We start from the raw sequence: 288,358 nt of genomic DNA on the forward strand, positions 1-288,358 counted from the left end.
AACAACAATTGCTACAATTTGTTGTTGCTACTATTTTTGTTTTTCTTTCCATTTGTGTCTGTCTCCCAGTCGTGTTTACTACTAATTGTTGTTGCTATTTGTTTTTCCGCTTCTAGTTGTTCTTTTTTACTATATATATGTTATTTTACTATGCAATTGGTTTCGTCACTTGGTTATTTCTTACCATTTGGTGTTCACCACTGTTTGCTACTTGCTTTATTTGCTACTATTTGGCGCTACGTTTGATTTTTGTATGTTAGTATTTGATGTTTGCAACTATTTGCTATTTGTTGTTTTACTATTTGTCGTTTTGTATTTCTTCCGTGGCCAGTATTTGTTCTTGCTACTAAAATTGTCGTCTGCTTCTATTTGCTGTTTTGTATATTATTTGTTGTTTGTTAAGTCATCATTTGTTGTTTTACCATTATTTGTTGTCGGCTTTTCCTGCTTCTGTTTATAGCGTTGTATTTGCTGTTTCTACATAAATTGTCGTCTGCTTCTATTTGCTGCTTGCTTTATTATTTGTTGTTTGTTTTATTATCATTTGTTGTTTTACCATTATTTGTTGTCGGCTTTTCCTGCTTCTGTTTATCGCGTTGTATTTGCTGTTTCTACATAAATTGTCGTCTGCTTCTATTTGCTGCTTGCTTTATTATTTGTTGTTTGTTTTATTATCATTTGTTGTTTTACCATTATTTGTTGTCGGCTTTTCCTGCTTCTGTTTATAGCGTTGTATTTGCTGTTTCTACATAAATTGTCGTCTGCTTCTATTTGCTGCTTGCTTTATTATTTGTTGTTTGTTTTATTATCATTTGTTGTTTTACTATTATTTGTTGTCGGCTTTTCCTGCTTCTGTTTATCGCGTTGTATTTGCTGTTTCTACATAAATTGTCGTCTGCTTCTATTTGCTGCTTGCTTTATTATTTGTTGTTTGTTTTATTATCATTTGTTGTTTTACCATTATTTGTTGTCGGCTTTTCCTGCTTCTGTTTATCGCGTTGTATTTGCTGTTTCTACATAAATTGTCGTCTGCTTCTATTTGCTGTTTTCTATATTATTTGTTGTTTGTTAAGTCATCATTTGTTGTTTTACCATTATTTGTTGTCGGCTTTTCCTGCTTCTGTTTATCGCGTTGTATTTGCTGTTTCTACATAAATTGTCATCTGCTTCTATGTGCTGCTTGCTATAGTATTTGTTGCTTGTTATATTATCATTTGTTGTTTTACCATTATTTGCTGTCGGCTTTTCCTCCCTTGTTTATCTGTTATTATTTGCTGTTGTTACTAAAATTGTCGTCTGCTTCTATTTGTTGCTTGCTATGTTATCATTGCTGTTTTACCATTATTTGCCGTCGGCTTTTCCTGCTTCTGTTTATAGCGTTGTATTTGCTGTTTCTACTAAAATTGTCGTCTGCTTCTACTTCTTGTTTTGCTACAACTGTATTTATTATTTTACTACTATTCGTTTTTACTAACATTTCTGGTGTTTGCAGCACAATTTAAGTTTTTTTTACGTTTTGTTGTCTTGTTTCATTTCCTAGCAGCATACACCTGTTGGATTTTGCCACATGCATGCACAAAAATGTCAAAATTTCATTCTTCAACCTTGTTTCTATGCTCTATCTTCTCTTCTAATCTACAATAGCGAAAATGTAATAAATTAACTGAAGACGAAACCAAACCAAACGATGTTACTTTGAGGACGTGACTATACAGTCATTCCGCATATAGCCAATTTAGTCCTAATTAGGATACACAACGGACCGTTCCAGCAATAACAAAAATTAAAAAAGCTTTGTAACTTAATGAAGTTATCCACCGAGATTCAACTAGTAGTCAAAAGAGTTGGTGAGTATACAATACATGTCAACTTTATTTGTTTATCGAATTTAGGTATAAAAGCAAGCCAGACGCATTATTGTACTTTGCATGCATGCATGGGTATATCGTTCATCCATCCATCCATCCATCCATCCATCCGTCCGTCCGTCCGTCCGTCGGTCCGTCCGTCCGTTCGTCCGTCCGTCCGTCCGTCCGTCCGTCCGTCCGTCCGTCTGTCCGTCCGTCCGTCCGTCCGTCCGTCGACAAACGATTTTCAGATTCCGACTAGCGAATTAGTATTCAGATCTGGTTACGGAGGAGCCTACCATATTTAACATCTGTTGTACAGTATCATTTAACGCAGCTATTTTTAGATACGTATTGTTAATGAGCAGTAAGGTACGGTGGTTTTGTAGGAACAGACGAGTTGAATACTTTCCGTGCAGTAAAACACGACAACATAACATATTTGTATAATTTTTTGGTCCAATTGCCAAGTTAAGCTAACGTCATGTCTTGACGAAAACTTGATCAAATTGGCGTGCTGCTGCCTTGCACGTAACTTGGCAACTCAACAGATCTTTGTATACTTGTGATTTGTCGTTATGTATGCTAGAACAGTATAATTCTACAACTTGTGTGTCCCTTCAGGACCACCGTATGATTTCCTTTGATTGTGTGCGTGATGGGGGGGGGGGGGGGTCGTTTCTATGTTCTTGTTTTAGTTTTTTGAGAAAAAATCAAGAGGTTGACGGGAAGATTCAAAAAGATTCAAAAATCGTACGAGATACTCCTGCATGATAATCACTATGATATCGGTTGCTATGGACCTGTCATTTGATTGAGGCCTACTGTCAGTTTTATTTCCGCCAAATTCTCTGAACTAGCTGCAATTTTCGTGGATCATCACATTCAATTTAAATGAATACATTCGAAGATGTTCCAAAAATAAATAAATATTGATCCAAGAAAAGCTGACACGCGTTGTAACAAGTAAAAATGTATATGCCTATATGCTAAAGTGACATTTATCAAATTAAAATGAATTTAGGCTTTTCACAAAATGGGAAATGGCCTTTAGTTGTTTGCATGAAATGCCTATCAAAGTCTCTGGTGGATATACTGATGTATATTTAGAGTGCAATATCGGCAATTTTGTGTGACAAAGAATACGTAACTTATAGATGTATCGAAAATTCCTGCAGTATTCTACAAAAGTCGAAATTTGCCATTGTCATTAAGGTTAAAGGGATACTCCAGTCGTTGAAGTTGATTGCTTCACACAAATGCTGGAAGTTGTCTGCAATTTTAGGTCGAAACCGTATTTTAGTGGGTTTATTTTTGGCATAGATAATTTTTTTCTCCTTCAATTTGTTGATATTTTGCATCTGGTAACAGCAGCAGCAGAGTGAATGACGTCATCAGGGCATTCAATGAAAAAACATTTTTTTTTATGTTTTTATTTTTTTCTTAAGTTTATCATATTTAACTCACGTAATCAAAGTGGGGACTTATAATAATGTTACAAAGTGTTTCAATATTTTGATGAAATTGTAAAATACAGAGACTATTGACAGCTAAGCAAACATTCCAAATGTAATACATTTCAGGGGATGATAAACATAGGCGTACGGGACCATTTCAGTTTGGGGGGGGGGGCAGAACTTTTTGTGCCCGAAAGTTCCCGTGACACTATCTAAGCGGAGCGCCACCATCGGTTGGCGCGTAGCGTACAAGAAAATTTTGGGCACACAATGCCTCTCAGATTGCCGGAAACGGCACTTCTGGGGCCTTGCAAGTTGCATGTAAACATTCTTTATTTTATAATCTCACGTTTTAGAAATTTACACTTCCCCAAAAATTTGGTATATTAGAAAAAGAAAAAATGGTAACATCACTTTGAAGGGGAAAAAATGGGACAGTGTATTTTTTAAGCTCCTATTTAGTTACCTTATTTATTATTTTAACACAGTACTCAGCTACCTCCAGAAAAACATACATTGTTCAACGACACGTAAGCGGGATAATGTCGCTGTGTCGGGTGAGACTGCAATTTGTCTCACAAAAAAGTATAAAATATAACAAAGAATATGATAAACCCGTACTTCTATGCTTGTAGGCACCCCCCCCCCCCCACCATCCATGAAAAAGAAAATGTTTCTTCTATATACACTCATGTTGGGGATATCCAGGTCAAGGGCGGCGGAAGCACTTTTAATCTGGGGGGCACCTACATCAAAGGGTACTTTGCAGAAATTCGATTGGACTGATGCATCCCTATATTTAGTACCCTTTATAACTCTTATTGTATTATCTTATTTGTGTATACAAATCACTCCATCAACGCCCCCCCCCCCCCCCAAAGGAAAATATGCATACTAGCACTGCAATATCCAATACGCAAATTGGGAAACAAGGAACAAGTTTTCTCTTGAGACAAAATGAGGTGAAATCATGCAAGTTGCTAATGTAGGAATCTTCCGAATTAGACTGGTTTTTTTCTTGTTAATATCTTAACAAATTTTCCATTCGAAATGGTTTTAATTTTGACCCACAGAAATTCATTAAAAGTCACGGGCTTAGCCAGGATTTGCAAAGTTGTATGCACGACTATCTGAGCGGAGCGCCACCATCAGTTGGCGCGGAGCGTACTATAAAAATTTTTGGTTTTACAAACCCCTCAGATGGCCGGAAACAGCCCTTCCCGAGTGTTCATTATGGTTCCCTGGCCTCTTGCTAACTTGAGGCACCTCAAGTTTTATATAGAAAAAAGGCACATTTTTAACCTGAGGAAAAGTGGGGGTGGGGCACGTGCCCCTGTACCCCCCGGTTCCGCCGCCCTTGGTCCAGGTAAACAATTGACTAGTTAGAAGAAAAAAAATTGATCTTGGCAAAAAGCGTGGTAGCCCAGATGAACTGCGCTTACGGCGGAAATATTCGGGCATAATGATGCTGAATAAAGAAAATCATGGAATTGTCGGGCAAAAATTTGAAAAAGATTCGGGCAAGCTACTGCATATTTACATTCCAGATGACAAAAAAATTCGGGCAAAAGTCCTGAAAAATTCGGGCAGCCTAAAAAAATATATATAGGCCTATATATATATATATATATATTTTTTTTTTCTCCTCTTAGGCTGCCCGAATTTTTCAGGACTTTTGCCCGAATTTCTTGTCCTCTGGAAATTTGGGGGGGGGGGCAGTCTGCCCCCCATGCCCCCCGCCTCGTACGCCTATGAATGATAAATCAACAAGTACAACGAGTACGAGTACAACGTTGTCTTGATAACATATTTCAGAATTGAATAATATCGTTTTCCAAAATGAACCCCCCCTCCCCCCCCCCAAAAAAAAGAGAAAGGATTTGATATCAAAACTGAAATATCAAAGCTGTGCTGGTAAATGTCGTTTTAGCAGTTCCTTCACAGAATCCCCCCCCCCCCGCACAAAATTAAAAATATCGTTATAATTGTTATAATAACAACGTCTGGTTTTTTGTTTTATGCTTGTAGCCTGGCCAATAGTAAAAAGGTTGACAAGGTTATTGAAATTTCCTTGTGTGCATACGTGGACGGAATAAATGGTTTAAAGTATCGAGTTCCACAGCCGTCTAATATTATTTCAGGTGCAGCGTGAGTAAATGGAGGCACACGTCTTGTCTAAATATTGGGGACAAATTTAGACAAAATAAAATCGGATGATATCAAATGAAAATCCAATATCAACTACATGTTACCTTTTCTTTCGCAAGTTTATATGAGTATGTTTTTTCTTTACTTTCTTATAGGTAGATGCCATGGGAGGGGGTCAGCTGGAGGGGTTGATGCTGGGGGTGAGGGGGGGGGGGGTGGTTGTGATGCTTAGGCCTAATAGAAACACAGGCTTCGTCAGACAGTTGAAGTTGTGGGGGCACAGCAAAATGAGAAGAACAATTAAGGGGAGGGGGGTAGTGAAAGTGCGAGGGAAACTGGCGAGGGTGGGGGGGGGGGAGGGGAGGGGTAATTTTCCTGAAGGGTTTCGGTTCAATCAATTCCAGTACTTATAATCAGCTTCAAATGAGCAGAATATTGAAAGGTAGACGAAGGTAGACAATTATGGTCAGTAGACCAATATCAAACATTTGTGTGTTTTCTGTTTTTTTTTCTGACTTCATCAACAAGTTATCCTTAAAGGAGCTTCCCATTATTTCGCTGAATATCTTGATATTCAGAATAGCTGTTCATAAAGTTACTATGACATATCAAGACTAAAACTGACTATGACATAATTATCAAGACTAAAAATAACTATGAGATAATTATCAAGACTAAAAATAACTATGACATAATTATCAAGACTAAAAATAACTATGACATAATTATCAAGACTAAAAATAACTATGACATAATTATCAAGACTAAAAATGACTATGACGTAATTATCAAGATTTAAATTTCTTATCGCAACTTTGTTTTTTGTCACCTTTTCAACAAGAGCATAAAACAAGATGCAAGACAATTTTTTTTTTTTATTAAAGGTGCAGCGTTTTATTGTTGCCATATTACAAGTATATAATTGTGCAAAATATACATATTGATTGATCATACTCCTTTAAAAGGAGCCGATATAAATGTAACAAACTGTAGCAATTCTCACGTAAATTTCGCAATTTAGAATATTCTTAAAGCTTTGCGAAAAAAAAATCTTTACAAAAAGATCACAAACCGATGAGGTTCCCTATGATATGATTTTCTATCAACATAACCCTGAAAACCACCTTGGGCAACCCACTAGAACTAATATACGCCAAGTTATAATTGTTTTGCCCACAATGAAACAGATTATTATGCCATATCAGATTAACAACAAATATACAGGTTTTGGGGTAAATGGTCTGTTTCTTGTGTGCTGTATATTAATCTATTGGCCAGAGACAAACATACTTATTTCATTTTTTATATATATTAAGTAAATATATACATATATATATATATATTAAATATATTATATATATATATATATATAAACTTCCAGCCTCCACCGGGATTCGAACCCGGGCCTCCCTCTTTATATGCGGACACCGTACCCACTAGGCCATGGACGCTGATTGTATGTCCAGAGGTTCGAAACCGGTAAGGAAGGTCGTAATTCCACTGTAGGCGTTTGTCACCTGTATCAAACAATACTAGTTCTGTTTGGTGACATATTTGCCTTACTCTAGTGATCAAACATGATGCTAACCAACTCGAAATTTGTGAAAAGGCCGGTTCTGGACAGATATACTTTGAACAGAACTCTGTTACATGAAATGGATTAAATGACCGAGGCAATTAAAAATATTTCATATATGTGTGAAATTGTAATGAATTGGAAAATCCATATATTGAACAAGAAAACGTATGTTAGCATTAGAGAATACTTTATCTGGGATTTCGGGTATCATTGCGACCATAAACACAGCCTGTTGAGATCTTATCTGCTATCTACTAACCCACTATCAGAAACGCAACCGTATACATCATCGATAATTTAAGAGATAGAGCGGATGATTTTGACAAACAAAACGATACCATTAAAACAGTTAGAAATATGTTATCCCTCTTGGGAGTTGTGTACAAGTTCAAACAAGCCGATACAAGACTTTGTTTAGGACTTAAGCGATTTGATGATGATAAAGAAGAAAAAAATAAAAGAAAAAAAGATCGCGTTTCCACTTCTTTGGGAACTTCAATAAACAGGTCGCGTTCCACTAGTTTGCAAACTTACAAAAAAAAGGTTGCGTTCCACAACTTTGGAACTTACAAAAAATGTCGCGTTCCACACACTTTGCGAACTTACAAAAAACAGGTCGCGTTCCACTACTTTGCGAGCTAACAAGAAGGTCGCTTTCACTACTTTGCGAACAAAAAAAGGTTACGTTCCACTACTTTGCCAACTTACATTACCTAAATACTAAATACTAACATTGATTTCAGCTCAACAATGGTTATTCGAACCACGGAAATACCAACAGGAAAATTCAAATATCACTTCTACAGAACAAAGTCCTGTACCTATGGGAACTACAAGATTTGAACACATAGGTTAAAACATTACAAGTGGGTTTAGGTTGCCATTATATAGCTCAATGAAGAACTTTCTCGATTCGAAGTAATGAGAGAAGAGGAAGGTAGATTTCACAAATTTACATGACCGAGAAACTGCATCCAGACATTTGAAATCATCAATGTTTCATCAAAAAAAGGAACTTAAAAGAGTCTGCATGTAGTCCATTCATAATCACCCACTATCTGATATTTATCTTTATGGCATAAATTGTCATTTTCAGTATATAGGTAAGTCTACAATCACATCACCACGAGGTACAGTACCTTCCCCCACAAATTTATTGGGGCACAAGGGAAAAAATTGAGTCAAACTTAAAGTGTGTTTTAAGCTTTACAACAGAGTACAGAATCAGACTTTATATGCATCAAACTACTTCCGGAACCCCTGCTTTCTCCCCCCCCCCCAAAAAAAAAAAAAAAAAATCCAAGGTTGGCTTTTATGATACCTAGGATTGTCTTAAATGCCGAAAATGTACAAACCATAAAACTGTTCATTGGACATAGGCAGAAGTATTATGAATAGCTTGACAGTGAAGAAGCGACATTTAACAATGTTGATAAGACAGTTGTATTTTGAGCATGATAAGATAATTACTGAGATGCCAGGGGCATTCAGACATAAGCTGTAATTAAATAAGCCTGGCGATGCCTACAGCTCGCTCAACAAATCCCACTACTCAACAGGTTTTAAAATATTGAATATATCTCAGGAATAAGTCCATCTCGGTAACAGTCTTCAGCAAAGTTGTATCCAAGATTTTTATAATTTGTAAACCAATTTTGTTACAAAAATGTACCAATCCTTAAACTTGGTATCCATAAGTGAAAGACTCTATCATAAATAAGCGATCTTTACCACGTCCCTTTGGACTCCATAAAGGTAAAATATATAAAGATATTTTTAGCGAATACGACAGAATACATAAATGGTTGTGACGGCAGCTAGATTTTGAAGGCGTAAGTAAAAAAAAAAATAAAAAAAATGTTGATAACCAAACTAGAAATTTTTGTGATATCAAACTGAGATAACTTATTTATCTATCAGAATACAAATCGCGACAAAATACAATTTTTTTTTTCTTTTTCTGTGGGGTGTTTGAAACCCATCTCATATAATGGACTCTACAGATTTATCTATTTACAAAAATATACCAAAACCTCACTGAACCCATCTATATACAAAATACATAGAAAAAAATGAACGCTACGTCAACAAATCATGTCTAATTATTTATGACCACGCTGAATAAAGACGACATGTTATTTGCAATTGAATGGATATTGATATTGATAAACAAATGAGTTGTGAGCTTGTTTTAAGTCAATGAATTGATGTCTTATATTACATGAAAGATTTATACATAGTTTGTCCTATATATGATACACCATATACAGTATATTTAGAGGAGCTGTCTGTTATATATTCCTATAGACGTTCATCACCTTCACAACATGAAACCTTCCATTATTTTAAAAAGGTTAAAAAAAAGTTGTGCTCGTATTTTTAGGCAAAAAAGTGATGCGTACCTCGGAGGTCTCCTCATGGATTTGTACTCGTTCTGATACTCTAGACATTTTGGAAAATTAGTACAGAAACTGGTGCAAGATTTGAGTACTCATTCTTAGAGCCTTGTACTCAATCCAATGGGTACTTCTGTGTGTACTCACACTCATTCTTAGACCCTTGTACTCAATCCAATGGGTACTTCTGTGTGTACTCATACTCATTCTTAGAGCCTTGAACTCAATCCAATGGGTAATTCTGTGTGTACTCACACTCATTCTTAGAGCCTTGTACTCAATCCAATGGGTAATTCTGTGTGTACTCATACTCATTCTTAGAGCCTTGTACTCAATCCAATGGGTACTTCTGTGTGTACTCATACTCATTCTTAGAGCCTTGTACTCAATCCAATGGGTACTTCTGTGTGTACTCATACTCATTCTTAGAGCCTTGCACTCAATCCAATGGGTAATTCTGTGTGTACTCATACTCATGCTGTTGTACTTGTACTACTACTACTACTAATACTCACAGGTGCTACCCAATGGCTATTCCCTGTTATGTGCATTACATTTTTACTCCCCAAATCTGGCCTCTACTAACTAATCATAAATTTAAACACAGCGAAAACTGAAAAGAGACACTTCTATAAGTTTTAAAACAAAATTATTAGTAATAACACACTTGAATCTTACATTAATGCCCTACAGCTCTTTATTTTTCATGGTCTACACGGTACCGAGATCGTTGCCATCCAAATACTAATATCAATAAATCTCAAGTACTTACAACCCAACTCTTTTCCCATGATCTATTCCTTTTCATGGGTGTATGAGAAGGGGTGTCAAAGGAGGCAATTATCCAATTTCCCTTACCCAATGCGTTTTTTTCCCCCCCTTTAGCAATACGTGTATACAACATTTAAAAACAATTATGTCCAATTTCGAGGATACCAAATTTAACTTAATTAATAACACAAATTGCATCAGTTTAGGTTAAATGATACACAGTTTTTTACATACTTCGATTTTGAATTTTGTTTTGGTGTTTTTAAACAAGGAAAACCATTCCCAATTCTTTTTGTAGCAAAATAAAATCCAGTTTCAAATGTTGATTCTGCATATATTGTGAAATTATTGCATTTCATAAACCATGAGGCACTTTTCGAAAATTACCAGACACTCAATTATGACCTCCCGCACCGCAGCAAATCACATGTGCGAACCCTTTCACATCTGTAAATTTAACCACTTATTAATGGCATCCCAGCAATGTAACTTCTAAAAACACATGAAAACTGTGAATACAGCATCAACTATTTGTTTTATTAAAGAAAGATGTAATTTGGGTCTCTGTAGGTTTATTCTCTTGCTGTTTCAGCTGTGGCGATGTTTTGATTAATTTTTGTGAAGATTGCGCAAAAAAATCTGTGATGGAATGGAAACACCACAAAGCAACTTTTTTTTCAATTGGATCATACCCCCAACACCCTGCCCCATCCACCCACCCCCTCTCAAAAAAAAAGAATAAAAATATGTGAATTAACTCTTCGAAACTGATTCAACTACAGAACAGCATTACTGTGTTAGAAATATTTACAAAACAAGAAGTTATTAGTTATTTTTATGAAAAGACATTTGGTCACGACTGACATAAGCAGAAGAGTGTCTTTACTTTCATCGTGCCACGAATAGACGGTGAATTCACGAAATCGCAAAACAATAACATTATCACACACCTTCCGAAAAATGTTGGTTTGTGTATCTAATCACCAAATCCATCTTTGTGACCTGACAGGTAGGCCGTTAATTAATCAATCAATTAATTAATTAATTACATAATGAAGCTACCTCAGCCAGCTGTTGGGAACCCACTGAGGCTCCCTTTCCATTGTGGTGACAGCTGTCACCAACTCCTTGAAGGCTTTTTGGGCGTTGTCGTTCACGATGGTGACATCAAAATGGTGTCGGTAGAGGTACTCCATTTTCTGCCCGACATCCACCATTTCGATTAGATCTTCTTCCTGCCGGTAATCGAAAAAGAAAAACAGATAAATAGTGGCTGGGGGTGAGGGGGGGGGTGATGCTTAGGCCTAATAGAAACACAGGCTTCGTCAGACAGTTTAAGGTGTGGGGACACAGCAAAATGAGAAGAACAAGGGGGGGTAGTGAAAATGTGAGGCATCTGGCGAGGGTGAAGGTGGGGAGGGGGGGAGGAGGGGGTAATCTTCCTAAAGGGTTTCGGTTTCCATCAATTCTAGTACTTATATTCAGCTTCAAATGAGCAGAATATCGAAAGGTAGACGAAAGACAATTATGGTCAGTAGACCAATATCAAACATGTGTGTTATTTCTGTTTTTTTTAAATTTTTTTTTACTTCATCAACAAGTTATCCTTAAAGGAGCTTCCCATTAATTAGGCAATTGATGATGTCACAGTTGCACACTGATAGGAATGTGTTTTGTTTTGCTTATTATGACCTTTGTCTTTGATTTTCGCTTAACTTTTCACTTAACTTTTACCTAAAGTGATGTGAAGTTTAACAATACACGGATGAAACGAAAGTAAGTTTCATATTTTGATGCGTCCCGGCATTAAAGTAGAAAATCGGATGACGTAAACACCGAGCCAAAACATTAAAAGAAATTTATTGGTGTGCTTCACACCCTCACACCTACCACTTGAGGTACAAAGCGAGTCAACTTTAAAATAGAGTTATCTCGGAAAAAACGTTACGTGGGATTTGAATTCAAATTTCATCAGGTTGTTGCTCTAGAGCATGTCCCCTCTTTGATCAGTCGAGAACGACATTTTCAGACGAGCTATTATCTGGATAGCGGCTCCAGAAAAAATCTCAAAGAACTTACGACAAACGCCCTCTCGTTGAGTCTCTCTAAAGATGCCTTGGCATTGACCGCAGCTCGAGTCTCTCGTAAGACTGGCAGAGACGGTGGCTTGATGAAAACGACGAAGGGCTTCAACTCTCCCGATCGAAGTGCTTTCAACGACTGCGAGACAAACGGTAAACAAGTAAAATCAATTCATTTTTTTGTGAAAAATAATGCTGTTAAAAGAAAGCTGTAACTGTGAACATTTTAAATGCCTTGTGGTGGGGTGGGGTACTCTGAGAATTTAATACAAGGCAGGTGTATCATTCCTGCCGAAACCCATTTCAATAACCACGCTACCGTCGTTATTACACCGGGCATGCAAAACAATACAAACTAATATTATGATCGTGATATGTCGGTCGAATGTCAGAAAATGTTTGTCCGTGATTTGCGAGTTTTGTTCTTAAACAGGATTATGAACGGACCTGAGGATGGACGGTGATGACGCAAACTCGACCCTCCTCTACGACCCTTCTCACTGCTCTAAAGCTGACCCCATAGAGATGACCTTTGTACTCGCCGTACTCTATCAGTCTGTTGCCTCTGATCGCCGTCTCCATGATTGTTCTCGATACAAAATAATAGTCCACGCCGTCATGTTCCAGCAGCTTCTTCGGCCTGGACGTGTCTGTTTCGGTTAAGGAATACATCGAAACATAATCATCGATAACATGCTCATTAGAAGAAAAACTCCTGTAAACAAAAGTTAAAATGAGACGTACACCCCCACACCCATCATCGTATTAAAGTCACGCGACAGGGATCGTGCTCATGTTAAACGAGTCCCGGTGGAACGTTTGCCCGATTATCATTTTAGAAAACTGAGAAGCCATTGAGCTTATTATGAGAAGCCGTCATTAAAAGTGATAACTATCAAACCGTTATCTTTAGCTCAAATGATAAAGTATTTTGGGAAGAACAACTCCCCCAAACTAGACATTAAAAAGAAAACATTTTGCTACGTTTGAGGGCTGTACTATATAACAAGAAAAAAAAATGTCTGGGTCCGCCAATTTTTTTTTATATCTGTGATATGATATTGTAATAAATAAGAAAAAAAAAGGAATTTTTTTTAACATGCGGCTTGATGATGTCACATGTTTAGACTTGACCAAGTCTTCAGCCGTGCATGTGAAGGATGGTTAAATCAGTCATATCTCCAAAAATTGAAAAAAAAGTTTACTTTTCAAAAACTTGATTTTATTCTACATAAGACACTCTCCCAGATTTCTTCTCACAAACACAACAAGGTTACTCAGCATGAAAATAATTATACAACTAATTAATAATAATTATTATAATAGTTTGTACTTATTGTTGTAATAATTAATACCCTTCCATTCCAAATATTCGACTTTTTCTACTAACCTTCAGTGAACCTCATAGGAAGTAGGAATGTGGTTCATGTAGGTTTTGATGATGAAAATGCATTCTGCTGCTGTTTTGAAATCAGTTGAAATTTTTTTGATAAAAAAGAGCAAATTAACACTCACGAGGGAGGGCAAGTCTGTAGTGGTCAGAATCGCTAGATATGAGTCTGTCTTTCAACATATTCTTCCCGACACCAGGTGGACCTGCCGGTGTTAAACGAAAAAGTTTGCATCAATAAGAGGGTTCCATTCTTAACGAGAGTTTCATTAGAAGAAAATGCAACGTTATATATTTAGAAAGGGACAAAACAAAAATTAACACTATAAAGTAAATGCAATGATGAAAATAACATTCATAAATTAACCTGATATATTTCATGTTCAAATTCATCACCGAAAAGTTTGAACTTACCTTATATAGCAGCAAAAACAGAGTGGACAAAAAACCAAACAAAAAAAAATATTAAAAAAAAACCAAACACAGAGTACACCATCACCACCTTAATCTTACTTCAGATAATGAATCCAAATGTCAAAACTGATTATGTCCCTGAACAAAAGGAAACGATGCCAATGTGTTGATAAACGTGATAATGGAAAACCAAAAGTCACTCTGTCACGTTTTGGGGTTTCTGTTTTGTCATTTTAATTGGAGATTTGACCTTCTATTAGAGAAACTGGTAACCACGCACATGGAGACGAGATATTAATCATCATTAATAATGTACCTACTTTTAATTTCCGCTGTTTGCAAAGTTAAAAATAAGAAAAAAGAAGTATAAGAAAAAAAAAAGAAGGTATTGTAAGAAGTCTGTCACGACCACAGGCAAAGTGATTATCTATCACACGTTGTATACTTTTCTTCTAAAAATAACCTTAATTGGGACAAGAATTTGTGTTATATATATATTTCCAACGCGTTACTTCTTCAAATATAAATAAAAATCATTCAGGAAGCAGACGCTGATCGCACAAGAGAAAAAGAACTCATGAAGATCTTCCAATCTTTCCGGCTGGACATTACTGTCCGAACAAAAATCTATGGTCGGCTAACTTCCTTGACTTTACACCGAACCAAGACACTGGCACAAACAACACCAAACCATACAGAAAACCCAATCATGAACCAGTGTACGTAAATGTGCAGTCCAACCATCTGCCAACCATCATCAAACATATCCCTCCTGTGATATAGAAAATAATCTCTGTGCTTTCTTGCGAACCAAGAAGTCTTCAGCATGGTGGACACCTGATATGATATGATTAAAGCGTTGAAGAGCATGCCGTTACGACCGATCAGTCGAAGAATAGCAAAACAAACCGCGGTAGAAAAAATTACATGGTTCAAATCCACCATACGGTAGGAATGTGAAAGCTATTGTCGGGGTTGAATTCCTCAAAAATATTCAACAGAAAAACAATCAATTAAAGCTACAGCTGCATGAAAAATAAGAACTCGATCTTAAAGTCTCACCACGCCGAAATAATGAAAGAAACAAAAAAACAAACATGTGAACCCACAAAAACCTGTAACGACAGAGACAAAACTTTGGGTCCCCCTCCCCTACATGGGAAGGGCCTAGTCAGTGCTGTCATATATAAGGCCACAGTTAATTCTGCTACCTACGATAGGAAGAAATTACATTGGCACCTGTCAATAGGGATTTTACATTCATACCAAATCATTCAGAAATAAATATTATGGAAAAGAAAACAGAGCTATCAAGAATATATGGGAAATGAAAAGACAAGAAAAAAATTAACTATTCAAGCCTTAAATCCTTATTCAAAACTGAAATCCTTAGACAATCTAACATGCCAGCATGAGTCTGGCGTATGTTATCTGTGTAAAGAAGAAAAGCTTGAAATCCTCTGCATGAAAGCAGACAAAGATCAATGGGAGATCAGAGCTTACATCGCTCTGCCGTCATGGCAACGGCAAACCGCTAAACCGTGCGAAAAAAAGAAATAGAAGTAGTCTGTTCAGTTCATGGCGTATTTTAGATTATTATTGCCTGAGGATCGCTGTGTAAACATGTGTGCAACTCCGAGGGGGGGGGGGGGGGAATAAATGACAGTGTAACTTGTATAATGAACGTGTGGGTATTATTGCTCTATTCCAGTATTGAGCACTCTCTGCTGTTATTGATTTGCTTCCTTGTGTGAGATATACATATTTATAGATATATATATATATACATATACATATATATATATATATATATATATATATAAATATAAATAATGTACACTCGTACAAAGTTTGCGCTATTACTCGAGTTTCATGCTTCTTCAGATAGCTAATGACGATTGCGAAGAAGCATGAAACTAGAGTAATAGCGCAAACTTTGTACGAGTGTACATTATTTATATCTATCCAGCTCTATACCCAAGTATATTGAGCACTCTTCACCTGGAATTAATGCCATCTATCATATATATATATATATATATATACATATAGCTATATATATATATATATATATATATATATATATATATATATATATATATATATATATATATATATATATATATATATATATATGAGAATCCCAGTGGAGACAACAAGGTTTTTTCATTGTTCTAGTACAGTAAGCAAGGATCTCTGTTGCTATGTTGACCTAATACAATGACAGCTGCATTTCAATTTCTTGGAAAACTACTAAAATTATCCACATTACAATATCTTTAAAAAAAACATCTACTTGGACTCTTCACTACCTTAACTTAAAAAAAAGAAGGTGTTTCTGTATTCACCTTAGCAACTACAGTTGTCATGCTAGATTTTAAGAATTCAAATTTAAATATTTATGAATATTTTTTTTTTCTTTCTACAGTAGGTCATTTGTATTAGTGCCTTTGATAACACATAATAAGTTGTACACAAAGTGATGCTATTTTCAATGTTCTCAATGAAGGAAAAGGATCTATTTTGACTGTTTATGATCGAGCTACATTTATCAGAACTGAAATGAATATTTACTAGGATACACCCAACATGTGTTTAAGAAAAGCAAAGAGGTCAAATTCTTAGTTTTGAAACTCGTGATGTTTATCATTTTGACCTTTGACCATTTAAGTATATACCAAGCATTTTTAGGTTTAACCAATGAGAGCAAAATATGACTTGATCAAGTCTTCTAATATTTAAAGGGGCTGTCTGTGGTTTGGTCAGCTAATCTCTGGCATATTAACCATCCCAAAGTGCGAAACAGCAGAAACGATGACGATTTTTTTTTTTTAATTCTTAGACAAACTAACACCATGGTACTGTAGCTATCCAATGGTACATTGAAAATAGAGGGCAGCAGACAGTAATACAATAGAGTCGACAAAGAATATCAATCGCTGAAATTTCAGAAAGCGTTGGAGTAACTGTAACTGTTTCAGATTCTGCTAACTTTGAACAAGTTACAGAAATGACCAAAGACCCTGCCAACGACCAATTGACCGTGTCTGCAGAAATGTGGTGAAAAGTTTGGAGAAGTAGCTCATATTAGAGCTCCCAGATTGGCTAGCTTCAGTCAGATTTAAAACACTAGACCAAGCCCTGTAATATTAATACATCAATTGGATACACTACGTTATTTCAACCACTAGGTTTTTCCATGTGAAATAGTGATAATAAACTGTCTAACCGATTTAGAAAATTTTGTGCCCCGGCCCACAAACTTGATTATATTTCAAGTATCGTTTCATTTTTCAAACCTTTTGAAGTCATCTTACACCAATACTAACTCTTCTGGGTATCTATAAACTATGATACTTACCTGTCTCTTTATAAATATGAACTCCCATTAACCGAGCTTTAGAAAGACTGATAACATTTGGCAATATGCATTGGCAATATGCTCCCGTTGGCCCTTTACAAGTCTGTTGCCCTAATCCTTCTAGATCAGGGTTGTCCAACCTACGGCCCGCGGGCCACAGTCCGGCCCGCCGCAGGGTTGCGTCCGGCCCGCCAGAGATGCTCTACGGTGCGAAATTTTAGTGAGCAGATTTATTGATAACAATTTGAAGCTATATAATCAATCATTCGAACCTTCTGGGTCCAAAAAAATTGCATACAGGTCGGTTTATGTGACACTCTCTCAGCTGAACTTTTTATCTGTTTTATCAGGAAGGACAATAAATCAGTGCGCTCCGCGCACAGTGCTCACATTTTGTTGCCTTGGGCTTCGGGCAAAAAAACGGAAATCAAGCGTAGGGTTCATGCGGCCCCTCCTTCATCATAATCATTCCATGTGGCCCTCCTCTGTAAAAGGTTGGACAACCCTGTTCCAGATCTAGGTAGATCTGAGTGCGGATGTATCAGGAGACAGGTGAGTGAGTTAACAAGAAAACAGACTATTTTCACTTCTTCTAGGGCCAATGTGGGCGACTATAAGTATGTAATACGTGACAATGTTTTTCGGGTACTTATTGATCCTTGGATGGTCGAGCGTGCTTCGACAATTTTTTTCCACGTCCAAGATAGAAATTCAGTTTTGAACTCACCAACGAGAACAACTGGCCGGGGGTTGAACGAATTGGACTGGTAGAGAGTAACCTCTTCGTAAACAGGAATGTCTTCGGGATCTATTTCTATTACAAGGAAAAAACGAAAAAAACAACTGTTTTCTTGCTTTTCATTTCAAAGAAACGCTATATTGTATATATCTTCAAAACGAAGAACTTCGACAATAACGTAAATCTCTATTCCATCTTTTTCTGCAATTCAAAACTTTCTCGACCTCAAAGTTCTATTTTACAGATATATTACACAAGCTTGATGCCCTATAGCCAGCCAAAATCAACAAGGATTAATTTATCATGTTTTTATCTCTCATTGTTTCAAGTCCTACAACTGACTGACCTCTGTGCACTGAAACGGGTGATGACTGCACACAATGACTGCTTCAGTATTAATAACAAACCAGTGCTTGTTTTATACAGTAGGTCACATGCCAAATGATATCCTTGTGATTGGCTAGATTTAGTAAGACTTTTTAGTATTATGTGAACCACCGCACTTTGTTGGCTGCCAATCAGGCAGCCTTTAACACGTCCAGTTTTCCCAGCTAAAGCCGTCACAACTTAACACCGGTAACTTTTCGATCAGTTGTAGTGCTAAATATAAAATATTGCATATGCACACAATTTCCGAATATCCACAATTCTTCTGTTCTGTCTGGCAGCGAGCCGCGATCTTAAAACTCCCAAAATCCAGTACAAAGGGCTTTACCCACGATTAGCACAAGAGAGACGATGATAGTTTATAACCAACTCCACGGACCACACTACCAATTTACTTTTCCCCTGGGAGTGGGAATGCTTACAAAATGTTTGCTTCTATGTCTCAGTTTTGAAAAAGAAATAAGAACCCACTAGAAGAACATTAGAACAGAAACAGGAAAGCAATCGAAGGAGGAATATCTTACTGACCACTTTTAATACTTCTACCAGAGGATACCTCAGTGTTAACACCTTCCCCTTTTCACCCCTTCCTGCCAAGATATATAAGTATGGCAAAATACAAAGCAATCTTCCCTACATAGTACTTCCTAGTTTAAAATCCTGGGTACCCTACTTTGTTGTGCTGGAGTTGGATTGTACAGAACCTTCTTCATCTTGGTTCTGTTTCTTCGGAAGCTGCTTCGACTCGAAACACGAATTCCTGGAGGTGTGAAAAAATGGTCAAATTAAAAAAAGAAAAGAGAAACAAAAAAAAAGAGGCATATTTACAGATAACATCAGAATTATTACTGAAGTATTCAAGGGGTATGCAAGGACCACCAAGTGAATAATGGGGAGGGACACAGTGGGGGGAGGAGGGGGAGAAGTTGAAGCCCTCTCTCCCTCCCCTTCCACTTCAAAATAAAAGGAACACACTTTTTGTCTATTAAAAACAGAACAATCTCTACTCCGTCAAGAAACACTTGAAATTGGATATTGCTTCTATACTGACCACCGACGGGAAAGTTGTGGTCTATAAAGGAGATTTGACGTAAGCAGTGTGTGGGGGTGCACTGTAAAATCAGGGATGAGCCTGGGGTTGAAAAGAAACAATCACGGAACTATGCAAAAATTGCGGTATAGGCTCCAGTTTGCGTATGCTATAGTGTGTTAGGATAATAGTTTTTGTCCCCGAGGTAGAAAAGAAATCACGGATATTCCGCGAATTCGCGGAAAAGCTCATGCTTGTAGAATACACTGGGAGGACACCTTCCCCCTGTCAATTCCCTCCCCTCCCCTCCCTACCTACCACACCCCCCCCCCTCCCTTCACACAATAGACACAGACACACACAACTTGTTTCTTGCCGCTTACCTCCTCTCTGAAAGGCATCCTGACCGGCTATCGTATTCTCTACCATGATAGGATTGTTCAATCGTTTCTGCATTTCTCGTCTTAGGGTGACAAAGAGAGGGAGAGGGAGAGAAAGAGAAAAGAAAGAGATGTTTTCTTAATAAACTTAATTATTAAGAAAAAAATATTTAGAGAGCGTGGTGGCCAATTGGCTACGGCGTCGGACTTGTGATCCAAGGATTGCCGGTTCGATTCATGCCTAGTTCATTACATTGTGTCCTTGGGCAAGATGGTTTGTCTCACTTGCCTCTCTCCACCCAGGGGTTAAATGGGTACCTGTGAGGTAACTTGTCATTGGGCGCAGTATATATAACTGCTGCCGACTGGAGGGATTGTCTCTGGGACAGGTTATCATTGACCAGGGGTAATATTACGTCTGTAAAGCGCTTTGAGACCTATCCCTGGTGTAAAGCGCTATATAAAAACAAATCAAATCAAATCAAATATTAACCTGATAAAATGTCATAAATATCATTATTGCTTCACAAGCCCACCTGATTTGGAAGGGTTTGCTTGGTACGAGACCAGCCCTTAGGCCTCTCTCCCCTTCCTTCCTGGCCTGCCACCAATCAGAATCCGTCTGTTCGACGATTCTCAAGATATCGCCCGACCGGAACGGTAGGCCCGCCTCGGGGCAGGGAATGGCACCGTCCTGGTATGGATCAAAGTCAAAATATGTCAGCATGTTGACCTGTGGGGGTTGAATGATGTATAAATAAATTAAATCATTTTATTTTATTTTTCATGTCATTTCAACATAAAAGCATTTAACATTTTTTCATGTAACTTGAAAAATCAGCTGAAAAACTTTCACAGCTACAGTCAAGCTGTCTCTGTCGAAAAGAACCAAAAAACATACACAGTTTTGCTAAATTTAAGACAGAAACGATGCTAAAGAGTATTAAAATGTAATCTTATGGATAACCATAACTTCTCCTTTCTATAAATTACTCTACTTTGGCCTCTTAAAATTATCTTCCCTTCCCCATCTTTCCAACTTTTCCACCACCACCCCCTCCCCCTAAAACCATGCAATAACTGGCTATTACAACTGCTTCCCACTAGGGTTAGTCACATTGACAGATATCTATCGACCCAACTCCAACCGTTGCATTCTGTTCTTTTCACATTTTTGCCCTATTTATCAAATAATTTGATATTTTGTCATCCAATATAAAGAGTGAGTCCCATGTCAACTGAACCATTGCTTTTATTTCTCTTCAAGAACAAAATAATTTTTAATATTTCATCTGCCATATTATCAACATGACTTCAAGACTGTTTTGTCTATAGGAGAAAAGAAAGATTTTGTTTGCACAAATAATTTCAGCAATTCAGGACGTGTTAATATTGTAGGTACACTGTCTCAAAGCAACTAACACTGCGACCACAGGCATTAAAAATGTCACCAGAGTCGATCTTTTATAAACGGCGACTATAGGCACTAAATTAATACGATGTAGATTGTCTATCAAAATCCACTATTTATCTGTCCACGTTGTATTTCCAGAACACTTTATAGTTTGTCATGAACTTTCAAACAATGGAGGTTAATCAATTAAAACGACTGGACTGTATAGCCTACTACACAGACCCTAAAATTGGGTCAATTCCTCAGATGCTATGCAAAATGCAATGGGAAAACATAGTATTTTCTTTTTTTGGCCTCAAGTGAAAAGTTTACAAACGGGTTACAATTTTTTTCAAGGACAAATGCTGCCCAATGTCATCCAATGGTCCTCTGATGTTAATGATTAGTTTGAATGAAAAAGAACATGGTTTGATTCAGTTATGAGAGTTTGTAAAACAATTGAATTTACATTGATATAAAGGCCTGCGTATTCAGTTTGGCTATAAAAAAGGAGCATTTCGGAAAAATTATGTAAATTAATAGAAAACATTACTAGCACACATCTTTTTTCCTTCCTTTTGTTTAACCTTTTTTTCTTGGACTGTAACGGATGAAGACTACTCTTGTACCTGAAGGCATCCTTGAATTGTAATGACACCCTAACACTTCCAGCCGTCACCTACTTACTAACACTAAACAAACAAAACCAAATCAAACCTACACTTTTCTCATGAATAATTTAATATCAGAGCAAACATTTTTACAATCTTAAAAAAAGGATATTATTCATTTCTAAAAGAAATAGTAACATTTGGCCTATACCTATCATCACGGTTTCCTTTTCGTCTTCATATATTTTCCCTTATATTGCGAAAGAAAAGATACTCTGTAGGGTCTTCCCCAATTAGTACATTATTAATAAAGAATGGTTTCATTTAATCTCGCTGGTTGGGTTTAAGGATTTCATCATATAAATAATCATCTACCATATAATGTGCTGCCACCCCCCCCCCCCCCCCATGCCACAAAGGAAAGAAAAGAAAAAAGAATAGGCAACACTACGTAAATGAGAAAACAACAGTTTCTTCTGACGCACAGTTTTACCATGGGAATTAAGCTGGTAGAAACCTTGCTGTTAAGCACTGTCATCTCCACTCTCTTTGAATACATTAATTTAAGTACATGGTTTCGGGCATTATTACTGTAGTTTCAAATTTATATCCTTCAAACTACATATATATATGTATATATGTATATATATATATATATATATATATAAATATAAATATATATATATATATATATATATATATATACACTATTACACTGTACATATATATCTATATATATATATATATGTATATATATATATATTTATATATATATATATATATATATATATATATATATAAATATAAATATATATTTATATATATATATATATATATATATATATATACACTGTACATATATATCTATATATATATATATATATATATATATATGTATATATATATATATATATTTATATATATGTCGTCTTCATCGCTTTGGTAAATTTGGCAAATCCTTTCTTTTTATATATTTTTTTAAAGAAGCTGAATATTGTGGTTTGCAACTCATAAATAAAATATATATTTATCTGAGATACATATCACACATGTGCAGTTTCTATTTGTTTTTTTCAAGCAAGGCACATTGCGACGTGACACTGTCATCAGCCCATAATAACGATCATGACGTAAGGAGAACGAGGTCGAAAGCGGGTCAAGTGGTTTTCTTTGTCAGTGCCACCGTTCTTTCTTCGTCATCGTTTTTTCTTATAATAACTGATTCAAAGATGACATCAATTCGTTTTGTAAATTCTTTCTCAATGCTGTACAGCTGGTTTTGGAGACTGACCTTGCTTTTAAAATGACAAGACCCTTCCTTGGCGGAATGTACATCTGTGCTACTCTTCTTACCATTCGGTAATGAAATGCTAATCTCATCTCACACGTCTATTAGTGTCCAATTTACAGAATCTTCATCACTTTTTGCAACTTTCAAAGATGACCTCAATATTCGGTTTGTCAGTTCGGAAAGTGTTTTCCTGACACGGTCATTATATATGTAAATTTTTATAGATCAGACCAAAGACAATAAGAACACGAGGGCAATCCAAGGAGTTGTAAATCTCATCTCCTTCATGACTTTAATACTCTTTGCATCCTAAGTTTGCCAAAAAGTATGCCATTTTGTTGACATACTTAGTTTGAACTTGATCTGACTTATGGTGTAGGAGTCGGTGACATACACTTTTTCGCACAATTTAAGCCAAATTGAGCTTTGACCTCAATTGACCTTTGTCCTCAACCCTAAACACCTAAATTTTGTCCTATTTTAATAATTTTCTTATGATTCTCTACTTATTGTGTGATTCAATGCCTTTCCTTCATGTTGACAAGCAGAAAATGGCTCAGAACCAATTGTTAGTTTTTGAGCTCTGACCTATGAGGTCATCAATCACGAAGGTACAAGATTACATGATCAGGCACATACCCACCAAGTTGAACTTGATCCCACAGTTTAGGAGTTCTCGGCACACTTTTCCATGCCAATTTGACCGTTGACCTGCATTAACATTTGACTTAAACCCTTAACATGCAGGCACGAGTCTCCATGGTCAGGCTACTACCCACTAATTTTGAACTTGATCTGACTTAGAGTCTAGGAGGAATTCGCAACACCCTTTAGGCCCATTTGACCTTTGACCCAAACACTCAACCTGCCCTAGTTTAAAAAATTTGTTTGACCATTCTCCACAAATCGTTTGGTTTAATGGCTTTCTCCTACATGCTGACAGGCAGAAAATGGCTAAAAGCCAATTATTAGGCTTCTTGACCACTGACCTTTGACGTCATCATTCATGCAGGTAAGTGTTAACATGGTCAGGCACATACCCACCGGGTTTGAATTTGATCAGAGTTACGGTCTAGGAGTTCCCGACACACTTTTTTGCTCACTCACACACATACTCTCACTCATACTCTCTCACACACACAAACATTAAAAAAAAAAAATGTTGGGAAATGAAGTGCAAACCTCACTCTCTGGAAACCTTTCCACAGATTCCGGTTGAAATACATTCGTTGGTGACTGATGACATAAAACAAAAGGAAGGAAAAACAAGAAAAAAACAAATACACATGCAGGAATTGATGCAGAAAATTAAAGTGTGCAAGAATATATAAATATATGTATAACAGATGTTAACATTCACTAATACAGTAGTAAAGGTGACCATATTTTTTCGCCCACAAATTCAGGGACAGAAAAATAGGTAATTTTGGCCAAGAAAAAAAATCCAATGGAGGTAACTAGAAGGCTTATTATTGACCACTGATTGAAACATGACACTTTTCATTTGAATTACAGTCTATTTGAAATTTATTCAATGATCTGGCTTGCCAAAAATCTGTGAACCTTAAAAGGAACATTACATTTGGTAGAAAGAAAAAAATTCAAGCATTTTAGTAAATTGTGGAGATATCTATATATTGTATCTCCACAGTTTTCTCCACAATTACAAAATGCTAAATAGGAGAGAAATATTTCAAATTCAGAAATAAAGCAAAGCCAGTCACCACATCAAACTTATATCTGACTCATTTACAAATTGAAAAAGTTGGGAATTCCTTCCCTTCAAAATAAAAAAAAATGAATGAACTGTTTCATTTGCTTAGATGATTTATTTCCGGGGTTCTACTGACAACTCAAGAAAATGGTCAAAAAGTTTGAAGATGTCTTCCTATCTTCCTTGTCCTTCATTACCATGGTAACAAAATACTTGTTAATGACTTAATTAAAAAGATCATCATCAAGGCATTTCAGGCATCATAACAAAAAACAATATTTGGAGGAAACAAGAAGTTCAAATACATTTCAAGGCAGTCATTCTTAATTACTGTAGGTCAACAAAGATAAAAACATTGCAAAAATCCCCCGCCCCAATAAAAATCCTGGCGTAACTGCCCACTTCACCATTGTTCATTCATTTCCTTCGCACAACGAAACATTGTGATAGATAAAAGAACCTTGATTCATACTGTCTTATTTTGTTGTACAAAAAAAAGTAATATTCTTCTGAGAATCTTCAACTTAATGTGAAGATGAATTTTCTGAATACAACTAGCAAAATGCAAAGTAAAAAGATAGGGCTTTTCTCAAATGAGAGACTTGTGTCTGTTTTCGATAATTACCAGTCATGACGTGAATCTGTCAGGAATTTGATATCGGAAATGATATTTCAACCAGCATCCCTGTCAGAGTAAAAATTAGTAAACCATATTTCCGGGATGTCTTTAAAGCAGCCCTCTCTGAAAACAATTTTGATCCATTTTTTTTGTATGTCTTTCTAGTATCATAGTTTCATAAACTAAATTATGTTTATTACTTGCTTGAATGTTTTTAAGGTTTATATTTATATATATATTTTTTTTATGATTATTCATTTTTTTTTTGGCTGTTGACATTTCAATTACCCTGCGTTAATATTGTTAACCATTTCAGCATCAGGAATCATAGAAAAACTTCTGTAAAGGTCACGAATAAATATAAAATTTCTTAAATACCAAAAAAAAGAAAGAAAAAAGGACCCCTAAACCTAGATATGGCTCTGTGGTGTTTTTTCTTGAGACTACTTCAAGCCTTCATTCATCTGGCAGTGAATTTTTGTTAATCCCCCTCTCCCCTCTCCCCTTTTTGCCCTCTCCCCCTCCCCCCTTTTTTGCCTAAAGGATCACTTGAACAAGAGAATTTTTATATGGCTCAATCATATCCAATATGGAAGTTGCTTCTTGCATACAATCCTTCGTGACTTTAAGAAGTGGGTAAATCCTAGAAAACAACATATTTATTTACCTGGTTATGGTGGGAAGGGGGAGAGGTGGGGGGGGGATGATGCCCGGGGCAGAGAAAATTGATAACCAAACTGTGAAGATTTTACATGACTCATGGCCTGCTGTGAATTACTACAGATATGTGTCTCATGAATAGGGCACCATGCATGTACTGAACACAATATGGGTACAGGTGTATGAATAGGCCGACAACCACAATGTTGATATGAAACAGACAACTTTTACAGAAAACGTTTCCAGTGCTTGCTTTTGTAATCTGAACCCACTCTTTTGAAGGGAGTCTTCATTTTGTCTTCAGTACTGTTTAATTTTACAATAATTTGGGAGGATAAAAATGTTTTTTTCAACCGCTTTCATGTTCGAAATAAGATTTTCAATTAATCTTGAACTAAGATACTCTGCTAGCTTTGTTCTCTTATAACAGGATAATTAGATTATTAAATTTCTTTTATTCCACTTTCGATAGTTTGTTAAGCTTAATGGCTCCAAACATATTAACCAAAAATGTAAAAACTGAACTATAATGAACTCATAGTAAAAAGAAAAAAAAAATCCTAGATTCAGTTACAAAATGCAAAATTTAAGGCCATTTTTAACTTGTTTTATGTTGGCATGTGATGATGATGATGCAGCATTCTGATATACCCCAGAAAGTTCAAATAACTAGGTTTCTGTACTTAAATAGATTCATCGGATTTTAAGATTTCAGGGACAAGGGCCCTACCGTAGCTGATAAAGAAAATATGACCAAAAATGCAGATTTATTGTCTTTTATAGAAGTCTTTCTATACTCAGGTACTCAACATTTAGATCAGTTTTTCATTTTTCCAGCTACTGTAACGAATTTGCTTGGATGAGTCATTTTTTGTTTAATTGTATTTACCGTATTGTCGGCCTGCCTTGACTGTAGACAAAGTGGGACACTTATATAGGAAACTTAAAGCTAGAGCAAACAATTAAATCATTCTGTCTCCCCTCCCCCCTCCCCCTCCCACCCCCTGGCTTCATTCGTAGAAGAGGCAAAAACATGCAAGTGCTCATAAAAATTTAAAAAAGGAAATGTTGTGCATCAACAGTATCATAAAATAAGATCTCATACTATGTTCAGACATCACACTGAAAATTAAAACGGGACAACATCACGATACAAGGCGATGCAAACGATCAAAACGGCTGAACCGACAAGCCTACCTCTGGTACGGGTGCTGCATTATGATCCTCAGCGGCTGCCACGAGCTTGAAAGTTATGGCGCCATCGATGGACGCCTGAAAATACAGAAAATCAGTCCATGTCGATGAACAGAGAATTTGTAGGGTTTTGGAAAGCAGTATTACTCGAGACAAAATTCAGGGGTAGAATTTATTTGTATCGCACGTCTAACAAAATGCTTCCAGAAAAATCTGAAAACTGCTTTACTATAGAGAGAGTTCAAAGTTCACAGAAAAACCAAGGCATATTATAAATTGCCAAACTGAATAAACTTAGGAAGACTTTGTAATTAACGTTTCAATCAAGTACAGAAAATTTTGTTTGTAATAGAAATTTAACATAAAGAACAACTTTTTTCCCCATTTTTTTAGTCTATGTGCAAAAATCTTTGAAGTTCTGAGTTAATATTTATCATTTTTCTTATCTTTTTCTTCCGGTGTTACTTGTGGTGATGTGTTCAGGACACCAGGTGTGTTAAATCTGTTTCTTTAAATGGTTCTTCATGGTATAACATCAGATTTTGGCAAATTCATAACAAAATGGAAGCTTTAACAATGCAAAAATGATCATCCCTTGGTATTTTAGATGGCTATCTGAGTTGGCCACGATATCTCAAAAACAACTGACTACCATTTTTCAAAACTGTACAAAATTCTTTCGCCCCTCATAATTCTCTCAGAAACTACTTTACAGATCTCGGGAGTCATCGAGAAGTCTATGTGTACATCCCTGCTGTTTGATGCATCAACATTTATCCAAACTGACTGGAGCAAATTATTACTAAGGATATCGACTTCCTGAATAGCTGCAGATTAAATTAGCCGCGATTGACAACGTGACAGAATATAACATGTCCCATTATTGGTCTGAAATTGGTCTGATCTGATGAATGGGGGAATATCTCAGCCTCATTAACCGACAATCACTGTCATGTGAATTTTCTCACATTTTGCTCTGCACTTTGTCATATGATGAGTGAGAATTGGACTATATTTCAACTTTGAAAGAGTTCATTTTTTGGGGGGGCTAGAACAGGTGACCTCAGGGTTAATTGGTCCTGTGATCTATTAATTTGCAAAGAAATTGATATCTATATGCGGCACCCAACACCAACTAAAGACAATGACAGCTTAGCTGGTAGGGATGTCATTCCCCTGAAGTCACCCCGGTTTGAACCCTGTTCTAGCTAAAAACAAATATCCTTGTTAATTTTCATGCTTTTTTAGTCTAGAATTTCTCTGTCTTTCATTCTCCATCGTTCAGTTTTTTAACTTGATGATATACTTACGACGTAGTTGATGACTTGGTCGGGATCTTTGCCCAACACCACCATTCCGTTGACCTCTATCACCCTGTCTCCGACGTTCATCAAACCTGAAGCCAACAAAGAAGCAGAGCATTATGTTTTTTTTTTCTACACCAAAACGCTCCAATTGTGTCTACATCACCTAGATGTCTCAGAGGTGTAACAATTAATTTGGGATGGGGGTGGGGAAATGAGACCAAGGATTAGATAATAATAATAATCAGCAGTTATTTTGACAACGCTTAATCAACCTCAAATGTGGGAGAAACCCGCAAGGGCTTATTGATGACAACTTACACGTCGGGTGGCTTTCAATTCAACATTTTAACTCAAAATTTGGAATCATTTCAATATCGAAAGTCTTTTCAGATGGGGAAAACCGTAGATTGCTCTTGGATGAAAAAACCCACTTTACTATGACCCGGCCCGGTATCGAACCCAGAACCTCCCGATTGCTAAGCCTCATCGCTTCAAATGCCACTGCCTTTGTCCACTCGGCCACAGCACCAGTATAAGATGAAGAGGGGCCCTAAAAAGAGCAAACCGAGCAGTTTGCAAGACTGTCCTGGCATTCTTTTTGATGATGATTTTGAATGAAGTGTGCTGTGTGCTGGCATTACACCACTGATATATCCAGAGTACAGTAAAGTAGGTCAGTTTGACAGTTTTACGGGTAAATAGGAAGGCATCTCAAAACCAGCTGTATGGCATGTTCTTTCATCAGTGACTAGTGTTCATACCAGGGATGTGCCCACGCTGGGCGTCCCAGCCCAACACTAAAAATTACCGCCCAGCACTATCTTAAAAATCATGAATCCTGCCCAGCACTATTTTCATCTAAAACCCTGACATTCCTAACAATATATGCAACATAAATTGGGCCTAGCCTATGCCAAAATCATACAGACTAATAATGCATCAGTTACGCATGCAAGAAACATTACTTACGGCTCTCAATCAGTCCCTTGTAAAATCTCTTTGAAACAAACTAATAACTTTTACCAGGTACGTAATATATTTCACTAAAAAAAAATTACAAACTGTAAATTGTTAGCAAAACAAGTACTTGTGTATGTGCTTAAATGCTACACAAGTGCCAGCATTTGGCATCTGAGAACCTTCAAAAATCGAAAAATTTCTCAAAGGACTGGGGACACCCCCTCCGCCTTAGACGCCTTCCCCAGGACGGTGATCAGTTTACCCGGCACTCAGGAAATCCTGGGCACATTCCTGCATACCAAATCCAAATTACATAAAATGAACTTTAATACCGTAACAAGATCCTCGTACCGATATTGGTTTAAGAACGTCATTTTCCCAGGGCTGAACCGAACTGAAGATTACTTTTTATATGTATTAAAATAAATTCAAAGTAACATGACCTTCCAAAATGTTGTTTACCAGTTAGACAATGTGAACAGCTTGAAATATTGTCCCATCCCTGTCTAAGAAAAAAAAAAAAAAACACCCAATCAATCAACTTCAATTTTACAGTACATTATTTCATTCAGTAGTATGTACTGCATTTTTGATTAAAAAAGTCATCTGGGAAAGTCTCTTGCTTTCCTTTGTTTTTTTCCTAAAAACAAAGCAGGAAGGCTAATTCTATAACAGAAAGACCAAACAAGAAGAAGTACATTAGGCTTGTAGTTTTGCACTTATTATACAGTACGATTTAGTTTCAATCTACTACGTAAAAAAACATCTACGTAGCTGACGCCCGACGGCAATTCCAACGCAAGCAAGGCTGCTCTGTAAGCAAAGATGGAGTTCCCCTATGGTACTACCATGAGCGGGACTGAATTTTATAACGCCACATTCTTTTTCCACGAAACACCTCAGGACGTTTCACTATACCGCAGCACATTTATATCAACTCAAAACTAACTGGGAAGGACATTTAGACACTTTTTCGTGCACGAGAGAGTTTTCAAAGGTCTAACTTTGTGACTGTATTCCTTACGAGATGATGGTCTGCGATTGGATAACGTTGTTTGCAAACTGACTCTCGATGCAGTCTGATTAGATATACGCTAGAACACATCTTGGAATAATTTGTTTTGAGCGGGAAGATGTCAAAATCAAATTTTGTTTTTTGATATGCAAATCACGAGAACCTGTGATGTCTTCTAGATGTCAACAAACCTATCCAACTACTGTGTCTGCTTTGGAGATGCTTTCCGAACCCAATTCTTAAATTCAAGGCCTAATCTAACGAGAGATCCTTTCGTGAACTCTCTTCCCGACTCTGTTTGCCCACCGATGGATACCCCTATCTATATCTACTAATGAATATTCATTGGCCTCCCAGTCTCGGCATGGGTACCAGCAAGGTAAGTATGTCAACGGGGGAGAATGTTGACAATAAAACAAATATTGAAATTAAGATTACATTGGGTCTCGGGACGGGAGATGACGTAGATAAACATTTTTTTCTCTTTTAAATGAACAAGACATGTCAAATCTTAAGACTTGTGGCTGTCTTTTCGTCATGTTATTAAACTAAAAACCTGGATAAACTGAGTTCACCCTCGGTTGAAGGCTGCCACCAACGTTTCACCCTTTTGATGTTTCATTCGACACTACTGCTAAACCTGTATTTGGCAACAGGTCCCTCATGCTTGACAGGATGGGGTAAACTTTATTGCTTTCATACAGGGAACGCAAAGAAGGTAAAAAGAAAAAAACTAAAAACTAAAGAAAACCAGTTTAAGCACTTAAACTCTATCGGACGCTACCCGACGGATAACGGCCTCACTCGACTCCACCCTTGTTACGTCAAAAATTCTTGGGATAGTCGGGCAGTGTCCAGGGAATAATTCCCGGTTCGCATTTTGTGTAGCATTTTTTTCCAAGACAGCGCTCTGATTTTATTCTCTCTCATGGACTACTATGTTTCCTGTGTACATAGAATACCTGCTAAACATCTTTACACTTGTATAGCAACTTTGACCACTTTGTATAGCATTTTGCAATGCGATACCAGATACATGACTCCCTCAGTTTTAAGTCGCGTTGGTTTAGGTCAGGCAACCCCTCCCCCACCCCCAGCTTTACCAGCAGTGGATTAACATCTACAGTATATTCAATTTTTGGCTGAAATGCCTATAGCTTCACACCCCCTGGAGTCCCTGTCTAACAACCCAGGTTAAGAAAGTCTGGCCTATAGCAGAGGAAGATATGAAGAATGTTTACATTACAGAGTCTGTACAGAAGGCCTTTTTGTGAAAACTGAATATTGATATCTATTTCAACATAACAGAAATACAGGATGTAGAAGATATTGAGCCCTTATATTTCCCACAAAATGTCACAAAAACAGAACTAGTATTGTTCACTACTACGTCACAGGAGAGGTGTCGTCCTCCATACTGTAGTTTCCTTCCGCTGGCTAGATGGGTGAATCTGAGGTGGATAAAGTGCTTTAGCTAAACCTTTTACCGCGATGACACAATCTTAATATATATATATATATATATATCGAGTTGGTTGGAATCATGTTTGATCTCTAGAGTAAGGCAAATATGTCACAAAACCAGAACTAGTATTATTCGAATATATATATATATATATATATATATATATATATAGATAGATATCTATATATATAGTTCTATAGGTTTGACTATTTATAGTGGTCAAAATACAGAACTGGCAAGAACTCACCACTTCGATCAGCAGCCCCTCCGTGCATGATTCTGGCTATGATCACCGTTCCAGCTTTTTCGTCATACTTTATGGTGGCGCCCTAACCAAGAAACAAATAAGACAGTTGGGAGGGTAAGTTGACAGGGAAAGGCAAATGAAATAAAGGCTGCGTTTTTTTTTGAGAAAAAACTTTCAAATGAAAAATCACAATTTATATAATACATTTGAATAATCAAAGGAAACTGCAGTATAATACTGTGTTATAAACATGGTCATGCGACTTCCAAATGACCCCACTCTTTCTGCCACTTCCACCCACTCACCCATCCACCCACCCACTCCTCCTCCCAGCAGTCAACTAGCAAAGAAGGATCATAATAAACAACTTTGGGTTGGATAACAGAAGTTAACAGATTAACATCTCCAGTGCATTTGTTTTGAATCCTGATTAAGCCGATAATGTTTTCGCTACTTCAAGATCTTTTGTGAAAACATTTGATGACCAAAAATTTGCAAAATGATGCATAATTTTAACAAAATAGGTTTATTTATTTATGTAAAGTACTGTATTCTCATTTCAAGGCAAACATAAAATGCAACACACAAAAACAATCTTATGCAAGCGTTATTAAATGGGGAAAAGAGAAATTGAACAATATTGACTAAAATGACTCTATATACATTGCAACAAATTTCTAAGACAGTGAGCCAAAGAGTTGAACTTCTAAGCATACTTTGTATGTCTTCAAATTGCATTCAGTATTTAAAGCAGTGCTGTATTGAATACATTCCAAGCTAAAAGTGGGTACCACTCATAACTCATGGAATACCAGAAAATATATGGAGAGAAAAGGGGAGGGAGGGGGAGGTGGGTAGGGAGGGAGGGGAAAAGGGAGGGAGGGGAAAAGGGAGGGAGAGAAGGTGGGTAGGGTAGTAGGAAGGGTGGGGAGTAGGGAGGGTGGGAGTAGGGAGGGAAGGGAGGGGAGTACAGAGAGTAGGGAGATTGAGAGTAGGGAGGGAGGGGAGTAAGGTAGGAGGGGAGTAGGGAGGGAGGGGAAAAGGGAGGGAGGGAGTACCGGGGGAGGGGAGGAGGGAAGTAGGGAGGGGAAGTATGGAGGAAGGGGAGTAGGGAGGGGGAGTAGGGAGGGAGGGGAGTAGGAGGGAGGAGGGAAGGGGAGTAGGGAGGGAGGGAAGTAGGGAGGGAGGGGAGTAGGGAGGGAGGGGCAAGGGAGAACAGAGGGAGGGGAGAATACCAGAAATAGATGGAGAGAAAGGGAGAGGGAGGGGAGGTGGGAAGGGAGGGAGGGGAGAAGGGAGGAAGTGGAGTAGGGAGGGTGGGGAGTAGGGAGGGGATTAGGGAGGGGAGTAGGGTGGGGATTAGGGAGGAGAGTAGGGTGGGAAGGGAGGGGAGTAGGGTGGGAAGGGAGGGGAGTAGGGAGGGGAGTAGGGTGGGAAGGGAGGGGAGTAGGGAGGGAGCATCAAATGAAGCTACAATCAGGATGGGAGATGGACACACCAAGATGCCATTTTCATGACAATTCACACTGTGTGCAGTTTGTAGTTGGTTTGTATATGGTTGTAGTTTGTTGAAAATACACAGTGTTAGATAAATGAAGAATGGGACAAGGGAGAAATGGGGGGGAAGGTGGATTTTTGGTACTACCACTGGCGATTCTCCACCCTCTTGTTTAATAGGGAAAACGTGTATCCAACAACCCATTGTTTGCTTCTTGTCTTTAAGAATCTGCAACTCCAACATGAGAATACTTCATAGCACCCCAAAGCTGCTTTTTGCAGAATGCTAAAAAACTAGTTCTTTATGTCCCTAAGAGAACATGCTACAAGTTGCTTCTTACAAGATTGTCCAAACTACAAATTTCGTTCATAAACCAGATTAACATATATATATTAAATGAAAGATCACATCAAGCGTTTTGTTGTACATATAAAATATAAGAAAAATTTTGCATGTGCCTCAGACGACCTCAACGATCATAGGTTTAGTTGTTCGCCATCAGTCTTGACGAGGGAACTCGAGCGATTCAGTGTATTATTCTGTGAGATGTCTACTTATTACAATTTATATCCTTTAAATTATTATCCTTTCTGATAGAAACTCATATTAGGAGGCAGACTTCTAATGCGTTATACAGTAGATATTGATGGCGCTGAACTGATTTTGAGATTTTTTTTCTGTCGAACTGAAAACTCTACAAGAGTTCAAGAGTGTATGGTTGGTTTGATTGATGCATCATTCAATACGAGGAACTGACTAATTATTTCCTCAAAATCCCCGAGCAGGACCTCTTTAGCATGACCAGAGGATAATCACGCAATTGGTGGGAGCATCGTATAGAGTATTGTCTGTAAAGTTAGTGATTTCAAATCTCGAACAAACCGAACATGATTGCAGCTGAAGAAAATGGAAGATAACCCTCTGGCAGGCTTAATCCTTTCATTTAACAAAGTTTAATCAGACTATTAACATGAGGGAAGAAATAGCATTGTTTGATGGTTAACAAGAAGCTTTGCTTGATGGTTAAAAAAAAGAAGCATTGCTTGATGGTAAAACAAGCATTGCTTGATGGTCAAAAAAAGCATTGCTTGATGGTCAAAAATTGCATTGCTTGAAGGTTTAATAAAAAAGCAATGCTTGATGGTACTAAAAACAAAGTATTGCTTGATGGTATTAAATTTAAAATAAAAAGTGCAGAGAAGACTACCTTGACTAATTTTTTTCACCAGGAAACACAAAGATTGCCAAAAATGCAGGAAATTTTTCTCTTCAAATGTGCTAACTAAAATTCTTTATCTTATCAAAGTATTGCTTGAACAGTTTTAGTATATTTCTGAATGATTTCAACACATCTGATATGTTTTGTGTCCCTTCACGAGTAAATTACTCAATAACTCCTTAAAAACACCAATTTACTACTGACATTTTATTCACAGTACCCATTTCCATGGTTACCGGTACTTACACCATTTGTATTCAAAGTATGAGATTGCGTATTATTCAAATGGACCTGAACTCAATGGTCATACCAGTAGTTTCTTAATACCAAGATATAATATATATATATATAATATATATATATATATATATATAGATATATATAAATAGATAGATAAATAGATAAATCTATGAATACAAATCATTATATATATATATATATACATATATTATTATATATATATATATTAATACATATATCACTTTTAAAATTAAGTTTCATATTTACTTTATCCACAAACAACTATATTGTGCCCCCCCCCCCAAAAAAAAAAAACCACAAAAAACAACACATATAATTATCTTATAAAACAAGAGAGTCTCCTGCCTTTTACTATAAAAAATAAAATAAAATAAATAAATAAAAAACTAAAAAAAACTGACCTTGATGTGTGTACTGTTGGTTGACAAATATGGTTGACAGAAACGTGTTAACACATGGCATGGGTACAGTAGCAGTACACATATTATTGTTAATTTACCTATAGGATGCACATGTTTATGAAGTTTGACAAGACAAGGCAGTACCATTTCCTTTCCCAATAGTTTGTGGTTTTGTGACTCATGAGATGTGGACGAAGACCATAAGTGCTAGCCAGATCTCCAATTAGATGCCTTCCAAGGCCAAGTTGGCAGTCCACAATGTTTTATACAGGACAAAGGAAAAGGAGCCTAATGATATAATTAGCAAATTAATGTTTGAGAGAAACCAACTTAATAAAACTTGACAGATGACTTTATATCAGAGAGAGTTGGATGCAGGGAAGGTCAAGAAAAAAAAAGGTTCAAAATTTGGCAGAGTTTGGAAGAGGGTGGGGGGGGTGGAATTTGGCAGGGGGGAGCCAATAATGAACTTTATGGAGTGTTTTTCATAGTTTTCTTTGAATGAAAGCTCAATTTAGAAGAAATACAACCATTCCCTTCCTTTTTTGCCTAGCTTCAGATTTATAAAAACAACAAGGGAAAGAAAGAAGAGTGAAATAGTTGATGTTCTGCTGACTTTGTTACCATATAGATATATGTAAGGCAATGATTCATTTATTGCAACTGCTTAAAACTTCTAGTATCAGAAATGGGAAAGAAAGAAAAAAAATTGGATGAGGGGAACCAGAGAAGATGAGAGTAAGGGACTTCTACAATCTGTAACATTGGTACTGTACTGTGTATAGGATATAAATCTTTGTAGTGAATTTTCGTTACCATACTTTAGATGATATGGGTACCTATCCAGTACCTCCCTCTTCCCAGACACCACCCCCACCCCCCCTCCTCCTCCCCAACCTTGCACCATAAATTTTCAGCTCCAGCCCCTCAAACAGTGACAAACAGTAATGGATAACAAATCAATTATTCTTCATCTCATTTTTACGGTGCAATTTTTGGTAAAATCCGTTTCGCATAAAAATTCTCAAATCGAGACCGCAAGGGGAGGGTCTAGTCAGGAAGAAAGCAATCGTTCACACACAAAAACAAGTCGGACCTCGCTGGTTGCAAGGATCTCTATTTCTGCGGAACTTCAAAATTTGTATGTCCCAATTCGGGCTTGCCATTCTGTGTCATTCCGATCAAAGACGTGTAACATTCACATATAGATGGATGATCCAAAATTCTTATTTCATTTACCTACTTGTTGACAAGAATTTGAAAACATCTCATAAGCATGGTTTTTTAGACCGATTAACAGAAAATTTTGTGTCCCATTAATATATAATTTCATGTCGCATTATTTCGTTTGGGGGTGGGTGGGACGGGGGGCTACAGGGATAACAACCCATCATAGTAGTTTAATCGGCAACCCATTACTGGATGGAGTCCCCTCTTTTTTGGAAGCATGGTAATCTACAGTAAATCTTAGTTGTATCCAACTTCACATATCGATAAATATACTCCGAGCAGGTCAAGTAAAGAAGCTCACAATGTGAGTTAAAACTGAATCTTTTGAGGGATTACTACAGTTTGTAAAAGTCTGACAACCAGTGAAGTCAAATCTGAGTGGGATTTGCTCATATTCTATCTAAAAGGAAAATACTTTGCAATAAATAAACACTACATCAACATGCAAATAGTCCACAACCATCTAAATGCAACAAGTCAGGCCACAACAAAAAAATCATAATAATAAACCAGTTTTTTACTCTACCAAAACATCCTCTTTCCAATGATGTTCTGCACTGACCATTTTGCTGGGAATCTACAAAATTAGTAAAAAAAATTACCCATAACTTTGTCTACATTTAAGAGCACAAATTTCTTTTATATTTCAAAATCTCACCCAAAGGGTAGATGAAGTTATATTCATGACAATGACCACTCTTAATAAAATGACTGTTAGTTACAAGTTTTTGTTTGTTTTGGAAACTGTCAAACGACAAACAGGATAAGCACATTTCCACGTTTGTAAAACAAACAGAATAAGAATGCACTGTCTTAGTCGTAAACAAACTTTGAATGTTTCGTGTCAGGACAGGCTTGAAAAGTTAACCTCCTGAAGGCAATCAAGAATTTACAACCGGGCAGACTAACGATTGACATACCTATTGAGCTCGGCAATCTCATAAACTAAAGAATATTCTTCAGAAATTTTTTTTGGGGGGAGTGTGGGAGGGGTTGGGGGAGGGCAAGGGCGTTATTCATACAAGTGACGATCCTATGTATAAGGATGTTGGAATGGTTTCCTACAATATCATTAGTATATATCACCTTCATGGTAAACCTAGTGGATAAAAACGGTGGCATTTGAAGCAATGAGTCTTAACAATTGGGAGGTTCCAGGTTCGATAACCCGGCCGGGTCATAGTTAGGTGGGTTTTGCATCCAAGAGAAATCTACAGTTTTCCCATCTGAAATGACTTTCTAAAATTGAAAAGATTCCAAATTTGTGTTAAAATGTTGAATTGGAAGCCACCCGACGTGTAAGTTGTAATCCATAAGGCCTTGCGGGTTTCTCCCACATTTGTGGTCTCTTAAGCGACATGAAAAAACTGCTGACTATTATTAATATTATCATTGATAAAGGGCAATCTACAATGAACAGGAAAGAAGAATAGCCTGCTGACTTTTTAATTTTTTTTTTATAGTTTTTTCATGAAAGGAAAGTCCAGAGGAAAACTGATTTTTGACAAAGAAAAACAGGAAATGTACCAAGCATCCTGCTAAGATTTACATAATATTCCTCCATTGTATATTTGAGATATTGATAACTAAAATTGTCACAGTTTTTGTACCACATCATACCTGTTTGCTCCAAAATCACTTCTGATTCATAACATGGCAACTTAAAATCTTATTACTGTATCTCAGAAATGATACTCAAAAGGAATTGGGACGCAAATTTCCCTACCGAGCTTAGTATACGTTCCTCATTCACCAGCAAAATATAAAGTTTCAGCTGGACGACCTTGAACACCTTTGGATCCCCCCCCCCAATTTTTCATTTTTTTACTTTCTTATCTATTTTGGTATAACTTGTGTGGTGAATTTCCCACAAACCTGGTTCAGATGGTTTGCAAGGTTATCTAACCATGGCTAATCATGGCGAACCACGGCTTACCATGGCAAACCATTAAACTTACCAATGGTTCCACACTTTTGACCAATCTAACAACTTTGACACTGGCTTCCTCCTCGTCGCTGGCGCTGACGTTCACGTCGGTCGGAAATTCAGGGATCTCTGGTTCGTACTCCTGATTGGCTACCTGGTCGTGAATATTCAGGACTGCCCTCATGTTCGGTCTGGTTAAGATGTAGCAGAGTTCTACTACATCGGGAACGTTTACGTAACCTTGTAACTCTTCGCAGACCTGGCGAGACAAAAAATGGTACGACCGTCGATAACTTTGCCAAAAAAAAAAAAATTAATTACCGAGGGAAGAAGAAGGAAAAAGAAGGACCTCTCAAGTTCAAGGGCCAGAAATTTGGGATATGGTGAAGCAGGATGAGTTGATGGATCATGTCGATGCTACAACAACATAATGGAATCTGTATTAATTACTGTAATCGACAGAATAATCTGAGAAAGAGCAAAGACAGGATAGGCTTTGAGTGGGACTCAAAAACATTGACCTCAGGATTTACTACTTTTTAAGAAAAAGTCGCCCAGGAAAGAACCTGGACACGAGAACCTAACTACCGCTCTCAACCCCAGTCCTTTTGCATCGGGACTGTGACTGTGTGATCATCGTCGTCGGGTGAGCATCACGATTCCCCTCGAAGGGGAACAGATACTACACATGATCTACTTGTTGCATCGAATCACCTGCTCTGTACAGAGAAAAAAATTAGGTCTGCAAAAAAGGGAATGTGATGTTTTATTCACAGACCTTTTAAAGTTGATACACAATCTCTTCGTTTTTGCTGCAACTTTTTGTGAACAAATGTAAACAGCAATGGGCAAGCACCAGATTTTGACAATATTTATCAACAAATATGAAGCTCTCATACCGACCAATCCACACTCTTAACCAGATCCAGTTAAAGTATATACTTGTGGAAGTATAACCCTCACAGTTGAATGTCATGGTTTAAATACGCATAAATGTAAATTACTTATTTACAGGTTCCGGGAAATACTCAGTACGTTTCACTACAAAACCTACCTGAAATTATTCCATGACTAGTCAAATTCCTCTTATGCATTGCTATAAAAATTTAGTTTAGTTTCTCCCTAGGAAAAAAAAAAATTACTAACATGAATCCCAAAAAATCCTTAAAAAAGAAAGTACAACCTAGTACCTCATATAAAATCTGGAAAGCATTGTTATCAGCTGGGGCAGGGTGTGAGCTTGACCAATTGTCCAATTTTTTGTGAACTTTGACCTGTCCAGACAATCCTTTATTCCATAGGACCTCTCTGACAAATAGATAATTCTCCTGAAGGTCTCCAACCCTCCCGCATATTTGCTCCAAGTATTTCAGTAGATACTGGATATCTGAAAATAGGACAAATAATTTTGTTTTCTTACATAAAATATATATATATGTCATGTGACTCTTGAAGACAATATTCCACTTTAAACTTTATAAATGAGAACGACACTCTTCAAGCTGAGCTCAAAACATCGTGGAAGGGTTGTGTGAAATAAGTCTTAAAAATAACAATCAGTTACATTCGAGCTGTATTTTTCACTGGGCTGCAAAGTTTGGTCACTCTGCTGAGAAGCTATGAAATATTAGGTAGACATAAGCCCCCCCCCCCCACCCTTTAGTCTAGATCAAATACTGTATGTAGTTACAACCATAATGATGCTTCAAAATGGAGAGTTGTTACAAGCTTCATCCAAGACAGAAATAAATCATAACGTCTCATTGTCACCACACAACATCATCAATGTAATGTTTTTGTTCTATAAATTTGCAAATATTTTTGTGGCCTAAATTTTCTTGTTCTTGTCTTGGTAGACCGTTTCAGTTGACTAAAGTAACAGACTAATTTAAAAGAGCGAGCAGCAGGAATTACACACCTGCTTCTCATCCTCTTTCAACTTTATTCTGGAAAAGGGAAGCGTCTGTGTTAACCTGGTTAGCTTTTCATCCGTAACTACTACTAACATGCAGACTGAGAAACAAGCCTACCTGTGGCTGTTGAATGACCCAACTTAACTTCTCCATCTCATAAAATAGTTTAATCATAGCTCTTAACTCGTTTTCCTTACCTGGATGTAGTGCCTTGGAATCCCCTCCATTGGTGACAGGCATTTTTCTTATCTTATGGAGTTCCTTTCAAGTTCTTTTTTCTCTTCAAACCTCTTCTTTACTGTGTCCTCGGTTACTTTAACTGCTCATCTTTAAACCCTTAAAAGGATTATGCCCTTAAATCTGTTGTAACCCCACAAATTAAAAAAAGAGAAGTTATGTTGACAAATACTTTCAATTGTTGGTTGTCGTTCTCTTCAATACATCAAAATAAAATAAAAGTTTTAGCAAACTGCTTATCCACTAAAGAGCCTGTGTAAGAGAATGTGTAAAAGTAAGCGGGCCTGATGTTTCGATCCTAGCAGGATCTTCTTCAGAGCCTCTGAAGAAGATCCTGCTAGGATCGAAACGTCGGGCACTCTTGCTCTTCGATACATACCAGAAAATACTTTTTGCTTTACACGCAGAGGAACATTATTGAATATCGATAAGAGGCATCGAAAGTTCCTAAAAGGTCCAATGTACAACATTCCTCTGTAAGAAATTTTTTCACATTTACGGCACAAGTTCCATCATTACAGCTAAAAAGTAACAGATTACATTTTCAACCATCATTAATGAAGCAAGCTATCAAACTTAAATGTGAAATTCCAACATGAAAACACAACAAGTTGTTTCAATTCTGATTACATATTACAGCTTCATTAATACTCACCAGCAGAGACTTATCAACTCAGTAACACAGTACTGAAAGACCGTAGATGAAGAAAAATAAAAAAATAAAAAAACAACTCAGGACTGAAAGCTGTCGTTAAGTAGTTGTAGTCTACAATGTTAACATATAGATTAATTTTCACTTAAAGCAAAAATTCTGCCCAAGAAAAATGTTCCCGACAAGTTAATACCGATGAGATTACCTGTCAACTAGACTGATGAAGAGGGTTAATGTCAACGATGACACTATACACTTTAGCTCAAATTCAATCAGGAAGAACTTAATTGCACACATCCTTAGTAGGTGTCAACAGAATGACGATAAAAACTTTTCAAATGAAATAGCAGACCACAAGCATATCAGTAATGATAACATTAACCCCTTGGGAATCTATCTACCCTTTCAACAAGATTTATAACAGCTAGGAGTATTACAAAAGTGCAGCTTAACTATGTCAAGCTGGTACTGATACACATATGCCTAGTAATAGGGGACTTCACTAAGAAAATTATGTTGATTGTTAAGTAGCATCATGCCTACAGTTCTAGCTCCATCATTACAGGTTCCTTGTTATTCAAAGTCTGTGGCTGCCACCTTTTTTTTCAGTAAAAATTCTCAGAAAATTGGGCAGAAGTTTATGTATTCTTCCAAAGGTACAACAAAGGTAAAGCTGATCATATTTCTATGACAATCTAGTGAGAGGAGGGGAAAAAAACCCAGCTTTTGATTACAGATAGGATTTTAAGAGGATCCATCCAACTTGCAAAGGTAACTGACTGATGATAAGAAGCTGAAAGCAAGTCACATAAATTTTATCAATCTTCCATGTAAACCAATCAACTGCCTTATAATGTGTAATAACCATTTTCCTGATTGAAGTTTTGACCAACTATACTATTACACATTTTTTTTAAATAGGATGAACACATTGGTACAGTAGATCTTCATGCCGTTACATACAGGTAGGGTTAACTTATAAAACACCCCACACCTACTGAGTGGAAAATAGATTGAACTCCAGTCCACCACAAAAACACTTCCGACTGTCATTAAAGTCCCAGTCATTTTTTTTTTTGTGATGCTTACTTTTTGTTTTTAAAACTGTAGCCTATTGCTAAGTTAGGTCTAGCATAGCCCTACACTCTCTTCTCAGTTCTAGCCTAGCTACAGTAATAACAAAGAACATCACGTTAAATTATTTTTATACCAGATGGTGTCTTAGTAAAAGAGAAAAGAAAAAAAAGGATCTTCCAATTGAATTCATTCAATGGTTACATTTATCAGTATCACTCAGCAATACCAATTATAATTACTACCAGTAAGGCCTGGTGAACAGTTCAATTTACCTTAGAAGTACAACATCACGGTTTTCTGCACTGTTGTATGAGCTTGTACCGGTTTCACTACGATCTATAACTTTGGTTTAATTAAAGTCAAGGTTATGCTAGGCTTAAATCATTCCAATCACCTCTCCATTCGAAGAATTACAGCTTGGAATTTAACGCAAATGTATTATTATATCAAGTTGCTATAACGTTTGTAAAACGTACTGCGTTGTTTAATCTTGGCATACTTCGTGAAAAGGTATGTCCGTATGTGCCGTATGCAAGCCGACACTAACAGTAACAAGCGGTCATGGGCAGTAACGGTAACATTGTAATTTGTATAACAGGGAGTTGTTATGGAACAACTCCCTGGTATAAGTACGTATTTTACTTAACGAGTAACAGTAAATTTAACAAATATGGAAACAGACAAGTAATCGAGTCATACAGTAGCAAGAGCATTGTACATTGCGATACGCGCGAATTACCTGCGCACGTGACGCTCGAGGAATAATTGAATACGCTAATATTGCAGAACTGCATCACACGTAAGATTTCCACAAAATTCCAGCAATGGTTGAGAAGGCTAACAGGCCACACTATGCAGAATCAGGTTTTCTTGTGCGGAATACAACTTTTTTCCCCACTTACATGTACACTATGTTTTCTTCAGTTTTAGGATATCAAATCTAGTGTGATGAGAATATTACGGGAAAGTGTCAAAGAAAGTCGAGAAGGATGGTTAGACTAAGTTCATGTCAGCTTTTTATAATTTACTAGAGGCATCCGGGTTTGGGGAGAAGTAGGCCTTCAAGACGGTGGCGGTCTGCTTAAAAAGGCCCGCATAATCATGGAATAAGTGAAGTAGGCCATTAAAATGCGGCCCGCAAAGTAATGGTTAAGAAACGTAAAAGGCGATTTGAATGTCGTTTGGACACAGGTTCTTTTGGTTTTAAATTGAAATACGCAATGACAGAAATCTTAGTGTCTTTTATATAAAAGAAATATTTCAGCTACCACCTATACTTGTTTTATTGGTGAAGACACTTTTGGTCTATTAAATTTGGGACTGTTAAAAGAAAACCTCTCTCTTTTTGTGTCTGAATATATATATACAATCATGCGGTTGAATTTCTCCTGAATACCCATCTTGACCAAACTATTCCATACGGCAGCTCGACTTCACCCCCTTTTCAGGCCATATTGATAACTACAGCCAAAATAGTGGCGCTGTTTAACTAAAATTAATTATCACCGCCATTTGTATTAAATCAGCTTTCCTCGCCCGAACCCAGTTCTTTGCCCGAACCTAATCTATCCTGAGAATCTAAAGTTTCGGAGCCAAATTCTATCCTGCTCCCGACATATTCTCCCCCTCTCCATCCTCCTAAATCATTTCAATGGGCCTAATCAGTTCGGTAAGCCATTCTGCTCCTCCATAAAACCCGGTATTTTCCGCTGACTAAAACGTAGTTTTCCGCTGAAAAATTTGGTGTGCAGAAAGCACCGTGTTTTCTTTAATACCAGTGAAATATTCTTTTAGCATGTCAACGTTTCTTCTAGATTCAGTTTGCACTGAGAGACTTTCTAAGCAAACCATTTAAACCATCTTTAAAAAAAAAGAGGATAAATATTTCGATACGACCTAAGTTCAAGTCGTTATATCTAAGTTCCCGCCTTTTGCGTAACAACTATTGTACTGATTTACTTTAATCATATTATCTTACAATTGCCAGCGGGTACCAGTGGCGGACTGGCCACACGGGCATTTGGGCAATGCTTGGTGGGCCGGTGGGCTGGAGAGCCTGGTAAAAATTACAGCCCATTTTCACAGTATAGTTAATAGTATACAGACGGGCTGTGTAGAAATATATGTTTAACTGTGGGAATCAGCTCATGACATCCCCATGTTAGTTAGTCTGTTAGTTCGTAACAAAAGAACGTGCTATTGGCAACCCGTCCGTGCTAATATTTTTACGACAAGATATACAAGTACGGTGACCAATGCATTCTGCCATATACCCTAGCATTGACAGAGAATACATATTTTATTAATCTGCACCTCCTCCTCCAGAAAACGAAGTAAAAAAGGTAAACTCTTATTAGATTATTTTGATATCACTCAGTAGCTAAGTCCTGAGAGATTATGTATGAATAAAAATGACCCACATGCAGTACAGTGTTTGGGTATTAAATTAGACGATTGTTAGTTATTATTTTTGGGTCTTGTTTGAAGTATTATTATAACCTACAGAATTGAGAAATATAGCACCATTTTGCATCTAGGCATTCCTTAACTTAGACCACTCCCCTAGGACGGCGATCACAATGTAAGTAACATATCAATGAAAAATGCCCGGGCCGGTTTTAAGACCCAGTCCGCCCTGCCTGGTACACCATGTCCGACTATAAGTTATTTTTTAATCAAAATATTTAGTTATACTTCTATAAAACAAATACATACCCACAGAATAATATACCCACAGAAATGATATAATACCGGAATATCATGAGATATGAAGAACGTCGATTAAGTTAGAGTACCACTGGCGATCCCATTGACCCAGCACAATAAATGTAAGAACCTTTTCATTTGATCTTAATGACAAGTGAAGTGGATAGTAACAGATAACGTAACAAAGAGAAAATAAATACTCGTCTTGTCGTGATAAGCCTTGAAACTGGGCATCAAACGCATGATTCAATGTAAGGTTAGTTGTTGACAGGCTTGTGGAACAACGAATACAGCAAATAAGTAAGCAGTTTTCTTTCGGTACGTAGAATCTTATTTTGTCGTTTAAAGAAGATATTAAACCAATTTATCATCTTATTCTTAGCCTGTGATAGAGTTCTTTGTGATAAAAGAAAGAAAGAGAGACATTGCCCACAAACAGGTAAGAAAAGTCGTTTTTTTTCTTCGTTTGAGAGTTATATCCTATTGTTTTAAAATCGTGTCTGGTGGCTGTCATTTTCCCAATATTTTGATGTCATAGTGCCACTTTGGCATCTGAAAACTTTTAGGGTTTTTCAAGTGTATGTGTCTTTCAATATTTTCAAATTAGAATGTACCACAAATTTCTGAATGTGTATTTTTCTCCAGGAAACGGCACTTTTTAATTGCAAGTTGTTTTCTATTTAAGTTAAAGGTTCCTTTGTAAATATAGTTTTCTTAATCTCTTACCAAGACAGAAAGGAAGGAAATATGGTGCTTTCATTGAAGAAAGGGGTTGTTCTAATATGAGGGATCACTTTTTCAGGTTTTACCATGGAAATTGAAGTTAAATTCAATGGTTTTTCACAATTCTGGCAGCACCTGATCACCTCCACCCCTCCCCCGCCCCTCGCTCCATCTGCCCGGCTTTTTTGGAATGCAGTATTTATTTGTTATTTGATGTGACAATTTTCGTACTTAATAGCGTAACTTTTAAACATTGTTGAAACGCTGATTCAAGTCTCAATCAAAATTTCCCTTCATGTGATACCTTTTCACCTCCTTTTTATGCTATTTTTCTTTCTTTGTCTCTTGAATCCCAAAGAAAATTTAGGACTCAGCCATGATCTTCTCCACCAAGTTGTTGAGCTATTTGCTAGTTATCGTGGTCACTGCAGAGGTAATTCATTGTGAAACTGTTAACAATGATCCTGATAAGAAAGAAAATGATGTTGAAGATATCAAGAATCATATTACGTATCAGGAAGGCGATGGTAGTACCTGCAAGAACGAATTGTACAACGTATTGTACAATGCAACAAACGCGCAAGTGGCAGGTAAGTCTTTGACTAAGCACAACACTTCAGAGAGTCATGTGCTTAAAGGAGTAAGAGTCTCGTGATTGCTCGCCAAGTAATACGGTGTTTTAATTTGTTTAAAGAAAGGGCATGGATTGATATTTCATACAAAAACAAAACGTTGTTTGTAAAATATCAGCTACCATAATTGCATTGATGTGAACCCGCCCAAATAACATAACAAATGGTTATGATCAATGAATCAAAAGTTTAAACTGACCGAATTAATTGATTATTTGGGCATATTTTTCAGATATCGTTGTTGCAGCTGTAGTTTTGGTTACTGCTTGTATGTTAAGAGCATAAGTCGGTGTCTGTCTGTATGTGTTTTATGTTTGTATTTGTGTCTGTCTGACTGCTTCTAAGCCTAACTGCTCGTCTGTCATCGCCTTTCTCTTTCTCCGACTCTTTCATGTCCATCCGAGTTTGTCTTTATATTATTTATCTAATCTACATTCCATTTGCAAATATAAGTTTCTAAAAGGTTATACCGTTCTTCTATATATTTTATTTTATTTTATTTATCTACTTATTTATTCATTTATTTTGGCATCCAGCTCTTAATGCTTTCGGGATACCTAATACCGGATTACTAGCAGGAAACACAGGCTGGTACGGACATTTCAGTGGTTGCACAGAACTACCAGATTTCCAGTACTGTATGCTAACTATGAATGTCAACACAGCAACTCTCTCAATGGTAATGTTGCAAACCTGCAGTCTTTATTTAACGTTATCCAATCATGTTTACATGTTTTTTTTTTATATATTCACATTCACAGTAGTTGCATGTTCATACCACTTGCTACACATTCAATTATATATATATATCCATATATATATCCATATATATATATCCATATATATATATATATCCATATATTATGATATCCAACTCACTACAATTTCAATTATATCATAATATATATATTTATATATTAACAACTTTCAACTGTTTTATGATTTTGGTTTATTTCTCCGAATCCTTAATCAGACGGAGTTACATCAACTTCTCATCAGATGGGGAATTTGTGCACCGAAGATCTGTTCAGATAATGGCATAAACGATAACGTGGAAATGCTCACTAGTAAGTCGTGCATAATGGATGTGTTCCATCAAATAACAGCAATGATTTTCAATACCACTGAAATATTGGTCTGACTCCTATCCTCCCCCCCCCCCCTCTACATACATGGATATCGTGTATTGATTGTACTAAGTAGCCATTGAGGCAATTTTTTAATTCCCAATCCACCCCAACGCCACCTCACCCCACTCCACCCCTCTTCCCATAACTGTTCAATGTAGATGCAGTCTCTGAAGAACTTGCATTCAAACATTTTTCTACCTCATAAATCTTTGGGGTTAGATCTCTCCTCGGCATATATTAATATACATTTTTCTTTCGTTCCTCTCAATGTAGCATATCTTCGTTCCAGTACCGGTGTGAATTTAACCGGTGTATCATCTACAGCCTACTGTGTACAGAATAATAAAGTACCGTATTCAACCGGTTTTTATATTACAGTGTATGGTTTTATAGTTCATTTCATTTCAACACAACAGAAAACTGAATTATTTTATTGTTGATTTCGTGAGACGAAATAGGCTCATATAAAGACTCCCAGCTCATGTTATGAAGCACAAGCATGCCGGGTTAGTTGCGTACTATACGTACATATATGTATGTATATATATATATATATATATATATATATATGTATTTATATATATATATTTATCCATATATATATATATATATATATATCCATATATAAATATATATATATCCAAATATATGTCCACTCAATCGCTCTTTAGGTACATAAAACTTTCAATTGACAATAACTAATAACTACTACGTAAATTGTCATGTAAAACGTTTTAAATTTTCCGTCCTTTTGCAGGGGAGTCTTTGGATTAATATGTATTTTTATGATCATTGGTTCTATTATTGATATCATTGATGATGATGATGATGATAATGAAGTTAAAGACCCACATGGTACAGAAACAGAAGAATCATTGCCACTTATGACGTCAGCAATCGATAAAGATGAAGAAAAGGAAGCAATACAAGAGATTAATAAACAATCGGTGAAAGGAAGAGTAGCTGGTAGGCATTTTGTCTTGTTCTTAATTTTTTTTCTATATTTTTTTCTATTTAATCTTACCAGTTTCTGTTGGAAGATAGTCAAGTTAGCTCACAAAATTGGATACGAGATACTACAAATGTTAAGCAATGTTGTTTATTGACTGTTTTAGCGCAAAATTCGTGAATAAAGGAGGGTTACAGTTTTTTTTCAAAATCATTCAAAACGTCGCTCGACAAGCGTGCATTTACGTGACGTCCCCCGTTTATAATTGATCAAGTTTAATCATAATGAATCTATGCAAAATGTTAGGCTGGTTTCTATCTCAGTTATATCTTAACCAAATACATATAACATTGTCGAATTGATTGAACTTAGATAATTGTATATAGCTACAGTTAAATGTCGAAATGTCACTTGTCACGTACTTTGAATTTTCTACAATCTCCTAAAAATATATACTCTTCAATCATTAACTTAGAAGATTTTAATTTGATTAATATTTTGTTTTTGCGAAAAATGATAAGATTGCTTTTTTACATGCTAAATAAATTAAACATTTTGTTGTAAATTGATGGCCTAATTCAACATTCTGTTTCAATTATCTGAAAATGGCAGGTTCGGTCATATAATGTTAAATAAAAAAAAAAATTATCAGTTTTCTACAAAATGTTGAAATTTTGGTTAATTTGATAGGTTATGTAATAATTTCGCACTTACAAGACAGGTTGACCACATAACATATGCTTAAGAAATGATATAATTTCGTTGAGAATTAATATCCATTCAATATTTCGCAGAAAAATTCTTACCTTCCTCCAATGAACACGTTTTCATTTCGACGACACCAACAGCATGCCCACATGGATAAGATGTGAATCAAGTACTGAATCAATTCAACTTAATGACTCCTTTCTTTCTTTCTTTCTTTCTTTCTTTCTTTCTTTCTTTCTTTCTACGTTCCTCCAGCCACCATAAAACAAATACTTTTGTCGTTTGCGTTTAACCGCAACTTGTCCAAGTTAACTGTTGTCGGTTCTGACGGTAATCGAGACATTGGATGTTTACACGGTATTCGAGTAATCTCCATGATGTGGATAGCCATGTTTCACGTGTGCCTTACAACAGATTCAAAATTATCATATCTCGATATTTGTAAGTTATAGTACAATACTAGCTTTTCATTATCATACTTGACAACTTGTTAAATATACTTGAATATCTGCTTGGTACGTTGTCATCGGTTGACCGTTGATTAACCGATGGATAAAACACGATACAAAATTGATATAAATAAACATGATGTTTCGCAATCATTTTAAAGTCGTCTACCGTATCGCTGATTTTAAACCTACTTAGGTGTTCAAACCTAATGATCTTGCGGTTATTAATTTTGACCTCAAGTTCCATAGGATATGGTACGTAGCGAATAAAGTGTAACACAAGTTAATATTCTACCGTGACGATATCGAGTGCGCATGCTCAAAACCTAACTTACGTGTGTGTACTTTCCATCTATATAAACAGTTAACCCACACGACGGATTGAGGATGCTTAGATCAGCCTTTTACCAGATAATTGTATTCAACGGTTCTTTACCTGTAGATACTTTTCTCTTTTTAAGGTAAGTTTATACATAGTAAACACTACATATTCTATGCGTACAGGCTACAGCAGACAATATGTTTTGCCGTAATTTCGAAGCGACCACACCATTTGTCCTACAATAAAATATTCAATATGGACAGTATGGTGGTTTATTCATTAAAGTGTATATTAACATTCCTTCTTCCATATCTCTTCCTCATCATGTGTTCTCATACTTCTCCTCTTCTTCCTGCCTCCTCTTCTCCAGTGTTCCTCTTCCTGTTCATCCAGTCCCTCATTTTCCTGCATCTCCTCATTTTTCTCTGCTTTTTAAATTTCTCGCTCCTTCTCTTCTTTCCCTCCTCTTCCCATCCCTTCTTCCTATATTTCCTCCTCCTCTTTCTCCTTATCTTGTTATTCCCCTTCCTTCTCCGCCTTCGCCTCCATCTCCGCCTCATCTTTCCTTTCCTCCTCTTCATTCACGTATCACATGGGATACGTCACCTACAAAGGTCATATTACTTGCCTAACGTTATAGACCTACAACGATTTATATTACAGAGGTTGAGTAAGGCTATGTCAACTTTGCAGATAAGATGGCGGGCGGAGAGATCGCAATGAATTACCGACTAACTGCATCTTTCATCCTACATCATATTCCGCACCGAAAAATGAACTAATGTACATGAAACACGGAAAGATTATTAAATATTTTAATAATGGATAACCCAGCTTTTTTTTTAAAACTAGCATTGTATTCTTCATTTCTAGCGGCCTTTTAATTTGTTACGCCACTCTATTTAAACTGGAAAAGAACAATGGAAGTCTTTCCTGGCCTTGGCTTTTCCTGCACAGATACATAAGGTATGAAACTATGAAACAGAAGTGAGATTAGGATAATATGAAAATGAATTCGATATACAGCCTCAGATCCCCTGGGTCCCTCTCATCTCCCCCTTACACCCATCCAATACCCCTCCCTACCATTCCCCTACCCTTCTTCGTGTTTCGGTGAGGAAATACAATAAACCGATACATGTTCAAATATTTAAGACATAATCTCTACCTAAGTTATCAAATTTCAATCTAAATGCTTGGAAATGAAAGAAAGTATAACGGTCATCTGTGCCCCCGCCCTTTCTATAGATTGACACCAATGCTGGTCGTTGCCATGGCAATATGGGTATTTGTTGCACCCCATACGTACTGGGGACCAATGATGGGTACTTTGATGGACAGGTCACGTTGTGAGAGTTACTGGTGGACAAATTTATTATACATACAGAATTTTTTCCAGTTTTCCAGTCATGTGAGTATTTATTACAAGGAGTGAAGTTTTTTTTTTATTGTGGTTGTAGACGTGCGCAAAATTTAACTTATACTTGGTTAATACGCACATAGAAGATGATCAATATTTTCAACATGAGAGCTGTTGACATTATGTTATGATATTATGTTATGTTCTATTTGTACCAGTCATCAACACTACTCTTACAAAAGAATTGATCAAGAAAGTTTAAATAAGCTACCAACTGTGCACACGAGCAAGTAAAACTATTCCTGGTTTTTTTTGGGGGGGGGGGGGGTCAGAGATCTAAAGAAGTAGGTGGCTGGAAATTATGAACGTCCCAACGCCCCTTACATCCTTGTATAGCCTTGTTGCGTATCGTTCGTGTATAATTCTTTACCGAAACGCCCATCAGATCACTAGTCTTCTGCACCTTGTACATATCTTATTCTTTCCCTATACAGACGCCCTCAAACTGTCAGACTTGACCAAGAATGTGTCTGTTTTCATGTATCATTCTTTACCGAAACGCCCATCATATCGCTAAGCTTACTGTATTATTCTGTACCTATTGGCCCTCCGAAGTTACAATTACTGTGTCCCATTCGTCTATCGTTATTTACTCATACAAACGCCCTCAGACAAACCAGACCTGATTATAAATGTGTCTTTTTCATATATCATTCTTCGCTGAAACGCCCTCCCAACCTTCAACTTATACTACCATAGTCTCATCTACAAACTCCTCCAGACCTTACACTGTTCCCTGGGGGGGGGGGGGGGTAGAGAGAGGGGCTTCGTGCATCATTCTTTACTCAAATTCCCCTCAGACCACTGAGCCTATACTGTATCTTGCGTACGTGTATATAATAATATTTTACTGTTTTTTGGGGGGGGAGGTGCTGGAGTGGGGGGGGGGCGGGAGTGGTTGTGTAGCATTCATTACCGCAACGCCACTCGGGCCACTGAGTCTGTACTGTATCTTGCGTACCCTGTTTATTATACTCTAGTTATATTGGACCTATATGTTAATTATTGCCTTGTTTGTGCATTATTCTCCACAGTGTTTTGGCGTAGCTTGGTATCTTAGCGTAGACATGCAGCTCTTCCTTGTGAGCCCGTTCATAATTTACTCACTCTACAGGTAAATCTATTGAGGTATTTTACATTACGTCCATTAATATATATAAACATATATAAGCGGGAGGCCCGGGTTCGATTCCCGGTGGAGGCTGGAAGTTTTATCACTGTTCTGGATTTCCCAACACACTACAATTTCAATAATATATATTACATTTATGTAAAAGTTCGGTCATTGGCGTCGACTTTATATATTCGCCTGTATTTTACAGTTTCTGTTCCCTCATTAGTATCAAGGCAAGGCCCTCTCGCACGGTTTTCCCCCAACAAATTAACCCCTGGTAATTCACTCACCGACCACCACAATGAGCCACATCGACGTATCTGCCGAACTTCCCGTAGGGTGCAAATAAACAAACCGGCGAACATCAATAAATTTAAAAGTTACCGCGCAGGTAGCTCACGTAATGATCTCGCCAGGATTCGAAACGTTAATTCTTAGATCGAAAGTTCATTACCTTTCCATTGGACCTCCACTCTCTGACAAAAAACAACAACAAAAAACACGTTTTCGTATTTTCTCCTTCATTTCATCACAATATATTTCCTCCACAGATCACAAAGGCTGGGATTGCTTTTGACTGCTGTCCTGGTAAGCGCTAGTGTGATCGTCAATGGGATAATAGTAGCTGAGTATCATTTCCGTGCGTCAACAATAGTTAATCTAATGTGAGTAAAATATACGTCAATGTATCATTTGCTCTTGTACTTATCACTAATGTACTTATCACTAATGATGTAAACGTCCTTTCAACACGAAGTATAAACATTGTTCAAAGATAAAACCTTCATATAAAATCGGAACAAAGATAAACTTTTGACCAATGTGCGCGATAAAATGAAGAGCAATATCAATACATTGACAAGAGAGGGGTGGGGGTGCGGGGTGGTTTCGTCTATCTCATTTCTAACTGGCTTCTAAATTAATTTAACCTTAAAATGTAGTAACGCGTAGTTTACTCTATGTAGAGGTATGTTTATTGTTACGAAGTCCAGATACTATGAATTGGAGGAAACGAACACAAGATAGTCGATTAGAGAGGAAGTGTTTAAAAATTAATCTAATCAGTGTCTCTTGAGTAAATCTTCAAGGGTAAGCAGACCTCATAGTGATTTTAACGTGGCGTGACAGACAGGCTGGTGCCACTAGGAGAAGAGAACGAGCCTCTCCTTGGAAACTAATTTATACCATTCTATAAGCTTACTCGACCGTAACTTGATTGTGCTCTATGCTTTCATATTAGTATAATAATAGTAAATACCAGCAATGAGCGTGACAAACTCTTAAAGTAAAATGTATATCACAGCAATTAGCAAGGGAAACTCTTAAAGTAACATGCTGCACCATAACAATATTCATTAGGTTTTAAAGTCTACAGTAGTGTAGGCTGTCCATTTATTTGAAAAGTAGTTTTTTTTGCTTGGGCAGTCTGGTCAAGCAATGATACAATATTCACACATAGCCACATGCATGGATTAACGTCAGTCTATCTAAGAGATTTGAGTGCAGGTTAAAACAGTTTGGCTTCGGCTTTGGTTCCTAGGGCGTGAGTTATTCATCGATAATCAAAAAGTTTTGTGTCCCATAAATATAGTGTTTTCAATGTAATAATTGACGTGAAATCTAAGTCCGCTTGTCGAAAATTGTATGTATTCACTTTCGTTATAGTTTATATAATCGGTATGGATGAACAGTAAAAAAGATATTCAAAGCAAATACAAAATATTAACAAGTACCCTTTGTTTTCTTCCGTTTTAGATTATTTGGAGGAGATTATCTTGATATAATATATAGCAAACCATACATCAGAATGCAGGCCTACCTCGTTGGTATGGTGGTTGGGTTTATTTTATACAAAGCAAAGGACAAAGAAATCATATTACCTAAGGTAAGAAGTGTAGACTCTTAGTGAACTACACAGGTCGCAGTTTGAAACGCGCCAACCACAAGAAAAGACTTTTGGAAATAATCTTCTGGTTTTTTACCTTAATTTCCCAATCAGTGTGAGGCTTTTGTTAAAAAAAAAAAAAACAAGAATAAAACTTGGCGATAACAAAAGCTTATTATAACAAGGCTAATAAAAGCTTTGCTAGCACTGCCGCTTGAAGTGTAGCTACACTATCAATATCGATTTGAAGTAGCGCCCTCTTCCATGGAGTTGATTGTACGTGATATATGGAACCCAAAATGGCTGAGTACCACACGACAACGAGGAGTCGCGCCGCGGGTAACAGATACAGCAACCTCCAACTAAAGCAATCTTTATAATCGCAGTACCAGGCTAAAGTGCAGAATGATATATACAATAGCCAGGGATACAATAGCCATGAATTGGCTTTCCACCTATAGATATATATATTTCCACCAGACAAACGATTTACTTAAGAGAATTACAAGAGAAAACATAAGACATAAGCAAAGAACGATAGATTGGCCCATGGGTAAACATACTATGTAACATACAGAACAATCAAAATGCATGCTGGCCCAAACCCAATAATCGAGTTTCTGAATCCATGCTTTAGGATAAATGAGTAATTATACCAAATGAGTAATTATACTAATCCTTTAGAGGAAAAAATTTAGAAACCTTGAATAACTCACCAACTGTTCGGCAACCCTGAAAACAAGGTAAATGGATGTAAAACTTCTCGAGTTACTTTAATATTCTTTTACGTGACTTAGTGTATTGACTTTTTCTAACAAATACTTTTTTTGTGGCGCTATACACAGTTCCTTTGCCGGTAAAAAAAAGTAGCGGCTTTGGTCTCATAAACCGAAAGGCATATTTGCCATCTTGATCATTGTCATGATCTTTGTCATGAATATTTATTGTCGTCGTGTCTTATCTTTTTTCGATTCGGATTACCACGATGGATGTATTGAGTAGATCCGACTATATAGGCAAGGCTCAGTCAACGAATTCCCAAGCTCCTAGTCACCCCTGTTGTCATGGCAGCATATATATTACTTCCCCCTATTTATTGTAGAATAACATCAATATTTCTTTCATTCTCTCCCATCAGCCCGTTGCTGTGATTGGTTGGTTGGTTGCTACGTCACTGGGTACACTAGTTCTCTGTACGATAGCGCAATCACTTGGTACAGTAGTTGCCGTCACGTTCCAAGCTCTGCATCGAATTGCATGGGGAGTTTTCCTGGCATGGGTCGTCCTATACTGCCAACTTGTCAAATCAGGTAAACCATCTTTTAATTTTAACATCAATCGTTATTCTTCCAATAAATTTTTGACGAGAAGGTAACGTGTATTATTATTATGATTATGATCTTCATTATTTATTATTATTATTATCATCGTCATCATGATTTGTATGTTCTTATTATGATGATGATGATGATGATGATGATGATGATGATGATGATGATGATGATGATGATGATGATGATGGTGATGGTGGTGATGATGATGATGATGATGATGATGATGATGATGATGATGGTGATGATGATGATGGTGATGATGGTGATGATGATGATGATAATGATGATGATGATGATGATGGTGATGATGATGATGGTGATGATGATGATGATGATGATGATGATGATGATGATGATGATGATGATGATGATGATGGTGATGGTGATGATGATGATGATGATGATGATGATGATGATGATGATGATGATGATGATGATGATGATGATGATGATGATGGTGATGATGGTGATGATGATGATGATGATGATGAGGATGATGAGGATGATGATGATGATGATGATGATGATGATGATGATGATGATGATGATGATGATGATGATGATGATGATGATGATGATGATGATGATGATGATGATGATGATGATGATGATGATTTTTTCCCCATCTCATTTATTCATATATATTTCATGAAACACGGTACGTATGTTACATAATTCATACACGGACAATATAATGTATACAGTATAATATACACGAAAAATTAATTTTCCAATTCATCAATGCAATTAGCAAGATTTTGTTGCAATGCTTTATAGTTATTTCTGCAAGACTTTGAAGTTCTATTCTTGAAAGCAATGTGTTTCTCAACTTTTTAATGAACTTCATTTTTTGGGAAAAATGTTGCAATCTGGCATGTTTTTGTTCAGTTAACAATCAAAGACATAATATTTACAATACAGTACAAAGAAATTATTGGACATCGACCAAAGAAAATATCTCTTTTCGAAAATATAAACTGCCGCCTTAAAAAACCTTTGCTCACAGTCTAAAAGAAAACTAGAAGTGACATGAGAGGACCAGAACAAGTGTTTTATGGTCTCAGCATGAATATGACAGAAAGTACAAAGAGGGCTATCAACTTTCCCCATTAAATAAAGCAGTTTATTCGTTCCTAAAATACGATGAATAAACTTACATTGAAAGTACTTAACATTAGCCTCTGAAGCGGTGCAAAATGGCATTTGGAAAATAATAGCCCAATCATTCTGATTTAAATTAAAATTAAGATCCCACTTAGCACAGGCTTTAAGTGGGCTGGTGATGCCAGCAATTAACAGAGGGTAGACTATACGGGAAAGCTTAACTGCTTAAGAGCTTATAGAATTAATTAAATGGCTCGTGTCATTCGACCCCGTAGAATGGATAGAGTTAATCCAGTCTTAATGGACTGCTGACAATAATCCGTAAAATCTAGTGAATGGATAATTAAGAACATTACATTTTTAATGAACATGTCATAGGACAATTTCTTTCCGTCAGGATCAAAGAGATCTTTGATAAAGGTGACACCCACATTATGAAGCCTTATACCATAAACAATTGAATTATCTATTTTAATGTGGGAATTATTCCAAAGTATCTGATTTCCATAGTTATCCTGTGGAACATTGAAAGTGGCTTTACTCCAAGCTATTCAAATGTCCTTAATAAAATTATTATCAATACAGTTAACATCCTTGGCATAAAATTACAATGAAAAATGATATCTTTTCCAAACTGGGAAAGAAAATGATGAAAAAAAAGTTTCCAATAACCAATATTGTTAGTATCTTGTACCTCTACACCAAGAGGCTTTTAATGCGTAGGCAAAGCTTTGAATATGAATTACCTTGAATCCCCCCAGTTGTCGATAGTATTCAACATTGTATTTCTCTTAACTTTATCTGGGTTGCCATTCCAAATGAAATAAAAAATGGTACTCTGCACGTTCTTGAAGAAGTCAGTCGGAGGGTTTGGAAGAACTGGAAAAAAAAGAAATACAAGCTGACTATGGCCATAAGTTTTAACGATGGTGTTTCTACAAATGGGGTAAGGTTCCTACCACTCCAAATTCTAAGCTGTTTTTTTCAGCCTAGAGAGTTTCTGCAAATAATTAAGAAGAAATAACTCGTTTCCGTCATGGGTGAAATTTATTCCTAAAACTTTGATAGGACCATTAGTAATCGTAATGTTCATATCACCAATAAAAACTGGATGATTATTCACTAATGGACCAAGTGGGAAAAGATGAGATTTGCTGTAGTTAACACTAAGACCAGACGCAGAGGTAAAGCTATCAAGAACATTATTTAATCTAATTAACGACGTACGACTACCATCTAGAAAGAAGGTTGTGTCGTCTGCATATTGCAAAATTTTAATTCCATGTCCTAAAATATTAAGTCCTTTGATAATAGAGTCACAAAAAATTCCTAGCAAGAATATCAGCAACAAGTATAAAAAGATAAAGACTGAGAGGGCACCCTTGCCTTTCTCCTCTTTCAATAGGAAAGAAGCCCTTCGAATGACCGTTATTTAATACACATGCGGTACTACCAGTGTACAGAGTACTAATCCAAGTACAGAAGCTATCACCAAATTTAAAATAGAGCAAAGTACGGTCAATAAAGTTCCATATGACACGGTCGAAAGCCTTCTCAAAATCAACAAAGAAAAGAAAACCAGGGTTATTAAACTTATTTGTGTAATTAATAAAATCTAATACCAAACGGATATTTTCTCCAATAAAACGATTTCTAATAAAAACCTGTTTGGTTGTCCCCAACAATATCGAAACTAACCTGCTTCAGTCGGTTAGCCAAAGACTTGGCACAAATTGAATAATCAGTATTCAAAAGGCTAATCTGTCTATAGTTACTCAGCTGTTCATGATCTTTATCCGGTTTACGAATTAGAGTAATTATACCCCTGTTTGACTCCGGAGATAAACAGTGACGGTTGTAAGCAAAATTGAAAGATTCAACGACATACTTCCCTAAAACAGGCCAGAAGTGATTATAGAAATCATTTTGAAAACCCGTCGGTGGGTGCCAGGAGACTTCCCATTCGGCATAGAAAATAAAGCCTGATAACATTCCTCAAGTGTGAGTATGCCGTTATAGGGGTCAATATTGATATCATTTAAAGTGAAATCAGGGAGGTCAGAGATAAAGTCATGGTAAAAAAAGGAAATTGAAATCCCCTCCCAAGATAACAGTATTACACTCAAAGGTCCCAATAAAACGAGAGACATTACTATAGAAAGAAGGATTATCAAGATTAGGACCATAAGTACACACGAGGGTAAACTACGACAATCAATATAAACATCTGCGATTAAACATCTACCAAAACGATCAGAATGAACTTTGGCAGAAACGGGAGGCTTAAAGAAAATGGCGACACCTTTACTTGAAGTAGTACCGTGGGAAAAATAATACTACCACCCGACTAATTTTTCCAATAACTCTCATCCTTAATAGAACTATGGGTTTCCTGGGCATAGATAATATCGAAATTGTGTCTATAAAAATAGGTGAATTGTGATCTACGTTGTTTAACTTGCCTATAAGCCCACGTACATGATAAGAGCAAATTTTAATATGACTCGTGAGTTATGGCCTAATACTTATAAACAAAACAATTGAGATGTTCCACCAATCCACAAAATACAAAATACCATCTATAGAACACTAATACACAAAACAAAAACTCAACAAAGAATGAATTCCTTCGAGCATCCGTCAAAAGGACTGTCAAGCTCAAGGGTTTCTTCCTAATGTGTTCCCATCGTGGGATAGTGACAATTCCCGGTGATGCTAATCACCGCGAAATATGGGCTAACATCAAATGTTGTAGTATCCAATCACTGCGCCGTACACCTGTAGGGAGAAGTCGCTTTTACTCAACCTTAAAATGCCTGCTATTACTTTCTTGCCAAAGGCCACCAGAAAATCGAAGGCGGTCCCCCTTTGGTAGAGATCTTGCACTTGGGGTTTCCATCTCCCTTTCTCTTTAATATCTACTTGGGTTAGGTCGTCCACAAGGTAGTATTGCTTATTCACGAGGCTTTTGGGCATGCTTTGTTATAGTAACTTTGTCTTGATAGAATGAACATTTCACCAGGATGTCTGGATTCCTCCCCGGAGTTGGTTTATCGTCCCGATGTGCCCTTTCGATTTTGCAATCTCTTACGCCAGCCTCCGCGAAAAATTGTAGTTGTAATTTGGCAGCAAGCTACTCCATCCTGAGAGTTAACCCCAATAATCCTGATGTTGTTCCGTCTTGAGAACCTCTCCTGTTTGTTGATAAGGGTGTCGTGATTTCTGGATACCTCCTCAAGTCTGATCACTTTTCCTTCAAGAGAAGAGCATTTCTCCTTCAAGGCAGCGTTCTCGTTACGTAATTCAGATATTGAATGCCATAAATCTAAGATGGCTTTGTTGAATTCGACTTGAATGGAGTTAGGCCCACGCACAAATGTCCTACGTAGTCTGTATCTACATTCTCATTAACATCTTGTGCAAAATCCTCCTCTGTGTCTGAGTCCACGTCAACACGTAATGGGTTGGGTTGGCTTAGCGACGTTAGGCTGGAAGTTAGCCTAAGCTGTCATGCAGAGTCGTCGACAATTTTACGATTTACGCTACCTTTTTGTCGTCCTCGTGGTATTTTTTGCTCAGTTCACACGGATAGTGCAATAAGAACAGAATATACTACACAATCGAGTATAGCGGAATATTTTCGCAGGATTTCTAAAGCAAAATACACGGAGACCGGTAAGCCGAGGTACTTGTCACGTTGACATCACTGGCTCGTAAGCAGATCAATCCATTAATATTATTCAGGGGCGTATCCAGGGGGGGGGGGCGCAACAGGCGCGCGCCCCCCCTATTGGCCGTCACCAAAAAAAAAAAAAAGTTTAGCAAAAAAAAAAAACAAAAAAAAAATGATGACGATCTTTATGTGAGATGTCGGTGATCGCTCAACCCCCCCCCCCCCTCCCGTATGCTTTATTTTTTGTTTGCCAAGAAAAGGTTCTGGCGAAGTTCGGCGGCATAATAGTTTTAGAAACATAGATGGTAATTGTGTTTGTATTATCACTATCAACACTAAATGACATGCCAGCCATACTAAATTGTGCATTTTGTGTCCATATTTACTGGAAATGTTGCTTATTATTAAGGTCGAAAAATGGATCACATATGGCCATGGGCGGCGATCCTGGGTGGAGGGGGGATATATCCCCCATGAAAATGGGTGGAGGGGATGTAATGCACCATATCCCCCCCCCCCACCAAATGCCAGGGATATATGCACCCTCATAGTATTCATATAGGCCCTATAGTAGGCCTACACACGTACATGTTCCCTCGAACAGCTGAGAATCTCATGTAACCAGGGTAATGCTTAATACACGTTTCACCTGGATGCCCTAGCAATCGGTACCTAGGAATGTAACTATGTGCAATTGTGTATTGCATGTGTATAGGCCTATAATAGCCTGCATGAGGCCATTTTCTTCATCGAATAATATAACAGAGCTCTCGAACATTCTAACGTTGCGCCTGAAACAAGATTGACAGGGGCAATTTTCCCCAAAAAACACCCGAAATTAAAAAAAAAAAAGTATTTTGGATCCTGATTATGAGATATTTCGGACATGACATCCCTATTTTAAAGTTGGGTATATGCGGCATGGAAACCTCGGGAAGTGCCGTTTCCGGCCATCTAGAGGGTTTGTTAATCCCAAAATGTTCTTGTACGCTTCGCGCCAACCCATGGTGGCGCTACGCTTAGATAGTCAACAAGGTCATACCCCCCCCCCCACTCGGAAGTACGGATCGCCGCCCATGCATATGACACCATTTTGCATTTCAGCCCTTCTTTGAAAGCAAAATTGTACACCCCTCTCCTTAGACCCATCCCCCAGGACGGCGATCATTCATGCCTGGCGCCCCCCTATTGGAAAATCCTGGATACGCCCCTGTTATTACTATTATTATTTTTTTATTATTATTATTATTAAATCAAAGACTGTTAAGTTACTTACGTTGTGGTGATTTCTGAAATGCCATGTGGAAACACAAGCTGAATATGAAATGATATGAAAAACTGTAGGACAAATGTTATTTAGCAGAGTTAAGTCAGACAAACAAATGAATCAGGTGGGACAAGGTGTCCCCATCAAGGAACTTATGGAAAACAAATATTAAGATCTCGGCCCTTGAACATAAAACCATTGAGATGTGATATACAGGGTCGAGAGGATGGGCATGGGAGGGGGAGGGAGAGGTCGGGAAGGGGATGAGGGGGAATTAGTGGTTATTGTAAAGTTCTCTTTACTCTACAACGTGGATAAATCTAGTATTAAACACAATTTCTTTTTGCTTTTAACCTCAAGGGTGGATTAATAACTTTCTTAGTTGGCATGCCTGGGTACCATTGAGCCGTTTGTCTTACACGGTCTATCTCATTCATCTTATTGTATTTCGGACATTCATCGGCAATCTAGGACAGCCATTTTATACTACTACTCTTGTTTTGGTAAGTATCAGTGGTATTGTCCAACTTCACCAACCATACTCTTTTCTCTTTCTTTGTAACCTCCTAAAAATGCAATAGCAACACTTTTAGAGAGACAGATCGTTTAAATAAGGACTTTAGCACAACGAATCCCCATTTCTTCCAGTTTGGCAAGGAACTCTCTTGCTGATGTTCGTGAGAGCGTGGTGGTCAAGCGGTTAAGGCAGTTGATTTATGATCTATGGTTTACAGGTTCGAATCCTGGCCAGATCATTACGTTGTGTCCTTGGGCAAGGCACTTTTTATCTCCTCTCTTCACCCAGGTGTATAAATGGGGACTTGCGAGGTAACTTGTAAATATAGTTCTCTGCGCCGGTTTGTGGCTGCACCCTATGGGAAATCTCCCGGAGGACGCGTAGAGACACACTTTGGTGTGTGGGTGTGACAAGTAACCAATGACCAGGGGTTACGTGTTGCTAAGTCGTGGGAGGGGAATTGGCCTCAAACTTGACTGTAAACCTTAAACTTTGTTTGTTTTTGTCTGCCAAACGCTAGTCTGTTTCTTTACTGTTTCAATTTTGTTGACATCGTCCTCCGCCATCTCTTTTCACAGATTTGTTAAAATTCAAGGTCAAAACAAATTACTTTGCCTCCAAATTGCAGCACATGATAATAAAAAGTCAATTTCTGGGGAGTCATGACCAACCATTAAAAATCCATGACAGTGAAATTGGTTACTTTTTGAAAGACTATAACTGTCTCATTTTAAGGACAATACTTTGAGAGTTGGCGATGAAATGAATGCCGTAAGTGACCATTATTTAACTTTCCTAGTAATATTTGTTCTCAAAGAACAAGAAGAAAAGAAACGAAACAGAAAGAATAAACGCAAGAGAGATGAAGGAATATGTTTATAATAATAATAATTATGTAAAGGATATGTAAGTTAATGTTATCTATATGTAATATTAATTATACGGTCTTGGTTAATTATGTGTACTATTAATTAAGTAAATATAAAAAGAAGAGCAGTGTAACGAAACAAGTAATTAGAAATTAATCAGATATAGGATTGCACCCAATTTTTGAATCACAGTTAATGTCTCAATGTGTTTTGCCAAATTTTAACTTAAAGCTTAAAGCTCAGTGAAAATAACACCGTTCTATGAAATTTTCATATTAATAACATTAATTTTTTATTGAGTTATCTGTCGTTACACATTTTGAGCTGAATAAAATTCGCCAGATTTTTTAACCAGTCCGTAGATTCTACAAACTACATTCAATATTTGCAAGCCCTTCCAAACAGATCATGCGCCAATCAAATCTCTCTGTTTTGTTAACGAGCGTTGGGCTTGTGTGCTAGCCTGTGTTAGGTCCATTCTCTTGAATAGTATATATCTTTCTTTCGGTCTTTACCGATGTAGCTTGCGAAATTGTGTCATTTCCTTCCATTGGAATGAATAAACAGGTGTTTTCAGACGTTTCCTCCGTGAAATTGGGTAAAAAAAGTGGACTATATCAGTATATATAGGTTACATTTGTGTAAAGACCATGCTGATATGGGCGGTCGCAGTGATTTTACGGTAAATCGTTCGCGCCAGAAGGGCATCAGAAAATAAATATCTTTATTTCGATTGCGACAACTTTTCTCCATTAAACCCACCTGGTCAGATTGCATTTAGAATAAGAAATATTGAATCTGCTTTCAAAGTTTGTTTTCCAAAAATCATCAACAAACACACATTGAGACTTTAACCTATTGAATGTAAACCACAGTCCGTTTGATTTAATTAATTCACCCATTAATTAATTAATGGTAAATTTCTTCTATTTTGCTTCTTCGTGTTACAGATTTTCAACTATGTAGCAGTGACGTGTGTATCGTTCATGTTTGCAGCTTTTCTTTATCTCTCCGTGGAACTTCCAGTGGCCAATTTAGAGCAAAAGTTTTTGCCAAGGCCATGAGCTATTGTAAGCTATTTCATATTTCTCAGAACAAATAACCGATACTACCATCAGAACATCGTGACGATATTACAACTGAGCTGTCGAACTTTAAAGTAAAGTTGAGCGTACGTGGCTATACACCAAATGAAATGTTTCAAATGAGACGCATAGATGTCAAGTACTGTAACGTGATAACCTGATAGTATTAAGCACTCCGTGGGGTTTTATTATTTTTTAAGGATCAACATAATTCTATATACAAATCATGAACAGAAAACTGCCTAAGATATTAAACAACTAAAATCTTAATTTTACGATTAATCTGAAACAATACATGGGTGAATATAACGCAGTTGAAAGACATATTTAAAGCACTTAAACAAACAAAGCACAATACGAGTAAACAAGAACTAAATGATGGGAATAAAAAGTACAAAACAATAGATTTAACATTGCTGGGGAAAAGATTTATTTTAGAAACGGTTCAAATTTCCATTTCCATTTCCTGCTATTAATTGTTTTCATATATCTATAAAAGGCACTGGTGACAAGTTTGAAATAATATATTGCACTGATATTACATAAATGAGTTCTTAACAGTAGTAAGAATAAACACCATCTTCCTGATTGCACATGAAAACTTAACTAAACCTCTGCCCTCTCAACCCCCCTCCCCACCCCCAGCCCAAACCTATTGCATTTTACAATTTACCATCATCCTGTAGTTTGCCATTTGTATATTGTTTATTATGTTGTTGTTTGTCTAGTCCACAAGTGGACACGAATCTTAGGTTTATTGATTTATCATAAATTTATTAAGATGATTTTAACAGAAATATCTTTTCTCTGTAAATGCAGACATCTTACCATTCATAACTTTTGTTGTAATGACAAGAAAAAGAGACCAACAGATATTTTGTCGTCGTTTCTTCTTTGTTCTTTTCATTGTCTTCTGGTATACTTTTTTATCATGACTAATCATCAAGTTCCATTCGCAAAATATCCGACAACTTATTTCAAAATGATTGTAATTAAAGTTACACTATAGTTGATTTTCACATATGGTGAAGCTACCGATCTGTATTTCAGATTCTGTTACCAAGATCTTGGCGCCTTCAGCCTCGCTCCTGATCCTGGGTACGTTCTATGAAAGAAGGAGTTAAAAACCAACAATCTTGTATCCAAATCATAGATATGACCCATCATGTTTATAATAGCTCCCCCTCTCTTTCAAACAGTGCTCAAGTAATTGAAGCTATATGGATGACAAATTCTAGTTTCTGATCTTATCACCATCTACCTCACCCAAGGTCACTTGTCCGTTATTGAACAGAGAAATTCAAAACACTGTTGAAGTCAAGCTAACTGACCCAGCATTTCTAGTGAGCCCTATGATCTCAAAAAGTGCATCGTAAGATATCCAAAGTGGGCGAGTGTCGGTGAAGTTCAAGATGGCGGTACGTAATTGGTTCAAGGTGTAACCGAACCGCATCTGTAATCTGACGCAAGTCCCTTGGTCAAAGAAGGAGGTAAGGTAAACCAAACTTTGACTCAGGATGTCCTGTTCGACGGTGTTGACGTTATTACAGAAATCGTTCAAGTTATCACGATGACATTTTTGATCAGACCGTCGATGTTGATACCTTAAAAAATAAAACAAGATAGTAGATAATGTTTTTTAAAGGCCAGAAGTGTTGGCAGGATAATTAATACGAAGGAATAACATTGAAAATATCTTAAAAATTGGATTGCAATGAATGAAAAGAGGTACTTTTTTAGTTTTCTTTTCTGTTTCAGCTGGACTATCATTTTGACACCCCCCCCCCCCATTTATCAGTGTTTAATTTCAAATCTATTTTGGTATAACTTGTTTGGTGAATTTGCCGTAAACCTGGTACAGATGGTTTGCAAGGTATTCTAACCATGACGAACCACGGCTAATCATGGCTTTATTTAACTTTCTCCTGATTGGCTACCTCGTCGTGAATATTCAGGACTGCCCTCGTGTTCGGTCTGGTTAAGATGTAGCGGAGTTCTAATACATCAGGAACATCTACGTAACCTTGTAACTCTTCGCAGACCTGGCGAGAAAAAAGTGGTACGACCGTTGATAAGTTAGCAAAAAAGATGAAATATTAATTACCGAGGGATGAAGGAGGGAAAAATGACACTTTCAAGTTCAAGTGCCAAAAAATAAGAAATTTGAGATATGGTGAGGCAGGATGAGCTGACGTGACCATCTGGATTACAGAAGGCAGAGCACATACCAATCAAAATGGCTTAAACAAATTCCAACCATCATTTCTACATAACACTTTATGGCAGATACAAAGGGGTTGTTATAACTGTGGAGAAAAGAACCATAACTCTGAAAGATGAAGCTTTGACCGCCCAATTTAGTGCAGATCATGTGGACGTCATGAATATAAGGAAAGGTTATGCTTCAACAACAATCCCATGTATTAGATTCTTGGCCAAATTGAGGATGCCGCTACATACGACCCCTGTCCTGGGATTACCCCTGACGACACCCATAATGAATCACAAAAAGTACTCCATGATAAACATCCGAATAGCACACACATTGATGTAAGTAAGAGTTTTAACTATGTTTTTAATCACTTCAGCAATGTTATGACCACCACGAAATCAATAATGTCATCAAAATTGGTTTGATGAATATTCATCACCTTTTAGCTAAGGTGGATCAATTGCATGCTATTATATATGACATAGTTATCATCGAGGACTTTAACATAACTCTATTAGGTGGTAGTAACAAAAGTGGACTGTTACAAAGTCAGATACAGGTTGTAGTTATATTTAAGTGTTGTTGTCGGAGTGGGAAAGGAATCGGCAGACGAGAAAGTAGACGAAAGGGCAGTTACATGTACAATGAGACACAGTAGAACTGTCCTTGTAATTACATGAAATTATACAACAACAAAAAACAACGTACCGGTACTAACAAACTTAGAACTTAAGTTAACGCGCGCGCACAGGTACCTCCTTTTGGTAGAGTCCGGTGGTGTAGGGGTTGGTCCGGCCTATTGGTACGAGACTGGTTAATGCGTTTTCCACAGGTAAGTATTTATAAAAGTCCAGGTAAGCAGGTTATTAATTCTGATTGATTACGATATAGACGTCGTTGCTGGGCAGAGTTACAGGAAACGGAAAGGGTTGCTATAAGATAAAAATCCAGTTAGGTTCACATGTTATGGCAAGAAAGAATAATTCAAACAGCAGCAGGCGAGGATCTGAGAGGCTGCATCACGGGAAAGAGGACTAGAGCCACCGTCGAACTGTTCGTTATATAGCGAGTTCAGCCGACCGTAACTGCACCTTGGTATTCAGCATGGCGTGGCTTGACTACAATAAAGGAATTCGGCCACATACTTAGAATGGTAAACATGGTATACAGACACAAACAAATTGACTTTGCATAACATGACGCAGGACATGGAGAAGTATGACTTGAAGCAAGTAATAAAGGTACCAACTAGAGAAACTAATTCATCGTGCACATCAATTGATCATATTTATACGACTAAAGAAAGTCGAATTGCCAATACTGAAGTTCCAAAAATTTAAGTTTGAGTGACCATTACCCGATATATTTCACTTGGAAACACGCTGCCTCACACCAAGCAACATCTAAAAAGAAATTGCACGAAACTATGAACTATCATGCGACAAATAAAGTAGACGGTAAATGTGTTCAAGCATGACAAAATAATTGCTCTTGACAATTGTGTTTCAGGTATCAGATGCAAATCGGTCGTTAGAAAATTGGGGAAATATTTTTATAAATATTGTAAATAAAAAATAAAATCCAGCCCAAAATCAACCCAAATGGTTAAATGATCCAGAGACATATCGATTCTGGAGAAACAAAGTTATTAGTTTAATTCGATCGGCTAAAAAAAGTTATTTTAGAGATTCTATTGCTAAGTATAAAGGCGATTCCAAAGCTATTTGGCATCTTCTTAGAAACCTCGTTTTGTCTGAAGAATTGGAATTGGACCAATTTCACTGCTGAATGTGTCTTATAAAATTGCATCTTCCTGCATTGCAAATCGTATGAAGGCAGTTCTTCCTAATATTATTTCTTTGAACCAAAGTGGCTTCCTCGATGGTCGGTGGGTGATAGCATTCGTACAGTGTATGAAAGAGTACATTCCATGGTTTTCCGTTTTGTGTGGAAAAATAAACCAGACCGCATAAGTCGAAGACAATTAATACAAGGATACCCCGATGGAAGATTGAAAATGGTAGATTTTTGTAAACATTGTATTACTCTTAAGATCTCTACTTTTGGTCGTTTGTTGTAGAGCAAGAGCTCTAGTTTTGTCTGCTGTATTTAACGTACTAGGTACAATATAAGTATTGACTCTTTCTTTGATCATGGGGATTTTTATGTGAAGTTAGTGACTTCAAAAATCTGTAATCCTTTTTGGAAGATCCTTTTTGAAACTACACATAATTTTCTTCATGATGTTTTCTCTACTATTTACAATGATACTACTATATTAACATTGCCAATTTGGAATGGCAGTTTATTTAAAGTTGGAAATAGCCCAGTATATTACACGCGTTGGTATTACAAGGGTATACGTTTCATTGGAGATTTGATTAGTAATGGTACTTTTAATACTTTTGATAATTTTACTCAAGAGTTTAATATATCAACCAATTTGTTGGAGTATTATTGTATTATCAGCTCTATTAAGGAAAAATTGAAGGGTTTATCCAATGATACAATTTTAAGGGTTATTTTTCCTAATAATAGTTATATAAATACTCTGCATGCAAGTGGTTCTTTTTGTTCTAAAGCAGTTTACAATAGATTGCTGGAGTTTTCAGGTTATGAGCACAATTCCTATATTAAGTGGTGCCAGACTATTGATATCAGTAAAAATATAATAGTTATAATAGTTAAAGATATCTCCATTGTATTATTTGGTGCAAAGTTCGCTCGTGAATTCAATTTCATTATTTTATTAATCAAAAGTGACATCTTCAATTGCAACAAAAGATAATCCAAAGACAAAATAAATTACTATTGTATTTGAAAGAAAATTTCGGGGTACAAAAGAATATTTTAATAAGAAATATGAAAGGTGCAGAGTGGGAAAAAAGTCTCAGAGAGACTGACTTCGACAAATTGATCCAAGATTTTGCAAGGGTCAAGTCTCGTAATGTGTCTGGTCTGTAAATATATGTACTCTAATATATCAATGTTATGATTGATCATGATTGCTCATTTCTACTGAGAGATGTGGTAGCAACCTGTTAATTTGCATACGGTAGGGGTGGTAGCAATCTGTTCATTTGTACTGAGAGAGGTGGTAGCAACCTGTTTACTTGTACTGAAAATTGGTCAGGCAAACAGGCTTAAAGGCCGTAATGCAAATTCTTGAACACAAATTTACTTAAAAAATCACAAAATACTGCACCATTTTTCATCTTAGCACCCTTAATTATTCCAAAAATCCACCCCTTCCCTTAGACCCCTCCCCCAGGACGGTGATCACTGGGGTGTTGTGGGCCTCCACTACTGAAGGTTGCCCACGGGCCTCCATAATACGGCCCTGCATGTCAGGGTAGTTAAGCTTCTTATAATTTACTGGAGGCATGCAGGTTTAGTACGGAGTAGGCCTACAAGGCGGTGGCCGTCTGCTTAAAATGGCTAAAGGAAACCCGCATAATCATGGAATAAGTGAAGTATTAAAATGCAATCCGCGTAGTCATGGTTTAAGAAAGGTAAAAGGCGGTTTGAATGTCGTTTGGAGGCAGGTTCTTTTGGTATGAAATTGAAATACACAATGACAGAAATCTTAGTGTCTTTTATTTCAGCTACCACGACCTATACTTCTTTTATTGGTGAAGACACTTTTGGTCTATTATATTTGGGACTGTTAAAAGAAACCTCTCTCTTGTTGTGTCGGAATATAAATACTATCGTGCGGTTGAATTTCTCCTGAAAAGCCATCTTGACCAAAGTATTCCATTCGGCAGCTCGATTTCACCATCTTTCAGGACATTTTGATAAGCCAAAACTGGTGGCGTTGTTTAACTAAAATTAATGATCACCGCCATTTGTATTAAATCAGCATTCCTCGCTCGAACCTAATCTATCCTGAGAATCTAAAGTCTCGGAGCCAGTTTCTATCCTGCTCCCGACAAATTCTCCGCTTCTCCATCCTCCTTAATCATTCCAATGTGCGTAATTAGTTCGGTAAGCCATTCTGCTCCTCCCAAAAAACTGGTATTTTCCGCTGACAAAAACGTAGTTTTCCGCTAAAAACTTTGGTGTGCGGAAAGCACCGTGTTTTGTTTAATACCAGTGAAACATTCTTTTAGCATGTCAACGTTTCTTCTAGATTCAGTTTGCATCGAGAGACTTTCTAAGCAAACCATCTAAACCATCTTTAAAAAAAAGATACATATTTCGACACGACCTAAGTTCAAGTCGTTATATCTAAGTTCCAATATATGTGAATAGCCTTTTGCGTACTGAACAACTATTGTACTGATTTATCATAATATCTTACTTAATGCCTGGTTCACCATGTCCGACTATAAGTTATTTTTTAATTAAAATACTTAGTCATACTTCTATAAAAAAAATATACATACCCACAGAATAATATACCCACAGAAATGATATAACACCGGACACTCAGGAGATATGAAGTACGTCGATTAGTTAGAGTACCACTTACGATGCCATTGATAGGCCTACCCAGAAATACTCGTCATGTCGTGATAATATATATATATATATATATATATATATATTTATATATATATATAAAAAATATATATATATATTTATATATATATATATATATATATATATATATATATATATATATATATAGCAGTTTCCCAGTAAAAACAGTTTTCCGGTGGCTGAACAGTTTAATCTTCCACAACACAACATCGTCTGTCTTAATTTTGCCATAATCCTGGGTAATTTGTCTGACCATAATAAAAGAAACTTAAAGTACATTCACACTGTCATGGTCTCAATAGGGATATGGCTTTTCTTTCCGGGTTCAAGCACTTTGAGCAGTCTTGGGCTTACGGTAGAGTTCATGAGAGCAGGGAGTTGTTGCAAAACAACTCCCTGATGAGAGTACCATTTACGACGTGTATTGTTTTTAATCGTGTCTGGTGGCTGTCATTTTCTCAATATTTTGATGTCATAGTGCCACTTTGGCATCTGAAAACTTTTAGGGTTTTTCGTGTGTGTGGGTCTTTCAATATTTTCAAATTAGAATGTACCACACATTTCTGAATGTTTATTTTTCTCCAGGAAACGGCACTTTTAATTGCAAGTTGTTTTCTATTTCTGAGTAAAAGGTTTCTTTGTAAATATATTTTTCTTCATCTCTTCCCAAGACAGAAAGGAAGGAAATATGGTGCTTTCATTTAAGAAAGGGGTTGTTCTAATATGAGGGATCACTTTTTCAGGTTTTACCATAGAAATTGAAGTTGAATTTCAATGGGGTTTTCACAATTCTGGCAGCACCTGATCACCTCCACCCCTCCCCCCGCCCCTTGCTCCATCTGCCCTTTTTTGGAATGCAGTATTTATTTGTTATTTGATGTGACAATTTTCGTACACTCCTCTTAATAGCGTAACTTTTAAACATTGTTGAAACGCTGATTCAAGTCTCAATCAAAATTTCCCTTCATGTGATACTTTTTCACCTCCTTTTTATGCTATTTTTCTTTCTTTGTCTCTTGAATCCCAAAGAAAACTTAGGACTCAGCCATGATCTTCTCCACCCATTTGTTGACATTTTTATTAGTTATCGTGATCACTGCAGAGGTAAATCATTGTGAAACTGTTAACAATGATCCTGGTAAGAAAGAAAATGATGTTGAAGATATCAAGAATCATGTTACGTATAAGGAAGGCGATGGTAGTACCTGCAAGAACGAATTGTACAACGTATTGTACAATGAAACAAACGCGCAAGTGGCAGGTAAGTCTTTGACTAAGCACAAACACTTCAGAGAGTCATGTGCTTAAAGGAGTAAGAGTCTCGTGATTGCTCGCCAAGTAACACGGGTTTTAATATTTTTTTAAAGAAAGGGCATGGATTGATATTTCACACGAAAACAAAACGTTTTTTGTAAAATATCAGATACCATAATTAGAGTGATGTGAACCCGCCCAAATAACATAACTAATGGTTATGATCAATGAATCAAAAGTTTAAACTGACCGAATTAATTGATTATTTGGGCATATTTTCAGATATCGTTGTTGCAGCTGTAGTTTTGGTTACTGCTTGTATGTTAAGAGCATAAGTCGGTGTCTGTCTGTATGTTTTTTATGTTTGTATTTGTGTCTGTCTGACTGCTTCTAAGCCTAACTGGTCGTCTGTCATCGCCTTTCTCTTTCTCCGACTCTTTTATGTCTATCCGAGTTTGTCTTTATATTATTTATCTAATCTACATTCCATTTGCAAATATAAGTTTATTTACCTACCTATTTATTTATTTATTTTGGCATTCAGCTCTTAATGCTTTCGGGATACCTAATACCGGATTACTAGCAGGAAACACAGGCTGGTACGGACATTTCAGTGGTTGCACAGAACTACCAGATTTCCAGTACTGTATGCTAACTATGAATGTCAACACAGCAACTCTCTCAATGGTAATGTTGCAAACCTGCAGTTTATTTAACGTTATCCAATCATGTTTACATGTTTTTTTTTTTTATATATTCACAGTTGCATGTTCATACAACTTGCTACACATTCAATTATATATATATATATATATATATATATATATATATATATAGACATATATAGACATTTACATAGACAAATATATAGTAAATCAATAAAGAATAACACACCAGAAAAATTCCACTTCCCGACCGGTTTCGTCCTTTTGGGACTCATCACTGAGTATGAATCGAACCCTGGATCTTTGTGTCACGAACCGAAGTCCGTGCCACTCGACCAAAGTGATTCTACTGGTGTGTTAAAGCGTATAAATTGGCTTTGAAGTTTATATATAAGTTTATATATAAGTTTATATATATATATATATATATATATATATATATATATATATATATATATACATATTATATATATATATGTATATATATATATATATATCTATATTAATATATTAACAACTTTCAACTGTTTTATGATTTTTGTTTATTTCTCCGAATCCTTAATCAGACGGAGTTACATCAACTTCTCATCAGATGGGGAATTTGTGCACCGAAGATCTGTTCAGATAATGGCATCAACGATAACGTGGAAATGCTCACTAGTAAGTCGTGCATAATGGATGTGTTCCACCAAATAACAGCAATGATTTTCAATACCACTGAAATATTGGTCTGACTCCTATCCTCCCCCCCCCCCCCCTCTACATACATGGATATCGTGTATTGATTGTACTAAGTAGCCATTGAGGCAAATTTTTAATTCCCAATCCACCCCAACGCCACCTCACCCCACTCCACCCCTCTTCCCATAACTGTTCAATGTAGATGCAGTCTCTGAAGAACTTGCATTCAAACATTTTTCTACCTCATAAATCTTTGGGGTTAGATCTCTCCTCGGCATATATTAATATACATTTTTCTTTCGTTCCTCTCAATGTAGCATATCTTCGTTCCAGTACCGGTGTGAATTTAACCGGTGTATCATCTACAGCCTACTGTGTACAGAATAATAAAGTACCGTATTCAACCGGTTTTTATATTACAGTGTAAGGTTTTATAGTTCATTTCATTTCAACACAACAGAAAACTGAATTATTTTATTGTTGATTTCGTGAGACGAAATAGGCTCATATAAAGACTCCCAGCTCATGTTATGAAGCACAAGCATGCCGGGTTAGTTGCGTACTATACGTACATATATGTATGTATATATATAAATATGTATTTATATATATATATTTATCCATATATATATATATCCATATATATATATATATATATATATATATCCAAATATATGTCCACTCATCGCTCTTTAGGTACATAAAACTTTCAATTGACAATAACTAATAACTACTACGTAAATTGTCATGTAAAACGTTTTAAATTTTCCGTCCTTTTGCAGGGGAGTCTTTGGATTAATATGTATTTTGATGATCATTGGTTCTATTATTGATATCATTGATGATGATGATGATGATAATGAAGTTAAAGACCCACATGGTACAGAAACAGAAGAATCATTGCCACTTATGACGTCAGCATTCGATAAAGATGAAGAAACGGAAGCAATACAAGAGATTAATAAACAATCGGTGAAAGGAAGAGTAGCTGGTAGGCATTTTGTCTTGTTCTTAATTTTTTTTCTATATTTTTTTCTATTTAATCTTACCAGTTTCTGTTGGAAGATAGTCAAGTTAGCTCACAAAATTGGATACGAGATACTACAAATGTTAAGCAATGTTGTTTATTGACTGTTTTAACGCAAAATTCGTGAATAAAGGAGGGTTACAGTTTTTTTCAAAATCATTCAAAAAGTCGCTCGACAAGCGTGCATTTACGTGACGTCCCCCGTTTATAATTGATCAAGTTTAATCATAATGAATCTATGCAAAATGTTAGGCTGGTTTCTATCTCAGTTATATCTTAACCAAAAACATAACATTGTCGAATTGATTGAACTTAGATAATTGTATATAGCTACAATTAAATGTCGAAATGTCACTTGTCACGTACTTTGCATTTTCTACAATCTCCTAGAAATATATACTCTTCAATCATTAACTTAGAAGATTTTAATTTGATTAATATTTTGTTTTTGCGAAAAATGATAAGATTGCTTTTTTACATGCTAAATAAATTAAACATTTTGTTGTAAATTGATGGCCTAATTCAACATTCTGTTTCAATTATCTGAAAATGGCAGGATCGGTCATATAATGTTAAATGAAAAAAAAAATTATCAGTTTTCTACAAAATGTTGAAATTTTGGTTAATTTGATAGGTTATGTAATAATTTCGCACTTACAAGACAGGTTGACCACATAACATATGCTTAAGAAATGATATAATTTCGTTGAAAATTAATATCCATTCAACATTTCGCAGAAAAATTCTTACCTTCCTCCAATGAACACGTTTTCATTTCGACGACACCAACAGCATGCCCACATGGATAAGATGTGAATCAAGTATACTAGATCAATTCAACTTAATGACTCCTTTCTTTCTTTCTTTCTTTCTTTCTTTCTTTCTTTCTTTCTTTCTTTCTACGTTCCTCCAGCCACCATAAAACAAATACTTTTGTCGTTTGCGTTTAACCGCAACTTGTCCAAGTTAACTGTTGTCGGTTCTGACGGTAATCGAGACATTGGATGTTTACACGGTATTCGAGTAATCTCCATGATGTGGATAGCCATGTTTCACGTGTGCCTTACAACAGATTCAAAATTATCATATCTCGATATTTGTAAGTTATAGTACAATACAAGCTTTTCATTATCATACTTGACAACTTGTTAAATATACTCGAATATCTGCTTGGTACGTTGTCATCGGTTGACCGTTGATTAACCGATGGATAAAACAAGATATAAAATTGATATAAATAAACATTATGTTTCGCAATCATTTTTAAAGTCGTCTACCGTATCGCTGATTTTAAACCTACTTAGGTGTTCAAACCTAATGATCTTGCGGTTATTAATTTTGACCTCAAGTTCCATAGGATATGGTACGTAGCGAATAAAGTGTAACACAAGTTAATATTCTACCGTGACGATATCGAGTGCGCGTGCTCAAAACCTAACTTACGTGTGTGTACTTTCCATCTATATAAACAGTTAACCCACACGACGGATTGAGGATGCTTAGATCAGCCTTTTACCAGATAATTGTATTCAACGGTTCTTTACCTGTAGATACTTTTCTCTTTTTAAGGTAAGTTTATACATAGTAAACACTACATATTCTATGCGTACAGGCTACAGCAGACAATATGTTTTGCCGTAATTTCGAAGCGACCACACCATTTGTCCTACAATAAAATATTCAATATGGACAGTATGGTGGTTTATTCATTAAAGTGTATATTAACATTCCTTCTTCTATATCTCTTCCTCATCATGTGTTCTCATACTTCTCCTCTTCTTCCTGCCTCCTCTTCTCCAGTGTTCCTCTTCCTGTTCATCCAGTCCCTCATTTTCCTGCATCTCCTCATTTTTCTCTGCTTTTTAAATTTCTCGCTCCTTCTCTTCTTTCCCTCCTCTTCCCATCCCTTCTTCCTATATTTCCTCCTCCTCTTTCTCCTTATCTTGTTATTCCCCTTCCTTCTCCCCCTTCGCCTCCATCTCCGCCTCATCTTTCCTTTCCTCCTCTTCATTCACGTATCACATGGGATACGTCACCTACAAAGGTCATATTACTTGCCTAACGTTATAGACCTACAACGATTTATATTACAGAGGTTGAGTAAGGCTATGTCAACTTTGCAGATAAGATGGCGGGCGGAGAGATCGCAATGAATTACCGACTAACTGCATCTTTCATCCTACATCATATTCCGCACCGAAAAATGAACTAATGTACATGAAACACGGAAAGATTATTAAATATTTTAATAATGGATAACCCAGCTTTTTTTTTAAAACTAGCATTGTATTCTTCATTTCTAGCGGCCTTTTAATTTGTTACGCCACTCTATTTAAACTGGAAAAAAACAATGGAAGTCTTTCCTGGCCTTGGCTTTTCCTGCACAGATACATAAGGTATGAAACTATGAAACAGAAGTGAGATTAGGATAATATGAAAATGAATTCGATATACAGCTTCAGATCCCCTGGGTCCCTCTCATCTCCCCCTTACACCCATCCAATACCCCTCCCTACCATTCCCCTACCCCTCTTCGTGTTTCGGTGAGGAAATACAATAAACCGATACATGTTCAAATATTTAAGACATAATCTCTACCTAAGTTATCAAATTTCAATCTAAATGCTTGGAAATGAAAGAAAGTATAACGGTCATCTGTGCCCCCGCCCTTTCTATAGATTGACACCAATGCTGGTCGTTGCCATGGCAATATGGGTATTTGTTGCACCCCATACGTACTGGGGACCAATGATGGGTACTTTGATGGACAGGTCACGTTGTGAGAGTTACTGGTGGACAAATTTATTATACATACAGAATTTTTTCCAGTTTTCCAGTCATGTGAGTATTTATTACAAAGAGTGAAGTGTTTTTTTTTTATTGCGGTTGTAGACATGCGCAAAATTTAACTTATACTCGGTTAATATGCACATTGAAGATGATCAATATTTTCAACATGAGAGCTGTTGACATTATGTTATGATATTATGTTATGTTCTATTTGTACCAGTCATCAACACTACTCTTACAAAAGAATTGATCAAGAAAGTTTAAATAAGCTACCAACTGTGCACACGAGCAAGTAAAACTATTCCTGGTTTTTTTTTTGGGGGGGGGGGTCAGAGATCTAAAGAAGTAGGTGGCCGGAAATTATGAACGCCCCAACGCCCCTTACATCCTATAGCCTTGTTGCGTATCGTTCGTGTATAATTCTTTACCGAAACGCCCATCAGATCACTTAGTCTTCTGCACCTTGTACATATAGTATTCTTTCCCTATACAGACGAACTCAAACTGTCAGACTTGACCAAGAATGTGTCTGTTTTCATGTAACATTCTTTACCGAAACGCCCATCATATCGCTAAGCTTACTGTATTATTCTGTACCTATAGGCCCTCCGAAGTTACAATTACTGTGTCCCATTCGTCTATCGTTATTTACTCATACAAACGCCCTCAGACAAACCAGACCTGATTATAAATGTGTCTTTTTCATATATCATTCTTCGCTGAAACGCCCTCCCAACCTTCAACTTATACTACCATAGTCTCATCTGCAAACTCCTCCAGACCTTACACTGTTCCCTGGGGGGGGGGGGGTGGAGGGATGAGAGAGGGGCTTCGTGCATCATTCTTTACTCAAATTCCCCTCAGACCACTGAGCCTATACTGTATCTTGCGTACGTGTATATAATAATATTTTACTGTTTTTTTGGGGGGGGAGGTGCTGGAGTGGGGGGGGGGGCGGGAGTGGTTGTGTAGCATTCATTACCGCAACGCCACTCGGGCCACTGAGCCTGTACTGTATCTTGCGTACCCTGTTTATTATACTCTAGTTATATTGGACCTATATGTTAATTATTGCCTTGTTTGTGCATTATTCTCCACAGTGTTTTGGCGTAGCTTGGTATCTTAGCGTAGACATGCAGCTCTTCCTTGTGAGCCCGTTCATAATTTACTCACTCTACAGGTAAATCTATTGAGGTATTTTACATTACGTCCATTAATATATATAAACATATATAAGCGGGAGGCCCGGGTTCGATTCCCGGTGGAGGCTGGAAGTTTTATCACTGTTCTGGATTTCCCAACACACTACAATTTCAATAATATATATTACATTTATGTAAAAGTTCGGTCATTGGCGTCGACTTTATATATTCGCCTGTATTTTACAGTTTCTGTTCCCTCATTAGTATCAAGGCAAGGCCCTCTCGCACGGTTTTCCCCCAACAAATTAACCCCTGGTAATTCACTCACCGACCACCACAATGAGCCACATCGACGTATCTGCCGAACTTCCCGTAGGGTGCAAATAAACAAACCGGCGAACATCAATATATTTAAAAGTTACCGCGCAGGTAGCTCACGTAATGATCTCGCCAGGATTCGAAACGTTAATTCTTAGATCGAAAGTTCATTACCTTTCCATTGGACCTCCACTCTCTGACAAAAAACAACAACAAAAAACACGTTTTCGTATTTTCTCCTTCATTTCATCACAATATATTTCCTCCACAGATCACAAAGGCTGGGATTGCTTTTGACTGCTGTCCTGGTAAGCGCTAGTGTGATCGTCAATGGGATAATAGTAGCTGAGTATCATTTCCGTGCGTCAACAATAGTTAATCTAATGTGAGTAAAAATATACGTCAATGTAACATTTGCTCTTGTACTTATCACTAATGATGTAAACGTCCTTTCAACACGAAGTATAAACATTGTTCAAAGATAAACCCTTCATATAAAATCGGAACAAAGATAAACTTTTGACCAATGTGCGCGATAAAATGAAGAGCAATATCAATACATTGACAAGAGGGGGGTGGGGGTGCGGGGTGGTTTCGTCTATCTCATTTCTAACTGGCTTCTAAATTAATTTAACCTTAAAATGTAGTAACGCGTAGTTTACTCTATGTAGAGGTATGTTTATTGTTACGAAGTCCAGATACTATGAATTGGAGGAAACGAACACAAGATAGTCGATTAGAGAGGAAGTGTTTAAAAATTAATCTAATCAGTGTCTCTTGAGTAAATCTTCAAGGGTAAGCAGACCTCATAGTGATTTTAACGTGGCGTGACAGAGACAGGCTGGTGCCACTAGGAGAAGAGAACGAGCCTCTCCTTGGAAACTAATTTATACCATTCTATAAGCTTACTCGACCGTAACTTAATTGTGCTCTATGCTTTCATATTAGTATAATAATAGTAAATACCAGCAATGAGCGTGACAAACTCTTAAAGTAAAATGTATATCACAGCAATTAGCAAGGGAAACTCTTAAAGTAACATGCTGCACCATAACAATATTCATTAGGTTTTAAAGTCTACAGTAGTGTAGGCTGTCCATTTATTTGAAAAGTAGTTTTTTTTGCTTGGGCAGTCTGGTCAAGCAATGATACAATATTCACACATAGCCACATGCATGGATTAACGTCAGTCTATCTAAGAGATTTGAGTGCAGGTTAAAACAGTTTGGCTTCGGCTTTGGTTCCTAGGGCGTGAGTTATTCATCGATAATCAAAAAGTTTTGTGTCCCATAAATATAGTGTTTTCAATGTAATAATTGACGTGAAATCTAAGTCCGCTTGTCGAAAATTGTATGTATTCACTTTCGTTATAGTTTATATAATCGGTATGGATGAACAGTAAAAAAGATATTCAAAGCAAATACAAAATATTAACAAGTACCCTTTGTTTTCTTCCGTTTTAGATTATTTGGAGGAGATTATCTTGATATAATATATAGCAAACCATACATCAGAATGCAGGCCTACCTCGTTGGTATGGTGGTTGGGTTTATTTTATACAAAGCAAAGGACAAAGAAATCATATTACCTAAGGTAAGAAGTGTAGACTCTTAGTGAACTACACAGGTCGCGGTTTGAAACGCGCCAACCACAAGAAAAGACTTTTGGAAATAATGTTCTGGTTTTTTACCTTAATTTCCCAATCAGTGTGAGGCTTTTGTTAAAAAAAAAAAAAAACAAGAATAAAACTTGGCGATAACAAAAGCTTATTATAACAAGGCTAATAAAAGCTTTGCTAGCACTGCCGCTTGAAGTGTAGCTACACTATCAATATCGATTTGAAGTAGCGCCCTCTTCCATGGAGTTGATTGTACGTGATATATGGAACCCAAAATGGCTGAGTACCACACGACAACGAGGAGTCGCGCCGCGGGTAACAGATACAGCAACCTCCAACTAAAGCAATCTTTATAATCGCAGTACCAGGCTAAAGTGCAGAATGATATATACAATAGCCAGGGATACAATAGCCATGAATTAGCATTCCACCTATACGGTTATACATATGACCCGCTCAGACAAACGATTTACTTAAGAGAATTACAAGAGAAAACATAAGACATAAGCAAAGAACGATAGATTGGCCCACGGGTAAACATACTATGTAACATACAGAACAATAAAAATGCATGCTGGCCCAAACCCAATAATCGAGTTTCTGAATCCATGCTTTAGGATAAATGAGTAATTATACCAAATGAGTAATTATACTAATCCTTTAGAGGAAAAAATTTAGAAACCTTGAATAACTCACCAACTGTTCGGCAACCCTGAAAACAAGGTAAATGGATGTAAAACTTCTCGAGTTACTTTTATATTCTTTTACGTGACTTAGTGTATTGACTTTTTCTAACAAATACTTTTTTTGTGGCGCTATACACAATTCCTTTGCCGGTAAAAAAAAGTAGCGGCTTTGGTCTCATAAACCGAAAGGCATATTTGCCATCTTGATCATTGTCATGATCTTTGTCATGAATATTTATTGTAGTCGTATCTTATTTTTTTTCGATTCGGATTACCGCGATGGATGTATTGAGTAGATCCGACTATATAGGCAAGGCTCAGTCAACGAATTCCCAAGCTCCTAGTCACCCCTGTTGTCATGGCACCATATATATTACTTCCCCCTATTTATTTTAGAATAACATCAATATTTCTTTCATTCTCTCCCATCAGCCCGTTGCTGTGATTGGTTGGTTGGTTGCTACGTCACTGGGTACACTAGTTCTCTGTACGATAGCGCCATCACTTGGTACAGTAGTTGCCGTCACGTTCCAAGCTCTGCATCGAATTGCATGGGGAGTTTTCCTGGCATGGGTCGTCCTATACTGCCAACTTGTCAAATCAGGTAAACCATCTTTTAATTTTAACATCAGTCGTTATTCTTCCAATAAATTTTTGACGAGAAGGTAACGTGTATTATTATTATGATTATTATCTTGATTATTTATTATTATTATTATCATCGTCATCATGATTTGTATGTTCTTATTATTATGATGATGATGATGATGATGGTGATGATGGTGATGATGATGATGATGATGATGATGATGATGATGATGATGATGATGATGATGATGATGATGATGATGATGATGATTATAATGATGATGATGATTTTTTCCCCATCTCATTTATTCATATATAATTCATGAAATACAGTACGTATGTTACATAATTCATACACGGACAATATAATGTATACAGTATAATATACACGAAAAATTAATTTTCCAATTCATCAATGCAATGAGCAAGACTTTGTTGCAATGCTTTATAGTTATTTCTGCAAGACTTTGAAGTTCTATTCTTGAAAGCAATGTGTTTCTCAACTTTTTAATGAACTTCATTTTTTGGGAAAAATGTTGCAATCTGGCATGTTTTTGTTCAGTTAACAATCAAAGACATAATATTTACAATACAGTACAAATTATTGGACATCGACCAAAGAAAATATCTCTTTTCGAAAATATAAACTGCCGCCTTAAAAAACCTTTGCTCACAGTCTAAAAGAAAACTAGAAGTGACATGAGAGGACCAGAACAAGTGTTTTATGGTCTCAGCATGAATATGACAGAAAGTACAAAGAGGGCTATCAACTTTCCCCATTAAATAAAGCAGTTTATTCGTTCCTAAAATACGATGAATAAACTTACATTGAAAGTACTTAACATTAGCCTCTGAAGCGGTGCAAAATGGCATTTGGAAAATAATAGCCCAATCATTCTGATTTAAATTAAAATTAAGATCCCACTTAGCACAGGCTTTAAGTGGGCTGGTGATGCCAGCAATTAACAGAGGGTAGACTATACGGGAAAGCTTAACTGCTTAAGAGCTTATAGAATTAATTAAATGGCTCGTGTCATTCGACCCCGTAGAATGGATAGAGTTAATCCAGTCTTAATGGACTGCTGACAATAATCCGTAAAATCTAGTGAATGGATAATTAAGAACATTACATTTTTAATGAACATGTCATAGGACAATTTCTTTCCGTCAGGATCAAAGAGATCTTTGATAAAGGTGACACCCACATTATGAAGCCTTATACCATAAACAATTGAATTATCTATTTTAATGTGGGAATTATTCCAAAGTATCTGATTTCCATAGTTATCCTGTGGAACATTGAAAGTGGCTTTACTCCAAGCTATTCAAATGTCCTTAATAAAATTATTATCAATACAGTTAACATCCTTGGCATAAAATTACAATGAAAAATGATATCTTTTCCAAACTGGGAAAGAAAATGATGAAAAAAAAGTTTCCAATAACCAATATTGTTAGTATCTTGTACCTCTACACCAAGAGGCTTTTAATGCGTAGGCAAAGCTTTGAATATGAATTACCTTGAATCCCCCCAGTTGTCGATAGTATTCAACATTGTATTTCTCTTAACTTTATCTGGGTTGCCATTCCAAATGAAATAAAAAATGGTACTCTGCACGTTCTTGAAGAAGTCAGTCGGAGGGTTTGGAAGAACTGGAAAAAAAAGAAATACAAGCTGACTATGGCCATAAGTTTTAACGATGGTGTTTCTACAAATGGGGTAAGGTTCCTACCACTCCAAATTCTAAGCTGTTTTTTTCAGCCTAGAGAGTTTCTGCAAATAATTAAGAAGAAATAACTCGTTTCCGTCATGGGTGAAATTTATTCCTAAAACTTTGATAGGACCATTAGTAATCGTAATGTTCATATCACCAATAAAAACTGGATGATTATTCACTAATGGACCAAGTGGGAAAAGATGAGATTTGCTGTAGTTAACACTAAGACCAGACGCAGAGGTAAAGCTATCAAGAACATTATTTAATCTAATTAACGACGTACGACTACCATCTAGAAAGAAGGTTGTGTCGTCTGCATATTGCAAAATTTTAATTCCATGTCCTAAAATATTAAGTCCTTTGATAATAGAGTCACACAAAAAATCCCTAGCAAGAATATCAGCAACAAGTATAAAAAGATAAGGACTGAGAGGGCACCCTTGCCTTTCTCCTCTTTCAATAGGAAAGAAGCCCTTCGAATGACCGTTATTTAATACACATGCGGTACTACCAGTGTACAGAGTACTAATCCAAGTACAGAAGCTATCACCAAATTTAAAATAGAGCAAAGTACGGTCAATAAAGTTCCATATGACACGGTCGAAAGCCTTCTCAAAATCAACAAAGAAAGGAAAACCAGGGTTATTAAACTTATTTGTGTAATTAATAAAATCCAATACCAAACGGATATTTTCTCCAATAAAACGATTTCTAATAAAAACCTGTTTGGTTGTCCCCAACAATATCGAAACTAACCTGCTTCAGTCGGTTAGCCAAAGACTTGGCACAAATTGAATAATCAGTATTCAAAAGGCTAATCTGTCTATAGTTACTCAGCTGTTCATGATCTTTATCCGGTTTACGAATTAGAGTAATTATACCCCTGTTTGGCTCCGGAGATAAACAGTGACGGTTGTAAGCAAAATTGAAAGATTCAACGACATACTTCCCTAAAACAGGCCAGAAGTGATTATAGAAATCATTTTGAAAACCCGTCGGTGGGTGCCAGGAGACTTCCCATTCGGCATAGAAAATAAAGCCTGATAACATTCCTCAAGTGTGAGTATGCCGTTATAGGGGTCAATATTGATATCAAGTGAAATCAGGGAGGTCAGAGATGAAGTCATGGTAAAAAAAGGAAATTGAAATCCCCTCCCAAGATAACAGTATTACACTCAAAGGTCCCAATAAAACGAGAGACATTACTATAGAAAGAAGGATTATCAAGATTAGGACCATAAGTACACACGAGGGTAAACTACGACAATCAATATAAACATCTGCGATTAAACATCTACCAAAACGATCAGAATGAACTTTGGCAGAAACGGGAGGCTTAAAGAAAATGGCGACACCTTTACTTGAAGTAGTACCGTGGGAAAAATAATACTACCACCCGACTAATTTTTCCAATAACTCTCATCCTTAATAGAACTATGGGTTTCCTGGGCATAGATAATATCGAAATTGTGTCTATAAAAATAGGTGAATTGTGATCTACGTTGTTTAACTTGCCTATAAGCCCACGTACATGATAAGAGCAAATTTTAATATGACTCGTGAGTTATGGCCTAATACTTATAAACAAAACAATTGAGATGTTCCACCAATCCACAAAATACAAAATACCATCTATAGAACACTAATACACAAAACAAAAACTCAACAAAGAATGAATTCCTTCGAGCATCCGTCAAAAGGACTGTCAAGCTCAAGGGTTTCTTCCTAATGTGTTCCCATCGTGGGATAGTGACAATTCCCGGTGATGCTAATCACCGCGAAATATGGGCTAACATCAAATGTTGTAGTATCCAATCACTGCGCCGTACACCTGTAGGGAGAAGTCGCTTTTACTCAACCTTAAAATGCCTGCTATTACTTTCTTGCCAAAGGCCACCAGAAAATCGAAGGCGGTCCCCCTTTGGTAGAGATCTTGCACTTGGGGTTTCCATCTCCCTTTCTCTTTAATATCTACTTGGGTTAGGTCGTCCACAAGGTAGTATTGCTTATTCACGAGGCTTTTGGGCATGCTTTGTTATAGTAACTTTGTCTTGATAGAATGAACATTTCACCAGGATGTCTGGATTCCTCCCCGGAGTTGGTTTATCGTCCCGATGTGCCCTTTCGATTTTGCAATCTCTTACGCCAGCCTCCGCGAAAAATTGTAGTTGTAATTTGGCAGCAAGCTACTCCATCCTGAGAGTTAACCCCAATAATCCTGATGTTGTTCCGTCTTGAGAACCTCTCCTGTTTGTTGATAAGGGTGTCGTGATTTCTGGATACCTCCTCAAGTGTGATCACTTTTCCTTCAAGAGAAGAGCATTTCTCCTTCAAGGCAGCGTTCTCGTTACGTAATTCAGATATTGAATGCCATAAATCTAAGATGGCTTTGTTGAATTCGACTTGAATGGAGTTAGGCCCACGCACAAATGTCCTACGTAGTCTGTATCTACATTCTCATTAACATCTTGTGCAAAATCCTCCTCTGTGTCTGAGTCCACGTCAACACGTAATGGGTTGGGTTGGCTTAGCGACGTTAGGCTGGAAGTTAGCCTAAGCTGTCATGCAGAGTCGTCGACAATTTTACGATTTACGCTACCTTTTTGTCGTCCTCGTGGTATTTTTTGCTCAGTTCACACGGATAGTGCAATAAGAACAGAATATACTACACAATCGAGTATAGCGGAATATTTTCGCAGGATTTCTAAAGCAAAATACACGGAGACCGGTAAGCCGAGGTACTTGTCACGTTGACATCACTGGCTCGTAAGCAGATCAATCCATTAATATTATTCAGGGGCGTATCCAGGGGGGGGGGCGCAACAGGCGCGCGCCCCCCCTATTGGCCGTCACCAAAAAAAAAAAAAAGTTTAGCAAAAAAAAAAAACAAAAAAAAAATGATGACGATCTTTATGTGAGATGTCGGTGATCGCTCAACCCCCCCCCCCCCCCTCCCGTATGCTTTATTTTTTGTTTGCCAAGAAAAGGTTCTGGCGAAGTTCGGCGGCATAATAGTTTTAGAAACATAGATGGTAATTGTGTTTGTATTATCACTATCAACACTAAATGACATGCCAGCCATACTAAATTGTGCATTTTGTGTCCATATTTACTGGAAATGTTGCTTATTATTAAGGTCGAAAAATGGATCACATATGGCCATGGGCGGCGATCCTGGGTGGAGGGGGGATATATCCCCCATGAAAATGGGTGGAGGGGATGTAATGCACCATATCCCCCCCCCACCAAATGCCAGGGATATATGCACCCTCATAGTATTCATATAGGCCCTATAGTAGGCCTACACACGTACATGTTCCCTCGAACAGCTGAGAATCTCATGTAACCAGGGTAATGCTTAATACACGTTTCACCTGGATGCCCTAGCAATCGGTACCTAGGAATGTAACTATGTGCAATTGTGTATTGCATGTGTATAGGCCTATAATAGCCTGCATGAGGCCATTTTCTTCATCGAATAATATAACAGAGCTCTCGAACATTCTAACGTTGCGCCTGAAACAAGATTGACAGGGGCAATTTTCCCCAAAAAACACCCGAAATTAAAAAAAAAAAAGTATTTTGGATCCTGATTATGAGATATTTCGGACATGACATCCCTATTTTAAAGTTGGGTATATGCGGCATGGAAACCTCGGGAAGTGCCGTTTCCGGCCATCTAGAGGGTTTGTTAATCCCAAAATGTTCTTGTACGCTTCGCGCCAACCCATGGTGGCGCTACGCTTAGATAGTCAACAAGGTCATACCCCCCCCCCCCCCCCACTCGGAAGTACGGATCGCCGCCCATGCATATGACACCATTTTGCATTTCAGCCCTTCTTTGAAAGCAAAATTGTACACCCCTCTCCTTAGACCCATCCCCCAGGACGGCGATCATTCATGCCTGGCGCCCCCCCTATTGGAAAATCCTGGATACGCCCCTGTTATTACTATTATTATTTTTTTATTATTATTATTATTAAATCAAAGACTGTTAAGTTACTTACGTTGTGGTGATTTCTGAAATGCCATGTGGAAACACAAGCTGAATATGAAATGATATGAAAAACTGTAGGACAAATGTTATTTAGCAGAGTTAAGTCAGACAAACAAATGAATCAGGTGGGACAAGGTGTCCCCATCAAGGAACTTATGGAAAACAAATATTAAGATCTCGGCCCTTGAACATAAAACCATTGAGATGTGATATACAGGGTCGAGAGGATGGGCATGGGAGGGGGAGGGAGAGGTCGGGAAGGGGATGAGGGGGAATTAGTGGTTATTGTAAAGTTCTCTTTACTCTACAACGTGGATAAATCTAGTATTAAACACAATTTCTTTTTGCTTTTAACCTCAAGGGTGGATTAATAACTTTCTTAGTTGGCATGCCTGGGTACCATTGAGCCGTTTGTCTTACACGGTCTATCTCATTCATCTTATTGTATTTCGGACATTCATCGGCAATCTAGGACAGCCATTTTATACTACTACTCTTGTTTTGGTAAGTATCAGTGGTATTGTCCAACTTCACCAACCATACTCTTTTCTCTTTCTTTGTAACCTCCTAAAAATGCAATAGCAACACTTTTAGAGAGACAGATCGTTTAAATAAGGACTTTAGCACAACGAATCCCCATTTCTTCCAGTTTGGCAAGGAACTCTCTTGCTGATGTTCGTGAGAGCGTGGTGGTCAAGCGGTTAAGGCAGTTGATTTATGATCTATGGTTTACAGGTTCGAATCCTGGCCAGATCATTACGTTGTGTCCTTGGGCAAGGCACTTTTTATCTCCTCTCTTCACCCAGGTGTATAAATGGGGACTTGCGAGGTAACTTGTAAATATAGTTCTCTGCGCCGGTTTGTGGCTGCACCCTATGGGAAATCTCCCGGAGGACGCGTAGAGACACACTTTGGTGTGTGGGTGTGACAAGTAACCAATGACCAGGGGTTACGTGTTGCTAAGTCGTGGGAGGGGAATTGGCCTCAAATTTGACTGTAAACCTTAAACTTTGTTTGTTTTTGTCTGCCAAACGCTAGTCTGTTTCTTTACTGTTTCAATTTTGTTGACATCGTCCTCCGCCATCTCTTTTCACAGATTTGTTAAAATTCAAGGTCAAAACAAATTACTTTGCCTCCAAATTGCAGCACATGATAATAAAAAGTCAATTTCTGGGGAGTCATGACCAACCATTAAAAATCCATGACAGTGAAATTGGTTACTTTTTGAAAGACTATAACTGTCTCATTTTAAGGACAATACTTTGAGAGTTGGCGATGAAATGAATGCCGTAAGTGACCATTATTTAACTTTCCTAGTAATATTTGTTCTCAAAGAACAAGAAGAAAAGAAACGAAACAGAAAGAATAAACGCAAGAGAGATGAAGGAATATGTTTATAATAATAATAATTATGTAAAGGATATGTAAGTTAATGTTATCTATATGTAATATTAATTATACGGTCTTGGTTAATTATGTGTACTATTAATTAAGTAAATATAAAGAGAAGAGCAGTGTAACGAAACAAGTAATTAGAAATTAATCAGATATAGGATTGCACCCAATTTTTGAATCACAGTTAATGTCTCAATGTGTTTTGCCAAATTTTAACTTAAAGCTTAAAGCTCAGTGAAAATAACACCGTTCTATGAAATTTTCATATTAATAACATTAATTTTTTATTGAGTTATCTGTCGTTACACATTTTGAGCTGAATAAAATTCGCCAGATTTTTTAACCAGTCCGTAGATTCTACAAACTACATTCAATATTTGCAAGCCCTTCCAAACAGATCATGCGCCAATCAAATCTCTCTGTTTTGTTAACGAGCGTTGGGCTTGTGTGCTAGCCTGTGTTAGGTCCATTCTCTTGAATAGTATATATCTTTCTTTCGGTCTTTACCGATGTAGCTTGCGAAATTGTGTCATTTCCTTCCATTGGAATGAATAAACAGGTGTTTTCAGACGTTTCCTCCGTGAAATTGGGTAAAAAAAGTGGACTATATCAGTATATATAGGTTACATTTGTGTAAAGACCATGCTGATATGGGCGGTCGCAGTGATTTTACGGTAAATCGTTCGCGCCAGAAGGGCATCAGAAAATAAATATCTTTATTTCGATTGCGACAACTTTTCTCCATTAAACCCACCTGGTCAGATTGCATTTAGAATAAGAAATATTGAATCTGCTTTCAAAGTTTGTTTTCCAAAAATCATCAACAAACACACATTGAGACTTTAACCTATTGAATGTAAACCACAGTCCGTTTGATTTAATTAATTCACCCATTAATTAATTAATGGTAAATTTCTTCTATTTTGCTTCTTCGTGTTACAGATTTTCAACTATGTAGCAGTGACGTGTGTATCGTTCATGTTTGCAGCTTTTCTTTATCTCTCCGTGGAACTTCCAGTGGCCAATTTAGAGCAAAAGTTTTTGCCAAGGCCATGAGCTATTGTAAGCTATTTCATATTTCTCAGAACAAATAACCGATACTACCATCAGAACATCGTGACGATATTACAACTGAGCTGTCGAACTTTAAAGTAAAGTTGAGCGTACGTGGCTATACACCAAATGAAATGTTTCAAATGAGACGCATAGATGTCAAGTACTGTAACGTGATAACCTGATAGTATTAAGCACTCCGTGGGGTTTTATTATTTTTTAAGGATCAACATAATTCTATATACAAATCATGAACAGAAAACTGCCTAAGATATTAAACAACTAAAATCTTAATTTTACGATTAATCTGAAACAATACATGGGTGAATATAACGCAGTTGAAAGACATATTTAAAGCACTTAAACAAACAAAGCACAATACGAGTAAACAAGAACTAAATGATGGGAATAAAAAGTACAAAACAATAGATTTAACATTGCTGGGGAAAAGATTTATTTTAGAAACGGTTCAAATTTCCATTTCCATTTCCTGCTATTAATTGTTTTCATATATCTATAAAAGGCACTGGTGGCAAGTTTGAAATAATATATTGCACTGATATTACATAAATGAGTTCTTAACAGTAGTAAGAATAAACACCATCTTCCTGATTGCACATGAAAACTTAACTAAACCTCTGCCCTCTCAACCCCCCTCCCCACCCCCACCCCAAACCTATTGCATTTTACAATTTACCATCATCCTGTAGTTTGCCATTTGTATATTGTTTATTATGTTGTTGTTTGTCTAGTCCACAAGTGGACACGAATCTTAGGTTTATTGATTTATCATAAATTTATTAAGATGATTTTAACAGAAATATCTTTTCTCTGTAAATGCAGACATCTTACCATTCATAACTTTTGTTGTAATGACAAGAAAAAGAGAACAACAGATATTTTGTCGTCGTTTCTTCTTTGTTCTTTTCATTGTCTTCTGGTATACTTTTTTATCATGACTAATCATCAAGTTCCATTCGCAAAATATCCGACAACTTATTTCAAAATGATTGTAATTAAAGTTACACTATAGTTGATTTTCACATATGGTGAAGCTACCGATCTGTATTTCAGATTCTGTTACCAAGATCTTGGCGCCTTCAGCCTCGCTCCTGATCCTGGGTACGTTCTATGAAAGAAGGAGTTAAAAACCAACAATCTTGTATCCAAATCATAGATATGACCCATCATGTTTATAATAGCTACCCCTCTCTTTCAAACAGTGCTCAAGTAATTGAAGCTATATGGATGACAGATTCTAGTTTCTGATCTTATCACCATCTACCTCACCCAAGGTCACTTGTCCGCAGGCTTGAACAGAGAAATTCAAAACACTGTTAAAGTCAAGCTAACTGACCCAGCATTTCTAGTGAGCCCTATGATCTCAAAAGGTGCATCGTAAGATATCCAAAGTGGGCGAGTGTCGGTGAAGTTCAAGATGGTGGTACGTACTTGGTTCAAGGTGTAACCGAACCGCATCTGTAATCTGACGTAAGTCTCGTGGTCAAAGAAGGAGGTAAAGTAAACCAAACTTTGACTCAGGATGTCCTGTTCGACAGTCTTGACGTTATTACAGAAAGCGTTCAAGTTATCACGATGACATTTTTGTTCAGACCGTCGATGTTGATACCTTAAAAAATAAAACAAGATAGTAGATAATGTTTTTTAAAGGCCAGAAGTGTTGGCAGGATAATTAATACGAAGGAATAACATTGAAAATATCTTAAAAATTGGATTGCAATGAATGAAAAGAGGTACTTTTTTAGTTTTCTTTTCTGTTTCAGCTGGACTATCATTTTGACACCCCCCCCCCATTTATCAGTGTTTACTTTCAAATCTATTTTGGTATAACTTGTTTGGTGAATTTGCCGTAAACCTGGTACAGATGGTTTGCAAGGTATTCTAACCATGACGAACCACGGCTAATCATGGCTTTATTTAACTTTCTCCTGATTGGCTACCTCGTCGTGAATATTCAGGACTGCCCTCGTGTTCGGTCTGGTTAAGATGTAGCGGAGTTCTAATACATCAGGAACATCTACGTGCAAAAAAGATGAAATATTAATTACCGAGGGATGAAGGCGGGACAAATGACACTTTCAAGCCAAAAATAAGAAATTTGAGATATGGTGAGGCAGGATGAGCTGACGTGACCATCTGGATTACAGAAGGCAGAGCACATACCAATCAAAATGGCTTAAACAAATTCCAACCATCATTTCTACATAACACTTTATGGCAGATACAAAGGGGTTGTTATAACTGTGGAGAAAAGAACCATAACTCTGAAAGATGAAGCTTTGACCGCCCAATTTAGTGCAGATCATGTGGACGTCATGAATATAAGGAAAGGTTATGCTTCAACAACAATCCCATGTATTAGATTCTTGGCCAAATTGAGGATGCCGCTACATACGACCCCTGTCCTGGGATTACCCCTGACGACACCCATAATGAATCACAAAAAGTACTCCATGATAAACATCCGAATAGCACACACATTGATGTAAGTAAGAGTTTTAACTATGTTTTTAACCCCTTAGCAATGTTATATGACCACCACGAAATCAATAATGTCATCGAAATAGGTTTTATGAATATTCATCACCTTTTAGCTAAGGTGGATCAATTGCATGCTATTATATATGACATAGTTATCATCGAGGACTTTAACATAACTCTATTAGGTGGTAGTAACAAAAGTGGACTGTTACAAAGTCAGATACAGGTTGTAGTTATATTTAAGTGTTGTTGTCGGAGTGGGAAAGGAATCGGCAGACGAGAAAGTAGACGAAAGGGCAGTTACATGTACAATGAGACACAGTAGAACTGTCCTTGTAATTACATGAAATTATACAACAACAAAAAACAACGTACCGGTACTAACAAACTTAGAACTTAAGTTAACGCGCGCGCACAGGTACCTCCTTTTGGTAGAGTCCGGTGGTGTAGGGGTTGGTCCGGCCTATTGGTACGAGACTGGTTAATGCGTTTTCCACAGGTAAGTATTTATAAAAGTCCAGGTAAGCAGGTTATTAATTCTGATTGATTACGATATAGACGTCGTTGCTGGGCAGAGTTACAGGAAACGGAAAGGGTTGTTATAAGAAAAAATCCAGTTAGGTTCACATGTTATGGCAAAAAGGAATAATTCAAACAGCAGCAGGCGAGGATCTGAGAGGCTGCATCACGGGAAAGAGGACTAGAGCCACCGTCGAACTGTTCGTTATATAGCGAGTTCAGCCGACCGTAACTGCACCTTGGTATTCAGCATGGCGTGGCTTGACAATAAAGGAATTTGGCCAAATACTAAGAATGGTAAACATGGTATACATACAGACACAAACAAATTGACTTTGCATAACAGGACGCAGGATATGGAGAATTATGACTTGAAGCAAGTAATAAAGGTACCAACTAGAGAAACTAATTCATCGTGCACATTAATTGATCATATTTATACGACTAAAGAAAGTCGAATTGCCAATACTGAAGTTCCAAAAATTAAGTTTGAGTGACCATTACCCGATATATTTCACTTGGAAACACGCTCCCTCACACCAAACAACATCTAATAAGAAATTGCACGAAATATGAACTATCATGCGACAAATAAAATAGACGGTAAATGCGTTCAAGCATGACATAAGAAATTGTTCTTGACAATTTGTGTTTCAGGTAGCAGATGAAAATCGGTCGTTAGAAAATTGGGGAAATATTTTTATTAATATTGTAAACAAGCATTCTCTTCAAGAAGAAAAAAGAGTCAAAATAAAATCCAGCCCAAAATCAACCCAATTGGTTAAATGATCCAGAGACATATCGATTCTGGAGAAACAAAGTTGTAATTTTAATTCGATCGGCTAAACAAAGTTATTTTAGAGATTCTATTGCTAAGTATAAAGGCGATTCCAAAGCTTTTTGGCAACTTCTTAGAAACCTCGAGGATGATAAACCTCGTTTTTGTTTGAAGAATTGGAATTGGAGCAATTTCACTGCTTAATGTGTCTTATAAAATTGCATCTTCCTGCATTGCAAATCGTATGAAGGCAGTTCTTCCTAATATTATTTCTTTGAACCAAAGTGGCTTCCTCAAGGGTCAGTGTATTGGTGAAAGCATTCGTACAGTGTATGAAAAAGTACATTCCATGGTTTTCCGTTTTGTGTGGAAAAGTAAACCAGACCGTATAATTCGAAGACAATTAACACAAGGATACCCCGATGGGGGATTGATAATGGTAGATTTTTGTAAACATTGTACAGCTCTTAAGATCTCTACTTTTGGTCGTTTGTTGAAGAACAAGAGCTCTAGTTTTGTCTGCTGTAATTTACGTAGGTACAATATAAGTATTGACTTTAATGATGGGGATTTTTATGTGAAGTTAGTGAGTTCAAAAATCTGTAATCCTTTTTGGAAGAACCTTTTTGAAACTACACAAAATTTTCTTCATGGTGTTTCTTTACTATTTACAATGATACTACTATATTAACATTGCCAATTTGGAATAGCAGTTTATTTAATGTTGGAAATAGCCCAGTATATTACAAGCGTTGGTATGACAAGAGTATACGTTTTATTGGCGATTTGATTATACTTTTGATAATTTTACTCAAGAGTTTAACATATCAACCATTTTTTGGAGTATTATGGTATTATCAGCTCTATTAAGGAAAAATGGTTATCCAATGATACAATTTTAAGGGTTATTTTTCCTAATAATAGTTATATAAATACTCTGCATGTAAGTGGTTCTTTTTGTTCTGAAGCAGTTTACAATAGATTGTTGGAGTTTTCAGGTTATGAGCACAAATCCTACATTAAGTGGTGCCAGACTATTGATATCAGTAAAAAGGATTGGTCTTTTTATTGTTTTGTCCCTCTTCGGTGTTCGAGTGACGTTAAACTGAGATGGTTTCAATATAGACTGTTGCATAGGATTATTCCAACTATAAGTATTTGCATTTAATAAAAGTTATCACTTCTGATAATTGTAACTTTTTTCAAGAATATACTGAAACCATTGAACATTTATTTTATGATTCTCACTCGGCTAAGATTTGGAATAATCTAATTTTACTCCAATTTTAATCCAATTTTACTTAATAATGCAGGTTTGAATATAATAGTTAAAGATATCTCCATAGTGTTATTTGATGCAAAGTTCGCTCGTGAATTAAATTTCATTATTATATTAATCAAAAGTGACATTTTCAATTGCAACAAAAGATAATCTCAAGGCAAAATAAATTACTATTGTATTTGAAAGAAAATTTCGGGGTACAAAAGAATATTTTAATTAGAAATATGAAAGGTGCAGAGTGAGAAAAAAGTCTCAGAGAGACTGACTTCGACAAATTGATCCAAGATTTTGCAAGGGTCAAGTCTCGTAAAGTGTCTGGTCTGTAAATATATGTACTGTGCTATATCCATGTTATGATTGATCATGATTGCTCATTTGTACTGAGAGATGTGGTAGCAACCTGTTAATTTACATACGGTAGGGGTGGTAGCAATATGTTCATTTGTACTGAGAGATGTGGTAGCAACCTGTTTACTTGAACTGAAAATTGGTCAGGCAAACAGGCTTAAAGGCCGTAATGCAAATTCTTGAACATAAATTTACTTTAAAAATCACAAAATACTGCACCATTTTTCATCTTAGCACCCTTAATTATTCCAAAGATCCACCCCTTCCCTTAGACCCCTCCTCCAGGACGGTGATCACTGGGGTTTTGTGGGCCTCCACTACTGAAGGTTGCCCACGGGCCTCCATAATACGGCCCTGCATGTCAGGGTAGTTAAGCTTCTTATAATTTACTGGAGGCATGCAGGTTTAGTACGGAGTAGTCCTACAAGGCGGTGGCGGTCTGCTTAAAATGGCTAAAGGAAACCCGCATAAGCATGGAATAAGTGAAGTATGAAAATGCAATCCGCGTAGTCATGGTTTAAGAAAGGTAAAAGGCGGTTTGAATGTCGTTTGGAGACTTTTGGTTTTAAATTGAAATACACAATGACAGAAATCTTAGTGTCTTTTATTTCAGCTACCACCTATACTTCTTTTATTGTTGAAGACACTTTTGGTCTATTATATTTGGGACTGTTAAAAGAAAAACTCTCTCTTGTTGTGTCGGAATATAAATACAATCGTGCGGTTGAATTTCTCCTGAATAGCCATCTTGACCAAACTATTCCATTCGGCAGCTCGACTTCACCATTTTTCAGGACATTTTGATAAGCCAAACTGGTGGCGCTGTTTAACTAAAACTAATGATCACCGCCATTTGTATTAAATCAGCATTCCTCGCCCGAACCTAATCTATCCTGAGAATCTAAAGTCTCGGAGCCAGTTTCTATCCTGCTCCCGACAAATTCTCCCCTTCTCCATCCTCCTTAATCATTCCAATGTGCGTAATTAGTTCAATAAGCCATTCTGCTCCTCCAAAAAAAATGGTATTTTCCGCTGACAAAATCGTAGTTTTCCGCTGAAAACTTTGGTGTGCGGAAAGCACCGTGTTTTGTTTAATACCAGTGAAACATTCTTTTAGCATGTCAACGTTTCTTCTAGATTCAGTTTGCATCGTGAGACTTTCTAAGCAAACCATCTAAACCATCTTTAAAAAAAAAGATAAATATTTCGACACGACCTAAGTTCAAGTCGTTATATCTAAGTTCCAAAATATGTGAATAGCCTTTTGCGTACTGAACAACTATTGTACTGATGTATCATAATATCTTACTTAATGCCTGGTACACCATGTCCGACTATAAGTATTTTTTTAATTAAAATACTTAGTTATACTTCTATAAAAAAAATATATACCCACAGAATAATATACCCACAGAAATAATAACACCGGAAACTCAGGAGATATGAAGTACGTCGATTAGTTAGAGTACCACTTACGATGCCATTGATACCCAGAAATACTCGTCATGTCGTGAGTATATATATATATAAATATATATATATATATATCTATATATATATATATATATATATATATATATATATATATATATATATCAGTTTCCCAGTAAAAACAGTTTTCCGGTGGCTGAACATTTTAATCTTCCACAACACAATATCGTTTGTCTTAAGTTTGCCATATTAAAAGAAACTTAAAGTACGTTCACACTGTCATGGTCTCAATAAGGATATGGCTTTTCTTTCCGGGTTCAAGCACTTTGAGCAGTCTTGGGCTTACGGTAAAGTTCATGAGAGCAGGGAGTTGTTCCATAACAACTCCTTGATGAGAGTACCATTTACGACGACACGATCTCTAGCGCAAGTCTGGCGCCGGTGTATCATACTGTTGACATTCGACTTGGAATACATGTGAAGTGGATAGCAACAACTAACGTAAAAGGAAATACTCGTCATCTTGTGATTAGACTTGAAACTGAGAATCAAACGCATGATTCAGTGTGAGGCTAGTTGTTGACGGGCTTGTGGAACAACGAGTACAGCAAACAAGTAAGCAGTCTTCTTTCGGTATGTATAATCTTATTTGGTCGTTTAAAGAAGATATTAAACCAATTTATCATCTTATTCTTAGCCTATGGTAGAGTTCTTTGTGATTAAAGAAAGAAAGAAAGACATTACCCCCAAATTTGTCATTTTCTCTATCTTGTGATGTCATAGTGCCACAATGGCATCTGAAAACTTTTAGGGTCTTTGTTTTTGGCTTTTTGTTTCTTTCAATATTTTCAAATTAGAATGTACCACAAATTTCTGAATGTTTATTTTACTCCAGGAAACGGCGCTTTTTAATTGCAAGTAGTTCTCTATTTCCGGGTAAAAGAGTCCTGTGTAAATATGTTTTTCATAATCTCTTACCAGGAAAAGGGAGGAAATATTGTGCCTTCATTTAAGAAAACAGGGTTGTTCTAATCTACGAAAAGGGGTCACTTTTGGGGTTTTACAAAAGAAATTGAAGTTAAATTTCAATGGGTTTTCCACAATTCTGGCAGCACCTGACCACCCCGCCCCGACCCCTGTTCCGTCTGCCCGGCTCCACCGTCCATGTTTTCATTGCTACTATTTATAAGGCGTCATGCTCTGTATCCACTTGAGTAATATGAATACAAAATCACATCGGTGCCGACTTCTATTTAGCTGTGTATTTCATTTGTGAAATAAATTAGAAAAATAAATAAGATGTTTGATATTTTGCAGTGTCACAAACACATACAAAAATAAACAATATAGGTAATTTTTCTCGCGATCAAAACTTATCATTTTGGCCTAATTTTTGGGAATGCAGTATAGTTTGTTATTTGATGTGACGATTTTCGTACACTCCTCTTAATAGGGGCCGTTGTATCATTCCATAGACATTCGACTTGGAATACAGGTGAAGTTGATAGTAACAACTAAGGAAATAATCGTCATCTTGTGATTAGACTTGAAACTGAAAATCAAACGCATGATTCAGTGTGAGGCTAGTTTTTGACAGGCTTGTGGAACAGCGAGTACAGCAAATAAGTAAGCAGTTTTCTTTCGGTATGTAGAATCTTATTTTGTCGTTCAAAGAAATTATCAAACTAATTTATCATCTTATTCTTAGCCTATGATAGAGTTCTTTGTGATTAAAGAAAGAAAGAAAGAAAGACATAGCCCCCAAACAGATAAGAAAAATTGTTTTTTCTTCGTTTGGGAGTTGAATCCTATTGTTTTAAAATCGTGTCTGGTGGCTGTCATTTTGTCAATCTTGTGATGTCATAATGCCACAATGGCATCTGAAAACTTTTAGGGTCTTTGTTTTTGGCTTTTTGTTTCTTTCAGTATTTTCAAATTAGAATGTACCACAAATTTCTGAATGTTTATTTTTCTCCAGGAAACGGCACTTTTTAATTGCAAGTAGTATTTCTGGGTAAAAGGGTCATTTGTAAAAAAAAATATTTCTATTTAGCTGTGTATTTCATTTGTGAAATAAATTAGAAAAATAAAAAAGATGTTTGATATTTTGCAGTGCACAAACACATACAAAAATAAACAATATAGGTAATTTTTTTCGCGATCAAAACAATTTTTTTGGGCAATACAGTATAGTTTGTTACTTGATGTGACGATTTTCGTATACACTCCTCTTAATAGCGTAATTTGTAAACATCGTTGAAACGCTGATTCCAGTCTCAATCAAAATTACCCTTCAAGTGATATTCTTCCACCTCCTGTTTATGCTATTTTCCTTTGTTTGTCTCTTGAATCAAGCATAGACAATAAACATTACGACTCAGCCATGATCTTCTCCACCAAGTTGTTGAGCTATTTGCTAGTTATCGTGATCACTGCAGAGGTAATTCATTGTGAAACTGTTAACAATGATCCTGGTAAGAAAGAAAATGATGTTGAAGATATCAAGAATCATATTACGTATCAGGAAGGCGATGGTAGTACCTGCAAGAACGAATTGTACAACGTATTGTACAATGCAACAAACGCGCAAGTGGCAGGTAAGTCTTTGACTGAGCACGACACTTCAGAGAGTCATGTGCTTTAAGGAGTAAGAGTCTCGTGATTGCTCGCCAAGTGACACGGTTTTTTAATATTTCTAAAGAAAGGGCATGGATTGATATTTCATACAAAAACAAAACGTTGTTTGTAAAATATCAGATACCATAATTGCATTGATGTGAAACCGCCCAAATAACATAACAAATGGTTATGAGCAATGAATCAAAAGTTTAAACTGACCGAATGAATTGATTATTTGGGCATATTTTCAGATATCGTTGTTGCAGCTGTAGTTTTGTTTTTGCTTGTATGTTAAGAGCATAAGTCGGTGTCTGTCTGTCTGTTTTTCTGTTTGTTTGTCTGACTGCTTCTATACCTAACTGCTCGTCTGTCATCGTCTTTCTCTTTCTCCGGCTCTTTTATGTCTAAAATATAAAATATATATATTTTAATTATCTTCTTACTCATTTATTTTTATTTATTCCGCATCCAGCTCTTAATGCTTTCGGGATACCTAATACCGGATTACTAGCAGGTACCAGAAGCTGGTACGGACATTTCAGTGGTTGCACAGAACTACCAGATTTCCAGTACTGTATGCTAACTGTGCATGTCAACATAGCAACTCTCTCAATGGTAATATTGCAAACACGCAGTCTTCACTTAACGTTATCCAATCATTTATACGTGTTTGTTGTATATTCATAGTTGCATGTTCATATAGCTGCATGTTCATAGCCAATAGCCTGCACCCACCCAAGCAATTATCCACACTCTCGTTAGGAAATATACATACAAATGTTCTTGTTTGTGAAGGATTTATGCGCTGTAGTGTGTGTCAGCCAAACTCTGATAATAAGGTGCATCTGTCAATACTGGACATCGATAGGCCCCTCATCCTCCCTCTCCATCTTATGCCCCCTCCATCTTATACCCCCCTCCATCTTACGCCCCCTCCTCTAAATCTTAAACCTGTGCCGAGGATCAGGATTAGCATTCACCGACAAGGGTAACAGAGATGTGTGACTGTGGGGAGGGGGGGGGGGTGTTTGTGTGGGTGTATGTGTACGTATAGTACGCTACTAACTCGGAATATGCTTAATAACAGGGGCTGGGAGTCGTTATATGAGCCTATTTCGTCTCACGGAATCAACAATAAAATACTTTTTTCAGTTTTCTATTGTTTTGAAATGACCTATGAAACCTTACCCTGTAATATAAATATATATATATATATATATATATATATATATATATATATATATATATATATATATATATATAGGCCTATATATATATAGGCCTATATATATATATAGGCCTATATATATATATAGGGTAAGGTTTCATAGGTCATTTCAAAACAGTAGAAAACTGAAAAAAAAAGTATTTTATTGTTGATTCCGTGAGACGAAATAGGCTCATATAACGACTCCCAGCCCCTGTTATGAAGCATATTCATATATATATATATATATATATATATATATATATATATATATATATATATATATATATATATATATATATATATATATATATATATATATAAGCGGGCCTCTGGACGTTCGGTCGGCGTCCGTGGCCTGGTTGGTTGGGGTGTCTGCGTACAAAGCGGGAGGCCCGGGTTCGAATCCCGGGGGAGGCTGGAAGTTTTTTCACTGTTCTGGATTTTCCTTCTCATTACGTTTTCAATTATATATATTCTTTTGCCTTTGTCGTTTACCTCCATTTCATTGACATAAAGTATGTTGAATGTATCTCTTTCGAGATCCGGCTTTGGGAATCACAAATGATTTTCGAGTTGGTTAGCATCATGTTTGATCAATGGTGTGGGGCAGGATATGTCACCAAAGACGGAGCTGGTATTGTTCGATGCGGGCGTCGGACGCCTGTAGTGGGATTTCGGCCTTCCTTGCCGGCTTAGGGCCTCTAGACGTGCGGTTGGCGTCCGTGACCTGGTTGGTTGGGGTGTCCGCGTACAATGCGGGAGGCCCGGGTTCGAATCCCGGGGGAGGCTGGAAGTTTTTTCACTGTTCTGGATTTTCCTTCTCATTACGTTTTCAATTATATATATTCTTTTGCCTTTGTCGTTTACCTCCATTTCATTGACATAAAGTATGTTCAAAGTATCTCTTCCGAGATCCGGCTTTAGGAATCACAAATGATTTCGAGTTATTTAGCATCATGTTTGATCTCTAGAAGTGGGCAAATATGTCACCAAAACAGAATCAGTATTGTTCGATATGGGTGACTAACGCCTACAGTGGAATTACGACCTTCCTTACCGGTTTCGAACCTCTGGACAATCAATCAGCGTCCATCGCCTAGTGGTTAGGGTGTCCACATATAAAGCGGCAGGAGGCCCGGGTTCGAATCCCGGTGGAAGCTGGACGTTTTTTCACTGTTCTGAATTTTCCAACTCACTACAGTTTAAATTATATATATATATATATGTATATATATATATATATATATATATGTTTATATATATATATATATATATTTATATCTATATTTATATATTAACAACTTTAAGCTGTTTTATGATTTTGGTTTATTTCTCCGATTACTTAATCAGACGGAGTTACATCAACTTTCCATAAGATGGGGAATTTGTGCACCGAAGATCTGTTCAGATAATGGCATACACGATAACGTGGAAATGCTCACTAGTAAGTCGTGCATAATGGATGTAACAAGATAAAAGATGTCGCTTGATACCGCATATACAGAACAACAATGGTACTGTCATTGGAGAAAATGACAGGTATTGAAATATCTATCAACATTTGTTTCATATGGAAAGATCAATCATCAGTTGTCAGGGAACCTCACACTGGATGGGGTTGAAGGGGGTGGTCCACCAAATAACAGCAATGATTTTCAACACCACTGAAATATTGGTCTGACTCCTACCACTGCCCTCCTCTCATAACTGTTCAATGTAGATAGTAGATACAGTCTCTGAAGAACTTGCATTCAAACATTTTTCTACAACATACATCTTTGAGGTTAGATCTCTCCTCGGTATATATTGATATGCATTTTTCTTTCGTTCCTTTCAATGTAGCATATCTACGTTCCAGTACCGGTGTGAATTTAACCGGTGTATCATCTAAAGCCTACTGTGTACAGAATAATCGAGTACCGTATTCCTCCGGTTTTTATATTACAGGGTAAGGTTTCATAGGTCATTTCAACACAATAGAAAACTGAAATTTTTTTTTTATTGTTGATACCGTCAGACGAAATAGGCTCCCAGCACCTGTTATGAAGCATATGCCGAGTTAGTTGCGTACTATACGTACACATACACCCACACACACACCCCCCCCCCCCAACACAGTCACACACACACACACATATATATATATATGTATATATATATATATATATATATATATATATATATATATATATCCACTCAATCGCTCTTTGGGTACATACCATTTTCAATTGACAACCACTAATAACTACCACGTAAATTGTCATGTAAAACGTTTTAAATGTTCCGTCCTTTTGCAGGGGAGTCTTTGGATTAATATGTATTTTGATGATCATTGGTTCTATGATTGATATTATTGATGATGATGATGATGATGATGATGATGATAATGAAGTTAAGGACTCACATGGTACAGAAACAGAAGAATCATTGCCACTTATGACGTTAGCAATAGATAAAGATGAAGAAAAGGAAGCAATACAAGAGATGAATAAACAATCGGTGAAAGGAAAAGTAGCTGGTAGGCATGTTTGTCTTGTTTTTTATTTAGTTTTTATCTTTTTTATTCTGATACTTACCAGGTAGGGAATCTTCCATTGGAAGATAATCAAGTAAGCTCATGGAATTTGATACGAGATACTACAAATGTTACGCAATGTTGTTAATTGACTGTTTTAGCGCAAAATTCATGAATAAAGGAGGGTTACAGTATTTTTCAAAATCATTCAATAAGTCGCTGGAAAATCGTGCATTTGCGTGACGTCCCCGTTTATACTTGATCAAGTTTAATCATAATGAATCTATGCAAATGTTAGGCTGGTATCTATCTCAGTTATATCTAACCAAAATACATAACTTTGTTGAATTGATTGAATTTATAAAATTGAATACTTTCCAATTTAAAATCGAAAAGTCACTTGTCACGTACTTTGCATTTCTCCTATCTTATCCTATAAATATATACTCTTTAATCACTCATTTAGAAGAACTTAATTTTATTTAATTTATTATTAATTATTTAAAAATATATGCTTACTTTTTTACATGCTAAATAACTTAAACAGTTTGTTGTAAATTGTATATGAAACAGTATATGAAAATGGCAGTATCGATCATATCATGTTAAATGAAAAGATTCATCATTTTGTAAAAAGGTGTTGAATTTTTTTTAAGTTAATAGGTTAAGTGATAATTTTGTTGCAACTACATGAGAGGTTGACGACATAGCAAATGCTTAAGAATTGATATAATTTCGTTGAAAATTGTAAGTTATAAACTTAATATCCATTCAACATTTCGCAGAAAAAGTCTTACCTTCCTCCATATGAACACGTTTTCATTTCGACGACACAAACAGCATGCCCACATGGATAAGATGTGAATCAAGTAAGAGACTGACATGTAAGAGACTGACTTCGGTCAGCTTGCGGCCTTGATAAGCCAATGAGGCTTCTTCGCGAGTTCCTGCTTGCAGGAGGATCTAATATACATATACACAAGTACTGGATCAATTCAACTCAATGACTCCTTTCTTTCTCTCTACGTTTCTCCAGCCACCATAAAACAAATACTTTTGTCGTTTGCGTTTAATCGCAACTTGTCCAAGTTAACTGTTGTCGGTTCTGACGGTAATCGAAACATCGGATGTTTACACGGTATTCGAGTAATCTCCATGGTGTGGATAGTGCTGTTACACGTGTGCGTTGCAATAGATAAGAAGTTAGGATATCTCGATATGTGTAAGTTATAGTACAATACTAGCTATTCATTATCATACTTGACAACTTGTTGAACATACTCCAATCTCTGATTGGAACGTTGTCGCCAGTTGACCGTTGATTAACCGATGGATAATATACGGTTAAACTCACAGGCGGATGGATATAAAATTGAATTACGTTTCGCAATCATTTTAAAGTCGTCTACCGTATCGCTGATTTTCAACCTACACAGGTGTTCAAAATTAATGATCTTGCGGTTATTAATTTCGACCCCAGGTTCCATAGGATATGGTACGTAGCGATTAAATTGTAACACAAGTTATTATTCTACCGTGACGATATCGAGTGCGCATGCTCAAAACCTAACTTACGTGTGTGTACTTTCCATCTATATAAACAGTTAACCCACATGACGGATGGAGGATGTTTAGATCAGCCTCCTACCAGATAATTATATACAACGGTTCTTTACCTGTAGATACTTTTCTCTTTTTAAGGTAAGTTTATACATAGTAAACAATACATATTCTTTGCGTACATGCTACAGCAGACAATATGTTTTGCCGGAATTTCGAAGCGACCACACCATTTGTCCTACAGAAAAATATTCAATATGGACACTATGGTGATTTATTCATTAAAGTGTATATTAACATTCCTTCTTCCAATATCTCCTCCTCCTTCTACTTCTCCTCATCATGTATACTCATACTTCTCCTCTTCTTCCTGCCTCCTCTTCTCCAGTGTTCCTCTTCCTGTTCCTGCAGTCTCTACTTGTACTGCTTCTTCTCATCTTTCTCCGCTTCTCGCTTCTTCTCTTCTTTTACCTTCTCTTCCCATTCCTTCTTCCTATATCTCCTCCTTTTCCTTCTCCTCATTGTGTCTTTTCATACTTCTCTCTTCGTCTTGCCTCCTCTTCCCCAGTGTTCCTGTTCCTCCAGTCTCTGCTTTTCCTGCTTCTCCTCATCTTTCCCAGCTTTCTACACTTCTCACTTCTCTTCTTTTCAATCCACTTCCCATCCCTTCTTTCATATCTCCTCTTCCAGCTCATTCTCTTCTGCCTTATCTTTGTATTCCTCTTCCATCTCTCCTCTTCTCCAGTGTTCCTCTTCCTGTTCCTACAGTCTCTCCTTTTCCTGCTTCTCCTCATCTTACTCCGCTTTTTAAACTTTTCGCTTCTTCTCTTCTTTTCGCTCCTCTTCCCATCCCTTCTTCCTATATATCATCCTCCTCCTCCTTCTCCTTATCTTTTTTATTCCCCTTCCTTCTCCGCCTCCATCTCCGCCTTATCTTTCCTTTCCTCCTCTTCATTCACGTATCACATGGGATACGTCACCTACAAAAGTCATTTTACTTGCCTAACGTTATAGACCTACAACGATTTACATTACAGAGGTAGAGTAAGGCTACTTTGCAGATAAGATGGCGGGTGGAAGTTGTTATTACCACGGAGAGATTTCAATGAATTACCGACTAACTGCATCTTTTATTTCGCGAAGAAATATCCTACATCATATTCCGAACCGAATAATGAACTAATGTACATGAAAACATGGAAAGATTATTAAATATGTGAAGAATGGATAACCCATAGTTTTTTTAAACTGATGTTGTATTTTTCATTTCTAGCGGCCTTTTAGTTTGTTACGCCACTCTATTTAAACTGGAAAAGAACAATGGAAGTCTTTTCTGGCCTTGGCTTTTCCTGCACAGATACATAAGGTATGAAACTATGAAACAGAAGTGAGATTAGGATAATATGAAAATGAACTCGATATATAGCCTCAGCTCCCCTGGGCCCTTCTCATCTCCCCCTTACACCCATCCTCCCTACCCTTCCCCTACCCCTCCTCGTGTTTAGGTAATGAAATACAATAAACCGATGACGTGTTCAAAGATTTAAAACACATTCTCTACCTAAGTCCTCAAATTTCAATCTAAATGCTTGGAAATGAAAGAAAGTATAACGGTCATCTGTGCCCCGCCCTTTCTATAGATTGACACCAATACTGGCCGTTGTCATGGCAATATGGGTATTTGTTGCACCCCATACGTACTGGGGACCAATGATGGACATTTTAATGGACAGGTCAACTTGTGAGAGTTACTGGTGGACGAATTTATTATACATTCAGAATTTTTTCCAGGATTCCAGTCATGTGAGTATTTATTACAAAGACTGAAGTTTTTTTTTTATTGTGGTTGTAGACATGCGCAAAATTTCACTTATACTTGGTTAATACGCACATAGAAGATGATCAATATTTTCAACATGAGATCTGTTGACATTATGTTATGATATTATGTTATGTTCTATGTGTACCATTCATCAACACTACTCTCACAAAAGAATTGATCAAGAACGTTTGAATGAGGTACCAACTGTGCACACGAGCAAGTAACACTATTCCTGTTTTTTTTTTGGGGGGGGGGCAGAGATCTAAAGAAGTAGGTGGGAGGAAATTCTGAACGTCCCAACGCCCCTTACATCCTATAGCCTTATTGCGTACCGTTCGTGTATTATTCTTTACCGAAACGCCCATCAGATCACTTAGTCTACTGCACCTTGTACATATTCTTTCCCTATACAAACGCCCTCAAACTGTCAGACTTGACAAAAACATGTCTGTGTTTCATGTATCATCCTTCATCGAAACGCTAATAAGACCACTTAGTCTACTGCACCTTGTACATATCTTATTCTTTCCCTATACAGACGCCCTCAAACTGTCAGACTTGACCAAGAATGTGTCTGTTTTCATGTAACATTCTTTACCGAAACGCCCATCATATCGCTAAGCTTTCTGTATTATTCTGTACCTATAGGCCCTCCGAAGTTACAATTACTGTGTCCCATTCGTCTATCGTTATTTACTAATACAAACGCCCTCAGACAAACCAGACCTGATTATAAATGTATCTTTTTCATATATCATTCTTCACTGAAACGCCCTCCAACCTTCAACTTATACTACCATAGTCTCATCTACAAACTCCCCCAGACCTTACATATTGTCCCTTGGGGGGGGGGGGGTTGAGAGAGGGGCTTCGTGTATCATTCTTTACTCAAATTTCCCTCAGACCACTAAGCCTGTCTTGTATCTTGCGTACGTGTATATTATAATATTTTACTGTTTCTTTTGGGGGGGAGGTGTTGGAGTGGGGGGGCGGGAGGGGTTGTGTAGCATTCTTTACCACAACGCCGCTCGGGCCACTGAGCTTAAACTGTATCTTGCGTGCCCTGTTCATTATTCTCTAGTTATATTGGACCTATATGCTAATCATTGCCTTGTTTGTGCATTATTCTCCACAGTGTTTTGAAGTAGCTTGGTATCTAAGCGTAGACATGCAGCTCTTCCTTGTGAGCCCGTTCATAATTTACTCACTCTACAGGTAAATCTATTGAGGGATTTTACATTACGTCCATTAATATATATAAACATATATAAGCGGGAGGCCCGGGTTCGATTCCCGGTGGAGGCTGGAAGTTTTATCACTGTTCTGGATTTCCCAACACACTACAATTTTAATAATATATATATCATTTATGTAAAAGTTCAGTCATTTGGCGTCGACTTTATATATTCGCCTGTATTTTACAGTTTCTGTTCCCTCATTAGTATCAAGGCAAAGCCCTCTCGCACGGTTTTTTCCCCCAACAAATTAACCCCTGGTAATTCACTCACCGGCCACCACAATGAGCCACATCGACGTATCTCCTGCGGAACTTCCCGTATGGTGCATTAAACAAACTGGCGAACATAATGTATATTTAAAGTTACCTCAGAGGTTACTCACGTCAGGACTCGAACCGTTAAAAAGTTCATTTCCTTTCCATTGGACCTCCACTCACACACACAATAAACACGTTTTCGTATTTTCTCCTTCATTTCATCACAATAAATTTCCTCCACAGATCACAAAGGATGGGATTGCTTTTGATTGCTGTTCTGGTAAGCGCTAGTGTGATCATCAATGGGATAATAGTAGCTGAGTATAATTTTTATGCGTCAACAGCAGCTAATATCAGGTGAGTAAATATATATACGTCAATGTATCAGTTGTCATAATACATATCACTAATGATGTAAACGTCATTTCAACACGAAGTATAAACATTGTTCAAAATAAACTCTTTATATAAAACAGAACAATGATAAACTTACGACCAGTGTGCACGATAACATGAAGAGCAGTATCAAAAAAATGACAAGGGGGGGGGGGGGAGGGGTATTTCATCTGTCACTTCTAACTGGATTCTAAATTAATTTAACCTAAAATACAGTAACGCGTTGTTTACTTAATGTAGAGGTATGTTTATTGTTACGAAGTCCAGATATTATGAATTGGGGAAATGAACGCAAGAAAGTAGATAAGAGAATTTTATATTCTAAGATTTGGTTCTTTTGTACAGTGCTTTTGAGCATGTTTTACTTCTACTTTTATTGCTGTTGTTATTACGTTAAGGTTTTCTTAAGTTTGGTAATTTTATATTCAAGGTATTGGTTCTTTTGTACAGTGCTCTTGAGCATGTTTTATTTCATGATAACAGCACTTTAATATATGGTATTTATTATTTATTTATTATTAAGAGAGGAAGTGTTTAAGAAATAATCTAATCAGTGTCTCTTGGGTAAAACAAATAACGAATAACATAAATATATTACGTACCGGTACTTCACTTTTAACTTAGTGCGCCGGAGGTACATCCGGTTGGCCGACTGCCGATGGGCTCCTCGTCGGCGTGTCACGTCACAGGGAAGTCGGTGATCGCATAAGTTACATAGAGGGCGTGTCCGGAAGCTTCAGGAAACCGTAAAGTAAATAACTGTTCAGGAAGAGAATATGTCCAAAAGAGAATCGGTCCAAAAGGTGGTAGCAAAAGTGGAGCAAGTAAGAGTCAAACACAGACGGGTTGGTAGTATAGAGAAAGGCCGGAACGGAAAGGTTTATTTTAATGGGTAGGCAGTCCTCATAGTGAATTTAACGTGGTGTGACGGACAGGCTGGTGCCACTAGGAGAAGAGCCCGAGCCTCACTTTGAAAACTAATTTATACCATTAAATAAGTTTACTCGACCGTAACTTGATTGTGCTCTATGCTAACAAATTAGTATAATAATAGTAAATACCAGCAATGAGCGTGGCAAACTCTTAAAGTAATATGTACAAAACAGCAATTAGCACGGCAAACTCTTAAAGTAACATGCTACATCCTAACAATATTCATAAGGTTTTAAAGTATGCAGTAGTGTAGGCTATCCATTTATTTGAAGTTAAAGTTTATATAATCAGTATGGATGAACAGTAAAAAAGATATTCAAAGCAAATACAAAATATTAACAAGTACCCTTTGTTTTCTTCCGTTTTAGGTTATTTGGAGGAGATTATTTTGATATAATATATACTAAACCATACATCAGAATGCAGGCCTACCTCGTTGGTATGGTGGTTGGGTTTATTATATACAAAGCAAAGGACAAAGAAATCATATTACCTAAGGTAAGTAGTGTAGCCTCTTAGTGAACTACACGGGTCGCGGTTGAAAACGCGCCAACCACAAGAAATGACTTCTGGAATAATCTTCTGGTCTTTGACCTTAATTTCCCAATCGGTTACAGGCGGTTTACTGTAAAAAAAAAAAAACAATAGTAAAACTTGGCAATAACAAAAGCTTACTATAACTAGGATAATAAAAACTTTGTTAGCACTGCCTACACTAGTAATATCGTTTTTAAATAGCGTCCTCTTCTATGGAGTTGACTGGATGTAACATATGAACACAAAATGACCGGGTACCACACGACAACGAGCTGTCGTGCCGCGTGTATAAGATGCAGCAACCTCCAACCAAAGCAATCTTTATAATCGCCCTACCAGCATAAGTGCAGAAATATGACCCAAGGTTACACAATAACCATAAAATAGCTTTCCATCGAGATGATTATACATATGACCCGCTCAGACAAACGATTTACTTTAGAGAAGTACAGGAGAAAACATAAGACATAATCAAAGAACGGTAGATTGGCCCACCTGTAAACATAATATGTAACACAGAGAAACATCAAAATGCTTGCGGGCCCTACCCAATAATCTAGTTTCTGAATTCAAGCTTTAGGATAATGTCTGATTAATTATACTAATCCTGTAGAGGGGAAACGGTGGAAACCTTGAATAACCCTCCAACTGTTAGGCAACCATGGAAACAAGGAAAATGGATGTAAAATCTTTTCGAGTTACTTATGTAGTTTTTTACGTGACTTAGTGTTTGACTTTTTCTAACAAATAATTTTTGGTGGCGCAATACACAATTGCTGTGCCATTACAAGTACCAGCTTTGGTCTCATACACCGAAAGATACATTTGCCATCTCATCATTGTCATGATCTTTGTCATCTTCAGTGTAGCATCACCATATCAGTCGTCGTAGTCGTCGTCATCATCATTCATCATTCATCATTCATCATTCATCATCATCATCATCATCATCATCATCATCATCATCATCATCATCATCATCATCATCATCATCATCATCATCATCATCATCATCATCATCATCATCATCATCATCATCATCATCATCATCATCATCATCATCATCATCATCATCATCATCATCATCATCATCATCATCATCATCATCATCATCATCATCATCATCATCATCATCATCATCATCATCATCATCATCATCATCATCATCATCATCATCATTTCTCCCCTTCCCGGCCTATCTTATATTGTTTCTTATTCCGATTTGGATTACCACAATGGATGTATTAGGCAGATCCGACGATATAGGCAAAGCTCAGTCAACAAATTTCCAAGCTTCTAGTCACCCCTGTTGTCATGGCAATATATTTCTTTCATTCTCCCCCATCAGCCCGTTGTTGTGATTGGTTGGTTGGTTGCTACGTCACTGACTGCAACCGTTCTCTGTGTTACCATTAATCACCATACGATAAACCCATCACTTGGTAAAGTAGTTGACGTCACGTACCAATCTCTGTATCGATTTGCATGGGGAGTGTTCCTGGCATGGGTCGTCATATACTGCCACCTTGTCAAATCAGGTAAACCATTTTTTACCTTTATCACCAATAATTGTTCCTCCAATAAACTTGCGACGAGAAGGTAACGTTTATTATTTATTGTTTATTATTATTATTCTTATATTTATTATGATGATCATGATGATCATGATGATCATGATGATCATGATCATCACCATGATGATGACGATGACGATGATCATCATCATCAACGTGGATAAATCTAGTATTAACCACAATTTGTTTTTGCTTTATACCTCCAGGGTGGATTAATAACTTTCTTAGTTGGCATGCCTGGGTACCATTGAGCCGTTTGTCTTACACGGTCTATCTCATTCATATCATAATACTTAGCACATTCATCGGCAATTTCGGGCTGCCATTTTACACTACTACTCCTATTATGGTAAGTATCAGTGGTATAGTCCAACGGGCGCTCGCCCCCAACATTCCCCTCCGCTCATTCAAGCCACTTCACCAATCATACACTTTCTTGTTCTTTGTAACCTCCTAAAAATACAAAGGAAACACTTTTAGAGGGACGGATCGTTTAAATAAAAACTTTAGCACAACGAATCGTCATTAATTCCAGTTTGTCAAGGAACACTCTTGCTGATGTTTGTGAATGCGTTGTGGTCAAGTGGTTAAGGCAGTGGATTTGTGATCTAAGGTTTGCAAGTTCGAGTCCTGACCAGATCATTATGCTGTGTTCTTGGGCAAGGCACTTAATCTCCATTGCCTCTCTTCACCCGGGTGTATAAATAGGGACTTTTGAGATAACTTGTAAATCTAGTTGACTACGTCGGTTTGTGGCTGCACCCTATTGGGAGTACCAACTTGCCCCCCGGGGCACACGTAGATGAAGTGCCCTAGGAAGGATTGTTTGAATTGTGCACACTTTGATGTGTGGGTGTGACAAGTTACCAATGACCAGGGGTTACGTGTTGCAAAGTCGTGGGAGGGGGCCTTGGCCTCAAACTTGACTGTTCACCTTTTTTGTCTGCCAAACGCTAGTTAGTTTCTTTGCTCAGCTTGTTTCAATTCTGTTGACAACTTCCTCCGAAAATCTCTTTTCAAAGATTTGTTTACAATTCAAGGTCAAAAAATTACTTTGCCTCCATCCAAACGTATTGATGTAAACCACTGTCCGTTTGATTTTATTAATTCACCCATTAATTAATTTTTGGTAAACTTCTTGTGTAATTTTTCTTCGTATTACAGATTTTGAACTCTGTAGCAGTGACGTGTGTATCGTTCATGTTTGCAGCTTTTCTTTATCTCTCTGTGGAACTTCCACTGGCCAATTTAGAGCAAAAGTATTTGCCAAGGCCATGAGCTATTGTAAGCTATTTTACTATTTCTCAGAACAAATGATGGTACTTCCATCAGAACATCGTGACAAAATTACAACTGAGCTGTCGAACTTTAAAATAAAGTTGGGCGTACGTGGATATACACCCAATGGAATGTTTCAAATGAGACGCATAGATGCCAAGTGCTGTATTATTACCTGATAGCCTGATTGAATTAAGCACTCTTAAGGTGTTTATTTTTTTTTTCATTTTTTATGATCAACATAATTCTATATACAAAAATCGTGAACAGAAAACTGCCTGAGAAATTAATCAACCAAAGACTTAATTTTAAGATTAAACTGAAACATTACATGGGTGAATATAATGCAGTTGAAAATTTATTTTGGAGACGGTTCAAATTTGGATTTACATTTCCTGATCTTAATTGTTTTCATACATTTATATAAGGCACTGGTGGCAAGTTTTAAATAATGTATTGCACTGATATTGCAGAATTGAGTTCTTAACTAGACGTTTCGATCCTAGCAGAATCTTCTTCAAAGGCTAAATGACAAGTAACAGTAACAGAAGGGACAAAAACACGCACAGAATACAGACAGGTTAATGAGCATGGTGAACACAAAGAGATGGATGTAAGGGGATTAGTAGACAAGGGATGGAGAAAAGGAAAAAAAACCAACAGGGGAAGAGGAGAGGTAGGAGATAAACAGTGGAGGGACAAAGAGAGGATTAAGGGAAGGGGGTAGGGAATAAACTGGAAAAGACAGAAAGATGTGGAGAAAAAAAGGGGTGGAAGAGAGCTATGAGAAGAGGAGTGATGGGGGGGGGGACACGGGCAGAAGGATGGGGGACAGAAGAAAAGTTAGTCCAGTTGGAGAACACTTTAACCTTCCCAACCATACCATTAACGACCCTACAGGGGAATGAATCCTTAGGTAGCCGTCCTGACCTAGTACGAATCAGCAGAGAGAGGCTGTGGATGCAACGCCTTCGCACCATCCAGCCTCATGGGCTTAACATTCAGGAAGGATATGACTATTTTTTTTTTGTCCCTTCTGTTACTGTTACTTGTCATTTAGCATTTGAAGAAGATCTTGCTAGGATCGAAACGTCAGGCCAACCTACTTTTACACATCCTCCTACACAGGCTCTCTAGTGGATAGCAGTTTGCTAACAGTTTTATTTTATTTTGAGTTCTTAACTAGTAAGAATAAAAACCATCTTCCTGATTGTTCAATGAAAACATAACTTACCCTCCCTCCTTCCCTCACCCACCCCTCCTCCCACTCCAAACCTGCTGCATTTTACAATGACAGAACAAAAGATCTTTTCTCGTCGTGTCTTCTTTTGTTCTTTTTATTGTCTTATGGTATACTTATCATTGTCTAAAGATAGTTGATGTAACAAGTTCCATTCGCAAGATATCATCCAACTTATTTCAAAATTATTGTAATTAAAGTATAGTTGATTTTCACATATTTTTTATATTGTTTTTAGACATTTCATACCTTCAAATTTAAACTTGGTTTAATTTCTCTACATTCTTGGGTCTGCTTATACTCTCTGTATCTTGTTTCATGTCTTGTCAGTAGTTAAAGGGTCTCCGTCAGTTAAGAAAATATTGTTGTAATTCCAATATCTGTGAAAAGACAATCAAAGACAAGAAATGTTTTTACTGGGATGTATACACCCTGCATAACCGTTGTTCTTAGGAATCAAGTGTTGTGTGTTCCTAATTGGAAAGGTTAACGAAAATCCAATTTTAATGACTGCTTGTGTCAATATAAATAACTAATCCTGGATCCGTTCCGAACTTCTTGTAAGAATCCTTGAAAGTAGAACTCTTAGTCACAGTATAACAAATTACTCTTTAAAATAGTAAATTAAGCTTTTGAAAAAGTACGGAAGCTGACAGAATCTACCATTACAGACTTTTCAATAATCTCCAAACATTTTCAGACTATATATAGTATATTGTTCATAATATCCTGATGTTATTCAAGTCTAATAATTTCTTGATTGCCCTTACAAAGTGGAAAGTAAACGTATTATGGCAACCACCCCCCCCCTCCATGCAACTCCACCCCCTCCCCTCGAAAATGAAATCAGAGTAAGAAAAGTAAAAGAGCACCAAATGAAAAGTCCATAACTTTAATCTGTGTATGGATAGAGCAACCAGTGTGATTCTACTCCTTGGCCAACAGCGATACCAAAGTTGATAGCTTGGAGTCCAATGTTGTTAGGATATGTCAGGAATGCATTTCCATCATGCATAGTCCTGCCACAGTTACTCTCCTCAATGGTGAAGCTACCGATCTGTATTTCAGGGTCTGTTACCAAGGCACTGACAATCTCAAGAAAGAGGAACCCTACTAAGCTGGATCTTATGTTTGGCAACACCAAACTGGCCGAAAAAGAGGAGCTGGAGATTCTGGGAGTCACAATTGACAGCAAGCTGACCTGGGCAAAACACATCTCCAAGGTATCATCCAGAGCTGGACAGAAACTGGGGTCCCTGAGGAAAGTTGCCAACAAATTGGACATCAGGGGACGAGCAACAGTCTACAAGGCTCAGGTCCGTAGCGTGATGGAGTATGCCTCTCTTTCATGGATGAGTGCCTCGCCCACAACCTTAGGACTACTTGACTCGATCCAGAAGAAGGCCCTTCGCATCATTGGCACAAGTGAGGAGAAAGTACGAACTGAGTTGAACATCTCATCTCTTCACCAAAGACGTCAGGTGGCAGCAGCGACTGTTCTCTATAAGATGCACACCAACTCGTGCCCACCGGACCTAAAGGCAATGCTACCACAACCCTTTGTAGCTACACGCTCTAGCTTGTCGATGCCCAGCCATGCTTTCACAGTACCAGTTTCGAGGACAGTCTCCACTGGCAGGACCTTCATTCCCTCTGCGGTACAAGTATGGAACAGCCTACCAGATAGCGTAGTTGGTGACATTTCTGACAACGGTGCTCAGTCCTTCAAGTGCAGGGTGCATCAGCATCTTATTTTCTGTGCCTGATGCTGTAGTAAGCCCCTCCCTTCTAGTTGTTCTAAGTTGCTGTGGACCACTGATTGGCCCATGTGGATTTTCTTTATAGTACCCTGTTGTCTATATTTGGTCTTGACTTCTGTCAATCTGCATTAGTCAGGTGGCTTAGCAACAATTTTCAGGCTTAACGTTACCGGCCGGACAAAAGTACCAAATTTGGCATGGAGTTTCTTTTCGACCTATCTATCGATTTTATCCGTGGAACCCACTTTATCGGTTCCGATTTTTCAAGATGGCGGCCAAAATCCAAGATGGCCGCCAGAAAAAAAGGAAATGTCATATATCTGGCTGTAAAAATCGGAGATGAACAAATGAGGGGTCAATTAAGGGGTTTCCGAGCTCACTGAAACAGATGATGGTCATGGTATGTTGCTTGGGCCACCCACTTCCAAGATGGCGGCCAGAGTCCAAGATGGCCCCCTGGAAAAAAAGGAAATTTCATATATTCAATCCCCAAACCCCCTGTGCCCTTTTCTGATCGGGACCATCAAACCTTCCGTCCTCAAACGTGTAAATGAAACCGGGCTAGCACCCTGACTATATGTTATGGCTGGTATTCTAATTGTGTCACTTTGGCTCAGGAAGCTACTTAGGACTTATTGGGGAACTTTGAGGTGTGATCGGCCGTGGATAGACACTGACGCAAAGCTGGTTATTATATGGGAGTTACGAGTGTCATGTAAGACTGATTACATTGAGTCAACTATATAATAGGGTAACTTGAGGGAAAACAGACCAGATGTGAATACCGACTCATTGAGAGATTTTGTACGATTGTGCACCCTTCATAAACACAACGTCAATTGTGCGAACAACACACGCTTAAGTCAGGTCACTAGTCATCTGAGGTATTTAGGTCGTTCTTTTCGAACCTGTACTCCAGGGCTGCTATTAGCGAGGATCTCCAGGAAGACTTGTTGTCTGGTATAGACAAGCCCCCCCCCCCCCCCCTTCATAAACACATACCAATTCTGCGAACAACACACGCTAAGTCGGGTCGCCAGTCATCTGAGGTCAACCAATAACACTAATAACCAAAACAACAACAATAACAACCAATAACACCAATAATGAAGGCGTGAAACCATCATTCCCACACCACCCGGACAAAGGGACACTCCAGCAAAAGGTGTTGCATAGTCCTGATGGCTTTACAGCCCACACAGGGACAAATCCCATTACCTAATCGCCACCTGACTAGGCGAAAATGGTTAGTGATGAGGACCCCATGTGCAATCCTCCTCGCCAAGTCCCGGAGACGGCTATCTAGTGACTTACAACACACAGAACACCACACATTTGGAGAGATGGCGGTTTGGCAAGCCGAGGGGGCCACGTTCAGCAGAACATCTGGCCCACCCTCCTCTTTGATTCTACAAAGTGAGTCACCAATCTGAGTATACACCCCGAAGGGCGTGTCGCCTTTGGCCGGTTATTGGAAAAGGATCCGGGCCAGTAGTGGCGAAAAAGAAAACCACCCCAGAACCTAACAAAAAAGGCAAACGAGGGATTCTCAAACGCAACGAAAAAACCTTTCAAAAGGAGAAAGCGCAGTTAAGATGGTAGGTGGACCAAACCATGCCCACCCGCTCAAGGGGGTCTTTTACAGAATGGTCCTTTTGAGAAGGTTTGGTTTGCACTTTCCACAAATGAAATAAAAAATGATCCTCTCCAATCGCACCAAGGCATAATCTGGTGCAGCGATCACCGTACCAGGATACCAAAGTAGAGGAACAATAAAACGATTGACAACTGTAACCTTCCCAGGGAGGGAGAGTCACCTCCGATTGAATGTGTCGAGCCTTGCCTCCACCTGATCAGCCTTCCCGGCCCAAGTGGTGGCCTCCGGGGCACCATAACCTAGCCAGATGCCGATTACCCTGATCATGACATCTGACCAAGTAGCATCGAATGGGAGGGATTGGCCACGCCAACCTCCTGAATGCAGCCCTTTGGTCTTGGACTTGTTAAGTCTGGCACCGGTAGCCTCTTGGAAGGTGGCCAAAACCTTCGATAAAGGCTTGAAGGAGACGAGGTCCGACACAATACAAGTGACGTCATTGGCATATTGCACGCATTTAACTCTAGCCCCACCCGGTACATTGAAAGGTCGAAACCCCAAGCATCTGTCCAGCGAGGTACTGAGCGTTTCGCTGAAGAGAACATACAACAACGGGGAGAGGGGACAACCCTGACGGACTCCCCTTTGAACCGGGAAGGGACCAGAAGTAAATTCGTTAACAGTGACCATGCTCGTGACGTCCTTATATAGTAACGAGACCCAACGAATAAACACTGAGTTCAATCCGAAGGACTCGCACAGCACAAGTCTGGAGAGGACCTACAATATCCGGCATCACATCCGCTAAGCGATTTCCTAATGCTTTGGCCAGGATTTTGTAGTCCAGATTTAACAGCGTTATTGTACGCCTATTAGGGTCCAAAGGGTCTCCCACTTTGGGAGGAGAACAATATTTCCAGCCCTCTGTATTTGGCTCATGTAATTCAACTGGAAAGCGGTAGCGAACACGTCTCTAAAGTCCCCACCGAGAACCTCCCAGAAGGTCCTATAGAACTCAGCAGGGAGGCCATCGGGACCGGGGACTTTCCCTTCTTCATCGCTGCAACCGCTGTCCAGAGCTCACCAACGGAGAGATTCGAACCCAAGCTATCGTTTTACTATGGGGGGGGGGGGGGCCTTGTCTATACCAGACAACAAGTTTTCCTGGAGATCCTCGCTAACAGTAGCCCTGGGGTACAGGTTCGAAAAGAATGGCTTAAATACCTCAGATGCCTAGTGACCTGCTTAGCGTGTGTTGTTCCCACAATTGACGTTGTGTTTATGAAGGGTGCACAATCGTACAAAATCTCTCAATGAGTCGGTATTCACATCTGGTCTGTTTTCCCTCAAGTTACCCTATTATATAGTTGACTCAATGTAATCAGTCTTACATGACACTCGTATAACTCCCATATAATAACAGGTTTGCGACAGTGTCTATCCACGGTCGATCACACCTCAAAGTTCCCCAATAAGTCCTAAGTGGCTTCCTGAACCAAAGTGACACAATTAGAATACCAGCCATAACATATAGTCAGGGTGCTAGCCCGGTTTCATTTACACGTTTGAGGACGGAAGGTTTGATGGTCCCGATCAGAAAAGGGCACAAGGGGGGTTTGGGAATGAATATAGGCTACATGAAATTTCCTTTTTTTTCCAGGGGGCCATCTTGGATTCTGGCCGCCATCTTGGAAGTGGGTGGCCCAAGCAACATACCATGACCATCATCTGTTTCAGTGAGCTCGGAAACCCCTTAATTGACCACTCATTTGTTCATCTCCGATTTTTACAGCCAGATATATGACATTTCCTTTTTTTTCTGGCGGCCATCTTGGATTTTGGCCGCCATCTTGGAAGTGGGTTACTCAAGCAACATGCCATGATCATCATCTGTTTCAGTGACCCCGTAAACACCTGAATTGACCCCTCATTTGTTCATCTCCGATTTTTACAGCCAGTTATATGACATTTCCTTTTTTCTTGCGGCCATCTTGGATTTTGGCCGCCATCTTGAAAAATCGGAACCGATGAAGTGGGTTCCACGGATAAAATCGATAGATAGGTCGAAAGGAAACTCCATGCCAAATTTGGTACTTTTGTCCGGCCGGTAACGTTAAAGTTGCTAAGCCACCTGACTACATGGGCTATTGTTCACTTTAACATTTTATAAAAAAAAAAAAAAAAAAAAAAAAAAGATCCAAATCTTGGCTCATTCAGCCTCGCTCATGATCCTGGGTACGTTCTATTAAAACACGAGTAAAAAACCAACATTCTTGAATCCAAATCATATATATGGCCCATCATGTTTATCATAGCCCCCCCCCCCCCCCTTCTTTCAAACAGTGCTCAAGTAATTTAAGCTATATGGATGACAAATTCTAGTTTCTGATCTTATCACCATCTACCTCACCCAAGGTCACTTGTCCGCAGGCTTGAACAGAGAAATTCAAAACACTGTTGAAGTCAAGCTAACTGACCCAGTATTTCTAGTGAGCCCTATAGTGTCAAAAAGTGCATCACCAACTAATTAAATGTAAACAGAGTAAACAAAATGTGAACACAGATTTTACCACTATGTGAACACAATTTACAGTGTGCACACAATGTTTACCACACAGTGAACAAATGGTTAGAATGTGAACATAGTGTCTTACACAAAGTGAACATGAGTTAAGAATGTGAACACACGTTCTAAAATGTGAACACAATGTGGTCATTACTATGCCCCACCTGCCCCGCTGATTATTACGGGTGCATTCTATAAAAAGAAACTAAGCATGTTGAAAACAAACTAAATGACCCAGTATTCCTTGTTAAGGCCCTTGCCCCCAAACTGTAAGACCGTCATTCTATAAGTTATATATGGCAAAAGGCAGTTTAGCGCCATCTACCTAACTCATAATCATGGGTTTTGAAGGGTGAATTATTTTACATAGACCTATTTACTCCCATTTTTACTCAACTATAATGCTGAATGGGATACTCACATCTCCGCCGTATGAAGCCAGATAGGGTCACCCTCTGCATGTTCGTACTTCACTCATGTTCTCTCCCTCTGGAGCAATAACTAAGATATTATAAAAAGAAACAGGAGCAAACGATTATTCAACACAAAATAAATGCATGCTTATCTCCCTAAAAAGGATTTCCCCACCATTCCATTCCTTTGGTTTTTAAATGTTCCCTCCCACCTTCTTGGTTCCATATTCTTTTCAATTGAATCCTCACGGCAGAAAATTATGAATTAACAATACGGTTTCTCTCAATTACAGAATTGAACTCTTTTAGATGTAAATGAGTTTCTTTCATTTTTATACAATGCCAATAACCCTGAGAAAAAAATCCTTCAAAAAGCAGAAATTGTTCGAGAATATTTACCGATTTCGAACAGTCTGGTATCATCAGGGGTTTCTCCGGCGATGGCGATGCAAGCATCTCTGGAAGCTGTCACACCAAAATGCAGTTTCTTTCCGACCTTCTGAATACTGTAGTATATGTATACAAATGCTGTGATACGGGGGGGGGGGGGGAGAGAAAACCTGTCATTCAAAAGTCAAAACTCATAACTTTATGCATTGATAAATTTCTTCAACTTTTCCCCTCAACTGTTACAGTTATATAGTACATGTAAATAACTTGTGTATGTACTGTACACTAGGACATAATATTCTATCCATCGGTCGGGACTGAAGAACCACTCCGAAAACCTCCCCCTCCCCAACCCACCCTCCTCTCCCCACCGCCCCCCCCCCCCCAATATGTATATGCAGTTGCGCCTCTGATCACTACCCGGCACATTGAATTTCCAATTAGATATACAGGATTCATAACTTCAAGAGTGCGGTGGCAATTTCTTTCTTAAGATTCAGAGGAATCGTTGAAGGAGAGAACGACACCATATATAACGAGAATAGAGAACGATCTACGTACGCAAGAATACGTGGAAGTGGAAATGGGTAATGAAGGCACCAGAGAAACCCATGTAGTTGAAACTGGTCTCATCCAAGTCATTTCTGGAATACTCAAAGAGAGGATCGCCATCGGCCTCCAAAACTTCCTTATCGAAAACTCTAATTGTGACATCTACAACGGTATTCACTAAGGATCTCTCTGTGTCCGAGTTTACTAAATCTGTCTCATGATATGCGTGTTTGAGGTAACTGCAGTCTCGACAATCCCGGACAAAGATGGCTCGGGTTCCAAGAGCTCCGATACCTGTGACAAAATTATGTCCATTAATGAGTTATCAATGTTGCGGTAGAGTAGAAATATAAAAACATGGGGGAAAAAAGACAAAGTCGACCTGTTGACTGAAAATCCAAAGAATTTTATCTAATATCTAAAAAGACAGAAATTTCACGAAATGTGACAATGTCAATTTGATTGCAAATTGAATGGAGAGATACACATTATTACAGAGGCTGGTTAGAGAAATGTTTCAAATCTTTCAAATTTTAGTCATCACCCGATGTTTAAAAATATCGGCTGAAATAATTGAAACCACTTTCCCTTTCGTTTTAATTTCTTGTAAAATGGAACTGTCAGAAAATTTCAAGTTTACCAGTCCACAAAACAATACAAAAAGAAAAAATAGAGAATAGCAATTCAAATATGTTGATAATTTTATTCACTTTAGTTTACCTATTTCTATCATGCCATCGGCATCTCCCTTAGTTGGCGATAAAGCGATCAATACCTCTTCGTCAGCCTGCCTATCAAAAATTGGTTAAAATGCTTCAAAATACATGCAAAATGGTCCCGACAGGATCTATTCTACGAATGTCTATGTGTGGTTTACAATGTGATTTTTGACTATTAATATTTAATTTCTAATTCTCCTGTGATTGAGAAAAAAAACATGCAGTCCACTTCTTAAAGTACATTTTAACTAGAGCAAAACACTTGTTTACGTACATTTTGGACGGAGGATAATGACTTTAGAGGGGGTTATTGGGTGTGTGGAGGAGGGGGGGGGGGGCTACAGAACAAGTATGTTACCATTTTTGTTTTACTAGGATAGATCCGAGTGCTGAAGTATAGGAGACAGTTAAATGAGAAGTGGTGTAAATTACTTTATACGTACATATTAAAACTTTTAACAGATCAAACTTATCATCAAGGAGCACTTTTTCTTGTCTAATCATGATCTCCCAGATCTTTGTCTGAAAAATTTAGTAAGAGATGAGTAAGAGAAGATAGCGTTGTTCAGCCTTAATATTAGTATTAATATTCCAACAATGGGAAAATATCTCCGGCACATCAGCAGTGCCTATTGCATGTAAAAAAAGGGGGAGGAGCAAAAATGATTATATTCCTACGTGAGCCTCGCTGCACTGTTACTGCAACCCCCTCCCCCACCTCTGTATCTTTATACTTTTGACAGTATGCCTTGTAATAATTCTCAAGAGTAAATATAATGCACCCCAACATCTAAAGAAATCAAAAGAAAGGCTAAAGGGAGAAAAGTTACCTCTTGCTTGTGAGAAGTAGTAGTATTTGAACACAAACCAGTAATAAATGTTACTGGCTGAATGGATTCCACTTTCAAATAATGCAAATCTAATTTCGGGCAGAGAGCCTTCCTATGACATAAACTCAAGAGAGCCAACTTTTCCTACTCTGATTGCTCCACTTCTAAACGAGATCACAAACTCGACGTAATTGTCAGAATCCAATATGTCAATGGTAACTACCTCAACAAGAATACTTCCTCCATATTTGATAATGGATTTCATATTGTTTTCGGCACCGATTTCTGTAACAAAAAGAAGAAAAAAAGGAGAGTTATTGATAAGTTAAGTGAACACATTAAACTCTCGTTGGTTCAGACTTGCAGATCTCATCAGATTGTTTTTTAATTGTAAAAATTTCTCACAGGTTGAATGTGTAAAAAACTTGATTATGAACATGTTTAATGTTCTTTTATAATCCGATTGTTAAAGTTGATACAGTTTACTTGCTGTTAACTCATTAAAAGTTCATTAAATAACTCAAATAAACTTTTGTATTATCTTTTCCTTCTTGTTCTTTTGCAATATGAGTAACACTGTTATAAGCAGTGATGAGAATTCATCATGAAATGGAACCTTTAATTTATTGCTCACTGAATGTTATACTTTTTTAAATGAACACTTTTGTTTTAAATAGGTGATAAATATAAAAAGAAGCATCTCTGTACAAACAGTTGTAAACTTACTCGAGCAAGAAGCTAAGATTTGACAGAACTACCCACCCCCCCCCCCTTAAAAAACGTTGATTTAAGCTCAAGGTCTTCACTTCTCACTCCGAAGCTGACCTACTGTATATATCATACCGATTTCATAATAAGCTCCGCTTAATGATGAAGACTCAGAAAGAATGATGACTCTGGATGCTGCAGCTTTGAGCCCAAAGTTTAGCTGTCTTTCGTCGGGTCCTAGTTCTGGTGTACCCACGCTGTGTGAGTTCGTGTTGGTCTGGAAGAATGTACGCAGTATGGTACCTGAAGAAATACAACGGGAAAAAAAAGTCGATAACATTTTCTTTTACACCCCTTTTTTTGGTTTCTTTAAACTTTAATTTATCTTGATTTCTCTCGAACCGAATTTATCATCATGTTTTAGTGACTACAAGGCCATATTAAAATCAGTATTTAGTATGAGCATTAATAACGCAGTTGCATATTTTTGCTAAACGTGGCAAACGCTGTTAAACAACGGTTAACATCCACATGTGGAACAAGCAGAAAGGCTTCACTTCAGCTGGCTGTCCAATTTACAGATTAAGTTTGTTTTGTCTTTCTTCCTCATTTTGGATGTTCTTTTCTTCCCTTACCATTTGTTAGACCATTTCAGATGTTAAAAAAAGGCGTAAATTTCTCGTGGATGAATATCTGGCATGCGGCTTACGCTAGCCAGGGCTTGAACTCACGACCTCAGAGAGTTATATCTTGAATGAAAAGCTTACCGTGTTCATAGATGAAATCGTACAACAGGAAGTCACCCTTGAAGCCGTTACGTGTGGCGAAACCGGTGAAATCGGTGAAGTCCAAGATGGTAGTACGTACTTGGTTCAATGTGTATCCGAACCGATTCTGTAATCTGACGCATGTCTCGTGGTCGAAGAAGGAAGTTATTTCGATAAAGTACACCAAACGATGGCTCAGGGCGTCCTGTACGACGGTGTTGACGTCACTACAGAAATCGTTCAAGTTATCAGGATGACATTTTTGTTCAGATCGTCGATAATCGTCGATACCTTAAAAATTAAAATAAGATAGTAGATAATGTTTTATGAAGGCAAGAAGTGTTGTCAGGATAATTAATACGAAGGAATAACATTGGAAATATCTTAAAAATTGGATTGCAGTTAATGAAAGACGTGCTGTTTTAGTTTGCTTTTCTGTTTCAGCTGGACTATCCTTTTGACACCTCCATCCCCCCACCATTTATCAGTGTTTACTTTCAAATCTATCTTGGTATAACTTGTGTAGTGAATTTATCATAGACCTGGTAGAGGTGGTTTGCAAGGATTTCTAATCATGGCGAACCACGGCTAATCATGGCTTTATTAAACTTACTCCTGATTGACTACCTCGTCGTGAATATTCAGGACTGCCATCGTGTTCGGTCTGGTTAAGATGTAGCAGAGTTCTAATACCTCAGGAACATCTACGTAACATTTTAACTCTTTGCAGTTCTGGCAATAAAAAAAATGTTACGACCGTTGATAAGTTTGCAAAAAAGATGAAATATTACTTACCGAGGGAAGAAGAAGGATAAAAATGACACTTTCAAATTCAAGTGCCAAAAATAAGAAATTTGAGATACGGTGAGGCAGGATGAGTTGACGTGACCATCTGGATTACATAAGGCAGTGCCCATACCAATCAAAATGGCTTAAACAAATTCCCAACCATCATTTCTACATAACACCTTATGGCAGATACAAAGGGGTTGCTATCACTGTGGAGAAAAGAACCATAACTCTGAAAGATGAAGCTTTGACCGCCCAATTTAGTGCAGATCATATGGACGTCATGGACATAAGGAAAGGTTATGCTTCAACAACAATCCCATGTATTAGATTCTTGGCCAAATGAGGATGCCGCTACATACGACCCCTGTCCTGGGATTACCCCTGACGACACCCGTATACAGTACTTTAATGACCAGTTAATAAGTCCTGACACTAACATGTATTTACCTGGATTTAAATTGTTCCATCAGATTTAGGGAAGTGAGTACCAAACCCTACTAAATTCTGCAATTAATCATAAATTGGTTGTCGCAGACTAATAGGTACGCACCATTGGAAATATGGCGGATAATACAAGTAATAAAAATAATTATTTGCTTACGCTAAGTAGAACTAGTTGAACTCAACAGTGTGCTGCAGTATTGTACATATCTCCACAGTCCACACCCTATTAATGCCATGCCTATTGAAAAAAAATGTTCAGTTTGACGAAGCACTTTGCTGCATCTTTCAACTCCATATTTAGATGTTCAAAATAGTTCTCCCCCTGAATAACAATTACTCTACCCATAGGCCCCCAGTGATCTTCAGTGTTTCTATTTTCTTATCTTACCAACATTTATTTAAAAAGGGTGGCAGAAAAATGAAACCCGAGGGAAGATTTCAGCCTTTCCAACTCCAAGTATGAACCCTTACAGTAGGCTATGTATGGTACGGTACATATTATAACATATAGGCCTGGGCTAGGCCTAATGCATGATTTGTTTTAAAATACATACTGCAGGGTGGGTAGGACCAGAGACCTGAACAAATCAGTAAAGCCTACAGTAGTCAGAAGTCACTGAAATTTACTGCCTGCTCTGGTCTCTTGACCTGCACACCACACAGTCACTGCCCTGTGTAATAGGAAAAATCATGTACAGTATTATTATTTAGGCCTATGTACAGTACTGTAGCCCTTCGCAGGGTTTGTTGACTAGAAGAAGGGCTGACATTTTCCTTCAAATTGATTTTTTGGCCACCCTTTGAAATAAATCTTGTTATGATTGGGGAAAAAAACACTGATGATCTCAAAGTTAATGGGAGACTATATTGAACACTAAAAAAGTGTGTTAAATGACGCAGCAAAGTGTTGCGTCAAACTGAATAATTTTCTCAATTAGGCCGAGCATCGACTGTGTTTGTTCATTGACTAGCCTAGCCTAACGGAAAACCTGTTGATTGTCGCAACTTCCTCAAAAAAGGGAGTGGGCAAACGTTTTTTTTTTTAAGCCTAGGCCTTTAGGCTAATTCAAAGTGACCAACAACATTCCTTAAGCCTAGGGCCCTAGTGCTAACGGTGTAGGTCCTACGGTAAAACACCCTATTTCCGACTGTGGGCAAACAAATTTTTTTTAAGCCTAGTTACAGTATAGTTAGTCCCATAGGCCTAAGTCTCAATCATAGTCAATGACATTTTCGGAATACCACATATTCTGTTATCATGCTTAAATTGACTCATTATTTTATCTATTTCAACGAAATAAAAGAAAATTTTGAAAAAAATATGAAGTTAAAGTTGAAGGTTTACAGAAGGTTTACAGTTGAAGGTTTACAGTCCTTTTTAGCCTCTGAAGAAGATCCTGCTAGGATCGAAACGTCAGGCCAACTTACTTTTACACACGGTTTACAGTCTTGTATGAGGCTAATGCCTCCTCACACGACTTTACAACTTAACCCCTGGTCATTGGTAACTTGTCACACCCACACACCAAAGTGTGCACAATTCAATCAATCTCTCCTGGGGCACCACAGTGCACCACAACCACGTGTCCCCCGGGGGACTTCCCATAGGGTGCAGCCACAAACCGGCGCACGCAACTATATTTACAAGTTACCTCGCAGGTCCCCATTTATACACCTGGGTGAAGAGAGGCAATGGAGATAAAGCGCCTTGTCCAAGGACACAACGCAATGATCTGGCCAGGGCTCGAACCTGTAATCCTTAGATCACAAGTCCACTGCCTTAACCACTTGACCACAACGCCATCAATATATACAGAATAATGCTTTATTTAAATAAAAAGGACGAAAATTACCTTCGATCTGAGGGGAGAAATGGAAGATAGCCTAACACAGTAACATATAGGGTCAAACGTAAACTTAGACCTAGCCTTAAGTTATACTCGTAATTCGAACAGAAAAAATTACCTTCGAATGTTTTGTGAAGTACATCCAAACCCCAATCTTCGAGTTTATTTCCATTTATTACTTACACAAATACGAGATAATTAGGCTAACACTTGAAGTTAAAAGATATCATATAGTAAAGTTATTATTCTTGGAGCCTTCAAACTTTGCGTGCTCGTACGATCCGTCGGTACCGGTAAATGTGATATATTGCATTATGGGAAGTTTTCAAATAACCATATCTTCAGTCAAACCCCCACATATTGACCACACTGTGGTCCAAATCATCGTGACTATGAACTATGGTCAACTATTTGACCATTGTGAATTTAGAGTGTAGCTGTTGACAGGCTTGTGGAACAACGAGTACAGACAATAAGTAAGCAGTCTTCTTTCGGTATGTAGAATCTTATTTTGTCGTTTAAAGAAATGTAAAACCAATTTATCATCTTATGCTTAGCCTGTGATAGAGTTCTTTGTGATAAAAAAAGAAAGAAAGAAAGACATTGCCCCCAAACAGATAAGAAAAGTCGTTTTTTCTTCGTTTGAGAGTTATATCATATTGTTTTAAAGTCGTGTCTGAGTCTGTCATTTTCTCAATCTTGTGATGTCATAATGCCACAATGGCATCTGAAAACTTTTAGGGTCTTTGTTTTTGGCGTTTTGTTTCTTTCAGTATTTTCAAATTAGAATGTACCACAAATTTCTGATTTTTTAAATTTTTCTCCAGGAAACGGCGCTTTTTAATCGCAAGTTGTTCTCTATTTTTGAGTCAAAGGTTCCTTTGTTAATATATTTTTCTTAATCTCTTACCAAGAAAAAAGGAAGGAAATATGGTTCCTTCATTTAACAAAGGGTTTGTTCAAATCTACGAAAAGGGGTCACCTTTTAGGTTATAACAATAGAAATTGAAGTTAAATTTCAATGGGTTTTTCACAATTCTGGCAGCACCTGACCACCCCCCCCCCTTGCCCCTTGCTCCATCAGCCCGGCTCCACCGTCCATATTTATTTTCATTGCTACTATTTATACAGCGTCATGGTATGTATCCACTGGAGTAATATGAATACAAAATCACATCGGTGCCGATTTCTATTTAGCTGTGTATTTCATTTGTGAAAATAAATTAGAAAAATACATAAGATGTTTGATATTTTGCAGTGTCACAAACACATACAAAAATAAACAATATAGATCATTTCTCTCGCGATTAAAACTGTCTTCATATTTTTGGCACTTATCATTTTGGCCAATTTTTTGGAATGCAGTATAGTTTGTTATTTGATGTGACAAGTTTCTTACTCTCCTCTTAATAGCGTAACTTTTAAACATTGTTGAAACGCTGATTCCAGTCTCAATCAAAATTTCCCTTCATGTGATACATTTTCACCTCCTTTTTATGCTATTTTTCTTTCTTTGTCTCTTGAATCCCAAAGAAAATTTAGGACTCAGCCATGATCTTCTCCACCCATTTGTGAACATTTTTGTTAGTTATCGTGGTCACGGATTGATATTTCATACGAAAACAAAACTTTGGTTGTAAAATATAAGCTACTATATTTAGAGTGATATGAACCCGCCCAAATAACATAACTAATGGTTATGATTGTCACGGATTCTTTTCAAGAGAGCAGTCGACAACGGCGTAAAGACGGACAGAGAGAGTATATGAGTTTCAAAGGTTCAATATAATTATTAACAACAACAATAAAATTAATAGCGGTTACATAGAACAAAAAAAAGTCATCATTTTCTATATATATCCTTTTCAACTTTTAAACTTCTATACTTCATATGGCATCCTTTCCTTCTAATGGTCCTAGTTTTGTTTTCGTTGAGGGTTCTGTCAACGTTTATGGTTAATACAAATGAATGTTCTTTCTTTCTATACGAGCGTGGGCCTTTTCCTTTTCTTAGTTTCACGTTCTCTTTCTTTCCTCGTTCAAGCTTTAATTTAGCTTCTTCCCTGCCTCTTTTGCCATCTATAAAAGTACCAAAAACACCGAATTTAATTCGTAAAGTAATGAGTTCATGTTATCTCAATGAAGGTGGAAATTGGTTTCTTTTGAACTAAAATTCTGACATTTTATAATTAAACAAGAGCAACTTACGGTTTTGCTTTCGGTTCAAGACCGAGATTGAAAAGAGAGAGCACGTGGCTTTACTGTTCTATTTATACCCGATGCCGACGGAATTCCGATGCTCATTTACAAAGAAATGATTACGTAATGCTTAAGGATGCACAAAACCATGGCTAAATAATTAGCATCTAATTAACTAAACACATAAAGTAATCAATAAAATACTTAAGGAGGTTATCCCAGAACGGGTTGTGACAATGATCAATGAATCAAAAGTTTAAACTGACCGAATGAATTGATTCTTTGGGCATATTTTCAGATATCGTTGTTGCAGCTGTAGTTTTGGTTACTGCTTGTATGTTAAGAGCATAAGTCGGTGTCTGTCTGTATGTTTTTTATGTTTGTATTTGTGTCTGTCTGACTGCTTCTAAGCCTAACTGGTCGTCTGTCATCGCCTTTCTCTTTCTCCGACTCTTTTATGTCTATCCGAGTTTGTCTTTATATTATTTATCTAATCTACATTCCATTTGCAAATATATAGTTTCTGAAAGGTTATACCGTTCTTCTATATATTTTATTTTATTTATCTACTTATTTATTCATTTATTTTGGCTTTCAGCTCTTAATGCTTTCGGGATACCTAATACCGGGTTACTAGCAGGAACTAGAAGCTGGTACGGACATTTCAGTGGTTGCACAGAACTACCAGATTTCCAGTACTGTATGCTAACTATGCATGTCAACACAGCAACTCTCTCGATGGTAATATTGCAAACCTGCAGTCTTTTTTAACGTTATCCGATAATTTATACATGTTTTTTGTATATTCATAGTTGCTTGTTCATATAGCTGCATGTTTATATCCAATAGCCTGCACCCACCCAAACAATTATCCACACCCTCGTGAGGAAATATACATAGCAAATTTTTTTGTTTGTGAAGGATTTATACGCTATAGTGTGTGTGAGCCTGATATTAAGGTGCATCTGACAACACTGAACAAACTGAAGTATGCCCCCGTCCTCCCTCTCCATCTCATGCCCATGTAACGTTAAGTTGTGTTCTCATATAAATGTGTTTGAGATGACACGACCAGGAGTATATCTTTCCCTAAAAGCCGCTAGAGTTCATGTTCTGCATATGTCGCTCACCTAGCTGGAATAGCAGTATCGCTTTAAACAGGAAGAAAGTAATGCCCTGACATGTACCTTAGGCAGCCCTCTGGATCATTATATTTACAGCATAGGGTACGACATACAACATGATACTGGATGAGTAACAGTTATGACTATGCACATTATTCTACAGGTGCAGTGCAATCATCATACTATCTTTCACCAAGGCGTTGACGAGGTACGAGTCCGTGTTAATAGTTAATAGAACTACAGATAAAGGTATGTGTCTCATTTAGGCCGTGACAGGGTTTTTGAGAGAATGACTATGAAGATTGAAATGTTCGGAAACTGGAAATCCTGCAAAAATTATCACGAATAGATTTTTTTGTGATTATTAAAACGTAAGCGGAACCGGGAGCCTGTTTCACCTACATAATGGCCCTCTTTGCAACGTACACAAAGTACACAATGTATTTTAATTGCCTCGAACTTCAAATTAGCTACTGAAAGCTACATAAAGAAATCGATTGGATCTTTCGTATTAAGTCTCACATCACCGGCCTCAACAAAGACTTGGTACCCCTTAACAACTATCAGTTCTACAGACATATGTAATCCGTTCTTTGCTTTATTTGGCAAGGTATTAAAGATGGTATTAAAGATGTAGTTGCATAAGCATATGGAGAGTGCTTTAGAGAATGCTTACTGGTTCGTATGTACGGGCACAATTTTACTTTTCGAGCTACAAAAAGTAAGGAGAATAATACCCGCATGATTGACTTAAAACCGGAATTTCTCAAGACGACTTGAAATACGTCCGTTAATGAGGGCAGGGATTTGTTACATTACAACTCCCTGATGAGAGTACCATTTACGACGACAAGATCTCTAGCGAAAGTCTGGGGCCGGTGTATCATACCATAGACATTCGACTTGGAATACAGGTGAAGTTGATAGTAACAACTAAGGAAATAATCGTCATCTTGTGATTAGACTTGAAACTGAGAATCAAACGCATGATTCAGTGTGAGGCTAGTTGTTGACAGGCTTGTGGGACAACGAGTACAGCAAATAAGTATGCAGTTTTCTTTCAGTATGTAGAATCTTATTTTGTCATTTAAAGAAATTATTAAACTAAGTCTAATTTATCATCTTATGCTTAGCCTGTGATAGAGTCCTTTGTGATTAAAGAAAGAAAGAAAGACATTGCCCCAAACAGAAAAGAAAAATGATTTTTTTTTCTTCGTTTGGGAGTTGAATCCTATTGTTTTAAAATCGTGTCTGGTGGCTGTCATTTTGTCAATCTTGTGATGTCATAATGCCACAATGGCATCTGAAAACTTTTAGGGTCTTTGTTTTTGGCTTTTTGTTTCTTTCAGTATTTTCAAATTAGAATGTACCACAAATTTCTGAATGTTTATTTTTCTCCAGGAAACGGCACTTTATAATTGCAAGTAGTATTTCTAGGTAAAAGGGTCCTTTGTAAAAAAAAATCTTTCTATTTAGCTGTGTATTTCATTTGTGAAATAAATTAGAAAAATAAAAAAGATGTTTGATATTTTGCAGTGTCACAAACACATACAAAAATAAACAATATAGGTAATTTTTTTCGCGATCAAAACAATTTTTTTGGGCAATACAGTATAGTTTGTTACTTGATGTGACGATTTTCGTATACACTCCTCTTAATAGCGTAATTTGTAAACATCGTTGAAACGCTGATTCCAGTCTCAATCAAAATTACCCTTCAAGTGATATTCTTCCACCTCCTGTTTATGCTATTTTCCTTTGTTTGTCTCTTGAATCAAGCATAGACAATAAACATTACGACTCAGCCATGATCTTCTCCACCAAGTTGTTGAGCTATTTGCTAGTTATCGTGATCACTGCAGAGGTAATTCATTGTGAAACTGTTAACAATGATCCTGGTAAGAAAGAAAATGATGTTGAAGATATCAAGAATCATATTACGTATCAGGAAGGCGATGGTAGTACCTGCAAGAACGAATTGTACAACGTATTGTACAATGCAACAAACGCGCAAGTGGCAGGTAAGTCTTTGACTGAGCACGACACTTCAGAGAGTCATGTGCTTTAAGGAGTAAGAGTCTCGTGATTGCTCGCCAAGTAATACGGTGTTTTAATTTGTTTAAAGAAAGGGCATGGATTGATATTTCATACAAAAACAAAACGTTGTTTGTAAAATATCAGATACCATAATTGCATTGATGTGAACCCGCCCAAATAACATAACAAATGGTTATGATCAATGAATCAAAAGTTTAAACTGACCGAATTAATTGATTACTTGGGCATATTTCAGATATTGTTCTTGCAGCTGTAGTTTTGTTTCTGCTTGTATGTTAAGAGCTTAAGTCGGTGTCTGTCTGTATGTTTTTTTCTGTTTGTTTGTCTGACTGCTTCTAAGCCTAACTGCTCGTTTCTCATCGCCGTTCTCCTTCTCTTGACTTTTTTATGTCTATCCGAGTTTGTCTTTATATTATTTATCTAATCTACATTCCATTTGCAAATATAAGTTTCTGAAACTGTATAACATCGTCCAAAAAATATATATATATATATATATGTTTTAATTATCTTCTTACTCAGTTAATTTTTATTTATTTCCCATCCAGCTCTTAATGCTTTCGGGATACCTAATACCGGATTACTAGCAGGAACCAGAAGCTGGTACGGACATTTCAGTGGTTGCACAGAACTACCAGATTTCCAGTACTGTATGCTAACTATGCATGTCAACACAGCAACTCTCTCAATGGTAATATTGCAAACCTGCAGTCTTTACTTAACGTTATCCAATCATTTATACGTGTTTGTTGTATAATCATAGTTGCATGTTCATATAGCTGCATGTCCATAGCCAATAGCCTGCAACCATCCAAACAATTAGCTACACCCTCGTTAGGAAATATACATACAAATGTTCTTGTTTGTGAAGGATTTATGCGCTGTAGTGTGTGTCAGCCAAACTCTGATAATAAAGTGCATCTGTCAATACTGGACATCGATAGGCCCCTCATCCTCCCTCTCCATCTTATGCCCCCTCCATGTTATACCCCCCCCCATCTTACGCCCCCTCCTATATATATATATATATATATATGTATATATATATATATGTATATATATATATGTATATATATATATGTATATATATATGTATATATATATATATGTATATATATATATATACATATATATATATATACATATATATATATATATATATATATATATATATATATATATATAGGTGACTAACGCCTACAGTGGAATTACGACCTTCCTTACCGGTTTCGAACCTCTCTACAATCAATCAGCGTCCATAGCGTAGTGGTTAGGGTGTCCGCATATAAAGCGGCAGGAGGCCCGGGTTCGAATCCCGGTGGAAGCTGGAAGTTTATTCACTGTTCTGAATTTTCCAACTCACTACAATTTCAATTATATATATATATTTATATCTTTATTTATATATTAACACTTTAAATGTTTTATGATTTTGGTTTATTTCTCCGATTACTTAATCAGACGGAGTTACATCAACTTTCCATAAGATGGGGAATTTGTGCACCGAAGATCTGTTCAGATAATGGCATACACGATAACGTGGAAATGCTCACTAGTAAGTCATGCATAATGGATGTAACAAGATAAAAGATTTCGCTTGATACCGCATATACAGAACAACAATGGTACTGTCATTGGAGAAAATGACAGGTATTGAAATATCTATCAACATTTGTTTCATATGGAAAGATCAATCATCAGTTGTCAGGGACCCTCCAATATGTGGAGGGGGTGGACGGGGGTGGTCCACCAAATAACAGCAATGATTTTCAACACCACTGAAATATTGGTCTGACTCCTACCACTGCCCTCCTCTCATAACTGTTCAATGTAGATAGTAGATACAGTCTCTGAAGAACTTGCATTCAAACATTTTTCTACAACATACATCTTTGAGGTTAGATCTCTCCTCGGTATATATTGATATGCATTTTTCTTTCGTTCCTTTCAATGTAGCATATCTACGTTCCAGTACTGGTGTGAATTTAACCGGTGTATCATCTAAAGCCTACTGTGTACAGAATAATCGAGTACCGTATTCCTCCGGTTTTTATATTACAGGGTATGGTTTCATAGGTCATTTCAACACAATAGAAAACTGAAAAAAACATTTTTATTGTTGATACCGTCAGACGAAATAGGCTCCCAGCACCTGTTATGAAGCATATGCCGAGTTAGTTGCGTACTATACGTACACATACACCCACACAAACACCCCCCCCCCCCACACATATATATAAATATATATATATAAATGAAAATCGTAATGAGTTGGAAAATCAAGAACAGTGAAAAAGCTTCCAGCCTCCACCGGGATTCGAACCCGGGCCTCCCGCTTTGTACGCGGACACCCTAACCAACTAGGCCATGGACGCTGATTGTATGTCCAGAGGTTCTAAACCGGTAAGGAAGGTCGTAATTCTACTGTAGGCGTTTGTCAATGTAGGCGTTCGTCACCTGTATCGAAAAATACTAGTTCTGTTTTCGGTGACATATTTTGCCTTACTCTAGAGATCAAACATGATGCTAACCAACTCGAAGAAAAAAATTATTGTTGATACCGTGAGACGAAATAGGCTCCCAGCACCTGTTATGAAGCATATGCCGTTAGTTGCGTACCGGTATATATATATATATATATATATATATATATATATATATATATATATATATATATATATATATATATATATATATATATAGGAAAAACTGTTAAACAACTATGCTGCATTTAGAGAAAGGCTGGATCTCGAGTGAGATATATATAATATATATATATATATGTATATATATTGATATATATATATATTGATATATATATTGATATATATATATTGATATATATTGATATATATATTGATATATATATATATATACAATAATTAGATACAATAATTAATACAATAATGAGATACAATAATTAAATTAGGTAAGTGATTGGAAGTAAATCAGCCAATGTTTGGTTTTTGCAGAGCTTTCGTGCAAAACTAGCACTTCTTTAGTGCATGATCACCGAAAGTGACAAGGAGTAGCAGGAATTGAAACTATTTTAGAGAGATGATTGTCGGCATGGTTGTAAAGTCAAAGCGACTTACTGATTTCTGCTGAATTGAGCAGAAGTTTTAGGAATTTTGATTATTTTAATCCGCGTCGGATTATTTTAATCCGATTCCGTCGTAATTGCAAAGGAATTGTTTTGGTTTATCTGGGACGGCAAATCGTTTCTGATGTTTAAACTGAATGGTGCCGTGGTCTTTCGGTTTAGTTCCCAGAAATTTTCTTTTCCTTTCCTAGATTTATCTGTCCAAGAATCGTTCTGGTCAATGGCAATAACACGCAAATTCTCAATTGAATGATTTTGGAGATTGTAGTGATTTGCAACAGGTTGGTTGATCTTTTTTGTTTGATCGCCAATCTATGTTAAGTCATTCTCATTCTAAGAGTGTTTTTTGACTTTCCAATGTATTGTAAGTTACAAATATTGCAGTAGATGAGGTAAATGACATTTTTGGATATGCAGTTAATTTTGTGCCGAATTTGGAAAGTGCGTTTGGTTTGGTTGCTCTGAAAGGCCCCGGTCGAATCGACAAGTAAGCACGTTTTGCAATTTTGTGTACATGGCGATGATCCTGTAGTTTCTGTTTTGCTTTCCCCTAATGGGATGTCATCCCGAAAGGATGCCCGAACTAAGATATCCCGTAGGTTGCTGGGTCTTTTAAAAGCGATGACAGGTAATTCTGGGAAAACTGATTTCAGGCGTTCGGTGCCTTGAAGTAGGTGAAAATTCTTCTGAATGATATTAGCCAGTGGTGGGAGACCAGGGTGGAATTCAGTAACCAATGATACACTTTTGGAACTGGTTTGACGAGTTTTGTACGTCAATGTTTCGGTACGGGGTTTGCTTTTAGCCTTTCTGATTGCATTTTCAATAGTACCCCGAAAATACTGTCTGTTTAGGAGGTGTTGTGACAGTTCTTTAATGCGTGAATCAAAATCGACTTCAGAGGAGCAAATGCGTCGAGCGCGCAACGCTTGACTGTACCGGAATATTTCTGGTACAGTGACGTGGATGGCAACTGCTTGGTAAGAGGTATTTGTGCTTGTTCGTGGGTTTATTGAACAAGTCTGTTTTGAGTGAACCATTTTGTAGGGTCACAGTGGTGTCCAGGAAGTGAACGCCATGTCCAGAAAAATCAGCAGTAAATTGGATAGTGTGATGAAACGAGTTTATGTCATCAATGAAGAGTTTTAGATTTGCCTCACCATGGGTCAATATCATACAGATATCGTCAATGAAACGTAACCACGTGTGTGGTTTCAAGTTTTGTCGAGATAGAAATTCTTTCTCGAGGTTTCCCATAAAAATGTTGGCAAAAGACGGTGCCATTTTGGTACCCATTGCGGTGCCATGAATTTGGAGGTAGTGTTAGTTGCCAAATACCAGATTATTGCTGGTCAAGATAAGTTGCATCAATTCGGCCAATTCTTTCTTCGTGGGGGTTTGCCACGTTTCGGTTTGAATGCTTTTGTGCAGGCCGAAATGCCCTCTTCGTTGGTATATTTGTGTATAACGAAGACACCTCCTAGGTAACTAACAGAGTAGATAGGTTAAGATTTTTTATGTCCCCAATTTTCCGGATGAAATCCGTAGTGTCCTGCACATAGGACGGTAGGGCCGAAACAAGAGGTTGGATGAGGAGATCCACACATTTGGAAATTTTTTCAGTCGCTGTACCATTACCCGATATTATGGGCCTCCCGGGATTTTAGGCAAAAAATAAAAGCGACCAGGTTTTGGGTCGTTTTCAAGGAGGTTGTGGCCTAACTTGCGGTCAATGGAACCGTTAGAGACTATCTTTTGGATGACTCTTTTCACGTTTTGTGTGATTTCTTGAGTAGGATCATAATCCAGGAGTTTGTAGTGTTGAGGGTTGCCGAGTAGTCTGTTGGCTTCCTCTCTGTAGAATTGTTTGCCCATAGCGACAATTGCAGAACCCTTGTCGGCTGGCTTGATGACAATGTCATCGCGCTTCCGGAGTTCATGGATAGCCTGTCTCTCAGTTTTGTTGAGATTGTCGCGGAAGTCTGGGGCAGAGGTCTGTGTTTTTACATCCTATTCAATTGCCGAAATAAATGAATGGCTTAAAATTGGAATGCAAGTCGTTGGTTTGTTGCGAGGTTTTATTGCCATTTTCGTCGGCAAAAAATTCACGGAGACGTAAGTGTTGATAGAACATATTTAGGTCAAGAGAAAGTTTCTGAGCGTCAACTTGCCGTGGTTTAGGGCAAACATTTAGACCTTTGGAGAGTAAGTTTGTTTCTATACCGAGAGTTGGCACTCAATGGTAACAACTGCACTTTTGGTGGTGTTGCATGAGGTCTGTATCTCTTTGCGACGGAATCTGCGAGACCTGGTTCTTTTTGAGGTTTCAAGTTGGGTTTCACCAGAAGACTTAACTACCTCTCTTTGGGTGACATTATCCCTCTTCAATTTGTGAAATTGTCTTGAAGCTAGGGTATGTGAGAGCTTCAAGCATATTTTGGATATATATATATATATATATATATATATATATATATATATATATATATACTCAATCGCTCTTTGGGTACATAAACTTTCAATTGACAATAACTAATAACTGCCACGTAAGATGTCATGTAAAACATTTTAAATTTTCCGTTCTTTTGCAGGGGAGTCTTTGGATTAATATGTGTTTTGATGATCATTGGTTCTATGATTGATATTATTGATGATGATGATGATGATGATGATGATGATGATGATGATGATGATGATGATGATGATGATGATGATGATGATGATGATGATGATGATGATGATGATGATGATGATGATGATGATAATGAAGTTAAAGACCTACATGGTACAGAAACAGAAGAATCATTGCCACTTATGACGTCAGCAATCGGTAAGAAAGAAGAAAAGGAAGCAATACAAGAGATGAATAAACAATCGGTGAAAGGAAAAGTAGCTGGTAGGCATGTTTGTCTTGATTTTTATATCTTTTTTATCTTTTTTATTCTGATACTTACCAGGTAGAGAATCTTCCATTGGAAGATAATCAAGTAAGCTCATGGAATTGGATACGAGATACTACAAATGTTACGCAATGTTGTTAATTGACTGTTTTAGCGCAAAATTCATGAATAAAGGAGGGTTACAGTTTTTTTTCCTCAAAATCATTTAAAAAGTCGCTCGACAAGCGTGCATTTGTGTGACGTCCCCGTTTATACTTGAACAAGTTTAATCATAATGAATCTATGCAAATGTTAGGCTTGTATCTATATTAGTTATGTCTTACCAAAATACATAACTTTGTCGAATTGATCTATTTTATATAATGGTATACTTTGCAATTAAATATCGAAATGTCACTTGTCACGTACTTTGCATTTCTACAATCTCCGAAAATTATATACTCTTTAATCACTCATTTAGAAGAACTTAATTTAATTTTTTTTTTTGGGGGGGGGCAAAAAATTATAAGCTTACTTTTTTACATGCTAAATAAATTAAACAGTTTGTTGTAAATTGATGTCCTAATTTCAACATTCTGTCTCAAGTATCTGAAAATGACAGGATCGATCATATCATGTTCAATGTTCATTTTGTAACAAAATGTTGAAATTTGTGTTAAGTTGATAGGTTAAGTAATAATTTTGTTGCAACTACATGACAGGTTGACAACATAACAAATGCTTAAGAATTGATATAATTTCGTTGAAAGTTGTAAGTTATAAACTTAATATCCATTCAACATTTCGCAGAAAAATTCTTACCTTCCTCCAATGAACACGTTTTCATTTCGACGACACCCACATTGTGCCCACATGGATAAGATGTGAATCCAGTACTGAATCAATTCAACTTAATGACTCCTTGCTTTCTTTCTTTCTTTCTACGTTCCTCCAGCCACCATAAAACAAATACTTTTGTCGTTTGCGTTTAACCGCAACTTGTCCAAGTTAACTGTTGTCGGTTCTGACGGTAATCGAAACATCGGATGTTTACACGGTATTCGAGTAATATCCATGGTGTGGATAGTGCTGTTACACGTGTGCCTTGCAATAGATAAGAAGTTAGGATATCTCGATATGTGTAAGTTATAGTACAATACTAGCTATTCATTATCATACTTGACAACTTGTTAAACATACTCCAATCTCCGATTGGTACGTTGTCGCCAGTTGACCGTTGATTAACCGATGGATAATACACGGTTAAACTCACAGGCGGATGGATATAAAATTGCATTACGTTTCGCAATCATTTTAAAGGAATTGTCTGGTGGAAGATTTTGATACATTGTCCTTATAGTTATTATTTTTCTCTTTCTAACCATGTAAAAATTGTCCCCATTCGACGTTTTCTTCTTGTAGAAATCTAGTTTTCAAATTCACCAGTTTCTCACCAAAAGTACCGTTTGTTCGAACGCTTCAATATGGTGATTGACGTAGTGCTTGCAGATAGGCAAAACAGGCGACTTGAAGTTAGCACTCCCAATTCCGCAGCAAATTAACTCACGTGTAAGCACATTGAATTGCCTCATATATATAACGTACATACTCGCGAACGTATATACTACGATGCTCAGTTGGTGTACTTGTATAGCGTTACACATAGTACACTCACACTCAAACCACAGTTCATTAACTGTTCTTCGAAATCGCTGAAATAAAATTCACGGATCAAATTAACAGTAAAAGGAAACTTATAAAGTATTCGTTAAACCGAAAGATGAAACTTGGCGGGATCGATGTCATCGCAGAACTGTCCGATTGTAAACGTTAGATAGCCTATACACGCGAACATTCTTCGCGCTGGAGCTGGATACCGCGATGTATAAACAACGAAGAGCCTGTTGTTAAAACTTATCTTGTGTTACACAAAGACCACGAAACCACCGATCTACTACATATATTGCGGCTTAAGGAGTTTTTTAAATCATATCTAATTTATAAGAAATTTCACCGGAAATTATTGAAGAAATTGATCGAATCGTTGTCAGAGCAGAATATAGCACTGAGAAGCTTAGGCTTCGCAGAACTGTCCGACTGTCAACGTTTGAGTACAGCCTACATGCGAACATTTTTTCGCGTTGGAGCTGGATAGCGCGATATATAGCCTGAACAACTCAGAGTCTGCTGTTAAAATTTACCTTGTGTTACACAAAGACCACGGAACCACCGCTCAAGTACATGGCGGCTTAAGGAGTTTTTGAAAACATATCTAATTTTTAAGAAATTTCACAGGAAATTAAGGAAGAAATTTATCTGTATACAAACGCTGTTTTTGTTGTGATTACCGTATAGGTACTGTGCGGAGGGTGGGTTATGACGCAATCTGCTATGGCAGAGCTGACGTCACGTATTGTACTGTTCAAATCATATTTGAAATGTCTATCCATAACGATTAAAAAATCGTTTCTCTGTCAAACGCAACATTAGCGTTCTCATACTTTGACAACATGTTTGGAAAATTATTTACTATTTTTTAAGGTAACTTCTTTGGGCCACCAGACAATCCTTTTAAAGTCGTCTACCGTATCGCTGATTTTTAAACCTACACAGGTGTTCAAAATTAATGATCTTGCGGTTATTAATTTCGACCCCAGGTTCCATAGGATATGGTACGTAGCGATTAAATTGTAACACAAGTTATTATTCTACCGTGACGATATCGAGTGCGCGTGCTCAAAACCTAACTTATGTGTGTACTTTCCATCTATATAAACAGTTAACCCACATGACGGATGGAGGATGTTTAGATCAGCCTTCTACCAGATAATTATATACAACGGTTCTTTACCTGTAGATACTTTTTTCTTTTTAAGGTAAGTTTATACATTGTAAGCACTACATATTCTATGCGTACAGGCTACAGCAGACAATATGTTTTGCCGGAATTTCGAAGCGACCACACCATTTGTCCTACAGAAAAATATTCAATATGGACAGTATGGTGATTTATTCATTAAAGTGTATATAAACATGTTTTGCATTTGCCTGATAAAATATCAGACTAGTTCCGGATGACTTTCCTCCTCCTGCTTCTCCCTCTCCTTCTCCTCGTCATGTGTTCTCATACTTCTCCTCTTCTTCCTGCCTCCTCTTCTCCAGTGTTCCTTTCCCTGTTCCTCTAGTCCCTCCTATTCCTGCTCCTCCTCCTCATCTAACTCTAACTTCTACACTTCTCGCCTCTTCTCATCATTTCTCCTCCTCCTCCTCCTCCTTCTCCTTCGCCTCATCATGTGTTCTCGTACTTCTCTAATTCTTCCTGCCTCCTCTTCCCTTAATCTTACTCTGCTTTCTACACTTCTCGCTTGTACTCTTCTTTTCCCTCCTCTTCCCATTCCTTCTTCCTATATCTCCTCCTCCTTCTCCTCAACATATGTTTTTATACTTCTCCTATTCTTCCTGCCTCCTCTTCCCCAGTGTTCCTGTTCCTCCAGTCTCTGCTTTTCCTGCTTCTCCTCATCTTTCCCAGCTTTCTACACTTCTCGCTTCTTTTCTTCTCTTCTTTTCAATCCTCTTCCCATCCCTTCTTTCATATCTCCTCTTCCTGCTCATTCACTTCTTCCTTATCTTTCTATTCCTCTCCCGTCGCTGCTTCCGCCTCCGTCTCCATCTCAGCCTCATCTTTTCTTTCCTCCTCTTCATTCACGTATCAAATGGGATACGTCAGCTACAAAAAGTCAGTTTAAATTGTCTGATATATTTGCCCGTAGCCTAACGTTATAGACCTACAACACTTTACATTACAGAGGCAACGTAAGGCTATGTCAACTTTGCAGATAAGATGGCGGGTTGAAGTTGCTATTACCACGGAGAGATCGCAATGAATTACCGACTAACTGCATCTTTTATTTCGCAAAGAAATATCCTACACCATATTCCGCACCGAATAATGAACTAATGTACATGAAAACATGGAAAGATTGTTAAATATGTTAAGAATGCAACGTATAACCAAAATTTTTTTTAAACTGATATACTTTTTCACTATTTGTTCACATTTTTAGCGGCCTGTTAGTTTGTAACGCCACTCTATTTAAACTGGAAAAGAACAATGGAAGTCTTTCATGGCCTTGGTTTTTTCTGCACAGATACATAAGGTATGAAACTATGAAACAGAAGTGAGATTAGGATAATATTTGTGAAAATGAATTCGGTTTATAGCCTCCCCTCCCCTCTCATCTCCCCTCTTACACCCATCCTCCCTACCCTTTCCCCTGCCCTTCCTCGTGTATGGGTAATGAAATACAATAAACCGATGACGTGTTCAAATATTTAAAACACAATCTCTACCGAAGTGATCAAATTTCAATCTAAATGCTTGGAAATTAAAGAAAGTATCACGGTCATCTGTGCCCCTCCCTTCTATAGATTGACACCAATACTGGCCGTTGCCATTGCAATATGGGTATTTGTTGCACCCCATACGTACTGGGGACCAAATATGGATACGTTTATGGACAGGTCTGCGTGTGAGAGTTACTGGTGGACGAATTTATTATACATTCAGAATTTTGTCCAGATGTCCATTCAAGTGAGTATTTATTACAAAGAGAGAAGTTTTTTATTGTGGTTAGAGACATGCGCAAAATTTAATTTCTACTCGGTTAATATGTAAATTGAGGCTTATCAATATTGTCAGTTTAACTCTAACATGAGATCTGTTAATTTTATGTTATGATATTATATTATGTTCTATTTGTACCAGTCATCAGCACAAATCTTACAAAAGAATTGATCAAGAAAGCTTGAATGAGGTACTAACTGTGCACGAAGAAGTAAAACTATTCCTGGTTTATCAGAGATCTAAAGAATTTGCGGGTGGAAATTATGAACGCCCTAACGCCCCTTACATCCTTGTATAGCCTTGTTGCGTATTGATCGTGTATCATTCTTTACTGAAACGCCCATCATACCACCAGGCTTAGTCTACTGCACATTGTGCATATTCTTTCCCTATACAGACGCCCTCAAACTGTCAGACTTGACCAAAAACGTATCTGTTTTCATGTAACATTCTTTACCGAAACGCCCATCTTATCGCTACCTATAAATACGCCCTCAGACAAACCAGACCTGATCATTGGTGTGTCTTTTTCATATATCATTCTTGACTGAAACCCCCTCCCAACCTTCAACTTATACTACCATAGTCTCATCTACAAACTCCCCCAGACCTTACTTACTGTTCCTTTAGGAGGGATGGAGGGATGAGAGAGGGGCTTCGTGCATCATTCTTTACTCAAATTCCCCTCAGACCACTGAGCCTATACTGTATCTTGCGTACGTGTATATTATACTAGTTTACTGTTTCTTTTGGGGGAGGTGTCGGGGTGGGGCGGGAGGGAGTTGTGTACCATTCTTTACCACAACGCTGCTCAGGCCACTGAGCCTATTATGTATCTCGCGTGCCCTGTTTATTATTCTCTAGTTATATTGGACCTATATGTTAATTATTGTGCATTATTCTCCACAGTGTTATCCTTTAGCTTGGTATCTTAGCGCAGACATGCAGCTCTTTCTTGCGAGCCCGTTCATAATTTACTCACTCTACAGGTAAGTCTGAAAGTGCAATTTCTTAATAAGAAATACAATTTTAATATTTTATTAAAAACAATTTTTTTTAAAGTAGCATAAAGCTGAACAGTTAATCTGCTAAAATAAAATAATTTTAAATTTTGATGAAATATTTCATATAATAATGAAATGTTATATTGACGGATTTTACATTACCTCCAATAGTATGTATAAAACAGAACTATAGTATTGTTCGATACAGGTGACTATATTCCTTACCGGTTTCGAACCTCGGGACATGCAATCAGCGTCCATAGCCTAGTGGTTAGGGTGTCCGCATATAAAGCGGGAGGCCCGGGTTCGAATCCCGGTGGAGGCTGGACGTTTTTTTTCACTGTTCTTGATTTTCCAACTCACTACAATTTCAATTCTATATATTACATATATGTTAGAATTCAGTCATTTGGCGTCGACTTCATAAATTCGCCTGTAGTTTACAACTTCTGTTCCCTCATTTGTATCAAGGCAAGGCCCTCTCGCACGGTTTTTTCCCCAACAAATTAACCCCTGGTAATTCATTCACCGGCCACCACAATGAGCAATATCGACGCGGAAGTTCCCGTAGGGTGCAATAAACAAACTGGCGAACATAAATATATTTAAAAGTTACCTCAGAGGTAGCTCGCGTCAGGACTCGAACCGTTAAAAAGTGTATTGCCTTTCCATTGGACCTCCACTCTCTGACAAAAATAAATCACAATAAACACGTTTTCGTATTTTCTCCTACATTTCAACACAATAAATTTCCTCCACAGATCACAACGGCTGGGATTGCTTTTGATTGCTGTTCTAGTAAGCGCTAGTGTGATCGTCAATGGGATAATAGTAGCTGAGTATAATTTTAATGCGTCATCGACAGCTAATGCCATGTGAGTAAATACATACGTCAATGTATCATTTGTCATAATACGTATCACTAATGATGTAAACGTCATTTCAACACGAAGTATAAACATTGTTCAATATAAACCCTTTATATAAAACAGAACAATGATAAACGTACAACCAGTGTGCACGATAAACTGAAGAGCAGTACCAAAACAATGACAAGAGGGGGGGGGGTATTTCGTCTGTCTCAGCTAACTGGATTCTAGATTAATTTAACCTAAAATGCAGGAACGCGTACTTTACTTAATGTAGAGGTATGTTAGATACTATGAATTGGGGAAACGAACACAAGAAAGAAGATAAGAGAGGAAGTGTTTAAAGTTAATCTAATCAGTGTCTCTCGAGTAAAACAAATAACTAATAACATAAATACATTACGTACCGGTACTTCACGTTTAACTTAGTGCGCCGGAGGTACCTCCGGTTGGCCGACTGCCGATGGGCTCCTCGTCGGCATGTCACGTCCCAGGGAAGTCGGCGATCGCATAAGTTATATAGATGGCATGTCCGGAAGCTTCAGGAAAGCGTAAAGTAAATATCAGTTCAGGAAGAGAATATGTCCAAAAGAGAATCGGTCCAAAAGGTGGTAAGTAAGAGTCAAACACAGACGGGTTGGTAGTATAGAGAAAGGCCGGAACGGAAAGGTGTATCTTAAGGGGTAGGCAGACCTCATAGTGATTTTAACGTGGCGTGACGGACAGGCTGGTGCCACTAAAAGAAGAGCACGAGCCTCTCCTTGGAAACTAATTTACACCATTCTATAAGGTTACTCGTCCGTAACTTGATTGTGCTCTATGCTAACAAATTAGTATAATAATAGTAAAAACCAGCAATGAACGTGGCAAACTCTTAAAGTAAAATGTACATAGCAGCAATTAGCACGGCAAACTCTTAAAGTAACATGCTACATCATAACAATATTCATAAGGTTTTAAAGTCTGAGTAGTGTAGGGCTGTCTATTGATTTGAAAAGCTGACTTTTGTTTTGGCAGTCTGGTCAAGCAATGATACAATATTTACGCATAGCTACATGCATGGATTCACCTCAGTCTAACTTTTCATTTCATTTCATTATATATTTTGATCCAATCAAAAAGCAGTATACAAACAACAAAGTACGAAAACACAAAGCGGATCAGGATGTACAAAAGGAAACCAAATTCCTGTAGCCCGAAGTCCTGTACACCCTTACAATAAGAGACTTGGAACTAAAATAAATATATAATATTCACAAATAAACCATAAGAAATATAAGAATAAAAAATGACAAATTACACATGTGATAAAGCTAAGAAATGTTCCTTAATATTGCACACAAATGACTGGTAAGAACTACACAAGAGCAAATTCCTGGTCTCAGGGGAAGTTCATTCCAAATCATAGGAAATTGGTTCAAAAAATTCATTTTTAAAACATTTGTTCTTGCAAAAGCATGATTAAAAAGTAAATTATCAGTGTGGCGGGAATTTACAGTGATTTTTACAATAGCAGGACAAGAAAATTTACCAAAAAGGCACTTTGTAACAAAAAGAACCAAGGAGAGTTTATATCGATAAGTAAAAGAATACCAACCAAGAATACTTAAACGAGTACTATACTCCATTTCTTGTCTCCTTTGTCCTAAAATAAAACGAGTTGCACTCCAGGCTCTGGACCCCCTCCAGTCTGCCTTCATGAGTCAGATTCTGGGGTCCCCAGGCAGGTAAACCATAATCTAAAACATGGACAACCAAGGATTTAAAAAGCATATGGCGAACCGTGCTGCTCAGACCAGCTGAAACAGAACGAAGGAACCCAATAGGTTTACGGGCTTTAGAAGAAACATAATCAATGTGACCATTCCAATTTAGTTGAGAGATTTGAGTGCAGGTTAAAACAGTTGGGCTTCGGCTTTAGTTCCTAGTGCGTGAGTTATTAACTGGATCATCAGAAAGTTCTGTGTCCCATAAATTTAGTGTCTTCAATGTAATAATTGACGTGAAATCTAGGTCCGCTAGTCGAAAATTGTCTGTACTCACTTTCGTTATAGTTTATATAATCGGTATGGATGAACAGTAAAAAAAAATATTCAATGCAAATACAAAATATTAACAGAGATCCTTTGCTTTCTTCCGTTTTAGGTTTTTTGGAGATTATCTTGATATAATATATACCAAACCATACATCAGAATGCAGGCCTACCTCGTTGGTATGGTGGTTGGGTTTATGATATACAAAGCAAAGGACAAAGAAATCATATTACCTAAGGTAAGTAGTGTAGCCTCTTAGTGAACTACACCGGTCGTGGTTGAAAACGCGCCAACCACAAGAAAAGACTTCTGGAAATAATCTTCTGGTCTTTGACCTTAATTTCCCAATCGGTTACAGGCGGTTTACTGTAAAAAACAATAGTAAAACTTGGCAATAAAAAAAAGCTTACTATAACTAGGATAATTTAAACTTTGTTAGCACTGCCTATTAAAGTGGGGCTACACTAGCAATATCGTTTTTAAATAACGTCCTCTTCCATGGAATTGACTGGACGTAACATATGAACACAAAATGGCCTGGTACCACACGACAACGAGCTGTCGTGCCGCGTGTATAAGATGCAGCAACCTCCAACCAAAGCAATCTTTATAATCGCCGTACCAGAATAAGTGCAGAAATATATATGACCCAAGGGTACACAATAACCATAAAATAGCTTTCCATCGAGATGATCATTCATATGACCTGCTCAGACAAACGATTTACTTAAGAGAATTACAGGAGAAAACATAAGACATAAGCAAAGAATGGTAGATGGCCCACCTGTAAACATACTATGTAACATAGAGCAAGGGCGTAGGAACCGGGGGGCTGGGGGCGCCAGCCCCCCCCAGTGAAAAATGTGGAGGGGCGGAAGTATCAATCCGCCCCCCGCTTCGCAAGTCAGAAAACCCCTTTTTCATTTCCGAATGAGAAAAAAAACTCATTTGGAGCACCAAATTGCATCTAAGGCCAGGTGAAAATACAAAATTAAGTTTACAAAATGGAGTGGGTGTTGAAGTGTGCTATATTGCACCAAATTGCATCTGAGGCCACCTGGAAATGCAACAAAAATCCAAAGGGGAGGGGGACACCCCCTCCCCTTAGACCCCTCCCCCAGGCCGGCCATCAGTCTTCAGCCCCCCACTCAAAAGTACCTTCTTACGCCACTGACATAGGGAAACATCAAAATGCCCTACCCAATAACCGAGTTTCTGAATTCAAGCTTTAGGATAATGACAGAGTAATTATACTAATCCTTCAGAGGGAAAAGGTAGAAACCTTGAATAACTCTTCAACTGTTCGGCACCCCGGCCGCGATTTTTTTTCCCAAACAGGTTTGCAATTGCGTGGTTTTCCGCCAATCAGATTGCTCGTGACGTCAGCATCAATAATGGGCATCGCTTCGAAGTTCGAAGACATGTACTGAGTTACACACTGACACTTAATTAAGTCTAGTTACGGGGTTTCCATCAAACGCCCTAACGTTACTTTTAATGCTTGAATCACATGTTGACCTTACTTATGATACAAACACTACATTCTATTGGGTTCGTGTTTACGTTATTCAAGATTCGTGAGCCGTTCTACTACAATCGGAATTCGTTTCGTGGAATGGGTAGGCCTACACTAAAATCAATCGAGTCTTGAATGAATATACGCAAACAGTTTAGTGTACAGTATGATATTTTCCGTCACTGCACTGTGTACACAGTTATAATACATATAGGCCACCAGCGCATGTGTGATGTACCATGTACGAACATTTCACTGTGCGATGTTATCGATTAATGCATGCCTTCACATAAAACTTCGATCAAAGTAGATGATCATACCATACTAGTGTGCTCAATATGTCTAAACCAATTCCAAACACATCTACATATATTAACGAAAAGCTTCGGGTAATTTTGAACGGGCATATCTTCGTTGCAACGAATGGATGCAGACACTTTGGTTACCTGGAAGTGAAGGTTTCTATCGTGATGACGTAACATTTCCGACCAATCATGAGCGCCTATTTACACGCAATTGCAAACCTGTTTGGGGAAAAAAAATTCACACCCCGGCCGCGAATTTTTTTTTTCCCAAACAGGTTTGCAATTACGGAGTTTTCAGCCAATCAGATTGCTCGTGACGTCAGCATCAATAATAACCATCGCTTGGAAGTTCGAAGACATATACTGAGCTACACACTGACACTTGATTGAGTCTAGTTAAGGGTTTTCCCTTCAAACGCCCTAACTTTACTTTTAATGCTTGGATTACATGTTGACCTCACTTACGATACATACGCTACATTCTATTTTGTTCGTGTTTACGTTATCCACGATTCGTGAGCCGTTCTATTGAAATCAGATTTCGTTTCGTGGAATGGGTAGGCCTACACTAAAAGCAACTTCACGACGCGAGTTCACGGCGAGTCTTGAGTGAATATACGCACAACAGTATAGTGTATAGTGTGATATATTTCCGTCACTGCACTGTGTACAGAGTTTAATGCTTGGATTACATGTTGACCTCACTTATGATACATACGCTACATTCTATTTGGTTCGTGTTTACGTTATCCACGATTCGTGAGCCGTTCTATTGAAATCAGCAACTTCACGACGCGAGTTCACGGCGAGTCTTGGGTCATTATACGCAAAACAGTATAGTGTATAGTGTGAAAGCGTAAACGGGTAATTTTGAACGGGTATATCTTCGTTGCAACAAATGGATGCAGAACCTCGAAGTGAAGGTTTCTATGGTGATGACGTAACTTTTCCGACCAATCATGAACGACTATTTACGCACAATTGCAAACCTGTTTGGGAAAAAAAATTCGCACACCGGCCTATCTTATATTGTTTCTTTTCCCGATTTGTATTACCACAATGAATGTATTAGGCAGATCCGACGATATAGGCAAAGCTCAGTCAACGAATTCCCAAGCTCCTAGTCACCCCTGTTGTCATGGCAGCATATCTATTATTTCCCTACTTCTTGTAGACTAACTTCAATATTTCTGTCATTCTCCCCCCCCCCCCCCCCTCAGCCCGTTGTTGTTATTGCTTGGTTGGTTGCTACGTCACTGACTGCAGCCGTTTTCTGTGTTACCATTAATCACCATACGATAAACCCATCACTTGGTAAAATAGTTGACGTCACGTACCAATCTCTGCATCGAGTTGCATGGGGAGTGTTCCTGGCATGGGTCGTCATATACTGCCACCTCGTCAAATCAGGTAAACAATCTTTTACCTTTATCATCAATCGTTGTTCCTCCAATAAACTTGCGACGAGAAGGTAACGTTTATTTATGATTTTTTTATTTATTTTTTATCATCGTCATCGTCGTCGTCGTTGTTGTTGTTGTTATTATTGTTGTTATTATTATTGTTGTTATTGTTATTATTGTCATTATTATTGTTGTTATTATTGTTGCTATTATTATTATTGTTGTTAGTATTAGTATTAGTATTGGTATTGGTATTGGTATTGGTGTTGGTGTTGGTGTTGGTATTGGTGTTGGTGTTGGTATTGGTATTGGTGTTGGTGTTGGTGTTGGTATTGGTATTGGTATTGGTATTGGTGTTGGTATATCGAAGAATGTAAGTTACTTACGTTGGGTGATTTCTGAAATGCCACGTGGAGACACAAGCTGAATATGAAATGATATGAAAAACTGTAGGACAAATGCTATTTAGCAGAGTTTAAGTCAGACAAAATGAATCAGGAGGGACAAGGTGTCTCCATGAAGGAACTTATGGAAAACAAATATTAAGATCTCGGACAACCCTTGATCATAAAACCAATGAGTTGTGATATACTGCGAACCACTTTAAAAATAGGTAAGGTCAGGGAAATGGACAGGGTCGAGAGGATGAGGATGGGGGACGGAAAGGAGATGAGGGGGAAGTGGTAAGTGCAAAGTTCTTTTACTCTACAACGTGGATAAATCTAGTATTAACCACATGTTGCTTTTGCTTTATACCTCCAGGGTGGATTAATAACTTTCTTAGTTGGCATGCCTGGGTACCATTGAGCCGTTTGTCTTACACGGTCTATATCATTCATTTCATAGTATTTTGGACATTCATCGGCAATCTAGGGCAGCCATTTTACACTACTTCTCTTATTATGGTAAGTATCAGTGGTATAGTCCAACGTGCGCTCGCCCCACCATCCCCTCCGCTCATTCAACCCCAAGGGCGTAGAAACCGGGGGGATGGGGGCGCCAGCCCCCCCCCCCCCCAGTAAAAAATACGGGGGCGGAAGTATCATTCCGCCCCCCGCTTCGCAAGTCAGAAAACCCCTTTTTCATTTCCAAATGAGAAAAAAAAAATCTCATTTGGAGCACCAAATTGCATCTAAGGCCAGGTGAAAATGCAAAATAATTTACAAAATGGAGTGGGTGTTGAAGTGTGCTATATTGCACCAAATTGCATGTGAGGCCACTTGGAAATGCAAAATAAATTTGCATTTCCAGAAAAAAATTAAGGGGAGGGGTAACTCCCCAGGCCGGCCATCAGTCTTCAGCCCCCCCCCCACTCAAAAGTACCTTCCTACGCCACTGTTCAACCCACTTCACCAACCATACACTTTTCTCTTTCTATGTAACCTAATAACAATGCAAAAGCAACACTTTTAGAGGGACGGATCGTTTAAATAAAGACTTTAGTGCAACGAATCGACATTTATTCCAGCTTGTCAAGGAACTCTCTTGCTGATGTTTGTGAAAGCGTTGTAGTCAAATGGTTAAGGCAGTGGATTTGTGATCTAAGGTTTGCAGGTTCGAGTCCTGACCAGATCATTATGTTGCGTTCTTGGGCAATGCACTTAATCTCCATTGCCTCTCTTCACCCAGGTGTATAAATAGGGACTTGCGAAGGTAACTTGTCAATCTAGTTGCCTGCGTCGGTTTGTGGCTGCACCCTATGGGGAGTCCCTCGGGGCACACGTAGATGTAGTGCCCTAGGAAGGATTGTTTGATTGTGCACACTTTGGTGTGTGGATGTGACAAGTTACCAATGACCAGGGGTCACGTGTTGCAAAGTCGTGGGAGGGGGCCTTTGGCCTCAAACTTGAGTGTTAACATTTAACTTTGTTTGGTTTTGTCTGCCAAACGCTAGTCAGTTTCTTTGCTCAGCCTGTTTCAATTCTGTTGACAACTTCCTCCGAAAATCTCTTTTCAAAGATTTGTATACAATTCAAGGTCAAAAAAATTACTTTGCCTCCATCCAAACTTATTGATGTAAACCACTGTCCGTTTGACTTTATTAATTCACCCATTAATGAATAAATTAATGGTAAACTTCTTGTGTAATTTTTCTTCGTATTACAGATCTTCAACTCTGTAGCAGTGACGTGTGTATCGTTCATGTTTGCAGCTTTTCTTTATCTCTCCGTGGAACTTCCAGTGGCCAATTTAGAGCAAAAGTTTTTGCCAAGGCCATGAGCTATTGTAAGCTATTTTACTATTTCTCAGAACAAATAACCGATACTTCCATCAGAACATCGTGACGAAATTACAACTAAGCTGTCGAACTTTAAAATAAAGTTAAGCGAACGTGGCTATACACCCAATGGGATGCTTCAAATGAGACGCATATATGCAAAGTACAGTATTATTACCTGATAGCCTGATTGAATTAAGCACTCTTATGGTGTTTTTCATTTCTTATGATCGACATAATTCTATATACAAATCATGAACAAAAAACCTGCCTGAGATATTAATCAACCAAAGACTTAATTTTACGATTAAACTGAAACAATGCATGGGTAAATATAATGCCGTTGAAAGTCATATTTAAAGCACTAAACAAACAAAGCACAAAAAGGAGTAAACAAGGAACTAAATGATGGGAATAAAAAGTACAAAACAATAGATTTAACATTGCTGGGGAAAAGATTTATTTTAGAAACGGTTCAAATTTCCATTTCCATTTCCTGCTATTAATTGTTTTCATATATCTATAAAAGGCACTGGTGACAAGTTTGAAATAATATATTGCACTGATATTACATAAATGAGTTCTTAACAGTAGTAAGAATAAACATCATCTTCCTGATTGCACATGAAAACTTAACTAAACCTCTGCCCTCTCAACCCCCCTCCCCACCCCCACCCCAAACCTATTGCATTTTACAATTTACCATCATCCTGTAGTTTGCCATTTGTATATTGTTTATTATGTTGTTGTTTGTCTAGTCCACAAGTGGACACGAATATCAGGTTTATTGATTTATCATAAATTTATTAAGATGATTTTAACAGAAATATCTTTTCTCTGTAAATGCAGAAATCTTACCATTCATAACTTTTGTTGTAATGACAAGAAAAAGAGAACAACAGATATTTTGTCGTCGTTTCTTCTTTGTTCTTTTCATTGTCTTCTGGTATACTTTTTTATCATGACTAATCATCAAGTTCCATTCGCAAAATATCCGACAACTTATTTAAAAATGTTTGTAATTAAAGTTACACTATAGTTGATTTTCACATAGTTGGTTTTATATTTAGACATTTCATGCCGTAAAATTTAAAGTTGATCTAATTACTTTACATTCTTGGGTCTGCTTGTATTCTCGGTATTTTTTCTAATGTCTTGTATGTAGTTAAAGGGTCTCCGTCAGCTAAGAAAACATTGTTGTACTTCCAATATCTATGAAAGACAATAAAAGACTAGAAATGTTTTTACTGGGATGTATACACCTTGAATAACCGTTGTTCTAAGCAATCAAGCGTTGTGTGAGGAGTGTTGTGACTAGACTCTATTACCCCCACCCAAACATTTTCTAATTGGCAAAAATTTGTATGAAAATCCCATTTTAATGGCTGCTTGTGTCAACAAAACTAACTAATCCTGGATCCGTTCCGAACTTTCTGGTCAGAATCTTTGAAAAGAAGAACTCTAAGTCACAGTATAACAAATTACTCTTTAAAATAGTAAATTAAGGGTTTTAAAAAGTACGGAAGCTGACAGAATCTAACCTTACAGACTTTACAAAATCTCCAAACATTTTCAGACAATAATATATTGTTCATAATATCCTGATGTTTTTCCCGTCTAATAATTTCAAATGTGCCCCAGAAAATTCTGCCACCGTAATTATAGCCCTTACAAGTGGGAAGTAAAAGCTGCATGACAAACCCCGCCCCTCTACGCAACTCCACCCCCCCCCCCGCCATCCAAAATGAAATCAGAGTAAGGAAAAGAAAAAGAGCACCAAACGAAAAGGTATTCGGAGATAGCTTTCTGAGTCCACAACTTTAACTGTGTGTGGATAGAGCAACCAGTGTGATTCTACTCCTTGACCAACAGCGATACCAAAGTTGATAGCTCTTAGGCCAATGTTGTTAGGATATGTCAGGAATGCATTTCCATCATGCATAGTCCTGCCACCGTTACTCTCATTGATGGTGAAGCTACCGATCTGTATTTCAGATTCTGTTACCAAGATCTTGGCGCCTTCAGCCTCGCTCATGATCCTGGGTACGTTCTATGAAAGAATGAGTTAAAAACCAACAATCTTGTATCCAAATCATAGATATGACCCATCATGTTTATAATAGCTCCTCCTCTCTTTCAAACAGTGCTCAAGTAATTGAAGCTATATGGATGACAAATTCTAGTTTCTGATCTTATCACCATCTACCTCACCCAAGGTCACTTGTCCGTTATTGAACAGAGAAATTCAAAACACTGTTGAAGTCAAGCTAACTGACCCAGCATTTCTTGTGAGCCCTATGATCTCAAAAAGTGCATCGTAAGATATCCAAAGTGGGCGAGTGTCGGTGAAGTCCAAGATGGTGGTACGTAATTGGTTCAAGGTGTAACCGAACCACATCTGTAATCTGACGCAAGTCTCGTGGTCAAAGAAGGAGGTAAGGTAAACCAAACTTTGACTCAGGATGTCCTGTTCGACGGTGTTGACGTTATTACAGAAATCGTTCAAGTTATCACGATGAAATGTTTGTTCAGACCGTCGATGTTGATACCTTAAAAAATAAAACAAGATAGTAGATAATGTTTTTTAAAGGCCAGAAGTGTTGGCAGGATAATTAATACGAAGGAATAACATTGAAAATATCTTATAAATTGGATTGCAATGAATCAAAGACGTGCTGTTTTAGTTTTCTTCTCTGTTTCAGCTGGACTATCATTTTGACACCCCCCCCCCCCCATTTATCAGTGTTTACTTTCAAATCTATTTTGGTATAACTTGTTTGGTGAATTTGCCGTAAACCTGGTACAGATGGTTTGCAAGGTATTCTAACCATGGCGAACCACGGCTAATCATAGCTTTATTAAACTTACTCCTGATTGACTACCTCGTCGTGAATATTCAGGACTGCCCTCATGTTCGGTCTGGTTAAGATGTAGCGGAGTTCTAATATGTATGTATGTATATGTGATCTTCCCGCAAGCAGGAACTCGCGAAAGAAGCCATGGAGGCTTATAGACTCGCAAGCTGACCGAAGCCAATCTCTCATAATACATCAGGAACATCTACGTAACCTTGTAACTCTTCGCAGACCTGGCGAGAAAAAAGTGGTACGACCGTTGATAAGTTAGCAAAAAAGATGAAATATTAATTACCGAGGGATGAAGGAGGGAAAAATGACACTTTCAAGTTCAAGTGCCAAAAAATAAGAAATTTGAGATATGGTGAGGCAGGATGAGTTGACGTGACCATCTGGATTACAGAAGGCAGAGCACATACCAATCAAAATGTCTTAAACAAATTCCCAACCATCATTTCTACATAACACTTTATGGCAGATACAAAGGGGTTGTTATAACTGTGGAGAAAAGAACCATAACTCTGAAAGATGAAGCTTTGACCGCCCAATTTAGTGCAGATCATGTGGACGTCATGAATATAAGGAAAGGTTATGCTTCAACAACAATCCCATGTATTAGATTCTTGGCCAAATTGAGGATGCCGCTACATACGACCCCTGTCCTGCAATTACCCCTGACGACACCCATAATGAATCACAAAAAGTACTCCATGATAAACATCCGAATAGCACACACATTGATGTAAGTAAGAGTTTTAACTATGTTTACAATCATTTCAGCAATGTTATGACCACCACGAAATCAATAATGTCATCGAAATAGGTTTTATGAATATTCATCACCTTTTAGCTAAGGTGGATCAATTACATGCTATTGTATATGATGGTACGAAATCATTTATTATATTTGCTTTGAACGAAACATTTTTAAATGATACAATCCAGGATTATGAAGTATGCATACCTGGTTACAATGTAATTCGTAATGACAGGACATAGAGAAGGAGGAGGGGTTGCTGTATATATATTTAAAAAAACACCAGCTTCGTTCGACATTCCAATTTGAAACAAATAGAATTGAAGGTATCTGGGTTAAAATTGTTTTACCTCATATTAAAAATGTGTTGTTATGTGTTTTGTACCGCCCACCTGATTCAACAGCCGATTGGATTGATCATTCATGAAATGTTAGCTGCCCACGTAATTCTTTTTCTGACATAGTTATTATCTGGAACTTTAACATAACTCTATTAGGTGGTAGTAACAAAATTGGACTGTTACAAAGGCAGACACAGGTTGTAGTTATATTTAGTTATAATATTATTTCTTTGAACCAAAGTGGCTTCCTCAGGGGTCGGTATATTGGTGATAGCATTCGTAAAGTGTATGAAAGAGTACATGTTTTTCCGTTTTGTGTGGAAAAATAAACCAGACCTTATAAGTCGAAGACAATTAATACAAGGATTCCCCGATGGGGGATTGATAATGGTAGATTTTTGTAAACATTGTATTGCTCTTAAGATCTCTACTTTTGGTCGTTTGTTGAAGAACAAGAGCTCTAGTTTTGTCTGCTGTAATTTACATAGGTACAATATAAGTATTGACTCTTTCTTTAATGATGGGGATTTTTATGTGAAGTTAGTGAGTTCAAAAATCTGTAATCCTTTTTGGAAGAACCTTTTTGAAACTACACAAAATTTTCTTCATGGTGTTTCTCTACTATTTACAATGATACTACTATATTAACATTGCCAATTTGGAATAGCAGTTTATTTAATGTTGGGAATAGCCCAGTATATTACAAGCGTTGGTATGACAAGAGTATACGTTTTATTGGCGATTTGATTATACTTTCGATAATTTTACTCAAGAGTTTAACATATCAACCAATTTTTTGGAGTATTATGGTATTATCAGCTCTATTAAGGAAAAACTGAAGGGTTTACCCAATGATACAATTTTAAGGGTTATTTTTCCTAATAATAGTTATATAAATACTCTGCATGTAAGTGGTTCTTTTTGTTCTAAAGCAGTTTACAATAGATTGTTGGAGTATTCAGGTTATGAGCACAAATCCTACATTAAGTGGTGCCAGACTATTGATATCAGTAAAAAGGATTGGTCTTTTTATTGTTTTGTCCCTCTTCGGTGTTCGAGTGACGTTAAACTTAGATGGTTTCAATATAGACTGTTGCATAGGATTATTCCAACTAACAAGTATTTGCATTTAATAAAAGTTACCACTTCTGATAATTGTGACTTTTGTCAAGAATATACTGAAACCATTGAACCTTTATTTTATGATTCTCACTCGGCTAAGATTTGGAATAATTTACAAATTTTACTTAATAATGCAGGTGTGAATATAATAGTTAAAGATATCTCCATAGTGTTATTTGGTGCAAAGTTCGCTCGTGAATTAAATTTCGTTATTATATTATTCAAAAGTGACATCTTCAAGATTGCAACAAAAGATAATCCCAATGCAAAATAAATTACTATTGTATTTGAAAGAAAATTCGGGGTACAAAAGAATATTTTAATTAGAAATATGAAAGGTGCAGAGTGGGAAAAAAGTCTCAGAGAGACTGACTTCGACAAATTGATCCAAGATTTTGTAAGGGTCAAGTCTCGTAAAGTGTCTGGTCTGTAAATATATGTACTGTACTATATCCATGTTATAATTGATCATGATTGCTCATTTGTACTGAGAGATGTGGTAGCAACCTGTTGATTTGCATACGGTAGGGGTGGTAGCAATCTGTTCATTTGTACTGAGAGAGGTGGTAGCAACCTGTTTACTTGTACTGAAAATTGATCAGGCAAACAGGCTTGAAGGCGTCATGAAAATTCTTGAACATAAATTTACTTCAAAAATCACAAATACTGCACCATTTTCCATCTAAGCACCCTTAATTATTCAAAAAAAAATCCACCCCTTCCCTTAGACCCCTCCCCCAGGACAGCGATCATTAGGGTGTTGTGGGCCTCCACTACTGCAGGTTGCCCACGGGCCTCCATAATACGGCCCTGCATGTCAGGGTAGTTAAGCTTCTTATAATTTACTGGAGGCATGCAGGTTTAGTAGGGATTAGGCCTACAAGGCGGTGGCGGTCTGCTTAAAATGGCTAAAGGAAACCCGCATAATCATGGAATATTAAGTATATTAAGTATATGAAGTATTAAAATGCAATCCGCGTAGTAATGGTTTAAGAAAGGTAAAAGGCGGTTTGAAGGTCGTTTACTAAACGTAGTTTTCTAACTTTGGTGTGCGGAAAGGACCGTGTTTTGTTTAATACCAGTGAAACATTCTTTTAGCATGTCAACGTTTCTTCTAGATTCAGTTTGCACTCAGAGACTTTCTAAGCAAACCATCTAAACCATCTTTAAAAAAAAGAAAAATATTTCGATACTACCTAAGTTCAAGTCGTTATATCTAAGTTCCAATATATGTGAATAGCCTTTTGCGTACTGAACAACTATTGTACTGATTTATCATAATATCTTACTTATTGCCTGGTACACCATGTCCGACTATAAGTTATTTTTTAATTAAAATACTTAGATATACTTCTACCCACAGAATAACATACCCACAGAAATGATATAATTACCGGAAACTCAGGAGATATGAAGTACGTCGATTAGTTAGAGTACCACTTACGATGCAATTGACACCTATAAATACTCGTCATGTCGTGAGTATAAATATATATATATATATATATATATATATATATATATATATATATATATATATATATATATATGCATGGTGAAATGTTCTACGTAATAGTAGAAAAATAATAGTAGAAACGATAAGGACAACATGTAATGCCTTTAAATCCGACATAATATTTAGAATAGATATAACTACACGCTACTCAAATTTTCGGACACCCTGGTCCTTCGTCAGGTGTTAAAAGAGTGATTGAAATCACTTTAGTCTACCGTAAGCCCCAGACTGCTCAAAGTGCTTGAATCCATGTGCTGACCTGATATACAATACATTGGCCAAACCTCCACTCCTTTTCGTCTGCGACTTAATAATCACAAAAGCACAATCAGACTCAACAAAACCAGTTTTCCGTTGGCTGAACATTTTAATCTTCCACAACACAACATCGTCTGTCTTAAGTTTGCCATAATCCTGGGTAATTTGTCTGACCATTATAAAAGAAAATTAAAGTACGTTGACACTGTCATGGTCGCAATAGGGATATGGCTTTTCTTTCCGGGTTCAAGCACTTTGAGCAGTCTGGGGCTTACGGTAGAGTTCATGAGAGCAGGGAGTTGTTCATAACAACTCCTTGATGAGAGTACCATTTACGACGACAAGATCTCTAGCGCAAGTCTGGCGCCGGTGTATCATACCGTTAACATTCGACTTGGAATACATGTGAAGTGGATAGCAACAACTAACGTAAAAGGAAATACTCGTCATCTTGTGATTAGACTTGAAACTGAGAATCAAACGCATGATTTAGTGTGAGGCTAGTTGTTGACGGGCTTGTGGAACAACGAGTACAGCAAACAAGTAAGCAGTCTTCTTTCGGTATGTATAATCTTATTTTGTCGTTTTATGAAGATATCAAACCAATGTATCATCTTATTCTTAGCCTATGGTAGAGTTCTTTGTGATTAAAGAAAGAAAGAAAGACATTGCCCCCAATTTTGTTATTTTCTCTATCTTGTGATGTCATAATGCCACAATGGTGTCTGAAAACTTTTAGGGTCTTTTTTTTTTGGGGGGGGGGGCTTTTTGTTTCTTTTAATATTTTCAAATTAGAATGCACCACAAATTTCTGAATGTTTATTTTTCTCCAGGAAACGGCACTTTTTAATTGCAAGTAGTTCTCTGTTTCCGGGTAAAAGAGTCCTGTGTAAATATGTTTTTCATAATCTCTTACCAGGAAAAGGGAGGAAATATTGTGCCTTCATTTAAGAAAACAGGGTTGTTCTAATCTACGAAAAGGGGTCACTTTTGGGGTTTTACAAAAGAAATTGAAGTTAAATTTCAATGGGTGTTCCACAATTCTGGCAGCACCTGACCACCCCGCCCCGACCCCTGTTCCGTCTGCCCGGCTCCACCGTCCATGTTTCCATTGCTACTATTTATAAGGCGTCATGCTCTGTATCCACTTGAGTAATATGATTACAAAATCACATCGGTGCCGACTTCTATTTAGCTGTGTATTTCATTTGTGAAATAAATTAAAAAAATAAATAAGATGTTTGATATTTTGCAGTGTCACAAACACATACAAAAATAAACAATATAGGTAATTTTTCTCGCGATCAAAACTTATCATTTTGGCCAATTTTTGGGAATGCAAGTATAGTTTGTTATTTGATGTGACGATTTTCGTACACTCCTCTTAATAGGGGCCGTTGTATCATTCCATAGACATTCGACTTGGAATACAGGTGAAGTTGATAGTAACAACTAAGGAAATAATCGTCATCTTGTGATTAGACTTGAAACTGAAAATCAAACGCATGATTCAGTGTGAGGCTAGTTTTTGACAGGCTTGTGGAACAGCGAGTACAGCAAATAAGTAAGCAGTTTTCTTTCGGTATGTAGAATCTTATTTTGTCGTTCAAAGAAATTATCAAACTAATTTATCATCTTATTCTTAGCCTATGATAGAGTTCTTTGTGATTAAAGAAAGAAAGAAAGAAAGACATAGCCCCCAAACAGATAAGAAAAATTGTTTTTTCTTCGTTTGGGAGTTGAATCCTATTGTTTTAAAATCGTGTCTGGTGGCTGTCATTTTGTCAATCTTGTGATGTCATAATGCCACAATGGCATCTGAAAACTTTTAGGGTCTTTGTTTTTGGCTTTTTGTTTCTTTCAGTATTTTCAAATTAGAATGTACCACAAATTTCTGAATGTTTATTTTTCTCCAGGAAACGGCACTTTTTAATTGCAAGTAGTATTTCTGGGTAAAAGGGTCATTTGTAAAAAAAAATATTTCTATTTAGCTGTGTATTTCATTTGTGAAATAAATTAGAAAAATAAAAAAGATGCTTGATATTTTGCAGTGCACAAACACATACAAAAATAAACAATATAGGTAATTTTCTCGCGATCAAAACAATTTTTTTTGGCAATTGCAGTATAGTTTGTTATTTGATGTGACGATTTTCGTATACACTCCTCTTAATAGCGTCACTTGTTAACATGTTTGAAACGCTGATTCCAGTCTCAATCAAAATTTCCCTTCATGTGATACCTTTTCACCTCCTTTTTTATGCTATTTTTCTTTCTTTGTCTCTTGAATCCAATTTTTTTAGGACTCAGCCATGATCTTCTCCACCCATTTGTTGACATTTTTGTTAGTTATTGTTATCACTGCAGAGGTAAATCATTGTGAAACTGTTACCAATGATCCTGGTAACAAAGAAAATGATGTTGAAGATATCAAGAATCAGGTTACGTATCAGGAAGGCGATGGTAGTACCTGCAAGAACGAATTGTACAACGTATTGTACAATGCAACAAACGCGCAAGTGGCAGGTTAGTCTTTGAATAAGCACAACACTTCAGAGAGTCATGTGCTTAAAGGAGTAAGAGTCTCGTGATTGCTCGCCAAGTAATGCGGTGTTTTAATTTGTTTAAAGAAAGGGCAAGGAGTGATATTTCATACGGAAACAAAAAGTTGTTGGTAAAATATCAGCTACCATAATTGGATTGATGTGACACCGCCCAAATAACATAACAAATGGTTATGAGCAATGAATCAAAAGTTTAAACTGTCCGAATTAATTGATTATTTGGGCATATTTTCAGATATCGTTGTTGCAGCTGTAGTTTTGTTTTTGCTTGTATGTTAAGAGCATAAGTCGGTGTCTGTCTGTATGTTTTTCTGTTTGTATGTTTGTCTGTCTGACTGCTTCTATACCTAACTGCTCGTTTGTCATCGTCTTTCTCTTTCTCCGGCTCTTTTATGTCTAAAATATAAAATATATATATTTTAATTATCTTCTTACTCATTTATTTTTATTTCTTTCGCATCCAGCTCTTAATTCTTTCGGGATACCTAATACCGGATTACTAGCAGGTACCAGAAGCTGGTACGGACATTTCAGTGGTTGCACAGAACTACCAGATTTCCAGTACTGTATGCTAACTGTGCATGTCAACATAGCAACTCTCTCAATGGTAATATTGCAAACACGCAGTCTTCACTTAACGTTATCCAATCATTTATACGTGTTTGTTGTATATTCATAGTTGCATGTTCATATAGCTGCATGTTCATAGCCAATAGCCTGCACCCACCCAAGCAATTATCCACACTCTCGTTAGGAAATATACATACAAATGTTCTTGTTTGTGAAGGATTTATGCGCTGTAGTGTGTGTCAGCCAAACTCTGATAATAAGGTGCATCTGTCAATACTGGACATCGATAGGCCCCTCATCCTCCCTCTCCATCTTATGCCCCCTCCATCTTATACCCCCCTCCATCTTACGCCCCTCCTCTAAATCTTAAACCTGTGCCGAGGATCAGGATTAGCATTCACCGACAAGGGTAACAGAGATGTGTGACTGTGGGGAGGGGGGGGGGTGTTTGTGTGGGTGTATGTGTACGTATAGTACGCTACTAACTCGGAATATGCTTCATAACAGGGGCTGGGAGTCGTTATATGAGCCTATTTCGTCTCACGGAATCAACAATAAAATCCTTTTTTTCAGTTTTCTATTGTTTAGAAATGACCTATGAAACCTTACCCTGTAATATAAATATATATATATAAATATATATATATATATAAATATATATATATATATATCTATATATATATATATAAATATATATATATATATATATATATATATATATATATATATCGGGCCTCTGGACGTTCGGTCGGCGTCCGTGGCCTGGTTGGTTGGGGTGTCTGCGTACAAAGCGGGAGGCCCGGGTTCGAATCCCGGGGGAGGCTGGAAGTTTTTTCACTGTTCTGGATTTTCCTTCTCATTACGTTTTCAATTATATTTATTCTTTTGCCTTTGTCGTTTACCTCCATTTCATTGACATAATGTATGTTCAATGTATCTCTTTCGAGATCCGGCTTTGGGAATCACAAATGATTTTCGAGTTGGTTAGCATCATGTTTGATCAATGGTGTGAGGCAGGATATGTCACCAAAGACGGAGCTGGTATCGTTCGATGCGGGTGTCGGACGCCTTTAGTGGGATTGCGGCCTTCCTTGCCGGCTTAGGGCCTCTAGACGTGCGGTTGGCGTCCGTGACCTGCTTGGTTGGGGTGTCCGCGTACAAAGCGGGAGGCCCGGGTTCGAATCCCGGTGGAGGCTGGAAGGTTTTTTCACTGTTCTCGATTTTCCAACTCATTACGTTTTCAATTATATATATTCATTTGCCTTTGTCGTTAACCTACATTTCATTAACATAAAGTATGTTCAAAGTATCTCTTCCGAGATCCGGCTTTAGGAATCACAAGGATTTCGAGTTATTTAGCATCATGTTTGATCTCTAGAAGTGGGCAAATATGTCACCAAACAGAATCAGTATTGTTCGATATGGGTGACTAACGCCTACAGTGGAATTACGACCTTCCTTACCGGTTTCGAACCTCTGGACAATCAATCAGCGTCCATCGCCTAGTGGTTAGGGTGTCCACATATAAAGCGGCAGGAGGCCCGGGTTCGAATCCCGGTGGAAGCTGGACGTTTTTTCACTGTTCTGAATTTTCCAACTCACTACAGTTTAAATTATATATATATATATATATATATATATATATATATATATATAAACATATATATATATATAAATATATATATATTTATATTTATATCTATATTTATATATTAACAACTTTAAGCTGTTTTGTGATTTTGGTTTATTTCTCCGATTACTTAATCAGACGGAGTTACATCAACTTTCCATAAGATGGGGAATTTGTGCACCGAAGATCTGTTCAGATAATGGCATACACGATAACGTGGAAATGCTCACTAGTAAGTCGTGCATAATGGATGTAACAAGATAAAAGATGTCGCTTGATACCGCATATACAGAACAACAATGGTACTGTCATTAGAGAAAACGACCTGAAATTGAAATATCTATCAACATTTGTTTCATATGGAAAGATCAATCATCAGTTGTCAGGGACCCTCCAATATGTGGAGGGGGTGGACGGGGGTGGTCCACCAAATAACAGCAATGATTTTCAACACCACTGAAATATTGGTCTGACTCCTACCACTCCCCTCCCCATCTACATACATGCAAATCGTGTTGATTGTATAACTAGCCATTGAGGCACATTTCATCCACAACACATCCACCGCCACTCCACCGCCACCAACCCCTCCTCTCTCAACTGTTCAATGTAGATACAGTCTCTGAAGAACTTGCATTCAAACATTTTTCTACAACATACATCTTTGAGGTTAGATCTCTCCTCGGTATATATTGATATTTATTTTTCTCTCGTTCCTTTCAATGTAGCATATCTACGTTCCAGTACCGGTGTGAATTTAACCGGTGTATCATCTAAAGCCTACTGTGTACAGAATAATCGAGTGCCGTATTCAACCGGTTTTTATATTACAGGGTAAGGTTTCATAGGTCATTTCAACACAATAGAAAACTGAAAAAAATTATTTTATTGTTGATACCGTCAGACGAAATAGGCTCCCGGCCCCTGTTATGAAGCATATGCCGAGTTAGTTGCGTACTATACGTACACATACACCCACACAAACACCCCCCCCCCCCCAACACAGTCACATACACACACACACACACACGCACACACACACACACATATATATATATATATATATATATATATATATATATATATATATATATATATATATATATATATATATATATATCCACTCAATCGCTCTTTGGGTACATACAATTTTCAATTGACAACCACTAATAACTACCACGTAAATTGTCATGTAAAACGTTTTAAATGTTCCGTCCTTTTGCAGGGGAGTCTTTGGATTAATATGTGTTTTGATGATCATTGGTTCTATGATTGATATTATTGATGATGATGATGATGACAATGAAGTTAAAGACCTACATGGTACAGAAACAGAAGAATCATTGCCACTTATGACGTTAGCAATCGGTAAGGAAGAAGAAAAGGAAGCAATACACGAGATGAATAAACAATCGGTGAAAGGAAAAGTAGCTGGTAGGCATGTTTGTCTTGATTTTTATATCTTTTTTATTCTGATACTTACCAGGTAGGGAATCTTCCATTGGAAGATAATCAAGTAAGCTCATGGAATTGGATACGAGATACTACAAATGTTACGCAATGTTGTTAATTGACTGTTTTAACGCAAAATTCATGAATAAAGGAGGGTTACAGTTTTTTTTCCTCAAAATCATTTAAAAAGTCGCTCGACAAGCGTGCATTTGTGTGACGTCCCCGTTTATACTTGAACAAGTTTAATCATAATGAATCTATGCAAATGTTAGGCTTGTATCTACATTAGTTATGTCTTACCAAAATACATAACTTTGTCGAATTGATCTAATTTATATAATGGTATACTTTGCAATTAAATATCGAAATGTCACTTGTCACGTACTTTGCATTTCTACAATCTCCTAAAATTATATACTCTTTAATCACTCATTTAGAAGAACTTAATTTAATTTAATTTTTTTTTTTTGGGGGGGGGGCAAATAATTATAAGCTTACTTTTTTACATGCTAAATGAATTAAACAGTTTGTTGTAAATTGATGTCCTAATTTCAACATTCTGTCTCAAGTATCTGAAAATGACAGGATCGATCATATCATGTTCAATGAAAAGATTCATCATTTTGTAACAAAATGTTGAAATTTGTGTTAAGTTGATAGGTTAAGTAATAATTTTGTTGCAACTACATGACAGGTTGACAACATAACAAATGCTTAAGAATTGATATAATTTCGTTGAAAGTTGTAAGTTATAAACTTAATATCCATTCAACATTTCGCAGAAAAATTCTTACCTTCCTCCAATGAACACGTTTTCATTTCGACGACACCCACATTGTGCCCACATGGATAAGATGTGAATCCAGTACTGAATCAATTCAACTTAATGACTCCTTTCTTTCTTTCTTTCTTTCTACGTTCCTCCAGCCACCATAAAACAAATACTTTTGTCGTTTGCGTTTAACCGCAACTTGTCCAAGTTAACTGTTGTCGGTTCTGACGGTAATCGAAACATCGGATGCTTACACGGTATTCGAGTAATATCCATGGTGTGGATAGTGCTGTTACACGTGTGCCTTGCAATAGATAAGAAGTTAGGATATCTCGATATGTGTAAGTTATAGTACAATACTAGCTATTCAGTATCATATTTGACAACTTGTTAAGCATACTCCAATCTCTGATTGGTACGTTGTCGCCAGTTGACCGTTGATTAACCCATGGATAATACACGGTTAAACTCACAGGCGGATGGATATAAAATTGAATTACGTTTCGCAATCATTTTAAAGTCGTCTACCGTATCGCTGATTTTTAAACCTACACAGGTGTTCAAAATTAATGATCTTGCGGTTATTAATTTCGACCCCAGGTTCCATAGGATATGGTACGTAGCGATTAAATTGTAACACAAGTTATTATTCTACCGTGACGATATCGAGTGCGCGTGCTCAAAACCTAACTTACGTGTGTGTACTTTCCATCTATATAAACAGTTAACCCACATGACGGATGGAGGATGTTTAGATCAGCCTTTTACCAGATAATTATATACAACGGTTCTTTACCTGTAGATACTTTTCTCTTTTTAAGGTAAGTTTATACATAGTAAACACTACATATTTTATGCGTACAGGCTACAGCAGACAATATGTTTTGCCGGAATTTCGAAGCGACCACACCATTTGTCCTACAGAAAAATATTCAATATGGACAGTATGGTGATTTATTCATTAAAGTGTATATAAACATGTTTTGCATTTGCCTGATAAAATATCAGACTAGTTGCGGATGACTTTCCTCCTCCTGCTTCTCCCTCACCTTCTCCTCGTCATGTGTTTTCATACTTCTCTTCTTCTTCGTGCCTCCTCTTCTCCAGTGTTCCTCTTCCTGTTCCTCTAGTCCCTCCTATTCCTGCTCCTCCTCATCTAACTCCGCTTTCTACACTTCTCGCCTCTTCTCATCATTTCCCTCTTCTTCCCATCCCTTCTTCCTATATCTCCTCCTTCTCCTTCGCCTCATCATGTGTTCTCGTACTTCTCCAATTCTTCCTGCCTCCTCTTCTCCTAATCTTACTCTGCTTTCTACACTTCTCGCTTGTACTCTTCTTTTCCCTCCTCTTCCCATTCCTTCTTCCTATATCTCCTCCTCCTTCTCCTCAACATTTGTTTTTATACTTCTCCTATTCTTCCTGCCTCCTCTTCCCCAGTGTTTCTGTTCCTCCAGTCTCTGCTTTTCCTGCTTCTCCTCATCTTTCCAAGCTTTCTACACTTCTCGCTTCTTTTCTTCTCTTCTTTTCAATCCTCTTCCCATCCCTTCTTTCATATCTCCTCTTCCTGCTCATTCACTTCTTCCTTATCTTTGTATTCCTCTCCCGTCGCTGCTTCCGCCTCCGTCTCCATCTCAGCCTCATCTTTTCTTTCCTCCTCTTCATTCACGTATCAAATGGGATACGTCAGCTACAAAAAGTCAGTTTAAATTGTCTGATATCTTTGCCCGTAGCCTAACGTTATAGACCTACAACGCTTTACATTACAGAGGTAACGTAAGGCTATGTTAACTTTGCAGCTAAGATGGCGGGTTGAAGTTGCTATTACCACGGAGAGGTTGCAATGAATTACCGACTAACTGCATCTTTTATTTCGCAAAGAAATATCCTACACCATATTCCGCACCGAATAATGAACTAGATGTACATGAAAACATGGAAAGATTGTTAAATATGTTAAGAATGTAACGTATAACCAAGATTTTTTTTTTAAACTGATATTCTTTTCACTATTTTTTCACATTTTTAGCGGCCTGTTAGTCTGTAACGCCACTCTATTTAAACTGGAAAAGAACAATGGAAGTCTTTCATGGCCTTGGTTTTTTCTGCACAGATACATAAGGTATGAAACTATGAAACAGAAGTGAGATTAGGATAATATTTGTGAAAATGAATTCGGTTTATAGTCTCCCCTCCCCTCTCATCTCCCCCTTACACCCATCCTACCTACCCTTTCCCCTGCCCTTCCTCGTGTATGGGTAATGAAATACAATAAACCGATGACGTGTTCAAATATTTAAAACACAATCTCTATACCGAAGTGATCAAATTTCAATCTAAATGCTTGGAAATTAAAGAAAGTATCACGGTCATCTGTGCCCCTCCCTTCTATAGATTGACACCAATGCTGGCCGTTGCCATTGCAATATGGGTATTTGTTGCACCCCATACGTACTGGGGACCAAATATGGATACGTTTATGGACAGGTCTACTTGTGAGAGTTACTGGTGGACGAATTTATTATACATTCAGAATTTTGTCCAGATGTCCATTCAAGTGAGTATTTATTACAAAGAGAGAAGTTTTTATTGTGGTTAGAGACATGCGCAAAATTTAATTTCTACTCGGTTAATATGTAAATTGAGGCTTATCAATATTGTCAGTTTTACTCTAACATGAGATCTGTTAATTTTATGTTATGATATTATATTATGTTCTATTTGTACCAGTCATCAGCACAAATCTTACAAAAGAATTGATCAAGAAAGCTTGAATGAGGTACTAACTGTGCACGAAGAAGTAAAACTATTCCTGGTTTATCAGAGATCTAAAGAATTTGCGGGCGGAAATTCGGAACGCCCCAACGCCCCTTACATCCTTGTATAGCCTTGTTGCGTATTGATCGTGTATCATTCTTTACTGAAACGCCCATCATACCACCAGTCTTAGTCTACTGCACATTGTGCATATTCTTTCCCTATACAGACGCCCTCAAACTGTCAGACTTGACCAAGTACGTGTCTGTTTTCATGTAACATTCTTTACCGAAACGCCCATCTTATCACTAAATTTACTGTATTATTCTGTACCTATACGCCCTCCCAAGTTACCATGACTGTGTCCCATTCGTCTATCGTTTTTACCTATAAAAACGCCCTCAGAAAACCAGACCTGATCATTGATGTGTCTTTTTCATATATCACTCTTAACTGAAACGCCCCCAACTTTCAACTTATATTGCAATAGTCTCATCTACAAACCCCCCAGACCTTACTTACTGTTCCTTTAGGGGGGGGGTGGAGGGATGAGAGAGGGGCTTCGTGCATCATTCTTTACTCAAATTCCCCTCAGACCACTGAGCCTATACTGTATCTTGCGTACGTGTATATTATACTAGTTTACTGTTTCTTTTGGGGGAGGTGTCGGGGTGGGGGCGGGAGGGGGTTGTGTATCATTCTTTACCACAACGCTGCTCGGGCCACTGAGCCTATTATGTATCTCGCGTGCCCTGTTTTATTACTCTCTAGTTATATTGGACCTATATGTTAATTATTGTGCATTATTCTCCACAGTGTTATCCTTTAGCTTGGTATCTTAGCGCAGACATGCAGCTCTTTCTTGCGAGCCCGTTCATAATTTACTCACTCTACAGGTAAGTCTGAAAGTGCAATTTCTTAATAAGAAATACAATTTTAATATTTTATTAAAAACACTTTTTTTTAAAGTAGCATAAAGCTGAACAGTTAATCTGCTAAACTAAAATTATTTTAAATTTTGATGAAATATTTCATATAATAATGAAATGTTATATTGACGGATTTTACATTACCTCCAATAGTATATATAAAACAGAACTATAGTATTGTTCGATACAGGTGACTATATTCCTTACCGGTTTCGAACCTCGGGACATGCAATCAGCGTCCATAGCCTAGTGGTTAGGGTGTCCGCATATAAAGCGGGAGGCCCGGGTTCGAATCCCGGTGGAGGCTGGACGTTTTTTTTTTCACTGTTCTTGATTTTCCAACTCACTACAATTTCAATTCTATATATTCTATTCTATTCAATTCTATATATTCAATTCTATATATTATCTGTACATTTTGATTTTGGTTGAATAAAGTGAAACTTTAAAAAAAAAAAAAATTTCAATTCTATATATTACATATATGTTAGAATTCAGTCATTTGGCGTCGACTTCATAAATTCGCCTGTAGTTTACAACTTCTGTTCCCTTATTTGTATCAAGGCAAGGCCCTCTCGCACGGTTTTTTCCCCAACAAATTAACCCCTGGTAATTCATTCACCGGCCACCACAATGAGCAATATCGACGCGGAACTTCCCGTAGGGTGCAATAAACAAACTGGCGAACATAAATGTATTTAAAAGTTACCTCAGAGGTAGCTCGCGTCAGGACTCGAACCGTTAAAAAGTGTATTGCCTTTCCATTGGACCTCCACTCTCTGACAAAAATAAATCACAATAAACACGTTTTCGTATTTTCTCCTACATTTCAACACAATAAATTTCCTCCACAGATCACAACGGCTGGGATTGCTTTTGATTGCTGTTCTAGTAAGCGCTAGTGTGATCGTCAATGGGATAATAGTAGCTGAGTATAATTTTTATGCGTCAACGACAGCTAATACCATGTGAGTAAATACATACGTCAATGTATCATTTGTCATAATACGTATCACTAATGATGTAAACGTCGTATCAACACGAAGTATAAACATTGTTCAAAATAAACCCTTTATATAAAACAGAACAATGATAAACTTACAACCAGTGTGCACGATAAATTGAAGAGCAGTATCAAAACAATGACAAGAGGGGGGGGGGGGGGGTATTTCGTCTGTCTCACTTCTAACTGGATTCTAAATTAATTTAACCTAAAGTGCAGGAACGCGTAGTTTACTTAATGTAGAGGTATGTTAGATACTATGAATTGGGGAAACGAACACAAGAAAGAAGATAAGAGAGGAAGTGTTTAAAAATTAATCTAATCAGTGTCTCTTGGGTAAAACAAATAACTAATAACATAAATACATTACGTACCGGTACTTCACGTTTAACTTAGTGCGCCGGAGGTACCTCCGGTTGGCCGACTGCCGATGGGCTCCTCGTCGGCATGTCACGTCCCAGGGAAGTCGGTGATCGCATAAGTTATATAGATGGCATGTCCGGAAGCTTCAGGAAAGCGTAAAGTAAATAACAGTTCAGGAAGAGAATATGTCCAAAAGAGAATCGGTCCAAAAGGTGGTATCAAAAGTGGAGCAAGTAAGAGTCAAACACAGACGGGTTGGTAGTATAGAGAAAGGCCGGAACGGAAAGGTGTATCTTAAGGGGTCGGCAGACCTCATAGTGATTTTAACGTGGCGTGACGGACAGGCTGGTGCCGCTAAAAGAAGAGCACGAGCCTCTCCTTGGAAACTAATTTATACCATTCTATAAGGTTACTCGTCCGTAACTTGATTGTGCTCTATGCTAACAAATTAGTATAATAATAGTAAAAACCAGCAATGAACGTGGCAAACTCTTAAAGTAAAATGTACATAGCAACAATTAGCACGGCAAACTCTTAAAGTAACATGCTACATCATAACAATATTCATAAGGTTTTAAAGTCTGCAGTAGTGTAGGCTCTCCATTTATTTGAAAAGCTGACTTTTGTTTTGGCAGTCTGGTCAAGCAATGATACAATATTAACACATAGCTACATGGATTGCATGGATTCACCTCAGTCTATTTTCAATTTCATTTCATTATATATTTTGATCCAATCAAAAAGCAGTATACAAACAACAAAGTACGAAAACACAAAGCGGATCAGGATGTACAAAAGGAAACCAAATTCCTGTAGCCCGGAGGCCTGTACACCCTTACAATAAGAGACTTGGAACTAAAATAAATATATAATATTCACAAATAAACCATAAGAAATATAAGAATAAAAAATGACAAATTACACATGTGATAAAGCTAAGAAATGTTCCTTAATACTGCACACAAATGACTGGTAAGAACTACACAAGAGCAAATTCCTGGTCTCAGGGGAAGTTCATTCCAAATCATAGGAAATTGGTTCAAAAAATTCATTTTTAAAACATTTGTTCTTGCAAAAGCATGATTAAAAAGTAAATTATCAGTGTGGCGGGAATTTACAGTGATTTTTACAATAGCAGGACAAGAAAATTTACCAAAAAGGCACTTTGTAACAAAAAGAACCAAGGAGAGTTTATATCGATAAGTAAAAGAATACCAACCAAGAATACTTAAACGAGTACTATACTCCATTTCTTGTCTCCTTTGTCCTAAAATAAAACGAGTTGCACTCCAGGCTCTGGACCCCCTCCAGTCTGCCTTCATGAGTCAGATTCTGGGGTCCCCAGGCAGGTAAACCATAATCTAAAACATGGACAACCAAGGATTTAAAAAGCATATGGCGAACCGTGCTGCTCAGACCAGCTGAAACAGAACGAAGGAACCCAATAGGTTTACGGGCTTTAGAAGAAACATAATCAATGTGACCATTCCAATTTAGTTGAGAGATTTGAGTGCAGGTTAAAACAGTTGGGCTTCGGCTTTAGTTCCTAGTGCGTGAGTTATTAACTGGATCATCAGAAAGTTCTGTGTCCCATAAATTTAGTGTCTGCAATGTAATAATTGACGTGAAATCTAGGTCCGCTAGTCGAAAATTGTCTGTACTCACTTTCGTTATAGTTTATATAATCGGTATGGATGAACAGTAAAAAAAAATATTCAATGCAAATACAAAATATTAACAGAGATCCTTTGCTTTCTTCCGTTTTAGGTTTTTTGGAGATTATCTTGATATAATATATACCAAACCATACATCAGAATGCAGGCCTACCTCGTTGGTATGGTGGTTGGGTTTATGATATACAAAGCAAAGGACAAAGAAATCATATTACCTAAGGTAAGTAGTGTAGCCTCTTAGTGAACTACACCGGTCGCGGTTGAAAACGCGCCAACCACAAGAAAAGACTTCTGGAAATAATCTTCTGGTCTTTGACCTTAATTTCCCAATCGGTTACAGGCGGTTTACTGTAAAAAACAATAGTAAAACTTGGCAATAAAAAAAAGCTTACTATAACTAGGATAATTTAAACTTTGTTAGCACTGCCTATTAAAGTGGGGCTACACTAGCAATATCGTTTTTAAATAACGTCCTCTTCCATGGAATTGACTGGACGTAACATATGAACACAAAATGGCCTGGTACCACACGACAACGAGCTGTCGTGCCGCGTGTATAAGATGCAGCAACCTCCAACCAAAGCAATCTTTATAATCGCCGTACCAGAATAAGTGCAGAAATATATATGACCCAAGGGTACACAATAACCATAAAATAGCTTTCCATCGAGATGATCATTCATATGACCTGCTCAGACAAACGATTTACTTAAGAGAATTACAGGAGAAAACATAAGACATAAGCAAAGAATGGTAGATGGCCCACCTGTAAACATACTATGTAACATAGAGCAAGGGCGTAGGAACCGGGGGGCTGGGGGCGCCAGCCCCCCCCCAGTGAAAAATGTGGAGGGGCGGAAGTATCAATCCGCCCCCCGCTTCGCAAGTCAGAAAACCCCTTTTTCATTTCCGAATGAGAAAAAAAACTCATTTGGAGCACCAAATTGCATCTAAGGCCAGGTGAAAATACAAAATTAAGTTTACAAAATGGAGTGGGTGTTGAAGTGTGCTATATTGCACCAAATTGCATCTGAGGCCACCTGGAAATGCAACAAAAATCCAAAGACCCCTTAGACCCTTAGATCCTTAGACCCCTCCCCCAGGCCGGCCATCAGTCTTCAGCCCCCCACTCAAAAGTACCTTCCTACGCCACTGACATAGGGAAACATCAAAATGCCCTACCCAATAACCGAGTTTCTGAATTCAAGCTTTAGGATAATGACAGAGTAATTATACTAATCCTTCAGAGGGAAAAGGTAGAAACCTTGAATAACTCTTCAACTGTTCGGCACCCCGGCCGCGATTTTTTTTCCCAAACAGGTTTGCAATTGCGTGGTTTTCCGCCAATCAGATTGCTCGTGACGTCAGCATCAATAATGGGCATCGCTTCGAAGTTCGAAGACATGTACTGAGTTACACACTGACACTTAATTAAGTCTAGTTACGGGGTTTCCATCAAACGCCCTAACGTTACTTTTAATGCTTGAATCACATGTTGACCTTACTTATGATACAAATTCTACATTCTATTGGGTTCGTGTTTACGTTATTCAAGATTCGTGAGCCGTTCTACTACAATCGGAATTCGTTTCGTGGAATGGGTAGGCCTACACTAAAATCAATCGAGTCTTGAATGAATATACGCAAACAGTTTAGTGTACAGTATGATATTTTCCGTCACTGCACTGTGTACACAGTTATAATACATATAGGCCACCAGCGCATGTGTGATGTACCATGTACGAACATTTCACTGTGCGATGTTATCGATTAATGCATGCCTTCACATAAAACTTCGATCAAAGTAGATGATCATACCATACTAGTGTGCTCAATATGTCTAAACCAATTCCAAACACATCTACATATATTAACGAAAAGCTTCGGGTAATTTTGAACGGGCATATCTTCGTTGCAACGAATGGATGCAGACACTTTGGTTACCTGGAAGTGAAGGTTTCTATCGTGATGACGTAACATTTCCGACCAATCATGAGCGCCTATTTACACGCAATTGCAAACCTGTTTGGGGAAAAAAAATTCACACCCCGGCCGCGAATTTTTTTTTCCCAAACAGGTTTGCAATTACGGAGTTTTCAGCCAATCAGATTGCTCGTGACGTCAGCATCAATAATAACCATCGCTTGGAAGTTCGAAGACATATACTGAGCTACACACTGACACTTGATTGAGTCTAGTTAAGGGTTTTCCCTTCAAACGCCCTAACTTTACTTTTAATGCTTGGATTACATGTTGACCTCACTTACGATACATACGCTACATTCTATTTTGTTCGTGTTTACGTTATCCACGATTCGTGAGCCGTTCTATTGAAATCAGATTTCGTTTCGTGGAATGGGTAGGCCTACACTAAAAGCAACTTCACGACGCGAGTTCACGGCGAGTCTTGAGTGAATATACGCACAACAGTATAGTGTATAGTGTGATATATTTCCGTCACTGCACTGTGTACAGAGTTTAATGCTTGGATTACATGTTGACCTCACTTATGATACATACGCTACATTCTATTTGGTTCGTGTTTACGTTATCCACGATTCGTGAGCCGTTCTATTGAAATCAGCAACTTCACGACGCGAGTTCACGGCGAGTCTTGAGTCATTATACGCAAAACAGTATAGTGTATAGTGTGAAAGCGTAAACGGGTAATTTTGAACGGGTATATCTTCGTTGCAACAAATGGATGCAGAACCTCGAAGTGAAGGTTTCTATGGTGATGACGTAACTTTTCCGACCAATCATGAACGACTATTTACGCACAATTGCAAACCTGTTTGGGAAAAAAAATTCGCACACCGGCCTATCTTATATTGTTTCTTTTCCCGATTTGTATTACCACAATGAATGTATTAGGCAGATCCGACGATATAGGCAAAGCTCAGTCAACGAATTCCCAAGCTCCTAGTCACCCCTGTTGTCATGGCAGCATATCTATTATTTCCCTACTTCTTGTAGACTAACTTCAATATTTCTGTCATTCTCCCCCCCCCCCCCCTCAGCCCGTTGTTGTTATTGGTTGGTTGGTTGCTACGTCACTGACTGCAGCCGTTTTCTGTGTTACCATTAATCACCATACGATAAACCCATCACTTGGTAAAATAGTTGACGTCACGTACCAATCTCTGCATCGAGTTGCATGGGGAGTGTTCCTGGCATGGGTCGTCATATACTGCCACCTCGTCAAATCAGGTAAACAATCTTTTACCTTTATCATCAATCGTTGTTCCTCCAATAAACTTGCGACGAGAAGGTAACGTTTATTTATGATTTTTTTATTTATTTTTTATCATCGTCATCGTCGTCGTTGTTGTTGTAGTTGTTATTATTATTGTTGTTATTATTATTGTTGTTATTGTTATTATTGTCATTATTATTGTTGTTATTATTGTTGCTATTATTATTATTGTTGTTAGTATTAGTATTGGTATTGGTGTTGGTGTTGGTGTTGGTGTTGGTATTGGTATTGGTGTTGGTGTTGGTGTTGGTGTTGGTATTGGTGTTGGTATTGGTATTGGTATTGGTATATCGAAGAATGAAAGTTACTTACGTTGGGTGATTTCTGAAATGCCACGTGGAGACACAAGCTGAATATGAAATGATATGAAAAACTGTAGGACAAATGCTATTTAGCAGAGTTTAAGTCAGACAAAATGAATCAGGAGGGACAAGGTGTCTCCATGAAGGAACTTATGGAAAACAAATATTAAGATCTCGGACAACCCTTGATCATAAAACCAATGAGTTGTGATATACTGCGAACCACTTTAAAAATAGGTAAGGTCAGGGGAATGGACAGGGTCGAGAGGATGAGGATGGGGGACGGAAAGGAGATGAGGGGGAAGTGGTAAGTGCAAAGTTCTTTTACTCTACAACGTGGATAAATCTAGTATTAACCACATGTTGTTTTTGCTTTATACCTCCAGGGTGGATTAATAACTTTCTTAGTTGGCATGCCTGGGTACCATTGAGCCGTTTGTCTTACACGGTCTATATCATTCATTTCATAGTATTTTGGACATTCATCGGCAATCTAGGGCAGCCATTTTACACTACTTCTCTTATTATGGTAAGTATCAGTGGTATAGTCCAACGTGCGCTCGCCCCACCATCCCCTCCGCTCATTCAACCCCAAGGGCGTAGAAACCGGGGGGATGGGGGCGCCAGCCCCCCAGTAAAAAATATGGGGGCGGAAGTATCATTCCGCCCCCCGCTTCGCAAGTCAGAAAACCCCTTTTTCATTTCCAAATGAGAAAAAAGAAATCTCATTTGGAGCACCAAATTGCATCTAAGGCCAGGTGAAAATGCAAATTAATTTACAAAATGGAGTGGGTGTTGAAGTGTGCTATATTGCACCAAATTGCATCTGAGGCCACTTGGAAATGCAAAAAAAATTTGCATTTCTAGAAAAAAAATTAAGGGGAGGGGTAACCCCCCAGGCCGGCCATCAGTCTTCAGCCCCCCCCCCCCCACTCAAAAGTACCTTCCTACGCCACTGTTCAACCCACTTCACCAACCATACACTTTTCTCTTTCTATGTAACCTCCTAACAATGCAAAAGCAACACTTTTAGAGGGACGGATCGTTTAAATAAAGACTTAAGTGCAACGAATCGCCATTTATTCCAGCTTGTCAAGGAACTCTCTTGCTGATGTTTGTGAAAGCGTTGTAGTCAAATGGTTAAGGCAGTGGATTGTGGATTTGTGATCTAAGGTTTGCAGGTTCGAGTCCTGACCAGATCATTATGTTGTGTCCTTGGGCAATGCACTTAATCTCCATTGCCTCTCTTCACCCAGGTGTATAAATAGGGACTTGCTAAGGTAACTTGTAAATCTAGTTGCCTGCGTCGGTTTGTGGCTGCACCCTATGGGGAGTCGCTCGGGGCACACGTAGATGTAGTGCCCTAGGAAGGATTGTTTGATTGTGCACACTTTGGTGTGTGGATGTGACAAGTTACCAATGACCAGGGGTCACGTGTTGCAAAGTCGTGGGAGGGGGCCTTTGGCCTCAAACTTGAGTGTTAACATTTAACTTTGTTTGGTTTTGTCTGCCAAACGCTAGTCAGTTTCTTTGCTCAGCCTGTTTCAATTCTGTTGACAACTTCCTCCGAAAATCTCTTTTCAAAGTTTTGTATACAATTCAAGGTCAAAATAATTACTTTGCCTCCATCCAAACTTATTGATGTAAACCACTGTCCGTTTGATTTTATTAATTCACCCATTAATGAATAAATTAATGGTAAACTTCTTGTGTAATTTTTCTTCGTATTACAGATTTTCAACTCTGTAGCAGTGACGTGTGTATCGTTCATGTTTGCAGCTTTTCTTTATCTCTCCGTGGAACTTCCAGTGGCCAATTTAGAGCAAAAGTTTTTGCCAAGGCCATGAGCTATTGTAAGCTATTTTACTATTTCTCAGAACAAATAACCGATACTTCCATCAGAACATCGTGACGAAATTACAACTAAGCTGTCGAACTTTAAAATAAAGTTAAGCGAACGTGGCTATACACCCAATGGGATGCTTCAAATGAGACGCATAGATGCCAAGTACTGTATTATTACCTGATAGCCTGATTGAATTAAGCACTCTTATGGTGTTTTTCATTTCTTATGATCAACACAATTCTATATACAAATCATGAACAAAAAACCTGCCTGAGATATTAATCAACCAAAGACTTAATTTTACGATTAAACTGAAACAATGCATGGGTGAATATAATGCCGTTGAAAGTCATATTTAAAGCACTAAACAAACAAAGCACAAAAAGGAGTAAACAAGGAACTAAATGATGGGAATAAAAAGTACAAAACAATAGATTTAATATTGCTGGGGTAAAGATTTATTTTGGAGACAGTTGAAATTGGATTTACATTTCCTGATATTAATTGTTTTCATATATCTATATAAGGCAATGGAGGCAAGTTTTAAATAATGTATTGCACTGATCTTGCAGAAATGAGTTCTTAACTAGTAAGAATAAAACCATCTTCCTGATTGTTCAATGAAAACTTAACTTACCCTCTGTCCTCCCTCACTCACCCCTCCTCCCGCTCCAAACCTGTTGCATTTTTCAATGACAGAACAAAAGATCTTTTCTCGTCGTGTCTTCTTTTGTTCTTTTCATTGTCTTTTAGTATACTTATCATTGTCAAAAGACAATTGTTGTAACAAGTTCCATTAGCAAAATATCATCCAACTTATTAAAAAATTATTGTAATTAAAGTATAGTTGATTTTCACATATTTTGTTTGACTATTTTAGACATTTTATGCCGTAAAACTTTAAACTTAAGTTTAATTTCTCTACATTCTTGGGTCTGCTTATAATCTCGGTATTTAGTTTAATGTCTTGTAAGTAGTTAAAGGGTCTCCGTCAGTTAAGAAAATATTGTTGTAGTTCCAATATCTGTGAAAAGACAATAAAAGTAAATAAGTAAATAAAAATGTTTTTATTGGGATTATACACCCTGCATAACCGTTGTTCTTAGAAATCAAGTGTTGTGTGAGGAGTGTTGTGACGAGACTCTATTATCCCCACCCAAACATTTCCTAATTGGAAAAGGTTGTATGAAAATCCCATTTTATTGGCTGCTTGTGTCAATATAAATAACTAATCATGGATCCGTTCCGAACTTCTTATAAGAATCCTTGAAAGTCACAGTATAACAAATTACTCTTCAAAATAGTAATTTAAGCTTTTGAAAAAGTACGGAAGCTGACGGAATCTACCATTACAGACTTTTCAATAATCTCCAAACATTTTTAGACTATAGTATATTGTTCATTATATCCTGATGTTTTTTAAGTCTAATAATTTCTTGTTTGCCCTTACAACGTGGGAAGTAAAAGTAGTATGACCACCCCCCCCCTACCCTCCATGCAACTCCACCCCCTCCCTCCGAAAATGAAAATCAGAGTAAGAAAAAGTAAGAGAGCACCAAATGAAAAGTTTTTGTCGTTAGCTCACCGAGTCCATAACTTTAATCTGTGTATGGATAGAGCAACCAGTGTGATTCTACTCCTTGGCCAACAGCGATACCAAAGTTGATAGCTTGGAGTCCAATGTTGTTAGGATATGTCAGGAATGCATTTCCATCATGCATAGTCCTGCCACCGTTACCCTCCTCAATGGTGAAGCTACCGATCTGTATTTCAGAGTCTGTTACCAAGATCCAAATCTTGGCGCCTTCAGCCTCGCTCATGATCCTGGGTACGTTCTATGAAAACAAATGAATTCAAATCATATGTATAACCCATCATGCTTTCAATAGCCCCCCCTTTCTTTCAAACAGTGCTCAAGTAATTGAAGCTATATGGATGACAAATTCTAGTTTCTGATCTTATCACCATCTACCTCACCCAAGGGCACTTGTGCCTTTCTTGAACAGAGAAATTCAAAACGATGTTGAAGTCAAGCTAACTGACCTAGTAATTCTAGTGAGCCCTATGGTCTCAAAGTACATCACCTACTGCATCAACTAAATTAAAATAAAACCTGAGAAAAAATTGTGAACACAGTGTTCACCACATGTGAACATAACGTTCAACACAATTTGCAGTGTGCACACAATGTTTACCACAAAGTGAACAAAAGGTTAGAATATGAACGTAGTGTCTAACACAAAGTGAACATGAGTTAAGAATGTGAACACACGTTCTAAAATGTGAACACAATGTGGTCATTACTATGCCCCACCTGCCCCGCTGATTATTACGGGTGCATTCTATGAAAAAGAAACTAAGCATGTTGAAACCAAACTAAATGACCCAGTATTCCTTGTATAGGCCCTTGCCCCCAAACTGTAAGACCGTCATTCTATAAGTTATATATAGCAACAGGCAGTTTCTGATATAAGCGCCATCTACCTAACTCATAATCATGGGTTTTGAAGTGTGAATTATTTTACATACACCTATTTACTCCCATTTTTACTCAACCATAATGCTGAATGGGATACTCACATCTCCGCCGTATGAAGCCAGAGCGGGACATCCTCTGCATGTTCGTACTTCAATCATGTTCTCTCCCTCTGGAGCAATAACTAAGATTTTATGAAAAGAAGCAGGAGCAAACGATTATTCAACACAAAATAAATGCATGCTTATCTCCCTAAAAAGTATTTCCCCACCATTCCATTGCTTTGGTTTTCAAATGTTCCCTCCCACCTCCTTGGTTCCACATTCTTTTAAATGGAATCCTCACCGCAGAAAATTATGGATTAACAATACGGTTTTTCTGAATTACAGAATTGAACTCTTTTAGATGTAATGAGTTTCTTGTAGTTTTATACAATGCCAATAACCCTAAGAAAAAAAATCCTTCAAAATGCAGAAACTGTTGGAGAATAATTACCGATTTCGAACAGTCTGGTATCGTCGGGTGTTTCTCCGGCGATGGCGATGCAAGCATCTCTGGAAGCTGTCACACCCAAATGCAGTTTCTTTCCGACCTCCTGAATGTTGTAGTATTTGTATTCAAATGCTGTGATATGGGGCGGGGGGAGAAAACTGTCATTCAAAAGTAAACACTCAAGACTTTATGCATTGATATAAATCTTCAACTTTTCCCCCTCAACTGCTACAGTTGTATTGTACATGTAAGTAACTTGTTTATGTACTGTAATATTCTATCCATCGGTCGGGTCTGAGGAGCCACTCCCAACCGTCCCCCTTCCCAACCCCCTCCCTCTCCAACCCCCCTCCTCTCCACCACCGTTCCCCCTTCCCCCAATATGTATATGCAGTTGCGCCTCTGGCCACTACCAGGCACATTTAATTTCTAACTACATATACAGCATTCATAACTTCAAGAGTGAGGCAGCAACTTCTTTCTTTAAGATTCAGAGGAATCGTTGAAGGATAGAACGACACCATATATAACGAGAATAGAGAACGATCTACGTACGCAAGAATACGTGGAAGTGGAAATGGGTAGTGAAGGCACCAGAGAAACCCATGTAGTTGAAACTGGTCTCATCCAAGTCATTGCTGGAATACTCAAAGAGAGGATCGCCATCGGCCTCCAAAACTTCCTTATCGAAAACTCTAATGGTGCCATCTACAACGGTAATCACTAAGTGCCTCTCTGTCTCCGAGTTAACTAAATCTGTCTCACGAATTGCGTGTTTCATGTAACTGCAGTCTCGACAATCCCGGACAAAGATGGCTCGGTTTTCAAGAGCTCCAATACCTGTGACAAAATTATGTCCATAAATGAGTTATCATTGTTGCGGTAGAGTAGAAATTATAAAAACGTGGGGGAAAAAAAGACAAAGTCGACTTGTTGACTGAAACTCCAAAGAATTGTATCTAATATCTAAAAGGACAGAAATTTCAAGAAATGTGACAATGTCAATTTGATTGCAAATTGAATGGAGAGATACACATTATTACATAGATTGGTTAGAGAAATGTTTCAAATCTATCAAATTTTAGTCATCACTCGATGTTTAAAACTATCGGCTGAAATAATTGAAACCACTTTCCTTTTCGTTTTAATTTCTTGTAAAATGGAACTGTCAGAAAAGTTTCAAGTTTTCCAGTCCACAAAACAAAAGATAAAGAAAAATTGAGAAAAGCAATTCAAATATATTGGCAATTTTATTCAATTTAGTTTACCTATTTCTATCATGCCATCGGCATCTCCTTTGGTTGGTGATAAAGCGATCAATACCTCTCCGTCAGCCTTAATTCCGAATTCGATGTAAGCTCCACCTCCTTCACGTCTAAGCTCAGTGTAGTGATACTGGTAGGCTTGGTTGATGTCGTGGGTGTAGAAAATTCCACCTGTTGAACGATAGAAAGAATCGAAAGGCAATAAATGCAATATAAACATTTACTGACCAATTTTTAAATTATCTTTATTTTATTTTTTTAACATCGTAACACTTTATATTCTCACTCTTGAATTTCTTTTTATTTACCAAAAAGAAAATCTATTAAAAATTGTTTAAAATGCTACAAAATACATGCAAAATGGTCTCGACAGGATCCTATCCTACGAATGTCTATGTGTGGTTTACAATGTGATATTTGATTATTTATATTTAATTTCTAATTCTCTTGTGATTGAGAAAAAACATGCAGTCCACTTCTTAAAGTACAGTTTAACTAGAGCAAAAAAAATTGTTTACGTACATTTTGGACGTAGGATGATGACTTTACAGGGGGTTATTGGGTGTGTGGAGGAGGGGGGAGGCTACAGAACAAGAATGTTACCATTTTTTAGGCTAGGATAGATCCGAGTGCTGAAGTATTGGAGACAGTTAAATGAGAGGTGGTGTAAATTACTTTTTACGTACATGTTAAAGCTTTTAACAGATCAAACCTATTCAAGGAGCACTTTTTCTTGTCTAATCATGATCTCCCACATCAAAAGCAAAGAATTCTTTATTTGTCTGGAACATTTAGTAAGAGATTATTAAGAGGTGATAGCGTTGTTCAGCCTTAATATTAATATTAAAATTCCAACAATGGGAAAATATCTCCGGCACATCAGCAGTGCCTATTGCATGTAAAAAAAGATGGGAAGCACAAATGATTAAAGTCCTACGTGAGCCTCGCTGCACTGTTAGTGCAACCCCCTCCCCACCTCTGTATAGTTATACTTTTGACAGTATGCCTTGTAATAATTCTCAAGAGTAAATATAATGCACCCCAACATCTAAAGAAATCAACAGAAAAGGTAAAGGGAGAAAATTTACCTCTTGCTTGTGAGAAGTAGTAGTATTTGAACACAAACCAGTAATAAATGTTACTGGCTGAATGGATTCCACTTTCAAAGAATGCAAATCTAATTTCGGGCAGAGAGCCTTGCCATGACATAAACTCAAGAGAGCCAACTTTTCCTACTCTGATTGCTCCACTTCTAAACGAGATCCAGAACTCGACGTAATTGTCAGCATCCAATATGTCAATGGTATCTACCTCAACAAGAATACTTCCTCCATATTTGATAATGGATTTCATATTATTTTCGGCACCGATTTCTGTAAAAAAAAAGGGAAGAAAAAAGGAGAGTTACTGATAAGTTAAGTGAACACATTGAACTCTCGTTGATTCAGACTTGCAGATCTCATCAGATTGTTTTTCAATTGTAAACATTTCTCACAGTTTCAATGTGTAAAAGAAAAAATTGATTATCATCATCTTAAAAATCTTTTATAATCCTATTGTTAAATTTGATACAGTTTACTTGATATTAACTCATTAAAAGTTCATTAAATAACTCAAATAAGCTTTTGTTATTATCTTTTCCTTCTTGTTCTTTTGCAATATGAGTAAACCTGTTATAAGCAGTGATGAGAATTTCATCATCAAATGGAACCTTTAATTTATTGCTCACTGAATTTTATACTTTTTTAAATGAATACTTTTTTTTAAATGGGTGATAAATATAAAAAAAAGAGGACATCTCTGTACAAACAGTTGTAATCTTACTCTGAGCAAGAAGCTAAGATTTGACAGAACAACCCCCCCCCCCCCCCCCCATTAAAGACCATTGATTTAAGCTCAAGGTCTTCACTTCTTACTCCGAAGCTGACATATACTGTATGTAACATACCGATTTCATAATGAGCTCCGCTTAACGATGAAGACTCAGAAAGAATGATGACACCGGATGCTGAAGCTTTGAGCCCAAAGTTTAATTGTCTTTCGTCGGATCCTAGTTCTGGTGTACCCACGCTGTGTGAGTTCATGTTGGTCTGGAAAAATGTACGCAGTATGGTACCTAAAGAAATACAACAGGGAAAAAAAAGTCGATAACATTTTTCGTTTACACCCCTTTTTTGGTTTAGTTTCTTTAAACTTTAATTTCTCTTGATTTCTCTCGAGCCGAATTTATCATCATGTTTCCAGTAACTACAAGGCCATATTAAAAATCAGTATTTAGTCTGAGCATTAATAACGCAGTTGCATACTTTTGCCAAACGAGGCAAAGGCTGTTAACATCCACATTTGTATGTCGGAGCAAACGGGAAAGGCTTCACGTCAGCCGGCTGTCCACTATATATACAGGTTTCTTTTTTCCTTCTTCATTTTGGAATTGTGTTTCTTGCCTTACCATTTACGAGACCATTTCAGGTGTTTAAAAAAAGGCGTGGATATCTCGTGGATGAATATCTGGCATGCGGCTTACGCTAGCCATGACTTGAACCCACGACCTCAGAGAATAATATCTTGAGTTACCATCTTACCGTGTTCATAGATGAAATCGTATACCAGGAAGTCACCCTGGAAGCCGTTTCGTGTGGCGAAACCGGCGTAAGATATCCAAAGTGGGCGAGTGTCGGTGAAGTCCAAGATGGTGGTACGTACTTGGTTCAATGTGTATCCGAACCGAATCTGTAATCTGACGCATGTCTCGTGGTCAAAGAAGGAAGTAATTTCGATAAAGTACACCAAACGATGGCTCAGGACGTCCTGTACGACGGTGTTGACGTCACTACAGAAATCGTTTTCACAACGTTGGATGACGTTTTTGTTCAGACCGTCGATGTTAAGACCTTGACAAAGTAGAACAAGATAGAAGATAATGTTTTTTGAAGGCAAGAAGTGTTGACAGAATAATTATACCTAGGAATAACCGTTGAAAGTATCATAAAAATTGGATTACAATGTATGATAGATGATAGATATCAAGACAGAATTGTCTTAGTTGACTTTCAAGGAACCCTTTTTTTTAAGGTAGGTTGGAACAATAAGTAGTTCTTAAAGTAAGAGTGCATTTAATCGAAATCAAACATCATTCGAGACGCTGTTGTTGTTTGTTTCATCAAAATGAACATTAACTGAGAGAGTAAACAATGAATTTTTTTTTTAATCCTCATCCATACCTAGGCCGGACACTTTTCATGTTAATATAAAAAATAAACATGTAAAAATGAGAAAAGGAAAAAAGGAAAAAAAGGAAAATAAAAAGAATTAGAAATGTTTTGAACTTTTGCTTCACTACTCGAAATGAATCTTTTCTAAATGAACTAACGAGATACTTTTTTAAAGGGTTTTTTACTATGGAGTAGCATTGCAATATTTATTAGTCCCACTTAAAGAAAACACAGCTTTAGTTTAATGAACACCCCAATACGTCAATCATGTTAGAAAACACGCATGTACAGCATAAGGCTTCTGAATGGTAGATTCGCAGGGAAGGAGGATTATTGAGAGAGGGTTATTGGGGGCGCAGTGCAAGAATATGACCAGTTCTTAGGCTAAGGTAGCTGGGAGTACGTGTGTTTAGAAGACAGGTAAGTGAGGAGTGATGTTAATACGCGGATCATTCAAACATAACATTTTTATAAGTTTTTTTTGTTCCCTGTGAGCGTTTGGAGAATACTTGAGACAAATGTCAATATTTACGATGAAAATATAAATATTCATATAAAACTGGATCATTAAGAGTAGTCCCAGACTCAACCCTCCCACCCCCTCCTCCTATGTCATACCAAATGAGAGAGTGAATATTAGTCTTACCTATCAGGTATCCACTGCTTTGGTAAGAATTCTCTGGCGATAGATTAATCCAGACGGATTGGATGGCCTCCACGCTAAATTCGAAGTAGGCAGAATTGGTGATGTCGAACTGTCGAAGTGAAAAGGAGAACTGTCCATCGCCAGTAGTAACCACATTGACGCGGTTTTCTGTGAGAATTAAGTATAAATACAGTGAAATTACTTTCTAAATTAAAAATATTCCAAATATTGGAATTGAAATGTGGAATTGGAAGCCACCTGACGTGAAATTTGTAATTCCTAGGCCCTTGCGGGCTTCACCCACATTTGTAAGCGCTTAAGCGTCGTAAAAATAACTGACTGAATAGTTCTTGGACACTGTACGGGTAGGTAGAGTAGATCTGATGTAAGTGGAATACAGTTACCATGGTGACAAAATGTTAGTACATAAAATACAGTTTGTAGCTCTATCAGGGCCGCGTCGATTCTAGAAGGCAAATGAAGGGTGTCAGTGTTCCCCCAATGGTTCAACCCCAAATAATTTCATAAACATACCAATGGTAGAAAGAGAAACATTTTGTACACAGGTCGAAGGGTTAAATAAAGGTGGTCATTGGATTTCAGGGATTGAATGCACAATGTTGTTGTGAACTGTACTTATAACATCATATATAGTGTCAAGTACAAGTTCACTTTTGTTGTAAGTCTCAAAATGCTAGACATTGAATACATATAAAGTTCTCATCAGTAGTACATTAAGCTGTTACCTTTCCTTAAAGCAGACAAAATCCCAGTGTTCATAGATATGTACTCGAAAACAAAAAAGAAAACATATTTCCCCTCTAAGTTGCTTTCATTTTATCTGTATGTGTGAATTAGATTCTTCCAAAGTCATTAAGAGCGAAGCTTACAAATCTTCCTCTGTTTCTGTGTGGAAGAGGGATGGGGTGAAGGTGAGGTTGGTGTTGAGGCTTGCGGCAAAGGAATAGATGATTTAAAGTGTTTTATGTTACCTGGAAGCTCATTGATGTTGTTCTCTCCGGATGGTGGGATAGGCGTGTCACCGGTTGAAGGGTTACTTCCAATATCAACGCCATCGCTAGTTGGTACAGTTGGAGCATCACTTAGTGGGCCGTTTGTGATTTCCGATGATGATGATGATGATGGTGGCGTTGGAGGTGCCGTTCTTGTGTCAGTAGGTGTGGGATTACTTGGGAGCTCTGAAGGTGTTATTGGTCGATCCGTTGGGGTGTTCCTTGGGGTTTCATTTGTGGGATCAGAAGGTGTTATTGGTCGATCCGTTGGGATCACATTATTTGTGGGCTGTGCTGTTGGTAGTGGTTCATCTGTTTGGGCTACACTTGAGGGTTGCTGTGTTGGTCGATCCGTTGGGATCACATTATTTGTGGGCCGTGCTGTTGGTAGTGGTTCATCTGTTTGGGCTACACTTGAGGGTTGCTGTGTTGTTGATGGCTCTGGAGCGTCTGTTGGAGGTGCTGTTGGGGGTGCTGTTGGGGGTGCTGTTGGGATTGTTGTTGGTGGAGGATCTGTCGGAGGATCATTTCCGACTCGTGGATCGATGTTAGGGTCATATTTAGCTGCAACAGTAAAGAAGTGTGAAAGTAATAAGCGTTTTGAAACTACACCACTTTAAGTATGATGGAAGAATCATCATTAAAGTGCACAATGGTATCGAACGCATTTCTAACAATTCAATAACTTTACGTTATATGCTACTGCTAATCTGTTCAGAAAAAGAAGTTATGATTTAATATCGTTGGTTTGTAATTTTCCGCCTCTTAATTAGACATAATTGGATTTACGGCCGCCTCCCCACGCCCCTCCCTCCTCAAAACCACCACACCACCCGCCAACACCATCCCAGCCTTAACGTAGTTAAAATCTATTAGATAACAAATATTTAGTTGTTTCTAGATGCGTCATTTAATACAGCAGTCCATGGACCCACTTTTGAACGTCACTCCCAAAAATGTGCAGAGCATCCATTTAATCTATACACACAACAGTAATCATAACTCATTACTCAACTAGAAGCAAATGTATGTAATTGATACCTATTTGTCACTGTTCCCAGTGCTGATTTGGTGGCTGAAGGCAACAGGGTCAGAATTTCAGTGCAGTTTATTTTTAAATCATATTTCCTTGTTATAAGCTGTATGAGTTTATGGCACCAACTCACAATACAACTTAAAACGAAACTGTTATTATATATACGTGTTTTTCTTCCACTGGGAGAATCTGACTAGTTTTCACTTTTTCAGATTATATGCAAACTGGGGAAGAAAAAAGAAAGGAGGGAGCAATGAACTCACTGCATCTCTGGAATTTGAACTTAGCAATGCCTATGACCGCGGCGAATCCCTCGAATGAAAGTCCCGTGGGTAAGTCATCCACACGCAGGAAGTATGTTGGTTCAGGTCCATCGTATACGCCCAGGACAAGGACACCAGGTGCGTTGACAAGTGAGAATGCTGTGAACTGTCCTGGTTTGAGTATTCCGGCAGTGCTTACAGAAGCAAGATTGTTTCGTCCAGACCACACCTCTGTCACCTCGTTTGTAACAGCTGTTGGAAAAACAATTCAGGACCAAGAACCTTTCCTATTGTTTCCTCATTTTCTTGACTTAAATTGGATCACTAATGTTCTCCATTTCAGTTTGTTTCTCATTTAAAAGAACTTTAATCTCTCTAAACTGTAAATCAAACCTCTTATTTGACAATGTGATGGAGAGCTGGGATTGTTTTTTTTATGGTTTTTTTTTATAATGGTTACCTTTGCAAAAGCAAACACAGTTGCCACCATAACTTGCAACATACATCAATGTCTTTACAACAGGAGGTTTTCATTTTTATTCATCTGAAACCTTTGTCGCTTCACATTTATTAAGTCAACTGTATTATCCTGAACATTTCGTTATTATTAATTGAGACACAAACCCAACCACCATCACTACTGGCCTACGTGGTGAAAGGTGAATGGTCAAGAACAACGTCCTCAAAGCGGCTAAGAGTATTGTTGTTTGGTACTTGGGCGATGCCACACATAAGGCTGTTGCAGACTTGTTCAAGACTATAAATATGATATTTTTGAGCGACACTCACTTGATTTTTATTTATAATGATGGTTAGTTTCATTACAATGGAGATTGGGGAGGTGGCTTTGCACATGCTCAATCTTAATATACATAATGCTAAATCCAAAAATACACATAAAGCTCGAAATATAACCTTATTATGGCATGGGTTTCATTGTGTCAACAGAGTTAACCTACTGTCTACCTTGGAAAATGTGAAAATGTGAAAAATAATACAACATGTAGAAAAATTACCAAGGTTTCAGAGCATAGTGGCACTATGACGTCACAGATTTACACAATGAAATTCAATTACAAAGAGGTAGCTGATGCAATCATACGCACAATGGCATGAAATCAGTCACATCAGGAACAGTAGTCACTGCTAGCATATCAAAGAAACAAGAGTAACTTGGTGTTTACATGTTTCTGTTTTTTTTTTTTTTTACCATTTCAGCTTGTGAAATTTGATGTATGTCTGACTTACACAAGATAATTTGTGGCGCGTCAGGGGAAGCTTGAAACAAAAGTGCAAATCCAGCGGGAGTCATGACTTCAAATGTCTGCTGGAAACCTGTGGCACAATCTCCGACAACAGGAGGCAGTGGATACTCGGGAAAGAAGTTAGGTCCAGTTTCCCACTCGACTTGAAAGAAAAGAGAGAAAGAGAATTGCAAAACATTTTCTAAATTCTCATTTTTCAATGAAGCAACATCGCAATTAATTAATATTTAAGAATTAATTAATCAATCAATTCATTAATTAATAAATATGTATATTTATACATATATGTATATATATATATATATATATATATATATATACCGGTACGTCAGGATTTTCTCACCAAACGAAAATTAATTTCTAAATAACTAAGAAATGCCAAAGGGTTCTCAAACTTTGGTCAGCTCGACATATTGTCATATATCATTTCGATTCCACAGAAATGTGTCTTCTTCAGTATTTGTTAAGTTTTACCACCTTTACAGTCAAGAAAATAAACTAAAACAACTGTTTTTAAGTGAAATTAACGTTGATGTCTCGTCAATCAACGCCAAAAAGTTTTGCTTCACACGTTATGATTGATCAGTATACTTCGACAGTATTATTTTAGGAGTTTCAATATCCTCAAGAACCAATATGTAGAGACTACATTTAACAGTGACAATTAGGTTTAGGAAAAAACTGGATTTCTGACTGGAAAACAAAAACAAAATCATCAATCCCTGATTCCAAAAAGATGCTTACCGCCAAATACTTCTATTGGTCCCCATGGTCTAGGTTCAAAGACGAACTTTGAACGTTTACAGCTGCTGTCGAAAGCAAGTCCTCTCACTCGGAATTCTTCATCTCCGGAGTTCCATTTGATAGAGGGGAGTGGACCGTCTGGTTGAATGGAACCGTATCCTCTGCTGAACCTCAAGACAAAATGAACGAAACTGTTGCGATTTTGGAGGAGGTCATCCACGGCAATGGTGCGGTACCGGGTATCCTTGAAGAATATTTCCAGCCCATTTGACGAGAATTCTGAAGAACAAAACAGAAAAAAGCATGAAAATGGCTATAACTGTCATTAGTACAGATGGAAATTATTTTTGGGTGATACGCCCTGCAGAACACTTCCTGTCCCAACTATTTTCGACTTATAATTAATAAAATATATATTTCTATGTTATAGAAAAAATATAGCTACAAAATTCAGTTCAATTAAATTATCAACTAATAATAACACATTCTTATTAAATGTGTTTTAGGAACTTTTCTTGTTGTCATTTTAGAGTGAAATTCGGGTTTCTGTTAAGCTGCAAGATTCAATCCAATATTATAGGTTTTCACATGACAAGCAGAGGAGGGGTGGTGGGGCGGGGAGTGGGGAGGAAGGTAAGGGATTATGAATGCGACTTACAAATGGTAAAATATACATTTCACTAGGATGTTTAGAAATGTGTTGTTCTGTCATAAGTCAAAAATCCATCTTCTTCTGGACATCCATATATAATTTAGTTTCTCAACCTGTTCATTGTTTGTAACGAATACAATTTGTGATCTTTTTGATGATGATACTCTGTGTGTGGTCATGAAATTCTAAATATATTTTGAAACTTCCAGAAATCACATCTCTGTTATTCGGATAATTCAGGTTTCGAATGACACATTTTCTAGTTATGTAATAATGCCTTAAAACAAAGCAGACATCTTTTTTCTTTTCTTTGCGTCATGTGTACGGTAATTATTGGTTTTGGTTTGTTTTGTGTGTGCTTGTGTGTGTATGAGTGTGTGTGCATGTGTCCATGTGTGCGTGTACCTTAAGATACTGTCCTCGCCATGTTTAGACCAACGGTTAGCATGGATTGGATTGGATAGGACGCCACCACACAGTCGATCGTCACCCCACGCCACATATACTATTTATGATATAACTATTGCAACAATAAGTTACCTTGAATGTTATTTCTGAGGCTGTGAGCAATCCAGTTTTTCTAATTATTCCATCACTAGTCGTAATAGAAATGTTTTCTACAGTAACCACAGTTCCCTAACTAATCCTCAAACAAATACTGTTTCACCCTGTGGCAGCTCATTTTCTGCTTCTGTTATACTACTAAGTCGCTTTAAATTCTTTTGAAATAGGAACAGCAGACATAACTATTTGTTCACTAATGGGTTACTTTAGTTAAGTTTAGTTTCAGAGACCCAAGTATCAGGAAGCCTTACAGTAGCTTATTTGACACCCTATCCGTGTTAGATCGTGGAATAACACCGGCTTATCTCAAGCCAAGTTCTCTTTTCGATAACTGTTCAGAGGATAACGACGCAAGGTGTGAATTTTCTCCCATTCCTGCTCCCGGGACCACCTTTTAACGTCCCTATCCGACGGACGAGAGTGTATGCCCCAGCATCTGACCACTTTCTGAAATACAGAGGTAGGCATCACTGCAGTGCAGCCATGACTGAACCAAATTGCTTCGAAACCAAGTGAAGAACAGAAACAAACACCCTCTCCCAATTCACATACCAGAAATACCCAATCCATGGAAGACTCCGCGCATGACCACTGGACTGCAGCGATTTTTGAATTGGTCAAGAGAATCTGGCCCCTGTCGGAAATTTCATCCTTGGACCTAAAAATTGTGTTCAGGCGCGTAGCCAGGAATGTGCCAAGGGAGATGCGAAAATGTAGGCAAGTTATCAGAGCCGTAGATACGGCATTGCAAACTATCTAAGCGTAGCGCCACCACCATTGGCGCGTTGCGTACAAGAAAATTTTGGCTGAAAATGCCTCCCAGATCGCTGGAAATAGCACTTCCCAGGCCTTGTAAGTTGCATCTTAGCATTTTCTCTTTTGAAATTACTAGCGATATCATGAAAACATTTAAAACAAATTAAAAATATGCTCAAGGGGGGGCGACTGCCTCCTTCGCCCCCACCCCCTCTTGGCTACGCGCCTGAGTGTGTAGGCGGACACTCTAACCGCTGAATCAAGCCCTTGCCTTCGCTCATCTCTGACCATCCCTATATTTATTTCTCTTTTCCAGATTCTTCTCAGGTTTCTCCTGTCCAGACTCTTTCTTATCTATGATCTGTCGATATATTTGTTGAACTTGAAGCTGCTTTGTTTTGTTGTTTGTTGTTGTTGTTTTCCTTTGTGGTCACTATAGTCTCGTCAATGTAGTATTTCTGTTTCCTAGCGTCCTTCACATTACGTTAATTTGTTTTCCTGCTGTACTGTGTGTTATGTTTGCTTCGTCTTCTGCACGAGAATTATGAGACATTACAATTTGAATTGAATTGCATTACATTGAAACAAATGATGAAGTTTGATACCAACCGAGGACAAGTCCACTGATCACGCTGGGATCTTCGGACAGAATCACCCTGGCATTACAGTCACTGGCAATGTACAGATCAATCTCGACTCCGTTTTGCATGCTGGGGGTCAGGATCTCGTTGACAAAGGTTGTCTTGGAAGGAGTATTCTCGTACCACTTGCAGAACTCGGGCTCCTCGAGGTAACATTGGACTGGGAACCCCATGAAAGAAAACAACATGAAACGTCATAATATATACAGGCAAAAATTAAAAAAGGCTATACGTATATTAAACACTAGCAAGAAACAGTGTGTGAAATATGTAGAATATGATTTCGAACAGCGAACCAACAGAGCTGTTTAATATTTATACTAATATTTATAATATTTGATACTCTTAATCGCAACGACTGCTTAAAAGAACTTAAAGTGTGTATCCATGATTTTTTGACAATTCCACCTCCCCCCCCCCCCCACCTCTGTTTTGACCATTTAACATACTTGGCATCTTTGTGCCACAATGTACTATACACAAGAGCACAATAAACCGTCTTGATATGAGTAAATATACCAGTTTAAAGGTTTAAACCTTATTTTGTGTACTTACATCTATCCAATAGGTTCTTATAATGAATATAGAGTACGTATATGAGGCGTAGCAATAGGTGGTTCAAAGGTGGGTCCCCCAGTGCTCACGCGGGACCCCGGGGGTCACGTGTTCAATCATTTTGAACCAACGGATTACAACTGCCAGTCCAGATATTTACATAAAACTTTTAATACATTCCAACATGCCTATGCCAAGGTCTACAATGTTTCGCTAATAACCGTTCTTTTTCTTCTTTCCAGTTGATTAACTATCAACTGTCACCTGCTTTGCCTAGCAGCTGTACGCCATTGGGGAGGGTGAGAGAGGAAGTAGGGGTACAGGCAACAACATCAGAGTATATAGTATGAGTGGTCTTACCTGGTTCTGGTTCTTCGATGGTGACAGGATCAACAGGATCAACGGGATCAATAATTGGTGGTAGTGGATCGATCAGTCGGAGACGGAACGTTTCTCCTGGAGATCGAAAAGTATACAATAACCAGGCGTGGTTGGTAATTATATATGCAAATAATTAGGAACGACATTAGGACCAACACACACAAATCCATGCTTTGAGCTGGCATTAATACGGAGAAGACAGGAGTTATAGGATTACAGAGACACCCCCTCGTTAACCTCAGTGTAATCAGAAAGAACATTGATTTTGATTGGTCAGTTTTAAAATGTACGAGATGTCCACCTTTTGGGCCGTGAGGAAAAAATAATAAAAACATTTAAAAGTTAGTATTTAATTAGGTCATGACCAATTCGAGCCATCGTGTATTGACGGACAGTTTGTGAAGATAATACTGTATACAAATTCCCATACGCACGTACGACGGTTTCCCTAAACTCTGCCTCTCTCCGCCTATACAGCCAAAATGGCGGCGTTGGTTACATTTGCGGTTGAGTGGATCGATTCTGGAGGCACTAATCAACAGCTACCTTCAAATTTGAGAGAGGTTTCCATCGCTAAATTTGTCTAAAACAAATCCGAATTCTTGCTTATTTCGATATAATTTCGTAATAATTATGAAATCTATCAGTTACGGAAACATTGAAAGTCCAAACTACCTTTTTTATATATATATATATATAGCAACATCAAAATTGTAGCCATACACATTTGGACAAAGCAGTAGCTACTTACGGGGATCAAAGCAAGTAAAACGACCTTCCGTGACATCTGTACCATACAAGATGTAGTTTGTAAGAGCTTCATTTTGGATGTCCACCCTAAAAATAATAACAGGTTCCCTTGCGCCGTTGAGTTCCACTAAGAAACCAAAGGTCAGATGTCCATTAGCATACACCATCAATATCTCCAATTCATCGTTGTTGTCACCAATTCTGTCCAAGAATGTAGAAGTGACCTCATTTTCACCGTAAACAGCCACCAAGTCATTAAGCGAGTCAATAGCTACTCCAAGAGATAGAGAAAAAAAGAAAGAAAAATCATACCATATCATATCATATCATATCACATAAAATTATACCAAATCACATCACATCACATCACACCATAACATATCATCAAATCACACTACATGACGTCACGACATCAGACCATATCACATCATATCACGTCACATCACATAACATCATAACATACCATCACATCACACAACATGACGAGATCAGACCATATCACGTCACATCACATAACATCATAACATACCATCACATCACACAACATGACGACATCAGACCATATCACATCACATCACGACATCAGACCATAATACATCACATCACACAATCACATATCACGTCACGACATCAGACCATATCACATCATATCACGACATCAGACCATAATACATCACATCACACCATCACATATCACGTCACGACATCAGACCATATCACATCATATCACGACATCAGACCATATCACATCACACCATAACATATTATCACATCACACCACATGACGTCACGAAATCAGACCATATCACATCACATAAAATTATACCAAATCACATCACATCACACCATAACATATCATCAAATCACACTACATGACGTCACGACATCAGACCATGTCACATCATATCACGTCACATCACATAACATCATAACATACCATCACATCACACAACATGACGACATCAGACCATATCACGTCACATCACATAACATCATAACATACCATCACATCACACAACATGACGACATCAGACCATATCACATCACATCACGACATCAGACCATAATACATCACATCACATCACACCATCACATATCACGTCACGACATCAGACCATATCACATCATATCACGACATCAGACCATAATACATCACATCACACCATCACATATCACGTCACGACATCAGACCATATCACATCATATCACGACATCAGACCATATCACATCACACCATAACATATTATCACATCACACCACATGACGTCACGAAATCAAACCATATCACATCACATCACGTCATGTCATATCACATCAAATACACAAATACTTACCGACTAGAACACCTTCACTGTTTAGGTCATCCTTAAGAGTGAAGAAGAATCTGGCGTTGCCTTCAACATGACAGTACATTTCCCATTTGTCTTGGAACGATGGCTCTACAGGACGTACAGTAAGTCTTGGGTTGCCTGGCAACGCCTCCACAGTCACTGCAACAACAAATGAAAAACAGGTTTGTTTTAATATGTCATAATTACCGCTGCTGCTGCTAATCTTTCTAGAAAACGTGCAAAGTGATCACCTTGCTTCAAATGGAATGCAAGCATTAACTGTCAAACTTAGAAAATGGCAGAATATGAAAGTTCAAGGAAAGTAGGAAATATGTGCTTTTAAAATACGCAACTAGAGTTTTTTCAAGTTGAAGATATCCATTTTTATCAATAAACTTCCTTCTACTCTGATTTTATTGTTTTATCTGCTTCCTGTATGTCTCTGACGAATATAATTAATCTTTGTGCTATTAAAAGAATATTCCAGCTGTTTTCTTGACAACCGTTTTCAGTAAGAACGTTCCACTATATCTTTAGCGACACGACATTTATGTATAGGTAAATTGTCTGAAATATTGCTACAGTGTAAGAGGTAAACAGAAAGGTTTTTTTTTTTTAATTGGAAACAATAAAAATACTATGATATTAGCCTTTCATATAATCAAGAATATCTGAACAATGTGAATCATTGACGTCACAATAATGTCCTTAACGTTTATGGGTTTTTTTTTGTTTTGGGGGGGGGGGGTGGGTGTTGGGGGCGGTGGTTGAGGGTATTTCCAATTGTCAGCTTCTATTAACCTGTAATTTACGAGAATATGCTTTCAAATTGGTGAAAGGTTCTTTTCAAGATGTTTTCGGGTTGTTTGCGATCAATATCAGAAACTTACTGGACTATTTGCCTATTCCTTGAAATAAAACTTTCAGTTGTTTTTTTTTTTCTTTCTTTATTTAAAACAATATACTCACTTGGGAATTGAACATCGATGCATCGGGGCTCGTCGAAAGCAAACTTGGCTACATCTGTAGTCTCGCCAATTGCAACGGAGCAGAACGAAGCATCACGGCCGTCGTCTTGTAAAAGGGATCGGTACTCCAGAACAATGCGGTTGTGACTCCTGACCTCTAACCAACCCGTGCTGTACTGAATATGCATCGGGAGAAACTTATTACGACCGTAAAGTACATGGTACATCGCCACCTTGTTAACACCGTCAATCCACAAGGAGATTTCCCCTGAATCCATTTCTGAGTGAAAAATTGAATGAGAAATTTCATATTTTTTTTTATTTTAAGAAGAAAAGAACACAGCAAGTGCTAAATAGCACAATACACAACATTATAAGTGGTTTTATGAAGAAGAAAAAAAAAACAATTTTACAATTATTGATATGATTACATTATTTTTATTTTGACTTCATACCATGTATTCTTCTTCTTCTACGTGAGCTTCAAATAGTTTTAGTAAATTAAGCCGTTAACCATTTACTAACCTTTTTGGCTTTCTAATTTTTCGATCCAACATTTCCCTTTTTATTTCTTTTTTAATTATTACTGTTTGATCAGAAAAAAAAGGGAAGATTTGCAAGTTTATTTTCCGAACTTACTGATGGTCCAGTCAGATTGAGTTTCGTCACAGTTAACCAGCTTGAGTATAGCCTGGTCGCCAGCAACTCGGAATGGTAGCGAGAACCCGTGGCGACACTGATTCTTCAAATCAATTGGTGTAACATCTTTGTCCTTCTGAGATTCATACCACTTGCAAATCTCAAAGGAATCAATGAGTTCTGCCTCGTCAACGAATTGTTCTGAAATGATAACAATAAATGCACGTATAAACATCAGGCCGCGGAAAGTCACAGTTTCGTGTATTTGCACTATTGGCTAAACCCAACCAAAGACAAGTCTTCTAGTCTGTCTTGCATTAGACATTAAGATGGCGGGGAGGGGGGGGGGGATACTACGTAGTATGAGTCGATTAACAAACGTTAGGGATAGAATTCCCCATGATTTCCATATACCTAATATGAACCCATATTTACAATATACTCAGTGGCGTAGGAAGGTACTTTTGAGTGGGGGGCTGAAGACTGATGGCCGGCCTGGGGGAGGGGTCTAAGGGGGGGGTTTTCCCCTCCCCTTTGGATTTTTTTGCATTTCCAGGTGGCCTCAGATGCAATTTGGTGCAATATAGCACACTTCAACACCCACTCCATTTTGTAAACTTAATTTTGTATTTTCACCTGGCCTTAGATGCAATTTGGTGCTCCAAATGAGATTTTTTTTCTCATTTGGAAATGAAAAAGGGGTTTTCTGACTTGCGGAGAGGGGGGGGGGCGGAATGATACTTCCGCCCCTCCACATTTTTCACTGGGGGGACTGGCGCCCCCCCCCCCAGCCCCCCCGGTTCCTACGCCCTTGAATATACTGCTTATCATATGACTGGGATGTCACCGAGACCTTCACGAGTTTTATATGTGTGCTGAAAATCAGTCAGGTATAAAGGTCAATGAGAAAACTCTTCTTGTTTTCTTTTTCGTTTTGGCCAGCAGATTTTCTTTTAGAGCACTTGCATGTTTTTTTTTTTTTTTAACCAGTGGTTAAAGGTTGTGAAATAGATCATGGTTTACTTGATGGCAATGTGCAACTAGGATAAGACATTTCCAACACAAGCTTAGATGACGTGTATTGATTCAGATGTAACAAGCACAATGGAGCATCAGATCAGCGGGATACAGATCAATATATATGAACACTGACAAACAGTGGTGTAGCCCCCCCCCCCCAGCCCCAACTCCCCTCCCGGACCCAACCCGAAGTATTTGTCTTATACCCCTGCCATATATTCATTAAAAGTAGTGGGTGGAGAGTTTCCACCTGATATAAAACACTGGAAAACTTTAAACGATATCGACAGCAGTAAACTAAACCGAATCGGTCATTTTTTTAAATATAAAAATAAAGTGTAGTTAGTTTAATTAAGTATTCCCCCAAAGGTTATAAAACGAACATATGCTTATTTGAAACCCTATATCCATGTGGTGATTGAGGATGAATAGCGGGCTTATGCCAAGCTTTCTCATGTCGACGAGTGTTCAGAGAGTTGCGGTGCAGGCGTACAATTGTCTCTCCCATTCCTGTTCCCATGAGTGCCAGTTAACGCCCCAACCCCTCCCCGACCAACCCCACCCATCAGACGGGCGAGAGTATACCTCAGCATTTGATCACTTTCTCAAATGACTGAGAGAGGTGAAGTTCATCACCAATAATTTTTAGATATGATGAACGAAGTTGTTTCGAAACCCTTAAAAGGACAGAACCAAACCTTAGTTCCCAATTTGCAGACCCAGATTTTAAGAAATCCACTAAAAAAGAATCCCCAGCAATTTGAATAGTTCAAGGTTATCTCATGGGGTGGGGGTGGAGGGAGAGGGGTGGAGGGAGTGGAAGGTGTGCCGGACACTTAGACTTCTTCACAATACCGTCGCCTATTATCTGTTTCCCTTTATAAGATGGCATTTGAAGCTATGAGGCTTAGCAATCGGGAGGTTCGGGGTTCGATCCCCGGCCGGGTCATAGTATAAGGTGGGGATTTCATCCAGGAGCAGTCTACGGTTTTCCCATCTGAAATGACTTTCTCAAATCGAAAAAGATTCCAAATGTGAGCAAAAAAGTGTTGAATTGGAAGCCACCCGACATGACAGTTGTAACCCGCGGGTTTCTCCTACATTCGTGGTGGCTTAAGCATCGTAAAAATAACTGCCTGATTATTATTATTATTATTATTATTATTATTATTATTATTATTATTATTATTATTATTATTATTATTATTATTATTATTATTATTATAAGCCGTACATACCTTGCGCGGTAGCGACAGCTAATAAGACGACGACAGCTAGACACTGGAATCCCCTCATTTTGTCTATCTTGATGAGGCTATATCTGAAAATAAAAGGAAACAAATATATTTTACGATTAATTTTTACACATCAGTCCCGCGAAATGTATAAAAGCTGCAGGTTATTTTACTATGAGCAGTTGCTATGTCTAAATCCAATCGCTTCATATTCTAGAGAATGCAAAAAACATGGAGGATCATAAAGTAATATCAAATTCGGATCTTGTACGCCAAAGTGTCTTGGACGTACTACTGTAGGCCTTTTTATAGTTTAGATGCGGAATTCATAGGCCTAGCTTTATTCTCATACTAAATGGCATCATTCTTCTTCATTTGTCTTTAATAAGGACGACGACGTCCAGGTCAGATTGTATTTTTAGATCCCTTTTTTTCTATGTGGAAACTACCCTTTAAAGAGCTAATATTCATCAATTAAAAGTGACTGGACTATTTAGTTTAATGTAAAGATCATTACGTCATCGGTTCCTCAGAGCGCAACACAAAAACTCAATAGAAAAAAAAGAACATTCAATTTGGACGTTTGAAGTTTTATAGTCTCATGTGGAATATTTGACAATATGTTATACAATTGTATTGAATACCGGTAATCATCTAAGGATGTTCCGTTGTTAATATGAAGTTAAAAGAATATATGTTTTATTAGGTTAATCCGTTATTTAGAATTTACAAAACAATGGATTAACATCATCACAATAATAAGGCCTACACTGAGGAGCAGACGTCATCCTCACTTTAATCTTAAAGGAGCATTCCAATTATTTTACATATTTCAAAAACCGGAATATGTATAGAAAATTACTAGCACTCGCATTTCTTCCCCTTTTTCTTTGACTACGAGAAACAAAATGAAAATATAAAATTCTGCAAATAAGTCATCCTGTCTAAATAATATTTTTATTTTTTTTTCATTTCGTCTCAATGGTCTTTAATTTTGACAATTCAAGGACGACAATTTTCTTTGTGACTTTTGGGCACTTTTGGCGTTTTCAAAAATAAATGGTGGGGCGGGGGAGGGGGAACGTGCCTCCTGTGCCCCACGAATTGGCCACTCCTGACTCCCCTTGAAGGTTTGGCTTCAAGTAATGCTGAACATAAGGCTGTATCCACCTCTCCTATCCCCACCTCACCGGGGAAAGATACCCACAAGGGCAGCCCGCCACCTCACGATTTAGCTCGAGGGATATTGTTAGACTATAGCATGCAAGAAGAGTCAACCAGTACTTTAAGCGCAAATACGGCCTTAATTGATGACAGCAAAAATTCAAAAATTAGATGTGCTAGCTATAGTCTTTAAAAATTAGGTGCGTTGGAAGAGGGATCAATCTGGGGGGGGGGGGGGGCCACAAACCTCGGAGGGTATAGTGAGTGGGACATGCGACACTGATTTGAGAGGCAAACCACAATGTTTTACTTCAAATTTTCCGGCGAAATGGACCCTCTGTTTATACCGTAACCCAAATTCCTGTATTTGAATGACTTTTCAACAACATGGCACTTTTTTTTATTAAAACTTTATTTGTTTTTATTTATCAACAAAGAAAAAGGCAACTTTTGATTTGAAAATGGGAAAAAAATATTGTACTGTTGATTACCAAACAGTGCAGAAAAGGGGCACTTTTGAAGGGAAAGGGCACGTGCCCCTCATGCCCACATGCAGGCTCAGGTGGAGCTTCTTTAAGTTGTATTGAAAGTAAACAAATCTTACCTTTTCTGAAATTCGACGTTTTCTTTTCTCTTTTATGCGAACTCTACAGCGGACATTTAATATGACAAACGATAGTCCGTCTCGGCAAAATTCTCTCGAGTAAATGAAGTCAGTCCTTGACAACTTTGTCGCCTGAAGCGTGGGAGAAATTTATCCCCCCAAAAAATTCCAGAAATAATCGATCGATTATAATTTAGACAAGGTAAATATGATAGTAGGTGGTTTAAAAATTTGGCAAAAAAACAAAAAACAATACGAGAGTGATAAATAATCGAATGAGAGAAAGGAGGTGTTACAACACCTGTTGTTTATCAGTATTTATTATGTTCCATAACAATAGCCACGCCTGCGAAATATTTGAAAAATCGGTCTGTGACGTAAGTCTATTCTCTCAAATCGTGTGATTTGAAAGTCTACAAAATGACGGAGATTTGAAAATTCGAATGACGGTTTTTAAACAAAAGCTAAAATCAAATGAAAAATCAATAAAAAGGAACAACAATAAAAATTAAAACTGCCAAAAAAAAAATACCGTATGCATAACGTTGTGGAAAAAAATTGTGTTAAGTTTTTCTTCACAGAATGGTTAGATTATTTGGTTATTAATCTAGAGGGGGGAGAAGCTGACATCGGCCCAGTTTCGAATAGGCAAAGTAGGATAGGCTAGGTGTATCCATGAAGGTATAAGTGTGGTAGGCTAGTATTAAATGCCTAATTAGCTCTGTAAGGAATACTTACTCAATGTTTGTTTGCTTTTTTCGTCTCAAATAAATAGTCTGTTTCTATGCATGTTCAATGGACAAGACACGTCACCATGGAAACACAACCAAGCCTGTGCTAGAGCACAACTTTTTATTAATTTAAAAAGAAAATACTCGAATAGTAGGGTAAACAAAGTCCCCCGACTGACAATGGAGGTGCGCGAGGGGTGGGGTGTGGGTTGGCATCCGCCTGCCCCACCTCAACTTTGCTCACGTCACTGATCTTCCCTGTGTTTCTTCACAACAGTTTATAACGTCAAGCGATCGGTGTAAAGTTTCAAAGGTAGGTCCTATTGGTCATGTTGGTTGAATGTGTCCAGTGAGAAAAATAAAGAAATTATCCGCAAACCATGCTTTCTAGACTTTTCTTAATTTACAGGGGTTTTTTTATTTATTTTTTTAACGAAACTATATCAAGGTAACCACTGGCGGATCCAGGGCCATTGTTTGGGAGGGGCCAAAGTGGCATTAGAGTGATATGGGGGGAGGGGCCTAAGGGGAGGGGGTTCCCCCTCCCCTTTTGAAAATTTTCTATTGCTGAATGCCCTCAGATGCAATTTGGTGCGACAAGTGTACAATGGTGATGTTAATTTACTTCTAAAAAAAATGTTTCCCAGGTGTAATTTTCTAAAATATTTATAAAACAAAGTTGGGATCATCTTTCTCAAGAAATTTTATTTCTCATAGGTTATAAATTTCTTACAACCAGCCTGTAACTGCAAAATTGTGTTAAACTGTAAATCCTCATGCTCGTACATTCATGGGCGGCGATCCGTACTTTCGAGTGGGGGGATATGACCTTGTTGACTATCTAAGCGTAGCGCCACCATGAGTTGGCGCGAAGCGTACAAGAAAATTTGGGGATTTACAAACCCTCTAGATGGCCGGAAACGGCACTTCCCAAGGTTTCCAAGCGGCATATACCCAACTTTAAAATAGGGATATCATGTCCGAAATATCTCATAATCAGGATCCAAAATACTTTTTTTTTTTAATTTCGGGTGTTATTTTGGGAAAATTGCCCCTGTCAATCTTGTTTCAGGCGCTACGTTAGAATGTTCGAGAGCTCTTTTATATTATTCCATGAAGAAAATGGCCCCATGCAGGCTATTATAGGCCTATACACATGCAATACACAATTACACATAGTTACATACCTAGGTACCGATTGCTAGGGCATCCAGGTGAAACGTGTATTAAGCATTACCATGCACTGAAAACTTAAATTGGTTCACCGACTAACAAAACGTTAGTCCATCTGGTGCCTCTCCCGACTAACATAGCCTTAGTCAATTGCTATACCGACTAATTTATTCCTTAGTCAGTTGGATTTCTTAGTCGGTCATCTTAGTCCGTCAGCTTAGTCGATCAACAATTTTTTAGTCGGTAAATGTTTATTAGTCAGTTACATTAGTTGGTGACATTAGTCGGTCTTTACCGACTAATTTATATGAGCCACCGACTAGTTTATAGCAGGTTTTACATTAGTCAGGATGGTGCCTCTCCCGACTAACCTTTCTTAGTCGGTATCGACTGACTAGTTGCACTGACTAGATTCACTGAAAGAATTAAACCCGACTAGTTTCACTGACTAGTATCACTGAAAGAAAAGGGAGCAGGAGAAACACAAATAATGTGTACATTGGCAGTATTTATTTCTGATAAAACTTCTGATGTCTACAAAAGGCTGACTTTCGACAGATAGAGAAGAAATCACTGTAAATAAAATCTGAAAATCTGATTTTTTTTCCAACAAAGATAAGACAAGTTAATGGATCAAACATGAATCGCAAAAGTATAGCACTGCACAATAATGCAAAGTTGAGTCTTGGGCAAGGGTTCCTCATGACTTTCGTTTTAAAGTGGTACCCCAAATCGACACCAGTTAAGTCTTCACGAACAAAGAGTGTTTCTCTTAACTACAAATGGCCTCCCACTTGTCTTCAGGAAGCCAAAATCTGCACCATTATTGACCTGTGAACAGAAAATATGATATACGTGTAAGCACAGATACAGATATAGCACATGATAACTCACATTATCATAAACATACATTTACATTAAAATTTTATAACATATTGGGAGGTATACATTTAAATCTAGGTCCCTCAAATTATAAGCCAGGAATAGCAGCTTTACCAAATTATTATTAGCTTTGCACAGCATAACACCAAGTTATTTCTCAAAGCTTAATAATTATGTTAATCATGTTAATAATGATCCCAATAGACCGGGATCCCAGAGGGTTTGGTTAGCTGGGAAGGTAACCAATTGCCTTGTACATCACAATGTTCACAGTGCATTCCTGTATATGAAACCAGACGACTGGCAAACCGACTGTGGTGGGTGTTGCTGGGAGAGCAATTTTAAAGTCACCTGATAGCTAACCTAGATCAGTTTTCATGGTAACACATCAAAGTAAGTACAATATGTCAGGTATGGCCCCAAGAGCAACAAATGGCCATTGCCAGTAATTATTGGTGGTGGGGTACCCCTGCCAGTGATCTATAATTGACCCCTCAAGGCTGACCTAGGTCAGCTCATGAGGTAACCACTTGAAACCTACTGGAAAATGTTGGTTAGGGCTTCAGATACAACTGATGGGCATTGCCAGTAATTTTTATTGGTGGGGTACCCCTGCCAGTAGACCCCCAAAATGCCCATCCCCCATTGACCTAGATGAGCTCATGATGTAACCAGTTGAAAACTACTGGAAAATGGTATCACTTCATATGTAAGGGATGGGAATTTCCAGTAATTTATATTGGGGGGGGTACCCCTGCCAGTAGACCCCCAAAATGCCCATTCCCTCATTGACTTAGGTCAGCTCATGAGATAACCAGTTGAAAAATTACTGGAAAATGATAGGTATCACTTCATATGTAAGGGATGGGCATTTCCAGTCATTTACATTGGTGGGGTAACCCTGTCAGTAGACCCCCAAAATGCCCATCCTCCATTGACCTAGATTAGCTCATGAGGTAACCAGTTGAAAACTACTGTAAAATGATTGGCAGGACTCTATATATATGTAAGGGATGGGCATTTCCAGTAATTTATATTAGTGGGGTACCCCTGCCAGTAGACCCCCAAATGCCCCCCCCCCCTCATTGATCTAGGTCAGCTCATGATTTAACCAGTTGAAAACTACTGGAAAATGATTGACAGGATTCTATATGTAAGGGATGGGCGGACTCTGGCAGTGGTGGCCCACCAATATAAAATACTGGAAATGCCCATCCTTACATATGAAGTGATAACTATCATTTTCCTGTAGGTTTCAACTGGTCAAATCATGAGCTCACCTAGGTCAATGAGGGGATGGGCATATTGGGGGTCTACTGTCAGGGGTACCCCACCAATAAAAATTACTGGCAATGCCCATCCCTTGTATCTGAAGTCCTAACCAACATTTTCCAGTAGGTTTCAAGTGGTTACCTCATGAGCTGACCTAGGTCAGCCGTGAGGGGTCAATTATAGATCACTGGCAGGGGTACCCCACCACCAATAATTACTGGCAATGGCCATTTGTTGCTCTTGGGGCCATACCTGACACATTGTTCTTACTTTGATGTGGTTACCATGAAAGCTGCTCTAGGTTAGCTATTAGGTGACTTTAAAATTGCTCTCCCAGCCACATCCACCACAGTCGGTTTGCCAGTCATCAGGTTTCATATACAGGAATGCATTGTGAACATTGTGATGTACCAGGCAATTGGTTACCTTCCCAGCTAACCAAACCCTCTGGACTCCCGCTCTACAGATCAGTGAAAATTTGACCAAACTTATGAAGCTTGCACATAAATGATATACTAGACTGGTTTTTTTTTTAAAACAGGTTATGAAAAGTATCTTAAATATCATTAAACAGTTGGGTACAATAGTTAAACTCACTCTTCCATCTTTTTTCTCTATGGTACTTGTTCCTTTGCTTTTTGGACTCTTGGATAAACTCTTTTGTTCTGCGAAGGGTACCAATATATCATCTTAAAACATGTCTTTAAGCCATATATAACACAGTTCTCCTCTTCTGTTGTTGCTTCCACACTGGTGTCGTACATCACAGGAAAGCTCACCCTTGACTTAGATATTTGGCTTTTCAATTCCTGCTGGAAGAAAGAAACAGCAAAGTATTCATCATTTGAAAAAAATAAATAAATAAAGTTGTCACCACAAAGTTATGTGAGATTTGCTTCCACTATAGTCTCAAAAAACAATCCCAAAGTTTGAAGCAGACTGTATAAAGCTGAAAATTTGAACGAGAGTGTCATCACCATTGCAACCAGAATCAAATGCCCAGAATACAGAGATAATAAAACATGGGCTAAATCTTTGTTTGTTTTTATGATCTTTAAAAATATAAAATTTTAGAAACAGAAATGCACTGAGCCAACTTATTTATAGGCCTAATCGTTTTTAGTTGTTATTTTGCTTGCTCACATAACAAGCCTGTTTAGACCTAGGCTAGAGGAGAATCAGTACTTTGTTACACTAAGTTTGTCTTCGGTCGTTTTGATATAGTCTTACTAGTAGTACTAAAGTATATAATGGACCGGCGAAGACTAGAGAATACTGCAGAGTTTTAGCAACTGCGTTAAACTGTATCATCTGATCTATTATTTACGCCAATGAGTTTCATTCAATCTAGGATCAAAAAGAGAAAACTAATTAATCTTAACCTTTAAACTTTGCTACTAAACAGATATGCTTGAATTACAAATAAATGTCAAAAAACATCATAATCTAAGAATCGATGCATATACATATACATAAACAGAATAATTTGAATTCGCGCAAGTGAACCCTGCACTACATTGGACAGAAAAAAAAACGTGCAATTAGACCAAACTAAACATACTAAATTTTCCGTTACTTCTACATAAAATATCAATGCAAATACAACAACTTACTCTTTTGGCAGTATACTAAAAGCACATGTTATAATAACTTCAGACTATCAAGCTTTCCTGAGAAAAAACGGTTAATACTTCTTACAGTAAGCAAGTCGACCGTGAAGGAATGTCGCAATTGTTTCCTGGGCGTGACCGGAAATTAAATACTAAAAAATGATAAATGAAAAGGTTAAATAGAACTGAAGCGTGCATCCTGACTGCTCGCAACATATAATACCGTTGACTAGCCAACATAATTTGTTCAGCCTACTGTGACTGTACGTTTGAAGGTCTAGCCTTGCTTATTCAATATCACAAAGCCTACCCATTTAGATTCACATGGGAAATTACAGGAAATCTTTATCAAATGAGTGTAGACTTCAAATAAACTATTGAGCCTTATAGTTCCAGCATTTGTTTGGGAATAAATAAGAAGATTATGTGCCACTGTTTAATCTAGCCCAATACACACATAACACATTGTTAATTGGTGTTTAGGATGCACACTTTAGTGTTGAGAATGCACTGCAGTACCCAGTAGAAGCCTATAGGCTACTCACTGTCATTGCACTTGTGTATTGCGAAACGCCAACGTGACAACGGTAGCGTTACACTAACCATAATACAGTACTAGTGCCAGTGGCCTAACAATTAACTTTAATTTTACCTTCAAATTAAAGGAATAACAGGTAGGCCGATGATGCAGTTAATACCTCCATTCTTCTAAAGACCATCTTGGGTGATTTACGGTTGAAAGTTGCTTAGAGTGATCGTATGAAACTATGCCAAGCCCAGCAAGCTGCCGTTGCCTCTCGGTTTCCAAATTGAAGTGAATCGAATTGGGTTAAAATACATTAGTCTGTCGACACCGACTAAGCTACGATTATGCCGTAAATCGGGTGTCCGTATCGTTCTTAGTCCATGGGTTAAAATACCTTAGTCCGTCGCCACCGACTAAGCTGCGATTATATTTTCCTTAGTCAGTCTAAACTAACTAAGAAGCAGCGATGACACGAAGATTTTTGCTAGTCCGTGTGCATTGACTAACGTTACAGACTAATTTAACGTTAGTCCGTGGCAATATTGACTAGTTTATTTTTTCAGTGTGGTAACATGAGATTCTCAGCTGTTCGAGGGAACATGTACGTGTGTAGGCCTACTATAGGGCCTTTATGAATACTATGAGGGTGCATATATGTACTATATCAATACCGTGATAAAGATAAAGACGGTTTATTTGAAAAGATGGCACTGCGTTTATGGTAGGCGAGAAATGAAGCTAAAAAAGAGCCGTACATTCACGATGAAACATAAATGTAGGCATGAAAATATTCTTATCCCTGGCATTTGGTGGGGGGGGGGATATGGTGTATTACATCCCCTCCACCCATTTTCATGGGGATATATCCCCCCTTCGCCCCCCCCCCCCAGGATCTCCGCCCATGCATACATTTACATAGCTCCCAACTCTTGAGAAGGCAAATGCTGGTCCATGCCACGAATCGCCGTCCTGGGGGAAGGGTTTAAGGAGAGGGGGTTTCCCCCTCCCCTTTTGATTTTTTTTTTGGAATCCTGGTGATGCCTACATGTAAAATGGTGGCACTTAGAAAGGCTTTTGTCACTCAAAATTTTCTGAGAAATATGCATTTTTTTGTGTGGAACATCAATAAATTGAATAGTAGGTGATAATTCATTCTTTCCCGTGGCATGAAAATGGTCGCTGCTCGCTCAAATGAAAAGAAATATAGGCTAATTTGAGGTTCAAATGATGCTGTAAAGGGGGTTTTATACTCTATTATGCTAAATGCTAAAGAAATGATGGTTGCTAAGTCAAAAATTGATGCAAATTTTGTTATGTATACTTGACAATTACAATGCGGTTTTTTCGGACGCTTATGCGGGTCAGCGGGTTTGGGTGTTAGAATGCGGGTCTAATTCCCGCGAATTGCGGGTCAGTTGGGAGCTCTGCATTTAATTTTAAACCAGAGAACGAAAAGGTTTAGACTAGTCTACCACTGCTATTCCTCTCGATTTTTTTAAATTTCCAATCATATGATTTAGCGGATGTTCGGAAACACTTTTTGGCTCACCTTTGGGGGGCCATGGCCCCCCTTGGCCCCCCCCCCCTTGGATCCGCCAGTGAAGGTAACTCATTTGGGGTCATGACACCGACGTGATTTTCAGCTCCATTCGCGCGTTGTTATTGGTACTGAAAGGACTGGCGTCTTTATTACTTGAAAATGCTTCTATAATGCCGAAATTACCGATCATGAGTTTTACCAATTTGTTGCCAAAATTGTTCAATATCGCTGTGAATATGTTGTCCAAGCATTCGACATTGAGTAAAAATTCGCAAGTTCAAAGTTCAAAGTGCGATAATACTTCCACCCACCATGCACACGGGGGCTAATTCAGCATTTTTTTTAAAGAGAATGTGTATTTGCTGGCTGCTACCCCAGATAATAAAAATCTATCATAGTAAAATGGTAAATCCTGAAGGATATGTATAGGCTCTAAATTAAGTCTATAACTAGTTCTACACTCAAATTTATATATTATAACTACAACTTTTCATTCTATGATGTGTATACTCCACCCCAACCCCACCCTTGGGATCCACTCTTCTACTGTGCTATATGAAGAGCTGGCTAAGTAGAATCCAAAGTTTAACATCTCGCATAACTTTTAGCCACCTTTCGATACATCACCTCCTTTCTCTCCCACCCCCACCCCCCGAAACCATTTTGCTCATTTCGCTGCATTTTTTTTTCTTTTTCTACTTTGTTTTTACATTTCGACATAAAAACAAAATCCTGATAACACTCCCTCTGACATGTGGCATAACACCCTCTTGATAGAACTACGCACAGGTTATTGATTTATTGATAAACCTTCATGGATTATTCTGGAAGTATAAATTGAGTGAAGTTTCCCACCATATTTTTAACGCCCGACGTGTCCTGTCACAAAGGATGGAAAATGTGTTACGAACACATGTTGATAAAGGCGTGGTACTATACTATTATATAGGCCTACTACCATAAAGGGGACGTGCCACGTCACACCAAGTAATAGTACCGTCACACACTAACACACAGTATAAACGTTAAACAGTTTAATAACGTTCTTTAAGGTAAATGTGATGGTGGTTACTTTATAGGACTTGGGATGAGAGACTGTTTTTCTTCTTGATGACATGTCTTGTGTTCATCAACGGTGTTTGAGAATAGAAATAACGAACCAGTAAACGAAACCAAAAAGGAAGTGAACAGTTTAAAACAAGTTACCAAGAGTTCTTTATTGCAAGTATAGGAGAACAGTTCCACTCCTGCGTTCCAACCCCGCTTAGATAACCATAGCCATTCTCTCCTCCTTTATGCGAGATAAGGAACACTAGACCTTCACCGGGCGAAATTCCATTAGCAATCCGGGATAGCCTTTTCTATTGTACAGTTAACCGATCCATCGTCTACGTGATGAACTTGCATTCTCCATGTGATCCTAGCCTTTGTTCTTCCCCTCAAAGGTATTACGTAAATTACTGTACGGCAACATTACTTTTTCAATACAAAATCCAATACAACTATAAATGCTCGACATATATATCTATCTCAAACACCTATTTTCCTTCTTGAACAAGTAGACAATACACGACGTTCACCTAAGTTACATTTGTAATTGACATTGAGCAATATAAAATTCATATACGTTTCATTGTTAAACGATTGGTTTTTCTTATTTTAAAAAATAGCATATTGGCGAAAAGTTTCTTTAAAGGAGAATCACACTCAACTTAAAGACTAATTAACAATATTAATTAACAATTAAATAGCATCCTAATTATGTAAATGAAATTTCTATAAAATAAAACCCAACATGTCCTAAGCAACTAAGCAGAATTGTATTCCATTTGACGGATCTAAAGTCATGGTTTTAATGTAGGACTAAACCGACTCAGGCAAGTCTAAGCATGCCATTACAGCGCCACCTTTTTCTTCTAGTTTTAAATATTTTTGTTTATTCATTGTCTATTGATTTTTCTTCATCCAGTTGTGGCAGTTTATCAATGATTATACCACTCTACGGTTTCCTTCAATATCATGCTTTGAAGCACTCGCACTGACCGTATGAACAGTTCCTAACCTTTATCTGATAGAAAACAAGATATCCACACTGTTCGTACTGTCAGAACGAGTACTTTTAAGCATGGTGACATGGGAGTACAGTTTAGCCTAAATATTGTCTCAACTGGGTGTTTTGCTTAATGTATGTGACATTTGCTAATATTGTTTCGAATTTATCGATATTTTGACGTTACTATATGCATAGGATATTAGGTTGCTTGGCAACGTTTTCAGCATCTACGGTGTTTGTACCTTTCACCATAAAACAAAGAAAAGGGAAAAGTAACATTAGCCCTGTGATATATATGTGGTATACCGACAGTCCATTTGAGAGCACCCTGATATAATTTTTCAAGCTAGAAAACTCCCAAAATCGAATAGCTTATAATAGCCATTTTGGAGGCATGGGGAGGGTATGGGTGTGGGGGGGGGCGCAGATCACAGGCCTCTCACATAAGAACATATAATGATTGGTTCAGTTGCGTCATTATCATTTCATCATCACTATATTACTCCATATAATCCTGCTAATCCTGCTTAAGTTTCAAAAGTTGATTTCCTTTTAGGATTTTTTTTGTTTTGTTTCATGATATTGTCTGAATTATTTCCAGAAAATTAGATGGATATAGGTCAAGGGATTAGTGAGATAAAAGATAGAGGGCAACATTTAGTGTGATCAATTTAAAGAACAAGAGATAAGACGAACGATCATATTGTTGTTGCATCGAGGAAACATGTTCAGTTTGAGGCATGTTTGTATAATTACCTTTAATAGAGTATACACTGTGTAATACTGTTATGGCAAGAACACGCTTAAAATAATAAGAGACTAAATGTTTGTGTATAAGACGACTGCATCATCGTTATCGGAATCATGAAATAACCGCGTCGGTCACCTTGGAAACGAGGATTGTATGTCATCTGCATGCATAGTCCTCATCATATACAGTATCCAGAAGAAACAGAATGCAGAACACCCACCCCCCCCCCCACACACACACCTGACACTGACACAAACACACACATGTTTGTATTACATTCCAACCGAGGACCCATTGTATTTTCCATTGTTCAAATCCACGTACCCTTACCTTAACAATGCCCCATACAATAGAATTCTTCCGAGGACGTGGTGATTCTTTAGAAATCACAACCGAGGACCTGGAGTTCTTTTGTTCAAGTCCTCGGTCAGATAGAAAAACAAACGCACACACACACACCCATTAACACACGTTTGTTTTACATTCAGACCGAGGACCCCATTGTTATTTCCATTGTTCAAATCCACGTACCCTAACCTTAACAATACCCCATACAATAGAATTCTTCCGAGGACGTGGTGATTCTTTAGAAATCACATCCGAGGACCTGGAATTCTTTTGTTCAAGTCCTCGGTCAGAATACAAAACAAACGCACCCCCCCCCCCCTCCCTCCGCACACATACACCCACGTCCCACATTTTGCCAAATTTAAAGCTTAGAAAGCGATAGAAGACCAAACGATAGCCAAAAAGGAAAAAAAACTAATACTTATAATCTTTATAAATTAATAATAACCAGTATAATCATTTAAATGGTTTCAGTACCAAAGCCGCTGTGAAAATTTAAATGACCGTTTGTTTTTTCACTTCTCTTTTTATTCCTTTTTTTTTTGTCGTTTTAACTTCACATGGGACAATGTTAGAGTAATTTTTTGTCCCAGCCCGGGTGGCCCACACTTCAAAATGGAATCCACTGAAACCTGGACATACAAAGCCACACGAAACTGTGAGTACAGGGTCGACGAAAGCAGACACGCAGGCACATCCACCAGCTCACAAACCCATAATGGCACACGGACCCCAAATCACACATACACACTGCACACAACGATGTTTCAATATAATGTAATCTGCCGCCGATTAGTACACATACTACGTGCAGTAGTAAATATACGAGGTAGTCAGTTTCATAGATTGGTAGGTCTGTAAATGCACGATTTTCCCCCTTTGTTCTCTCTCTTTCTCTCGTCCCCCCACCCCCGCCCTTTTACTTGTAAAAAAAGAAACTTAAACGCAGTCTATCAGTATAATTATCAGTGTTAATTAATCAATTAAAAATTATGTTACTTCGTATTCAAACTGAGATCCAGTTATGTTTTGCACGCGGCTCCCAAAAACCCATAATATAAGACTCAGTGGTTAATTAATAACTATGTTACTTCGTATTCAAAATGTGAGATCCAGTTATGTTTTGCACACGGCTCGCAAGAACCCATCCACTGTTTTGATCTGGGATTAAAGAAGTGTTGTTTGTGTCTTTTTTCCATCTTGTCCGTTCTGTATAAATCAGCCATCTTACATGCACTATAACAAGAGTAATATATTCCCGGTGGTGGCTCATTGGCTCCGGCAATTATTGGTGCAGCTGTTTCACTCGACAAGTTTATAACATATCCAACTTCCCGCCATTTAAAATATTCGTTGTATAAAGTATCGTTACTGTCGACATATTTCAGATATGATACCAAATCTTGCATCGATTCGAAGTCATCAGCGTAAATGAACGAATTTGGAGGCGCTAGATTCAAATAGTCGCGTTTCTGTGGACCAATCACAATCGGTACTGTATTTAATATTAAAGTTCTCCAAAGTTTTTCGCTGATATATTCCTTACAACAACTGTTCTCTAATGCGAGATAAAATTTATGACTTTGTATCTTTTTATCACATACTGATGAATTTCGGGGGCAAGATATGCCAGTTGGTCCACCATAGATATCGATGTCAACTAGACTAGACAATGTCTCGACAAATCCTTTTCTATTCCACTGTTTCGCGGAATTGGTTGACATCCATGCAACCAATCCCGTTTTATTCTCCGCCCAATTTAAAGTGGTAGCTCTTTGCGGTTTTTCGTATCGTTTGAAATACCCGTAAGGAATCGTTATATCGGAATTTGAACGATAGGTACACGACCAATGGTAAGTCTTCTTAGTTAGCGGTTTCGGTATAAGTGAGTTACGAAGTTTCGAGGGCGTTTCTCTTGTTGCGTACACCCATCTTTGTAATCCGTGGCGCTGTTTAAGAATTCTCTTCCAATTGTCATCGATGCCGGGCGCTATCGCTACATCGTATGGAAACACTACGATATCGAAACTTCCCATCTCGGAGGTCTTTTTAAACATTCTCTTGGAAACAGTCCCCACTTGTGAACAGTTGCAATAAATTTGGCTGTTGAACGGTTGAAAAAGTCTTTCGTACAGCCAATAAGTTCGCAACCCCTCGAAATATCCGACAGATATCTTGTTCGACCCAATTTCTGCATCTTCTATCCTCTTGTTTGCTTTGTTTGTATTTCTATGCGTTTTGCCTGGATGAAATTCATCAGTGGAATGGTGAATTCCAGAGACTTTCTTCGGTGTCGCGACATAAATTGGTAGCGTGACTTTATCATGATGATATATAACAAGAAAAACAGATAAACAAAGAACCAGAATTAGCCATAGTCTATGAAAACATGATTTTATAGATCCCATCTGCATAGTAATTTTCGGAGTACACCTATCGAAGAAGAGAAACAAAAAGAGGCGCAATTTATTTTTACTACCATGAAGGCGGGTGGGTAGGGGGGTGGAGGGTAACTGCAGGTAAGGATCGTTAATGGAATTTATAACCCGGTCACGTACCTCGATAGAATGTGACGTGGGATACGGCAAATGTTTGGCATTAGTTCATGACAAATGATCATGTTGAATATACATAAGCTAAGTCAAAGCCTTCATAACGTCATTGTGTAGCAAGAACGATATACTGCTCCTAGGCTTACGTTTTCGTGGTCTGCAGTCAGTTGTATACCGTACTGTATTGCCAGATTCCCCAATATGGAGATAAGGCTAGTGCCCAGTGGCACCAAAGTTAAGGGAGGAGGGGGGGGGAGGGGGCTCTGCATTTTAACTCTTCCAGGCAATACATTAGAATGTATGTCTTCTTGCTGTACTTGTAAAACGACATATACAGGATAGGAGAGTTGCGTAAGCATAATCGGCTACAGCTAGGCTGGAGACTCCTGCAGAGAGTATTGCTTTATGTCACTGTTTATGCTATAGCAAGCCTGTTTCACTCACTAATGAAAGATAAAGCATATATCCGAACCATATCAAGCCAATTTTGCTATATGACAGGCCAGGCTGAAACTATTTGCTGCTGTTTACGTTATCGTGCCCCCTGCCCCCCCCCCCCCCGTTGACATTGCCCTGTGTGGGCAACGGTTATGGAGAGTGGGGGGAAGTAGATAGTGTGGACGAACGCACGCGGTGTATATGTTAGTCTACCATTGCGATAATTCTATATGGGGATGAATAGAACTCGCTATAATTAAAGATGGCAGATTTCCAAACACCGTTAGTAGAATATTACATTGTTAAGCGTAGGATCTGCGTATCATAAACACAGTAAATTCATATCTTATTTTAGCTGCACTGACTGACAATATATGTGATTGCGACAATTAACTTGACCAAAACTTACCACTATATATTTTTTTGTTACTAAAGGCATCGAAAGAAAGTTGAAACAGAGCATATCAATTCCTTAGCGCCATTCCTTGTGCGGCACGCGAACTGAGTTCGACCGCCGCAGTTTTAGGCCTATGACTTTACCATATAGACCATTTTCCTACAGCCATAGCGTGAAAAGTTAATACCGAAAAAACTTAGTTCAAACGGCACTAAACAGAGAAATGTGTTGTCTCTAAAGTTCTGTTATTTTCTTAACAATACAGTTCAAAATTCCACCGGACTTCGGTGATTTACGATGCAAGGTTAATAAATATCGAACTCAAAACCCTCATTGAAAACACACAGTAAATACTGAAGAAAATCACCATTTGATAGCCGTACTTTGTTTGCGTAACCATCCTCTTGAATATTCATTGACAAATTTAGTTCAAACGGTTTTGGAAAGGATTTTTTCTTAACTTTACATTGATGTTAAATTCATTTTCATTGGTCACTATCTTCAATCGGACCAAGTACAATCCAATCGAATGTCTTCTAAGAAAAATACAAGTTTCGCTTTCTTCGCTGGGCACGCCGTTACGTAATATGTGTATCCTGTACTCTGCAATAGGGTACAGCTACGCAATGCACAGTGTTCACCTACATCGCCACAGCCGAGTTTCGCTTTCAAAACGTCATATTTTATTGAACTTAATATTATTTCAAAGAAAATGATCGTGGAATATGCATCATAAATATTAAAGCAAGTAAGTGCCAATTAATTTATCTAATGCAATCCTATAATTATAGAAACACCGTTTAAGACCCCCCTGATGAATAGAATAGTCCAAACAACTTGTCCGCACAGAGCCACAGGATTTTCGGTCATGGTGATGAGTCATACACGTTGGTCAGTAAGAGGGCTATTTTGAAGAATGTTTAGTGTGCATTTTAGAAAGAAAGGAATTGATATGTTGGCCATTTCCGTCTGAGATCTATTAAATGCGATGGTGTCGGTTCGTCGCCGTGTTATCTACTATACACAAACGTTCAAGTTCTTCATGATTACTATATGACTTCTGGTTATTTAGTGTAGTTTGTTTGTATTCTTCTATGCTGTAAGTCGTTTACATGGTGTACGTATGGTAGAGGTATGCCATGCGTGTACTGCCTATATAAACCACTTTAGTGAACTATAAAAGCCAACAGGGAATGTTTCGTCATGCATATACACGCCTATTGTCACACATATAGCTAAGTTTGGTGGAAAGGTGACCTTCTTACGGTCGAGTGCAGAACGTAACAATAGATACAACTTTTTAAGTGGTAAAATTTATTATTTAATTATCCTATAATTTATAATTTAATTCAATGTATTACTCATTCGCAACAAGATGGCACTTTGTTTACAACACAAAGGGGCCCTTTTTAATTTCAAGAATAAAAAAGGGTAATTTTTTGGGGGTCCAATGGGCCGGGTACTTTTGAGGTTTCCACCATACTGTGGGGACGTGCGAATGCCCGCCACCGATCTTCGTCGGCCCTGTTTTCGGATAAATGAGTGAGGCACTGAAGGGGATAGGAAATCGAAAGGTCCCAGATCGGGACCAGTCGGGCGCGTAGCCAAAGGGAGCGAAGGGGCGACCCCCCCCCCCCTTGAGCATACTTTTTGTATGTTTTGATGATATCGCTAGTAATTAAGCTTATGTGCAACTTAAAAGGCCTGGGAAGTGCCATTTCCAGCGATCTGGGAGGCATTCTCAGCCAAAATGTTCTTGTACGCGTAGGGCCAAAATGGTGGCGCTACGCTTAGATAGTTTTCTCTCTATATACGGCTCTGATAGTTTTCAATGCAGAAACTACGGCTCTGATAGTTTTCCTACAGGTTCGCCCTCCCCTTGGCAAATTCCTGGCTACGCGCCTGGGACCAGTTCATTTTTCCCTATGGGGATTTCAGACAAGCTTATTGTCCCAATGCTAACATATGAAATTTACTGAAAGTTTTCCAAAAGTGCTTGCTTGGCGGCTCTGTCTCTGTATTGGTTCTCAACTAATGAGTGGAATGCGATACGAAATATGCCCGATATGTTGCTACTGTCATATTCATAAATGTTAAAATAGTGAAAATATAAGTCTCCGGAAGTTTTGTAGGCATCCGTCTGCAATTTCACAGTCCGTATTGTGTCTATGTCTATTATGTGAGTTGTTAATACTATACGGCGCTATTCAAATATGGCTTTAAAGATTAAATCGTTTCAGAATTATACTCACACTACACATGAACTGCTTTTCATATGTAGCTATGTAGCGAGGTCCCAGGTCACGAACAGTACCGGATATACCCGGCTAACGCGTAGCAAGGAAAGTCCTTCCAAGTGAAGTGGTGGATCGATGATCACTGATTCACTGCAGGTGCAGTGACCACGAGGTCGTGAATGCTCCATCAGGGACGTGATGACAATTTGCAATAAGGAACAATTTGGGTAGGATATATCATCTTTATTTGCAACGCATACTTAAATTTATAGCAGAGTGCTTCATGTAATAATACCTAGGCTAGCCTTACGTTGCAAACTTCCTACGTTGGTAGAACTAGCCTAGGCCCTAGTTGTAGTTGTTGTAGAAGACTCACAGCCTAACTTAAGTAATTAAGATGCCTAACTACACTAAAACTCCGTAGGCTAGGCTTAACCTAGGTTATGTACAGTAACTAAGGCCTAACGTTAGGTCTAGTGTACACCTTTATCATTCTGCCCCAGGACACTTACAGGAAATACCACTTTAAGTCATCCTTGACAGAGCAACTTGTATTCGTTTCTCCCTCAGAACAGGGTTGTTTTTGTTGTCACATGCCGATTCCTGATCAACTCAAAGAAATCTGAGTGAAGATGAATGAAGACAGAGATGGAGGAAGGAGTACGCCAGAGAGTAGCATATCCCAGTCCAATCACAATAGTCGAAGGACTGAAATGTTTGCTGTTTTGGCTTTTGGAATAGCAATTTTATTGACCATCTTCCTTGCAAGATCATTTAAAGGAATAGAGTACAACCAGGTATGTCAAAGTAAGGCCTATATAGCGGAGTAATTATAGAATACAGGGCCACTCGATGATACTATCTGAGCATCCGGATGCGCGGATGCTCAGTCTCACCCCAGTACGTATGTGAGTAAAATATGTCAAAGTCCCAGTTCTTTCTTTTTGAGTGGATGCGCGGATGCGTGGATGCGGAGTCAAAAATTTCCTAAGTCCTTTGCTAGTACTTCTGTGGTGGAATTTTAGAGGGCGTCACACATGTACGGATGCCTTTTAAGAACGACACACTATTGATGTGGATTGTGGAATATCTTCGTACATACGGGACTTTCAGTATTGGAAATACGTGATGGTATATGTCGAAACTTTTTCGAAAATTATATAAGTCCATTCCTAGTACTCCCGGGGTGGATGCGCGGATGCGGAGTCAAAATGAAATACGTGATGGAAATTAGAGGGAGTCAAAATGAAATACATGATGGTATATGGGGAAACTTTCGAAAATTATTTAAGTCCATTCCTAGTACTCCCGGGGTGGATGCGCGGATGCGCGGATGCGGAGTCAAAATGAAATACGTGATGGAAATTAGAGGGAGTCAAAATGAAATACATGATGGTATATGGGGAAACTTTCGAAAATTATTTAAGTCCATTCCTAGTACTCCCGGGGTGGATGCGCGGATGCGCGGATGCGCGGATGCGGAGTCAAAATGAAATACGTGATGGAATTTTAGAGGGCGTCATACGTGTACGGACATGTACAGACACACCGCGCATCCGCGCATCCGGATGCTGGGAAGAGTTAATGAATGGCCCTGTATTCTATAATTGTACCTATATAGCTGCAACCAGTTCTGGCATATAGGAGACCAGGGTCCATGTAGGTGCATGTATGTCCCACAAAATATTAATGAGATGAAGAGTAACTATAGTGTATTCTCATTTTCATACTGTACTTCTGTCAGATTCAGCAGTCGCAAAGCCTCTTAAATCAAAGATGCAAAACTGAATTGTTCTTTTCCATGCCCCTGTAGGCTGTAGATAGGAACAACTCTTAGCTGTTGATTTACCCTGAAGTAGCATTAAGTTATCACAGGATAACTCACCATTTTTTTTTTTTTTTGTGGATTCTCACCAGCTGTGAGGCTTATGCAAAAGTTCCTCTTTGGTTGCATAATTTATATTAAATTACCACATTGAGGATTATATATACTGCAAAAGATATGACATTCCATATTCTTGATGAACTACTTCAAGGTCACCACTATCATATGTGTAAAATAGGCTAACTAGTATTATTTGCTACAACTATATGATAGTTCTCTTCGAATAACCCTTCTTGATGTCTGCTAGCAAATCAGTTGAACTGTTGCAGACACTGAACTAAGGAGAGTCTGAATCAATCATAGGGAATCTCTTCCTCTCTCAGTTTGGCTTCAAACGCCGGAAAGCGTCTGGAAAAGTGGACACTGACACTGTTTATTCAGGTGGTAGATACCCAATCGGCATCACCTTCAACTTTAAAACGTTCCCAGCCGATGCTCATATTCTGGAACTGTGGAATCTTGAAGTTTTCACGAGCGACCGTCTACAGGTGAGACTATTTTACGTGTCATCTTAAATGAACATTGATTTTATCGACGATATCTGGCATGAGATGTAGGCATCCAGTATATAAAGTATAAAACTAAGAAGCAGAATACTTCTAAAGACTTTTACCTTACTTTTTAGTTTACTTTCTGCCACGATTTAATGCGTCTCAGAACATGTTTTTGTTCACCATTTTTTTGTAGGTATCACTCGATTGTGCTCTTCAGTATTTCCTTCGTATTGAAGATTTGAAATTGCTCCACGACAATTACGACCTCCAGTATGAGTCCGTCTTAGAGGACAGTGCCCGAGATGCCATCAAGAGTGCAGCTACCCGTTTCAGCACCAGGGACTATGGCATCATTCGGGGAGAGATTGAGGAAGTGCTCTTTGTGGCTGCTAGAGTCAGACTTGGAGGTCTTTGCTGTCCCATCTGGTGTGATCTACCCACAGGTAAATGTCTTCAGTGCTTGTCCCAAAACTAGTCAGCTTGCTATGAACTTGCTGAAGTTTTCAAGAGTATGATACGTCCTCCGGCCCTCTTTGCTTAGAGGATGACGGTAGAAATAAATGTTTGTCTGATTGTCAGAAGTGCTGTCTGATTCGGGCTGTTAAGTGTTGTTTCGATAATCAAGCAAAACAAATTCACCTCAGAAGTGTGAAGGAGCCTACGTGTTAGGATACCAACATGAGGGTGCGACATACAATCAAAGACAGCTTGGGTATATACTCATAGATCACGGGGCAGATAGGCTGTGTAGCGGTGGTTCAGATGGTAAGATGGTTCAATCCAAGGGGCAGGGAGGGGGTGAAACTTTGGAAGGGGGGGCAGTCAGGTAAGTGACTCTGATTCATGATGGTCAGGCCTGCCCATAGAAAAACAGTCCTGCTCAAATTCACTCGGGCATTAATAATTTGTTACTGGATAAAACTACCCCAAATACTGCCTTTAGGATTCATCCTTGAGCGCACCTAATAAGTTGACCAGCCACCACATGATGGTAAACACAAGTCCTCTATAATGGCCAGCACTTCTTTCTTGTGTGAAGACAAATTTGGCTTGACCACTGAAATAGTACAATGTGTGTTTAATCATGAATTTGTGTAGAGGAGCGTTCAGTATGAATAGCATAACAAACTCAGGTAGATATTCAATCTGCACTGTTTGTGGTCCAAAACAGGGGACTCGGTTGGTATTTGATATAGGCAGGGTAGATCGTAATGATTCAAGGCTGCAAGCTACAAACTTACCTACATCTGAACTTTCCGACAAACTGGATCCTCTGGACAATTGGGTTGATCATAGGTTTTCCAGACACATAGACAGTGTACGTAGCAGTGGCTTAATTAACGGGAAGGGAGTGGATGGGGCGATACATTGACCCACTCTGTTTTTGGGGGGGGGGATTCTGAAATGTTGTGCATGGGATGTGTTCCAATATGACAAGCATTGGCTAGACTTTCTAGACCAAAACTGCGTTAAAGCTACGGTTAAACGTTTGTCCTGAACTTCCTGAAGATGGATCTCTGGACCTTAGACTGACTAATTGGGACTGCAGAGTGAAAAAATTTAACAAATTTGAAATGATTTGCTAATTGGTCATGGATCTCTGGCACAGGGAGCGAGTATTGGTGGACTTTGCAGTGTTATCCTGTGTATAGTACACTTAGTACAGTAAATATCTGCGTTTGTTGAATTCACAACATCAAGTGTAGGCATTTGAAATAGCATATTGATAAGGTATGTATGATCTTAAAGAAATGTGTACCCGTTAAGTATCTTCTATGCATTCTTGGTGTACCTAGATGATAGGTCTTCAATGGTAAAATAATATTTGCTAACATATCACTACAGCATTCATTTTACACTAAAAGCAGAGTTTCTTTACTTTTCAATTGTTTGAGACAACAAAATTCAAAACTGTTCAAGTGCTACACAAAAGTAGAATGTTAACGTGTTATAATTGTATATATACACGTATATATTTTAGATCCTCCTGCAAGCAGAAACTCCCAAAGAAGCCTCATTGGCTTATCAAAGCAGCAAGCTGACCGAAGTCAGTCTCTTAGATTCATAGTTAACGTCCATGATTATGAATTGTCAATTGTCAACAACTCTGTAACTGGACGACATACATTTATCTTGGAGTGACTCAAACTCGGGACTTTATGATTGAAAGATTGTAAAATGTTTAGTTACAGCTGGCATGTCTCCGATCTGTAATATCTGTACTGTAATCCATTTGTATTTATCCGTTCTGATGTTTATAAGGTGGTTGCAATTCTACCGGCTGCATTCCCAGAGAGAGCGATTCCTGTGGCCCAGATCAGCTTGGGTTGTTTGCCAGCGTGAGGTTTTTTCAACTCCTCTACGTCGAGATCGATCCAAACGTCATCGCCCAAAATCTGAAGACGCTGACTCAGATGGAAGATGCCAAAAAGGAAGTTTTTCTACAATCCTCACAGTTGGTGCGGCTTGAAACACTGAAAATGGCGAGTACTTAGGCAACCCAGCAGTTTTCTTCTAAGAATTTTCTTGTCATATCTCTGTTGCCCTGAACACATTCTCTTCCATTTCCATCCCAGATTTATGTTTATGAATACCGACTACATATTGCGAAGAATTGGGCACATTTTTAGAATTCCAGTTTGAATGAATAATGAAGAATGAATGACAATTTAAATTTGTTGCCTGGTTTCCTCCCAATCCCCCCCCCCACAGGTCGAGGAAATTAACAACACAGCAGCAGAACTCAGCCAGAATGCGACAGCCCAGGCCGATCTGATCCGGGCAAAAGCGTCAGCCGATGCTCAGGCCATCGTAGAGAATGCGCACAACGCAGGGTTACAGCTGATGTACAGTAGACTCAACATCACGGCACAGGAGGAAAAAGCGTCATTGAACTACCTGAGAACGTTGAGGGATCACCAGGATGTCTACATGACTATCAATTTTAATTCTTTAGTCAACACGGCAGGTTTTCCCTGAATTGACCTTTCTTTCTTTTCTGTTTCTTCTCATTGTCTAATTTCCAATTAACTTAAAACTAAAAGTGTGAAGAACTTAATTCTTGCATTATAAGTGCAATGTTTCCAAAGTTCACAATTTTCTTTGTTTTCAAAGTTTAACACTTTTCATCTTTTAACCACCACTTGCAGTTGTTTTTCAAGTTAAATTAAACTCAACTTATGTATGACTCCAGATGGTGTGATATCAGAGCATAATAGAATTTCTGTGTGTGTGTGTGTTAAAATGTCTAACACACTAGATTATGTACCATGCAGCCTGGCTGCAGTAATGCTGCAGCCTTCTCAGCTTCCAACTTTTGACATGGTTACCTAAGTTAGTGTTTCCATTGAGAAAGAAAACTATTAAATATTAAACATTAAAATAAAGTTAAACAGCATTGCATTATCATTGATGCGAGATTTCACAATTACCTGCTGGATGCATTGTCGATAATATATTTGTTGCAATGACTGGTGCTTTCAAACAGCTATCCACTATTCAAACATATGTGCCAAAGAGTTTTTTTCTTCTTCTCAAGATTCAAATTTTATGAAATATTCCATGTTTGCTTCAACTAATTATTATTTTTGAAATATTTCTGCTTTTGCTAATTTTAATCATTTTTATACATTTTACAATTTGCAATATTTTGTGTGCTGAAATTATTTTTGGGGGCTTAAGTGTTTGGTTATTTTGTTGTTGTTGTCCTGAATGACAAGGTTATGAGTCAAATGTTATGGAACCAGGGGGGGGGGGGGTGTTATCGTTGACTTGATGATAAGCGAGGATATTGATATATAAAAGTCTATTATGCATGCCACACTGTTTTTTTTTCAAACCCTGTTAATGTCATGTGTAGCCTGAGATGCATGGCTACATAAATTGACAATTAAAAATCATCTGTATTTGCCTCCAATTAGCTTGCTTGGAAGATTGAAAATGATCAGATACACATGGTCAAAACCTTTAAAGTTTTGTGTACAACAGTCTTAATAGCATCTTATCAATCTCACTGAGGACCGTAATCTCCATAACTTTCTACTCCCCTTAATTGTCTTTGAAGGGTTAGAATTCTAGAAGTCCAGCAATTTTTAGCTTGCTCTATAGTTTAATTATGAGCCATTACGAGATGACTGTTATAAACCCAAGGGTTCACAAACCGGGGATCATAGATTCACCCTTTGAGGAGCCCTGGGCCTGACATACATTTGGGGCCTTCTCCAGGAATTGTGTTTTACATTATAATCCAGGTGCCAGTGCACTAGTTATATGAAAAAATATTAATTCATACCCACCTCAAAACTGAAATATCCTTTTTTTCCCTTTGTGAATGATCTTATTGTTAAACACCTTTCTTCCCTCTTCCATTATTATAATTTTTTTTTGGTTACATGTTACACATTTGACTTGATTGCTGTTTTGTCGATTTTGTTACCTTTTGTTCTATGGTATACTAGTATTAGTAGAGATATAGTTGTATGTATAATTAAATGACGGGCCATTCATATTCTTTTCAGTACAACTTATTCACCGTATCATGAAGATCTCTCGTCCAGTAGCTTGGATACTACCCCTGGCATTTCTGAGGGTTAATTTCAACCATTCTGAATTAATGAACCTAGGTATTGATGAGATCTATCAAACATAGAGTTTAAAGCTTGCTGCCGCAGAGAATTCCGTCCACGCATGCAGTAAATGCATGAACTTGCAAGTAGTTTCAATAAATCTCATTTTTTCCCTCTCCCCTCAATAAGTTGGGATTTATAATTACAGCCAATTGTAGTTATACAGTACAGCTCAGAGGCTGCTTGCCTACACATTATTTGACCATCCAAGCTAATGGACCACAAGGATTTACTCTGTATGGAAAGTATGACCTTGTGTGATGTTGGTACGTACCACACCTCTAGGTCTAAGTTAGCTGCCTAGGCTAATTAAATTTTTACTTCCATTTCATACAGCTGAAAATAACATGTTATTCTTTTTGTTTGGTTCATTGTGTTTCAAAGTAATCGAATGGGTCATTTTGCAGACTTTTCTACCATTCCTAACTAATACCAAAGATTTTTGTTAATTTTGCTAACTAATACCAAGATATTTTTGTTAATTTTAAAACATTTATGCAAACTTTTGCCAAAGAGGAAACCAAATAAAGTTTAAAACAGTTGTTTAAAAATAAATTACATTGCTTTCATAAATATGAAATATATGGGAAATTTGTTGTCATAAAAATTACATTGCTTTCATAAATATGAAATATATGGGAAATTTGTTGTCATTATTTCTATGTTGGTATCTTCAATGACGATCTTTTAAACCTGATAAATCCAAACAAAGGAGATTGGATAAACGTAATACTTAGTCTTACCCAGTGGCGTAGGAAGGTACTTTTGAGTGGGGGCTGAAGACTGATGGCCGTCCTGGGAAGGGGTCAAAGGGGAGGGGGACACCTTTGGATTTTTTTTTGCATTTCCAGGTGGCCTCAGATGCAATTTGGTGCAATATAGCACATTTCAACCCACCCACTCCATTTTGTATATAATTTTGCATTTTCACCTGGCCTTAGATGCAATTTGGTGCTCCAAATGAGATTCTTTTCTAAATTGGAAATAAAAAAGGGGTTTCTGACTTGTGAAGCGGGGGGGCGGAATGATACTTCCGCCCCTCCATATTTTTCACTGGGGGCTGGCGCCCCCCTCCCCACCGGTTCCTACGCCCTTAATCTTACCTCATATTTCTGTGGGACACCTAATTTTCCCAAGACTTTAAATTAAAGCCTCCTTATTCACTCTCTTCAGGCATTCCCCCTGCCCACAAGTTCACTTGCCACTTTCCTCTATTAGCAAGCTTAAAGTATTGGCGCTATTCAACAAAACAAAATTCGAAGGTGTTTGTTTACAGTATCCATAGTATGCATGCAAGGCCTTCACTTATACACACTATTCGTGAGCGGTGCTATGCGAGAAGTTGTTCACGGAATCCTCCACTGTATTGAGAGTACCGTTCGTTCGTAAGTAAGCTCGTTCCAAATTTATGCCAACCGAATTAACATAGTTTAAGGCAGGTCAGACCATGGAGGTAAAACAGATACCTACCTACTGATATGGTCAACATTTCACCGAGCTTTTTACAGGCTAGTCTAACGTAAATGGTTGGCATTCCGCTATACATCATCATGTACGGTAGTGTCATCGCTAAATTTAGATTTTGGTACAAAAGTTTATATAGCCTAGCCTAGCATAAACATGTAGCATAGGGCTATTATATAACGTTATGCTCATTCAAGCTTGAACATAGGCTGCAGGGTCAAGCCTGGACACATTGGCAAGAGTGGGCTATACTTCCATGAAAGTAGGCTATGCCAGTAGGTGTAGTGTGTAGACTACAACGTCTAAGCCTCAGTATCATGGTTTTTGTTGCTACCATTGTAGCAGTAGCATGGTGGGCTCATAATCGAGACACTTATGGATTTGATCAACAATACATATCAAGGAAAAATTTAAATCACTCAACTAAGCATTTTTCATGTGTAGTTCCTCAGAAATGTAATGATCTCAATTGAGCAGAAGTTGACCACAACATGTCTGCCGTGTCAAGTTCTTTCATACCCCGAAATTGACACATTTGTCAATAAGCAAAGTTATGTAAGTGTACATCCATTGACTCTGGGTTATGTTTGCTACAGGTACAGTAAACTCTGAGCCTCTAAGCTAGGTCAGGTCCCAGAGAGTAGTGGTATCATGTTAAGGTAATTTTGGTTATTTTTGGGCAGAGGGTGTTAAAAGCTTAAAGAAAACCCACAATTTGATCAGCACATAGCTGAAATGGATTCAAGCATAAAATATGTTACTCTGCTTCACTGCAAAAAAGTTTAGGTTGCCTTCTGTATCGTTGGCTAGTAATATTTGAAGGTGTATCAATTACGAAGGTGCGTCAATTACGAAGCCCTTTTCTTTACCAGTGAAATAGGGTTTTCATTATGTGAAAGTTACTCACTTTTTAATGGAAGCTGCAGAAATACTGTATATTTGCAACAAAACAAAAGTATGATGCGGTTTAACAGTGATTATATAGTTTGTGAAATTTCTATCAAAATACAGCCTGTTAAAATGTGCAATATAATTTTAGTAAATTATATTGAAACTAACTGTGGGCCTTAAAAACATTCAACACAAAATTTATAAATGTCCCATGTAAACTAATCCTGCAAGGCTGCAAAATGTTGTGCAAAATTGGCAATTTGACACAATGGTTTAAAAAATATATATATTGTACAGCAGTTCATGTGTACAGAACCATGAAATTTTCAGTATTTTATGTAAAAAGCAAAATTCATAAACTTCAAAACTGCTACTGTACACAAAATGTGTACAATATGATATTCCCTGAAATTGGCCGCATATATTTTTTAATATCAGCAAAGAGAAAATTTAGTAGTTAGTCTAAATGGGGAATCCAACCGACAGTAAGCCTTTTTATATATTTCTCTGTACATTTTCTTTTTGAAGATTTTGATTCAGAGCTAAAAGATACAGAGAAGCAGTTGTAGAGGTCATCTACTGTACAGGACTTACTCCTTCCTTTCCGTTGGAATTTTGCAGAGATTGAAAACCAAAGATGGCTGATAAGAAGCAAGTGATCATCTTTTGGTTAACCTTAGCAGGTATAGCAGCTTTACTACTAGTCATAATGTTGCCAAGATCCTTCAAAGGAGTGGAATTTGATGAGGTACGTATTCGTAAAACAAAACAAAAAATATGGCTCTCTTTGTTGGTAAACTTGAAGTTGAAAATTCTTTGAGGATGGCAGTAAAAATGCTTCAAAGTTATAGTTTTAAAAGCATGAGTGACCAATTCTTTGACTATATATATATTTTTTCTTTCAGGGGGGGGGGGTGAAGGGGTGCAGTATTTACTGTATCTACTGCATATATTTTTACATTTGTTAACTTATGTGTTCAAGTTTTCATTTAATAACAAGGACTGTCATATTACAGTAATTTGTATTTTGAATCAGTGGTTGTGGGAGATATTTGCAATTTTAACGACAAATTGGCGACGGGGAACGTCATCAGACTGGATTAAATTATGGCGTTATTTTATCAGTCTCAAAATATAGCCTACTGTATATCTGAGTGGAAATTAAAAGGAAAAAAAAAGAAGGATAAGGAGGGGGGGGGATATAAGAAACTACTTTAGGAGTATTACTGTAGCTAGGTTAAAATCACATTTTGAACTTTTTACAAAGCATGCTTCATGACCCAAAAAAAGTTGCCGTTAATTAGGAAACCTGGTGCAAGAGAAGTGCTGCTTTGTTTACAATCGTAATCCATATACATATTTCAACCTTTCTCACAGTTTGGGTTCAAACGTCGTAAGGCCTCAGGGAGAGTTGATACCACAGAGGTCTTCATGGGTGGCAGGTACTACATTGGAATCACTTTCGATTTCAAAAAATTTCCCGCAGATGCCCACTTTGTAGAGTTTTACGATCTGGCAGTGTTTACCAGTGACCGTCTTGAGGTGAGCTGCTGTAGCTAGCAATTTAATGCTAGAACTATAAATCTGGTTTGACATTGGTATCTAGGGAAACTGTGTTTTATCCAGTGGCAAGTTGGAGGTGATTTCTTCTTCTGATGGATGAGTGTCTCTTCATGCCCATTGGTGGGGGAGAAGGGGGGTGACGCTAGGGGTGGGAACATCGGAGGGTTGTGTACAGTAGTATCACCATTTAACATGCCAACCTCCTGTATGATATAATTGTCTTATCAATTAGTCAATACTGATTATAGTGAGACAGGTCTTGCTGATAACTATTTCAATGGCCGATGGAATCGACTGTAGTCACCAATGTGACTCTTCACATGAGGAATTTTTACCTGATTGCAAGAACGATGAACAGGGTTAGCAAATTCCCCTGGAGCTATTGTAATTTTCTGAGCTTTGAAATATTTCTATCCCCCAAATTATGGTAAAAATTCAGTCACTAATTTAGCTTATCTCTCTGTGTAACCTTTTTCTTCTTTTTCTTAGATGCATAGTCCCAACTTTTCTGACAGCTTTTATTTTTCTAAACCAAGGGATTATTCTGATACCATTCAGAAGTATGAATGAAACATGGTTTATCTGTGGTCTATACATGCATCATGCTCCCTCATCAATACAAAAAGTAGCCCTTAACATATATATTTAAATATAAAGTTCCTATTCTGTTTTCATGATAAAACCACATATATAACAAAATGCAGTGATCACATTTATCTGCTTGGATAGCATTTTTCTTTTTTGTGATGAGAAATTTCTTTGGGTAGAATGATATTTATAACATAAATTCCAATAAATTATAATCAATTTTTTTTATATTTCAAAATAGGTCAACTTGGACTGCGCATTTCAATACTTTCTGAGGTTGGAGGACTTAGCCTTACTGCACGACACATACGACTTGCAGTACAAGGATATCTTAGAGAAGAACGCTCTGGATGCCATCAAGAGTTCTGTGACACAGTTCAGTACCAGGGACTTTGGAACCATCAGGGACGAGATAGAAGAAACCCTCTTTCGCGCCGTGAGGTCCCGTCTTGGAGGCCTCTGCTGTCCTCTCTGGTGTGACCGACCCGGAGGTAAGAAATTACAATCAATGGTTTATTTCACTAGAGATCACTCATTGGGCCACATCATAGTTAATTTTGGGGGGGGGGGAGGAGGGGGGGTAAAAGTGACCAAAGGTGACATCTGGATGTAGCACCCTACAGTTATAACTGTAGCCATAGTTTGATAGTAAGATCCCAAATTAGAATCAATGATTTTTTGCTAGAGATCACCTCATGGGCCACATCATAGTTCTTTTCTTGGGGGGGTGGGGGTGTAAAAGTGATGAAAGGTGACATCTGGATGTAGTTGACTACAGTTATGACTGAAGCCATAGTTTGATCAGTACTCATGTGCGATGTCTTTCTGCCTGATATAACCATGGTATCTAGCGGAAGAGCTGAGCAAATTTGCTGGGTTTCTTTTTCTCGGGTAAAACTTACCCAATATCTACGAGGAGTACTCCGTCGTCTGTTTCATTACAGGTACTAGCACAGATGGTTTGCAAGAAATGCCCCAAAAAAAATCTGACAGATTTTCCAATCCAGCTTAAAGTAATGTACACTTGGCCCATTAAACTGTTGAAGTCCAAATGTAATGCCATTTGTCTACTTTCTACATGCTCGTGGTGGGTTAGGCTGAACAACCAACAGGATGCCATTAAGTCCAGAATAAATTCCTTTAGCATAATAAACTGGAGACATTTGCAGTGTTTTCTTAATATTCGCCCCTTTACAACCATGACTTGGCACTAGGCTTTATTCCTATCTACTGTGTGTGAAAACGATCCCTTGTCAATTAATCGAGCGTTAAACAGGTCAACAAGATTCCTTATCCACTGTGTTGTGCTTCATTAAACAACGTTATCGGTATTTCCCGCTGATAAGGCAAGATTTTTTGATTCGATCACTTTTTGAAGGCATGTGTAACCTCACCGCATGCATCTCCCAAGAGGAATGCGGAGTGGATGATCTCGGCCTGTTTGCGAGCGTCAGATTCTTCCAGCTGTTGTTTGTGGATATTCCAGACGACGTCATCAGTCGCAACCTCCTGACCCTGACCCAGCTGGAGGACGGAGAGAGGGAAGAGTACATTCAGGACGCCCAGTTAGTCCAGATCCAAACGGAAAAAATGGTGAGTCGAAGAGATCTCAGGAGATCTCCTTATGAATTTTACGATTCGAACCTATTTATTGGGGGGGGGGGCTATTTTAGCTGGTGCTTTTGATCAAGGTTATTGCTTACATAGTGCTCAAAACACCCTGTTGTCTTCTCTGCTTGAAAGAGCGAAATACATGATTTTTCATCAGGAGGCATCATAAAAAGGATGATAGTGCTAAAGCGAAAAGCTTTTTGTCAACAAGACCTACTTTTGGTGAAGATGAACTCAATTGTATGGTTCAGGCTTTTTTTTTTTTTCTTTTTTTTTCGGGGCATGCGCACCCAAACGAATGCATGTGAATTGATGATGCAGCAGGTGTCTGTTTAAAGGGTGTGGAGACTCGCACAAAAAGAAAGTCTAATGCCAGTAATTTGACCTAGATTCGAATGAGGTGTCACAGAAGTGTTACACACCACCATCGATCCCAGAAAATACACACACTGCTTGTTACCATCGGTAATTAGACACTAGTGTACAGTCAGTACATACAGCTGCGGTCAATACCCACAGCGCAGTGTGCAACCAATACAGCAATGGACATCTCAGGTCCAGCTAAAGATAACAAGGTATCACGTTTCATTACTGTACTGTTTGCATTTTGTAGCGACACAAACAAATCGTCACTTGCAAGCAAAGGAAAGTTAACTTTTCCAGATGACCGCACCCGGTTTTGGTGGAGTCTTCAATGCCTTTAACTTGCCTGACATTTTTACAAACTTATGGATTGTGGGAATGGAAACTTAGCAACTCTATTTTTTGTGATCGTTATCTTCACAGCATCTGTTTACCGTGTGATATGTTAATGGTATGGTTGTATAATTAAAAAAAGAAACTTGAATGTGTGGCAGTCAAAATACCTATGCCTCTTGTTGTCGACATTATTCCAAAGGTGCAAGACACTCAGAACAAGGCCTCTGAGTTATCCCAAAATGCAACAGCTCAGTCCAACCTCATACGCGCCAGAGCTGTCGCAGAGGCGCAGGCGATAGTGGAAGGCGCCCACAGTCAAGGTTTGGCGTTAATGTTTAGTACACTGAACATCACCACGCAGGAGCAGAAGGCCTCTCTGAATTACCTAAGGACACTGAGAGATCACCAAGATCTTTACATGAGTATCAATTTCAATTCCTTAGTCAACACAGCTGGTTTTAATTAAAGAAAATAGAACTTTCTTGATGTTTCAAGTGTAGAGGCTGAATCTACTTGAAAACGAAAGGTTTGTCATGGAACTATAACTGGTGTTTTGCTGATAGCATAATACCTACTTTCAACAGCTGGTATGAAATGTTGTTTAGCATCCAAAGTAAATGAATTTGGGGCCAGGGGGTGGGGGGGAGTGTAAACAGTGTCTAGGAGAGGGGGGTTAGGTGTAGTTAGCATAAAAATTATTGCACATATCACACTGAATAGTGAAGAAGTGACAATTTTATTTCGAAAATATCGTTGGGAATGGAACAGAGGAGGAGGGTGGTGTGATGATGGTGTGTTGGGCATTTTGTCAAATCGAGGTATGTATTCTTCATGGATGACAGTAAGTTATACAAGGTATGCACTCAGGGTTTTACTGTTAGTGAAATTTAAAAGCAATAAGGTCTTTCAATACTTTCAAATTATTCAAAGAAATACCAAATTTGGCATGGGATTATTGACATCAACATATTCCCCCCCTCGCAAAAATGAAACAAGCCCCCACCCCCACCCCACACCCCCTTCTTTAAACCAGAAAACTATTCATCAGGGCATATAAACCAAGGATTGGGAGGCATTACGTCAATTTAATGGGAACTAAATGGGCGGGTCGTTGCCAATATCTGGAGAATATTGCGCAATGCACATCTTGAAGTAAAGAATAATAAAAAATTTGTATTAAGGCCCGGTATCACTATACAGATTTTTTATCGGAATACTATCCGATTTTCCCGGAGGAATCGAAACAGCCTGTTTTCCGTTCGGGTCTTCTAGCCACAGTGATAAAGGACCTGATTTGCTATCTGTTGAGCCATTCCGATGTGGAATAGCCCTCTCCTAACTTTTGATATTGACTCCGTTTCCTTTTATCGGATAGCTATCCGATTTCTCTTCCAATTTTTATCGTTTTTCGATGTGACGTCACTTCAGAATGTAGTCAGTTCTAGAACCCCTCAGATTTGAAGTAGGTATTCCAATATTCCACTGCATTCATTACATTCACTACCACAAACCTCACTCTTCGGCCTAAAATCGGAAAAATCGGACCGTATTCCGATAAAATATCGCTGTAGTGTGACCGGGCCTTAAGACTATTATTTTAGCAATAGAGCAAGATAAGATCATGGCAGTTTGGCTTTGCGCACTACACACACAATGTATGGGTGTGTATGTGTTAATTTGTTTGAACCTCTAGCTATGTGTAGCTTAATGTTCCCCTTTCAAGGGGAATCGTGATACACACCTGACCACGGTAACAGTCATGGTCTCGATGCAAGGAGACTGGGGGTGAGAGGGCATCAGTCGATTTGTTATTTTGGTGCCCAGGTTCTTTCCTGGGTGACTTTTCTTATAAACTACCTCTAGCCTTTAGTTATTGCATGAACGATTGTCCTTGACTTTGAAACTGCTAGGCAATAGATTGAGAAAATGTATGAGACTTTACTGTAACATCTCTGTAACAGTGCAGTCTTGTAAATCATCTTCATTAGTTTGAGCGATAATCAATTTTTGTTCACACCCCCCCCCCCCCATGGGACAATTTGTTAAGTCTTGTGTAAACATTTTCTTTGTCATGTTATATTATAGAACTAACCACATTTTGCATATGGACAGAAATATATAAAATTAACCTAGTAACAAAGTTTTCACCTTTGTAACATTATTTGAGCCATGATCAATATTTGATCCCACCCCCCCATTATTCGGACATTGTGTTAAGTCTTGTGTAAATATTTTCTTGTCATGTTATATTATAGAACTAACCACACTTTGTATATGGACAGAAGTGTATTGAATTATTAATCTAGTAACGAAAAGTTTTTACCTTAACAAAACAAAAGGTAGAAATGGCATGTGCGATATTGTCAAAAGAAAATTATTTTGCTTTTATCATATAAATTTTTTCAAACGTAGTAACGTACAATACACCAGGTCTTTCTCCCCTCAGTAGGTTTCAATGCAAGTTGTTACCTTGTTCCATCAAGTTGTGTTATGAATTACCACACAGCTCATTGTAGACCCACCCAAGGGTTGGGTTTATTTCAGCAAGATCAAGTTTTTTGGTGGGGCTTACATTTAAACAACAGTTTCGTGTCCCAGTGATACATCTTACGAGTATCGCAGCATCATTTCACTCCCCCGATAACGAGCGTTATCCGAGACAAGCATGTTTAAAGAAATGAGAAAAAAGTCATATAATGGTTTGACAAATCAGGTATTTAACCTTTTTTTTTTTATTCTCTCATCAAACATTTGAAACATTTTCAAGAGGGAGAGATAATATGATTTCTGAGAGCACCCTCATCATCAGTTGCAAACAGAAAGAAAATGGAAAAAAAAAAATGAAAAATAATTTGGTTATTATAAAAATACTTTTTTAATCTGGTGCTTAGGACCATTTAATATTTAAAGATTTTTTCCTGTACATGTGACAGCTGGTCGTCGTGATCAAGATTTGAATCTTTTTATAATAACAATAACCCATTTAATTTGATTATTTGGGAGAGACAATTAATTACTCAGGTTTCCAGTTCCAAAAATAGTTAGGCAATTGTTTCTTCGTTTTTAACAACAACACACTCAGAGACAAAACAAATTTTTCCTTTATATTTTTGTTTTGCAGTAAATGTTGTAAGTTTATATTTTGGCATTAATTATCAGCAAGAAGTCTTTAAGGCACATTGTTTTCATGCTTACACAAGGAAATTTTCTATTCTGGATAATCAAAGAAAATATGGAGGGTAAAACATTCAACTACTTTTGAAGAACTTTGTTGTGTGAAATTTATAAATATCATTGTAATATATATCTTGACATTTGTGTCGGTGTTAGGTATCAATCAATTAATTACAATGGCATTAAATAATTAATTTCTAATTTATATATATCTCATTTGATAAAACAGTCTGGGAGATTTGCTTGATTGCAAGCAAATCTCTAGCCAATTTGATTGAACTTATTTGAAATGATCAATTTATGATTTATTGATATCTCATTTTTTATATCATGGTTTTTAGGCAAACTGAAAGGTTTCCTTTTCTTAGGAAACTCTTCAGTTGTGAAATATTTGCGTCTCATATCAAACGTTGCGATTGAACGCTATTATAAACTGTCACAGTGACATAACCCACTATATAGCAGCATACATGAAATATTCACTGTTAAGTAATATGGTTTATGCAAATTACCATATTGCTGCCTCGTGAATTAATCTTCCTACGAGAAGGATTTCAAGACAAATGTTGAAGCACAAATTTGAGCGACCAGTGCTGAAACCTGGATTAGTACCAATGACCGGTACGTGACCCCATTCGGGACACATCGTGGCCGGGACACATCAGGACACCTTGTGACACATCATGACCGGGTGTCAGTTTGATTGTCATGTAAATGCATGAGCAGTAGAATCATTGAAAGGCATTGGTGCTATAGTACCTAATTAATTTTGTAATGAAGAAACAAGCACAAAACATACTGCTGTTGCCTTCATGTGCCTGTCAATAATTTTATAATTATTTATTAATTAATTAATATAATTTCCACATGCTGGTAATATATTTTTGAAACTGGAATCTTCTTAGTAGTGTGACTCAGGTTTCAACAAGTCTTTCTTTGTACTAACTTTTTCTATATGTTTAATTTACAAACATGTACTGTTATTCTTATCCGTAACCAAAAAAATATATAAATAAAAGTGAACATATATGGAATCAAAGGTTTTTCGTATTGTTTCTTGTCTCCAAAATCCCCGAAGGCACTCTCGATATCTTCAAAAGTTCTTTCATAAGTACACGTCAGAAAAGTTGCTTGATGTAAGCATTTTTTTTTTGTGAAAATGTTCAAAAGACCTTCCATAATTACATATTTCCAGCATATTTTCTTGTTATTTCTTAAAAAGTAACATAAACCTGATTGATGCATTTAACCAGGCCTTTTGTCGTTCACATCAATTTTGTTCGGAGTTGGTAAGATCAATAGTGAATGAACATCAAATTCATATCAACTAAGGCTGCAAAAAATGTATAATATTTCTTAAAATTGACAGCATCTTATGCAGTGCTTCCATTCTTAGCCTCTAAGAGAAATTGTCTGGCAGAAACGAAAAACTACACAGCAGCCCAAAGAGCACTTCATGGTAAATTGAAGAAAAAGAATCTCAAATTTTGGAAGACTTAAAATGAAAAAAATGAGAATAATAATTCCATTCTCAGAAGATGGGATGAAATGTCAAACAGAATCACTTGTGATTTCAGTACACCCTGACAAAAGCATAGCAGGTTATCAAGGTTTGCGTAACTCCAAAACACCCTTTTTACAAAGTTCACTGACTTCGGTATTAACAAGATATTTTATACCCGATACAATACTTGGCCTAAAACAGTTCAATATATTTACTTGACACAAACAAATTTGATCTATGAGTAGGATAACAAAATGAGTTGTTTTGTTCAGCAACAGTTGTTACTGGCCTCCCTGCCCATCCCTCCAATAAGGTATACACACATCTAAATGTAACATTTTTTGACGGCAAAGTATATAGGTAAGAGTGTGTGAAACTAATGCCACACATAGAAAGTATGATTATATATTGATTTTACATTTGATGTAAAAAAAAACAAAAAAATTATGACCATGGCCCTAGCTTCAATACCCATTAATGATGGTGAGAGTTGACATTTTGGCTCGACATCCTCCGACCAAAAAAAACAAAACAAAAACTTAGTTTTACATAAATAAGCGCATGTACAGTGCGTTTACAATTAGTAATAGTCACGAGAGTTGCAAACAATAACAAGTCAACAACAAGACAGGCAAAGTAATCAACTCCCAAAAGTAATTAAACTGTGGTGGTATTAGAAAATGATATCAACAATTTGGATGAAATTTACCTTAAAACATTAAAGAAGATTATATGCAATATGAAATTAAACTACAATTAAATTAAATTACAAATTACTACTATTGGCACAAAAATTGTGTTGGTTGCATTTCAAAAATGTAGAATTACACAAACCCTAGGGCCCCAACCCACTGGCTACTTACTCATCTGTCTAGAAGCAGATGCATTTTACTCTGTGCATAAGCAAGAAAGAAATAATCCCACCCGCCCCCCCCCCCACTCCAACCTATTAGGAGTGATGTACTGGTATTTGCAAATTTAAAGGCAACAAAATAACTGTTTCACCAAATGGTTTTTTTTTAAAACAATACTGTGTTTTGAGTTTTTTCTTATCATCTTTGGTAGTAACAATGAAGAACAGGCAAGTATAAACAAACAAAAAAATTGGTACAAAATCAGTTTGGTAAATAGTGACAGAGGGACCTGAGAAAGGTTTAGTAAATCGCAGCGATATTATCGAAAGGCATGACTTGATGAAAAAGAAATATACAGCTGATGAGTTTTAATAATTTCATATTATAAAATTTAAATAACAAGTAAGAAAAAAATATAGGTGATTTTTTTAGTACATTTACACTAGTAACTGATAGCACCTTTCCCTTGACATAATTTGGAACAATAAACCATTCTCTTACTATAAAGACGATTACATCATATCAAATATAAAAAAAAAGTAGAAGAAAGGAAATGTGGTCGTATCTTTTCGTAGGGCTGAGTTGCCACTGTCTAATCTAAGTTAGGTCAAGTGGTCTAACACCCTCCCTACCAAAATAACAGAATAATTGTAGTCGAATCCTCTTAAGGACAACAAAGGAAAGATATTTGGCTTCGTAAACAGCTGATAAATATTTCACTCGTTCCGAACAATATTAAATCTATTAATTTGATAAAAAAAAACAACCGTTCAAGAGTTAATACTGGAATGAACATTATTCTTCAAAATGCTTTTGTCTCCCAGAACAGATAGGGGTCATCCCCCCCACAACCCTCTTCCCCCCCAACAACCCTTCCCACAATCAGGATAAGCCAGAAATAATTGTAATCGATTCCTCTTAAGGACAACAGAAGGAAAGATATTTGGTTTCGTAAACAGCAGATAAATATTTCACTTGTTCCGAACAATATTAAATCAGTATTTGGGGCCTAGTAATGTTCAGCCTAGTAAGTAACTCATGCTTTCCAATGATATTTGAGGTTGATAGTATCACACCCAGAAACTGTATCTGTACTCAACATTTTTTTAAAATGGGGGAAGTGGGGGGAGTGGGGTGGGATTGGGGGGTGGATAGAAAAACAATATGCAATATAAACTTGAAACTCACACTTCAAGCATGCCTTACAAGTAAGATGTCAGAAAGAAAAAAAAAACTTTTCAACACAGCCTTAAACGATTAGTGAATAACAAAGACCAATTGCACAGAATTCTGAGGGCGGTTACATCACGAAACGTAGGCTATAAGATACCGACAACTGAGTCAAACACAACTTTACACTAAATGACATTATAACCTAAATCAGACCAAATTTATACAGTTTCCAGACTCCATATCATTATATATATAAATAAATCATGAAAAGTAAAAACAAAGTAAAATCGAGACAACTTGAGAAGCCAAATCCGAAAAACTTGGTACAGAGGTCCTAGCAAAATTTCTTACAGACAGATAGGCCAAAAGTTTAAACACGATTATATGAAACACATAATACTGACAAATACATGACAAAGCTAAATACGACAAAATTAAAGGAGAGTTCTTGGGGAGATATCGTACGAACAGATACTGCTATTTTTCTCTGACAACTAAACACAACTTAATTATTAATAATTAGTTACAAGCCTATTTGATTAAACAACACAAAAATTTCAGCTGCCAGCAAGATTTTAGACAGATAGACACGGTACAAATTGAATACAGACAATTAGACAATAGATTAAATTTAATGCTTACAAATTAATGACAAAAATTTGTTCAAAGTCTTTTTTGTCCAAAATTTCATACAGAAAGGCCATGTTAAAGTTACAGTACAACTCAGTAGGTTAAAAACGACTTTGTAATAAGTGACAAGTCTACATTAGATACAATTTGTACAAAAATTTTATAATGATCAGCTGGTCTTTGAAGTAAAACAAAAGAAAATCATTGAGAGATTGACAGACCAAAATCGGGAGGCAAGATCCATCAAAAAAGGCAAGCAAAGAACCGTCAGTTGCAAAATTATGATGAGTTCACTTTAGTCAGATTATTTGAAGTCCATACGTTATCTTTAGCAAAAATTGTAAATGCTATCTCTTAAAATAACTGAATTTAAGAGAAATAAAGAATAAATAGAACACAAGCATATAATGCCAACTTGAAGATCAATCAATCAGCACCTTTTTTTCACAAATTTATAAAATATGGCTTATCAATTTAATACTGACCAAATTTGCATCAAAGAAATTGAAGGTGTTTTATTAAAGTGAAAAAAAAAAAGGAAATTAATACCAAGGAACAAAAATATCTTTGATTTTTTTTTTCGTAATGGTCAAACCGTCCTCTCTGTCCGACAGAGGAGGCAAATTTAAAGGGGGAGGAGCTTTTTAGGTTTAGATTGGCATATGAGCCTCCTGGTATTCATCGTCTTCCTGATCTAGATCAGCAGCCTCCGAACTGTCGAGCTGCAATGAGGTGCAAAAAAAACATACAAATGTAAGATAAAGAATCGGAGGGACGCACAAACGAAGGGACTGACGGACGAACCAATCAATTAATCAATCATTAAATCAATAAAGAAGGAAAGATATAGAAAGATGATATGACAAAAAAAAATTAGGTGACGGATGAATAATATTTTTATTAAGCTAGTCATCGCTGGAGTAAACAAAAATAGTCCATTTTGGGTCATACAAATGCAACAAACAAACAAACAACAAATTTTATACGTACTGTAAGTCTTACTTTTTGTGCAGGAAACATCCCAGAAACACCACTAAATGCTTACAGAAAGTCGACAGTGAAGCCGAAAGAAACAGTTCTCTGTTGTATCAAACAAATTTACAAGACTGCATCTCATTACAGCAAAGATGTGAGTGCAGACATTCATATACAATATTCTATAAAAATCAAGTTTCAAGTGTATTAAAAATCCAGTATAAATACATGAAAGTACATATTTATAAATAGGATAAGAACAACAGAATAGCAAAAAAGCATGTACTGTATGTACAAATAATAAATCAAAAGTTAATAAATTAATTAAAAGTAGGTTTTGTGGAACAACACTCTGAACAAATATGGCAGCCCAACAAACGAAAGAAGTTTTAAAACACGTAGTTTGAAATTTTGGCATGATAGACTGTTCACACTGTAATCATTCAAAACTGTGCTAACTGTACATCTTAAGGTTTTGAAACTGCTGTGGTCAACAAACATTTGTAGCAGGTTGGAGGTCGTTATTTGTCAGTTTTGATTGTGTCATCTTTGCCTCTGAATTTGCCAGCGGATACCAATAACATCACACTGTAAGCTGGTGTGTACCCTATGTATTTAGTGCAGCCTCTTCACCCTACTAGGTTATATATTTTTTAAATTTGATCCAATCCGTCCTCCCCTCCTAATGATCTTTAAATTGGAACCCCTCCCACTTATCTTCTACAGCGTGAACAGTCTTGATTTTGATATAATATTGTATGAATATCTGTGGTCACCACAGGATTCATCACAGGATTCCAACTCATCAAAGGATTCATCCCAGGATTCATCACAGATTCAAACTAATCCCAGGATTCATCACAGGATTCAAACTAATCCCAGGATTCATCACAGGATTCAAACTAATCCCAGGATTCATCACAGGATTTAAACTCATCCCAGGATTCATCACAGGATTCATCACAGGATTCATCACAGGAGTCAAACCTATCCCAGGATTCTTCCCAGGATTCTTCCCAGGATTCATTGGGGTTAGGGTTTAAGGTTAACCCTGGGGTGAATCTTGTGATGAGTTTGAACCTTGGGATGAAATCCTGGGGTGAATCCTGAGATGAGTTTGAATCCTGTGATGAATCCTGAGATCAGTTTGAATCCTGTGATGAATCCTGGGTGATTCCTGGGATAGCTTCAGGTTGGTAACAGAAGTGATGTCAACATGGGGAGTATTAAACAAATAATCTCTCTCTGTACAAATTTTGTGACTGCTTATGTGTGCAGGTATGTACAACCGTCTCAAAGTTTTATCTATTTATTTTTCTATTACTTACTGCATCGAGTTCTTGCTTCTTGAAAATCTTGGGCAGGACCATCCTGACAGGTACCAGCAAGATCAGGAAGAAGGGGAAGGCCAGGGCGGCCGCGCTGATTTTGACCACCCATAGGACGGCGAGGCATATCAACTGAAGAATGGTAAAGAAATGCATTCTGTAGCTTCGAACCTGTTTGGAAGGGGAGAAATGTAGATTAGTTATAATCAAATAATTAAATAGTTAAATAATTAAGAATAATAAGGGAAAAACTCTGTTAGACCTTTGCGAGCGAGTTAATGCATGAATGTGCCTTCAATATGGAGTGTCCATCAAACACTTGGTTTTGCAACATGAGTTGTAACTATTTTACTCGGCCACCCGATATCCATCATATAACTGCAAAACTTGGTGCTGACTGTTTCGTTCTACGAAAAATGAAGCGGATCGCGACCTATTGTCAGCTACTCCTAATTAGCGAATATCTTTACCATTCTGCTCCAAGTGCAGTCAAAAAGTTTTGATGTAATGGCTGTTTATGTGTGACTAAATTTCCATCTTTTTTTATGCAAATTATGGTGCGATCGAGTATTAATGTTTTCTATAGTCGGTTACTTTTATCATTCTTTCACACTTAATGAGTATGATACCATTCAGTTTAAAACAAAAAGCGATCACGGAAAATTCAGCGTTACAGTCGGCACACACACACACAGGTATAAAGTGATACAAAATGATTTGATATACTGATATATAGATTTAGCATGTTGAATGTAAAAACACTAGTTCATAATCATTTTCCCAAGGTCAAGCTTTAGCCAACACGCTAGGCCAATGCCTTAATTCTATGAGCTCCTGCACGGATAGCAAAAGTTTCGATCATCTAGTTTTGTTTTGTTTTTTTTTGCAAATAGAAATTATTTTTTACTGATGCTGATGCTCATAACTGATGCTGTAATATTAAAGTCACAAGGGTTTTTTTTCTTTTCTCTTTCTCTTCGTAAATTCTTACCTTACGGACATATGCCACGTCAGGATGATGTTTAGTTGGCATGAAGATAAGTTTGGTACGATCCACCATCTGTATTCCGCTCAGAGAACTGACTCCCATGTAGAGGAAAACGCCAAATAAGACAGCAAGAGGGACTTCACTCAACAGCGGCGCTAAGGCCAGGGAAAGACCTAACGATTCAATGGATAAAAACAAATAGGTACTTTGGCAATTCAAAAAGAACGTCAACTAGGATATTGCAAGTCTCTTTGGCACAAAGGCAAAGATGAAACAAAATATCCATCGAAGCAGGGTTTGGAACAGCGACCTGTTCGTATATGTCCTCACGTTCCGACAAATGTGCAATCCAGACTGAAATTGGGGTCCAGGAATTTAGGGCCCCACCTTTCTCAATTTCAAACAACAATATGAGAATCAGTGAATTTGATAGCAACAACGGAAAACTTGAAGAAGAAGAAAACTTTTAAACAACTTTTCATAAGATAAATCGGTGGGTAGGTATAAAAAATACCGACAGAAACATTTACTCGGGTGAATGACGTCTTTATGTTAATTTCAGCAGATGTTTAAAGCAAAAAAAATTGCGGAGGAAGAGGGAAGGGAGGGGAACATGGAGGGGAGCCGATGGGAGGAGGAGGGAGCTAGTTTTGGTAGTAAAATGACAGATCTTGCCACATTTTATTCCTACAGCTGAAACAGCTTCCACAAACACTTCCTTCGCATTTGTAATAATTCATATTCATATTCCTTCAAGTTTGAAGACTTTTTAGCCTCTCCTTCTGCCAACCCCCCCCCACGATCCCACCAATCTTTCTCCCTCCCTCCCTCTTTTCAAAACCAGAGAACTGCTAGAATATAAAAGAGACTTATTTTACAAACCTATCATGACGTTCACCAAGAAGGCCGTCACTCTCTGTTCCCTGATGCCTTCAAGACGTGGCTTCTCACCGGGGGCGTTGCTCTTACTGAAGATGGAGAGCGCCCCGACGTGGGTGACCGACCTGACGGTCGCAGCCCACACCCATGGCAAGCCGAAGAGGCCGTTAAAACACGCAAGACCACCCAAAATGAACAGATCCAGATGGAAGCCGGACCCCTTTTTCAGTTTGTTCTCTTTTTTGTTGATGATCAATCTGGCAAAAAGGAGATTAGAAAAAATACACACCAATTTTATTTCGCTGGATAAATTCAGACATGAAGCTCGGAATTAAATGTTTCACAAAAGTCTACCTTTTTTTGACAAGAGTAATCTAGTAAAGCATCACACACACCACTTCTTTCCGTTCCTCTTCGCTGAGCATCATAAATAAATTTATCCAAGCTTTGTAACGACCATAACAAGCAATATATTGACTTTCCTCATGTCATACAGCTGGGAAGGTCACACTGGGTGAAATCCCTGAGGTAAGAGGGCGACAGACACAAACTCACAAATTAGAGCAAATGTCTTTGAAACAATGTTTCTGCTTTATATAGAAGACTAAAAAGCACACATTCCAAATTTTGAAGTGAAACAAACAAACAAACACAAAAAAAGAAAAAAACTTGAGTGTTCTGACTCAAAATAAATTTGATTATTTTTGATTCAGTAATCTTTTAACTCATTGCTAAGCCAATTATAATCTTAATGATGGACATTTTTTCATGAGTTATAATCTGTCCTCACTTACCCTGTGATTAATGTTTCCATGTACATCAGGATAAAAGCCAAGAAGGCAGGTATGACCGCCGACAACATCATCAAGGGATTCATTGGATGCTCGATGCCTAATGGGTTAATCCACCAGCCTCTTTTACAGGAATCGGTGGGCTGCAGACCATCCGGTACTTCCAATTTCTAAACAAAAACAATGGGGTTTTGGGGGAGGAATGGGGGAGGAATGGGGGAGGAGAGTGGGGGTGGTACAGGGAAGAAAATTGAGGTGGAAATTCATTATATTAATAGATAACAACAATTAAATTTTACAAAATTGTTACATGAGATTGACATTTCAATTAAGTCTTGGATCCAACAGAGCAAAACATTCTACATCTACTGAAATCATTGCTGGGAGAATATTAAAGGGACATGATTGATTATGACAAAAGATAAGATTTTTTTTTTTTTGAACATTTAAGAAATGGAATAAGAAAGCCTCCACAATCCTCAGAGTAACCAAAATTAGCTAAGACGTAGTTAAAAACAAGATATTTTTGTCATTTCTGTGTTGCATTAATTGTTGACAGAATATTGCTTTAATAGTCAATTTGTCCTGTCATCTAAACATCATTTTCACAGTCATGGTCATTTAAGTGTCATATCGTTACATCACTGGAGTACCCTTTAAGGGTGACACTGTCTGTCAACAGAATACTCCTTTAACAGCCACTTTGTCCCATCATCTGAATACCCCTTGTATTGAAATCAAAATATCCCTTGTGGATCAAATTCTGCTACTACAGTACCCCTTTAAGGCATTACATTTTATGTCAACAGAATATATCCCTTGAAGGGTCATATTGTCCTTCATTGGAGTATCCCATTATTGAATGCACTGTCTGTAAACAGAATATCCCTTTCAGGTTAATATTGTCCTTCACTAAAGTATCACATTGTCAGTACTGTCTGTAAACAGATTATCCCTTGAAGGGTCATATTGTCCTTCACTATAGTATCACATTACCATGTAACGCACTGTCTGTTAACAGAATATCCCTTTAAGGGTCATATTGTCCTTCATTGGAGTATCCCATTACCTTGTAACGCACTGTCTGTTAACAGAATATCCCTTTTAGGGTCATATTGTCCTTCACTAGAGTATCCCATTACCATGTAACCCACTGTCTGTTGACAGAATATCCCTTTCAGGGTCATATTGTCCTTCATTGGAGTATCCCTTTTTGGGACACGCTGTTCTGTAATCTGAATATTGTCATTGTGAATATCCCTTTCAGGGTCATATTGTCCTTCATTGGAATATCCCTTTATGGGACACACTGTTCTGTCATCAGAATATCGTCTGTGTGAATATCGGTTGTCACCAGGATATCCCATCACGAGTCACACTGTCACCAAATATATATCCCTCTATATGTTCATAAACCTACTTTGCACAATAACATCTCTTTTAAAGTAGAACGATAGTGACAGAAAAAAAATCTCTCATTTTCATATATAATGTAGTTTATATGTTACCAAGCAACACATTTTTTTAATTTTCCAAATAGCACACCGGAAAGTTATAAAAAAGGGAATTAAAACATTGTTTTTTCGTCTCCGTAATTTAGGAATTTGCAAACACTGCAACGACCTTGAACAGCCCTTAGGTCAGTGAATGACGTCACTGTGATGATCTTTTCTGTTGTGAACTGTTCAGTACGGAGCTGTGCGTGCATTTCGTGTCAGCATAACTGTTATTTTCCGGCGTAATGTTCAAGACATAAATAGATAATGAATATCATGGTGTTTCTTGATTTCTTCACCACGTGTTTACAAGTTTTTTTTTACGAAATTTGTGGCGATTTCGCAACGATTTCCCAATATCTAAAGAGGTAACTTGCAAGCTGACCCAAAGTAACGTAAATCTCAAGATCACTTTTTTGGCGGGTTTTATACAGAGTGATGTATGAATGTGCTCACTTACCAGTCAACCTGGCACAATAACAATAGTGATGATAGTCTCAAACGTAGTTTAGTATAACATCCGAAAGAAAATCCAAAGTTCTAAACAAAGTAGATTCGCTTGTATGCACTAGGCCTACTGTAAAACATAAACGTTCCTTGTTCCGTGCGTCATAAAATCCAACAGAAAGGTTACATTGAGCTTGAAATACAACCGCCTTTGAACTCAATCGAGTAGTTAGTCTAGCTCGAACAATTTTCTCACTACATGCAATGCCTATTGCGTTTATTCACATGCATGCCTCGTGGTTTGGGCTTCAGGAGGAATCGTGTTCTAGCCCAACTTCACGTAGGTCCGCAAACGGTTCTTTCACACTGTGCAAACATAAGTGACAGTGTGCGCTACCGTAAGTAGTACTTACACGATGTTTTGTTTCACCCAAGCCGAAAAGGTGTGAGCTTATATTTGTTCTTAACGTGTAGCATATTATGCATTTATATGCCAGGGTGTTATAACACACTAACACGTGTTATGTTTTGGGAGCATGCGAGAGCTAGATATGTTAAAGATACAATACAGTAAATCGTAGTGGTATTATATATATATATTTTTTTTTTATTTATTTATTTTTTTTTATTTATTTATTTATTTATATGTTTATATAATATAAAATATTTTTATATTTTTGATTTTTTATATTTTTTATATTTTTATATTTATTTTTAACACAGGCCGCAATAAAATGTGCCTCTAGCATAACACGTGTTATCATGTTATAACACAGATGCATATAAATGCGCAATATATTCAAGTCGAAAACGCTATTATAAGCAACTGTACAATTCGGTTCGGGTGTTTGTTTCGCTCGAGCATACACACATTTCCTATTCGTATTACATTTAAAGTGGTTTGGAGGGTATGAACACATCTCTGCCCAAAAAACTCTGCCTAAGTGACGTTCTCTCCTCACATAGTCATTAGGTTGTTCACGTCTGACATGTCTTCCAGTTCCAACACTTACTGTTGCATTTATCGGGATATATATAAATAATGCGGCATAGAAGGATCAATCTTTCAAACTTTTTTTACTTTAGTGACCTTGCCACACGCAAATTTCAATTGGGCCCGAGATGGCTCTATGACCGACTCAATGACCGATTATTCCGTAATTTACATTGGGGCAGTCAGCTTCACTAAAACGACAAGAAAAAGCAGGAACAATAACACCTTATTAAAATTAGACCGTTAAATGTCTCACGCAGTGTATCAAATCTCCTCTCTGGTTTAGGTTGTTTGTCGAGTCCAATATAGAGTAGGTTGCAACTAAACTTACACACTAAGTGCACACTGCGCCGAGCTCACTTTGTTATCATCATAATGACGTCACATGTCACTGTAGATCACGTGATCATCATATCGCTGTTCGTGAAAAGCCCAATTTTTGTTTAAAAAATCAACGAGTTTAGGAATTTTTTTTAAGCCTTTCCCAACATCGGATTGACTTGAATTTTCACATGTGTAATATGGAAACCAACTAGAATACTCATGAATAAAATCGTATTTTTTCGTCGATGCTGAAAAATCACTATCGTTCATCTTTAATGTCTTTACCTCGGTATAAATAACCTGCAGAAAGTAATCCACGAGACACATCACCAAGATAGATATTGGGATACCGAAATCTCCGATCATCTTTCTGGCCTGTTTGAGAGAATAAAATAAAAACATATCTCGAAATTATCAGCCAACATTTTATGCCATACAAATAAATGTATCACAATACTTATGCTGTTGGATTTGTGGTGAAACATTTTTTCGAACACGACCCCCATTTTTTTTTTTTCGGGGAGTGACGAGATTAGAGTAGAAAGACAATGAGGGCGGTCACAGACCTCACGATACAGACATATTTTTACTTCTGCCCTTTAATGTGATACAGAATGTAAATGCTTCAAGCATAGCTTGGAAGGCAAAAACAATCAAATTTAACAATTCGCTGTAGAGAAAGACTTTTTGGACCCGAAAATAAAATGATTTAGTGATGCAAATCGATTTACATAATATTGTTCAACTGCTTTCCTTTGGCAGTTTACAAATTAACTTTTTCGTCCACAACAAGACAGTAACAAATCGATACATCTTGATATCCTTAGCAACCACAGAAAAAGAAGAGAAAACGAAAACAATAACTGCACAATCTTATTTGCAGATATGCTAACTGGAGAAGACGACATCAATTTTGCCTGCGGGAATGAAAGATGACCAATTCTTACCCCGCGGCCCAAGAATCGGCTGTTACGGAACATTCTCAGAAAATAAGCCAGAAGAAACGTTCCTATGGTGAGTATGGTTGAGAGTAACGCTGTGTTCGGTTGATTCGTTATGTCTTCTTTGTCGGATGAGCACACACCGTTGCCATTGTTCCAAACGGTGGCAGAGGTGGGATTACTCGATGTATGTTCGTAGACGACAGAGGTGCTATTTTCAAATTCTTCCATCCAATTGCAGTAAGGTTCGTCTAAAGGATGCTCTTGAAATATCTGCGTCGGTGGTGAGACGGAATAAACTAGAAATTCATTTGACGTCTCGCAGTTGGACATTCGATTCACATTAAACGTAGGAAATGACATGATACACACAAATCATGTAAATTTTGGTAATTAGTTAACAAAAAAAGCTTAAAATGAGCATAAGAAGGCAGCCTCAATGCATTAAGGGTCCATTGTATGGGTATGGGGAATCCATCACGAAAGACCCAAAATATTTTGCCTCTCTGTACACGCTTCTACAATAGACTCAGGCACGATAAATACGGTTGGATGTATAGAAATGCATTTTTATTTTTTTTGTTATTTTTTATTTTGTGCAATGCTTTTTCAAAAAATGCCCTACACTTTGTGAAACTTACCCTACTGAGTTTGTTGAAGACTTCAAAGATAAAAATGAGCGAGATCAGAAAGGCGAAGATCTCCTCCGTAAACCGAGTGAAATATCGAACCAGAGCACTGCCCTCCAAGGCGACCACGACCGTGACGATGACAAAGAGCCAGATGCCGACCCAGGCGCGGTAAGGAAGGTATTCTATACCAGTACTGACACAAAACTGGGTAAAAGAAGGAAGAGGAGGGGGGTATTCAAGAAATGGAATATCTGGTAAGTAATTTCAAAAGGAAAGAAATCACAGAAAATGGAACATAGGGTTTTATGTCTCAGAAGATATTGATTATTTTTTACATGTTAGAAAGAAGAAAACCATCGAAAATAGGAAATGCATGATCGATATTTGTGTAACTGTAGCAGCGAATAATTCATGGAGTGTCAAAATATTAGCAAAATGCTAGGCAGGATTATGCAAATTGCTGTATCAATCGCAAAGATGCATAGCAGTTTTCATACACAACAGGAACTTTTTTATACGAGACAAAATTTCAGAGCACTCAAATAGGCTGAGCAAAAGTTTAAACACTGACGTAATTCCCTGCGGTTAGAGGGAACATTTAAATTTGAAATAAAAATGTGTTAAAAACAACTCAATTCTAATTAAACTCAGTAGCTTTATTTCAGTCAACTAGCCTTTCATGTCAAATAGAGTGATATGACAGGACATTATTCAAACTTATGAAAGTGCCAGAAATACTTAAAGATCATTGGTATTAGCCCTTCAATATAGGCACGCTTTATGACAACAACAAATAGGCTAAAAAAAAAAAAAGGCTAAAAGCATTGAAAGATATGTATTCCTTAGAGACGCTGATTCTACAAATACTTCGGGAAGAAAACGAAAGTAGACGGTTAACTGTCTCGATGAGTATAACTACCATTGGAGTGGCAGTAAAAAATGCTTCTTGAAGTTTGAGCAATGGTGACCATTATCTGACTTTCTAGCATATTGAGGGTATCACTAATGTATGTATGTATGTAATTTAGATGATGACCTCATGACCTTGAAGTGACCTTTAAGTACTCTCGAAAAATTTGGTCTGTGACGGCGACTAGCGATAGACATATACATGTGACATACAAAAGTATTTAAATGGACATGAACATTAAAGACCAACTATATGTTTGTTTTTTTTCATGCTGTAAATTTTCTTACTTGATAAAGATTTTCTTCAAAAACTAAAATAGGTCCCGTTGATCCGATGATGGTGAGAGGTTGGGCCGAGAACAAGGAAAAGATGACTCCAGAGATGGACGAACCTAGAATCATCTCGGACACCCCCATCCAGTTATCGCTCTTTTCTCCTGGTGATGCAGAAATTGGAAAGTTTGATACTGTCAATCTCAAAAGGGAGTAGTATTCCTTCCCTAACCCCTCTCCCCCCCTCACCCTCCCTTTCTCCTCCCCTCCAGGTTCCTGCACCTCCAGATTACGCTCACAAATTGACAAGATGAGTTTAAATTAGATCGTTACTTCCAGAAGGATGAGACAACATGTAAGAGGTAGTAATACAAGAATTGGAGTTTTGATGACCACTTCTAATTTTCGTAGCACTTTTGATGCTAGAATTTGTTACCCAAGAATTGTGCAGTATTTTTCTACACCACATGTAAGATCATCTAATGTCAAAAGAGGACTTTGCAACAACTTCTGTTTTTATGTACAACGCTTCATTATGCTTACTTTACAGTATTTTTACTGACAAAAAAAAAAATGTAATCATTTTAAGACCTGTAAATTAACAGAACATGTCCACGTAGGTCACGTTATAAATCAATGACGACAGGTCTCTGATACATCTCAAAGTCTGACTCACCCAATAGGCCACCGAAGGTAATCGCTGGGGATAAGCACGCAAAGTAAATGAAAACAAAGGCTGCCAAACATTGGGGGTTCAGTCCGTCCTTGATGTCCGATAGATACTTTGGGTAACGTCTCTTTATGTCCTTGATCATCCCGCCAAACAATCTCCCGGTCCTTTCCAGCGGGTCGTCATCTTTCAATTCGTCTGCTTTCTTGATGGCTGTGAGGTCAAAGGTCAATAATACCAAAATAATAAATGCGTTTTCATCTGTTTTTGGGGGGTTTTCTCCCCCGTTTTTTTTTTTTTTTACTGTTTTCTAAGTTAATTAGATGCTTTTTACCTGATGCTATCTTACTTTATGAAATTCCTAACTTTTTTTAATATTTTCGAAATCCAAAAGGCTGACAAATTTTGGATTTATGAACGTATTTTCTCATCTACCTATGTGACATATTATTAATATCCTGGTAACTGGCACTGAGCCATACTTTATTCTCCTCCTACTAGGAAAGAACATTATCAAGGCGAGACATTCAGATTAAGAGGGGTGGGGGAGGTGCGGCGGGGGGGGGAATGAGTGCAACCGTCACCTTAAACTGGTTGTGAGTGTAAAAAGGTGACATTCATAACAAACAAAGAAACAAACAAACCTACTTCAACCTTACAGCTAAAACTAAACTTGTCGGTAACAAAACAAACATGAAGAGTAAGAGGGAAGATGAATCTAGAGTGGGATTAGTTGGTGGGAGTAGGTGTGTTCCTCTCTAGATTCCCTCATGTATTTTTTCTTTCTCTACCTGCTGCGTCCATCTCGTCGATGTCTTCATCCTCCTCCATAATGGTCGGGGTCTCTAGTAGTTTCTTCCTGTCCATCATCTTCTCCTGCTGCATCCTCAAGACGGGGAGGAGCAGGTCTTTATCCCAGTTTCCCGGAGGCAGGACGATGGTGTGGTCGATGAAGTCATTCATAGCATCCAATAGATCGTCGATGCTATCAGCCTTGTAAGCGACCTCATGAAAATGCTGTCAATAATAAAAATAAAAATAAAATAGAACTGTTAGCAAACTGCTTATCCACTAAAGAGCCTGTGTGAGAGAATGTGTAAAAGTAAGTTGGCCTGACGTTTCGATCCTAGCAGGATCTTCTTCAAAGGCTAAATGACAAGTAACAGTAACAGAAGGGATAAAGACATGCACAGAATACAGACAGGTTAATGAGCATGGTGAACACAAAGAGATAGATGTAAGGGGATTAGTAGATTCAGCTATCAAGCAAAAAGTAAAAACCCTCTGACATTTACACATTGCCCTACACAGATATTTTGCAGTAAGAGAGAAGCAGTTTGTTTACAGCTTCTGCCTTTTCTTAAAAATCTCAACAAAATCTGTATTTATCCTCAGAGTGTGCAGCCTTTAGTTGTCTGCCTTGCTTGATCTTTTATAACTTGACTGGACTCGAACCCATTCCACCCACCCACACCCCCCCCCCCATCACAACTTAAAAGGCTGAGAATTTGCCTTTTTCTAATGTGCTTGTTCTTCTTCCTGTATTTAAGTTTTACATAATTTTTGCTATGAATATTAACATCTGGTATTACCTCATTGGACATGAGGGTAGAGAAAGAACGACCGATCTCGTGGTAGTCTACCCCGTAATCACCGGGACCGAGCATCACGAACAGAAACCGGACCGGAATCGGGACCTCAGTCAGGTTACCAAGTTTCGTTCCCTCGGCCAGTCGGACGAACACCACCGCCGGTTTCCTCAGAGAGTCCAACTCCCCTACCAGTACGGTGGTGGCTTCCGCATCCTCGGGTATCTTCTTCATGATGCCCTCCACGTGCTGTGCGTCCAACTGTTTCGGCTCCGAGTGGCTGCCGTGATGGATTGAACTGGCACTGGCACTGGGATGGAACGAGACGGTCAGGGAGTTGTTGGAGTGAGCTGCGTCGTTCGACTCCGGTGAGAGCATCGGGATGTGGACTTCATCCTGTTGATGAACAAAGGTAGAATAAAAGATAGAGATATGATTTGGCAGCTCGATCGACTCTTACAGAAGAAGAATACGTCACAAAGATATGAGAATACAAATCAAGTGACCAATATTTCTGTACTGCTTGTTTCTAACTGTTCTAACTGCTTCCATAGGGAGAAAAGAACCAACTCAATAGATGGTGTGTAATTTTTTTGTACTAATGGGTTTTTACCATTTTAAGACATTTTCTTCTGTGCATCCATTTTCCATATATTTCCCATTATGTATCACACTTCCCTCAATTTACAGTGCCTTACTAAAAATATTAATAATATCAAAATATAATCATACCCGTGTGCCATTCATATTGGCTGGTTCAGTGGCAAGCCTTCTCAAACCTTCTTTCTTCTCGAACGCGACAGAGACGTTTCGAGTGTGGTCCACAGAGAAATTCCTCTCTTTATGATTATGATGTCTATTGGATGGAAAATACACAAAAGGTAAACTCTTCATGAATTATGTGAACTGATCAACTTTATGATAATAAAAATCATAAATATTAACAGTCCTTATATAGCGCAACTTACTATAAAGTCTCACCGCGCTGTACTTAGCCCTAGTCATTGGTTACTTGTAACACCTACACACCAAAGTGTGCACAATTCAAACAAACTTTCCTGGGGCACCACAGTGCACCACAGCCACGTGTCCCCTAGGGGACTTCCCATAGGGTGGAGCCACAAACTGGCGCACGCAACTATATGTACAAGTCACCTTGCAAGTCCCCATTTATACGCCTGGGTGAAGAGAGGCAATGGAGATAAAGTGCCTTGCCCAAGGACACAACGCAATGATCTGGCCATGGCTTGAACCTGTAATCCTCCATCAAATGCTTTCACCATTAACTTCCTTTCGGGGGGGGGGGGCGATGGGGGGAGTGTGCCAGGTCATACACAGTATTACAAATCATTCTACCAGAATACTCTAAACAGGGATGGGAGAGAGTACATCATTTGTGGGGAGACAGGTAAGTGTACAATGAATTTAAACATTAACTACGGTTTAGGCCCTCTGTTCAATATCTGAATTGATAAGACTAGAGGGTATAAACACCTAGGCAGTCTTCAACCAAAGGATACACTTTGACTATAGGTACATTGTGGAAAATCCATGTTATTTTGCATTCTGGAAAGTCCTGAAGAAATTTGAAAGCATTAAAGCAATATTTGGTCATTCAAATCGGCGCCATTAGAATTACAATTCCCTCTGCTTTAACAACTAATAGCTATCCAGTCGTAAGTTCAAATGAAAAACATCTTTATTATATGTTTTAGTAACAAATTTGGGATTCAGTACATCTTTTTTTTTCTGTGTAAGTATTGGGACTTATCTTATGAAACAGAGTAAGTTATGGAACCTACAGAAGCTCTAACATATATGCTAATTAATTTAATTAATACAAACCAAAAAGGTGGACCAAACTTTTACTGTTCGGTAATAATGAAAAGAGAAACACACACAAAAAAGTCATAAAAAATGGACCATAATTTCAACGAATAACCAATGTATTTATACGAGAACATATTTAAACAACTCACTTGAGATTAGCCTCTGAGTGTGAGTGACGTAAGAGAGACCCAAGACTCACTGTCGAGATGTTCTTCAATAAACCAGGTCGGTCCTGTAGATGTCTGGGAAATTGGATGAAAATAATACAAGCAATGATTAGAACCCCGAGATATGAACCTCTTTTCCTTCCATTTCAAATTTTTTATCTCATTTGTGTTGTTTCATTTTAAGGCCAGCACTTTCTTTACAGGACGTCAAGAAAAAAATAAGACAAAAATATTGCAAATTCTGGCAGTGCCTCTTCAGTCTGCTGCCATTGTCATCCCCTAGCCTCCCCCCTCAACCCCCCCACCCCAAACATCCCTTCATTACCATTCCCTTCCCAAGAGATATACATTTTAAAGGGAAATTAAAAATGATTTACAATATTTTCCAAAAAATTGTTGAATTCAGAATATAGTAGTTGCCTTTTGTAAGAAGCCAAGGGAGAAGGGAGGGGTGGATGCGGGAGGGGGTTACCTTTGGTCATACTAATGGGAACGTACTTGTGCTTTAGAAGCAGCGTCCTTAAAATCTGTCCTCTGTCTTCATCCCTGGCCTGATCGGAGATGATCATCTGGTCCGTAAGACGATGAAATATGTTCGGGAGATCCGTCTCTTCCAGATCCAATAAACAACAAGCTGAAAAAATTGAAGTTGTTTTTTTTTTAAATATTAATAAATTAATAAAATGATTTAAAATAAAGTGAAACTGGTTGAGTAAATATTGGAACAACCAGGGCAAAAGTCAGATATGAGACATTCTAGCTCGGGCACTGATTTCTTATCTTAAGTGAAATTACCTTTCGGTTTTAAATAATTTCACAAGGGGACACTGTGTGTTCTGATTGGCTACTGAAAACCAAGGGATTACTTCAAAAGTGACTTGTACTGCTGCTAATCTAGCATTAGGATATTGTGTGAGTTGGAACAAAACCATACAGAAATAAATGATTTTGTTTCCTTAATTTTTCTATAACAAACAATATCTTCCTTTGATCTTGAAGTGGATAAGGTTGCAACCATTTTTCTGCAGGGGTTGTACATTTTTTAAGATAGCAATGAGGGAATGATTTATCTGGTATTGCATAACAAAAAGGTCATATTGCTATACAAGTTCAAAGATGTATAGCAATTCTTTTTTGTACACAGGGAATCATAGTAATTTATAAGTGGCAAATTTCAGAGCCAGCAAATTTTGATAATACCAATGAATTTTAGAGTATTGCCATATTTAAAGTGGAAACAAATTTTTTTTGGAAGGTTTGAGAGTTTGGCAGTTTCACATCTCTGATATCCTACTTTTTTTGCTTCGAGGTCACTGTCGGTTCAAGGTGTATGTATAACCTTCCATTGTACTTTACCTGAAAACAGCTTTGCAAAGGGGATGAATAAGACCGTTCACAGCACTTGTATCTATTTGCCCAACTTGAATAGTCCCCAAAACATGGTCCCCAAAACATGGTCCCCGAAACATGGTCCCCAAAGCATGGTCCGCAAAAGATAGCCCCAAAACATATTCCACAAGACATACTATAGACCACAAGACATATGTCCACAAGACATATTTAGGGAGTATTAGCTCAGTGGTTAACGCCGGTGCCTTTCAATTATAAGGTACCGAGTTTGAGTCGCTCCAAGATTAATGTATGTCGTCCACTTACAGAGTTGGTGACAATTTACAAGTCATAATCATGGACGTTAAATATGAATCTAAGAGACTGACTTGGGTCAGCTTGCTTGCTTTGATAAGTCAATGAGGTTTCTTCACCAGTTCCATAGTCCTAAAATCTACAGTTTGCAACTCACCTCCTTCCAGGTACTGCCTGAGCTCCACCAAGCTGTGGAAGGACAGGGACGCTACGTGAGGTCTCCCCCACTTTTGTGCCCCTTCCTCGACGTCCTCCTCAAATTTGATCCAACGAGCTGACTCTTTCCATTGCATCTCGTGGCCTTCCTTCTTGTATAATTCATCCAACTCAACGAAAACCTGTCGTAAAAGTGATGGGAGATTATTTCAAAGATCTCTCCAACTTTTAAGTCAAGACATTTGGTTAAGTCATTGGGTTCCGGTATTTTCACACAAGTTACCTTCAATAAAAAAAACATATTGACCTCCCTAACTTTCAAAACAAAACCTTAATACTTATTCAGCTAATGGTTTAACGGAATGTAAAAAATGAAAAATTTCTTGAGTATAATTTTTTATTTTTTTACCTCATGAGGCCTGTGGTCATATTTCGGCTTCACTTGAACCGATTTCTTCCTCTTCTTCTTATATTTTAGAGGCTTTTTGACCTCCGACTCCGAAGCGCTGCCCATCTCCGATCCAGACTTGGATGCCACGTGGATGAAAGAGGTAAGTGAGCGTCTGACCTTGGGCCGGCTCATACCGGGCACATGTCCGAACCTATGAGCTGAAATGAAAGAGTGTTAAACGGTCAAGAGCTTTTGTGTCTTTGCGTCGCGTGCTCTTACTTTAAATGAGTATTAGACTTGTCACAAGTATTGCACTGCAGGAGTGAGTTCCTATGAAGGAAAATACATTGTTTAGGGTTAAAGCAGTAAGTCCACAGGTGGGCAAATTACCACCAACGATCTGAATGAAGAAGGGGACCAGGGGGGGGGGGAATTGAGGGGGGCGGAATTCCAAACCGTATTAATGTTGCCAGCATATAACATTATTATTTTAGATAGTGCCTATCTGTGTTAGGATTTTTTTTTAAGATAACATTGACGATGCACCATGAAACTCTTCTGCAACTATTATCTCCCATTTTTATGTCAAATTGACATTTTTTCGTCATCAGAATATTAACTAAATCCTTTAGTGGTTGTGGTCCTCGTTCAGGGTGCAGACTGTCACCGCCTCCCACATGGTCAAATTTCAAGGTCAACCATGGTCCATGCCATTTGGTCGGTTTTTCATTGGATTCCACCAATAAATTGGGGTTGGTGGAGGAATTTGTGACTTTTGGGTGGATAATTAGGCCGAGTGTGGAAACGCAAGAAGCGATTAGAAAAGCCTCAAGAGATTCACACAGGCTGCAGGAGATAGCGGTTAACCCTGTTTTCATTCTTTAGGCAATGCATTCTATTTCAGTTGAAAAGCATCTCCCACAATTCTTCCACTTGCATTAATCCTGTTTCTATCCCCTCTGATTATTTCTGTCTTTGTTGATATTTGGTTTAAAACTATTGACCACATTCATCTGTACATTTTACAAACCTCTCTGATACGGACAAAGTTTCAAAAATCCAGTGCTCGCACAGTGTTCTCAAGATCGAGTAGACGTTATCTTATACTTTAACGATTTTAGTTATTTTTAAGAAAAAAGAAGAGGTGGAAAAAATTCTGGACGTGTTGACTCACTCGTCATCTCTTCTAAATCTGCCTGATTCAACAAGATGGCCTCGTCTTCCTCCGTGGGGAGGACCCCACTGTGTTCCAACTTTCCCAGGTCCACAAGACTACCCTGCTGCGACCGTAGAGAGAGGTCCAACGGGTCCATGTACTGGCGATGATGGTGGTGGTGGTGGTGGTGGCTGTGATGACCGTGGTGGCGTTTATGATGGTGGTGATGTTTCCCATCTCTGTCATGATCATAAAACATGACGATGAAAAAGAAAACTTTAATCGTGTACTAAAAATGAAACTTTTGGTAAAATACTGACTGGACGTGATTTGACAAACATTGATCGACAAAAACTGAAGGATGCCCATAGTCTGGATATAGTATAGTACCTTATATGGGAAAAAGAACAAAATATTTACTCCTGATGAATGGTGGTTTGAATGGAGGCGTAACAATGAACAATTTGTGGCGCTTTTCAAAATTGGTTTGCAAATTATCCAACTTTTTGGATTTTTTGTACATAAAATAATTGCAAAAATTACAAAAAAAAGAAAACGGGAAAACAATTGGTTAACATTTTGGTTGTTGAAAGTATCTACCACTATTTTAAAAGTAAAGTTTATTGAGCCTGAGTTAATATTTTGACAAAATCGGAAATATACCCATGGAGTTTTGTCAACAAACACATGACAACAATGATAAAGGTTTCTCATGCCGTTTGAACAATGTTTTGACAAATCCAAACTTGACAACTTGTTGGTCGAAACTGACGTCACCCTTGCTTAATAACCGATAACTGGGTACGTATGCACTGAATAGAGTAAAACACTTGTAACTATTCCGAATGAAATTATATGGCTCGAGGAAAAGTACCCATTAATTAAAATAAATACAAAAAGGCTTTTGTTGTTAACAACCAACAAGAAAAAACTTACAGCTCTGTTATATCACCATGGTAACACAATCTTACCATGACATATTGAGATCCATTTCTTTCTCTTACAGTGTAGATTTTATGTTTTTAAGTGGGGTTTTTTATCTATCTATTTTATACCATTAAGAGAGATAATAATTCATAGAATTATTTGATAATGTATACACCTTTTAGATAACTATGTAACTATGTTTTGTCAATGGTAGAACATTGACTTCATCTCCATCATTAATTTAGTGCAGTTTGCATTTCTTTAATTTAGTCAATTTTGTTTATGTTGATTTTAGCTGTTTTCATACAGTGATATGAGATATGAGATAAACCAGCATCTTCAATAAATTAGTCCTTAAATATTAAGCACCTGGTTGCACTATCCAATTAAAATTGCAAAGCTATTTTCCACTTCAAAGCAGATTCGGTCGTATAACTTATATCAAAAGCCATATATCTGTTGCTAAGGAAGATAATTATCAAATTAGTCTAATCTTCCAGGGAGAATTATTGAAGTACCTGGGTAAAATATTTTTTAGCAGTTTCTGACAATAACATGCAAATTTAGTAATGTAGGTCCAGTGTTGGAGGCTGAATGGGGGGGGGGGTCATCTACTGTGAAAGAGTTGTAGCTAGTCTAAGGTTAAGATGCTTGTTTGGAAAGCTGAAACTTGGAAAAGAAAAAAAAATGAAGGTAAATTAGTAGTTACATGCACGTCATTCAAACAAGTGACCTCAACTATACCAGTCCTGCAATCTACCACCTAATCAGTTGGGTGATGATCCCTATTTTAACCACTGCTTTGCCCATGGTGCAAATTGTGTATTCAAAGTATTTTGCATACCATGTATAAAAAACCAAGGAGTGGTGGGGGGGTGGGGGTAATACCCTAAATTTCATTCTATACAAAACCAGAATGCAACTGGGGAAGGGATTTTGTATAAAAATTAGGTTTTTTGATATTTATGTATTTAAAAGGGCAAAATTATTAGTTAACAAAAACAAACTTTCAAAAATTTTGAAAAGAGGTTGACCTATTGTTGTTACCTATCTCTGTGGTGGTGCTTATGGTGATGTCGATGGTGATGGTCCTTTGCTATTGCTCCCGGTGTATTCACCTGTTGTCCACTGGGATCCTCTACTACCACCTTTGGAATAATGGGCATAGACTCCTGCTGGTCCTTCCAATCTAAATCTAGAGTATCGTCGTCCAAGTCGGGATCGCCGATGGTGAACTACGACGAGAGATTTTGGTAGTAGAGAGGGGAAAAACAAGGCTGTTAAATCAAAACTCTCTATTTTGAAGCGAAAGAAAACAAATTCCGTGTATCTAGAAGATTTGTTGACATTTTCAATTTTACAATGGCAAGCAACAATCCTTAGATTTTCACAAATTTTGTAAATCCTGATTTCTTCAACGTCCAGACAACCTCTGTAATCTGTGCCTACATCTTCCACGTTTCTCTGTTCTCGAATGTACCAGGTTTCTCGGGCAACTGATTCTCCTCGTCAAATTTGTTAATTGTGAACTTGACAGTTGAACTATGAGAGGCAGACTAGCAATACTTTTGGTCACTTTACCACCGGGATAACATGTGCACTTGTGAGTGGTGGTAATAAGACCACATCTAGTAACAGGATACACCCCTGGTCTTGTCGGTGAGTCTCTCCTGTACTTTAAAGTGTCTCTGTGGCAGAGTGTATATTTATTTTCATTCCCCAAAAATTGTCTATGAAGAATGGAAATTTGACTGGGAAAATCATAAACAAATTTGAAAACAGTTTGGGAGAGAGAAGGGGGGGTGAGGGGGTGGACTAGGACTGGATTGGAACCTGTCCAGTAATCCTGTGGTCAATGGTTGGAATTCTGTTCTAGTAAAAAAAAAACAAAGGGTTTTCTTTGCTCTCTTCAAATTCTTTCCGAAAAGAAGAATTTAAGACAAGAAAAGAAAAGACATACTATTACTGGAATTGGTCATTTTTATGACTACCATAAATGGTGAAAGGAGAGGGGTGGTGAAGACAAGGGTGAAAGAGAGGGACAGGGCAGACGGAGGAGGAGGGAAGGGTGACAAGGTTACCTTGGGTACATCTCTGTCCTCTTGTGGAATTTCCCCGTCAGCTTCATCGACCTCTTCCTCGTTGACCTCAGGAATCACCCCGATCCAATCGCTCTCAGCTGTCGCACTCTTCGACTGTTTCATGGATCCACCCTTTGAGGAACCGCCCTGCGCTGCTAGTTTGGAGGCTGACTTGGACGATAAGGCACTCGATTTACGAGAGATCTGGCGCAGAGGGTGATGCACGTGCAGGTTTGAGTGTCGATGGCCTATAGGGAGGAAATTCATACTATTCGTTACTCGACGGAAGGAATTGCGTGAGTAAGGTTCAAAATTTTCCCATACCAGGGAGGACGATACATACAGTTTTGCACCTTCAAATAGAGATTAGCCTTAAATCAACTCACTCACACCCTTATATTGCAATCGAGTACAAAAGACAGGAAACTTGACTAGATCAGCAAATTTTAAGAACTATTAGATATGCTATATCGAATAGCCTAAAATATGTTAGAAAGTCATAAAAACGGTCAATCACATTTACTCTTCAACAGGCATAACTTGTTAAAAACAGCCATCTTTTTTTTAATAAAGCACTTTATTCAACACCTTAAATATTCTTCCATGTCTGGGCCTTATCCCAAAGGATCACAACCCCTCAGAAGAAAATTTTGACAAAATATAAGCAATATTAACTTGCTACAATTTGAGAGCAATATACTACTCAAGCTTACAAGCTAAAAAGAAAACGACAGAAGCAGACCTAAAGTTGTCATTTTAAACTTCTAGCAATTTCGCTTGCGATTCAACTCCCAAAAAACTGAATTAATATTTATTTATAAGCATATATACGCTACTCCTCATCGTTAGTAAAACTGAAAACAGCACGAGAGCTTTAACTTACTCTCATAGTCCTCCTCTCCGAAGTAATGTTTCGGAGCTTTCGGTTCATCTTGATCAAGAAAGAGGTTCGGAAGAGAAAACCGCTCCGGTCTTCGCATTAACTTCTCCACGACTTCAAGGTCCTGAGATTGGTCCGGTCGAGCAGCCTCCTCCTCTGGTTCACAGAGGTCGTGAAAGGGCGCCTGCAGAGAAAACCGCTGTGGCCGGTCCGACGACTTATGTTCCGGGGATTGGTCGGGTGTGTCCGACTCCCCTGTTGATTCATCGAGGTCATGGAGGGGAACCTAAAGTAACGAATATCTCAGATTAAGGGATTAACAGATAACAGATTAACAGAATATCTGACATGAGCTTCAGATACAAAGAAGTTCCTGAAAAGTGATTAAAAATTGACGGAATTGGAGGAGAGAGACCAGACAGCCAGTTAGCTTTGTGATTCCTTCGTCATACAGGTTGCTGTAACTACTGTATCTGACTAAATGCAGAACAAGTGAGTTAAATTTGTCCAAGAGTTGTCCAAGTGAAAACCAGATTTGTCCAAGTGAAAACCAGAAAATATTTTGTAGAAAATTTTGGGCATCAACTATGTCATTCACTCATTAGGTATAGCATTTTTAAACAAAAATGTCTCAATATCCAGAGAGAACAGTCTTCCAATGTGAAATATAAGATACATTTGACCTTTCTTCCTTCAATTTACGGGTATTAATTTCATTCATTTATCATTTATTTATTTCCACATATTTCATTTTTTATTTTTATCTCGTATGATTAGTTTGTAAACAAACTGCAAATACCTGTGTGTCATTTTCAATTATTCATTATCTTTTCAGTAATATTACATGTAAGTCACAATTTGTAGAACCCCTCTGTTTTTTTTTTTTTTTTCTTTTTTTTTTTGTGATAATTCGAACACACCAGGAACGGCTCCATTAACTCCATTTCCAAAAAAAATATATATCCCAATGCCGACCAGTGTTACACCAGTTGTTCCACAGTTTGTGATTGTTAAAGAGCGAGTCAGACCTTGACCAAGCCCTCCGTTACTACTCACTGTTCTTGTTCTACTGGACAGGAGCGAAAATCATTAAAGCAGAAGTAATGCTGCTTGCAGCGCCCTCTCATTCAACACTCATTCCCTGCTTCATTCATAAATATCCCTGGCTTGTTTTTTGTACATAAGGCTAACCAATTGGAGGTGATGTAATAAGCTCAGCTTTCAAAATGAATATTCATATTTGAACTGGCATAGCCCGCTTCCCCGCACCCTATCGATACTAGATCGATTTGAAGATTTAACCGTCTACAGCATACAATACTAGATTGGTACTAGAGATTAGGGGCATATCAAGCATCAACCACATAGCAAACAAAAAGACAACATGTATGATCGCAAATCAATCATAGAAGCCATTCCAAACGCAACATATGAACTGGTAAAAAACTTCATAGAATTGTCACCTTACTAAGGGTGCACACCGCTAACACAGTTACCAGACCAATCCAGACAACGGTGTAATGAGAATGCTTACATTGTGAGGAGACAGGTGAGTGATATCATTACAACTTGAACTAAATAAAAGTTTTAACATTTCCAAAGAATTTTTTTTAAATGTGAAATAATAATCAAACTCACTGTGTTCTAAGGTAAAAGTAAGAAAAAATTGGAATAAAAAGATAACCTAGAAATTCTGTAAAAAAAAAAAGAGAAAGAGAAGGACATAATATGTTTTTTCAGCACCCACACGACGACGTTATGACCCGAAGGTGGTGTACATGTATACTCACGTCTGAGGCAGATCTCTTGGAACCAAATGGCTCGGACATCTTCTGTTACCAACTTTCCAGGTGAAGCTGAAGTCGATACACCGACGGGACGACAGGGAACTGCAAGATGAAACAGCGTAAAACATTAACAGAATCTGAAAATGAGTCAACATTGATCAACTGATGTGTAACAGCGGTTGTTTACGTACAAACCATGCAGTAATCAATCATGTTTGGCAGGACAACGAGTACCATATATCAATCATGTGTAATGTTGCACAACAACGTTGCATGTGAACTACAGTATGCACTGCACTGTAGACTGTACAAATCTCCTAAACTTACTGTTGTGGGATGTTTAACTATTTACAAGCGACATATATCCTTCCTCTCCATTCTACATGTACATGAACTTTCCTTTTACCAATGAAACTACTTATGGAATGTCTTACCAATGTGTAGGGTATGATCTGTATACATTAACAAGGCAGACAAAATTAAGATATTATTCAGGCTAGTCAGTCCACAGTACTTTGTGGTATCTCATCTATACACCAGGTGAGCAGGATTGTGGGAGGGTGAGGGAGGGGAGTGGTGAAGAGGGTTAAATTATGGTTAGAATGGGTCTCATTTACTGGATAATTTTGTTACCCCGGTAAGAATTACTTTATAGCAAACTATGAACTCCAAATGTGCTTTATGAATCTCTTATGACTCCCCTCCCCCTCCACCCTCCCCTACTGTGTGACTGTACTGTAGGTATATCAGTATTACTTACCATGAAAACAAAGCTATGGATTAAAAGTTACAAATTTAGAAAGGTTCTTCAAAAATACTTATTTCTGAAGATATGTTCTCACATATTGAGAAGTGCTAAATTAGACACAAACAATCAATTCAATAAATGCAAATTACTCTATGGGCAGAATAGAAATTATTTAAGAGGTTTCAACATAAGTGAGGGTAACATCAATGTTTTCTAGCATTATTGCAGGCAATAAATGATGATCTTTCATATATCAGAACTTCTTCTTTTTTTTACTACTGTAAGTGAAAGGTGTTTTATTTCTGTTGCTGCTTTTGTATCATTCATACTGTACAGTACAAATTCACACTTTCACTAAGTGTTACTTTAAATTTAAAAAAAAACTTTAAATTACTGTAAAAGTGCAACATTTGACCCTCAATGCATGCACTATACACTAACAAGTCCCAGGCAGTACAAGTACAGTACAGTGTACATGTGTTTATATAGAACACACAAGCCTCTAAGCCACAGTTATGCATATATGTGAAGTAAAATACGTTCGGAGATTGACTGTAATTCCACCAAATACAGTATACTGTATACATCGTACACACCTTCCTAACTTTCATTGCAAATAAAACACTGCATTCTTTTCCCAAACTGCAAAGATTTTAATTGAGGCAACCATTTAAATACTAGCTAAGCCGAGCAGTTCGTTTCAGAAATTGTTAGAACTTTAGAAATTAAAATTAAGATAATTTATGAACCATGTCAGAGTTACAGACTTACGTACCGCGAAACATTCGCTTCTTCTAAACTTAACTGAACATAATGAATTTCCCTAGCAGAATGTATCGAGTAGATAACAGTGCTGATGACAGGGAATTAACAGTGATACAGCTCTACTCAAATGTTCTACTGTACATGTATGAAAATTAAGCACTCTTATAGCCTATTTATAAAACTACGGTATATACATATATAAAGTAGGCTTAGTGTTGATACCATAACACAGTACAATACAGTAGGTGGCGTGAGTTAAATAATATATGGTCTGAGGTGGCAATTAGTCAGATATGTAGTACAGTTTATGAGTTCAACGACATGTGTACGAGTACAAGCAGAATTCCTCTTGGTAACAATTACAAATATTTATGAGGTCAACTCCATGAAAGGCAAGTACAAATTACAGGCAAATTATGCTAAAATATCAGTAAGGTCTGAAAATGGACATACACGTTTGGTGTGACACTACGGTACATTGTTAACGGACCCCGTTCACAGAGTATACAATATGTTTTTATTCAAGTTTGGCATTCATGAATTTAATTTTAAAACTATATCTGGCATGGGCCAATTTAAAAATTCTAAACACAAATTGGCTCATATTGAAGGTGGCCATTTTTATAGTACAGGGTTTCATTTTACAACACTGTTTTGGTATGGATTTGGTCACTTCTTCGTTTACAGTTTGATACTGAAATCCTGCAACAAGGTACAGCTTTGGAACAATTTTCACTTCAAAAGCAAGCACTGGAGAAAATGATTCAGGAACCTTTGAAAATTTTGGCCTTCTGCTTGAAAACGAGTGGAAAAGTGTCGTCACGGTGATGAAATTTAATGATCCAATTCAATTATATATCACTAAAGATGCATGCTGAACAATTTTCATTCCAGTGAAAAAAATCTAAGGATATAAGCTTTTCTTTCCTATGTAGAGTCTGAATAATATTCAAGTGAATCAAAAACAGAAAATGAAAAAAATCCATGAAAATGATAAATGTTTAGAATTTGTACTTTCAGCAAAGAAACTGAATGATTAACGGAGAAAAAACTTAGCAAACTGAAAACAAAATTACATAAAAAAAAATAAAGAAAATAAAATAGTCAGTAGTACTATACATTACCTGTACTGGAAAAGATGAACAAGTTTGCAAAAACAATCACAGAAATGCAAATTCCCAACTGTCAGAAACTTTCAACAGAAAATACACTCAACTGCAACAAGTGCTAAGTTTGCTGTTAGATTCAAACCCGTTCACACGGAGAAGTTTAAAGCACTCAATATAAAAAACGTAAACGAACGACTAGCTTAGTTCAACTTGACGAGACCTGACGCACACTGGGAGATACATGCAAATCACCTTAATAGTATGACCTCTAGTCTTCTAGTGACAAAACAAACAAAAAATTAAAACACACACATGTGTTAGACTGTAGCCTAGAGGATGCAATAGTTTGTAAACTTTGGTGAACTGTTCAGTAAACAACTGTTGACATTTATACACAGATGATGAGTTAATAAACGCTGGGGGGTTCTCCAATCCCTGGAATGAATTGAAACAATGACTGAGAGATAACTGTAAGTGTAACTGGATATGACATGAAAAATGAGGAAAATTCTAAATTTGAATTTTTCATTCAGGCTTTCATTTAATTCATGTCTCATTACTTGTGTGTCCTGAGGAAGTAGTTAGTAAGTTATACATGTTGGATGACGTGAAGAGAAACTCTACGATCTCGGTTTCCTACTTACGGCAGATTTCACAGTTTGATGGTCCAAACCAGCATAGTCAGTTTGAAGTAGTTTTTACTGCTGTGTGTTCCAAATAATTACAAGTCTTTGTTATTAACTTGAACAACCCATGCATTTGAAATAAAAAAGATAATATTTTTTATTTTGTTCAATTTTTTTCTTTGAAAAATAATGAAGAAAGTTTTTTTTGGAACAAAATTGGACGGACTCAACTCCCACAAATGGATGTTGCTTAAATAATTGATATGTACATTGCTAGAATGAAGAGCAATTGAAATAAATTTTGCTCATTCAATGAAGAATATAATTATGTAAAAAATAAGAGTTGTCTCTTTGTCTTTATTGGTATTTTATACTTTGTGGATGTATCTCAATAAGTGACAAATTCTCAGATTATTTCCGTCCAAAACATGCCAAGTAATGTATGTCTTATTTCTTGTCAACACAACTTAAAAAAATTAAGATTTTGTTGTGTAAACATTGCTGAAGTGTATCTTATATAATAACAATAAAATATCCCCGATCAAAATGATTCTCCAGTAATTGTGTAGTATTTCATAATTCGCACGTTATGTCTGTCCAAGTGGCTGTTACGTGTGACCGAATACATCGCCGCGGACACAAACGTCGTATGGAAATTATTTTGTTCGGTGCACCCGTCATAATCTGTTACAAGTTCGCGCCGTTAGAAAACACCAGACTTTACTGTCTGGACGTACACATTCGTTCCCAAATTTTAAAGAAAAGAAATTCCGTCCCCTTTGTAACGTTTGCAAAAGTGTTACGTGCGAAATATTGTTTCTTACAAATCTTATGCCCAAAACACGAAAAAGTACGAATCAGCTTATTTTTATATTTTATTAGCTTATTGTTTATCGTAGTTGACCTACCACATACAATAGTATCAACGGTAAGGTGTAGGGCATTACATCGTCTGATCAACTTTGCGCACGTTACGTTACGGGGACAGATATTGCTAAGATAACGTGCGAGAGGACGGACATCGCGTAATTTCGGGCAGTGCGAGAAACAGACTTAAACTTGTAATCGCTGAATTAATTTAGATCGTTGGACCATCTCTACAATTCAGATGAAAAATTAACGCGTGAGCGATGTTTTTGTCTTATATTTTTTTTTGCAAACCCCTTACATGCATTTGTACTTGTAGTACCAGTTTTGCGATTTTGTTGTTGTTGTATTCTTAGGCCTACTCGGTTTGCAAAATTGGAGTAGAAACTTCGTGATTGTCCCATTGAATTGTAAATAAACAAAATGTGGAGACTGCGGAAGGGGGTACTGGAAGCTGTGCGGAGGAGGGGGAGGGGGGTTGGCACTGATGCATTTCGCATCCAGTTGGGAGAATTTTTCAATGATTAAACCACTCTATGCTGTCCTCCAATATCATGCTTTAAAGCAATTGCACTGACAGTATGAACAGTTCTTACCCTTATCAGACAGAAACATGATATTTATACTGTTCGTGCTGTCAGAACCAGTGCTTTGAAGCATGACATGTAATACAGTTCAGAAAATATTGTCAGAACTGGGTGCATCTTGGCACACAGTTGGGAATTTTTTTTCTATATTGAACTGTCATGTCATGCTTCAAAAAACTCACGGTCGTAGCACTTGTCAGTATTAGCAGTTTTTTTTATCAAATAAAGGTTTGGAACTGTTGGAACTGTCAATAAGAGTGCTTTGAAACTTGATATGGAAGAACAGTTTAGAGACATTAGAACTAGCAACTGGCTGCATTTGGTGCTCATAACATGAATATTAATGAGGTCACAAGGTCGAATATGAAAATCTTCAAATTGCAATAACTTGGCAACCACAGTTCTGAATTCCTTCAAACTTGGTGTGGTGATACTGGTAGACCACCCTGACATGCTGGTGTGTGTTGTAATTGATTCATGCATATTTATGAGGAGGCGGGGCTAAGCATTAAGCACCATAACTAGATGAGGGAATGATTGATCAATAACATAGTGAGTGGGTGACCCATAAGAAGTCCTTGAACCCTATTGAATTTGGTTCTTAAATCATGAATATTAATGAGGTCATATGATCAAACATATTGCAATAACTTGGCAAGCACACACAGATTTCTTCGAACTTGGTATGATTATACTGGTAGACCACCTTTACATTTGATGTGTGTTGTAACAGATATCATGCATATTTATGAGGAGGCGGGGCTGAGCATTTTTTTTCCAACATTAGTTTGTATGCACAATAACTCGATAAGGAAATAATTGATCAATAATATACTTAGTGAGTGGTTGACCCATAAGAATTAGTTGAACCCTATTGAATTTGGTTCTTATATCATGAATATTAATGAGGTCAGAGGGTCAAACATTAACTTGCAATAACTTGGCTAGCTTCATATTGGATTTCTTCAAACTTGATATGGTTATATTTGGTAAGTAACCTAAATTTGCTGCTGTGCATTACAACTGATCTCATGCATATTTATGAGGAGGCGGGGCTGAGCATTTTTTTTTCCAACATTAGTTTGTATGCACAATAACTCGATAAGGAAATGATTGATCAATAATATACTTAGTGAGTGGTTGACCCATAAGAATTAGTTGAACCCTATTGAATTTGGTTCTTATATCATGAATATTAATGAGGTCAGAGGGTCAAACATTAACTTGCAATAACTTGGCTAGCTTCATATTGGATTTCTTCAAACTTGATATGGTTATATTTGGTAAGTAACCTAAATTTGCTGCTGTGAATTGCAACTGATATCATGCATATTGATGAGGAGGCAGGGCCTAGCATAATTTATGAAACATAAGTTTTTATGCATCATAACTCGACAAGGGAGCGATTGATTATTACCATACATAGTGGTTTGGTGGCCCATAGAGGAACGCTATTAATTTTGGTATCTACATCGTGAAAAATTAATGAGGTCAAAAGGTCAAAATTTTTCAAGGTGGAATTTCTCCAAATTTGATATGGTGATATTGGTAGGTAGCCTACACATTGATTTCATGCATATTTATGAGGGGCATGTAGCAAATATTGCTCTTGTTACAGTAAGGCTTTCTTAACAAATTTCCCTGTGAATGTTTATAGTTTATAGTTTGAAGAAAATAAAACCATTAACAATTTATATGTAGGCTTCATCATGTCATCAACCAGTTCAAAATATCGGAGGAAAGTAAAAGAAAGTGATCCAGACCGATATAAGCTCGCACTTGAGAAACAGAAGCTGCGTGAAGCAAAACGCAGAGCCAAATTACGAAACGAATTGCAGAAAATTAAGCCATCAAAGAAGGCACAAGAAGCACATGAGAAGATAAAAGAACAGTCACGAAAAAGACAAAGAGAATACAGACAGAGGAAAAAACTGAGCCAGAATGCAGCAGCAGATGACAATCATGATCCCTCTGGTGGCAGTTTAGTGACATCCAAGGCCACATGCCCGGAAAGGTTGCGGGTAGCATTTAAATTTCCATGCACCAAGTTTGTGCAGTTACAAACGAGAAAAGGATTGGCCAATCAAAGAGCATACTGGAAGGAGAAGAAGCGCGAACAAAGGTCAAGGATGAGTTCCCAAAAGAAGAGAAGATTACGAGAAAAGGATAGGAACAGAAAAGCTATCAGTCGTGAAGAAGAGCGCGCAAATCACGTAGAGGCAGAAAACTCGGTCTCACAGAAAACAACATGGAACGTTACTGCCAATATCAGGAAGCAGATGCCAAAAGGGCCAAAGTTGTTTGCTAATGTCGTCAATGGTCTCATTGCTAATTCGTCCCCCAAAAAGCGAAAGGCGATGGAAGACAAGGGACTAACACCACCTTCCAAGAGACTGTGTCTGCCCAAATTATCAGAAGTAGTGAAGCTGATGTCTCAGAAGAAAGAAGGAATGGCTGCTGCCAAGTTGATCGCAAATACGGCTAGAAAAATTAAACTCAGAGCAAGTGCTCGGGTACTGAGTTCTAGTCTTGGCCTTAACACCAAAACTATTTTAAGAGCACGTAAGGTAGGAGTGGGTAGAGTCTGCAGGAAAGACAAGATCTCGAAGAGCACAGTTCAAATAGTTGATAAGTTTTTTAAAATGGAGCATATTTCACGACCCCTTCCCCAAAAACGATTTGCTACAAAGACTGGGCCTGGATATGTGTTACAGATATCACTAAAGGCAGCATATCAAATTTGCCAAAAAGAGTATCCAAATATCAAAATTGGGTACACAAAATTCACGTTGTTGAGGCCAAGGAATGTGAGGCTACTGTCCTCCATGATACATGAAGTTTGTATGTGTGTCTATTGTCTAAATGTGAAATACAAATTGCTGGCTCTAAATAGACTTGTCACTTGTGCAGAACTCAAAGTGGAGAATGAAAGAAATTTCATGAATGTATTGTTGTGTTCCAAATCAGATGGTGCAAGATACCATAAGGCAGCTTGTGTTTGGGGGAAATGTGAATGTAAAGGCTATGGTAACACAATCAATGAATACTACAAAACAGTCCTTGAAAAAAACCCACAAACCATATGGAATCACTGGGAGAGGAAGTCATGTGATGATGGTAAGATTCGCAGGGTTCTTGTTGCCAAACAAGATTCCGCAAAAGAGCTTGTGGCTGAATTGATTAAGGACATAGAATGTCCAGTACAGGGCGTGACATTTATTGAACATGTTTTTGTAGCTTCCTGGCAGTATTATCAATACAACCAGCTGAAGAATAATTTGCCAAAAGGGTGGATACTTATGGTCATGGATTTTGCTCAGAATCGCAAAATATTTTTTCAAGATGAGATTAAGGCGGCTCATTTTTCACAGAAACAAGTAACAATGCATCCTATTGTGGTGTATAGAAAGGATGGTAATGACCACTTAATTAGAGAGTCTCTTGTGTTCCTCTCAGATGATACAGGCCATGACAGTCATGCTGTCGAATATTTTCTTCAAGGTGCTATTAAGCACATTGAAGAAAATACATCAATAAACCGTATTGTGATATTCAGTGATGGGTGCGCCAGTCAATATAAGGGCAAAATAAATTTTGCTGACGTATCATTGGCATCATATCCCACAGAAAGGAACTATTACGGTTCTGAACATGGGAAGGGTGAAGGCGATGGTGAAATTGGAGTGATTAATCGAGCTATTGATCGTGCAGTTCTTGGCCGACAAGTTGTCATTAGAAACAGCCAAGAACTGCATGATTGGTGCTCAGCCAACATTGCATCAGATGCAGAATTTTCAAAAAGGAAATTTTTTCATGTCAAAGTTGGTGATGTGGCAAGAAACAGGCCAGATCGTGAAGTTGAAACTCTTAAAGGGTCCAGGAAATTGCATCAAATCCAGGCCAATGGTGCATATTCTGTTAAAGTAAGAAAACTTTCTTGCTTTTGTGGGAGTTGCAAAGTGGGTGGCACATCATGCATTAATACTCCATATGTTGGAATTCCTTCTGTAAAGACATTGAAAAGGGCTACCTGTGACATAAATGTGTCAAATCACAAATTAGTCAAATCGCAAATTAGTGTAGGTAAGACAAATGAATCCAAAGGGCCAGATTCAAGTGGAACCTCGGGTGGAGAACATGAAAAACGGAGTCTGCAACAATCTTACTTGATTGGGGATATTCAGATTGAGCAGTACTATGCAGTCTTTTATGACTCTAAACCATATTTTGGTCGAGTGCTAGCTATTGATGGTGCTGAGGTGCAAATTAAATTTTTGCATAGTGCCTCATCAACATCTTTTGCATGGCCTAAGCGTGATGATATCACCAGTGTAAACAAAAGGCTTATATTTTTTGGGCCTGTTGAGATCCTGGGCCATGGGCCTTTCCACATCCAATCTCTTCAGTCTGCTTTGGACAGATATGCAAGTTTAAGGAAACAGAACAAGTTGAGATAGAAAGCTGAAATTTTTGTCCATTGTATGAATATTCATTTTAATTCAGTCTAAAATTCAGCTAACTATAAGGGTTATGGGTTTCTCATTCAAAGAACTACCATACTGATTTAACACAAATACTTCTGTCGCTGGATGAATGTGTGTATTTATGCATACACATGCTCTTCCACCCTTGCAACATATCTGTAAGTTGAATATACAGATAAAAACTAGATACAGTATTAGTGAAACTCAGTCAAGTAGTTTGCATAATCACTTTAAATGTTTTCAAAACAATGCCTACGTCCAATGGTTATTTTTAAAATTCACACATACTGTGTGTCCGTCCAATGGTTATGTGTGAAATTCACACATAACTGTGTGTCCGTCCAATGGTTATGTGTGAAATTCACACATAACTGTGTGTCCGTCCAATGGTTATGTGTGGAATTGAACAAAGTTTTTCTTATTGTTAAGCTACTTTTGCAATTTAAAGCCAGTTTTGTGTTTGTTTGTTATAAAGCAACTGTTCTTAACACCTTTTAACACAAATCAAATTCTTTCTCTTCTTAGTATGTTATTAAGTGAAGTTTTACTTGATATTTTACCATAGATGTCCGTCCATGTCGGATGTTACAAGTTAAAATTAAACTAGACAAATCTATATCATCAGTTCAATTAAATGCAGTAACCAAAGAAGAATTCAAAATGCCTTCAATCTTTATATTACATTTTCCCTTTTTGCTGTTGAATTCATTGCAATGGTGACACCACTGAATCAGTTTTAGTGTGTGAATTTATCCATACACTTGCTCTTCCACTCTTGCAACATGTTTCTGTAAGTTAAATAGACAGATACAAATTAGAAATTGATGAAACTAAATCAAGCAGTTTGCATAATCATTTTAATATTTCAAAACAATGCCTATATGTCCAATGTTCATTTGTAAAATTCACACATACTGTAACTGTGTGTCCGTCCAATGGTTATGTGTGAAATTCACACATAACTGTTTGTCCGTCCAATGGTTATGTGTGAATTGAACAAAGTTTTTCTCATTGTTAAGTTACTCATGCCAGTTAAAGACAGTTTTTGTGTTTATATGTTATTAAGCAAATGTCCTTAATACATTGCAACAAAAATCAAATTCTTTTCTCTTCTTAGTAATTTTTTATGTGAACTACTAATTGATATTTTACCATAAATGTCCGTCCAATGACATCCATGTTGCATGTTACAAGCTAAAATTAAATTGATAATTTTTAAATAATATCTTTTATACTAGTTATAGTCTGCAACATTGGTGCATTCCATAACTGAAGAATTATGGGACTAGGCCTTTCCTTGTATCCTGGGGAATAAAAAAAAAGGAAAGTGTGAGATTGGATTGGATTGTGTCTTTGTGTGACTCTGCGATTTTGAGTAGGAAATTTTCCAAAATTTACACCATATTTTATCTTCTACATTCCACTTTCACTTCAGTGAGATGTCAAAGAATAAAATAAAAGTGTATTACATAACTTAAAGCAAACTTAAATTTATTCATAGTGTGGGAGCTTTTGGACCATCTGATTGTGAAATCTGCCTTACCATAGTCATTCAAATGTGTCATTCCAGGGCAGAGATCATGCTGTGAAAGGGTTATAAATACGTAATCTGTTTCGTTTTTGTAACAGCTTGGCCGTTCTACTGATTCATTTGGTCTGTGAAGTTTTAGGCCTATAGTTGATTCCTGGTCATTTCCTTCCTGCGTACAGTGGTACACAGTAGGCTGGGTACTACTACTGTACTGTATCAGTTTCCTGTTTGACAGCATTCAAAAGTGAAATTTAAATGTGGACAGTTAAAAAGATATGATTCACATTGCTGACCTGTGAAGCTATATTGCTTATGCCTCTTTCAACTTGGGCAGGATACATGTATGGACTTGCAGTGGCGTTACTGGTAGTGAACGCCTGTTGGGGGGGGGGGTGGGAGGAGGCAACTCGAGGGTGTGTGTGAAAAGATTAGCACCAGGGAAGAAACTTTTGGGACATACCCTGAACATACTATACTTGACAGTTCAACTCATTGTTTAGAAAGTTGTAAATTTCTATGATGGAATTAATAACCAAGTAAGGTGCTCTTATTCTTGGAAAAAATAGGACTATGGAAAGTATTCCATATATGGGGGTAGGGAGGAAACAGATGGAGGGGGTGAAAGGTTTGGGACCTGGGCAGAAAGAAATTTTGAGATAAATGCCCTAAACTGGTATCTGCAAATTTGAAAGATATAGCAAGTTTTCCACAGTCTACAGGGGTTGGGAGGACAAACAGATGGAAGGGGTGAACAGGTTGGGTCGAATTGCACTTACTGTGAACAGACTCGTAAACTGTAACTACGCAGTTGCAACTTTCTACAACAAATGGCGTTGAATCAAATTCTATTGTATCGTTCAAACAGTAGGGTGAGCGGGGTTGTAGGCTTGAGAAATGTACTTAAAACAATTCCTTGCACTTTGACTCTAGTATACATGGCAACAAAATGTTTATTGCTTTAGTTCAAATAATTCTCTCAGACTTCATATCTCAGATGGGGGAACAGGTAAATTGGAGCATAGGAAACCATAAATTGCTGTCTGTTACACTCAAGTACCACATTCCCCAAAAATAAAAATTAATAGAGGACAGACAATGGAATATTTTAGTAGTATTATTTACCTCGCTGAAGAAATAGAGTCCTTAACCAAATTCCTCTGTAGAACCAACATTTCAAATGAGAATTTTCACTATTTTTAAGCCACAATGGGCAGTGTTTATTGGCATGCTTTACTGTACTTCAACCTTACCCATAGACCTCCAAATGTATAGATGTATACAGTACCTTATTAGCAGTAGAAAACCTTCACAACTTTGGAAACTTTAGACATAGGTAAATATTAGTTCCTTAAGTATGCCAGACAGAAATATTGTGTTGTGGGTGTAAAACTCGAGGAAAGATAACAGCAGTTCTATCTTAACCAGAATTTATTTGTTTGAGATAGTGGATTTGCTTCAAGAATAAAATTAAAATTGGTTACAAGCTAAAATTACAAGTGTCTGATCAATATTTGTTTTGACAATCAAAAAGTGGATTGCTGTGGCACCAAACTGATGGTCTAGGCAATCAGCAACAGGTACAAATTGAGCAAATTTGACCCACCTTAAAACAAAATAGATCTGTGGTACTGTAGTCTAAGTCACATTTAAAATTGTATTATCAACGTTTTGTCGTAGATGTTAACTTCCATCATTAAAATGCTGAATGGTCAACAAAAAGGAAATGGGTTTAAAAGAAAAATTTGCAACAGCACTGAAATAACTGATAACAATATCTGTTCTCAATCGATGCCAGTGCTTCTATAGAAAGTTCAAAAGAATTATCAGTACTAGTGCACAGAGTATATCATTAAAGACATTGAAGACTCGCCCCAAACCGCGTGCCGCGCTCTGAAAAAGTTAACTTTCCGTTGCTTGCAAATGACGTTTTCTTCTTGTCGAGCTACAAAATACCTTGTGATACTGTACCTTGTTATCTTTTATCTAGACCTGAGATGTCCACGCTGCTATGTACACTGTGTTGTGGGTATTGACCGTAGATGTATGTACTGACTGTACACTAGTGTCTAAATACCCATGGCAGCAAGCTGTGTGTGTATTTTCTGGGATCGATGGTGGTGTCTAACACTTAGACACTTAGGTGTCTAAAACTAGTTTAGATTACCGGAATGAGACGTTTCTTTGTGCACGAGTCTTCACAACCTTTAATTACCTAAAGTGCAAATTTATCAAAGTGCTCAATTGGTCACTGTTTTGTTTGTTTTTTTTTACTCCCCCTCACACAGAATGAATCTAGATATATGTCTAAAGTATCTACTTTGTTCAGTACAGTTAGTTATATATATTTTGAGTTAAAAAGATAAACTTGAATAGGAAATGTTTTGATGAGCATGCCAAAATTAGGTCAGGACAGGCCTATAATTACATGGAATGCAGGACCTACATTACTATACTGTACAGTATGGAGCAACAGAGAGTGCATTGTTTACACATGTATACATGTCAGAATAGAGAAAGATCTTGGTAATGAACTCATATTCGGGGAGTTTTGAAAGATGTATGCTGTCCTTCAAGACGTGATTGTCATTGCTTGTGACAAAAATTTCTGATACTCAAAGCTTCGACCTGTGTCTTTGTTGTTCAAGGTAGATTTGAAGGCAGAAAATATTGGCTTGGCTTAAGAATAGTTGAAATGGCTTAAAAATAGTTGGAATGGAAAACTGGACATTTTGCAGGACCTACATATACTGTACAGTATGGAGCAACAGAGAGTGCATTGTTTACATGTGCACATGTCCGGATAGAGAAAGATCTTGGTAATGAACTCATATTCGGGGAGTTTTGAAAGATGTTTGCTGTCCTTCAAGACGTGATTGTCATTGCTTGCGACAAAAATTTCTGATACTCACTCAAAGCTTCAACCTGTGTCTTTGTTGTTCAAGGTAGATTTGAAGGCAGAAAATATTGGCTTGGCTTAAGAATAGTTGAAATGGCTTAAGAATAGTTGGAATGGAAAACTGTGGGCATTTTTTGGTGAAAATTATCTAACAGTGAACACAAAGTGAGAAGACTTTAGATGAGAAATCAGGAATTGAGACCCCAAAATGTGCTGGAGGCGTTGATCCAGACTTTGCGACTCTGAGCCAGAGTCATGTAACTTGCAAAAGCCTTGGCCTATTTCTAGCTTAATTGTTTGAACAATCAGGAAGAAAACTTGCAAAAATTAAGGGTAGAAAAAGACACATAGACTACTTTCTTACAGGATCAATGTTATTATCCAGGTATTCTTTTTTGAAGAGGGGGGGGAGGGAGGGAGGGATGGAAGTAAAATACTAATTAATCGCCTATATACCAATGAGATCACAAAGAGGAATAATATTACAATTGAATGTCATCTTTCAGAGGGCTATATTTCGGGTGGAATGGTTGAGTGGCAATAATTTAGTTTACCTTATCCACTGCGACTCCAACTCCAGCGGAAAATATCCTGTTAGGGAGATATGTAGTCCAACATTTATGAAATAATGTAGGCCTATCTGATGATTTTCTCATCACCACTCCAACTCGGGGAATAAACTCTTAGGGAGATGTGCCATTCTCAAAAGTGGTTAAAATTTCCCCACAGCGAGTGACTCCAGGCCCTGCCCAAAAATTTGCTGTTAGAAAAGTGTTGAGTATTCTATAATTCCTAAGGAATGCTTAAGGCAATACATAGGTTTACATGTGACATTGAAAATTGACTTGGGCTTGTAATCAAGTCTTATGTTATCGGGATTACACATTCATTTCATCTCAAATCTACAAATAGGCATAGGCCTATAGCCTATGTTTATTTCTTCTAGTTTCGCTTTTGTATTAACCCTGCGTGTGGTAAATTGTTCGCATAACTAGGACTTGTCCAAATTTAGCCTAAGCTATGGTGTATGGTGTATGTATAGTTAAAAAGTTCCAAATTTTGCAAGCCAATTTGCAGTGCAATAAGTAACCACGTATGAACTATGAAGTGTCAATAGTGTTAACGATAGGCCTACAGTCAGTTACGGTCCACAAAAGTTGGTACTTGCCTGACATTTAGCTACATTGATTTCGAGCTTAATTTACGCACATTTTTAGTAGAAGTGCCTAACATGTAAGAAAACCTTCGTTTTTTTCTTTTTAATACATACGTTTGACGTAGTTACCTGGATAGCGCCTTCTGTCCCCATAAATAGCGAAAAAGGTCCCAGTCGATTCGCTTCTTTGGCGGAGAACCGTACTTGACGTTGTTTACGAATTCAAGGTCATGGGGCAACTTGCACGACGTACAGAACAACAAAACTTACCTTTGGACGTCAACGTGTTATTTTTGCGATGTCGTGTATTTGCACAGTAATCTGAGCCAAATACTTTAATATATTCAAGTAGGACACTTTTATAAGCAATCTAACCCAACTAACATCGCTAGAACGTTGAAAGCAAATATTATTAAAGATCGCAGTCTGATAAAAAACGTTCTACGTCATTCGATCTCTGCACGCTGCAAGCCATCCAAAATGCTTTATCAAGTTTAGCACCAGCATAACAGCTTGGGAAATCATAACCTGCCTGAGCGACTGAAGAACAGGGGAACATCTTCTTAGATATGTTACCAGGATACAGATCTGTCATGAAAGACGTTCATTAAAAAAAATTATCTTTGTTTTGCATTATCTATATTGAATTAACATTGATACTTTGATTGCACTCAGTATAGTCAGGATATGTCAAAAGAACGTTTATCATTTATAAGCATATACGTCCCGACCACCATAGGATACAAGTCAGCTATACCTATCCACGAACAATTGTGTGACCTTCGACTGACAACCTTTGCCAAGGCTTGCACTGTTATTTCCTAGGCCAGACCTAGAATGATTGATTATATCAGAATGTAATGTTTATATGTTATTTGGACTTAATAATTAGGCTTTTAGCAAAATCTTCAAAGGCCGAGGCTGATTCCTTCCAACCAACGAAGCATTCAGTTGTCATGATCACTTGGAAGATGTGCTGGTTTGGATTTGTAGGTTGTACAACTACTGAACCAGCCGAGGGATATGGTAGACCTACAGCATGAATAAAAGACAACAACTTTGCTAAAGATCATCATTATGAATGATACATGCTACATATGCTTATTACGTAATTTTGTTCTGATGATCTCAGATTTTTTAAGAGACATTTTAGGATGTAACAAAAATGTTTAAATTTCAACATATGGTCGAGTCATACCATCTTTGACAAACTTGAATCACAATATAAAGCTGCCAAAAAACAATTTACTCTTTTTTTGTAAGAATTAAAGGTAATCAGCTGGAGAGGGATTCATGCAGCTCCCAAATTGGCTAAAAGTTTAATGTCCAATGATAATTGGAAAAGTGAAATGATTTCAGTATAGGCTATATCGTATAGCCTGCATAGTACATGATATGCTTTGAAAGTAGCACTGAACCATGTTGAATAGCAACAGCATACCGTCTCTAATTCCTCAAAAATTATGCGTTTCTAGGGATTTTTGCATGATGATGAAGGCTACTATTATCCATTGCTCGAAGAAATAATTGATAGTCAGGCATGGTCACATGATTCCATATCAGTCAATCAGAGTCAAGAATGAAAATAAAATGATAGCAAGGGGTTGTAGAAAAGTAACAGTTTTGACAATTTGGGGGAAATAAGTGGAGAATTCACAGCAAGGCTAATGCGAAGAAATATTAATCATCAACCCACCACCATGCGCAATAAATAAAACACATTCAAAACAGTGAGCACTATGTAATTAATAATGGAAGCTTTAATCTTTGAATGCAGTAACATTGAGTTTGAATTTCTATTCCTGTAAGCATGGATATTTAAGCCCTATCGTAAAATTTGCTGAAACAGACTCAGATGCAATTGCATTGATTGCGTCTTCAACTTCGAACAAGAGCATGGCTTCGCGAAAACCTCTCGTAACAGTTTCCACATTGACTGACGCCTCGCACCGTTCTTTGTTAGTCATTCCCCAGATCAGACACATGTTTCCTAAGTTATCTTCGATATCAGGTTTTAGTTGTTCTGCCAAGGCACAATAGTCATTCTTTGTTCGATGACAATCACAGTAGTCGAAGTCTGGTTTTATGAGGCCCGATTGGTAATCCATGCTCATATACTCATCAAATTCATGTTGTATAATGTCTGGCGGAAGGACGCAGGAGTCATGGAGACGTTGGAAGGTAAGCTTCAGTACGTCACTTCCGTTACGCATTTCCAATTTACCTTCATCAAGTAGGATCTCGTCTACAGGGAGGTAATTAAACATAAAGTTCGGCTTTGGAAAATCTCCCCGACTCCGTTCATAAAATACTGAAAGAGCCAAGGAATGGAATGGAAGGTGACTTTGTGTACCAGTTAGAAATGGGATTGATACGCTGACCTCAAGACCGTAGAAGAGGGGGTTGTGTGGGTCCATCCCATTCTCAAAATCAGTTAAAGTGATGGGACCGAAGTCAAAGTACATTGGGTGTTGGTCCTCCTTGATTAAACCCGGAAATATTGGAGAGTCAGGAAGGAACAACCTTGGACCTGTCAGGGATTTAACAAATGACTGTTAAAGAGTATTTGCAAAGTATAGAAAGAAGTCGTGGTTAGAATTAAGAAATAACTGGAACTGGAGAAACAACATGGTAGGGTGGAGCGAAAGAGGAGTGTACTTACAATATGAGGACCCGTTGAAAAGTTCCACTATTAGATTTATTTTCAATGGAATTCAAAAAAATGCCACTTCCCACACACCTATGTGTAAGCTTCATTCATGACTTGTTCACAGCATCCTCAATATAAGTAGTGCGTCCTATTGTAATCATCTTGTAATCACAATAGAATAAATCCTTGACCGTCTTTCTTGTTTCTTTTTCTTTTTTTTTCTAATCGTCAAGGAAGTCAATATGAGTAACAAGAAGATATCTTTAATTGAACATGCTACATGAATATCTGTAAACGAAATAGCAAAACTTGCGATATACAATGCTCTCTAAATTCCACCTTATCTCACTGAGACGGGCTAATCTGTATTCATGTTTTGGCATGTTTGAGTTGAACTATATCTTTTTTTAAGGAAAGTGAGAGACACATATTTTGCGGTCAGCGTCTTAATATAATTTATATGTGTTGACGACAAGCACTGTACGTTGAAACAGTATATTGTGTTCGCCGATTGGAAGATGGTGTTCCCCTTTTCGCTTGTCTAAACTACCTGGTTGCGTTTCAAAATCATTCCACTAAATTGTAGGGTGACTTTAAGTTGTAGTTCTCTACAATAAAAATAATAACTGCTAGTCATCGAGTTTGTGCGTGCTTCTGTACTACTTTTAAGTTTCAGAAATAACCATCGGACATATTATAAAGCTTAACAATTAAAGTAAAAATATTCAGTAAGTTCCTCAGATACAACAAAAAACGTCACATCAGAACATTATAGTAGAAGTTATTGTCTCAAATAAATGCAATATAATGCATTATTAATTTGTCACAAAAAACAATTTTTAAATAGCATCCAACAATCCAACTTTATCCAACAATGTAGTAATATTAAGATGTAAGAGCCTATACGTGTTTACAAATTAGGCAATATCATAAATGTTTATAGCTGAATATTTTTGGGGAAAAACTACAATAACTTTGGAAACATTACCGTACTACCAATATATATATCAAGACTAAGATTCGGCCATAAGAAATCCTTTCATTCAAATTACTGGAAAATTGGTCTATAGCATTTCTTTTCCACTTACTCTGACAGTCTCCATTCTGATCGTGCCACTGGTCTAGTTGATCCTGGACAATTTTTCTGCTAACAGGGATGAAAAAACTAACACCTTCCCAACGAGTATGACCAACGGTTATCTCCTTGGCACTGATTGTTTGCTCAAGTAGGATCGCTAAACAGATAAAATAGCGAAAAACTTCAGTTCGATGCTTTTTCGTCAAAACTTTATACTCCATGATGTCGGATATACCGTTTAGAGTATATGGTTATAACTATTCTGAATAGTGACATGTAAAAACCTCTTTTAGTTAATATTTAGAAGTAGTTTATTACTTATATATATTTATTGATTCATCCACATTTCACTAACGAAAACAGTTTGTGATATTGCTGGTCAGTCTTCAATCAAGCAGTTTAGATACATCTTTTTATTAGGACAATTATTAAATACTCATTATATTGATTTGTTGGACCGTATAAAATATTTTTCTTCTTTCATACGATTTTACCACTTTCACTTGGATATATAATTCAAACCATATCCGTAAGGGGGACATTGGTTTTGATGACCTCAACAAAGCGATTAACTGTAGCTTAATATTACCATATGCTAATAATATTGGAGCCACACAATGGTTTTCTTCGTTTGTTAAGTTTACAACTTTCTTTAATGGCTCTTCGGTATATATGCTTGGATGATTTCATTGTCAAAAGTGACGGAGAGAAACTGTAGCTGTTGGGTTAAAACAGGCGATGGAATAGCAATTTATAATGAATGAAATACCTAAAAGTGTTTATTAAACATGAATTGAATACCGATTAACATTTTTTATAAACACTTCAAGAATTTAGATTATACCCGATGATCGGCAAAATGATAAATTGAATGGTTTGATATATTAAAAGAGTTTCAATGGGAAATTGATGCGATGTTTGACGTGAAAGTGAGCCAATGACGTCATGGAAGCTGTATTGAAGCACGCACATTCATTCCGATGCTGTAGTTGATACGATATTGGTGAGGTAACAAAAACACTGTAGTGTGAACATACTATAATTGATACACATTGATAACAATACAATTTGATACCCAACAAATTATAACATCGTGCCAATTATTTGGCTGCACATTCATAATCCAAGCACCGCACGACAAAACATCGATCGAAAGGGAAGTCCTTTTAACTTCATGGTCGGTGCTCATTTATATTTGTTATTTCAATATGTTATTTATAATAGAAGTTCCACTATTTGCATACAGTTTCAAGTGATTTCAATTTCTAGACTTGTAAGCATGGACATTGAAAGTCCACCGTATAGCTTCACGAAATAAACTCGGACGCTATTCCATTTATTACGCTCTCATTGACTGATGTCGCACACGGCACTTCACGTGTCGTTTCCCAATTCCGACAGAGGTCTCCTATGTTATCGTTGACAACAGGTTTTAGTAGTTCTACCAAAGAACAGAAATTATTCCTCGTTGGATGACGAACGCAGTAGGCGAAGTATGGTGTCCTAAGACCCGATTGAGAATCCGCGGTATATTCATCAACTCGATGTTGGAAAGTGTCTGGCGGAGGAACGCCAGTAAGGGTCATGGAGACTTTGAAAGGTCATTTTCATTTCGTCACTTCCGTTTCGTATTTCCAATTTACCATCATCAAATAGAACCTCGTCCACGGAGATATAGTTAAAAGGAAACCCGCGACTTCCTTTGTAAAATATTGAGAGGGCCAAAGAAATGGAAGGAAGTTGACCTCGTGTTCTAGTCAGAAACGGGAGATGTACAATGACCTCGGTGTGCCATTAAAGAGCGGGTTATGTGGGTCCATTCCATCTTAGAAATCAGTCAAAGTTTTGTTACAAAATAAGTTTAAAAAGTATGGGGTATTCTATAATTCCTAAGGAATGCTTAAGGCAATACATAGGTTTACATGTGACATTGGAAATTGACTCATGCTTGTAATCAAGTCTTATGTTATTAGCATACAGCCTATATGTATTTCTTCCAGTTTCGCTTTCGTGTTAACCCTGCGTTTGGTAAATAGTTCACATAACTAGGACGTGTCGAAACTTAGCCTAAGCTATAGTGTATCGATGTATAATTATAAAGTTCCAAATTTTACAAGCCACTGTACAGTGCAATAAGTAACCACGTATGAACTATGAAGTGTCGATAGTATTAACATGTTAACGATAGACCTACAGTCAGTTACGGTCCACAAAAGTTGGCACTGGCCTGACATTTAGCAAGTTGATTTCGAGCTTAATTTACGCACATTTGTACAAGAAGTGCCTGACATGTAAGAACATCTTTTTTTTTAATACAAACGTTTGAAGTAGTAACCTGGAGAGCGCCTGCTGTGCCCCAAAATAACAAAAAAAGGTCCCAGTCTATTCGCTTCTTGGCGGAGAACCGTACTTGACGTTGTTTACGAATTCAAGGTCATGGGGCAACTTGCACGACGTATAGAACAACAAAACTTCCCTTTGAAAGTCATCGTGTTATTTTTGCGATGTCGTGTTTTTGCACAGTAATCTGAGGCAAATACTTTAATATATTCAAGTGGGACATTTTTAATCAATCTAACCCAATTAACACCGCTAGAACGTTAATCGCAAAATATAACTAAAGATCGCAGGTCTGATAAAAAACGTTTATCGCCATTCGATCTCTGCACGCTGCAAGCCATCCAAAGTGCTTTATCAAGTCAGCACCAGCATAACAGCTTGGGAAATCATAACCTGCCTGAGCGAGTGATGAACATGGGAACATCTTCTTAGATATGTTACCAGGAAACAGATCTGCCATGAAAGACATTCATTAAATAATTTATCTTTGTTTTGCATTATCTATATTGAATTAACATTGATACTTTGATTGTACTCAGTATATTCAGGATATGTCAAAAGAAAGTTTAGAATTCATAAGCATATACGTCCCGACCACCATAGGATACAAGTCAGCTACCTTATATTAAGACGAAACGAGATGGCTTATCAGAGGCGTCGATATCCACGAACAATTGTGTCACCTTCGACTGACAACCTTTGCCAAAGGTTGCACTGTTATTTCCTAGGCCAGACATAGAATGATTGATTATATCATCATGTATTGTATATATATATATATATGTTATTTGGACCTATTCATTAGGCCTTTAGCAAAATCTACAAAGGCCGAGGGTGATTCCTTTCAACCAACGAAGCATTCAGTTGTCATGCTCACTTGGAAGAGGTGCTGCTTTGGATTAGTGGGTTGTACAACTACTGCACCAGCCGAGGCCTTATGTTAGACCCACATAATGAATAAAATACAACAACTTTGCTAAAGCTCATCATTATGAAGTCTTAATTTCAACATATGGTCGAGTCATATATACCATCTTTGACAACAATATAAAGCTGCAAAAGGACAATTAACTCTTTTTTGTAAGAATTAAAGGTAATCAGCTGGAGAGGTATTCATACAGCTCCCAAATTGGCTAAAAGGTTAATGTCCAATGATCATTGGAAAGGTGCATTGATTTTCACGATAGGCTATATTGTATAGCCTGCATAGTACATGGTATGCGTTGAAAGTAGCACTGCACCATGTTGACTTGCAACAGCATACCGTCTCTAATTCCTCAAAAATTATGCGTTTCTAGGGATGTGTGCATGATGATGAAGGCTGTACTATTATCCATTGCTCGAAGAAATAATTGATAGTCAGGCATGGTCACATGATACCATATCAGTCAACCAGAGTCCAGAATGGGGGAAAAAATGATAGCAAGGAGTTGTAGAAACGTAACAGTTTGACATTTTGGGGAAAATCAGTGGAGACTTCACAGCAAGGCTAAATGCAAAGAAATATTAATCATCAACCCACCACCATGCACAATAAATAAAACAGTGAGCACTGTGTAATTTATGATTGAAGCTCTAATCTTTGAATGCAGTTACATTGAGTTCCAATTTCTATTCCTGTAGGCATGGATATTTAAGCCCCATCGTAAAATTTCCTGAAACATACTCAGATGCAATTGCATTGATTGCGTCTTCAACTTCGAACAAGAGCATGGCTTCACGAAAACCTCTCGTAACAGTTTCCACCGTGACTGACGTCTCGCACTGTTCATTGTTAGTCATTCCCCAGATCAGACACATGTTTCCTAAGTTATCATCGATATCAGGTTTTAGTTGTTCTGCCAAGGCACAATAGTCATTCCTTGTTCGATGACAATCACAGTAGTCGAAGTCTGGTTTTATGAGGCCCGATTGGTAAGCCATTGTGATATACTCATCAAATTTATGTTGTATATTGTCTGGCGGAGGGACGCAGGAATCATGGAGACGTTGGAAGGTAATCTTCAGTAAGTCACTTCCGTTACGCATTTCCAATTTACCTTCATCAAGTAGGATCTCGTCTACAGGGAGGTAATTATACATAAAGTTCGGCTTTGGAAAATCTCCCCGACTCCGTTCATAAAATACTGAAAGAGCCAAGGAATGGAATGGAAGGTGACGTTGTGTACTAGTTAGAAATGGGATTGATACGCTGACCTCAAGACCGTAGAAGAGGGGGTTGTGTGGGTCCTTCCCATTCTCAAAATCAGTGAAAGTCATAGGACCGAAGTCGATGTATATTGGGTGTTGGTCCTCCTTGATGAAACCCGGAAATACTGGAGAGTCAGGAAGGAACAACCTAGGACCTGTCAAGAATTTTAAAAATGACTGTTAGAGAGTATTTGCAAAATATAGAAAGAAATCGTGTTTAGATTTAAGAAATAACTGGAAAAGGAGAAACAAGATGGTGGGGTGGGGTGGGGCGGGGCGAAAGAACAGTGTACTTTCATTATGAGGACCCGTTGAAAAGTTCGATTTTAAGATTTATTTTCAATGTAATTCAAAATACGACTTCCCATATCACCTATGTGTAAGCTCTTTTTATGACTTCTCCATATAAGTAGCGCCTCCTACTGTCATCATCTTGTAATCACAATAGAATGAATCCTTGACCGTCTTTCTTTTCTTTTCTTTTCGAATCGTCAAGGACGTCAATATGCGTAACAAGAAGAGATCTTTAATTGAACATGCTACATTAATATCTGTAAACGAAATAGCAAAACTTGCGATTTACAATGCTCTCTAAGTTTAACCTTATCTCACTGAGACGGGCTAATCT

General features: G+C 37.7%; 13 protein-coding genes, 2 long non-coding RNA genes and 3 other non-coding genes across 55 annotated transcripts; 10 read left to right on the top strand and 8 right to left on the bottom strand.

Moving 5' to 3' along the window:
• Positions 1–6,317: 6,317 nt before the first annotated feature.
• On the bottom strand, positions 6,318–43,586 carry LOC139964723 (MAGUK p55 subfamily member 7-like). 3 transcript variants are annotated; one of them, XM_071966582.1, is made up of 16 exons: positions 43,144–43,581; positions 41,103–41,265; positions 40,183–40,379; positions 39,024–39,251; positions 32,457–32,538; positions 28,773–28,858; positions 27,466–27,540; positions 24,458–24,511; positions 20,517–20,713; positions 19,984–20,063; positions 19,244–19,330; positions 18,172–18,258; positions 13,795–13,875; positions 12,727–12,929; positions 12,278–12,418; positions 6,318–11,433 (listed from the first exon to the last, which is right to left on the bottom strand). In XM_071966582.1, the coding sequence occupies exons 2-16, from the start codon at positions 41,143–41,145 to the stop codon at positions 11,257–11,259; spliced, it is 1,818 nt and encodes a 605-aa protein (XP_071822683.1). In that variant the 5' UTR covers positions 41,146–41,265; positions 43,144–43,581; the 3' UTR covers positions 6,318–11,256. The 3 variants fall into 3 exon arrangements, with proteins under 3 accessions (XP_071822683.1, XP_071822684.1, XP_071822686.1); XM_071966583.1 differs by lacking the exon at positions 43,144–43,581 and adding an exon at positions 41,798–43,068; XM_071966585.1 differs by lacking the exon at positions 24,458–24,511 and having other exon boundaries at positions 43,144–43,586.
• Positions 43,587–45,842: 2,256 nt separating this feature from the next.
• Positions 45,843–91,261, top strand: LOC139964663 (nose resistant to fluoxetine protein 6-like). 6 transcript variants are annotated; one of them, XM_071966453.1, is made up of 16 exons: positions 45,843–45,895; positions 46,659–46,890; positions 47,469–47,611; positions 47,906–47,999; positions 48,336–48,441; positions 48,820–49,028; positions 49,975–50,160; positions 50,533–50,629; positions 51,364–51,456; positions 51,739–51,901; positions 52,945–53,024; positions 53,576–53,689; positions 54,780–54,909; positions 56,048–56,219; positions 62,648–62,790; positions 64,624–65,607. In XM_071966453.1, the coding sequence occupies exons 2-16, from the start codon at positions 46,677–46,679 to the stop codon at positions 64,735–64,737; spliced, it is 2,058 nt and encodes a 685-aa protein (XP_071822554.1). In that variant the 5' UTR covers positions 45,843–45,895; positions 46,659–46,676; the 3' UTR covers positions 64,738–65,607. The 6 variants fall into 6 exon arrangements, with proteins under 6 accessions (XP_071822554.1, XP_071822555.1, XP_071822558.1 ...); XM_071966454.1 differs by lacking the exons at positions 46,659–46,890; positions 47,469–47,611; positions 47,906–47,999; ... (10 more) ...; positions 62,648–62,790; positions 64,624–65,607 and adding exons at positions 72,485–72,716; positions 73,254–73,396; positions 73,941–74,034; ... (10 more) ...; positions 88,301–88,443; positions 90,277–91,261 and having other exon boundaries at positions 45,849–46,016; XM_071966457.1 differs by lacking the exons at positions 46,659–46,890; positions 47,469–47,611; positions 47,906–47,999; ... (10 more) ...; positions 62,648–62,790; positions 64,624–65,607 and adding exons at positions 72,485–72,716; positions 73,254–73,396; positions 73,941–74,034; ... (10 more) ...; positions 88,301–88,443; positions 89,036–90,262 and having other exon boundaries at positions 45,849–46,016.
• LOC139964665 (uncharacterized) lies at positions 64,623–68,074 on the bottom strand. 2 transcript variants are annotated; one of them, XR_011792051.1, is made up of 3 exons: positions 67,726–68,074; positions 66,696–66,800; positions 64,623–66,362 (listed from the first exon to the last, which is right to left on the bottom strand). It is a non-coding gene; the product is annotated as an uncharacterized lncRNA (long non-coding RNA). The 2 variants fall into 2 exon arrangements; XR_011792052.1 differs by having other exon boundaries at positions 67,679–68,074.
• LOC139964666 (uncharacterized) lies at positions 90,276–94,168 on the bottom strand. Its single transcript, XR_011792053.1, has 3 exons — positions 93,265–94,168; positions 92,349–92,425; positions 90,276–92,017 (listed from the first exon to the last, which is right to left on the bottom strand). It is a non-coding gene; the product is annotated as an uncharacterized lncRNA (long non-coding RNA).
• A 4,553-nt stretch (positions 94,169–98,721) lies between these two features.
• Positions 98,722–113,958, top strand: LOC139964669 (nose resistant to fluoxetine protein 6-like). The gene is made up of 16 exons (XM_071966479.1): positions 98,722–98,742; positions 99,608–99,844; positions 100,339–100,481; positions 102,427–102,520; positions 102,919–103,024; positions 103,374–103,594; positions 104,628–104,813; positions 105,196–105,292; positions 106,425–106,517; positions 106,792–106,954; positions 108,109–108,188; positions 108,712–108,825; positions 110,166–110,295; positions 111,683–111,872; positions 112,115–112,257; positions 113,073–113,958. The coding sequence occupies exons 2-16, from the start codon at positions 99,631–99,633 to the stop codon at positions 113,184–113,186; spliced, it is 2,088 nt and encodes a 695-aa protein (XP_071822580.1). The 5' UTR covers positions 98,722–98,742; positions 99,608–99,630; the 3' UTR covers positions 113,187–113,958.
• Positions 113,959–115,466: 1,508 nt separating this feature from the next.
• Positions 115,467–116,192, top strand: LOC139964971 (uncharacterized). Its single transcript, XM_071967088.1, has one exon. The coding sequence runs from the start codon at positions 115,467–115,469 to the stop codon at positions 116,190–116,192; it is 726 nt and encodes a 241-aa protein (XP_071823189.1).
• A 3,783-nt stretch (positions 116,193–119,975) lies between these two features.
• LOC139964972 (uncharacterized) lies at positions 119,976–130,441 on the bottom strand. Its single transcript, XM_071967089.1, has 10 exons — positions 130,412–130,441; positions 130,020–130,077; positions 124,729–125,019; positions 124,097–124,264; positions 123,477–123,538; positions 122,867–122,945; positions 121,714–121,998; positions 121,162–121,290; positions 120,771–120,850; positions 119,976–120,025 (listed from the first exon to the last, which is right to left on the bottom strand). The coding sequence occupies exons 1-9, from the start codon at positions 130,439–130,441 to the stop codon at positions 120,798–120,800; spliced, it is 1,155 nt and encodes a 384-aa protein (XP_071823190.1). The 3' UTR covers positions 119,976–120,025; positions 120,771–120,797.
• Positions 130,442–130,600: 159 nt separating this feature from the next.
• Positions 130,601–154,050, top strand: LOC139964668 (nose resistant to fluoxetine protein 6-like). 18 transcript variants are annotated; one of them, XM_071966474.1, is made up of 18 exons: positions 130,604–130,751; positions 131,298–131,383; positions 132,919–133,155; positions 133,741–133,883; positions 134,654–134,747; positions 135,149–135,254; positions 138,887–138,943; positions 139,040–139,125; positions 140,130–140,315; positions 141,954–142,050; positions 143,239–143,331; positions 143,603–143,765; positions 144,708–144,787; positions 145,564–145,677; positions 147,817–147,943; positions 150,747–150,936; positions 151,692–151,834; positions 153,036–154,050. In XM_071966474.1, exons 1-18 carry the CDS (start codon positions 130,726–130,728, stop codon positions 153,147–153,149), a joined length of 2,142 nt encoding a protein of 713 aa, XP_071822575.1. In that variant the 5' UTR covers positions 130,604–130,725; the 3' UTR covers positions 153,150–154,050. The 18 variants fall into 18 exon arrangements, 17 of the variants coding, with proteins under 17 accessions (XP_071822578.1, XP_071822575.1, XP_071822576.1 ...); XM_071966475.1 differs by having other exon boundaries at positions 139,043–139,125; XM_071966464.1 differs by having other exon boundaries at positions 130,605–130,751; positions 139,040–139,191.
• On the bottom strand, positions 135,495–135,567 carry Trnac-aca (transfer RNA cysteine (anticodon ACA)). The gene has a single exon. It is a non-coding gene; the product is annotated as a tRNA-Cys (tRNA).
• Positions 145,056–145,127, top strand: Trnay-aua (transfer RNA tyrosine (anticodon AUA)). The gene has a single exon. It is a non-coding gene; the product is annotated as a tRNA-Tyr (tRNA).
• A 5,936-nt stretch (positions 154,051–159,986) lies between the features above and the next one.
• On the top strand, positions 159,987–179,701 carry LOC139964670 (nose resistant to fluoxetine protein 6-like). Of its 8 annotated transcripts, none has more exons than XM_071966482.1 (17): positions 160,209–160,557; positions 161,388–161,560; positions 162,300–162,522; positions 163,025–163,167; positions 164,899–164,992; positions 165,489–165,594; positions 165,986–166,194; positions 167,140–167,325; positions 167,709–167,805; positions 169,011–169,103; positions 169,376–169,538; positions 170,555–170,634; positions 171,522–171,635; positions 173,801–173,927; positions 176,728–176,917; positions 177,652–177,794; positions 178,999–179,701. In XM_071966482.1, exons 3-17 carry the CDS (start codon positions 162,309–162,311, stop codon positions 179,110–179,112), a joined length of 2,073 nt encoding a protein of 690 aa, XP_071822583.1. In that variant the 5' UTR covers positions 160,209–160,557; positions 161,388–161,560; positions 162,300–162,308; the 3' UTR covers positions 179,113–179,701. The 8 variants fall into 8 exon arrangements, with proteins under 8 accessions (XP_071822588.1, XP_071822583.1, XP_071822586.1 ...); XM_071966481.1 differs by having other exon boundaries at positions 160,210–160,557; positions 161,388–161,578; XM_071966483.1 differs by having other exon boundaries at positions 160,210–160,557; positions 161,410–161,578.
• Positions 170,903–170,974, top strand: Trnay-aua (transfer RNA tyrosine (anticodon AUA)). Its single transcript has one exon. It is a non-coding gene; the product is annotated as a tRNA-Tyr (tRNA).
• LOC139964667 (uncharacterized) lies at positions 179,547–202,921 on the bottom strand. Its single transcript, XM_071966459.1, has 22 exons — positions 202,784–202,921; positions 201,019–201,101; positions 198,761–198,961; positions 198,123–198,401; positions 197,157–197,312; positions 195,824–196,093; positions 195,052–195,147; positions 194,105–194,296; positions 191,524–191,802; positions 190,763–190,921; positions 189,515–189,766; positions 188,195–188,779; positions 187,203–187,370; positions 185,927–186,235; positions 185,293–185,460; positions 184,433–184,717; positions 183,348–183,515; positions 182,635–182,919; positions 182,083–182,211; positions 181,692–181,771; positions 180,697–180,946; positions 179,547–180,135 (listed from the first exon to the last, which is right to left on the bottom strand). The coding sequence occupies exons 2-21, from the start codon at positions 201,074–201,076 to the stop codon at positions 180,710–180,712; spliced, it is 4,356 nt and encodes a 1,451-aa protein (XP_071822560.1). The 5' UTR covers positions 201,077–201,101; positions 202,784–202,921; the 3' UTR covers positions 179,547–180,135; positions 180,697–180,709.
• A 10,646-nt stretch (positions 202,922–213,567) lies between these two features.
• On the bottom strand, positions 213,568–218,146 carry LOC139964985 (alpha-(1,3)-fucosyltransferase 7-like). Its single transcript, XM_071967109.1, has 3 exons — positions 218,011–218,146; positions 217,069–217,118; positions 213,568–216,102 (listed from the first exon to the last, which is right to left on the bottom strand). Exon 3 carries the CDS (start codon positions 216,081–216,083, stop codon positions 214,752–214,754), a length of 1,332 nt encoding a protein of 443 aa, XP_071823210.1. The 5' UTR covers positions 216,084–216,102; positions 217,069–217,118; positions 218,011–218,146; the 3' UTR covers positions 213,568–214,751.
• A 1,189-nt stretch (positions 218,147–219,335) lies between these two features.
• On the top strand, positions 219,336–226,933 carry LOC139965073 (uncharacterized). 2 transcript variants are annotated; one of them, XM_071967259.1, is made up of 6 exons: positions 219,336–219,520; positions 219,864–220,090; positions 221,502–221,666; positions 221,866–222,115; positions 223,935–224,155; positions 224,385–226,933. In XM_071967259.1, the coding sequence occupies exons 2-6, from the start codon at positions 219,926–219,928 to the stop codon at positions 224,649–224,651; spliced, it is 1,068 nt and encodes a 355-aa protein (XP_071823360.1). In that variant the 5' UTR covers positions 219,336–219,520; positions 219,864–219,925; the 3' UTR covers positions 224,652–226,933. The 2 variants fall into 2 exon arrangements, with proteins under 2 accessions (XP_071823360.1, XP_071823361.1); XM_071967260.1 differs by having other exon boundaries at positions 219,869–220,090.
• A 627-nt stretch (positions 226,934–227,560) lies between these two features.
• LOC139965074 (uncharacterized) lies at positions 227,561–234,150 on the top strand. Of its 2 annotated transcripts, none has more exons than XM_071967261.1 (6): positions 227,561–227,682; positions 229,181–229,400; positions 230,030–230,194; positions 231,045–231,294; positions 232,182–232,396; positions 233,313–234,150. In XM_071967261.1, the coding sequence occupies exons 2-6, from the start codon at positions 229,290–229,292 to the stop codon at positions 233,577–233,579; spliced, it is 1,008 nt and encodes a 335-aa protein (XP_071823362.1). In that variant the 5' UTR covers positions 227,561–227,682; positions 229,181–229,289; the 3' UTR covers positions 233,580–234,150. The 2 variants fall into 2 exon arrangements, with proteins under 2 accessions (XP_071823362.1, XP_071823363.1); XM_071967262.1 differs by having other exon boundaries at positions 227,584–227,682; positions 229,274–229,400.
• A 1,657-nt stretch (positions 234,151–235,807) lies between these two features.
• On the bottom strand, positions 235,808–279,745 carry LOC139965071 (band 3 anion transport protein-like). 4 transcript variants are annotated; one of them, XM_071967253.1, is made up of 23 exons: positions 279,602–279,745; positions 264,707–264,805; positions 262,920–263,202; positions 262,037–262,284; positions 261,003–261,190; positions 259,047–259,267; positions 257,891–258,090; positions 257,483–257,663; positions 256,180–256,315; positions 255,664–255,756; positions 254,417–254,540; positions 253,688–254,080; positions 252,887–253,112; positions 252,102–252,308; positions 251,441–251,589; positions 250,253–250,447; positions 249,618–249,884; positions 248,956–249,045; positions 245,413–245,579; positions 244,622–244,875; positions 243,743–243,912; positions 242,752–242,922; positions 235,808–241,170 (listed from the first exon to the last, which is right to left on the bottom strand). In XM_071967253.1, exons 2-23 carry the CDS (start codon positions 264,743–264,745, stop codon positions 241,099–241,101), a joined length of 4,074 nt encoding a protein of 1,357 aa, XP_071823354.1. In that variant the 5' UTR covers positions 264,746–264,805; positions 279,602–279,745; the 3' UTR covers positions 235,808–241,098. The 4 variants fall into 4 exon arrangements, with proteins under 4 accessions (XP_071823354.1, XP_071823357.1, XP_071823358.1 ...); XM_071967256.1 differs by having other exon boundaries at positions 279,587–279,708; XM_071967257.1 differs by lacking the exon at positions 279,602–279,745 and adding an exon at positions 275,433–275,478.
• LOC139965072 (uncharacterized) lies at positions 267,971–275,421 on the top strand. Its single transcript, XM_071967258.1, has one exon. It carries the CDS (start codon positions 271,115–271,117, stop codon positions 273,860–273,862), a length of 2,748 nt encoding a protein of 915 aa, XP_071823359.1. The 5' UTR covers positions 267,971–271,114; the 3' UTR covers positions 273,863–275,421.
• Positions 279,746–288,358: the final 8,613 nt, after the last annotated feature.

The sequence above is a fragment of the Apostichopus japonicus genome, chromosome 23 (genome assembly GCF_037975245.1).
Source record: "Apostichopus japonicus isolate 1M-3 chromosome 23, ASM3797524v1, whole genome shotgun sequence".
In the NCBI taxonomy this organism is placed as follows: Eukaryota; Metazoa; Echinodermata; class Holothuroidea; order Aspidochirotida; family Stichopodidae; genus Apostichopus; species Apostichopus japonicus.

Coding starts and splice junctions, on each gene's coding strand:
- LOC139964723 (XM_071966582.1), bottom strand. CDS start 41,145: ATGCCTGTCACCAATGGAGGGGATTCCAAGGCACTACATCCAG. Junction 20,714..24,457: donor AAAGGTTTCCAGAGAGTGAG/GTTTGCACTTCA, acceptor CAACCCCCACAG/GTCAACATGCTGACATATTT. Junction 12,930..13,794: donor CTACAGACTTGCCCTCCCTC/GTGAGTGTTAAT, acceptor TAACCGAAACAG/ACACGTCCAGGCCGAAGAAG.
- LOC139964663 (XM_071966453.1), top strand. CDS start 46,677: ATGATCTTCTCCACCAAGTTGTTGAGCTATTTGCTAGTTATCGTGGTC. Junction 46,891..47,468: donor AACAAACGCGCAAGTGGCAG/GTAAGTCTTTGA, acceptor TTTGGCATCCAG/CTCTTAATGCTTTCGGGATA. Junction 53,025..53,575: donor ATAATTTACTCACTCTACAG/GTAAATCTATTG, acceptor TTTCCTCCACAG/ATCACAAAGGCTGGGATTGC.
- LOC139964669 (XM_071966479.1), top strand. CDS start 99,631: ATGATCTTCTCCACCAAGTTGTTGAGCTATTTGCTAGTTATCGTGATC. Junction 104,814..105,195: donor GTTAGGATATCTCGATATGT/GTAAGTTATAGT, acceptor CTATATAAACAG/TTAACCCACATGACGGATGG. Junction 108,826..110,165: donor TCAACAGCAGCTAATATCAG/GTGAGTAAATAT, acceptor CTTCCGTTTTAG/GTTATTTGGAGGAGATTATT.
- LOC139964971 (XM_071967088.1), top strand. CDS start 115,467: ATGGTGAAGCTACCGATCTGTATTTCAGGGTCTGTTACCAAGGCACTG.
- LOC139964972 (XM_071967089.1), bottom strand. CDS start 130,441: ATGACAGACGACCAGTTAGGCTTAGAAGCA. Junction 130,078..130,411: donor ACCAGTTAGGCTTAGAAGCA/GTCAGACAGACA, acceptor GGGTATAAATAG/AACAGTAAAGCCACGTGCTC. Junction 121,999..122,866: donor TCTGTTAAAAGTTTTAATAT/GTACGTATAAAG, acceptor ATTTTGTCACAG/GTATCGGAGCTCTTGGAACC.
- LOC139964668 (XM_071966460.1), top strand. CDS start 130,726: ATGTCAACACAGCAACTCTCTCGATG. Junction 131,384..132,918: donor TAATAGAACTACAGATAAAG/GTATGTGTCTCA, acceptor AATCAAGCATAG/ACAATAAACATTACGACTCA. Junction 140,316..141,953: donor GTTAGGATATCTCGATATGT/GTAAGTTATAGT, acceptor CTATATAAACAG/TTAACCCACATGACGGATGG.
- LOC139964670 (XM_071966482.1), top strand. CDS start 162,309: ATGATCTTCTCCACCCATTTGTTGACATTTTTGTTAGTTATTGTTATC. Junction 164,993..165,488: donor TAACGTGGAAATGCTCACTA/GTAAGTCGTGCA, acceptor CTTTCAATGTAG/CATATCTACGTTCCAGTACC. Junction 167,806..169,010: donor GATACTTTTCTCTTTTTAAG/GTAAGTTTATAC, acceptor TCACATTTTTAG/CGGCCTGTTAGTCTGTAACG.
- LOC139964667 (XM_071966459.1), bottom strand. CDS start 201,076: ATGAGGGGATTCCAGTGTCTAGCTGTCGTCGTCTTATTAGCTGTCGCT. Junction 186,236..187,202: donor AAGCAGTGGATACCTGATAG/GTAAGACTAATA, acceptor TACTTTGTCAAG/GTCTTAACATCGACGGTCTG. Junction 184,718..185,292: donor CGGAGCTCATTATGAAATCG/GTATGTTACATA, acceptor TTTTTTTTACAG/AAATCGGTGCCGAAAATAAT.
- LOC139964985 (XM_071967109.1), bottom strand. CDS start 216,083: ATGCAGATGGGATCTATAAAATCATGTTTTCATAGACTATGGCTAATT.
- LOC139965073 (XM_071967259.1), top strand. CDS start 219,926: ATGAATGAAGACAGAGATGGAGGAAGGAGTACGCCAGAGAGTAGCATA. Junction 221,667..221,865: donor TCACGAGCGACCGTCTACAG/GTGAGACTATTT, acceptor ATTTTTTTGTAG/GTATCACTCGATTGTGCTCT. Junction 224,156..224,384: donor GGCTTGAAACACTGAAAATG/GCGAGTACTTAG, acceptor CCCCCCCCACAG/GTCGAGGAAATTAACAACAC.
- LOC139965074 (XM_071967261.1), top strand. CDS start 229,290: ATGGCTGATAAGAAGCAAGTGATCATCTTTTGGTTAACCTTAGCAGGT. Junction 229,401..230,029: donor AAGGAGTGGAATTTGATGAG/GTACGTATTCGT, acceptor CCTTTCTCACAG/TTTGGGTTCAAACGTCGTAA. Junction 232,397..233,312: donor AGATCCAAACGGAAAAAATG/GTGAGTCGAAGA, acceptor ATTATTCCAAAG/GTGCAAGACACTCAGAACAA.
- LOC139965071 (XM_071967253.1), bottom strand. CDS start 264,745: ATGTCCGAGCCATTTGGTTCCAAGAGATCTGCCTCAGAC. Junction 254,081..254,416: donor CCAATATGAATGGCACACGG/GTATGATTATAT, acceptor GTTCATCAACAG/GATGAAGTCCACATCCCGAT. Junction 253,113..253,687: donor CTACCCTCATGTCCAATGAG/GTAATACCAGAT, acceptor TATTATTGACAG/CATTTTCATGAGGTCGCTTA.
- LOC139965072 (XM_071967258.1), top strand. CDS start 271,115: ATGTCATCAACCAGTTCAAAATATCGGAGGAAAGTAAAAGAAAGTGAT.